The sequence below is a fragment of the Myotis daubentonii genome, chromosome 2 (assembly GCF_963259705.1).
Source record: "Myotis daubentonii chromosome 2, mMyoDau2.1, whole genome shotgun sequence".
NCBI lineage: Eukaryota > Metazoa > Chordata > Mammalia > Chiroptera > Vespertilionidae > Myotis > Myotis daubentonii.
The window spans coordinates 49,707,551-49,987,797 of record NC_081841.1 but is presented as its reverse complement, the minus strand read 5'-3'; the positions used below and the strand labels follow the sequence as shown (position 1 = coordinate 49,987,797).

Sequence of the window (280,247 nt, the reverse complement as noted above, 5' to 3'; positions counted from 1 at the left end):
TGCATGTATTGAAATGATCATGTGGGTTTTGTCCTGTATCCTATTAATATGGAATATTACATTAATTGACTGTAGGATGCTAAACCAACTGTGAATTCCTGGATAAATCCTACTTGAAAATGGTGTATAATTGCCAGAAGGTGGTCCATCCTTGCTGCTTGACATAGTCACTGCAGGCAAGAAACATCTGCACAGCATATGTTTCAAGATACCTGGCGTATACGGCATACTGTTCTTAATATGTTTGTTCCCCCTTTTTTTAGCGCTATGTGTTATAACCAGAACCACCTCCCTGAGAAAGGTCGTTTCCCCAGGTGGGGATTTTTCCCTGGAGTTAGGGATTAACAGGACTAAGGAAGAGAATAAATCAGTGAAACCCCCTAGTGTTACAGAAATACCATGTACTACTTATGAAGAACTTGGACAAAGAGTGTTGGCAATAAATTTGGGACTTGTTGGGCCCACATCTCCAGGGGTCTGCCCACCAGGGAAAGCACCAAAGCCTATATCCCTGGAGACCCACCGACACAGGGCAGTCCCAGGGAAGGCAAGCAGCGAGGCTGGGAGGACATAACCTTTACTGGGTAGGATAATCTCCTTCAGTCACTTCCTTGTAGCCTATCAGCAGAGCAGTAGAATAGTGACCTTGGAATAGCCCTTATAATGAAACACAGAGATTAACCTAGATAAGATTAAAATCAACAGAACTAGATAGAGACAGGATTTTTGGCAAAGGTCAGATAAAAAACTATGTAAATGAAACAAGGAACTGTAGAAGGTTACCCAAAACATACTGAAAGGGCGAGGGCTACGCCCTCCATCTTGCCCCAGGGCGAAGGCTACGCCCTCCATCTTACCCTGGATCCTCCATTTTTGGGCAGCAGCCATTAGCCATGTGCTCAGCAAGGAGCTTCTTCCCGGAAGCCCAAGCCTCTACTAGCCACACCTAGGATTTCTTTAAACTAACCAATGATACTCAAGGGAAGTGCGCGCCATAGATACGACAACATCCTGTGTAACAAGACACCCACAGTCCTCTCTCCTCCCCTTACTCCAACCCCCCTATAAAACCCCTCGCCACACAGAGCTCGCTCTCTCTCTCTCTCTGCCTCCTGCAGCTGCGTCGGTGAGTGTGGTGGACGAGGAGCTCGAGCTAGCTTGAATAAAGACTCTTTGCTTTTGCATCAGACTTGGCTGGCTCCCTGGTGGTCTTTTGGGGATCCTGAAATCTGGGCATAACAATACCATGATGTGATTATAGAGGCATGCTTATAGGATCAAATGGTATAAATACAGATGTAACAGAACAAGCGAGAGAACCCAGCTATGATGATTATCTGAACGCTGCATCCGTGTCCTTCATTCTTCGCTGACTCTGTCCACCCCTTTGGGAACCACTGGACCTGCTGGGGCTGGACCCCAACATGTAATCCTTTTTATATGTTGCTAGATTTAGTTTGCTAGTATTTTGTTGAGGATTTTTGCATTGATATTATAAAGGTATGTGTTTTATTTTCTTGTAGTGTGTTTGGCTTCGGTATCATGCTGTTCTTATAGAATGAATTGGGAAATGTTTCCTCTTCTAATATTTTCTGAAATTGTCAAGTATTGGTCTTCTTTCTTTTTTTTAAAATATATTTTATTGAATTTTTACAGAGAGGAAGGGAGAGAGATAGAGTTAGAAACATCGATGAGAGAGAAACATCAATCAGCTGCCTCCTGCACATCTCCCACTGGGGATGTGCCCGCAACCCAGGTACATGCCCCTGACCGGAATCGAACCCAGGACCCTTCAGTCCGCAGGCCGACGCTCTACCCACTGAGCCAAACCGGTTTTGGCTTGGTCTTATTTCTTTAAATATTGTCCTGGCCGGTGTGGTTCAGTTGATTGGAGTGTCCATACACAAACGGTGGCCAGTCAGGGAACATACCCAGGTTTCAGGTTTGATCCCCAGTCTGGGTACATACGGAAGGCAACCAGTTAATGTTTCTCTCTCTCTCCCTCTCCTTCTCCCTCTCCCTTCCTCTCTCTCTGAAATCAGTAAGAACATATCCTCAAGTGAAGATTGAAAAAAAATATATATTTAATAGGGTTCACCAGCCATCTGGAACTGAGCCCTTCCTTGTGGAAAAATTTTTGAATACTAATTCTTTTTTTTTAAATTGATGTAAGTCTATTCAGGCTTCTATTTCTTTTGAGTTGGTCTTGGTAATTTGTATCTGGGGATTTTTTTAATGTCACTTGTCTAATTTATTGGTATAAAGTTATTCATAGCTTACCCTTATATTTTAACTCTTGTAGGGTAGACATTTTCTATTCCAGATATTGATAATTTGTATCTTCCCTCTTTCTCTCTCTGCTCCCCGCCCGCCTTGGGTAATCTAATTAAAGGTTTGTTGATCTTTTCAAAGAACCAACAATACAGAAGTATTGTTTTTCTGTGTCTGTGTGTTTTTAATTTCATTTATTTCTGCTCTAATCTTTATTTCCCCTTTTCTGCTTGCCTGGGGTTTAGTTTGCATTTTTTTGTATTTTTTACTTTCTTAAGGTAGAAGCTTAGGTTATTGATTTGAGACCTTTCTTCCCATCCAAGTACTAACCAGGCCCGACCCTGCTTAGCTTCCGAGATCAGACGAGATCGGGCGCGTTCAGGGTGGTATGGCCGTAGACGAGACCTTTCTTCTTTTCTGACATAAGTGTCTCCCTAAAAGAACTCTTAGCTGTATTCCATAAAAAATGTTTTAAGAGTTTATTTGATCTAACTGGGGACATATGCCAGGGAGCAAGATCTCAAATGCTCCTCCAGAAACTTTTATTTGTTGTGTTTTCATTTTTATTCATTTCAAAAGATTTTTAAATTTCCCTGGTGCTATTTTCTTATGCCTATAGACTATTTAGAAATCTGTTTAATTTCCAAATAGTTGGGGATTTCCCAGGTTTCATTCTGTTGATGGTTTTTAATTTAAGTCCATTGTGGTCAGAGAACATAGTTTGTATGACTTGAATTTTTTTTTTTTGAATTTAAATGCACTTTATTTTTAGACAACATACATGACATCTTTTTTTCTTAAAAACAATGCCTCCGCTCCAAATGAATCAAGGTCAAAATAAATGAAGAGCTCAAGATAACATCAGTCCCATTTGTCCTAGTCTTGGTGTGTGGATGAAAAGCAGCAGCCAGTTACAATGACAGGTGATGGAGCCAAACTGCCCAATTTGTTAACATTTTTCCATTTCTAAACCATCCTTAAAGAAAATTATATATGGGGTCACACAATCCTCACGGTAGTCCAGCAGAGCAACCATGCCATCGGGATTCATGTTTTCACCAATAAAGAACTGGTAGTTTTTGAAATTGGCAAGGATGTGCTTGATTTGTTCTGCAGCCCCTGTCATAAAAGGCTTTACTTTTTTATTATTATTAATTAAATCTTTATTGTTCAGATTATTACATTTGTTCCTCTTTTTACCCCCCATAACTCTGCTCCACCCAGTTCCCACCCCACCCTCCTCCCTCACTCCCCACCCACTGTCCTCATCCATAGGTGCACGGTTTTTGTCCTGTCTCTTCCCGCATCCCCCACACCCCTGTCCCCCCCAAGAATAGTCAGTCCACTCCCTTTCTATGCCCCTGATTCTATTATAATCACCAGTTCATTCTGTTCATCAGATTATTCACTTGATTTTTAGATTCACTTGTTAATAGATGTGTATTTGTTGCTCATAATTTGTATCTTTACCTTTTTCTTCCTCTTCCTCTTCTTAAAGGATACCTTTCAGCATTTCATATAATACTGGTTTGGTGGTGATGAACTCCTTTAGCTTTTCCTTATCTGTGAAGCTCTTTATCTGACCTTCAGTTCTGAATGATAGCTTTGCTGGATAAAGTAATCTTGGTTGTAGGTTCTTGGTATTCATCACTTTGAATATTTCTTGCCACTCCCTTCTGGCCTGCAAAGCTTCTGTTGAGAAATCAGCTGACAGTCTTATGGGTACTCCCTTGTAGGTAACTGACTTTCTTTCTCTTGCTGCTTTTAAGATTCTCTCTTTGTCTTTTGCTCTTGGCATTTTAATTATGATGTGTCTTGGTGTAGTCTTCTTTGGATTCCTTTTGTTTGGGGTTCTCTGTGCTTCCTGGACTTGTAAGTCTATTTCTTTCACCAGGTAGGGGAAGTTTTCTGTCATTATTTCTTTAAATAGGTTTTCAATATCTTGCTCTCTCCCTCCTTCTGGCACCCCAATAATTTGGATGTTGGTATGCTTGAAGCTGTCCCAGAGGCTCCTTACACTATCTTCGTATTTTTTGATTCTTTTTTCATTTTGCTTTTCCAGTTGGGTGTTTTTTGCTTCTTCGTATTTCAAATCTTTGACTGACTTGATTCTTGAGATCCTCTAGTCTGCTGTTGGGAGTCTGTATAATATTCTTTATTTCAGTCAGTGTATGCTTAATTTCTAGTTGGTCCTTTATCACAACCTTGAGGGTCTCATTAGATTTCTTGTAGGTCTCATTAAGTTTATCAGCAGTTTCTAGAAAATTCTTGAAAAACCTTAAAAGTGTGGTTTTGTACTCTATATCCAGTAGTTTGCTTTCCTCCATTTCTGTCATTTGTGTCCTTTTTCTTTGTCTACGCATTTTTTTATGCTTCCCTGTGTTGATAAAGTGGTTTTCTGTGCTAAGTGTCCTCTAGGGCCCAGTGGTTCAGCCTCCCCAATTACCTGAGGAGGACACTTTTGGTGTCCCCCCACCTGCAGGAAACCAGCTTCACAAAAGAAGCCTACAAAAAGTACATCAAAGATTAGATGAAATCAATCAAAGACTGTGCACCCCCTTGTGGTCTTTGTGCACAGTCTTGTTGTAGTTAAGCCTTGATTGTTATAGGTATCACTGGGAGGAATTGACCTCCAGGCCAATTGGCTGTGAGAATCAGCTGTGTCTGCAGTGGGAGAACTTCTGTGCTGGAGACACCCCTCTGGGGCAAGACTTGCTTCAATGGGGCTTTGGTGCTCACTGAGTCCGCCCCCTGAGTGGGTCCTTTATGGTTCCACGGAGCTGCAAACTGGATGGTCCCACTCTGACCTCTGGGTTTCCTGGCTCCTGGATCTCTAGGGAGGTGCTAATCTAGCCTCTGCCTTAGGCTATCCAGCAAAAGCCTCCCTGCAGGGCTTGGGCGGGGCGGGTCCCACAGGATCAACAGGGTGGGGCTAGCAGTTATGGCTGCTCTCAGAGGCCCCACTTCTCAGTGTCCCGGCAATTGCTGCAAGCCCCTCCGAGAGAAAGCTGCCCTCGAGTTCTGACCGATGCCAGACAGTCCCGCTTCTCCTGTATGAGTCTGGGTCCCCAGAGACTCGCCCGGAACTGGAGCTCAGAGCCTGAGACTCCCTCCCGATTGAAAACGACAACCGCGCCCTCAGCCGCCAGCCCGCTCCATGTGCGCCTCTGTACCTTAGTATTTTACTTCCGCACTGCGCCTCCTCTGAGTGTTGGTATGCTTTTCTCTTTCCTTCTAGTTGTAGAATTTCCACTCAGCCAGCCTTCCTGTGGTTCTGGATGATGTCCGATCCGTCTTTTAGTTGTATTTTTGAAGTGGTTGTGCGAGGCAGCAAACTCCGATGTTTACCTATGCCACCATTTTGGTTTCTCCTCGGCTTTACTCTTTCTGGCCTCTGTTCTTCAAGCTTCCCTTTGATTGATTTCATGTAATCTTTGATATACTTTTTGTAGGCTTCTTTTGTGAAGCTGGTTTCCTGCAAGTGATGGTTCATGACAATGTCAACACCAGTGATTACTGTGCTTTTGGTACCTTCGCCCTCAGGGCCTTCAGCGGAGGCATTTCCACCAATAAGCAAGTCATCAATGTTACCCTCTGTCCTACTGACCATCTTCCCCTCTACCTCCAGGCACAGCCCGGCCACGATCTCCCGGATCTTGTAGATATCGGAGAACATCTCATCATGGCTGATGAGGTCCCGGTAGATGATCATGATGGCGGCTGGAAGGAGACGGAGACACTGCCTTAGCAGGAGCATGGAGCTCGGTGCGAGCACAGTGCAGCCGAAGCGGCGCTCAGGGGAGGGGGGAGCGGGCGGAAAAGCTTGAATTATTTTTTTATATATATTTCTTTATTGATTTCAGAGAGGAAGGGAGGAGAGAGAGAAACATCAATGATGAGAGAGAATCATTGATTGGCTGCCTCCTGCACGCCCCCCACCGTGAATCAAGCCTGCAACCCAGGCATGTGCTCTTGGCCGGAATCGAACCTGGGACCCTTCAATCCGCAGGCTGACGCTCTATCCACTGAGCCAAGCCAGGCAGGGCTGGTTTGAATTATTTTAAATTTATTGAACACTTGTTTTATATCCTGACATATGGTTTCTTCTGGAGAATGTTCCGTGTGCATTTGAAAAGTATGTCTATTCTCCAGTCCTTGGTCAGAGTTCTATAGATGTCAAGTTGGTTGATAGTGTTATTCAAGTACATATTCTATATCCTTACTGATTTTCTATCTGGTTGTTCTATTCATTAATGAGAGTGGGGTATTGATATCTCGAATTTCTCCCTGCAATTCTGTTCATTTTTCTTTTATGTATTTTGCAGATCTGGTTTTATGTTTCATGTTTATAATTATCCTATGTTCCTGATTAATTGATTCCTTTATCATTATTAAATGTCCCTCTTTGTCTCTATAGCATTTGTTTTTTACCTCTCTCTGCTATCTGATATTAATATAGCCACTCCAGCTCTCTTATGGTTACAGTGGCCCTTGTATATCTTTTTTCATTTGTTACTTTTAATTTATTTATGTCATCAAATCTAAGGTGTTGCTTGTAGACACCTTATAATAGGATCTTGGGGGGTTTTTTTTTGGTTTTTTTTGGGGAGGGTATCTAGTCTGCAAATTTCTGTCTTTTGATTGGGATGCTCAGACCTTTCACAATTAAAGTAATTATTCTTGTGATTTGATTTACACTTGCCATTTTGGTATTTGTTTTCTGTTTCCTTTCTCTCCCCGCCACCCCCGCCCCCGCCCCTCTCCCCCATCTAGCCCTTCCACTGATCTGATATGTTTCCATTCTTTATTGTTCACCTCTTCCTCCTTTACTGCCACCCATAGTGTTAAATATTTTTAGGATGCCATTTATTTTTATGTACAGTGTTAGTCTATATATGCATGTATGTAACTATATATATTACTATATACTTTTAATGTAGTTTTTAACCATTTATTTATTTATTTATAATCCTCACCTGAGAATATTTTTTTCATTGATTTTTAGAGAGAATGGAAGGGAAGGGTTGGGGGGGGAGAGAGAGAGAGAGAGAGAGAGAGAGAGAGAGAGAGAGAGAGAGAGAGAGAAACATCAAGGTAAGAGAGACACATTGATTGTTTGCCTTCCACATGTCCCACAACGCAAACCAGCGGGGACTGGGCATTGAACCTGCCACCTAGGTATGTGCCCTTGACCGGGAATCGAACCCAAGTCCCTTTGGACACCGGGCCGAAGCTCTAACCATTTAGCACACCAGCCAGGGCTTTACCGTATATTTTTAAGTTACTTTCTTAATGCTTACTGCAGAGATAATACACACTTAATTTATTATTATCATTTAGATTAATACTAACTTAATTTCAGTAAAACATAGAAATTTTGCTCTAATATAACTCTATTCCTTCCCTTCATGTTATTTTATATATCTCAGATATCTTTATTTTAATAATTAATATTATGTATTATTAGTTATATTTATATTACATAATATATTAATGATCATTATCACATGTCACATGAATGTTATAACCCCTCAATATAGTTATAATTATTGCATTATACAATTTCACATCTTCTAAATAAGTTATGTGAAGAAACAAGAAAAAACATATTTATAGAATCTTTTATACTAACTCACATATTTACCATTTCCACTGCTCTTCATTTCCTATTGTAGATGTGTTTTACTTTCAGTCTGAAGGACTCCCTTAGCATTTCTTGTAGGGCAATCTACCACTGACAGATCCCCTCAGATTTGTTTATCTGGGGATGTCTTCATTTCCCCTTCACATTTAAAGGATAATTTTGTGAGATATAAAATTGTTGTTGCTTTTTCTTTTAATAAACCATTCCACTGTCTTCCAGCGTGCATTGTTTTGGATGAGAAAACCCCGTTGTTTCTGTCAATTATATTGCTGCTCTGTTATCAATGATGGTATGGTGGTTTTCCTCTTGATGTTTTTATTATTTTCTTTTTGTTGTTGGCTTTCAACAGTTTATATGCCTTTGTAGTTAGTTATCTAGTTGGTTGTGCAGATTAATGTTTTTAATCAAATTTGCCAAGTTTTTTGACATTATTTCTTTTAAAAAAATGTTTTTATTGATTTTCTAGAGAGAGGGAGGGAGAGGGATAGAGAGATGGAAACATGGATGAGAGAGAAACATTGATCAGTTGCCTCTTGCACACCCCGTACTGGGGATCAAGTCAGCAACTCAGGCATGCGCCCTGACCAGGAATCAAACTAGGGACCTCTTGGTTCATGGGTCGATGCTCAACCCTAAGCCACACTGGCTGGGCTGGACATTATTTCTTCAAATATTTTTTCTGACCCTTTCTCTCCTTTCCCTCTACACATATGTTGGAATATTAGATGTTGTCCCACAAGTCTCTGAGGCTCTGTTTCTTTTTCTTCAATTTTTATTCTTATTATTCTTCAATGGATAATTTCTCTCAATATCTCTTCAAGTTCACGGAGTCCTGAATCTGCTTTTCAGCCATTCTAGTGAATTTTTCATTTTAGGTATTGCTTATTTTCACCTCCAGAAATTACACTTTGAAATTTTAAAATAATTTCTGCCCTGGCTGGTGTGGCTCACTTGGTTGAGTGTTGTGCTGTGCACAGCAAAGTTGCTGGTTTGCTTCCTGGTCAGGGCACATGCCCCAGTAGGAGGTGTGCAGGAGGCAGCTGATTAATGTTTTACTCTCGCATTGATGTTTCTCTCTCTCTCCCTGATAAAAAAAAAAATCAATAAAAATATTTTCTAAAAATTTAATAATTTGTTTCTTTATGGAGTCTTTATTTGTTGATTCATTATCGTCCTACTTTCTTTTGATTCTTTAAACATGATTTATTTTAGTACCTTGAACTTATTTATCATAGCTGCTTTGATGTCTTTGCCTGCTAAATCCAACTTCTGGGGACACTCAGATATATTTTCTATTGACTTTTGTTTTTTTTTTGAGAATGAGTCATATTTTCCTTGCTTTTTTCTGAGAATGAGTCATACTTTCTAACTCCTTGGATATTTTATTGAAAACTGGATATATATAAAAAATATACTGTAGCAACTCTGGATTCTAATTTTCTTCTTCAAGGCTGTCTTTTGTGTCTGTTGCCTGGGTTCAGTTTATGAAATCTGTCTCCATTGAAGTGTATGGTTGCTGCTATCTTTGCTCAGTTTATTTTTTCTTGTTTTTATTTTAATTTCCTAGGGGTTGCCCCTGTTTTAGGAGCCTCATGGTCAACCGATGATGGGAAAGAAATTGTGCTCAAATACCTCAAGCTAGTAAGGCTTCCTTCTTCAGATAATGAATTTGGGGGGGTGGGGGCGTGCAGGGGAGCATATTCAAAGTTCAGGCTGTTTTCAATCCTATTGGGCTTCTACTTTTACTTTCCATTTCACAGCTCCTCTATTCATGAACCCACAAGGTTAACCAGGAGTATGTGGCTGTCTTAGGCCCTATGTTCTCAGCAGTAAATGTGTACAGACCTCAGCCAGGAATACATTTGCCCCAACCACAACTATAACATCAGGTTAGTAGAATCATTGGCTCTTTCCCCTGTTCCAATTAAAGTGAGCCCTCTTCCAGGTTGGCAGCAAAGCTGTTGGTCCTCACAGCATCCCCCAACCTGGCAAATATCCATGCTGACTGGGCTGGGAAGGGGAAAAATTCCCAGGCAAGGATGCCAGAGATTTCCACTGTGGTTACTGAACTTCAGCAGCATTCAAGCATAAACACTTTTCTAATTATTATATGTCTGTGGCACTAAAAATGCCTGCTGTCATCAATTTTTCCCCCCAGCTTTATAGATGCTTTTGTGGGGCGAGGATTTGCCTAACCTCCTCACTTGCCATAGCTCGAAGTCCCACCCTCCTCAATAAATATTTGATAAATAAGATAATCTTTCTTCTGCCTCTACCACTCTACTGAAACTATCCCCCCCAAAATTATCAGTTGTCTCCCAGGCACAAAACAGGCTCTGATTAAGATCGACCTGTGCTGAATTCCAGCTCTCCTTAGTAATTGTGCCCTTGACAAGTATACTTATCTTCTCCAAGTCATGTTTTTTTTTTTTATCATCTGTTAAATGGCTAAAATAATGCCTTTGGTGTTGTTGTGAGGAGGGTGTGGTCTGACTAAGCATCTGGGCGGACACTGCAGGGTTCTTTTCCAACATAGTGTTTATCCGGAGGCCTGAGAGCCTGTTCAGACTGTGAGTCTGTGCTGCCTCTTAACCTCTTTTATCACCCTTATACTCAATGTAGATAAACTGGTGGGAATGCAAGGATAAGATCATGGAAATCCTTTGAGATTGGCCCTATTATACATAACTAAAAGGTATTATTATGTTTTATTATGATGTTCTTTGGGAACTTTTAAAAATTCCTCTCTGGGAAATTTTAGTCAGAGTAGAATTTCTAAAAATAGGGAAGCTCCTGAAATTACTCCCTTAACTTCCTTTTTCCCTGGACATTTTAATCATTATAATGTTTATATCTTCTGAAAGACCAAGATTACAGAAGTAAATCCTTCTTAATCACCAACTCACATTTTTAGATGTTTCTTCTTCTAAGAACTGAAAGACATCAGAAATATAACATCAATTTAGTGGTTAAAATTGGAGAAGGAACATGGCCAAACAGAATGCTTGGAATTTGAAAAGAAAATAGTGTAGTGAGTCCATCACCACTTAGGGCCTTGCTGAAAATTCAACTATTTCTGCAGGAAATGCATGTTTAAAAACAGAATAAAAAACTATTGTTCTTCCCATGTTCTCTTAAATGTCTTCCCCATTGTCCTTCCTTTAATTAGCTATGCACTAATTACCATTCACTATTGTTCTTTTCATGTGTCAGCCAGGTTGCCAGCTCTCTGCAGGCAGCCATGGTACCGCTCCCTGTGCCTTCTCCTCCATGGCTGGCACTGTTTCTTGCTATCCCCTGCAGTCAACAATTATGCTCATTTTTACTTCCTCACTCAGAAGCCTTCAGTGACTCTCCACGGTCCCTAAAAGTGGTCCTCGGATATTTTTTGGTTGTATGTGCTTATCAGTAAACCAATGTTTACATAGTCTCTCCCCCCCCTCCCCCCGCCACACACACACACACACACACACACACACACACACACACACGTAATTGATTTTAAGTTATTTATATGCTATTGCACTTCACTTTTATGTAAGTTATAAACATCTACCAAAATACATGGACAAGTGTAAATAGAGTTTCTAATATTTCCTCTCTGTACATCTTGCACAGCCCACTTTGTAGGATCAAATCCAGGTTCTTTTGAATCATAGTGTTCCTGAGAGTACCCAGCGGAGGAGGGTTAAGGAGGTCCGTTTCCAGATTCTGAACCACCCAAGGTCCCTCTCCTGAAAGTGATCTGCCTGGGAATGGCTGGCATTGAACCCATTCCTTTTGTCCAGCCTCCCCTTCCCAATTGCTCTGGCTTTTCACAACAGAAAGACAACCCTCAGCCATCCTCAACTGTGCTTTGTCCCCAAACGAAGGAATGACTTGAGAATGCATCACCCCTGAGAGAGAATCTCTTGAGAGCTTAAGTAAGAAACACTGGCAGGGCAGTGCCTTCTTTCATCCTGGACAAATTCCTGGCAAGTCTCTGCGTTGGACAATGACTATCTTAGAATTAGAAGTCACAAGGGAGATTGTAGAACTTGTAGTAAGATAGTGCTTTTAATTTAAAAATGAAGCTAAACTTTTTTTCTGATACAAATTAAGTCTAATGTAACTGACCAGTTTGACTATGTACTCTGGTTTTGCCAATTAAGTCATATTTTCCACAAGTGGAATCGGCTAGATCTGTGGCTCCACATTTTGGATGAAAATATATGCAAAACACCCAATAGACAATATACCTTAAATGTCATCATTTGTAACTATTTTAGCTTCTGATGACCATAAGCTAACACTCACAGTATTTATAACCACCCCACTCTTTTCCAGCTCATCTCCTGTCAGTCCTCCTCAGGCTTCCAGCCACACCACACTCATGCCCCTGGGCACTCTACCTGTGGATGTACTTATGCCAGTTCCTCCATGGGAAATACCCTTCCCTCCCATCTCTGTGAATGTGCTGAATTCCTATCTAACACCTGCTTGATCTGTGGCACTAATTAGGCATTGAACATGCAAAATGAACGTAATAATAGCCTTGGCCCAATTTTCATAGACTATGAGATTCTAGAATGGGAGATAGGCAGATGAGCAGCGACAATATGGTATGACAGAGCTATGATGGGGAACCCTGAGGTGGTTGGGAACTCAGCAGGGGAACCCTGCCTTGGGGGGAGGGTGTCAAGGAAATCTCAGAGGAAGTGACCAAAAAGCCAAGCCCTAAGGATACACAGGAGCCAGCCTGACATTTTGCAGGGAGGGGAGAGAAGAGGCCTGATCAACGCTGAGAGAACAAAAGTGAGTTGGATCGGCATTGTTAAAGCGATTCCCCCGTGAAGTCAGGATTTTGACCACAGGAGACACAGTTACCTAATTCTAGGGCCCAGATATAAATTTCTACCAAGTTCAATCTATTTCATGTTTTTGAGAGAATGGTCACATTCTCTCAAAGGCCTAATTTAGAACAGGCTGAAAGTCAAGGGAGAGGTCATCTCCAGAAGAATTTTCCCTCACTATTTGCCAAACACAAAATATTTGAACCCCAACCTCATTTGCTGAAGGAATGGGTAGTCTTTTTATATAGGGTTAACCAGAAATAGTTAATACTCAGTGAATATTCTTGGGATGTCTGTGAAGAAACTGACAGGTAGTTTATATATGTGGCTTGTTCTGAGGGCGGAGTCACCCTCTAAACAAACAAAATGAAACCAGGAGAACCACAAAAGAGAAAACATTCTGTTTCCAGGACTGCCCTGTGCCACACAGAAGAGACGGTGAGGGCTCAAGGCATCTGGTTCTCACTGCTCCACCTCTGATCCCCGGGCGAGAGGCCTGGAGGCACTTCCCCGAGAGATGTACAATTCTCCACTCCATGCCACCACTCACATGCTGATTTGTTATCATGCTATTTATTTCTATGAAAGACTTTCCTCTACAAATACATTAACAGAAGAGAAGTGTGACAGATGTGGCATTAGGCATCAAGTATTTCCTGTACTGGTTACAATTCGGTTCCGAATAACTCTTTGTTCATTCAAAATAGAAAATGTACTCAGTGTTCTAGTTCTCTGATACAGTCCACCCATGTACCATCACAATAGATTTTTATTTTATTTCTCATCCTGTTTTCTTCTTCAAGTACCCATATGCAGGTGAACATGATCTCTAGGACGCTATTCACTATGGCAGTAGAATCAGTAGGTCTCACTCATGACAGCTTAGTCACGGAAGCACCAAAGGATGTCCTTATAAACACTGACTATATACGGAAGTCATGTGACATGGACCCCAAGGACTCCATAGCCAGTGAGGTTCCAACAGGTTATATTGTTGGTAAAGCTACTTCATCTCTTTCAGGAAAACCATTAAAAATTCATCCCAGAACACAAAAAGTTATTTTTGTTAAAAAGTTATTATCAAGTTCTGCAGGCTTGGGCCCTTGTTGGATAACATTTTTCCATTACAAATGTTTCCTATCAGTGATACCATATTTTTCCAGATGGGTGGGCCAACTGTAATTCTGCTCTACAATTATTATTTCTAACAGTTCCCCAAGCATTTTCTGATTATGGCTTTTATTTCATATATATATATATATATATATATATACATATATATATATATATATATATTTTTATGTGTGTGTGTGTATATATATATTTTTTTTTTTTTTAACACCGAAAGCCAGGGCTTTATTTTGAGAGTCGGCTGTAAGCATCTAGTAGCACACCTCTGGGTAAGGGCGACAAGTGTCTCACCTTTTCGGCGATACACATTTGATATCAGTACACCGTGGAAGCTAAATCTAGATAGCAAAAGCACAATACAAAGAACAAATGATTGGCATCCTTTCAACCCTCAGCAGAATCCCAGACATCTTGTTTTGCTGCGGGCCCCACTCGCCATGCAGTCTGTGGCTACATGGAGGAATGTGGAGGGACACATGACGCCTGACCAAGTGGGGCTGGTATCGTGGCTTGAGATGGGTTTGGCTTGGACACTATTCCTCCTCCCAGCCCACTCGATTGGCAGAGGGCCTGAACTGGGTGCAGCTCTTAGTTTAGGCAGCTGGCAACAGAGAGGGCCGGAGCAAATTCTGCCCACCAGTGCTGCTCATGAACTCTTCTGGTGTCCTCCTAGGGTTCTAAGAATTCAGTGAAAGCGAAGGACCCTAGAAACGTGCACATTCATATAAGATGGAGAATATATGCTGCAAACACAAGGAGGGGAGGCAGCCAAATTGGAGAACAATGTTAGTAAGTACAGGAGGAAAGTGATTCCTTTCTTTTAAAAAAAAATTATTTTTATTGATTTTAGAGAGGAAGGGAGAGGGAGAGATAGAAGCATCAATGATGAGAGAGAATCATTGATTGGCTGCCTCGTGCACGCCCCACACTAGGGATCGAGCCCGCAACCCGGGCATGTGCCCTTGACTGGAATCGAACCTGGGACCCTTGAGTTCCCTTGGCTTGAGTCCACAAGCCAATGCTCTATCCACTGAGCCAAACCAGCTAGGGCCCTTTCTTTCCTTTTTCCAGTTTTATTGAGAGATAATTGACAAACAGCACTGTATACTAGTAAGTTTAAGGTGTAGAGCATAATGATCTGACTTACATGTATTATGAAATGATCTGATTATGGCCTTTAAAAAGTTTGCAACAATGGTGAAGATAGGTTTGTACTGATGTATATAAATGTGCTTGCAAATGGGTTTAGACCAGCGGTTCTCAACCTGTGAGTCGTGACCCCTTTGGGCGTCGAATGACCCTTTCACAGGGTCACCTAAGACCATCGGAAAACACATATATAATTACATATTGTTTTTGTGATCAATCACTATGCTTTAATTATGTTCAATTTGTAACAATGAAATTGGGGTCACCACAACATGAGGAACTGTATTAAAGGGTCGCGGCATTAGGAAGGTTGAGAACCACTGGTTTAGGCCCTTATGTGGAAAGGGTCTGAAGTCTCCTAAATAGAAAATCTTCATAAAGTAAATCAGAACAGACTTAAGAGTTTGGAAAATGGGGGGGGGGGGGGGGCGGGGAATGGCTGGGGAGCGGGGGGATCTATCGGGGAAAAAGGAGACACGTGTGAAACTTCAGACAAAAAAAAAGTTTGGAAAATGGTAGCAGGGCTTAGTGACTTTATAACAAACACGGCCAAGGCCACATTTTAGCACCTCCCCACTCCCAGATTAACTTTATTTCTGTCACCCTCTTCACTTTTAAAATTCCTTCCATTCAGCAAACTCAGTTCCATTCAGGGGAACAAACACCTTGTAACTTCTGTTGCTGATACTTCTCTGTGTACAGTGATGGAAAACACAGCTTTCGTTTTCAGTCCTGCTGCTGTAATGAGATGAATTATGCCTCCTCCAAAGGCCCAGGTTTTCCTAAAAAACATATGCCACTTCATTTATGCCCGGGGGCTTCTCAGAACTGAGATCATTTTCTTGTAGAGGGACAGTTTAGTCTCATTTTTGATAAGTTGACTACATGTAAATGCTACCTTGGTGCCAGTCTTTCCCGGGCAAACGCTGGGCCTTCACCTGCAACGCGATCTCTCCTCCCCGGGCAGGGCCTTGCAGCGTCGCGGAGCGTCCAGCAGATGGCGCCGCAGCTGAATTTTCGGCGTTGCTCTCTAAGCCTGCAGGAGTCTGCAATAAACAGGAAGGAGAATTTTTTTTTTAAGCATTCGAATTTTCAGCATCTCTCTCTCTCTCTCTCTCTCTCTCTCTCTCTCTCTCTCTCTCTCTCTCTCACACACACACACACACACACACACACACACACACATATCAGAGGATATCTCTATTTTACTCAGTTGAAATTCATTTGAGTTGTTTAAAAAATTCAGTGATTACGCAATCCCAAATATGTGTTTTTAAGGATTTCCACTCTTTCAAAGGACCCAACAAGCAAGTTATCACGTATCATAAGCTTTCTTAAGGGCACAGGGGTTCAGAAATGTTGGCAGGCAGCGCAGGCTGCCTCTGAGAAGACCAACAAGGCGCGGCGGAGGGCAGCTCCGCCGGGCGGGGGCGGAAGTGACCTTGGTGGCGGGCAGGGCGGCGGCCGCGGAGCCCCGAGCACAGCGCCGCCTGCTGGTGCAAAAGGGGAGCCAAAGCCTGTGGCCTCGCTCCCGGGGCGCCGAGACCCGCAAGCTTCCAAACATGGTTGCACTCAGGGCGCAGCACGCAATGCCTCCACCAAACAAAACTGCAAGTCGTGGGTACAACCAGAGCAGCCTTTGTGTTGAGAAGAGAAACCTAGAGGCCCAAAATGGTTTTGCTATACAATGTTTCAGAGGGTTTGACTGTTTTTAATGCTTCCTAAAGCTTAAACAGAGTGGATTTGATTTTTGTGGTATGATTGTTAGGACGATTCTAAAGGAGAGTGAAAAATAGAACCTGGTAGGGTCTCTCTTTCATTTATCTTATCCTGCTTTAAATTATTTACAAAATATTAAAAGAGGTTATCAGAAGCAAATGGGGGACGGGGTGGGGGTGGGGGATGGGCAGGGGTTGAGTTTCAAAGGTGGTTGTGCTTATTTCTCACTATGGCCCCTCATTTTTATTCCGGGATTGTTGCAGTGCCATGTTAGAGTCCCTCCTCCTCTCCCCACTTCCTTTTCCTCTTCACTCATTTGACAGGAGCCTCTGCAACCATCTGCTTAGAACACGTCATCGTCATCCACTGGGAGAGAATTGTGGTACCACCTTTCTCCCCCTATGGCTGAAGCACACAGAAAGATGAATTGCACTTCTGCTCCTGAGCCAGCGTGATTGCTGGGAATTGTGACCTGCAAGATGATGCCAACGTGCAGCTTCCGGCTTTTACTGCATAGAGCTTTATGCTGCCCTTCGTTAAGCTGATGTGTTCGCTTCTAGAGCCCTGTCCTTCAGGTTGCCCAAATGATGTGCTAATAACCTTTTGTCCCTTCCACTTACAGAGACTGTATTAAGTGTAAGAATTGTACACTTCTGCTTTCTTCTAGGCAGAGAATGAAGACCCATAAGTGGACAGTTTCATTTTGTAGGAGGCCACCTGCAAGAAAGTGATAGGGGCCTGGATTCAACCACAAAGCCAGAACAGCAGCATACCGTTTCTCCCCCTACCAATAAAAACACAGGTCTAGGAATGCTTTCCATTGGAGACAAGATGCAGTCAGGCTAAGGGAGAGTCCCTAAAACTGCGCTTGCGCAGTAGCTCTTAAGACTATCCTTATGGTGACTTTTGCTCTTTATAATAGGAAAACACGCACCCCTGTGTGGAGATTTAGGAGGCTAAGGAGACATGCGTAGTATGTCAAAGCATGTAGCCCTACAGCACTTTCTCCAGCCGATGCCAGCCCTCCAAAAGAGAGACCTGAAAGATCAACCCGGAAAGGGACTCCCCAAGTGCAGATTTGGGAGAGGTGCGGGGATTCATATCCACTTTCTGTGTGCACTCTCTTGGTGCATCAAGCTTTGGTCTCTTCCCTCTAAAGTTTAAGAAATCATTTTTGGCCAAAACCGGTCTGGCTCAGTGGATAGAGCATTGGCCTGCGGACTGAGCGGTCCCAGGTTCGATTCCGGTCAAGGGCATGTACCTGGGTTGCGGGCACATCCCCAGTGGGAGATGTGCAGGAGGCGGCTGATCGATGTTTCTCTCCCATCGATGTTTCTGGCTCTCTATCCCTCTCCCTTCCTCTCTGTAAAAAATCAATAAAATATATTAAAAAAAAAAAAGAAATCATTTTTGTTCGTCCCCTTCCATGATTTCTATCTAGGGGAAAACAAGAACCTACCCTTCAGTTGGTAAATATTTGGACTAGTCCTGTTATCTATCAGATCTCTGTTCTCTGAAATGAAAATTCCCATCTCCCATCAGGACATAGCTATAGGCATAAATTATAGGCATTGGTTCAAAACAGAGCCCTCTCTTTCGTCCAGTAGTATCAGAAACACCATAATTAAGAATGTAACTGGAGCAGAAATCTTCTTGGGGGTCCATGAGAAGAAAGGTTGGGCTCCCAAGTCCTGTGCATGACCACATGGCCTGTAGTCTTCACAATCTGAATCCAAGTGGATGAGACCACAGAGAGCTCAGTGTTCCAGGGACGAAGAGGAATGGATATATAGTAACTTAGTGAATCAGAGTGTTAAACAAAAAATTTAACTGGTACAGCTAAAAATCTTTTTAGAAGAAAGATTTTATTAGGTCATTGCTAGCAAAAAAGAAGACGACTGGTCTTAGGGCATGGAGTCTAAACCACCTGCAGCCTGGCTAGGTAGAAAAGACAGTATGTCCATCGTCCCGGAGTTTTGCAAGTGCTTTTATACATCAGGGATGGGGAGAAAGATGTGAGCCATTCTGAAAGGATTTACATTAGCTATAGACACAGGGGATGGGAGAAGGTGAAGCGGGGCGCGTTCTAAGGTAGGTGCGGCAGAGTCTCAGGAAGAGGTGTCGGCCTGTGGATTCGCTGTGGGCAGCAGATTGGAAAGTCCATGTATAAGTGAGAAGCGGAGGCTTTTGGGGTTCAATGGCACCTGGCTGTTCTCTCTTTTGGATAAACTCTGAAATAGCCAACTAGAAATTAATCCTAAATGTCAGCAGGTATACAGGAAATGGGAGCAGTATTTTGTCAGAGCTGGACCACAGCTGTGACCGGACTAAATGTCATGTCTCTTTCTCTCACCCTCAGCCCCTGTACTTCGCATTTAGAACATCTCTGAATTTTTGTTGTTGTCCAGGGACAAGACCCAAGACGATGTCTGATGTGTTTATTCGCAGAGAAACTGAAGCGAAGGAGAGGAATGCCTCCCGAAGTGTTACTGTGCTATAAAAGTGTCCTTGGGGGAGAGGATGCGTGAGCAGGACAGCTGATCGCATTAAGAGTGTGCAGGCAGGCACACATCTGCCCAGAGCCCCAGGACTGCTGAACCCAGGGTTACTAAGCTAATCCGCAGGGACCCGGCCCTAAGCCTCTCTGCGGCAGTCCTGAGGGAGTCAGTCGGCTCAGACAAAGCGAAGAGGCTTCTCCAAGGGGGAGGGGTGCCCGCTTTCTCTTTGTTCTTCCTTGGAAAGCCGGCTCTCTCTCAAGTTTCATAAACCAGCTGCTTTTCCCTCTTGCAGGAGGGCAAAATAAATTCATTGCCAGTAGTGATTTGAAAAGCGTATTTTTGGAGCCCTGAGCTCTGCTAGTAAAACGCAGGGTCAAACTACTAGTATAAAATGCGCTCACACGGTGAACGTGTTTATTCTGGGTTTCAAGGCAAAAATTTCAGAAAGGTGCATCTCTTTGTCAAATAAAATTAAAAATAAAAAGATCACTTCCCGGGGCTATGCCTGTTACTTAAAAAAATAATAAATAAATAAATAAATAAATAAATAACTCATCTTCAGAAAGGGTGGTTTTGAATCCCAATTAACCTAATAATTACAGGCCCTGCACCTTACACTTAAGAGTCTAGTCTTCACAGAGGTAGGGTTTAGTGAGCGAATTCCTTTGTCTGCTAAGAAACCCCTTCAGCAGTATAAGGGCTCCCTGAAAATTACACCTTTTCACGCTCATTTTTTTTCTTATAAGAATGATTTAACATAGCTCCTTTAAAACTAAAAACATTCAGAACTGTCTATCCATAATTTAAGTGTTGAATTAAGACAAAGGGTGCTTGTTCCTGAATAAGCATGCCACTCTCCGAGCACTTAGAGCATCTGCTGCTGCCTGGGCTGGTTAAACATTTATTTTTAAAATTTATTGATTTGAGAGAGAGAAAGAGAGAGAGAGAGTGAGTTTTTTTGTTGTTGTTCCACTTATTTATGCATTCACTGGTTGGTTCTTGTATGAGCCCTGGCAGGGGATCGAAGCCGCAGTTTTGGTGTATTGGGATGAAACTGTAACTAACCAAACTACCGGACCAGACCCCTGGACTGATTTTAAAACAAAAGCCACATGTGGCTTCTACATTGACAGTTGAGATGGCCTGTAGGGCCTGCTGGACTTGGTTTACACACACCACAGAAAATGGGCTCCGTGGGTCAGAGAAAGATTACTGGGCTGAGACAGACTAGGCTGACATTTTGGAAATACTGTAGGTTTATTTCCTGGGGATTTACACACACACACCCTCAAAACAGGTACTTTCAGTCCCTTCACATGGCATCCTCAGGCTCCTTAATACAGTTCCTATTCTTTGGGGATTTTAATCCGCTCACTAAATATCAGCTATTTTTTTCTGAAATATATCTGCACATTTCTCAGAGCAGCCGCATTGCCAGCACTCTCAAGAGGAAGTGAGAGCAGCCCAGGCAGGAAACCAGCCCTGTGTCAGCCTATGATCTAATGGCTCAAGCTCTATAGATGAGACCCAGGTCAGCTTCCAAAATAATCCTGAAGCTAGATAAGGAACAAATAAGCAGGTATTAAAGGTATATATGCATACACCTTTGTAATTAACAGAAAAATTTGATAAAATAGCCACTGGGCATGTATATCCATAACACTACCCTGTGTTTATGTTATTAACTGTTACCCAGAGAGCGTATTACAGAATGCCTTCACTTGGCAGGTTCAGAGTTCTTCCCAGTGTTCACCTTGCACATTAAGGCACTTCATCTTAGCAACAGCCAGCACTTCCTTTATGTTTCCCACAGGACTCAGGGGGTATTAGACATGCAGTAGGCACTCCGGGAATACGTGCTTTAAAAAAAGAGAAATAATGGAAAAAGGAACAATGAATGGTTGCATTTTAATCCTGAGATTAGGCCTGCCTTTATTGTCACAGCTGAGGAAACTGGATAGTGGTACTTTATAGACGGAAAACAGAAGTGAGGATATTGCACCTTCTCTGACTTACAGTGATGGCTGCTGACTTTCCTAGAGACCAGGAACTTCACATGCATATCTCCTTTAAACCTTACCATATCTCTAGAGGCTAAGTTTACTATGATTGCTACCCTTACTTTACATATGACAAAACATTACTCAAGTCACACAACTCATAAATAGCCACATCAGAAGATAAACAATCCAATCAAAAAATGGGCAAAGGACCTAAATAGACACCTTTCAAAAGAGGACATTCAGAAAGCCAAGAGACATATGAAAACATGCTCAAAGTCACTAATCATCCGCGAGATGCAAATCAAAACAACAATGAGGTACCATCTCACACCTGTCAGACTGGCTATCATCAACAAATCAACAAACGACAAGTGCTGGAGAGGATGTGGAGAAAAAGGAACACGTGCACTGCTGGTGGGAATGCAGACTGGTGCAGCCACTATGGAAGACAGTATGGAGTTTCCTCAAAAAACTAAAAATGGAACTCCCATTTGACCCAGTGATCCCACTTCTAGGAATATATCCCAAGAAACCGGAAACACCAATCAGAAAGGATATATGCACCCCTATGTTCATAGCAGCACAATTCACCATAGCTAAGATCTGGAAACAGCCTAAGTGCCCATCAGTAGATGAATGGATTAGAAAACTGTGGTACATCTACACGATGGAATGCTATGCTGCTGTAAAAAGGAAGGAACTCTTACCATTTGCAACGTCATGGATGGAACTGGAGAGCATTATGCTAAGTGAAATAAGCCAGTCAATAAAGGAAAAATACCACATGATCTCACTCATTCATGGACAATAGAAACCATTATAATCTTTTGAACAATAATAGATACAGAGGCAGAGCTGCCTCAAACAGATTGTCAAACTGCAGCGGGAAGGCTGGGGAGGGTTGGGGGGCAGGAGGTAGGGGGGTAAGAGATCAACTAAAGGACTTGTATGCATGCATATAAGCATAACCAATGGACATAAGACACTGGGGAATAGGGGAGGCTAGGGGACTGTCTAGGGCGGGGGGATAAAATAGACACATATGTAATACCCTTTGTAATACTTTAAGCAATAAAAAAAAATAAAAAAAAAATAAATAAATAAAAAATCAAAAAATCAAAAAAAAAAAAATAGCCACATCAGGACTTGAATCCAGAGACCTGTCAGTTTCCAAAGGAATATTCCTGCTCCTGAATATCTAATAGCAACATTCAGAGTTCCAGGTACTAACTACCCTTCTTTGAGGAATTGCCTGACAACAGAATATCTGAAGAGGGAAGGAGAGAGAGGGAAAAGAGCAAGCAAAACCAATTCATAACTTACACGTCTCAGTATCTGTGGTTTCGATGGTTTCTCCTATGCATTCTCATTTTATCCTCACAGCACCCTGTCAAATGTGTTACTATTTCTTTTTTTTAAAGTTTGCTCTGAAAGCAGTAGAGCTTTTTTTCTCTCTTTTTATATTTTTATTGATTTCAGAGAGGAAGGAAGAGAGACAGAGAGATGGAAACATCAATGATGAGAGAGAAGCACCAATTGGCTGCCTCCTCCACACCCCACACCGGGGATCAACCCGGAAACCCAGGCATGTGCCCTGACTGGGAATCAAACCATGACCTCCTGGTTCATAGCTCAACTCTCAACCACTTAGCCTGCCAGCTGGGCACTATTTCTTACATATAAGAAATATATCTCTGGAGAACAGGTGGGTTCAAGAAGAAGTGAATGCTAAAATTCTGCACCTGAGAGGTAACAAGTCTGTGATAACACTGTGCCTGCCCTAGGCCTCCCAGCTCAGCTCAGAGCGCTTTTTACATTTTCTTCCTTTTTTTAAAAAAATATATTTTATTGATTTTTTACAGATAGGAAGGGAGAGGGATAGAGAGTTAGAAACATCAATGAGAGAGAAACATCAATGAGCTGCCTCCTGCACACCCCCTACTGGGGATGTGCCCGCAACCAAGGTACATGCCCTTGACCGGAATCGAACCTGAGACTCTTCAGTCCGCAGGCCGACGTTCTATCCACTGAGCTAAACCGGTTAAGGCTTCTTCCTTTCTTATTAACACTCCCATGAGCCATAAAGCTCACCCCACAAAAACAAATATGGTTAAATGTTGACTTGCTGTGTCACTAAGGCATTTAAAATTGGATGCAATGTAGAGAGGAAACAGTAAAGGTGACAGTGCATAAAATGCTATATAACAATTAAAGCAATGAATTAGATTTAAACACACTGCCATGAAAAGATCTTCAGCAGGCATATTAAGTTAAAAAATATAAAAAGCAAGTTACAGGTAAAAAGTACAGCATGGTACCATTTCTGTTTTCAAAAGTCATACACACAAAAAATGATACAAACACGTAGGAAACAAGTTTGTTATACCCCAAATAACGGTTTCTCTGGGGAGAGGACTGGGTCCAAGGGGAGGTGCATAGCATTGTCAGACTTTCCCTTTACCTTTGTACAAAATAATTTATTCAAATACGTGTGTGTAAAAGGGGAGGGGAGAGGGGAAAAAGGACAGAAAAGAAACCAGTGCTGCTGTTAGAAAATGAAAGTTTAACAACATGCAGTAAGTGGTACACATACACCAAACTAAAATCCACGGCCTCATTCAGGTCCACAAAACATCAATTATAATAAATGGGATGATTTTAAAAATGTGATATCTCCTGACTCTACCAGAAATGCAGTGCTGAGAAGACTTGGAGCCAGATGATTGGGTTCAAGGCCTGACTCTGCAATTCTCTGTAACCTTGGGCTAATTTTTCAGGGCCTTACTTTCCTTTATCTATGGAGTGAAGATAATAGTAACATACTTCATAGGGTTCTTCCAGGATTAAATGAGATAACGCACCGGAAAGAATAACAAATTATGCCAACTGAGACTTATAACTTCTAAATTGCATTTGTGTTTATTCTTTCCCCATTCTTTCTCTCCCACTTCAGAAAATTATTTTTCTCACACCTATAAGTGCCCCACACTGAGGCAAAATTAAATTAGCAAAACATTAATCTTTGGTATATTTGCTGATAACAAATAGGCCCTTGTTATTTGAGTCTTTAGATTACGCACAGAGTTTCTAAGCTTCAATAACCTGTATTCAGGTATTTATCTTAAGGAATATATTTATTTGACTCCATTTATAAAATATACCCTTTTCCTGTGAAACCCACTTTTCACGCAAGAACCAAAATATCCAAATTACATAGGCCAGTTAAAGCATAAGCTGAAAATATAATTTAATTTTTTGCATCTTAAAGTGGGCTTATTTGCAGTCTTACTGAAATTTCAGGCTGTTCTTAAATTTCAAGAATGCAATTATAAGCTTTTTAATAAAAAGGGTTACAAAAATAATGAGAAACATTAATGCCACCCATATAATTAAACACAAAAAAAGAAACATGAGCAAATGAATAAATATCAGTTGCATGCACACAGCCATGTCCACACTACATGATGCAACTATTTTCAGCTACAGCCTCACCTTTGAAACAGCCATGTTCTCGTCTGCTTTTGCTGGATATGCATATGTTAAAAAGCGTGGGGACCTGAAGATTCCTGGTCAAGTAAATTAAGAATCCAGTGTAAGTTGTTTTGCAGTTTGAGTTCAGCAAGGATACATCTGAAGGGACCAATTCCAAGCACACAAAGCACACAGCCCTCCCAAGCGCCTCCACCCCATTAAACTGAGCTGTCATTTTAGAGCTGGGCGCCCATTGTTCACTTTCTTCTACTCTAATTAGACTTGACAGATTGCTCTTTCTAGCTAGACTGGCTGTTGCCAAGAACAGAGAGAAGAGATGAGGCTGACCTTGTCATTATGCCCTTGGGATCGGCGCCCCCACCCCCATCCTAGTCCACAGACACTGTATCCCCAGAAGCTCAAATCTGCTCTCCTTCTGCTCCTCCAGCCTCGGCCTGCTATGCCCCCACAGTCTCAGCACCACTGACTTTTCTTTCAGTGCTGTGAGGCTCAAACCCTCATAGGCTGTGGAAGTGGAATGTGTGCTCTAATGTTTTTCATGTTAGTACTCTGACCCTTGTATTTTTCTGCAGCCCTGGGGGACAAAGCAGACCAGCTTTCCTACAGAGAAAGATACTGCCAGCTCTGCCTGGAGCCAAGAAATATGGACTGCTCATGAAGCAGAGCTTGGGAAGGCTTCAGGCCCTGCGCTGCCTCCACATGACAGAAACAAATCCCTTGCCCCATTCCCCTCAGTTTCCACATCTGTAAAATGCCACCAATAATTCTCGAGCCTTCATCATATCAAACACATGTTGCGATGGTATTATATAAGAATTAGGTAATAAAATGATAGAGCTGGAAATGATCTTAGAGATCATTTAGTCCAATGTCTTCATTTGGAAGATTAGAAAAACACAGGCCAAGAGAGGTAGGTGACATGCACAGTGTCATGAAATTAGTTCACAGACTTTAAACACCTGGCAGTGTACAATAGTCTGCTAATCAGCTTTGTCACTAACCTGCCTTTCCCCAATTTATACTCTGCTTGATAATAAATCGTATTAACCAGGAAAGCAATGTTCTTTGAGGAAAGAATTCTTCTCACGCAAGGATTATGTTTTCAGAAATGCTTCCCTTTACTGAGACGCCAATGGTCTTGTAATAGAACCTGAGTCACCCAAAGCCACATGACTCTCACAGGGGCACAGGACGGAACTCAACAGGCTGGAGGTCTGGGGCCCTGCTTCCAATTAAGAATGGCCCTGACCTTGACCTAAGTCTGACTGTGCCCACCTCTTCAAGAGCTGTTAGCAGGAGAGACTTTTAGGAATTTCTTCTGGGAACAGATCTACTGTTTCTGAGGTTGCAATGCAAAACCATTCATTTATTAATTCACCTACTCGTAAACATTTATTAAAAGCCCATTTTTTTCCTATGCACCTGGGGGCTGATAAGACTAATACAATGAGTAGGACCCAGCTTCAAGGAGCCTCAGGAGGAGCCAGCAGTGCAAATATTTACGTCCAAGGGGCACTGTGGGGGTCAGGATGGAAGGAGGAGATGGTCAATTTTCCTTCATTGGGGTTTAAGGAATCAGAAAAACGTTGTAGTGGAGATGATACTTGAGCTGAGCTTTGGGAAATAAAGGTTATTGTCTAGGTGGAAGTGAGGCAAATACATGGTATTCAGACAGAGAGTGAGCCTGGTATGGGTTTTTTTTTAGTGTGTGTGGCTTTTTTTTTGGCGGGGGGCGGGGGGTGGCTTTTGGCCTGCATAGTATGAGGAAGCATCACCAAAGGTGAGACTGGAAATTCAGGTAGTGATCAGTGAAAACATTATATGAAAAAGGAAGAAGTTTGAATTTTGTTGTGGCAGTTCATGGGAACCACTGAAAGAGTTTCAAGCAGGAAAATAACATGATCCAAAATGCATTTTAGAAAGATGACTTTGATGGTGTGGAAGACAGATTGGGGAAGGAGTGGAAAGGATCAAGACCATAGGCAAACAGACCGTAGGAGACAACTGCAAAAATTTAGGTGAGATAAGACAGCTGACCCAATCTCTCCAACAAGTCAACGGGAAGGATCAAAGGGAGAGACTATTTTGTTATCCAAGAGGCTTCCACTATATGCAGTATGTGGACCTTGTTTGGATCCTGATTCAAACCAACCAACCGTAAAGAGAAAAGTTGAAAGACAAAGTCTTAGGTAATATTAAGGCACTATGATTAATTTTGTTAGTGTGATAACATTACTATCTTATATAATAAAAGCCCAGCAACCATAATGACTGGAACACCTGCTCAACCAGTTGCTATGAGGTGCATTGACCACCTCTTGGTCCCTCCCTCCTCCACTGCCTGCAGGCTCCAATCGCAGCTTGGTGAACAGGGGACCACGGGGGAACCGGGTGGGTGGCGAGGCAGGGCGGGACTGGGGACTGGCGAACAGGTAGAAGATGGCCCTGATCGCAGCCTAGGCCCAGGGACCCTACACGCGCACGATTTCATGCGCTGGGCCTCTAGTGGTAATATAAAGCAGCATACCAAAGTGTTTATGAGTGAGATGTCATGATATCTGGATATTTCGGTAGAACTCATAGATGAAATAAATACAGCAAACAGTTAATAATTATTAAATCCAGATGATGGAAATGTAAGGGTTCATTGCACTCTATGTATATTTGCAAATTTTCAATATAAAAAGCTAACATTTTAGACAAAGAATAATGGGAACCTAAATTACATAAGTTATAGTGAGCCCAGCCGGTGCGGTCAATGGTTGAGTGTGGACCTATGAATCAGGAGGTCACGGTTCAATTTCCTAATGTGGGGCGTGCATGAGGCAGCCAATCAATGATTCCCTCTCATAATTAATGTTTCTATCTCTCTCCCTCTCCCTTCCTCTGTGAAATATATATATATATATTAGTGAATATGGAGAGGAGGACAGAGCTGAGATAGCAAAAAAAAAAAAAAAAGGCAGAATTAACAATACTCAGTGACTGGTTAAAAGTGGTCACTGAAGTTGAAGAGAAAGTGATGTCCAGGTTTTTGCTTGGGTGCCTGGGTAGATGGAAACTAGTCTATTCTTTTAGCATGTGGAATTGGAGTTTCAGTGAAGCACTTAGTTACTACTGTCCCACCAGACATGAAAATGTAAAGCTCAGGAGAGGGCCTGCGGCTGGTAGTGTGGATTTGTGAGCTGTCAGTTCACCAACATATAAGTGGGGATTCAAACCATTGCAAGAGCATTGAAGGTGAGAAAGGGAAGATAGCCGGGAGAGAAGCCAAAGGCATACTTACATTTAAGAAGTGGGGGAGAGGAAGAAATTGAAAAGACTGAGAAGAATGGCCAAAGGGATATGCAGAGAAACAGGAAAAAATAATTTCTGGTGAATCTGTCAAGAAACAGTGAGTCAACAGAATCAAATGCCCCAAATTAAAATATGAAGCCCAGTGGATTTAGCATCTGAGCGACAATTACCAAAGAACTTTCAGGAGAGTGTGATGTGAAGAAAGTGAATGAGGGAAGAGTAAGTGAAGCCTGGAGATGGGGGGTGGCTGGATTGCATGGTCCTCACAGGGACAGGGAGTTGGCAGGGAGGCGGCTATGAAATGGTTGGCAAATGGGCAAGCTCTGGGTCCAATGGGATGACCAAGAGCCTCTGCTCAAAGGGGGCTTAGTAGAAGCGGATTGCTGAGCAGGGGTGGGGGTGGAGGGAACCCACAGATTTTGGTGAAGGCAAGTAGGAGCAGGGTGAGGAGATGAAGAAAGTAGGGATGGTACAATGAAACACAGATTCCAGAGGGTCCTGTGAAGAAGGTTTACAGTGGTTCTCAACCCGTGGGTCGCCAACCTGTGGGCCGCGACCCTTTTGGGGGTCGAATGACCCTTTCACAGGGGTTGCCTAAGGCCATCGGAAAACACATATATAATTACATATTGTTTTTGTGATTAATCACTATGATTTAATTATGTTCAATTTGTAACAACGAAAATACATCCTGCATATCAGATATTTACATTACGATTCATAACAGTAGCAAAATTACAGTTATGAAGTAGCAACGAAAATAATTTTATGGTTGGGGGTCACCACAACATGAGGAACTGTATTGAAGGGTCGCGGCATTAGGATAGTTGAGAACCACTGGTTTACAAGGAAGTCAGCAGTGTATGAATATCAGGAGGACAGAAGTGGATTCTTTTGACCGCCGGTTGGTATATCTTCACAACCTCTTTCATGGTCTTCCACATACAGTTCTCTCCACTCCATACCATCTTGCAGGTAACAACTCAGGAAAGTCTTTAGAAAGAACAGCCTTGCTCATGTCAGACCCTTGCCCCAAAACGTACATTAGCTGAATTAAGTATAATATAGGTGTTTAAAGCTCTTCCATAATCTGATCCTAACCTACTTTTTACAGCTCGATCTTTTTGGGTTTGTTTGCTTGTTTTTGTTTTGTTTTCCTTTTCATGAACCTTCCTTCAAGAATGCCAGGCTATTCACTGTTCTCTGGACATATTCATTACATGAAATATTATAGAAAAAGGGCCGAGAAGTGTCTAGCATATAGAAGCATTCAATCGATGTTAGTTTTTGGACACTGAACTATATAACCCCCCTCCAAGCATTTCATGCAGTTTAATTTACCCCAAAGTAAATTAAATTTACTTTAAATTTAATTAAAGTAAATTTCCACATTTCTTTATGTCATACAGGAAGATTTCTCCCAGGTGTCACCTATTCTAGGAAGTCTTTCCTGGGTTCCCAGGCTTGGCTGTGGGTGCCCTCGTCTGGGCTTCTGCAGCACCCCCACCGCCCTTGCCGCTCAGCCAATTAGAGCTGCTTCTATGTCTGTTTCCCTCACTAGAGTATACGTGTCTCAAAGGCCACGGCTGTTTTTTTGGTTTGTTTTACCTACCACAACTCCTGGTACTATATATAGTAAAAAACAAAAAAGATACAGTGAACAGAGTTCTGTTCACTTTCTTTTTTTCTTTAACTGCGTTTTTATATAATGTTTGATACGGTTCTTATGTGATCGTTTCACTCTACTCCTGAATGATAGTGGACATCTTTTTTGTCATCCTAGTTTCCCTTCCTGTTCTTCTGGCAACAGGCCTGAATTTTTTTTTTCTTTTTTCTAATTCTCTGCTCTGAATTTTTGTGATCTGGATGGGACTCCTCCCACCCCTGGCCCCAGGATGGAGGATGAGACCACAGGCCTAAATCAGCGAGTTATTATCCCATTCCTGTGCTTTGGATGAGTATGAGCTCTAAGCCTTCCTGATCAGAGTAAATCACAAGACTTTCCTCAGAGTTACTGGAAGAGGGATTCTCTCTCTCTCTCCCTGCTGGACATGGATGAAGTCAATAAAAGGGCAGGCCTGCTATAGTCATTTTGATACCTCAAGGAATAAGCTTGTTTGAGAATGAAAACAATACTTGGAGAGAATACAAACAAGATAGAGAGGGAAACAGAGTCCTAGTGATGGAAACAGAGCTGAATTCAGCCATGAATTCAGAAAAACAAACAAAAAAACCGATTGCTTGTCAGTTTGTGTTGGGTTTTCTGTCATTTGCATTAAAACCATCTTAACTGATATGATATTTATGAATATCTAGTACATTGCTTGACACATGAGATTATCAGTGAATGTGTGTTTAATAGATAAATAAGTTGTGTGAGGAACAGCAATTATTTATAGGGCAATTTGTATCTATAGCCTTAAAAAAGATCATCCTTCTGGAGATGGATGGTGGAAGGTGAATATGTTTAATGCCACTGAACTATTCAATTAAATATGGTAAACTTTATCTTACACAGGGGTGGGCAGAAGCAGGTTTACTATTGTGAGCAACATTCTTTTGAGCTAATAAAGCTATTGTAATAGCTTTTCTTTTTTCTAAAATATATTTTTATTGATTTCAGAGAGGAAGGGAGCGGGAGAGAGATAGAAACATCAATGATGAGAAAGAATCATTGATCAGCTGCATCCTGCATGCCCCCTACTGGGAATCGAACCTGCAACCCAGATATGTGCTCTTGACTGGAATTGAACCTGGGACCCTTCAGTCGGCAGACCAATACTCTATCCATTGAGCCAAATCAGCTAGGGCTGTAATAGTTTTTACCATACAAACAACAGTAGATCTACTTTGCCAACCTCTGTATACTTTATCACAATAAAAAAAAATGAATGAAACAAAGAATAAGGTCATCATTAGACCAGAAATTAAGGAACAGGAAAGCTTGTTGCACTGGACCTATAACACTAGTAATTATTCTCTACTTTTAGAAATGTATCCTAGGGAAATAATTAAGTAAGTTTACAAAGTATGTTTATCAATAGGAACTGGCTAATAAAATTATGATAGCGCTGGCTGGTTTGGCTCAGCGGACAGAGCGTCAGCCTGTGGACTGAAGGGTCCCAGGTTCGATTCTGGTCAAGGGCATGTACCTGGGTTGCGGGCACATCCCCAGTAGGGTGCATGCAAGAGGCAGCTGAATCGATGTTTCTATCTCATCGATGTTTCTAACGCTCTATCCCTCTCCCTTCCTCTCTGTAAAAAATCAATAAAATATATTTTTTTTAAATTATGGTATATTTAAGAAATAGAATATTATATAATTATTAAAAGGATAATATAGATTTTTATGCCACTTCTTATGAACATACATATCAGAGTGCTAGAAATATTGAATTATATTAATATCAAATGATTTCATAAAAATAAGTCAAGATTTCTTATAAGATTTATGAATTGGAGCCAAATGGTTACAACCACTCAGAAAGAACTTATGTGTTTCATTGAATTTTAGATACCATTGATTGTAAAATGCTTCCTGAATTCAGAGGTGTTAAAATGTGGAAAAGTACATATATTAGAATTACCCAAATATAATATGTTTAGAGGCAAAAAATTATGTGTGGAGATGATGGGATGGAGGAAAATGGGACATGAAAATCATTAGATAAGATAAACTCAAGAAGAGAAGTATTTTAAGGTTTACAGAACAAAATTATTTTAGTGAAAAGAAGCTAGAGAAAGGCTTTGAGAAGAGGCAGAAGACGGGTACGGAGACATGCACCAAAGATTAATTTTGTCACTGAACTGAACTGAAGGGAGCAAGCAGCTCTCCCTGCTAATTTGGGTAACAGTGAGTGCTAATTCACTTACATTTGTGAGGTTTCTTTCTCTATTTTTTCTTAAGTGGAAGTCAGGCTTGTAATTTTAGCTCCCCCCTCTCCTGTTTTGGCACCCTGGCCGTGTGGCTCAATTGGTTGGAATGTCGTCTTCCTGTACACCAAAAGGTTGCGGGTTTGATTCCCAGTCAGGACACATACCTAGGTTTCGGGTACGATCCCTGTTGGGGTATGTACAGGAGGCAACCGATAAATGTTTCTTTCTCTTTCTCCTCCTCTCTCTAAAATCAATAAGCATGAGTGAGGGTTAAAAAAGAAAGAAAGAAAGAAGGGATTTGGCAGCTGATGAGAGATAAAAAGGTATGGGGACTAATACTCAAGAAGAATCATGTCTACAGATTATAGGGAACTCAAGACTTCCTCTAAAGAGTGTTCTGTATCTTTTGTGGCGTGTGCAAAACTTTCAGTAAGCATTACTCTATTACAAACTACTTCTGTCCAAGCAGCCTCACAAGTTAGGAATTTGAGCAGCTGTCCATGGGGAAGTGGGCTAAAAAAATGCTAAGCATTCTCTCTCTCTCTCTCTCTCTCTCTCTCTCTCTCTCACACACACACACACACACACACACACACGTTTCTGTGCTTAGCAATACACCATATAAATGCTACTTACTCACACAGTTCATTCCTTATTTTCAGTTATTTCTGTCCTCTGCAATGGGAAGCATTAGGGAAGTCAATTGCTCTTAGTTATTACTATGACTCATGGTGAGTTCAAGTCAGGCACCAAGGGCCACTGCCTCCAGCAACTGTTCATCCAGAGCCTCATCGGAGTCTTCTCATTTGATATCATTACTGACCACAGACAGAGGGGCTTGACCAAAAGCCATAGGTGTGGTTCTAGGCAAAATGCATTGGTAAATAGATTTACCTCATAGGACACACATCAGATCTAGAAAGAAACCTAAAGAACATGCAAGCCCTGAAATCCCTAACCTTTGATAAGCAACAAACTCCCCTTAGGAGCTTTTGAAACATCTCAGATGAGGTCCCAGATTGTTATCATTTTCAAAAAGCTTCATGAGCATTCTGCTGTGCATTAAAAGCTGGGAACCACTGTTCTAATCCCATTCCTCTGATTTTACAGATGGTAACCTGGGGCTCAGAGAAGCTGCTGGCTGGCCCAAGATCACATAGCTGGTTAACAGCAGAATCAAGACTACACCTCAAACCTCCTAATTCATGACAGTTTTTCAAACTGTAAGATAACATTTACCTGGAAAATCACAGAGGTAGAATATGTAATTTGTAGAAGAAGTGGGCTTAGGAAACAAGCTACAGAGGTAAAGGAAGGGCTCTTGGAGCTTAGAAGTCAGGAAGGTAAAGGTGACTGTGCCTGAAGGGAGGGGAGGGGGAGGGGGAGGGGAAGGGAAAGGGGCAGGCAGGTGTGCTCCCAGCGAGAGTGCCCTGGGTCCTTGTCCTAAGGGTTTTAAGGGTGGAGATTTTAGGGGAGGTCCCAGGAGAAAATCTCAACAGAATATTCAGCAGTTTTCCAGGTGTGTCCTTTCAGGGTCGGGGTCTCCACCGATTGACTGGTGGGCGCCAGTGCGGTCCTTTTTCAATGCAGTGGATCCTGAGCTTTGCCTTGGTGTTGCTCTTACGGCTTTGCTGCTTTTCTGGGCCTGGAGCTGAACTATAACCAAGTCCATCTGTTGCAAAGTGAGGAGCTGGTGGGGCACAATGGGTCCCTGCTGGCACCTAGCACTGGTCCAGGTCCGCAAGGTGGTCCAGTGTGGGCTTCTCCAGGATCCTGCCACACAATTCGAGTCATGGCACCATAATGTTGGGGAAAGTGGGAAGGCACCAGATGTTGGACTGATGGGGTCACACTGAACCTGGGTTCAGCAAACTAGGTACTTGGGTTCTGGCTAGGAAAGAATTCAGAGCCAAGACTCAAACTATAAGAGAACATTTATTTTGGAAAATCACGGAGGTAGAAGAAGTAATTCATAGAAGAAATGGGCTTAGGAAACAAGTTACAGAGGTAAAGGAGCTTAGAAAGGAGGAAGGTAAAGTGCCTGGGGGAGGGAGAGGGAGGGGGAGGTGGGAGGGGTAAGCCTCCAGCGTGCTCTGGGAGAGAGAGAGCCTAGGACCTTTATTGTTACTCTGGCATCCCATACCACCGACTGCTTTCCAAATATTTACTGTTATTCCTTCCTAGTACATTTGAAAATATATACTTTAATCATTGGTTATTTAATCAAATCAGTGTCAAAATCTAGCATTTATGAAAGAAGCCAGTGACAAAAGACCACATCCTGTATGATTCTGTCTATATGAAATGGCCAAAACTGTCAGTTCCATAGTGATGAAAGTAGACAATTAAATTACCAGGAGCTGGGGGTAAGAGGGGGGAAATGGGTGCAGGGTTTCTTTCTAGGGTAAAGAAAATGTTCTAAAATTAATTGTGATGATGATTTTACAAGCCTGTGAATATACTAAAACATTGAATCATACACTTTCAAATTGTCAGTTGTATGGTATATAAATTAGATTTCAATAAAGCTATTTTAAAATTCTAGCACTACTCACTGGATTCTGAAAAATAATTTAAAACTTTTGTTTACTTCATTCTTCAACATTTCTCTAAGATTATAGTCGGTGTCCGAATGGGTCTTATTCTTAAATTTAGATTCTTACTTAGGTCCATTTCCCAGTGCCCTGTACCCCCCAAACAGATAACCTTTCCAGAGCATAGTCTGGCACTTAGAATCCTTGTTCTTCATAACACCAGGCTCTGTGCCTTTGCCAAGATTGCTCCCTTCACTAAAAAGGCCAATTTGTCACCTCTTCAAAGGCCTTTCCTCTCCACCAAACTGGAAGTGGTCTGCCTTCCAGAAGAGGTGACATTTTGGCTAAATGTTGTTGTTGGTTTTTGTTTATTTTTTGTTTTGGCTAAATGTTTTGATATCATGTAAAAAGGATCACCAACCTTCCAGCTTAGAATCTTTGGGCCTTAGGTGATCCCCTTTCAGTAAGTTAATGCCACATTTAATTTTTCCTATTGCAGCACCCCAGGTCTAACACCAAATTCTGTATATGTTATTTTGTTTGTTTTTTGCTTTCTTCTGCCCAACCAGCTATCCTTCACTGCCTCTTTTTCCCACTTCCTTACACCCATCCCTCTTCCCACCTCCTCCCTCCCAACTTGGCTAAGTCTTACTAGGTGTTCAGGACCCTGGGAAACTCTGGTCTTCTCCAGGAAGGCCTCCCTAACACCTCCCTTCACCCTTGGGATGGTGGCCAAATTCAAGTTCTATCATGGCAAGAGAAGTGGAGAGAAGTGGAGACATTTGAAAAGTATTAAGGAGACAAAATTTGTAAAATTTGCTAATGTGAAATAAATATAAACATAAATCATAAAGAGCAAACAGAATAAACAGTGAACTTGGGAATAAGAATTGGTAATAATTTAAAGTAATTTCATAGTATGTTTTCCACTATGTTTATGCCATCTAAAATTTTAACAAGATGAATGGATCCTCTGTGTCCTGCCAAACACATTCCTTTCCTAATATTGCTTTACTGATCCGGGGCCTTTAATGACTCCTGGCTAATGCACCAAGCCTAAACTCTGCTTTGCTTTAAAGGCCTTCAGAGCTGGTCCAGCCCTTCCCATCGCTCCACCCCGCTGTGGCCAGGCCGGCTGCTTCATTCTCCTGCAGAGATCTTGCTCACTCCTGGCTCTAGCACTTTTTTGGCCCCCTTGTCTGGGGCAATCCTTTCCCTATGCACATCTCAGAGACCATTCAAAACTCAGCTACATGAAATCCTGCCTGCCTGGTCCATGTGCCCTCTGAACTCCTGATGCATTCATAGTTGATAGCATCTGATTTAGCATTTAATAATATATGCTTATCTAACATAGTTTACTGTTGTTTTAATGTAAGTTAGTTATGTTTCCCCAACTAGATTATACATTTATTGAGGGTAGGAACCATGATTTATATTCTTTAAGATCATAAATTTTGGGAACAAACTATGCTCAAATCCTAGTTCTTCAATTTGCTAGCTATGTGACTTTGGGCAAATGGCTTAATTTCTCTATGCCTTAGTTTCTAATATTTAAAATTAAGATAATAAAAGTACCTATCTCATAGGGTTGGCTGTATGGCTACATGAGGTAATTCACATACAGTGCCCAGCAGATGCCTGGCACATTGTAAGAACTTAATAAACATTAACTCTTACTATTATCTCTCATATTGCTTAGCGTATCATTGAAGTCTGTGTAAATGCCTAAAAGTTATTTTTTGCTGATTTAGTAAGATGCATAGACATTTCTTTTAGATGTCTAAAGGAATCTGAAATCTTGTGTTGAGGCATAAAGGGTGCATTTGTACAGACAATAATCATTTGTAAATGTTTATCAGGACACTTTTACCTCCTAAATTTTTTTAAAATATATTTTTGTTGATTTCAAAGAGGAAGGGAGAGGGAGAGAGAGATAGAAACAACAATGATGTGAGAGAATCATTGATCGGCTGCCTCCTGCACACTCCCTACCAGGGATGGAGCTCACAACCTGGGCTTGTGCCCTGACTGGGAATTGAACAATAACCTCCTGGTTCATAGGTTGATGTTTAACCACTGAGCTACACCGGCCAGGCTTACTTCCTAAATTTTGAGGAACATCTTATAATTTTCCTCATGTATTCCCTCACCTGGCTCCTGGAACCCAGGTGAGGAAATCAAGAGGATTATCTCTCTCTGCCGAAACCGGTTTGGCTCAGTGGATAGAGCGTCGGCCTGTGGACTGAAAGGTCCCAGGTTTGATTCCGGTCAAGGGCATGTACCTGGGTTGCGGGCACATCCCCAGTGGGAGATGTGCAGGAGGCAGCTGATTGATGTTTCTCTCTCATCGATGTTTCTAACTATCTCTCTCCCTTCTTCTCTGTAAAAAATCAATAAAATATATTTTAAAAAAAGAGGATTATCTCTCTCACTTCATAAGGAAACAGGGAATGAGCATTAAATGGCAAGATACACCAAAACCGGTTTGGCTCAGTGGATAGAGCGTTGGCCTGCGGACTGAAGGGTCCAGGGTTCGATTCCGGTCGAGGGCATGTGCCTGGGTTGCGGGCATATCCCCAGTGGGAGATGTGCAGGAGGCGGCTGGTCGATGTTTCTCTCTCATCGATGTTTCTGGCTCTCTATCTCTCTCCCTTCCTCTCTGTGGAAAATCAATAAAATATATATATAAAAAAAATAAAATAAATGGCAAGATAGAAATCAGATGCCTGGAGTATTGTGGGTGCCAACTCATCTGCTAAGATCCATACTAAAAAGTCTCCATTGGTGTAATTTTCGGTGTTTGATTGTATATGCCTCAAAGAAACAAACATAAATTGGCTTATTGGTAGTTGAGGCAACAGTATGTCTAGCAGAGTGCAAGACAATAATAAAGATGGGAAGGAGATAATTAAAGACCCAAGGCTGAGCTCTAGACACACGCTATTATTATATTTTATATTATACCAATTACCACTTATGCCCCTCCCCACAATGCTCTACACACTAAATGGCTTCAACTGGCTTATCCGGAAGAGCCAAAGCCTTGAGTCCATGTAGTCCCTGGAAGCATCCTGTAAAATCCTTGCGACTCATATTACTATGGAGAAAATAAGTTATTGTTGTGGAGGAGGAATATGAGACTGCAGCAGCTGCTACTACACAGACAGTCATGGGAGGTGTGTGGAACCCATACTATCATAAAAGATCATAGAACATGAGTACTGTGTAAAAAAAAAAATTCCTAAGGTTATTCCTCTTCTTTTACATTTAAGTGTCATATTTTCCCAATGAAAGGTTTAAAAATAAGAGCTGGTTGAAAAACAACATTTATTTATTTATTTTAGGATGTGAAGATACGAGACAAGGAGGCTGGAAGGCAATTGCACTGAATCACAATCCTACCTGCTGATGGTTCTCTTTGTCCAAAACCTCTTAAAGCAACGGGTGATGGCCATAGCTGTGGGACAAAGTGGAAATCAGATGCAGATGTCGTCGGAGGCCAGGGGTGACATGAGAAGAGCGAGCACACCTGGCTTCCTGCTTGGTTCTGCCCCCCACCTGGCTCTGCCACTTCGGACAGGTCACTGAACTTTTCTGGTACAAGTTTCCTCATCAGTCAGATGACCAGTGAAGAACAGGGATATGGTCTCTAAAGCTCTTTCCAGTCCTGACATTTCATGATTTTATCGAGTCTAAGAAATCTGTGCATTATTATGTACTTTATATTATTACTTTCCATTGATCTTTCTCTCTCCTTTCCTCCCAAACCTTCCCAGCAGGCACATCCTAACCCCTTCTCTCTCTGATTTCTTCAGAATTTCAAAAATATTTCCAAGTCTAAAAATATTGGTTACTATGATGTGCTCCTTACCTTCCCCTCTCTGGCCCTGTTAGTGTCTAGAAGGCATTTGGTGAAACTCAACTTAAAATTTGCAGTTTCAAAGGAACAGGAAGGATGCTGATACTGAATGGCTAGCCATGGGATGTCTCGGGGCAGTTTCCGTACATGAGCTGAACAGTAGTTCTACACAAAGCAAATGAATACACTGCTTCTCTATTTCCCTTGAAAAGATTCCTTAGGATTAGGATTTTTCTGAAGTCTCCCTAATTGTTCTAAACCATACTAGGTTTTTCAGGACTGTCCTCTGATATAATTTCTAAGCAAGCAGTCAGCATGGAAAAGGACTAGGTCAGCTCTTTGTGAGTCAGTGTTTGGCAGCACAGCTCCTCTGGGATTGTCTCCTGGCGTCCACCCAGCCTTGCTATCAACAGTAAAAGCTTCTCTTTGTGCTTCCAGAAAGTCATAAATAAATCTCCTCCATCCCACCTGTTTTCTGAGAAGAGCTTCAGTGTGTCCTTTACTTTGGGTTAAAAAAAAGAGAGACACAATCGCTGCTTTAGGAAAACGGTTTTAAATGTCCACTAAGCAATTGTTCCTTTTCATTGTTTCCCTACTCCCAGAATTTAGATGTGTAATTTGAGTTACAGTCCCTTTAGTTGCCAGGTTCTGAGACTGGACTACTTTCCCACTTTATGCTAATGGCCTTTTTGAAGCTGCTTGGCCCTAAGCAATCCTCCTGTGTGTGGAAAGTGTTAGTTGTGGAAGAAGGGCCATTACCTGAGCAGCAAGGAAGGCATGCCCTCACAAGGCAACACCACACAAGGGGCAGGGCACTGACCTACCTGGCAACGGCTTCAGGAGCTCTAGTAAATATCCCCAAAAGGTGAGAAGGCAGGACTATTGGCCTCGGGGTAGTACCAGGCACCAGGCTAGCACTAAAGGGAGAACAATATAGAGTTCCTGTTTAGCTAAACAAGAAAATAGTCAATCTCAGTTGCAGTCCAAACAGGTTGGATTTCTTAAACGCCTCTCATCAAAAAGCTCCACTGAAACATTAAGCCTCATATTACTGTTCTGAGGTAAACATTAATCCTATTTTCCAGGAAGATGTAGAATGAGGTCAAGCACATTATTTTCTACTGCAGTCAATGATGGAGTTAAAGAAATCTGCTGAATTCATTCTTAAAACTATATAAATGAGTCTTTCCAGCTGATTCATTGCTAAGGTCATGTGAGCAACATGTTTCCTGGGGCATTAAAAATGAAAGTAGGGAAATCCGCACACCCTTCCCCCCCAACCCCCAACATTCCACTAGCTATGAAAGAGGCCCAGAAGGACCAAAAATGAATATTACCCAAGAAAGTCTCCTTCAACCCCCACAAAGGAAACAGATTTCTGTGTTTGTCCACACTTCCTTCTCTTGTAATGCCAAACTCTGCGGAGAGAGCTTTGCCCATGTTCCCAGCATTCAGACAGATTTTTTACATGTGCTTCTCATTCTCTTGCTTTTCTTGATAGCTTGGCTACATATATCTGCGTCCCTGGACAAAAGTGTTTAGCTCTGTTTATTGTCTGTATTAGTTTGCTGGGACTGTCATAACAAAGTACCACAAGCTGGGTGACTTAAACAATAGAAATTTTTGTTTCACAGTGCTGGAGGTTAGGAGTCCGAGATGGAAGAGCTGGCAGGGTTCTTCTGAGGACTGTGAGGGAAGGAGCTGTTCCAGGCCTTTCTCCTGGGCTTGCGGATGGCCATCTTCTCCCTGTATCTATGTGCATCATTTCCTTCTAAGCATGTCTGTTTCTGTGTCCAAATTTCCCCTTTTTATAAGGACATCGGGCATATTGGATTAGGGCTCATGCTAATGACCTCACCCTAACTTAATTACCTCCTTAGAGAATTTGTTTCTAAATAAGATCACATTCTGAGGTACTGGAGGTTAGAACTTAAACATATGAATTTTAGGGGGGACACAATTCTACCCATTAAACTGTCACAAATAGAGGTTCTTAGGGAACTAGACCCTGAGATGGGGTTTAGCATCACAGTGTTTGCCAAGGCTTGTGCTTGGGATCAACATCTGGGAAAGACAGGGAAAGGGAGCAGGATCAGGCAGATGGAGAAGTCAAGTTGTGATGCAGACTCAGCAACTGCCTTAGCCGACCCCACAGGGCACTCTGGAGCAACAATAGTCCTTTAAAATTGTCCCAAGTTGGGCCAAGATGGCCAGAGCTTTATACTATCACATCAATCAGTCATTAGACCTGGTCACCTTAGGAAAGGGCATGACCTTGGGCGAGAAAGCTCTCTGCAGTTGAAACAATCTCTGAAGGGACCGATGGTTGGGGCCAACAGCACTCCCAGCAGCCAGGGCAACAAGCCCGCAGTAAAGGGGGATCTATCTGGGCAGTGCTTCACAGAGCCCACCACACTAGCTTTGAATTCTATAAAAATGGAATATGTTTTTTGCAACTTGCTTTTCAAAATCTTTCACATATATTTTCAAACACGTTCAAAAGTAGAATAGTATAATTAACCCTTTGCGGTTGTATGTCTGCTCTCAGACACCACAGCAAGGAACCATACGAATCTTAACTCTATTCATTCATGTATCAGTTCATAATTTCTCTGAAAGCTCTTAAGTGTCTAAGCGACCTTGTCACGAACCAAAACATTGCCCCGACAAATCGGAGATATCGAAACTCAATATAAACAAACGCGGCCGTTCCACACTTGCCATGCAAAACACCGTGGCGAGTCAGTCGCCTTTTGAGAGTGAAGAAATCGACAAGCTTCGGAGATACTTCGCAGAATTTCAAATAAAGCTTTACAAATTACGTTTAATTGTAATTAGGCATTCTCGCTTGTTAAGATATTTCAAAATAATACTCCAAAATGGAAAAAGAAAGTTACCGAAAGAAGTGTACTGCGAATCTGAAAGTAACGATGAAGAGTTTTATTTTGGCACCTTGAATACTGACTCTAACGTAGAAAGTGATAACGTTTGCAGTGATTCTACTAGTAGTGACGTAGTTCCAAAAAAGAATTAATAAATCTTGTTTATCCTTCATAATCTTGCATGTTATGTATCACGGCTCTTTCAATGGAAATTAATTCCAACCAGTACGACACCCATGTCCAAATTTAATACGACTGCAAAGGGTTAACCCCTACATACCCATCATCTAGATACACGAATAATCAAGATTTCACAACACTTGCTTCATCTCTTTCTCTCTCTCTCCATCTCGCTCTCCCCAGCTCTTTTTATTATGTACTGGTTTCAGGTATACAGCTTAGTAGTTAGACAATCACACACTTTACATAGTGTTCCCCTCAGTATTTCCCATCTGGCACCATACATAGCTATCACTTTATTATTGACTATACTAGAGGCCTGGTGCATGAACTGGGGGGGTGGAGAAGGTTGGCTGGCCAGGGGGAGGGGCTGTGGGAGGTTGGCCGGCCACAGTGCACGTCATAGCGACAGGTCATTCTGGTCATTCCAGTCTTTCCAGTCGCTTGGCTTTTATATATATAGATCTCCAATGCTTTACTTCCTTACCCATGACTATTTTGTAGCTACCAATTTATGCTTCTTAGTCCCTTCATCTCTTTTACTAATTTCCCCAACCCTCCCCTCCCCTCTGGCAATCATTAGTTCCTTCTCTGTATCTAAAAGTCTGTTTCTATTTTTTTAAAAATATATATTTTATTGCCAAAACCGGTTTGGCTCAGTGAATAGAGCGTCGGCCTGTGGACTGAAAGGTCCCAGGTTCGATTCCAGTCAAGGGCATGTACCTTGGTTGCGGGCACATCCCCAGTAGAAGATGTGCAGGAGGCAGCTGATCGGTGTTTCTCTCTCATCGATGTTTCTAACTCTCTATCCCTCTCCCTCCCTCTCTGTAAAAAATCAATAAAATATATACATATATTGGGGATGTGCCTGCAACCAAGGTGTATGCCCTTGACCGGAATCGAACCTGGGACCCTAGAGTCCGCAGGCCAATGCTCTATCCACTGAGCCAAACCGGTTAGGGCGTCTGTTTCTATTTTGTTTGTTTATTTTGCAAGTGAAATCATATGGTACTTGTCTTTCTCTGACTGACTTATTTCACTGAGCATAATACCCTCTAGATCAGGGGTCCTCAAAGTTTTTAAACAGTGTGCCAGTTCACTGTCCCTCAGACCGTTGGAGGGCCAGACTATAGTTTAAAAAAAACAAACTATGAACAAATTCCTATGCACACAGCGGCAGCAAAAACACCCGGCAGGCCGGATAAATGTTTTCGGCGGGCAGCATGTGGCCCGCGGGCCGTAGTTTGAGGAGCCCTGCTCTAGATCTATCCATGCTGTCGCAAATGGTGAGATTTCATTCTTTTTATGGGCAAGTAATATTCCACTGTATATATGTGCCAAAGGTTTGTTGTTTTTTTTTTAAATATATTTTATTGATTTTTTTTTACAGAGAGGAAGGGAGAGAGATAGAGAGCTAGAAACATCGATGAGAGAGAAACATCGATCAGCTGCCTCCTGCACACTCCCCACCGGGGATGCGCCCGCAACCCAGGTACATGCCCCCGACCGGAATCGAACCTGGGACCCTTCAGTCCGCAGGCCGACGCTCTATCCACTGAGCCAAACCGGCTCCGGCTGTGCCAAAGGTTTTTTATCTACTTGTCTATTGATGGGCACTTGGGTTGCTTCCATAGCTTGGCTATTGTAAATATTGCTGCAATGAAGATAGGGGTGCATATATTCTTTCGAATTCGTGTTTTGGGTTTCTTTGGGTAAATCCCCAGAAGAGGAATCACTGAGTTGTACGGCAGGTCCATTTTTAATCTTTTGAGGAAACTCCATATTGGTTTCCATAGTGGCTGCACCAATCTGCATTCCCACCAACAGTGCACTAGGGCTCCCTTTTCTCTAACGTCTTGCCAACACTTGTCATTTGTGGATTTATTGATGACAGATATGAGATGGTATCTCATTGTGGTTTTAATTTGCCTTTCTCTGATTATTAGTGACGTTGTGCATCTTTTCATATGTCTCTTGGCCTTCTTTATGTCCTCTTTGGAGAAGTGTCTAGTCAGATCCTCTGCCCATTTTTTTAATTGGGTTGTTCATTTTTTTGGTATTGAGTAGTGTGAGTTCTTTATAAATTTTGGATATTAACTCTTTATCAGATGTATCATTGGTGAATATGTTCTCCCATTTAGTAGAAATTAGCCACTTCTCCACTAAGCCCTGATTTTTTATTTAGTAGAAAATATTTTTCAAATAAACTTTTTGTTGTAGAACAGTTTTAGATTTACTGAAAAGTTATGAAGATAGTACAAAGAAGTCTCATATACCCCATACCCAGTTTCCCCTATTATTAGCATCTTAAATTAGTATGATACATTTGTCACAATTAATGAAGCAATATTGCTACATTATTATTAACTGAAGCCCACACTTAATTCAGATTTTCTTAGTTTTTACCTAATGTGTTTTTCTGATCCCAGACAGTTTCTCAGACTTTCCTTGTTTCTGATGATCTTGACAGTTTTGAGGAGTCCTGGTCAGATATTTTGTAGACTGTCCATCAGCTTGGATTTATCTGATTATTTTGCTCATGATTGACTGGGGGTCATAGGGTTTGGGGAGGAAGACCATGCAGATAAAGTGCAATTCTCATCACAGCATATCAGGGGTACATGCTATCAGCAAGACTTATCGCTGATGATGTTAACCGTGATCATCTGGATGAGGCAATGTTTGTCAGGCTTTTCCATTGTAAACTCACTCTTTCCTTCCCTTTTCATACTGTCTTTGGAAGGAAGTGATTATGCACGACCCACACTTAAAGAGTGTAAATTATGCTCCATCTCCTTAAATGGGGAGCATCGACATAAATTATTTGAAATTTTTGTGCATGGTAGCTTTTTGTCTGTTTGCCTCCATTTATTTATTTATTCAATTATTTATTTATATCAGTACCTGCTGATATTTATTTTATACCCTGGGTTTTAATCCAATACTCCTTTACTTGTTTATTGTTCAAATTGCTCCAGCTTTGGCCACTGGGCTCTTTCAGTTGGCTCCTGTGTGCCTTTGACATACCCCCATCACTGTGAGGTGTTTTTTTTTGTTTTTTTGTTTTTAAGTTTTTGTTTTTTTTTATATTTTATTGATTTTTTACAGAGAAGAAGGGAGAGGGATAGAAAGTCAGAAACATCGATGAGAGAGATCAATCAGCTGCCTCCTGCACGCCCCCTACTGGGGATGTGCCCGCAACCAACGTACATGCCCTTGACCGGAATTGAACCTGGGACCCTTGAGTCCGCAGGCCGATGCTCTATCCACTGAGCCAAACCGGTTCGGCAGGGGTTTTTTTTTTTTTTTTTTTAGCACTTCATTACTTTCTGGCACTAAAAGATGCTACAATATCAACTTGTATATTTATTGCCCTCGTCCTAGAATGACCCTCTTCTCCAAGGAGCCTTGGTTCCATTTATTAGAGAATGTTATTAGGAACACAAAATAGGTGTACTTTTACTCTTGGGGTGTCATTGCTTCTAGGCACTCTCAGCTAATAAAGGAAATATATGAATATATATAATCTGTATATTACACACATACTTATTAGTATTTCTATGCAACACTGTATCTATATTAAGTTAAACATTCATACTGATGTCTCCAACTCTCACATGGATCATTTTAGCTTCTTGTTTTCTGTAACCTCCAACTCCAACAGTAAGAAAGAAACCTGGCTCCCACCATCTGCTGCCATCCATTTACCTACTTGTTCAATTCCAGTATACATACATGGTGGTTTCCAAATTGTTCACTTGTACCCTCATGGGAAACATCTTTATTGAGTATAGCGCTTATATACAGTTCCTCTTGCCCTTAGTCTTACAGGCTCGACTCATCTCCAAAGTTACTTAGATCAGCACCTTTTCTCTCCATCCTCTTCAGTGAAGTTGTTCCATACATTTTTAATAGATTGTTTTATCATATTCTATTCTGGGACCCCCTGACCTCCTAAATGGTTTTGGAATAGTTTTTAAAATTCACAATCTTGGTGCTAAGGGAGCTTTTTGCTGCTGGGATGCCATTATTTCTAGGCCTATTCAATAAACAGAACCAGGAAATAATTTTTTTCATGGCTATAATTTTTAAAGCTTTATTTAGATATAATTAACATATCATACAATTCATTCATGTAAGTGCACAATTTAATGGTTTTAAATATGTTCACAGAGTTGTGCAACCATAACCACGATCAATTTTAGATTATTTTCATTATCCTACACAGAAATTCTGAATCTAAGCCTTCATTTCCATTTACCCTCTCTCCCTACCAGCCTCAGGCAACTATTAATATACTTTATGTCTCTATGGATTATTCTAATCTGGATATTTTATATAAATAAAATCATATAATATGTGGCCTTTTATGTCCAGCTCTTTTCACTTAGGACATCAATTTTGTTTTTGTTTTTGTTTTTTTCTTTTTCTTTTTCTTTTTCTTTTTTTTTAAATTAAATCTTTATTGTTCAGATTATTACATTTGTTCCTCTTTTTTTCCCCCCCATAACTCCCCTCCTCCCAGTTCCCGCCCCACCCTCCGCCCTCACTCCCCACCCACTGTCCTCATCCATAGGTGCACGATTTTTGTCCAGTCTCTTCCCACATCTCCCACACCCCTTTCCCCCCCAAGAATAGTCAGTCCATTCCCTTTCTATGTCCCTGATTCTATTATAATCAACAGTTCATTCTGTTCATCAGATCATTTATTCACTTGATTCTTAGATTCACTTGTTGATAGATGCATATTTGTTGTTCATAATTTGTATCTTTACCTTTTTCTTCCTCTTCCTCTTCTTAAAGGATACCTTTCAGCATTTCATATAATCCTGGTTTGGTGGTGATGAACTCCTTTAGCTTTTCCTTATCTGTGAAGCTCTTTATCTGACCTTCAATTCTGAATGATAGCTTTGCTGGATAAAGTAATCTTGGTTGTAGGTTCTTGGTATTCATCACTTTGAATATTTCTTGCCACTCCCTTCTGGCCTGCAAAGTTTCTGTTGAGAAATCAGCTGACAGTCATATGGGTATTCCCTTGTAGGTAACTGAGTTTCTTTCTCTTGCTGTTTTTAAGATTCTCTCTTTATCTTTTGCTCTTGGCATTTTAATTATGATGTGTCTTGGTGTGGTCCTCTTTGGATTCCTTTTGTTTGGGGTTCTCCGTGCTTCTTGGACCTGTAAGTCCATTTCTTTCACCAGGTGGGGGAAGTTTTCTGTCATTATTTCTTCCAATAGGTTTTCAATATCTTGCTCTCTCTCATCTTCTGGCACCCCTATAATTCTGATGTTGGTACGCTTGAAGCTGTCCCAGAGGCTCCTTACACTATCCTCGCATTTTTGGATTCTTTTTTCATTCCGCCCCTCCGGTTGGGTGTTTTTTGCTTCTTTGCATTTCAAATCATTGACTTGATTCTTGCGCTCCTCTGGTCTGCTGTCGGGCGTCTGTATAATATTCGTTATTTCAGTCCGTGTATGCTTAATTTCTAGTTGGTTCCCCAATATAAGATCGAGGGTCTTATTAGTTTTTGTGTAGATCTCATTAAGTTTATCGGCAGCTTCTAAACAGTTCTTGAGAGACCTTAAAAGTGTGGTTCTGAACTCTATATCTTCCTTTGACAATTTTGTCCTGTTTCTTTGTCTCCGCATTTTGTTATGCTTCCTTGGTGCACCCCCTAGTGGTCTTTGTTCGCAGTCTTATAGATAAATCTTGATTGTTGTAGCTAATTCCAGGGAGGGTTTGACCTCCAGGCCAAGTGGCTATGAGAATCAGCTGTGTCAGCAGTGAGAGAACTTCTGTCCTCTAGGGAGGTGCTAATCTAGCCTTTGCCTGAGGCTATCCGGCAAATGCCTCTGTGCAGGGCTTGGGCGGGGCGGGTCGCACAGGATCAACAGGGTGGGCCGGAGAGAGCAGTTATGGCGGCTCTCAGTCCTGTCCCCAGGGCTCTGCCTCTCTGAGTCCCAGCACCCGCTGCAAAGCTGGGAGAGAAAGCTGCACTCGCTCTGACCGAAGCCAGACAGTCCCGCTTCTCCCGTTTGAGTCTGGGTCCCTAAAGACTCGCCCGGATCTGGAGCTCAGAGTCTGCGACTCCCTCCGGATTGAAAACAACAACCGTGCCCTCCGCCGCCAGCCCGCTCCGCGCACTCCGCACCTCAGAATTTAACTTCACCACTGTGCCTCCTCTGAGTGTCCGTATGCGTTTCTCTTTCCTCCTAGTTGTAGGACTTCCACTCAGCCAGCGTTCCTGTGGTTCTGGGTGATGTCCCTTCCGTTTTTTGGTTTCACTTTTGAAGTAGTTGTTCAAAGCAGCAAACTCCAGCGTTAACCTATGCCGCCATCTTGGTTCCAGGACATCAATTTTGAACTGGTGTGCCACAAGACTTTGTACAACATGCCATATTTGACTATTTGGTCCGGAGCACTAATCTCTTTTCCCTTAGATCAGTGGTTCTCAACCTTCTGGCCCTTTAAATACAGTTCCTCATGTTGTGACCCAACCATAAAATTATTTTCGTTGCTACTTCATAACTGTAATGTTGTTACTGTTATGAATCGTAATGTAAATATCTGATATAAAGGATGGTCTTAGGCGACCCCTGGGAAAGGGTCGTTCGACCGCCAAAGGGGTCGCGACCCACAGGTTGAGAACCGCTGCCTTAGACTGTCAAATTTAAAAATGACAACAGCCAACACAACAATAGCCATCTGGTGTGAATGAATCAAAATTATACCTATTTTTTTGTTGCTGTTAGCTCGGCAAAACATATTTTTTTTGGTGTGCTGCAGAATTTTAGCAATTATTTTAAATATACCATGAGATAAAAAAGGTTGAAAATCGCTGCTCTAGGGGCAAGTCTTTGCCTCTCATTGAAAAAGAACTACCAGGTTCAATGGACTGGGAATGCAGAGCCCAATCAGAACCATCCATTTAAAGACCCCATAGGACCGAAACCGGTTTGGCTCAGTGGATAGAGTGTCGGCCTGCCGACTGAAAGGTCCCAGGTTCGATTCCCGTCAAAGGCATGTACCTGGGTTGTGGGCACATCCCCAGTAGGAGATGTGCAGGAGGCAGATGATCGATGTTTCTCTCTCATCGATGTTTCTAACTATCCCTCTCCCTTCCTCTCTGTAAAAAAATCAATAAAATATATTATAAAAAAAAGATAAAGACCCCATAGGGTGTTATTATATACGAAATAATCTAGATTTGGGGAAATGCAAGGATAGTGATTTGCCAGGTTCTGGAAGACTGTCCTGTTAGGGCCTGTATGGCAAAGCCAACTCCAGAGGGAGCAGACATTCTGAGTCTCAACCACTCTGTAAGGGACAGAGGGACTCCAGAGCCTGTGCCCTTCCCCTTGACATAACGATGCACTACACAATTTATTCCCATATAAAAAGCATATATATATAACTGATTTCAGAGAGAAAGGGAGAGGGAGAGAGAGATAGAAACATCAACGATGAGAGAGAATTATTGATCAGCTGCCTCCTGCACGCCCCACACTGGGGATTGAGCCCACAACCTGGGCATGTGCCCTTGACCGGAATCAAACCTGGGACCCTTCAGTCCACAGGCTGATGCTCTATCCACTGAGCCAAACCTGCTAGGGCAAGCATTCCTTTTAAGCAGAATACATAGAATAGTGGTTCAGAATAAAATACTGGAGCCAGATAGATGCAGGTTTGAATTTTCATTTTGCCACTTATTAGCTCTGGGAGACCTTGGGCACATTAACTCTTCTGAACCTCTGAATAAATTTTCTCAACTGAGGAAAAAGTGAATATAGCTGTATCTCTTCCTAGAATTATTTTGAGGATTAAATTAGCTAATATAGTACTTAGCCTTGCTTAGGTGCTCAAAATTAATAATAATTACAACAATAAATATTTAGACCCACTTTTAGAGGCCAATGCCTAATATAAATAGACTAGAGGCCCAGCACACAAAATCGTGTGCACATAGCTTGCCACTGCTTGCCGCCACTTGCCGCCCCGCCCACCCACCTGCAGCTGCAAACCACGAACTGCGAGCCGCCCTGTCCACTGCTATGAGCTGCTGCTCGTGGGCCGGGGGGAAGGGACCAAGAGGTGGTCAATGCACCTCATGGCGACTGGTTGAGCGGTCGTTCTGGTCGTTACACTTATGGTCCCTGGCCTTTTATTATATAGGGCATTTATGTCATCTCAGCACCATCTTTTACTAAACATCAGCTGAGATTTGCAGTTGCTCCCAGGTAAGTTCAGAGCTATAAATATCTACATCTGGGTAGGAGATATGCAAGAAACAAAATTTAAAGTCTGCACTTGCACAAGATGGCTTAAGTGGGCTGTACTGATTTATGAGGTTTATCTATGAACCAATGTTTAATTTCAAGAGAGAACTTCTGTTATTTCTGGGGATGATGCTAACATGAATCTTTATCAGAATTTTCTGGATTCCTATTTAAAAAGGTACCATCATTTGTACCATGACTTCATGGTCACTAAGGCCAACTCAAGCTGTCAGCAATGTTGATGGGTCCTTTCTGCCTTCAGAACTGGAAGTCATCTAAATCTGATAAGAAAATTTCTTTTCTGTGTTCCTTATCTCAGACTCTTTATTATGTGTTAGTTAAAGCTGGCAAGCCCTGGCCGCGCAGCTCAGTTGATTAGAACATTCAAGGTTTTGGGTCAGATCCCTGGTCAGGGAGCATACAAGAATCAACCAATGGCACGGCCAGTGTGGCTCAGTGGTTGAGCTTCGACCTATGAACCAGGAGATCATGGTTTGATTGCCAGTCAGGGCACATACCTGGGGTTGCAGGCTCATTCCCCAGTGTAAGGCATGTAGGAAGCAGCCAATCAGTGATTCTCTCTCATCATTGATGTTTTTATCTCTCTTTTCCTCTCCCTTCTTCTCTGAAATCAATAAAAATATTTTTTTAAAAGTATCAGCCAACTAATTCACACATGGGTGGGACATCAAATCAATGTCTCTCTGTCTCTCTGTCTCTCTGTCTCTCTCTCTCTCTCTCTCTCTCCCTCCCTCCCTCCTTTCCTCTCTCTCTCTTTAAAATTATTCAATAAATTAAAAAATAAAGCTGAGGACACCAAAATATAAACCGTATTTTAATTCAACCATGCCCCAGCGTCCTCTCAGTGCTCTGCGCTGAGGAAACTGGCATTCACGAAGAGGAAGCTGAGGATGAGCTCCTTCTGTGAAGTCTCCATTTTACACTGATTTTCACGGAACACAAGGTGGACTGTTTGCAATAGGACCATTGAGGATAACAGGCGCTGGATTCTCTGCAAAGATTTTTATCTCTGCTGTTTCTGGCACTGATCAAGGTTTCAGGCAAACAGAAGCACTGAGGACCTAGCAATAATCACTAGGCAGCTTCCTAGTTGCCAGCAACAGTAAATGCCACAGAGACACAAAGACCCAACCTTTCACATGCTCACAATGAAATCTGGAGCCTGGTTTCTTATTTCAGATACAACAGAGTCCTCCAAATAGAGCACAATAGCTTCTTCTTTCCCCCTTTTATATTAGATTTTTAAATTTTTGTACAGAAACATATCCTGTCCAAGATCACTTATATTCTAACCACCCTTTTAGTACTGTCCCTTTTTACTCTTTTGAGGGAGAAAGGAAATAGTGTTGTCTACCTGAATTTGGAATTTTAAATAATGTATGACTTGTTTAATGTGTTTGTAATCGCCAGTCTTCTGTAAGAGTTACAATTGATTTCTACCCTTCTGAAAATATTCAGGAATACTATATAAAAGATCATCCTCTCCAAGTTTATTCTCTTTTTATTTTTAGAAAATGTAGAAGCATACGGAATTTAAAACACTCGCAATTTAAGGTTTTTCCATGACTCAGTCAAGGAAATTGCATAATAGCCTTCCTCTGCCAACCTCACACATTCTCCTTCTCAAATACCTTGCTGTTTTCCTTATTCTATTTCCCCACCATTATCTCTCCTTTTCCATCTTTTCTACATTCCATTAACTTTTGTCTCTTTTCTCTAAGGCTGTAAAACACTCTAGAGTATAATCATGTGGTATGCAAGGTGATAAGGAAAAACTGAAGTATCCCCCAAGCTTTGTCTCCTAGCAACTGTATGATACGTTGCTTAGTAACATGAGGGGTGAGAGTAAAGTCTCTCTTACATATCTAGAAATACTGAAATCATTTTAAAAAAATTAATAGTGGGACTTATTTATTAAAATATATGAAATCCAGAGATGATCTTATCATGGAGCAGGACTTATCTCAGGCCATGCTGTCTTGAGTAAACCTCTACATCTCTTATAAGCTGTATACTAGAACAACAGATTGCCTTTCTTAAAAGCAAATGAAGCCCTGACCGGTTTGGCTCAGTGGATAGAGCATCGGCCTGGGGACTGAAGGGTCCCAGTTTTGATTCTGGTCAAGGGCATATCCCCAGTGGAGGGTGTGCAGGAGGCAGCTGATCGATGTTTCTCTCTCATGGATGTTTTTGGCTCTCTAACCCTCTCCCTTCCTCTCTGTAGAAAATCAATAAAATATATTTTAAAAAAAGAATGGTAGTACTTTAAAAAAAAAAAAAAAGCAGATGAATAAAAATCCCACAGCCTTTTCTAATCCTTTTTCAACACATGCATAATCAGTGTTTAAGGGGGATAGAGAATTGTTTCCTAAATGATCTGTTAGGCCGGGCAGATGAAGAAAAATGCACCTTTCCTCTCTTCTGCACGTGCACATTTGATTTTTAAATCTAAAGGAAGATAGAGAAATGTTTCCTAAAACACCTTTTTAGGCTCGGCGTCATTGGGAGTTGTGTCTCTCAGGATTACAACTGTCTAGAGAGTAATTTTCTGTCAACTTATACAGGAGTAATCAGAATTTAGAAATATCTGAACCACACCACCCAAAAGCATTAAAACTCTTTAGTTCCAAAATAGTAAATTATTAATTCTAAGAAAATACTACTAGTATTTCTAAGAGAATTAGACCTACTAAATCAGATGCTCTGTTGCAAGAACTGCAAATCAATATGTATCCTATCTAATAAAAGAGAAAAATGGTAATTGGCGTACGACGATACCCTTTTCATTGGCTAATCAGGGCTATATGCAAATTAACTGCCAACTATGATTGGCAGTTAACTGCCAACTAAGATTGGCAGTTAACTGCCAACAAGATGGCGGTTAATTTGCATATGTAGGCACAATGCAGGGAGGCGAAAGGGAAAGCAGGAAGAGCCCCCTGCCACTGACAGTGATCAGAAATCCAGGGGGGAGCTAAGAGCTGGGGGGCAGGGCAAAGGCGGCCCTGGGGCCGCCTTTGCCCTGCCCCCCAGCCATGATCGGAGAATCAGGCGCCTTTGCCGCCCTGGCCAGTGATAGCAGGAAGTAGGGGTGGAGCCAGCGATGGGAGCTGGGCACGGTCGAAGCTGGCAGTCCCAGGAGCTAGGGGTCCCTTGCCTGGGCCTAAAGCGAAGCCCACGATCGTGGCGCCCCCCGCTGCAGCTGCGGGTCCCCGCTGCCCGGGCCGGACACCTAAGCCAGAGGTGTTAGGCCTGGTCAAGGGTCCGATCCGGTGATTGGTGATCGGAGGGTGATGAGGGTCAACTCCTCTGGCCGAGGCATCAGGCCTGGGTGGGGGGCGGAGCCGGGGATTGGGGGGATATGATGGTCCCCTTGCCCAGGCCTGAAGCCTGCGTCAGAGGCGTCAGGCTTGGGCGGGGGGTGGAGCAGGCGATCAGAGGGAGATGGGGGTCCCCTGCCCAGGCATGATTCCTGGGCCAGAGGCCTCAGGCCTGGGCGGGGGCCAGAGCCAGTAATCAGGGGGAGATGGGAGTCCCCTGTCCAAGCCTGACACCTCTGGCCGAGGCTTCAGGCTGGGCAAGGGGCCGATCCTGCGATTGGAGGGTGATGGGGGTCAACGCCTGAGGGCTCCCAGTATGTGAGAGGGGGCAGGCTGGGCTGAGGGACACTCCCCCCCCCCGCCACACACACACACCCAGTGCACGAATTTCGTGCACCGGGCCCCTAGTATCTATAATAATAAAAGCGTAATAGCTAATTAGACAAGACGACCTTCTGGATGTCCTTCTGGACAACCTTCCAGATGAAGCTGCAGCTGCGAGGGCTGAGACAGAGGCAGCCACTGTGGCTGTGAGGGCTGAGCCCTGCACGAATTTCATGCATCGGGCCTCTAGTGTATCTATACTAATAAAAGAGAAAGATGCAAATTGACTGTTCCTATGCGATGCTCACAAGCCACACCCACCAGCCAATCAGGAGTGAGTATGCAAATTAACCTGACAAAGCTGGCGGGTTAATTTGCATCCACAGGTGTCAAGCACCCTGGGAGTTGACGGCAGCCGTGGGCTCCCAGGACCATTGACGGCCCCGGGAGGCAAGGCCAGCTGCACCAAGCCATGCCCACAGGTTCCCGGGACCTTCGCCAGTGGAGAGCAGAGTGGGAGAGCGGGCGGAGAGTAGGAGGTTTGGAGGACTTGGCAGAGCAGGAGGCCACTGGACACAGAGCAGAGTGAGAGAGAGGGCGGCTTGGAGGGCGTGGCTCCCTCTGTCACCCCTGCTTCCTCATCACAGCTGTGGAAACTGACAGCAGGGAGGAGGAAGTCCCACCCCCACAGAATCAGCCAGAATCAGCCATTGGTCAGACAGCTCTCAGTGGCCTGACAGCCAGGACTCTCATTCACCTGCATCTCATACAGTAACAGTAGAGAGGTGGGACTATGTCTAAAGAACAACTGTTGATACAACATAGCTCTGCAGCTGAAAGATGCCGGCGTTATCAACAGAAAATGTCTGAAGAGCAACGTGCGTCTGATCTTGAAAGAAGGCGGCGCCTGTGACAGAATGTATCTGAAGACCAGCTATTGGAAAAATGTCGCTCTGATGCCGAAAAACACTGGCGTCATAGAAAGAAAATGTCTAAAGACCAACATGCCTTTGAAGTTAAAAGAAGGCAGTGGTAACGACAGAATATGTCTAGAGAACAGTCATCAACAAGTATTACCAATACTGGTAGGAACTGCCTTCTCAGCAATAATGGAGTACACGAGGATGCAATTCTCAAACATAGTTGTGGTGGAATGACTGTTAGATGTGAATTTTGCCTATCACAAAATTTCTCTGAGGAAAAACCCTCTGATGGGAAATCTACTTGATGTTGAAGCAAAGGGAAAGTCTGTCCAAATGATACACATTTTCCAGATTACCTGGCATATTTTAAAAGATTAACGACAAACGAAGATTCTGACAGTAAAAATTGCATGGTAAATATTCGTTCCATATATAGTTCTTTTGCTTTTGCTTCCATGGGTGCAAATATTCATCGCCACCAGGATATGGGCCATACTGTTTTAAAATACACGGACAAGTTTATCACCGTACTGGAACTTTACATTCTTCGGATGGTGTTTCTCAGAAGTTTGCTCAACTCTATATTTTGGATACAGCCAAAGCTACAAAAGATTAGCAATGCCAGAAAATCAGGGCTGCTCAGAAAGACTCATGATCAACATCGACAACCTCATGCATGAAATAAATGAATTAACAAAATCATACAAGATGCTACATGAGGTAGAAAAGGAAGCCCAATCTGAAGCAGCAGCAAAAGGTATTGCTCCCACAGAAGTAACAATGGCAATTAAATATGATCGTAACAGTGACCCAGGTAGATATAATTCTCCCTGTGTAACCAAGGTTGCTGTCATATTCAGAAACGAAGATGGAGAACCTCCTTTTGAAAGGGACTTGCTCATTCGTTGTAAACTAGATCCCAATAATCCATATGCCACTAAAATGAAACAAATCAATATCCTGTTTCCTACATTAGATGCAATGACATATCCTATTCTTTTTCCATATGGCAAAAAAGGCTGGGGAACAGATATTGCATTAAGACTCAGAGACAACAGTGTAATCGGCAATAATACTAGACAAAAGGTAAGGACACAAGTCACACAAATGCAGTATTATGGATTTCATTTCTCTGTGTGGGACACGTTTAATCCTATTTTATTTTATTTTTTTAAAATATATTTTATTGATTTTTTTACAGAGAGGAAGGGATAGAGAGTTAGAAACATCGATGAGAGAGAAACATCGATCAGCTGCCTTCTGCACATGCACAACTGGGGGTTTGCCTGCAACCAAGGTACATGCCCTTGACTGGAATCAAACCTGGGACCTTTCAGTCCACAGGCCGACGCTCTATCCACTGAGCCAAACCAGTTAGGGCTAATCCTATTTTAAATACAGGAAAATTAACTCAACAGTTTATGGTGGATTCATATTAAAAAATGGAGGCCAATTGGATAAATTTCATCAAAGCAAACCAATCTAAGTTGAGAGTTGAAAAATATAGTGGTTTGATGGATTATCTCAAATCTAGATCTGAAAATGACAATGTGTCAATTGGTAAAATGATAATACTTCCATCATCTTTTGAGGGTAGTCCCAGAAATATGCAGCAGTCATATCAGGATACTATGGCAATTGTAACAAAGTATGGCAAGCCCAATTTATTCATAACCATGACATGCAACCTCAAATGGGCAGATATTGCAAGCAATTTACAATGCTGGCAAAAAGTTGAAAACAGACTTGACTTGGTAGCCATAGTTTTTAATATTAAGCTGAATGTTCTTTTAAATGATATGTGTACATTCCATTTATTTGGCAAAGTAATAGCTAAAATTCATGTCATTGAATTTCAGAAACGCAGATTGCCTCATGCTCACATCCTCTAATTAATTCCCTTTCAATGTGCATGAATTTTGTGCCCTGGGCTATTAGAGAGAGAGAGAGAGAGAGTGTGTGTGTGTGTGTGTGTGTATCTACACTAATAAAAGACAAACATGCAAATTGACCATACCTTTGCCATGCCCACCAGCCAATCAGAGCGACTATATGCAAATTAATCCAACTAAGATGGCGGCCGGCAGCCACGGAGCTGAAGCAAACAGGAGGCTTGGTTCCTCCAGTGATGGAGGAAGCCAAGCTTCCCGGCTGGCTCTAAGCTCCACTCAAAGCAACAAAGTTTCAATTATAAAAGGTAAATAAACCCCAGATACCTGCTTTCAGCTGGCCATGGCCATGGAGCTGGAGTGAGCAGGAGGCTTCCCTCCCACTCGCCCTGGCCAGCTCTGAGCTCCTCTCAAGGCAACAAAGTTTCAATTATAGAAGGTAAATAAATCCCAGAATAAAAAAAAAAGAAAAAAAGGAGAGGCTGGGAGCTTTCGTCGCCAGGGACTTGGCCAGCCTGAAAACGGCCCTCAGCCCCTCACCCAGACTGGTCAGGCACCCCAGTGGGGACCCCCCACCCTAAAGGGGGTGTGGCCAGCCTGAAAACAGCCATCAGCCCCTCACCCAGGCTTGCCAAACCTCCATGGGGTGAGGGTCCCCACTGGGAGTGGGGGGGCTTGACCAGCCTGCAAACACCCATCAGCCCCTCACCCAGGCTGGCCAGGCATCCCAGTGGGGACCCTCCACCCTGAAGGGGGTGTGACCAGCCTGCAAACACCCATCAGCCCCTCACCCAGGCTGGCCAGACACCCCAGCGGGACCCCCACACTGATCCTAGAAATCCTTCAGGGCAAACCAGCCAGCCCCCACCCGTGCACCAGGCCTCTATCCTATATAATAAAAGGGTAATATGCAAACTGACCCTAACAGCAGAAAGACTGGGAATGACTGGTCACTATGACACACACTGACCACCAGGGGGCAGACGCTCAATGCAGGAGCTGCCCCTTGGTGGTCAGTGCGCTCCCACAGGGGGAGCTCTGCTCAGCCACATTCCAGGCTGATGGCTGCCAGTACAGTGGTAGTGGTAGGAACCTCTCCCTCCTCCTCAGCAGCGCTAAGGATGTCTGACTGCAGCTTAGGCCTGCTCCCCGCTGGTAAGTGGACATCCCCCGAGGGCTCCCGGGCTGCCAGAGGGATGTCTGACTGCCAGCTTAGGCCCAATTCCCCAGGGAGTGGGCCTAAACCAGCAGGTGGTAATCCCTCAAGGGGTCCTAGACTGTGAGAGGGCACAGGCCAGGCTGAGGGACCCCCCCGAGTGCACAAATTTATATATATATATATATATATATATATATATATATATATATATATATATATATATTAGTGAAAGCAGAGTTTTATTAGAGAAGGTAAACTAACAAAGCTTTCTGCAGCAGAGAGGGGTCCCAAGCGGGTTGCATAAAATCAGTATTTTTTTTTAAAAAATATTTTTATTAATTTCAGAGAAGAAGGGAGAGGGAGAGAGGGATAGAAACATTAATGATGAGAATCATTGATGGGCTGCCTCCTGTGCGCCTCCCTACTGGGAATCCAGCCTGCACATGCCATTGACTGGAATTGAACCTGGGACCCTTGCTCTATCCACTAAGCCAAACCGGATAGGTCAGGAAATCAGTATTTTTAACGAGCACCCTAATTATTTTAGCACGTGTAGAAAACACTGGTTAGAGATGATTCCAATATGCTACAAAGGATTATCTTCTACTACTTTGGCTCTTTGGATTTTTTTATTATTATTAATACAGTATGTATTTGTCTTCCTTCTGTCAAACCCTGAGCCAACCACTTTCCCCAGGTTGCCTGGGGAGGTATAGGAAAAGGAACATACAGGGCAGACAAGACCCGGGAAAAAGAACTATGGGAGGTGGAGACAGCTCCTTCACATGGCGAAGAGGATGAGAAAGGCCACCATCAGGCAGAAGAGCCCCATGGCCTCTGAGAGGGCAAAGCCCAGAATGGCGTAGGAGAGCTGCTGCTTCAGAGAAGTCCTGGCATAACCAATGATGAGGCTCCCAAACACAGTCCCAATTCCAGCCCCAGAGCCTGCCACCCCTACTGTGGCAGCCCCAGCCCCAATGAACTTGGCTGCTGTGTTGATGTCCCTTGAAATGGCACTGGTTTGGAAGCTGCGGCTAGAAATAAGCGAGGTCGGGGGATGCGGGGCTGCCAAGCCGCTGAGGCTCTCATCTGTCAGTGTCTCTGGTCGTTTCAGCACCACTGCAGACAGTGACCCGCTCAGCTGAGAGGTGCTCCAGACCAAGGAGGGGGTGGAGGGAGACAAACTTGGTGCAGGCATACATTTTCAGGGGATCAGGGGAGCTGCTCCCAGGGCAGAGAAGACAGAATGGGGGGGGGGGGGGAGTGGCTCTTGGATTTTTACATGTAACACTTAAAGAAGAAACTTCAAGGACCAAGTCCTAAATATTATGCTACATCCTGCCCTTGAACTAGGCCCTTTGGCTAATAAAATTGGTCACGCTTTAGAAGATTAGTGATTTGTTCATTCTGTAAATATTTGTTAAGACAATTTTGAAATATAATTGACAGAATTTAGTGATCAGTTGGGATTAACTTAAATGAGTTATTATACATAAAGTGCTAGGAATGGTGTCTGGCACATGATTATTATATGAGGTTATTATTTTAATCTAGCTTGGTAGACTAGAAAGATAGTGACAATGAATTGGTAGTGAGAATATAGAATAATTTAGATTCCAGAACAGGGAAGAGGGTAATGGAGAAAAGTAACTAATCTCATTTGGATATACTGAATTTGAGATGCCTACAGGTCATTGATGGGGATAAAATCAGTAAAAAAAAAAAAAAAAAAAATACTGGGGACATGTTGCATAAAATATTTTTAAAATGAATTCTTACCTTTTGTGTGGCTGGCTCTACTTAAAAATGGGCCAGTTGTAATTCCTCAGTATTTTATTTCTAACAATAGAAATGCACCTACAAATAGTTTTGGAAACAGTAGTTTTTTGTTGTTGTTCACTAGTAAATTAGTCTCACCCTGGTTATCTATAAGATGGAATTAAGACAAGGATTTGAGAGAGAAAAAAAGAAACACACATTTGGATACTTGGGGGAGGGGCCTCTGGAGCTTTTGATTCTTATTAAATCCCTGTAGCCAGAGCACCATGGCAACCTTCCCAGTCTGCCACCTAATTTCCATCTGCTTTGGAAGGAAGGGGAGGGCGGGACAGAGGTGGTTCAGTGTGCATTCTTGAGTGTGTGTAATCTGAGTTAATGAAATGCAACCAAATTATAGATTGTGTTGCATGGAAAATTGAGATTATCCATCTTTTCCATTTCCTTGTCTTCTCCTCTCAGGATGCTTCTGAGCCTCTTCAAGTTGTATCCCTTTTTCCAAATGTCAGATTTCATCAGGAAACTTGATATACCAGAGCAAAATTACAAATTAAAAAGTGTAGCTTAAGGCAAAAATATTTTGTTAAAGGGTAGTTCAGTAAATTACTAAACATCAGTGAGTAACCTCAAAGCATTTTATTACAATACCAGAGATATATTTTTAATATTACAGAGTGTGGATCTTTATTGCATTGTTTTTGTATGTGTGTTTTATTAATTTTAGAGAGAGAAAAACATCAATGTGAGAGAAAAACATTGCACGTGCTCCAGCCGAGGACTGAATCTGCAACCTAGGTATGTGCCCTGATAGAGAATCGAACTCACCACCTTTTGGTGTACAGGACAAGGCTCCAACCAAGTGAGCCACACTGGCTAGGGCTTATTGCATTGTTTTATGTCTCACTTCTGGAACAGAAATTCATTAATATTTATCTCTGCTGTATACATAAAAGTCCTTCCTAAAATAGATGAAACTCAGTTACCAAAATTACCACAGATAATTTTTTTAAAATATATTTTTATTGATTTCAGAGAGGAAGGGAGATAGAAATATCAATAATGAGAGAGAATCATTGATTGGTTGCCTCCTGCATGCCCCACATTGGGGATTGAGCCTGCAAACCGGGCATATACCCTGGTGGGGAATCGAACCGTGACCTCCTGGTTCATAGGTCGATGCTCAACCACTGAGCCACACCAGCCGGCCGACCACAGATAATTCTTACCATCATTATCCAGAATAAATAAATAAAATTATTATTTAGTAATATTGCATTGTTTTGACCAGAGTTTGAGAAAGATAATATTAAGCTTTAAATAGAGTTGTGAATTCAGATATGGGATCATACTCTTACCTAAATTCTTAATGTTGGAATTTGGCCAATCTGAATGCAGCAGTCTTTAAAGGCCATACATAGTGAATACCAATTCACTCAATACATGCATCAGTATTGAACCCTGAAATAAAGATAAACGTTAATTCAGCATGTCAGCATAATCATCTCCATCACCCTTTTTAAATTTAGAATGTGAGGTGTGTTTTTGTTAGAGAATTTAAGGAAAACCTACTTGCTTGAATTTGTCCTTTTATTTATTTATTTATTAAAAAGATATTTTATTGATTTTTTACAGAGAGGAAGGGAGAGGGATAGAAAGTTAGAAACATCAATGAGACAGAAACATCCATCAGCTGCCCCCTGCACAGCCCCCACTGGGGATCTGCCCGCATCCAAGGTACATGCCCTTGACTGGAATCGAACCTGGGACCCTTGAGTCCATAGGCCGACACTCTATCCACTGAGCCAAACCGGTCAGGGATTGAATTTGCCATTTTAAAACTCAAACCTGCACAAGGAAGGCCGTGTGAGGTGGATAGGATGGTCATTTCACAAAGCATGCAGAAGCAGTGATATGGCATGAGACAGCGAACATCATCGTGGGATGGAGTTAAGAAATGTAACCCAGTTCTTTGTGTCCAGCAGTTCCTGCATGAACCTTGCTCTCACAGCACGCAACACAATATATTGTAATAGTTTCTGTCCTTAGACCTTGAACTACTCTGGACCAGGAAAGAAGTTTTATGCCTTTTGTATCAAGCCCATGCTGTGTACTTATTTCCTTTTTGCTAACTCCAATGAACATTCTTCTGTCCTTATTAACAACCCCTCAGCAGTAGCTGATATTGCTCAGCATTCTATCTTGACACTGTCTTTCCTTTGTTTCAGTAACATCAATGGTTTCTGCTTTTCCTCCTCCTTCTTTGACCTGTTTTTTTTTAATTTCCTTTTCTGACACTTCTTTCTCTTGCAGTCCTTTACTGTCTTTAATTTATTAAATCTGTTCCTGAATCTGGTAAGTCAACTGCTGGGGTCCAACCCCAGCAGGTCCAGGGGTCTCCAAAGGTGTGGATGGAGTCGGCAAAGAAGGAATGACACAGAGACAGCGTTCAGTTAATCAGCAGCCTAGCCAGGATCTCTAGCCAAGTTCTGGTTAGGATCTCCAGCGAAGTTCTGGTCAGGATCTCCAGCCAGGTTCTGTGTCCATGTTCTCTTGCTAGGTTCTCCAGGTTCTCCAGCCAGGTTCTGTAGCCATGTTCCCTCGCTAGGTTCTCCAGCCAGGTTCTGTAGCCATGTTCTAGTCAGGTTCTCTTGCCATGTTCTATCCAGGTTCTGTAGCCAGGTTCTGTCTCTAGGTTCTTCAGCCAGGTTCTTTCGCTAGGTTCTGTCTCTAGGTTCTGTGGCCAGTTTCTGTCCAGGATCTTTTGCCATGTTCCCTCGCTAGGTTCTCCAGCCAGGTTCTGTAGCCATGTTCTAGTCAGGTTCTCTTGCCATGTTCTACCCAGGCTCTGTAGCCAGGTTCTGTCTCTAGGTTCTTCAGCCAGGTTCTTTCGCTAGGTTCTGTCTCTAGGTTCTGTCTCTAGGTTCTGTGGCCAGTTTCTGTCCAGGATCTTTTGCCATGTTCTCTCGCTAGGTTCTCCAGCCAGGTTCTGTCCAGGTTTTCCAGCCAGGTTCAGTCACCATGTTCTAGTCAGGTTCTCTTGCCATGTTCTATCCAGGTTCTGTAGCCAGGTTCTGTCTCTAGGTTCTTCAGCCAGGTTCTCTCGCTAGGTTCTGTCTCTAGGTTCTGTGGCCGGTTTCTGTCCAGGATCTTTTGCCATGTTCTCTCCCTAGGTTCTGTCTCTAGGTTCTGTGGCCAGTTTCTGTGTCTAGGTTCTGTGTTCAGGTTCTGTGTCCTGTTGTTTTGTTACATCTGTATTTATACCAGTTGATTCCAATCCTATCAATCTCTATTCCAAAGGTTAGGGCGTTTTTTATCTCCATTGCAGGGAGTAAAGATTATGTAGCTTAAGCATGATTGTTCGTAGTTAAAGTGATTAATTACCCGCCTGGCACTTAGTTAAGGGGTTTTATTCCCTCCCTAACTTCAGGGGAAAATCCCTACCTGGGGAAACAACCTTTCTCAGAGAGGTGTCCTTGGTTAAAACACATAGTGCCAAGAAGGTGAGCAAACATATTAAGAACAGTATGCCATATATGCCAGGTCCCTTGAAACAGCAAGGATGGACCGGCTCCCGGCAGTCAACCTGCTAAATATCCTTTAAATCCATCTCTTTCCTTCCAATCCATCTCTTTCTTCTATTAGCCTTAGGCCCTTATCATGAAGCTTGGATGACTAAAATAGCCTCCTAAATAGTCTTCTTGCCTTCCATCTTTCTAGTCCATTCTTTAAAACCCTAACAGTCTTTCTAATCTGGTATAAATTATGACAAAAAGAATTGAACCTAGGTCTGCCTGACTCTGGAGCTGGTAACCATCCTTCACTCTTCACTGCTCCTTATTCCTACACATCACCAGCTCCTTTAGATTCAACTCTCCATATATTTACCAAATATTTCTACTTCTTTCCATTGCTACTGCAACTTCCTTAAGTCAGTCTTATCATGCTAACCAGCAATCTTCTAACCAGTTTCCCTGCATTATGGTCCTCCACCCCCTATTCTGTTCTATCTATTCTCTCTGCACACTGCAGTCAGAAGTATCTTTGTGAAATGCAAAGTTCATTATTCCTTTCCTTTAATGGCTCTCATTGAGTTTGGAATAAGGTCCTTTCATAATTGACTCTGCATAATCCTCCAGCCAGGTCCCTTTTCTAACACTTTATGTAACAAAACACCTCTAGTTTCTGAAACTCACCTAGTTGTCTATGTATTTGCATATACACTCTTATGTGTGCCTACTACTCCTATTTATTTTTCAAGATAGTCCCAAGTATCATCTCTTCCAGGAAGCCTTTCTGCATTCTCTATGCCACACCATCCTGCCAAGACCAGGAGGTTATCTAAATATATAAGCCTAAGCAACCGTTACACCGGTTGACTGAACAACCGAACGACTGGTCGCTATGACATGCACTGACCACCAGGGGGCAGACACTCAATGCAGGAGCTGCCTCCTGGTGGTCAGTGCACTCCCACAGCCAACCTCCCCCTGTGGCCAACCACCCACAGTACCTCCCCACAGCCGGCCAGCCGGCCCGATCAGCCCCAATCTCTGGCCAGACTGAGGGACTCCACATGTGCACAAATTCGTGCACCAGGGCTCTAGTAGGTAATATATTTCTCTTTGAACAGAATCACGCCATGCCTCTTCCTTGGAAGTTTTCAGAGTGTACCACATGCATTTAAATCTTAGCCAAACAAATACCTAGACTATGCCAGGTCCAATATATGCACCTTAGTAAGCAATCAATATTTGTTTCCAAAAGAAGAAATGAGCCCTGGCTGGTGTGGCTCAGTTGGTTGGGTGTCATCCTGTGCACCGAAAAGTTGCTGGTTCCATTCCCTGGTCAGGCACATGCCCCAGTTGTGGGCCCATTCCCAATAATGGGCATGCAGGAGGCAGCTGATCCATGTGTTTTTTTGTCTGTTTGTTTTTTGTTTGTTGTGTTAATCCTCACCCGAGGATATTTTTCCATTGATTTTTAGAAAGAGTAGAGGGAGGGGAGAGACACAGAGAGAGAAACATCAATGTGAGAGAGACAAATCAATTGGTTGCCTCCCTCAGGTGCCCTGAGCACCCGGATGGGGGTGGGGATCCAGCCTTGACCGAAATAGAACCCAAGACCCTTCAGTCCACAGGCCAACGCTCTATCCACTGAGCCAAACTGGCTAGGGCAAAATGAACTACGTTAAAATGAAGAACTTCTTTCTGGTCATTAAATGATATCATTAAGAGAGTGAAAAGGCAAGCCACAGAGTGGGAACATTTTTTTTAAATCTTCAAATCCAACAAAATACTCTTATTCATAATGTATAATGTACTCCTACCAATCCCTATGATAAAGACAGTCAACCCATGAGAAAATATAAAAAAGACTTGAACAGGCATTTTACCAAAGAGGATAGCCAAAAGGACAATGAATAAAGCAAAGGATGTCAACTTCATTAGTTAACAAATTAAAGTCACAATGTGATAAATATTACTTTAAACTTTCCTGAATGGCTGTAATGAAGGAGGACACGGAATAACTCTACTGCACCAATGACTTGTTGCAGAACCAGATAATTTGTCCTGTTCAATGTCCCACACTTTGCATTTGGCTATTGTCTTCTCGTGACTTGTTCTGACTTATCCCTTTATCTCCTGCATTTCCTATAAATGAAGGTTAAGCGTCTCTAAAGGCTCTATGAGTTGATAAGCCTAACCGGTTTGGCTCAGTGGATAGAGCGTTGGCCTGCAGACTGAATGGTCCCAAGTTCAATTCTGGTCAAGGGCATGTATCTTTGCAGGAGGCAGCTGATCGATGTTTCTAACTCTCTATCCCTCTCCCTTCCTCTCTGTAAAAAAAAATCAATAAAATATATATATTTTTAAAAAGACTGGATTAGATTCAGCACAATTGTTTCTGCTAGATCACTTCACAGATGATGCCATGGACTTCCTATTGGATCACATCATAGATTCACAAGGTCTGGCTGTCCCACTTTTAGTAAAGCTAAACTAAGTGAGTTCTGATGGCAATAGCCTAATCCTTCTATTTAAAATATCCCCATTGCCGAAGCCGGTTTGGCTCAGTGGATAGGGCGTCGGCCTGCGGACTGAAGGGTCCCAGGTTCGATTCCGGTCAAGGGCATGTACCTGGGTTGCGGGCATATCCCCAGTGGGAGATGTGCAGGAGGCAGCTGATCGATGTTTCTCTCTCATCGATGTTTCTAGCTCTCTCTCCCTCTCCCTTCCTCTGTGTAAAAAATCAATAAAATATATTTTAAAAAATAAAATAAAATAAAATAAAATAAAAAATAAAATATCCCCATCAATATTTTATCTGAGTTTTCATCCACTGATTATCTTTGCCTGAATAAATTATTTTATTAGAGGATGTAAAGGGTGACTTTTCTAATTCTATGTTTACTTCCATATTTACTAGCTGGCATTCATATTCTATAAATGAATGATTTTCCCTAATTAACTAAAGTCCTTCGGTTACCCTGAAATACAGTTTGTGCTGGAAATGCAGGACAAATGCTCAATTATTTATTTATTTATTTATGTATGTATTTATTTATTTGAATGTCACTGTGTAGAGTATGGAGTCAGTACCCTAGTTACTTCCAGTAATGCAATGATATCAGATGATTATTTTTAATTCACTTTTTCTCTTTTTATTTTTGCTTTGTGGGAATATTTTTATGAACTCATGGGTTTATATTGTTAAAATTTTTATTATAAAAACTGCATAAAAACAAGAATGCATAAAACATACTTTTATTGCATAATACATAATTATTAAGTGAACATTCCGCTTTTATACCCTTTGCCTCCCTTTTCTCTATCAAAATCAACTCTCAGGAAATTATCTAAACTTTAATGCAATTTAAAATCAATATGTCTTCTAGGAGATTTTTAAGTATAAGATTTACTTCTATTATCAAACTGAAGGAGTACCCTGGCCAGTGTGGCCCAGTTAACTGGAGCATCATCCCATACACCAAAAAGATTTTGGGTTCAATTCCCGGACAGGGCATATACCCAGATTTTGGGATCAATCCCCAGTCGGGCATGTGCAGGAGGCAACCGATAGATGTTTCTCTCTCACATCAGGGTTTCTCTCCCTTCCTCTCTCTAAAAATCAATAAAATTTTAAAAAATTGAATGAGCAGTATTAAGGAGTTGGTATCTTCACCTTAAAACTAACAGGCAACCATTGATTTGATTTACACAGTAGACTGACATGACCTATATTATGTGACATAATCTGTGATATATACTATAATAAGATCACTGGCTATTGTGTGGAGACTGGACTGGGCAGGAGTAGGAGTGAATGTAGAGGAAATCCAGGAGGGTACTGAGGTTGTCCAAACAAGAGATAATGTACTTACTAAAGTGGAGGCAGTAGAGATAGAAAGAAAAGAATAAGATTTTAGAGATATTTAGGAGGTAGATTTTTAAAAATATATATTTTTATTGATTTCAGAGAGGAAAGAAGAGGGAGAGATAGAAACATCAATTATGACAGAGAATCATTGATCTGCTGCCTCCTGCATGCCCCCTACTGGGGATCGAGCCTGCAACCTGGGCATGTGCCCTGACTGGGAATCGAACTGTGACCTCCTGGTTTGATGCTCAACCACTGTATCACACTGTCCAGGCTAGAAGATAGATTTAAAAAAATATATGTCTTTACTGACTTTAGAGCAGTGGTTCTCAACCTGTGGGTCGCGACCCCTTTGGAGGTCGAACAACCCTTTCACAGGGGTCACCTAAGACCATCCTGCATATCAGATATTTACATTATGATTCATAACAGCAGCAAAGTTACACTTATGAAGTAGCAACAAAAATAATTTTATGGTTGGGGTCACAACATGAGGAACTGTATTTAAAGGGCCAGAAGGTTGAGAACCACTGCTTTAGAGAGAGAGTAAGAGAGAGAGAGAAAACCTGAATGTGAGAGAGAAACATTGACTGGCTGCTTCTTGACTGGGGATCAAGCCTACAACCTGGGCACATGCCCCAACCCAATCGGTGACCTTTCAATCACTGGACGATGCTCAACCAACTGAGCCACACCGGCCAGGGCTAGAAGGTAGATTTAACAGGACTTAGTGACGGACTCTATGGTGGTCAAAAAAGAAAGGGGAGATGTCAAGGGTAATTCTCATTTCTGATGTGAGAAATCAGGTGTATGCTGCTCCATTATACTGTAGGAGGAGCATGTTTATGTGAAAATAACTAGCTCAATTTGGGATTCCTGTGAGAAAACCAGCCAGATATTGAAAGTTTACTATAGGATCTGAATCTAAAAAGAGATGTCGTTCGCATACAAAAAGTATCTTCAGCCTTAGAAATGAAAGCACGTAGCATCCATTGAGTGGATGAAACACACAGAATAAAATGAGGAAAAGGTCTAGGACTGAACCTTGAGGAACTTCAACATTTAAAGATTAAGAGAGGAGGAAGAACCAGCAGAGAATGAGAAAAAAGAAAACATCACAAAAAATGTAGGAGGGAAACCCAGATAATGTAGAGTTTTTGAGGCCAAGGGAAGAAAGGGTCTCAAAAAGAGATAATAGTCAACTGTAACAAAACTTTCATAGGTCAACAAGAACTAAAAAGTGTCAAGTGAATTTAGCAACAAACATGGAGGGCATGTGGTTTTAAGGAGTGGTAGGAGCAGAATCCAGATTGGAATGAATTTAGGGATAAGTAGAAGGTAAAGAAATAGAAAAAAGTGTTAGACAACTCTTGTTTCCTACATAAGTTAGATACATGCAATAGAGTCTACAAGACTCTTTCCCATACACACACACACATACCATTCTCAAACCTAGATACATGTACTTGTTTTATTTCTTCAATTAGATTGAAGACTCTAGTGAAAGGAGACCATGCTACTACCTCTGAATTCTAATAGTATTTAGAATGGTCCAGGGCTTACTATAGACACTCAGTACATTCTTATTGTATAAAAAAGTAAAATACTTTATTAAATACCTTTAAATTACCAACCATGATAATAGTTAGTGAAAAATATGCACAGACAGAAGCTGCTCATTTAATTCAATAAACATGTATATAACGTCTACTGTATGCTAGGCACTTTGCCATGTACTAGGATTCACATGTTAATGGAAGAGAGGTATAAACACACAAATGAATAATTTACTTATTTTTAATCCTCATTCAAGGATATGTTCATTGGTTTTCAGAGAGAAAGGAAGAGAGAGTGCCAGAGAGAGAGAGAGAGAGAGAGAGAGACAATGATGTGAGAGGGAAAAACTTCGTTGCCTCCTTCATGCACCCCAACGGGGATCAAACTGCATCCTAGGCATGTGCCTGACCAGAGTGGAACCCGAGACCTTTTGGTGTATGCCATTACCCTCCAATCAATGGAACCACAGTGGCCAGGATCGTGAAAAAATAATTTAAATTCCACAATATTATGAAAGGGGAAAAAATGTTTTATGCTAATCTTATGGTGAACAAGAATGAATCCATTAGTGGAATATTTTATGTAAATTGGCAGTAAAGATAAGTAAACTAGTAAAAAAAAAATTTTTTTTTTTTTGCCTCCCACAGTTTGCATGCAATTAAATAAAATGAGGAACGAAAATAAATTAGTTATTTCCCCTACTCTCCCATTTTTATATTTAAGATTATCAGTGCTCATATGGTCTATTTGTGACCTAGATCTTATTGTTACTTATGCCCAGAGGGAGCAAAAAAAAATCCTCATTTACATAAGGAACAGAATGGCTCTGAGATAGAATTACAAAGAATCAATTGCAAGAACCCTCCTCTCTTTTATTTAATCCTCAGCATAAATTGCACAAAGAATTGAAACTATTGGGCAATGACATATTTTTTACATTGTAAAGAAAATAAAATTCAAGACTGTGCCTTGTATTCCCAAAAGATTTGTACACTTTACCATGGTTCAGCAGTGTCTAATTTATTTCATTATTAAAATTTTAAAAGAAATATTTTTAATGAGCTACTTACTTAATCTTTAAACTTGCCCATGGCATTTAATTCTTATTTTTAGTAAATGTACTTCTGAGCTTAGAAAGAAGCATTCAAGTTGTTCTTAATTTCCCTGTCTTTTTACTGATACATACTTCTATTTGCTAAAGAAAGATAAGATGATGTTAAAGATTATTTTTCCTATGAATTACGCTAGAAGTAGATAAAGTAATCTGTACGTTGGGGCCCTCCCCCCCCTCCCAGGGAAGACTACTGAAGCAAATTAGAGTAAGTAAAGCAAAGCTGTGGATAGCAGACTAGAAAATTACATGGCCACCATTGTAACACCACAACCTATAGCAGCTGTCTTCAAGCCCCTCCCTCTCAGCCCAGCTCTGCTGGCCAACCCAGCAGGAATGAATGATCTCTGCAGAGCATTGTAAATGGTGCTGCAGACCCTGAAAATATGTCACTGAAAACCGAAGGGAAAATACAAATTTTCAACTTCGTGGCCATTACAAACCTCTTTACCTCTGAGATTGCATTAGCCATGTCAGGAGTACTCAGTCCCGTCTTATTCTGCATAGCCTATCCTTGTTGATAATGGAGCCTTTCCAAGTAGCAAAAGAATGTTACTGCAATCCATTTCCTAAGGGGTGAAAGCAAAGCCTTTTTCTCCCAAGAGGCAATTGAGCAACCACCAGTCTCTAGTTGAATAGCAACGGTGTGAGGCTGGCTACAGTTCCCACAGTTGCCTCTCAGAGTTTTACTGAATTCATATAAGATCCGTAAAAAAAGAAATGCAGTTATTGAGCTACCATCACACGGTTGTCTGTGGATGGAGGCAACATTACAAAATGGTCTTCCTTTTCCACTGTACAGTTCTCCTTTTTAATTTGGTGTTTCAGTTATTTTTCTCATTTCAGAAAACAGAACAATGTAAAATGTAACTGCATGCACAGGTAGTACTAGCTTCTCAACTCAATTCTTTCTCCTTGTATTTTCTCAATTCTTTATCAGGAAACATGATTCATATTACATAGACTTCTGGTAAAGGAATATTTCTAGTAAACTCTTTAACTGCGGTATGTTCATTAGATCTTAATTATTGCCATGTTAAAATCACTTGTGTGCTTCCATATTTAGCATGGTTATTCTTTCCATCTTCCATTTTTGTTTAGCTATTTCGGGGAGGGGGGGAGCAAAAGAAGGTCTGAAAATAAATTACTGGAACCAGGGAAACCATTTTGGGTGGCTCTATTATTGAACCTTTAAAAAATCACATTTATCCAAGCCATTTTAAGCGTCATTCCCATCGTCTCTGCTACTTTATTTTAAAGCAATTAGAAATGTTGAATCCTCACCGAATATGGTCGAGTTCAATATACTGTACTTTGACGGAGGAACTGGGAGTAATTTTCCATTAAATATTTCATCACAACACAAATTCTGCGATTAAGTGTTGGGAAAAAACCTTACATTGGTGATTTTAACTGTAGTTTGAGGTTAAAGCAACATAAAATCATCCAACCCCAGTTCTCTTTCTTCCTTTTTGCACTCCCCTTTCCAGCCCCACCCCACAATGGATGCTCGACTGTTTTTTCTCGGTCTCTTTGTCTGAAGGATGCAAACAGTCTATGGATGCTAGGAAAAAGGGGGTGGGGGAGAAATTACCTCATCCCATGTCGTTTGCACCAATCACAGCTCTCCTGTCGTGGCTTCTCTGGGCAGATTGAGGGGTCTGGACCAACTGGAAAAGGCCCCAGCCCATCCCCATGGTGACTGAGTTGTATATAGGGAGCTGCATCCGCCCATGTGCCGCAGGTTCTCTTACATCGACCGCCTAAGAGTCGCGCTGTAAGAAGCAACAACAAGCTCTCCTCTTCCTCTCCGCCATCCGCTCGGCAGCCTCAAAGCAGCAACCATGGTAAGAATTTGTTTTCCCTGGCTCTTTGTGGCCGTTGGGTGGGGTCTATCTTCCAGGGTCTATTGGAAAATCTGAAGCCCCATTCCCTTTACGACTTCTGTGGTGAGGGGGTAGCCTTACGCTTTGTTGGCAAGGTTAGCCTTCGTCTACCCCAAATCCTGGAGCCGGCCGCCGCCGCAGTGCGGAGTGCACCAGCCCGGCAAGAACTGCGCCCAGGGCGCCGCAGAACCGCGGGGAGAACAAAGGCGACGTGGAAGGGTTTTTGTTATCTGAGCCTTTCCAAACCACAGCAGCCCATCTGTTGGCGATGAAAGGGCCTAGGGCAGGGAAAGAGATCGCGGCGTCTCCTGCTTGGCCGCCGGGTATGTGTACACTGTATTCGTGTGACTCCGAGAGGCTCTTTTCTTCCTCGCGTGTTTCCCGAGGGACTGAGAGGAGGAGTCGCCCAAAAGACCAGGGGTCGGTGGGTGTATGTTGGGGGCAGAGAAGGACTGGGACAGAGCGGAGCTTTGGGTTAGTTAAAAAAAGAAAGTTCCCTCGCTGGTTAGTCGGCATTTTAGAAAGATACCCGTATATTAATGGGGGAAAGTGGTTAGTTTCTGTTGGTGCCGGCGTCAGGGCGGCGCAGGGGCGTTGTTTGTTTCTGGCTTCTCTGGCCTTGGAGCCACTAGGCGGGGTTCACTCTTGCTAAACCTCTTCTGTCAAGAGAAGACTTAGTAAAAAGTCTTTCATCATTGCAGAACTGTAGGCGTTAAAAGGCTTTTCATTCACTGCTAAAATTTATTAGATGAAATAGTTTTACTTGAGGAGCAAAATCACAATTCACTTGACAAGCCCTTCAAAGTCTGGCCTTTGGCTACCCCACCCTGACTGACGAGAGAGAGAGAGAGAGAGAGAGAGAGAGAGAGAGAGAGAGAGAGAGAGCCGCATGTTCAATGAGAAAGACCAGTGTGTGAGTGAGCCAGGGTACCCCAATGTTCAGGACCCAGGGAAACGCCCTTCCCTGCCCCTCCCCCCCCATGTCAGTGAAGAGACAATGGACAGACAATAGAAGTTGTAGCCATAAAGACCATAGAGAAGAAAATACCTATTGAATGTGATTAGTATGAACATTTTACGGTGAGTAGAAAAATCTCAATGAAAATAGGTACTATTTTGTTTTTAAAAATATATATTTCATTATTCTTTCACTGGGTTCTTTGTTTGGTAGCTTCTCATGTGATATTTGTTTCTAATTTAGGAACTGTTGTTTTAAAGAAACTCATAAAAAATAAAGATACTCATAATTTTTCAGTTTTTTACAGTGGACAAAATTCTGGAGAAACTTTTTTAAAAAGTAATGAAATTGCTGCAGACAAAGAAGAATTATACTCTGTGTCCAGCTGTCTTTTGTTCCAATGCATCTTCATTAATTCATTTCAATTTAGACATATGGTCCTAGCCTGGCTCAGAGGAGGAAAACTGGCAGAATGGCACAATGAGATCATGTAGGCAGTTTCTGGAAATAGAGCTTGCTCTGTTAAATAATGTAGCAGACAGTACAGGCTAGCACCAGGCACCACAGATTCAGCAAGGCAGGAGTCAGCCCTTGCAGAGCTTCCAACCCCCTGGTACAGATGGATTCTGCAGATAGTCTGCAGAAGGGTGTGGCTTCTAGCCTCAGCTGCAGTGCAGATGTCCATGTTGAAATACTAAATCATATTTAGAAGAAACTCTTATCTTTATTTAAAGGGGAAGGTGGTAGTAATATTGATTCCAATTAATGATTTGATTTTAAATCATTTAATTAACTTCATTTTATAAAATCTGTGCTTTGAATATTTTTTAAATATGGAAAATTTATTTAAGCATGCCTGTGGGAACAATGGACTTGCACCATATGCTAAACAGTGCAACATTATTCAGGCCACACCCATATGCAGCATTTGTAGTAGGTGCTTTCTTTAAAATCATTTTTATCATGTTAGGGATATGACCACTGATAAATTTGAAGACAACCTGTATGTTACTAGAAATATTTTTTTAAATCTACTGAAAATTCAAAATGCTACCACAACCTAATATTACAATTTTTCTTGTTTCCTTTTAACAGCGTGAGTGCATCTCCATCCATGTTGGCCAGGCTGGTGTCCAGATCGGCAATGCCTGCTGGGAGCTCTACTGCCTGGAACACGGCATCCAGCCCGATGGCCAGATGCCAAGTGACAAGACCATTGGCGGGGGAGATGACTCCTTCAACACCTTCTTCAGTGAGACGGGCGCTGGCAAGCATGTGCCCAGGGCAGTGTTTGTAGACCTGGAACCCACAGTCATTGGTGAGTTGATCCCGGGGTCTGGGACAGGAGGTGTGTCCTGGGGGCTCTGTTGAGGCCTTGGGGTTGCGCAGGCTGCGCAGGTTGTTAGTGATGGGCGGCTGCTTTGTTTCCTTTTGGCAGATGAAGTTCGCACTGGTACCTACCGCCAGCTCTTCCACCCTGAGCAGCTGATCACAGGCAAGGAAGATGCTGCCAATAACTATGCCCGTGGACACTACACCATTGGCAAGGAGATCATTGACCTGGTCCTGGACCGAATTCGGAAACTGGTATGTTTCTTCTCAAGAATAAAGAAATTAATGAGCCCAAGGAAGACATTTAAAGTATGCTCTTTTTTTTTTTTCAAACACAGAATTGAAATGTAATAAAGAGTGGTAGATGAATTATTCATTGTTTGTTAAAACGTGAATTATTTGAAATCATTTCATAAATTTAAGTGTTTCCGGTCAAAATAAGATTTATATCCTTGGAATGTATGAAAAGTGAAAATACATCACAAAACGCAATAACTGTTTCCTCTATTCTTTTCTGACAGGCTGACCAGTGCACAGGCCTTCAGGGCTTCTTGGTTTTCCACAGCTTTGGTGGGGGAACTGGTTCTGGGTTCACCTCCCTGCTGATGGAACGTCTCTCCGTCGATTATGGCAAGAAGTCCAAGCTGGAGTTCTCCATTTACCCGGCCCCCCAGGTCTCCACAGCTGTAGTTGAGCCCTACAACTCCATCCTCACTACCCACACCACCCTGGAGCACTCTGACTGTGCCTTCATGGTTGACAACGAGGCCATCTATGACATCTGTCGTAGAAACCTCGATATTGAGCGCCCAACCTACACTAACTTGAATAGGTTGATAGGTCAAATTGTGTCCTCCATCACTGCATCCCTCAGGTTTGATGGAGCCCTGAATGTCGATCTGACTGAATTCCAGACCAACCTGGTGCCCTATCCCCGCATCCACTTCCCTCTGGCCACATATGCTCCTGTCATCTCTGCTGAGAAAGCCTACCACGAACAGCTTTCTGTAGCAGAAATCACCAATGCGTGCTTTGAGCCAGCCAACCAGATGGTGAAATGTGACCCTCGCCATGGTAAATACATGGCTTGCTGCCTGTTGTACCGTGGTGACGTGGTCCCCAAAGATGTCAATGCTGCCATTGCCACCATCAAGACCAAGCGTACCATCCAGTTTGTGGACTGGTGCCCCACTGGCTTCAAAGTTGGCATTAACTACCAGCCTCCCACTGTGGTCCCTGGTGGAGACCTGGCCAAAGTACAGCGAGCTGTGTGCATGCTGAGCAACACCACAGCTATTGCTGAGGCCTGGGCTCGCCTGGACCACAAGTTTGACCTGATGTATGCCAAGCGTGCCTTTGTCCACTGGTACGTGGGTGAGGGCATGGAGGAAGGAGAGTTTTCTGAGGCCCGTGAGGACATGGCTGCCCTTGAGAAGGATTATGAGGAAGTTGGTGTGGATTCTGTTGAAGGAGAGGGTGAGGAAGAAGGAGAGGAATACTAAATTTAAAATGTCACAACGGTGCTGCTTTTACAGGGAAACTTATTCTGTTTTAAACATTGAAAAGTTCTGGTCTGATCAGTTCATTTGTATGTAGAGCAGTGTACACTCTCATATACAATTACTGGCCTATGCTTTAAAACAATGCTTTGTTACAGATCCAAATTGTCAATTTCTCTGATGGGTTTGAATAAAGTATTCCCTGTCTTAAATGAGTTCAGACTTGTGTTTTCTATTTGCGTGTCTGAAAATATTTATGGACTTATTTAATATGTTAAGTAGAAAGGGTAAATGTTGACTGATATATACATATATTACAAAGTGACTTTATTTCAAATTATATTCATGTATTATAAAATAAATTATAAAATATATATCTAATATTATAATTAAATAATATCCATGCTATTCTTAAATTTTGACTCCATTCTAATAGTTACTTAAAATGCTAGTACTTTTGACAATTGACATTTGCTAATACACAGCCAATGTCTGATTGGTTGCTAAGTCTCATACAACTAACATAAAATGGTGAGTGTCCAAATGCATCATCAGGGCTTACAACCTTATCTTCACACCTCCTACTTGGCATGTGTCTAGTGCTATCATGCTTCCTCTGTCTGGGTTTGCAAAAGAAGTCTGCTCTCCAAGCAGTTTTCCCCTATGCTCTACCTAGTTCTTTCTTTCCAAACTTATTTGGAATGTGACAATGGAAAATCTTCATAAATTGATTCACTCTGTGTGCTCTCCCAGGAGCACGCCCTTGCCTTTCTCTTTCCCTTGCCCCTCCTTCCCACATCCCTCCCGCCCGCCCCCCATATTTTACCATTAGCTTCCTCCCTCCCAAACTCCAAGGGCTCTTCCTTTACTTCTATAACTTGTTTCCTAAGCCCATTTCTCCTAGGAGTTACTTTATCTCTAGTTTACCCAATAAATGTTCTCTTACCAAAAAAAATTTTATTCACTCTAATGTGTTAATTATTTATCTGAATTTTAGCTCTCCAAAGATATTCTTACTTTAATATGGGTCAATCACTTCAAAGAATAAAACTCAGTGCAATTGTAGGCATCAGCACCAACATGGTAAGAGAAACCGTTTTGGACAAATGTTTTCTTCAACAATAGAGTTCACCTGCTAGTCCAACTGACCAAAAGGCTAAGGATCCAGGATAACAAATTGTCTTGTGCTATCATGTTACCTTGTTCTGGTAAAACATCCAGTGGTGATAAAATTTTGTTTTGTTTGTTTTAGTATCAATAGCCTATTTATCTTTCCTTTGACACTGCCAACTAAGGGGCGTAATACCATTGTAGTTACTGGAATCTGAGTTTAATGTAAGTTAATGGAAATACAGTCATGTGCCACGTAACATTTCAGGCAGTAACAAACTCATATAAGACAGTGGTCCCATACGTAATGAAGCTGAAAAATTCCTGTCACCCAGTAATGTAGCCATTGTAACATTCTAGCATACCACATTACTCATGTTTGTAGTGATGCTGGTGTAAACTTACTGTGCTGCCAATTGTATAAAAGTACAGCACACACAACTGTGTACAGTCCATAATACTTGATAATAAACCATGTTACTAGTTTATTTACTATACTTTTTTATCCTAATTCATTAGTAATTACTCAGAACTAGATTAGCAGAATGACTTTCAGTACACAGAATCAAGCTCTGCTTTTCCAGACCAGTGTGCTCCTTTTCCTCCATAGAGGTAGCTAGACAGAAGTGGGTTTCTTAATATTACCACCCTGTTGCTGTATCTCTCCTCCAAGTGATTGGAAAGAAACACTGATGTGTGAGAGAAACATTGATGGGTTACCTTCCTGTACATACCCCAACTGGGGATTGAACCTGCAGCCTAGATATGTGCCCTGACTGGGAATCTAACCTGAAACCTTTTTGGTGTATGGGGTGACATTCCAACCATCTGAGCCACCCAGCCAGGGCTGCTCAGCAGTTTTTATTAGAAGCCAATGCAAATATATCTGATGAACAAAAAATAAAAGTCCTCATTCAGAAAAAAACAACAACAATGTGAAAAGTAGATCAAGTGTAAGGTTTTTTTTTATATTTTTATTGATTTCAGAGAGGAAGGGAAAGAGAGAGAGAAATAGAAACATCAATGATGAGAGAGAATCATTGATAGGCTGCCTCCTGCATACCCCCCACTGGGGATAGAGCCTGCAACCCCAGGCATATGCCCTGACCGGGAATCAACAGTGACCTTCTGGTTCATAAGTCAATGCTCAACCACTAAGCGATACTGACAAGGCCAAATGTAAGCTTTTAATGAGCATTCATAGAAACTAGCAAAGTACAAAACAGCAATGAGGTACCATCTCACACCTGTCAGACTGGCTATCATCAACAAATCAACAAACGACAAGTGCTGGAGAGGTTGTGGAGAAAAAGGAACACTTGTGCACTGCTGGTGGGAATGCAGACTGGTGCAGCCACTATGGAAGACAGTATGGAGTTTCCTTAAAAAACTGAAAATGGAACTCCCATTTGACCCTGTGATCCCACTTCTAGGAATATATCCCAAGAAACCAGAAACACCAATCAGAAAGGATATATGCACCCCTATGTTCATAGCAGCACAATTCACCATAGCTAAGATCTGGAAACAGCCTAAGTGCCCATCAATAGATGAATGGATTAGAAAACTGTGGTACATCTACACGATGGAATACTATGCTGCTGTAAAAAGGAAGGAACTCTTACCATTTGCAACGTCATGGATGGAACTGGAGAGCATTATGCTAAGTGAAATAAGCCAGTCAATAAAGGAAAAATACCACATGATCTCACTCATTCATGGACAATAGAGACCATTATAAACTTTTGAACAATAATAGATACAGAGGCAGAGCTGCCTCAAACAGATTGTCAAACTGCACGGGGAAGGCCGGGGTGGGTTGGGGGGCAGGAGGTAGGGGGGTAAGAGATCAACTAAAGGACTTGTATGCATGCATATAAGCATAACCAATGGACATAAGACACTGGGTGATAGGGGAGGCTAGGGGACTGTCTAGGGCGGGGGGATAAAATGGATACATATGTAATACCCTTTGTAATACTTTAAGCAATAATAAAAAAAAAACAACAACAACAACAAAAAAAGAAACTAGCAAAGTATAAGAAATATGATATGTATGCAATGATTTTTCATTGAATGAGTCAAGTGCAGGATAAAAGAGATACAAGTATAAAATCAAAGGGGAAAAGAGCTCTATGATCCTAATTTTAATTGAAAATAGTATGAATTTGCTATATATTTTCTATTATGAAAGAAAACCCCCCACATTTTATAGCTTTGTTCTTCACTGACAAGGCCTAGGACCACCGTAGCAATGAGTATCCCTAGCATTCAGATGGTTGTCTCTAAATACTATTTCCCACTAAAAAGAACCAGGACGTTTTAAGAGGAAAGACTGGTTCCAAGCTTGGAACAGGAAATATACAAGTTCAGCCTCAAATACTTTCTCATTCCAGAAAGCAAGGAAGATATCAAAAACTACAATAATATGTACAGAAGTCAAGTTGAAGGAGCTTTCATTGTGGTACAATAGTGAGTGCAATGGATTGAACCATATAAAATGTTAAAATCCATGAGCTCATAATATGTTGTGTTAGTTTCATTTAAACAACAATGGAAAACAGTATGGCAGCTACTTAAAAACATTAAATACAGAATTACCATATGATCCAGCAATTCCATTTCTGAGTATATATTCAAAAATTGAAAGCAGGGACTTGGACAGATATTTGTATACCTGTGCTCCTAGCAGCAGCATTCATAATAGCATAAAAGTGAAAGCAACCCTAATATCTATTAATGGATGAATGGATAAACAAAATGTGGTATATACATACAATGTAATATTTTTAAAAAATATTTTTTCATTGATTTCAGAGAGGAAGGGAGAGGGAGCTAGAAATAGAAACATCAATGATGAGAGAGAATCATTGATTGGCTTCCTCCTGAACGCCCCCTACCGGGGATCAAGCCCACACCCTGGGCATGTGCCCTTGACCAGAATCGAACCTGGGATCCTTCAATCTACAGGCCGACACTGTATCCACTGAGCCAAACGGGCCAAGGCCAATGTAATATTATTAATCCTTAAAAGAAAAGAAAATTCTGACACATGCTACAACATGGATAAACTTTGAAAACAATAAGCTAAGTGAAATAAGCCAAACACAAAAGGACATATGTTGCCTGATTCTACTTATATGAGGTACCTAGAATAGTCAAATTCATACAGACACAAAGAATAGTTTACCAGGGGCTGGATAACAGGAAGTTACTGTTTAACAGTTACAAATTTTCAGTATTGAATTATGAAAAGTTCTGGAGATGAATAGAGGTGATTTTTGCAAAACAATGCAAATGTACTTAATGATACTGGATTGTACACTTAAAAAAGGGTTAAAAGTGGTAAATTTTATATTATGAACATTCTACCACAATTTGAAAAACAAACAAGCAATAAAAGCATAAATCAAGAACTTAAAAAATAGTTACCTTTTGTAGAGATATTCAAATACAAACTTTGAATGTATTTGTTGGATCATTTTACTATAAAAACATGTAACTGCATTATAACATTATAATAAAGAATTAAATCAAGGTGGAAAAATATCTCTAAAAATTAAGCCATATGAAACAAATGAATCTAACCTAATATCAAGTTAGTGACTTAAAGTCAGAGAAAGATGAGTGTCACATGATCTCACTCATATGTGGAATCTAATTAACAAAATAAACTGATGAACTGAATGGATCCAGAGACATGGAAGCATGGTACAGAGAAAAGGCGGGGGAGGGTGGGTGGGAAGTAATCAACCAAAGACCTTGTATGCATATAAGCATAACCCATGGACCATGGATGCAGACAGTGGGGTGGTGAGGGCTTGGGATGGGGGTGGGGGTGGGCTAGAGGGGATCGATTGGGGGGGGGGGGGAACATATGTAATACTTTCAACAATATAGATTTTTTTTAAAAAGTTAGTGACTCGCCCTAGATGGTTTGGCTCAGTGGATAGAGCATCAGCCTGTGGACTGAAAGGTCCCAGGTTCAATTCTGGTCAAGGGCACATGACTGGGTTTCAGGCTCAATCCCCAGTAGGGGACGTGCAGTAGGCAGCCAATCAATGATTCTCTCATCATTGATGTTTCTATCTCTCTCCCTCCCCCTTCCTCTCTAAAATGAATAAAAATATATATTTTAAAAAGATACCCAGCCCTAACTGGTTTGGCTCAGTGGATGGAGCGTCGGCCTGCGGACTGAAGGGTTCCAGGTTTGGTTCTGGTCAAGGGCATGTACCTTGGTTGCGGGCACATCTCCAGTAGGGGGTGTGCAGGAGGCAGCTGATCAATGTTTCTCTCTCATCAATGTTTCTGACTCTCTGTCCCTCTCCCTTCCTCTCTGTAAAAAAATCAATAATAATAATACACACACACACACACACACACACACACATAAAGTGCCTAGGGATAAAACTGCAAGACATAAGGATAAAAATGGGAAAGATGCATTTTAAATACATTTCTACATGCTACTAGCAAAGTCTGTTCAGACAAGTCGTTTTATTTTTTAAATATGCCTTTATTGATTTTAGAGAGAGGAATGGAGAGGGGCAGAGAGATAGAAACATTGATGAGAGAGAAACATTGATCGCTGTTTCCTGCATGCCCCCCACAGGGGATTGAGCCAACAACCTGAGCATGTGCCCTGACCAGGAATTGAACCAATGACCTCTTGGTTCATGAGTCGATGCTCAACCACTAAGCCACACCAGCCAGGCAACAAGATGTATTTTAATACAACTTTATTGGGAAAGCACTAAAGCACACCTAAACAAATGGAATTATTATATATAGTCCATGGGTTGGAAGAGTAATCTCATAAAAATTCAGTTCTCAAATTGATCTGTAGATTCAATGCAATTCCAATCAAAATCACAAAAGACTTTGTGTGTGCATGTGCATGTGCATGTGCATGTGCACATGCCAGGAAAGCATGCACTTGACAAGAGAATATGTCATAGATGACACCATACCAGAGGATTTAAAAAAATATATAGAATGGACAGAGTCCCTGTGGACCACTTTGTATAATACAGGGAATAATGTCCTCATGGGACAAAGTGCTTGGGGTGTCAGCTCTCTTAGAGCAAGCCTCCTCATCCTTCTAAGGCTTGGGTAGATATCACTTACATAGACACTTCGTTTATTTAGACATTATACTACAAACTGCCTTTTTCTGTCCTGATAAGAAAGCTGAAGGAGAAGAATATTTACTACTCAGGAAGCTAACTACGGATCCTTTTTCTCTGGCCAACCAGGCTAAGATGAAGGACTTAAGATTAAATTTGATCATGTCTGTTCTCTATGTTAAGTTTCAGATTCTCTGTTACTCTTGACAGATCATATAAAGAGATAAGGATTCTTTTTTGTCAAACTGTTATGCTACAGAGTCTAGCTTTAGCATTCTGGAATGTAGCCCCTTAATTCCAAGACTTGGGCTAACTGCAAAATACTTACACTGTGATATGATTTAGAGAATTAAAAAGAACCATAAATATGTATACTAATGGATTTTTGTTAGTTCATAAATTATTCCTGTATTAATTAAATAAATTAAGATAATCTTACTAGCTTTATATTAATTTAACCAATAACCGTATACATTGTACAAATTATCTAATTAGTCAGAAAACCACAGATCTTGGATCTAGTTTTTTCTTTGGAGACTTGAAAATTATAAATAAATAAAAGAAATGTCTTTAAAACATTCATAATCAACTATAATGCCAAGTCGTGTTTTTCTGCAACATATAGTATAAGTCTATTTACATAAAATTATATATGTATATGCATAGAAAGATATCTAAAAGCATCTTTAACAGTATTTTTACTAATGATGGGATTTCAGGTAAATTTTACTTTCATTATAACTTTTTAGGCTGTCTGAATTTTCTAGAATAAATATGTAAAACAAAGGAAATGGAAAATATTTTGTAATATGTATTTTTATTGATTTTAGAGAGGGAAGGAGAGGGAGAGAGAGAGAAACATCAATTATGAGAGAGAATCATTGATTAGCTGCTTCCTGCACGCCCCACACTGGAGATTGAGCCCACAACCTGGGCATGTGTCCTGACCAGGAATCGAAGCATGACCTCCTATGGGTCGACACTCAACCACTGAGCCACGCTGGCCAGGCAGGAAATTTTTTTTTTTTAAAGGATGAATTTCTCTGATTTGACCTTAAAGGCCTATTTATACTAGCTATATAGGCTGGATGTAAAAAAAATCCAGGATATTCCTTAATGACGCACTCTATTAGTTTTACAAGTCTATTTATACCTAATGTTGCATGTTCTAGATGACACTTGCAGTTAACCTCCCCAAATCATTATTTTATAAATCATTTTGTGGCAATGAGTCAGGAAGCAATTTCTGCAAAAGCATACATTAAAGGTGCTAAGCAAATGTCTCACCTGCAACCTTGAATCTGAGCAATTCTCATTCTTTCCTTTTTTTTTTTTTTTTTGGTAAAGAGCAAAAATCTTAATTTTATCAAGAGTGTATGATTTAGGCAATGTAAGTCAATAGCACCAACTTTAGGAATACTCCAATGTAGCTGAAATTTTCTTTTGATGACTTCTCACACTCTTATTCAGCACTTCACTTTCTGGTACTGACCATTCTCAACCCTTTTCCATGCCCTACTATATCCCATTTTGTTTCTTTACTATTAATTTCTACCAATAGTCCATAGTATCTGTAAAAATACTGGTTGATTACTTAAGATATCATATTTCCCTAAAGTATTGGTATTTTATACAGGGAAGTTTTGGGAACTAAAGATTGGACTTTTTTGTTGTTAACCCTCACCCAAGGATATTTTCCCATTGTTTTTCAGAGAGAGTAGAAAGCAGGTAGGGAGGGAGGGAGGGAGAAACATGGATGTGAGAGATTGGTTCCCTCCCACACACACCCCAACTGGGCCAGGGATGGAACCTGCACCCCATACCCTTAACCAGAAATTGAACTGTGATCCTTTGGTATATGGGCCAATGCTCTAACCACTGAGCACACTGGCCAGGGTAAGATTGGACTTTTAAAGGAATCATCAGGAAAAGACTATTTCAAGCACTATCTAAGTAAGGCAAAGCAGATGATATTTTGGTAGCTATTTTAAGTATCCTGAGCTATTAAATTCAAAGTACACAGTGATAGAATAATAGCCACTCTTCCTACCCCAAGGCTAACCCTGCCTCTCACACTTTATCTCTTGTCTTTATTTCTAATACTAGAGGCCTGGTGCATGAATTCATGCATGAGTGGGGTCCCTAGGCCTGGCAGGCAATCAGGGCTGATCAGGGCTGGGCTGATCTGGGCCTGCTGGTCAAAGGCAGGACAGGGGGAGGGACCATGGGCCGATTGGGACCTGCTGGCCGGGGGGAGAGACAGGGTGCGGGAGGTTGGCCACCAGCCTCAACGAGGGAGCTGGTCCTCAGCCCCCTTGGGAAAGGGGCTGCGTCCACCGCCACCCACCCCCAGTTCCCTGACCCAGCCTGGGGCCAAAGGCTCCAATGGGGTCAGGAGAGGAGGCGACTGTTGCCAGACCAGGTGCGGAAGGTTGGCTGTGGGGGTGCACTGACCACCAGGGGGCAGCTCTTGCATTGAGCATCTGCCCCTGGTGGTCAGTGCGCATCATAGCGACTGGTCCATGGGTCATTCCAGTCATTCGGTTGTAACGGTCATTTAGGCTTTTATATATAGATAGAAAACATCTGTATTGAAATGTAATTCACATATACAATTCACCCATTAAAAGTGTACATATCAATGGTGTTTAGTATATTCACAGAGTTATGCAACCATCATCACAATCAATTTTAGAACATCTCGTCACCCCCAAAAGAAACTCTGTCACCTAGGCAACCACTAGCCCTATGCAACCCCTAATCTATTTTCTGTCTCAATGGATTTGCCTATTCTGGACATTTCATATGGAATCATACAATAAGCAGATTCTTTTGAGAGTATTACAGATGTTCCCCTTCCCCCTCCACCCACTGCCCCCTCCACTTGGTTCTACCCAGCCCCAGGTCTTCACCACCCTATTGCTTGTGTCCATAGGTAATGCATATATGCATATAAAATCTTTGGTTAATCTCTTCTCGTCCCCCTCTTCCTCTTCCCTCTGAGATTGGTCAGTCTGCTCCATGTTTCCATGTCTGTGATTCTATTTTATTCACCAGTTTATTTTGTTCATTAGATTTCTTTTTCATTTATTTTGATTTTTAGATTTAATTGTTGATAGGTATGGTATGTATGTATTGCCATTTTATTGTTCATATTTCTTCTTCTCCTCCTCCTTCTTCTTTTTCTTCTTCCTTTTCTTAAAGAACCAGAGGCCCAGTGCACAAAATTCGTGCACTTGGGGGGTGGGGAGTCCCTCAGCCCGGCCTGCATCCTCTTGCAGTCCAGGAGCCCTTGCCGGCAGTTGGATATCTTGCCACTGCCACTGTGCTCATCAGCCGTGAGCCCGGCTTCTGGCTGGGCGGTGATCCCCCTGTGGGAGTGCACTGACCACCAGGGGGCAGCTCCTGCGTTGAGCATCTGCCCTCTGGTGGTCAGTGTGCATCATAGCGACTGGCTGTTCCACTGTTTGGTTGATTTGCATATTAGTCTTTTATTATATAGGATACCATTCAAGATTTCATGTAATATTGGTTTGGTGGTGATAAACTTCTTTAGCTTTTTCTTGTCTGTGAAGCTATCTGACCTTCAATTCTAAATGCTAGCTTTACTGGGTAGAGTAATCTTGGTTGTAGATCCTTGCTATTCATCACTTTGAATATTTCTTGCTACTCCCTTCTAGCCTGCAAAGTTTCTGTCAAGAAATCAGCTGACAGTCGTATGGGCACTCCCTTGTAGGTAACTAACTGCTTTTCTCTTGCTGCTTTTAAGAGTCTCTCTTTGTCTTTAACCCTTAGCATTTTAATTATGATGTGTCTTGGTGTGGGCTTCTTTGGGCTCCTCTTATTTGGGACTCTGAGCTTCCTAGACTTGTAAGTCTATTTCTTTCACCATGTAGGGGAAGTTTTCTGTCATTATTTTTTCAAGTAGGTTTTCAATATCTTACTCTCTCTCTTCTCCTTCTGGCTCCCTCATAATGTGAATATTGGTACTCTGGAAGTTGTCCCAGAGGCTCTTTACACTATCTTCATATTTTTTTATTCTTTTCTCTTTTTGCTCTTCTGATTGGGTGATTTTTACTTCCTCATATTCCAACTTATTGATTTTATTCTCAGAATCCTCTACTCTACTGTTGAATCACTGTAAATTATTCTTTATTTCAGTTAGTGCAGCCGTGGGCAAACTACGGCCCGCGGGCCAGATCCGGCCCGTTTGAAATGAATAAAACTATTGGAAAAAAAGACCGTACCCTTTTATGTAATGATGCTTACTTTGAATTTATATTAGTTCACACAAAACACTCCATCCATGCTTTTGTTCCGGCCCTCCGGTCCAGTTTAAGAACCCATTGTGGCCGAAACCGGTTTGGCTCAGTGGATAGAGCGTCGGCCTGCGGACTGAAGGGTCCCGGGTTCGATTCCGGTCAAGGGCATGTACCTGGGTTGCGGGCATATCCCCGGTGGGAGATGTGCAGGAGGCAGCTGATCAATGTTTCTCTCTCATCGATGTTTCTAACTCTCTATCTCTCTCCCTTCCTCTCTGTAAAAAATCAATTAAAAAAAAAAAAAAGTTTGCCCACCCCTGAGTTAGTGTATACTTAATTTCTAACTGGTCCTTTTTCATGTCTTTGAAATTCTCACTAAGATTCTTAAACGTCTCACTAATTGCCTTGAAGCTCTCATTAAGATATGTGAGCAACCTTATAATCATTGTTTTGAAGTCTGTATCCAGTAGTTTGCTTGCTTCCATTTCTTTCATTTGTGAGATGTTTCTTTGTCTCCACACTTTGGCTGCTTCCTTGTGTTTGTTTCTATGTATTAGGTAGAGCTGCTTTGTTTCCTGGAATTGGTAGAGTGGCCTTGTGTAGTAAGTGTCTTGTAGAGCCGGGTGGCTCAGCCTCCCCAGTCACCTAAACTGGGCCCTCTAGGTGCACCCCTGTGTAGGCTGTATTCACAGTCTTGTAGTTAAGCCTTGATTACTGTTGATGTCACTGGGAGGAAGTTACCTCCAGACCAATTGGCTATGAGGACTAGCTGTGGCTACAGTGGAAGAGCTGCTGTGCAGGATATACCCCTATGAAGCACAACTTGCTTCAGTAGGGCTTTGGTGCTCACTGAGTCTGCCCTTGAGTGTGTCGCTTGTGGATGTGTAGAGTTGTAATCTGGTATGGTCTGAAGCTATGCACCAGGTGCACTGGCTCTGGGGCCTCCTGGGAAGTGCAAAGTCAGCGACTGCCTGTGGCAACCCAGCAGGAGCTACAGAGCAATCTGCAGATAGCTGCTACTTGTATTGGGCTTGGAAGTACTCAGGTGAGGCCCAGCTGTGAAACAAGGCAGGCTGGTACTAGTGCTGGGTCTTGGGGCTCGTATTGATAGGTTTTGGGCATGCTGACACCAGCAGCTGCGTGTTTAAGAGATTGTAGAAAAGTCTGAAGCCTGATGGGACAAGCCATTCATATGGAAAAGCTGCTGCAAACAGCTTGGGTGGGGTTGCAAATTGGATTGGGTGGGGTCTCAGGGAATCAATCACCAGGATGGAGCGAACAGTGAGGCCACATTGATGGAAACTCAAATATGGCTGCCAGTCAGCTCTGCAACAGAGGAGGTCCCAGCACAGGAACAATGACCTCTGGGAGCACACTCTCCTCTCCCCCACTCCCTGCCCCATCTGGGAGAAAGCTGCCTCTGACTTCCTGCCCCGATGCCAGACAATCCAGTTTCTCCCTGTATGTCCCTGGATCCCCCAAAGCAGCTTCTCGACACTGGAGCTCAGAGGAAGTGGCACTGTGTAAGTTCACACACCAGCCCTTTAAGAGGACTGCCTGGGGCTCCAGGAGCCTCCATGTCACTTAGCCACAATCCCCGCTGGTTTTTATAGCCCAAAATTACGGGGACTTCTCTTCCCATTTCTGGAACCTTGTGCTGGTGGGCTGGTATGCAGCTGAGACCCCTTGCTCCTCACAGGAGGCCTCTGTAGCTGAAATACCTCTCCTAAATGTAAAAAAGCCACACTGGGTGCTGGACAAGCCCGTTCTGTGCCTCCACCCTTTCTACCAGTCTCAATGTGCTTTCTTCTTTACTGCTCTAGTTGTATGACTTACTTTCAGCCAAATTTCAGGCATTTCTGAATTATGGTTTTTCTGTATTTTAGTTGTAATTTTGATGTGGTTGTGGGAGGCAGCAAGTACCAATGTTTACCTACACCGCCATCTTGATTCTCCTCCTGTTAAGAGTCGCAGCTTCTTTCATTTAACATAATGTTTTCAAGTTTCATCTATGCTGTAGCATATATCAGTACTTCATTTCTTTTTATTGCCAAATAATATCCCATTATATAAACATACAACATTTTCTTTACCCGTTCATCATTTGACGGACTTTGGGAGTTGTTTCCACTTTTCAGCTATTATAAATAATGCTGTGAAGGATAAAAGAATTTGCCACCCCAAAACATGCCTCTTTGGATTCTTTTGAACTGAAGATAATTAAGAAGCAGATAAAATAAACAAATAAAAAAATTATCTGCCCTCCCCCTATTTGCCTAACAGCAGGACATAGATTTGTACATTAAGTTAATCACTAACAACTCTAAACCTTTATCAGCCCAGACACAATACCAGAGGACTTCACATCGCAAACCTGACTGACTAGATGTTATCTTCCCTTAGTTCCCCATATATTTGCCATCCTACAATCTGCCTCCCCTAGATCATCAAGGTCCTTTCCTTTACCTTGTCATTTCTCTAAAAAATTTGTCCCTTTGATAAAATGCTATATAAGCCCAAGTTTTAACTAAACTTTTGAGTCACTACATATATGATATCTACATGTTCATAAATGTCTATTTGTTTTTCTCTTGTTAACCTGTCTTTTGTTACAGAGGCCCTCCCCCCAAGAACCTAGAAGGGTAGAAGAAAAAAATATTTACACACACAAACACACACACACACACGCACACAATGTGTGACTATGTTTTCATTTCTCTTAGATATATACCTGGGTTATAGGATAGCTAGCTCTATGCTTAATATTTTGTGGAATTGCCACGTTGATATTCAAAGTGGTTGCACCATTTCCATTCCTACTAGTAGTGTATGAGAATTCCATTTTTTCCACATTCTCACTAAGAGTTGTTGTTATATGTCTTTTTGATAGTAGCCATCCTAATGTGTATGAAGTGATATCTTATTGGGGTTTTGATTTGCATTTCCCTGATGACTAAGGATGTTGAGGACCTTTCCATGTGCTTATTGGCAATTCATATATCCTCCTTGAAGAAGTGTACATTCAGGTTCCTTGTCCATTTTTTCTTTTTGCATTTTTAATATATTTTTATTGATTTCAGAGAGGAAGGAAGAGGGAGAGAGAAACATCAATGATAATTATGAGAGAATCATTGACCGGCTGCCTCCTGCGGACTGGTGCAATTATTACTAACTAGAGGCCCAGTGCACAAATTCATGCACGGGGGGTGGGGGTGGGGGGGGAGTGTCCCTCAGCGCAGCCTGCATCCTTTCCAATCTGGGATCCCTCAGGGGATGTCTGACTGCCGGTTTAGTTAAACATCCCTCTCACAATCCAGGACTGCTGGCTCCCAACTGCTCACCTGCCTGCCTGCCTGATTGCCCCTAACCGCTTCTGCCTGCCAGCCTGATCACCCCCTAACCACTCCCCTGCCAGCCCAATCAATGCCTAACTGCTCCCCTGCCAGCCCAATCACCCCAACTGCCCTCCCCTGCCGGTCTGATCACCCCCAACTGCCCTCCCCTGCCTGCCTGTTCACCCCTAACTGCCCTCCCCTGCCAGCCCGGTTTCCCCTAACTGCCCTCTCCTGCAGGCCATCTTGTGGCAGCCATCTTTTGACCACCTGGAGGCAGCCATCTTGTGCGAGGGTGTGATGGTCAATTTGCATATTACCTCTTTATTATATAGGATTGTTAGGGAAAAGGTAGTAATTATAATTCAGATTTCTCAGTTCTTTTTCAAGATTTTGAAGAAAGATTTGTCATGTGGAAACTCAAAAACTTTTTGATCCTTGGTGAGTCCTCAATTTTAATTCTCTGCCCCACCCCCTTATGTTCTCATATTAGGACCACCAAATCTCTATCCTATGGTGGTAGGTTGGGTGTCTTATTTTTGCTTAGTCTTAACTTCCCCAAAGAAACACTATTGTGCTATACAACATATTCTCTACACTCACCAGGGATCCAATGTACTTGTTATTTATTCCCCTGGAATGGGATTTTTACATCTGTGATAAAATGCAGGGATTTTCCCATCTTAGGTGTATTTTTAAGTAGAACATCTTATGCTGTTGCAAAAGAAAACAGCATTAACATGCCTTCTGTAGATGTGTTAAATGGGGTAAGGTATGTTTCTAATTTGTTACAAAGGGAAGAGTTAACTTTTAAAGAATCCTTATTTAATATTCTGAACCTGAAGTTTTGCCAGATGGGAAATTTAAATGCAGCACAATTTTCTTCCTAAGGCTGGTATATAGAAGAAACAGATTATCTATCTGCTTCCCCTACAGAATTACAAGTTGGTTGGTTGAACATATGCCAACATTCTTTATAACTTACATAACTCCAGCTGTACATATTTTGTATCTCCCAATTTATACTTTTTAGGGGTATTGAAGCTAATATAGTCAGAGAGATATAGATTTCATTAATTCTTTTAAATTTTTACTTATTGGTTAGAGAGAGAGAGAGAGAGAGAGAGAGAGAGAGAGAGAGAGAGATTTGTTGTTCCACATTTTTATGCATTCATTGGTTGCTTCTTACATGTATGTGCCCTGACTGGATATCGAACCCACAATCTTGGTGTATTGGAATGACGCCCTAAACAACTTAAACTACCCGGCCAGGGCTAAAGACTTCATTACATTTTTTTAAAAAAACCTTTCTTAGATAATTTCCCCATTTAAAAAATCTATACAGAACTAAACATTTATTCTCTTCCATCATATATAAAATATATTGTTTTAAAATTTTATTAATGGCAATTTAACTCAAATGAGTACTTCAAAATTACTAGCTTCTCATCCATTTTTAATAGCTTGTCCTCCCTTCTAAAACACCACAGGTTCCCTAACTGGTTTGGCTCAGTGGATAGAGCATCAGCCTGCGGACTGAAAGGTCCCAGGTTCGATTCTGGTCAAGGACATGTACCCTGGTTGTGAGCACATCCCCAGTAGGGGGTGTGCAGGAGGCAGCTGATCGATGTGTCTCTCTCATTGATGTTTCTAACTCTCTATCCCTCTCCCTTCCTCTCTGTAAAAAATCAATAAAATATATTTAAAAACAACAACAACAAAACACCAGAGGTAGCCCTGACTGGTTTGGCTCAGTGGATAGAGCATCGCCCTGCGGACTGGAGGGTCCCAGGTTCAATTCCAGTCAAGGGCATGTACTGTGGTTGCGGGCGCATCCCCAGTGGGGGGTGTGCAGGAGGCAGCTGATCGATGTTTCTAACTATCCCTTTCCCTTCCTCTCTGTAAAAAAAAAAAAAAAAATCAATAAAATATATTTTTTTAAAAACCAGAGGTAAAATCAGCATTCTTTACTACCAACCCAACGTAACTGCTAATCTTTCTGAGTTACTAAGATTAGTTGATATTTTTACTGTTTGTTCATGTTTTTTTAATTCCCTTTTTTCTCTAGCAGGCAGAAATAAGTACCATTTGACAGTAGACATGAGACATTGCACTAAGGCAATGTATTAGTACCTTTTTTTTTAATTAGTTCTTGAACCTGGATTGTGCTAATGATGAATCACTTTATAATACTTTCTGTGGAACCAAACTGTTTATTATAGGCAACAAAAGTGGCCCAAGGGCAACTGAATTAATTTAGAAGGGAAAAAAAACAATAACTACAAAGTGATTCTAAACTCTAAAAATCTAAAAAGCAACTTGTTATTTGACCTTTAAATTTCTCATTGAGAATGCTTTCTGTAGAGGCATTCTCCTTACTGTTAGAAATTAAAGAATGAAGACCCAACAGAGTAATCTGAGATGCTAAAAGATTGAGAACCTGGGTTGCTATCTCAAAGCTCAACAGAATGAAAGGGAACCAGTCCTTACATTATGAAAAATGTATTCTTCCCATATAAAAGGAAACAATAAAGTGCATCAGTGATACTATATCCACTTAATATCTTTTCAATACCAAATATATAACACCCCTATGGTAGGCATTTGAGGATATACATTTATACATTCAATTCATATTTGACACATACTTATTCACCACCTACTAGGGCTAAAGCAGTGAACAAAACAGACAAGATCCTCCCCTTTTAGAACTTAAATTCTAGAAAGGAGATAGGAAATAAGCAAATAAATAATAAATGTGATAAGATGGGGGGGGAGTAGGTTAAGGGGGAAAGAGAAAGGATGGAGGGTGCTATTTTAGAAAGAAAGGTCAAAGCCTCTTCAAGGTAATAATATTGAAAGAAAAACTAAGGAAATGAGAGAGTGGATATCTAGGGGAAGAAGAGAAAACTAGGCAAAGGGAACAAGTGGAGAGCCTTGAGACAAGGTAGCATGATCACTCTATTAGAGGTAAGGTAAGAAGGCCAGTGCCCCTGAAGTGGAATGAGTGAGGGGTAAAATGATATAAGATGAAACTAGGAGCCAGGCCATTAGAAGAACCTTTTAGAACATTGTAAGAATTTAGATATTATTCTAAGAATGAAAAGAAGCCTCCAGAGTAGGCATGATTAAAGTTGTATTTTTAAAGATTCATTAAAAAAGAAGAAGAAGACTGCAAGAATAGAAATAGAGAGAGCAGTAAGTAGACTATTTTTGTGTCTGGGAGAGAGATGACAGACAATTCAGGACATATTTCATAGGTAGAGCTGACAGGATTTGCTGATGCATTAGATGATAAACATTTTTTTAAAAGAGGAGTCAAGCCCTAGCCGGTTTGGCTCAGTGGATAGAGCATCAGCCTGCGGACTAAAGGGTCCTGGGTTCGATTCTAGTCAAGGGTATGTACCTCTGTTTCAGGCTCCTCCCCTGTCTGTGCCCTGGTCCGGGTCGAGCAGGAGACAACCAATTGATGTGTTTCTCTCACATCGATATTTCTCAGTCTTTCCCTCTCTCTTCCACTCTCTAAAAATCAATGGAAAAATATCCTTCGGTGAGGATTAAGAAAGAAAAAGAGGAGTCAGGTGTGAATCAGTTGTTGAGCATCGACCTATGAATTAGGGGGTCATGGTTTGATTCCCAATCAGGGCACATGCCTGGGTTGCAGGCTCTCAATCCCCAGTTGGGGGCATGCAGGAGGCAGCTGATCAATGATTCTCTTTCATCATTGATGTTTCTATTTCTCTCCCTCTCCCTTCCTATCTGAAATAAATTAAAAAATATTTTTAAAAAGAGGAGTCAAAAATAGCTTAGAGATCTTTGGCCTGAGCAACTGGATGGATGGAAATAACATTTACTCAGATGGAGAACACTAGGTGAGGAAAGGAGCAGGCTGTGTGCATGTGAGTGTAGAGAGGGGGTAGAATTCAAGAATTCTGTTTTAGACATGATATATGTTAAGTAGGTGGCTAGATATATGCTTCAGGGAAAAGAAGAAAAGTCTGGGTGGGAGACATAAATTTGGTAGTCATCAGTATATAGATAATAAGTAAGGCAATGAGACTAGATAGAAATAAATAAATTTTAAATTTAAATGATTAAAAAGAATGTTTTTTTAAACATATTACATTTTATTTTACTTTTTTTTTTAGAGAGAGAATGGAAGGGAGGAGAGAAAGAGTGAAAAACATCGATGTGAGAGAGACACATTGATTGGTTGCCCCCCACACGCACCCCAACCAGGGCCAGGGATAGAGCCTGCAACCGAAGTACTAGTATGTGCCCCAGAAGTCATACCACTATTAACTGACAAAGTTAGAGCTGAATCTAGTACTATTTGAAATTAAAGCCCATTTTCTTTCTCCTATACACATCTGTGGAAAAACAGACCACAAAATAGCATATATAAATTTATAACACTATAATAAAAATAAAAGGCCAAATGTTTGAAAATCATAGATGCTTTGTAAGTTGTTGCTATTTGTTATATATGTCTTTCCTGTAGAACTATTTAAATGAACAAAATATTTTGTGAACTTTTGGGTCGAAACCACAATATAGAACTATCAACAAATGTTACAGACTCCTTAGAACAGTAGCAAGTGGCCATGATATTAAGTAGCAAAGATGGGAGTGGCTCAAATAGCAACACGTCTTCAACTACATCAAAGACTCAAAGCAAATAGTTATAGGTCCTAAAACAGTCCAACAAAAGAAAGACCTATATAATCAGTTAAAATGTTAAGACAATAAATGATACTGTGTTTATATTCCAGCAATTCAACAACTACGATTTAGTTGTTAAATATAGATGAAGGGTATACATCCATGAATAATATAAACAAATAGACCCATATAAGTTAGTATGGATAAACAAGGAAAAAAATGTCAGCTTTTCCTATCAAATACTAAAGAGGTAGCAAAATTAATCAACTTAGCATTGCTCAATATTTTTCTGGCATAAAAATACCAAAGTAGGTTATAGTGAAAAGTTCCTTTGGCTCTCTTATTTTCTAAAACCTAAGGTATCCTCAGGAACCTAAAAAAACGGAAGAAAAGAAAAGAAAAGAAAAGAAAGAAAGAAAGAAAGAAAGAAAGAAAGAAAGAAAGAAAGAAAGAAAGAAAGAAAGAAAGAAAGAAAGAAAAAAGAAAGAAAGAAAGAAAGAAAGAAAGAAAGAAGAAAGAAAGAAAGAAAGAAAGAAAGAAAGAAAGAAAGAAAGAAGAAAGAAAGAAAGAAAGAAAGAAAGAAAGAAAGAAAGAAAGAAAGAAAGAAAGAAAGAAGGAAGGAAAAAAAGAAAGAAAGAAAGAAAGAAAGAAAGAAAGAAAGAAAGAAAGAAAGAAAGAAAGAAAGAAAGAAAGAAGAAGGAAAGAAGGAAGGAAGGAAGGAAGGAAGGAAGGAAGGAAGGAAGGAAGGAAGGAAGGAAGGAAGGAAAGAAAGAAAGAAAGAAAGAAAGAAAGAAAGAAGAAGAAAGAAAGAAAGAAAGAAAGAAAGAAAGAAAGAAAGAAAGAAAGAAAGAAAGAAAGAAAGAGGGAGGGAGGGAGGGAGGGAGGGAGGGAGGGAGGAAGGAAGGAAGGAAGGAAGGAAGGAAGGAAGGAAGGAAGGAAGGAAGGAAGGAAGGAAGGAAGGAAGGAAGGAAAGCAAGCCCAAATACTTCCTTTTTCACAACAGGGGAATTCATAGAAAACAAGGCTAGCAAAGCTAATAGTTTTAGGAAGGCGTCTGGGGAGACTCATAGACCCACTGGAACAAATCCCTGCAGTGAAAGCTCTAAGATTCTGCAGAGAGCTAGGAGGAGGGAGGCTCCTCTTTTCAAATGGCTTTCATCCAGAGCAGACAGCAAAATGGAATTCAGCTAGGTTATTTCTTAACATTCATACAAGACAAGCTAATGACAAGCATTCCTCAGAGATGTTGTAAGTTCAGTTCCAGACCACTGCAATAAAGCTAGTAGTGATCTTTTTGCTGGTAGAGAGCCTTACCTTCAATTTGTAAAAAAATGCAGTATCTGTGAAGCACAATAAAGCAAAGCACAATAAAACATATGCCTGTATTTTCCATCTCCTTTTAAGAATAAGTGGGACAAATAAATTTTCAAAAACAAGTATAAGTAAAACAACCTGAAACCAATAGGATATTGTATGTCAATAATAACTGAGACAATATTCAAACATATTCCTGTCCCCCTATAACCCAGTTTGGAGAATGTATGAAAATTTGGGTTTTGAGTCAAAAACCTTTTAACAGGACTTCCAAAAAATATTTATGAGATATTTCCTTGTTTGCATTCCAGGTTCATATGAATATGAGTGGAAAATATCTAGATATTGTTACAAACTGCATACACATGTAAATGTGTTACTTGTCTGATAGGAAGGGTGAAGGCTTGACCAAATCTGAATCAGGTAAAAACTGAATGTGAACTATGAATTTCTACTGTCTTACGTTTACCTTTTTGTTACTAATGCATTATCACTGGGAGGATATTTTGAGTAGTGTAGTAATAACAATAGGTTTCTGCTAGAACCATTTAAAGCCACGCTATAACCCTAACTAACCTCCTTATGCATTTCCAAGGTTAACAATGGTCTTGGACGTTTCTCCTTAAAAGGGGGGGGGGGGAGTGTCTAATCACTGTAATCTGGGCCTCCTAGCACTAAACTATAACCAACTAATCTATTTTGACACAACACAACGCACTTGTTATATAAAGAGTTTTACGGAACTAGCATAAGGAATCCTTACTTTCTAATATCCTTCCGTGTCTATTTCGTCTCTCCCCAAGTTTGTTTCAACTCAGCCACTCAAGTGTCTTTAAATCTCACTTTGTAAAAGCCCCTAGGGCTACTCCATAAAGTCGCTGGTTGAGGTCCAAAAACGCGGCCCTTTTAAAAACAGTTTGGATGTGAAGTGCTTAGGTACCGCTCTTTGAATGACTGTTTTGCTCCCAACGTTTGGTACAGCTAGTTTAAAGAGCAAGCCATCACAGTAAACCAAAGAGAACTATTCTGTTTTCTAAAGCTCCGCACCTCATCCACATTATCAGGGAAGTACAGGACGCACTCACTGCCTTTAAAGGAGCCGAGACCAGGAAAAGGCAAAACTCACTGACAAATTATGGCAACACTGACATCATCAGCTGAGCTACCGGAGCAGGAGCTTCTGCATTTCACACGCTTCCTCTCTAAACTGCACAGACTGAAGCCTCGGCGTTGGTCCACGTGAAGGCGAGCTTCCTCCCGCATTCCCAGGAGGGTTTGCTTCGGAACCCGCCCTGCCCGCCCTCCGCCCCGGCCCCGGCCCCGGCAGCCATGCGCCGCAGACTGCGGCACCGAGCTCGCGGCCCGCAGGCGCGGAGGACCCCGCCCCGCTGGGCCGGCGCGGGGAGGGGGCTCCGGGCCCCGGCGCCCGCCTCTGCGGCGGCGGAGCCGGGCACCGAGTGGGCGCGCCGGGCCGGGGGAGGGGCCCGCGGCCGTGGCACCGCCCGTGCCCGCCCGCCCCTCCCCGAAACCCTACTTAAGCGACTCCGGCGCCTCCCCCGCCTCAGTGCGTTACTTACCTCGACTCTTAGCTTGTCGGGAACAGTAACCGGGACCCGTGTCTACTCCTGATTCCTGCGCTTGCAAACCCGCAGCCATGGTGAGTGGGCCGCATGCGTTTTCCCTCGGTGGGGAAATGGGGAAGAACAAGCTTGGGTAGCGGAGGGCCTCTAACTAGAGAGGGCTGAGACCCGCGCTGTCCATCTGGAGGGCAAAAAAAAAATGAGGTAAGAGCCAAGGGTGGGAATAGATCGGCTCCGGTTTGTGGAGAAAGCTGGGGTCCATCAGTGGAGCCCCCCCGCCTTTTTTTCTTGGACTCTGGGAGGGGATGATGGCGCGCCGGCTCCTTGCACCCGGGTTAGGGTTCTTACTTAGCCCCTCACCGCAGGGCGCGGCGCCCCGAAACCCTTCATACAGCCTTTTCCCGCGCGTTCCCATCCCCCTTTCCGTCCCCCGCCTTAGCCTGGCGCGCGGGCTCCCCCCGCCCTCACTTCCTCCTCGGCGCGAAAAGCGGAGGCGGGAAGGAGCCTGACACAAAGGCGCACGCGCGGCCGTTACCTTCCCGCCTGGGCGCGGCGGGAGACCGCCACTGCAGCCTGCGCGTGCGCGCTGCGGCGCTGCGGGTCTGGCTGGAGGGTGTCTCCTGGTACCCTAGATTTATATGTGTGGTGTGTGTGTGTGTGTGTGTGTGTGTATTAATGAAAGCAATAAGATGAATGTAGAGGAAGGCTCCTTGTCTGTGTGCTGCACCATGCCAGTGTATTAGGAAGATGACCTCCCTAGAGGCCATCTGCCCCTCCGTGGCCTCAGCTATGTCAGGAATGCTTGCGGGAACAGGTGGTGGGGGACGGGGGGGATTTTTGAAGCAACTGAAATCCGATCTTGGTCCAGACAAATAGGCGGCGCGGATAATCCTGTGTGCCCTGACAGATGTGGAGGTGCTGGGTGGAGCCCAACGCCTGCGGGGCGCGGAGGATGGTTGGCCGCGACTGCCCTTCTGCAGACGTGGCTGGTTGTCGGTGCCTCTGCAGCGGCGCGGCCCCGCCGGCGCCGTGGGCGCGCACACCTAAAAGTGCTCGATCATCCTGCGCCTCAGAGCCGCCCCCGGGCCAGACATTTCCTCTTCACCGCCCTGGCCACGTGCTTCCTGTCCTGGGAGCTGCCCGGAAATCGGGCGGCCTGGTCTAAAATGGTATTCTGGAGCCTGAGTGCTGGACGAACGGCCTCCTCTCTAGCTTGGTCCTTCACAGGAGAAAGCCCTGACTAAGGTCTCTCCTTGGTTTACAGGGGGAAAGGAAATTCAGTAAAAGCAATGTAGATCGAAACACAGTGATTGTCCCTAGAAAAAAAGTTTTACATTTTAATTTGTTTTAGAAGAGGCAGTTAGTTGCCTGGCTGGTGTGGCTCAGTGCTTGACTGTTGACCCAGATACCCGGTCAGGGTACATGCCTGGGTTGCAGGCTCAATCCCTGGTAGAGGGTGTGCAGGAGGCGGCCAATCAATGATGTTCCTCATCAACGTTTCCATCTCTATCCTTCTTCCTTCCTCTCTCTAAAAAATCAATGAAAATGTTAAAAACCCAGGCAATTAGTAAGATTAAGATTCCATAGGTGTATTGTTCTGCTTCACAGCCAATCCTGGATTAGTTTCATCCTGGTTTTTCTTTTTTTCTCTTTTCCACAGCGTGAGTGCATCTCCATCCATGTTGGCCAGGCTGGTGTCCAGATCGGCAATGCCTGCTGGGAGCTCTACTGCCTGGAACACGGCATCCAGCCCGATGGCCAGATGCCAAGTGACAAGACCATTGGCGGGGGAGATGACTCCTTCAACACCTTCTTCAGTGAGACAGGCGCTGGCAAGCATGTGCCCAGGGCAGTGTTTGTAGACCTGGAACCCACAGTCATTGGTGAGTTGATCCCCGGGTCTGGGACAGGAGGTGTGTCCTGGGGGCTCTGTTGAGGCCTTGGGGTTGAGCAGGCTGTGCAGGTTGTTAGTGATGGGCGGTTGCTTTGTTTCCTTTTTGCAGATGAAGTTCGCACTGGTACCTACCGCCAGCTCTTCCACCCTGAGCAGCTGATCACAGGCAAAGAAGATGCTGCCAATAACTATGCCCGTGGACACTACACCATTGGCAAGGAGATCATTGACCTGGTCCTGGACCGAATTCGGAAACTGGTATGTTTCTTCTCAAGAATAAAGAAATTAATGAGCCTAAGGAAGACATTTTTTAAAAGTGTTTCTTGTCAAAATAAGATTTATATCCTTGGAATGTATGAAAAGTGAAAATACATCACAAAACGCAATAACTATGTTTCCTCTATTTTCTGACAGGCTGACCAGTGCACAGGCCTTCAGGGCTTCTTGGTTTTCCACAGCTTTGGTGGGGGAACTGGTTCTGGGTTCACCTCCCTGCTGATGGAACGTCTCTCCGTCGATTATGGCAAGAAGTCCAAGCTGGAGTTCTCCATTTACCCGGCCCCCCAGGTCTCCACAGCTGTAGTTGAGCCCTACAACTCCATCCTCACCACCCACACCACCCTGGAGCACTCTGACTGTGCCTTCATGGTTGACAATGAGGCCATCTATGACATCTGTCGTAGAAACCTCGATATTGAGCGCCCAACCTACACTAACCTTAACCGCCTTATTAGCCAGATTGTGTCCTCCATCACTGCATCCCTCAGGTTTGATGGAGCCCTGAATGTCGATCTGACTGAATTCCAGACCAACCTGGTGCCCTATCCCCGCATCCACTTCCCTCTGGCCACATATGCCCCTGTCATCTCTGCTGAGAAAGCCTACCATGAGCAGCTTTCTGTAGCAGAAATCACCAATGCGTGCTTTGAGCCAGCCAACCAGATGGTGAAATGTGACCCTCGCCATGGTAAATACATGGCTTGCTGCCTGTTGTACCGTGGTGACGTGGTCCCCAAAGATGTCAATGCTGCCATTGCCACCATCAAGACCAAGCGCAGCATCCAGTTTGTGGACTGGTGCCCCACTGGCTTCAAAGTTGGCATTAACTACCAGCCTCCCACTGTGGTCCCTGGTGGAGACCTGGCCAAAGTACAGCGAGCTGTGTGCATGCTGAGCAACACCACAGCTATTGCTGAGGCCTGGGCTCGCCTGGACCACAAGTTTGACCTGATGTATGCCAAGCGTGCCTTTGTCCACTGGTACGTGGGTGAGGGCATGGAGGAAGGAGAGTTTTCTGAGGCCCGTGAGGACATGGCTGCTCTTGAGAAGGATTATGAGGAAGTTGGTGTGGATTCTGTTGAAGGAGAGGGTGAGGAAGAAGGAGAGGAATACTGATTCTTTTCAGCCCTGCAACATGTCATACTCAGAACTTCAGGTCCAACAGCTGACAGGCATTAAAGCTTTCTGGTTAGATTTTCTTCGCTTTTACTTGTGATCATGTCTGCCTTTTTTTCATGTATACCTGTACAATTTTCCCTTCATGTTTAAAAGTAAAGGCATGGAGAAAGAAAGTTTGACTCCTGTCCTTTTTTCTAAGTTGCTTTTTCGATACTTATAGGATAGACAGCAACAAGGTGGTAATACTAAACTCCTGTCTAGCTACCTCTGTGAAGAGAAATGAGCACACTGGTCTGGAAAAGCAGAGCTTGGTTCTAATGTACTGAAAGTCATTCTGCTTAATCTAGTTCTTGAAATTATTGGGTAATTACTAATGAGTTAGCAATAACAAGTACAGGCATTCCTGGTTTTACTGCACTTCAGATTTTTTTTAATAAATTGAACAAAAGGACCTCCAGTAAAAAGACTGCAAATATTGTGATGCTTTATTGCAATCTGGAACCAAGCCTACAATATCTCCAACGCATGTCTAAATCTATTTGAATCTCCTGCAAATAGTGACTTGTTAAAAAGTTAGGTGCATTTGTGGGAGAGCACTGCTTTACTACAGGGGATGAAGTGGCAACATTTGTAAATGTTAAGAGCATACATTATCAAGTATATAATTTGGCTACATCAAAAGGAATCTAGAGATAAGCAAATAGAGGATTTAACCTAGAAGAAAATGTACATTTCAAATTCAGAAAGCATAGGGACAATTAAGAATGCTGAAGATGCCGAACCAGTTTGGCTCAGTGGATAGACAGCGTTGGCCTGCGGACTGAGGGGTCCCAGGTTCAATTCCGGTGAAGGACATGTACCTTGGTTGCGGGCACATCCCCAGTGGGGGGCGTGCAGGAGGCAGCTGATTGATCTCTCTCATTGATGTTTCTAACTCTATCCCTCTCCCTTCTCTGTAAAAAATCAATAAAAATATATTTAAAAAAAAAAAAAAGAATCATGAAGATGTTGCCATCTTAACTGGTTTAAAAGTAGGAAAGACCAAAAATTTCCCAAGTTTTTTTGTAGCCCATAAATATGTACAGGGTCGGATAAAAGTAGGTTTACAGTTTGTATGGAAAATAATATAACAAGTTTTTTGTGCCCTATTGGTGTGGCTCAGCAGTTGAGCATCAACCCTTGAACCAGGAAGTCAGATTCCTGGTCAGGGTACATGCCTAGGCTGCAGGCTTGATCTCCAGTAGGGGGCATGCAGGAGGCAGCTAATGAATTATTCTCATCATTGATGTTTCTCCCTCTATAAAATCAATAGAAATATTTTTTAAAAAGTAAATTTTTGTGTACTCAAACTGTAATCCTACTTTTGTCCCACTCTGTATATACAAAATAGTTGATCCTACCTTCTGAAGGAAACAATGTGGTTTAGCATAGACATTTAAGAAAGCTCTGATGGGTAGCATAGCAACACAAGTGGAGCCACCACAGGCCCCAGGGGAAGACAAATGCCAGGGCTTTAAGCTGGGTTAATAACCAAAGGGGAATTACAGTTTTGAGTTAATTCAGTGGGAAGACCATCTTGAAATGTCTGAAGATCCTTTGAAATGTTCCAGTTCTTTCTGCAAAACAAGAGGGAAAGGTAGCTAGAGTAGAGCCTAGGAAGCAGCAGCAAACCAATGCAGAGGCAAGCAATACTCAGTGCAAAAGGTGCCATGATGCTTTTTCAGAGTTCTGAGGCACAAGGCAGGAACAGGATTAAGAAGCCAGTGTTTCAACTGTAATATTTTATTTGGGGCGGAGGAGGGGGGGACCATTGCTTTTTTAAGAAAATAAACTACCTGCCCTGACCGGTTTGGCTCAGTGGATAGAGCGTCGGCCTGTGGACTCAAGGGTCCCAGGTTCGATTCCAGTCAATGGGCATGTACCTTGGTTGCGGGCACATCCCCAGTGGGGAGTGTGCAGGAGGCAGCTGATCGATATTTCTCTCCCATCGATGTTTCTAACTCTCTATTCTTCTCCCTTCCTCTCTGTAAAAAATCAATAAAATATTTAAAAAAAGAAAAAGAAAACAAACTACCTGACCCTAGCCAGTTTGGCTCAGTGATAGAGCATCAGCAGACTGAAGAGTCCCAGGTTCAATTCTGATCAAGGGCATGAACTTCGGTTGGTTGCAGGGTCGTCCCTGGACCTGGTTGGTCGGAACTCATTCCAGAAGCAATCAATGTCTCTCTCACATCCACATTTCTCTCTGTCTCTCCATCTCCCTTCTACTCTCTCTGAAAATCAGTGGAAAAATATTCTCAGGTGAGGATTAACAACAAAAAAAGAGAAAATGAAAAGAAGAAAAACTGTAGTAAGGCAAATGCTAAGATGACAAGCTTGGGTTGTAGGTCCATAGGTGTTTGTGATTTATTATGTTACTGCATAGCAAATTGCTCAAAAACTTGTGGCTCAAAACAACGTGTATTACCTCATGCAATTTCAGAGGGTCAGTAATTCATGAGCAGCTTGGCTCGATGGTCTGTCTTCACAAGGTTGAAGTCATCTGACGCTTAACAGGCTGGAGAATTCAGTTCCAAAGTGGTTCACTCACATGCCTGGCAAGTTAGTGCTGGTTGTTGGCTGGTGGCCTTTGTTCTTCACGTTGACCTCTCCATGGGGCTCCTTAGTGTCCACAATATGGCAGTAGGCTTCCTCCAGAATGAGCAATCCAAGAGAGGGCAATTTAGAAACCATAATGTCTTCCCATTTTCTACCATTCAAACTCGAATTTCAGTATTTTTTATTGTCATTTAAGCTGTCCTTTAGAAGAGACACCTATCCACGCCCCTGAACTATCCTGTCCCCTTTATACCTTAATTATTTGGTTATTGTTCTAACTTGCTGCTAAAATTCAGTATTTACCTCTGTCCCCTCTGTACCCAATCATCTTATATATCAAGACGATGTCTAGCCCTGACTGGGAAGCTCAGTTGGTTGGAGCATCGCTCAGTTGGTTTCGGGTTCAATCCCCATTCAGGGCACATATAAGAATCAACCAATGAATCCGTACATAAGTGGAACAACAAATCCATGTCTCTCTCTCTCTCTCGCTCTCTCTCTCTCTCTCTCTCTTCCCTTCTCTAAAATCAATAATTTTTTTAAAGTGGTTATTTAAAAAAAAAAGACTAGTAGTTGACTAGCAGTAATCAAAACCTTCAGTGGCATGAAATACCAAATGTGTGACATGGCAGGGATGGCTAAATGACATGCTAAGGCACCCGGGAAATGCTACCAAGCATTCTTTTAGGGGATCCCTGGGGTCTTATTATCTTACATCTTTGCTCCAGCAGCAAGCACAGTGCCTAGTAATGCTTATGGCCCACAGAATGCTCCAAGAGAGGTAAAAATAATGATTATTTCCCTCTTAGGCCAGATTCTTCTTACTTTGTTATTTTCTTTGATTTCAGAGAGAGAGAGGGAGGGAGAGTGGGAGAGAGAGAGAGAGAAACATCAATGATGAGAGAGAATCCCTGATCCACTGCCTCCTGCATGCCCCCACTGGGGATAGAGCCCCCTACCCAGGCATGTGCCCTGACCAGGAATCAAACAGCAACCTCCTGGTTCATAGGTCGATGCTCAACCACTGAGCCACAGTGGGCAGGCCAGGCCCAGGTCCCTCTCTTTCTCTCTCTCTCTTTTTTTAAACAGAATGAGACTTTTGTTTTTATTACTCAAAAAGGCTTCATTTTTAAATTTATTTAGCTTTCTGACTCTGTGCTTGTGCCTTCAACACTTTCACAAGGATTTTCTGCTCCTCAATAAGGACAGCACGCTTGATCCTGTCACAGACACATTTAGCACACATGGATCCACCATAGGCCCTGCTGATGTGTTTTTTCATTTTAGACAACCTCATTAGAACTTTAGGTCTCACAGCACAAGCCCCGCAAAGTTGGCCTGGGCACACACCACATGCAGATTTTGGTGCTTTCCCAACCTTCTTGGTATAAAGGTATACAATTCTATTACCAGGGGTTTGGGACAGCCTGGTTTTGTTAGAGGCTGTATTGTAGGATAGCCTCCGACGGTATGTCAAACACTGGACCTTGGTGAATACCTAAACTGAAGTCACTGTACCCAGAAGAGGACAGGCCCAGGTCTCTTTAAGCACCTCCTGAGGTGAGTCTCGGGGTGGAGAGGCCTAGGGAACTGAGAGAGACACTTGACCTCTTGTTCTGTCACTAGGCAGGTTCTCAATCTTCTGGCCTTATTTTCCCTTTTGCACTATAGATTTCCACCCTGCCCCTCTCAGTAGGGAGTGGTAAAGAGGGCAATCAAGTCTTGGACTTGGAAGCTTAGAGATGTATGTCCAAGCTTGAGAGATGAGCAGGGCATCCCAAGCCAAGATGCCAAGAAAGAAAGAGCCATTGCCGAAACCGGTTTGGCTCAGTGGATAGAGCGTCGGCCTGCGGACTGAAAGGTCCCAGGTTCGATTCTGGTCAAGGGCATGTACCTTGGTTGTGGGCATATCCCCAGTGGGAGATGTGCAGGAGGCAGCTGATCGATGTTTCTCTCTCGTCGATGTTTCTGGCTCTCTATCTCTCTTCCTTCCACTCTGTAAAAAATCAATAAAATATATTTTAAAAAAAAAGAAAGAAAGAGCCATTTACTCAGAAAAGAAAGAAATAGAAGTAAAAGCCTAATGAGGGCTTACTTAGAGATGGCAAGGATAATAATAATGAGAATTAACCTTAACATCAACACCTTCAATTTACTACCCACCCACTTTTTTTTTTTTTTTAATTCTCACCTGAGCATATGTTCTTATTGATTTTAGAGGAAGGAAGGGATGGAAGGAGGGAGAGAAAAAACAAACAAACAAACATCGATCAGTTGCCTCCTGTTCGCACTCAACCAGGGATTGAACTGCAACCTAGGTATGTGCCTGACTAGGAATCAAACCTGCAACCTTTTTGATGTATGGGACGACATTCCAACCAACTGAGCCAGCTAGCTGGGGCCCTCCCACTTTTTTTTTTCTTTTTAATACCAGAATGCTTAAATACCTTCCCAACCCAGCATTCTTGGCCTCATTTTTTAAAAATTTTTATTGATTGATTGATTGATTTTTAAGAGAGACAGCAATTTTTTCCACTTTTTAAAAAAATATATTTTTATTGATATCAGAGAGGAAGGGAGAGGGGGAGATAGAAACATAAATGATGAGAGAAACATTGATTGGCTGACTCCTGCACGCCCCCTACTGGGGATCAAGCCCAAAACCTGGGCATGTGCCCTAGTCTGGAATCAAACCCGGGACCCTTGAGTCCACAGGCCGGTACTCTATCCACTGAGCCAAACCGCTAGGGCTGTTCCATTTATTTATGCATTCACTGGTTGATTCCTTTATGTGCCCTGAACAGGGATTGAACCCAAAACCCTGGTATATAGGGAGATGTTCCAACCAGCTTAGCTACCTGGCCAGAGCTTAGCATCACTTATTTGCAGATGACAGATTTTAATTTTTTTTAAATATGTTTTTAGTGATTTCAGAGAGAGGAAGGGAAAAAGAGATAGAAATATCAATGATGAGAGAGAATAATCAATCAGTTGCCCCACAACCTGGGATAGAGCCTATAACCCAGCACCCCGACCGGGAATAGAAATTCGACCTCCTAGTTCATGGGTCGACACGCAACCACTGAGCCACACCAGCCAGGTGCAGATGGCAGATTTAATTGTGAAAAAGAAGGGAAGTGATACTACAGCCCAGTGACCTGCCTTGTAGGACCAGGTGCCTTAAATATTGCCTGCCACAAGATCCGAGGCAATAAGGGTCTTTCAGCCCTATGAAGGACCAGGATTGTGATTTAGGGACACAGTCAGATTAAGAGGTTTGAGGGAAAGAGGAAAGAGATGCCATTTCCCCCTCCCAATCCCATCAAATTCCTGGCAAATTCCTTAATGCCCTGCAGATGGCACCACTGACAAGGAGTTCTCTGCCCAGAAGAGCTGAACTCAGATTTGTGAACTCTGTCCTGGCTGTCACCTGGGTGCTGAACCTAAAAGATATACAACAAACAGGAAGTGACTGACCTGGCATCCCTAGCATTCACATGCTTGTCACTTTTTGTTCTGTCCATTCCTAGAGCCAGCTGGAACTCGTGCAAGGTCATTGTGAATCAGGCAGCCACAGCAAACCCCACACCCAAGGAGCTCTTAACCTCAGCTCCTGCCTCTAGGGTGCTTCCCAGTGTGGGATAGGTATAAAAACATGGCCTTGGAGTCAACAAGGGGTAATGAAGGAGTGTGCTGCCGGATTAATCTGAGCTTAATATTGATTCAAAGTCAATAACCACCTGATGATGTGGATACAAACATGTATGTACTGATATCCTTGTGTTGTGAGGGCCAGGTTTTTCCTCCCCGCTATCTGGTACATAAAACGGAATAGATTCCCTATCTTACCCATCCTTCAACTGACCAACCCATCTCCTAACTGACAGCCTGCTATATGTTACTGTGTCCAAATGTGATAAAATCAACCTCATCACCTCAATCCTGCCTAGGGTCTTCCAACACTATTCTCTCTGCCTATATGAAGTACTTTTTCCATCTGTAACTGATCCCACCCCCTTTGCCCAGTTAACTCATACTCTTCCTTTCATGATAAAAACCCAAGTGTTGCACAATTCACCATAGCAAAGATCTGGAAACAGCCTAAGTGCCCATCAGCAGATGAATGGATTAGAAAACTGTGCTACACCTACAGGATGGAATACTATGCTGCTGTAAAAAAGAAGGAACTCTTACCATTTGCAACAGCATGGAGGGAACTGGAGAGCATTATGCTAAGTGAAATAAGTCAGTCAATGAAAGAAAAATATCACATGATCTCACTCATTTATGGATAATTAAGACCATTATAAACTGATGAGCAAAAATAGGTACAGAGGTAGAGCAACATCGAACAGACTGCCAAACTACAGCAGGAAGACCGGGGAGGGTTGGGGAGGTGGGTAAGAGATCAACCGAAGAATTTCTATGCATGCATATAAGCATAACCAATGGACACAAGACACTGGGAGGTATGGGAAGCTAGGGGAAGGTCAAGGGGAGAAAAAAAAAGAGACATATTTAATACTCTTTGTAATACTTTAAGCAATAGAACAATTAAAAAAATTAAAAAAAGAAAGAAAGGAAAAAAAAAAAACCCAAGTGTCAACTCATCAAGGATTTGAAGACTAGGTCAAACTAGATCAGATTTTCTAGTTATCCTTTTATAGAATCTTCTCCTTTTAAAGTATTTCTTGTATTTTAGAATTCTATATTTATTTATGTGATTATTTAGTTAATATATTTCCCCAACCAGATTTTATAAGCTCCATGTCTGTTATGCTTACCATTGTATCACCAGTACCTAGCTTGGTGCTTAATTATGTGATTAACAGTTAATAAATATTCCAAGCCGAAACCGGTTTGGCTCAGTGGATAGAGCGTCGGCCTGCGGACTGAGGGGTCCCGGGTTCGATTCCGGTCAAGGGCATGTACCTGGGTTGCGGGCACATCCCCAGTGGGGAGTGTGCAGGAGGCAGTTGGTCGATGTTTCTCTCTCATCGATGTTTCTAGCTCTCTATCTTTCTCCCTTCCTCTCTGTAAAAAAATCAATAAAATATATTTTAAAAAAATAAATAAATAAATAAATAAATATTCCAAGAATTAATTTTGGGCAAGAGCATAAATTCAAACTTTTCATTCTGAAAGCTAGCAAAGACTGTCCCTCCACTGCCTTCCTCTTCCCCTACTTTCCCAGTCCCAAAGGTCTAAGATGCCTCAGGAAGACACTACAGGGTAGACGGTGACATCAAATGGAGGTAGAAGATAAAATTGCTCCTCTGTTCTAGAGATTTGTTTTAAATAAGAAGAAATATCTTGCCATGGCAGGTGTAGCTCAGATGGTTGAACGTCATTCTGTGCACCAAAAGGTCACTGGTTCGATTCCTAATCAGGACACATGCCCAGGTTGTGTGCTTGATCCCTTGATGTTGCTCTCTCGCATTGATGTTTCTCTCTTTCTCTTCCTCTCCCTTCCTATCTCTCTAAAAATCAACAAAAACATGTTTTTTAAAAAAGAAGAAGAAATCCCTCAGCCTCTCCCTGACCCCACTATAGTATCTCATGACACTAACATGTAGAAACTTCTGCTGCCTCATATTGACCAAATGACTGGCTGCCATGAGACAGGTGTGACCAGCTGCCAGAACAGACTGCTGTCACCTTAGACATTCCTTCTATACAACAGTGTGCAAAGTGTTTCCACCATCCTCTTCACTGACCACCCTACTATGCAAACTGTTATCCAGTTCTGTGCACCTTAAGAAGGATATGGACAGATAAGAGTTTCCTTCAAAGGGTGAGTGGAGTATGTAAGTAAGGGGTCCTGGGTACAGCAACTCAGAAAAAATGAGGTTGCTTATTTATTTATTTAAAATATATTTTTATTTATTTCAGAGAGGAAGGGACAGGGCGAGAGAGATAGAAACATCAATGATAAAAATCAATGATTGGCCGCCTCCTGCACACCCCACACAGGGGATTGAGACCACAACCCGAGCCTGTGCCCTGCCCTGGAATCGAACTGTGACTTCCTCATTCACAGGTTGATACTCAACCACTGAGCCATGCTAGTTGGGCAAAAATGAGGTTGTTTAGATTAGAAAGGAGAAATCCAGTGAAGAGCTCCTGTCCAGAAATGGCAGCAGACTCATTTCTCAAAACCTCAAAGGGCACAGCAAATGATGGGGAATAACATTGCAGCTCACTTTCTAATAATTAGCTAGGACCCACAATGACATCCATGTTGTGAAAGGCAAGGGAGAACTGAAGACTTCTATGATCCCTCTCCATTCCCAGAGTCTGGGATTTCCAAATGTTCTTGCTATCTCAAGCCAATCTTTCATTATGATTGTTTTCTCAAATATTTTTTGAGAGATCAGTGATAGGTAGGAATAAAGGAGCAGAATTTCTCAACGCCATTTTTAAACCCTTACCCCCACTCCTGCCAACAACAATAACAACAAAAAGTTCTCAGATCCAGGGAGGCCTTGCCTAAGGGGAACCTCTGGTTTTCCTAGAATCCTAGACAAGAGGGCAATTCCAAAGTTGCTGGCTTATGTCTAGAAACAAGTCCAATTTCCTTGAGAGGGAAGGAAAAGGTTTATAGCCTTAGTTTGTGCTGCTATAACAAAACACTATAGACTAGATGGCTTAAACAACAAACATATATTTCTCATAGTTCTGGAGGCTGGGAAATCTAAAATCAAAGTGCTGGCGGATTCCGTCTGGGGAGAGCCTTCTTCCTGGCTTGCAGACGGCCCACCACCTTCTTGCTGTGTCCTCATATAGCTGAGAGAGAGTAAGCCCTAGTTTCTTTCTCTTCTTATATGAACATTAATCCCATATTGGGGGCTATACCTCATGACCTCATCTAAATCTAATTACCTCCCAAAGGCCCCACCTCGTATAATTATCACATTTGGGGTTAGGGTTTTAACATATGAATTGGGGTGGGGGTGGGGCACATAAACATTCAATTCATAGCACAGTTTACAGAATTTTCACCTTAGAGTTGAATGAGTTCTTTCTGAAAACCCAGAAAGTCCTGGGAATAAAACTACCCTAAAGCTACTAGTCTTATTTGAATGAACAGGAATTTTTCTGTACTTACGTTTTCTGTGGGGAAATTGGGACATGTAGGTAAGCAAAGAGAAAATGAAAATAACCCATAATCTGAATGGAAAGTTTCTGAAATCTTTGTATTAAAAAAAGGGTAGCCCTGACTGGTTTGGCTCAGTGGATAGAGCGTCGACCTGCGGACCAAAGGGTCCTGGGTTCGATTCAGGTTAAGGGCATGTACCTTGGTTGCAGGCACATCCCCCGTGGGGGGTGTGCAGGAGGCGGCTGATCGATGTTTCTCACTCATCGATGTTTCTGGCTCTCTGTCCCTCTCCCTTCCTCTCTGTAAAAAATCAATAATATATATATATATATATATATATATATATTTTTTTTTTTTTTTTTTTTTTTTTTTTAAAGGTAACTTTTCATCTGGCCGGCATTGCTCAGTGGTTGAGCGTCAACCTATGAACCAGATCACGGTTTGATTCCCAGTCAGGGCACAGGCCCAGGTTGTGAGCTCAATCCCCAGTGGGGGGAGGAAGCTGAACTATGATTCTCTCTCATCACTAATGTTTCTTTCTCTCCCTCCCTCTCTAAAATCAATTTTAAAAATACATATTTTTTTAAAAGGGGTAACTTTTCCAAATCCCCTCTCACCTCTGGGAGTTGGTGCCTCTGGGCCTTCTGTCTGCTCCTCTCAAGGTGCTATTCAGCAATAAGTCAACATCTGAAAGCTCAAAGGTGACCTCACAGGAAGAAGTAGAACGGCGAACCTTTTATATGCAGATGTAGGGTGCCAGGACTCTTCAAGTTTTACCTTTCTATTACACTGAGTATCTAAGCAGTTTAGTAAGGAGAGGAATACAAAAACTGGGGAGATATAGTGGGGAAAAGGGAAGCTTCCAAGTCAGATAAGCCAGTTCAAGTCCCACATCCACCACTTATTGTAGCTCCTTGCACAAATTACTTAATCTCTTTGAACAGATTCCTCATCTATACATAAAAAAAGTCTACTACCATATTTTTGCACCTCTGAACCCATTGCTTATGTTGCAATATCTATCCCCAAACCTCCAGTGTCATATTTTTCTCACTCAAATTATTATCTCCTACACATTTTCACAAAATTGTTTTTATATAGGTTTTTTTTGTTTTGTTTTGTTTTTGTTTTTGTTTTTGTTTTTATATAGTTGACATATCTCTGAAGTCCTTGAAGGTAAAATTGTGTTGCTAAATTTTACATTTTGAGGACTTGGCAGTTACCTACAGTGAGTGTGCAATAAATGTTAACTTGAAACCTTAAAAAAATAAAATTAAAAAGTCTACTTAGTAGGATCCTTGTGACATTGAATAAACTAATCTATGTAGAGTATCTGTTAACATTTAGCATAGTGAAGGCTCATTCTGGATTATTCCCTTCTCTGTGCTGCTTGCAGATGTTGAAATTTACTCCACAGTCAAGGTGGCTCCTTCCCTACAAAAATGGATAACTAACCTCTTAGATCCCAAATCTACAAACATTGAGTGTTTACTGTGAGAACTGCACTGGGTTAAGAAATGGGGTTGAATGGAAAGGAATGAATTCAAAGCCAAATGCAGGGTTCTAGTCCTCTAAGTGGAAAGGAAAGGAGTAAAGACATAAACAGAGGTAAGTAAAACAATACTTGCTTTAGATAAAGTAGTGGGGGGTGGGGGAGAGTCCTCTGAGCAGATAACATTTAAGCTCAAACCTAAAGAAAACAGGAACCAGCTAAAAGTGAATTGGGAAGGAGAAGGGGAGAACTTTCAGGCAGAGGAAACAGCAAGTGCAGTGTCCTGAGAAAGGAAAGTTGGCAGGGTCGACCAGAAACTGACCAAAGGCCAGAATGAAGATGGTGCCAAGTTGAAGCAGTAGAGAGGGGATAGCTCAGGGGATAGCTCACAAGTCACAAAACAGTTGGGCTGACAACGTAAATGGAAAAATTGGTGAGGTGCTTACCCAAGTAATAGGAGCTGTGGAAGACTGGTACATCCTCCTTCATCTACAGAGCCATAGGTCCTGGCTGCCCAGCTCTGCCAGATCTTCTATTTAAGAGACAGATGTGAGCCCTAGCTGGTTTGGCTCAGTGGATAGAGCATCGGTTCGATTCCGATCAAGGGCACATTCCTTGGTTGCAAGCTCAATCCCCAGCCCTGGTTGGGGTGTGTCTCTCACATCAATGTTTCTGTCTCTCCCCTTCCTTTCCATTCTCTCTAAAAATAACATAAAATAAATCAATGGAAAATATTCTCTGGTGAGGATTAAAAGGAGATAGAACAGATATCTGAACTTTTAAGGAGTCATCTTCTGATTTTTAAATGTTTGTTCAAATTTGTTTAAAAAAAAAAAACAGTGAGCCCAACAAAACACAGCATATTTAATATATCCTCTGAAAGCCTTGTAGGCTTACTTTAAAGCAGGTGAATTTTTAAGTGCAAATGGGTCACTTTTGAGAGGTTTTGAGCTGAGACAAGATCTGATTTGTGTTTTAATAAGATCACTAAATCACATATGCTTAAAATTAAGATCTGAGACCTGTTACCCTCCAGGGCCACTTCTCCCTGACAAGCTGTACGTCCCTCCAGGCAGGGCCTTGACCCATTCATGTTTGTTCTCACAGCACACTCAATAGACCCAAGCCACCTGTCTATCCTTTCCTTTCTTTGCAGCAGACCCAAGGACCCGGCTAGCTATCTTCTCCTCTTTGTAACTGTGTCTACTCTCTCTCCTGGTTGAAGTTCTGTTTACATCAGGCTTGGTTGCTAAGAGGAAAATCAGCTCCCAAGGTTCCATTGCAAATCACTGGGGAAACAGAAAAGAGGTAGAAATAACTTGCCCCATGGTTACAAGGGTATAGAATTCACTTGTTAATTCTGGCACCAGACAGTAACTGGATGCAGTCTAAGGCCTTTAGAATTGGGCTCTTACTCTTCCATGGGAGGCTTTGCTAAACTCAGCCCTTCTTTTGCTTTTCTGCACTGCTTCCTCCCATTCGGGGGAAGGCTTTAACTTCAGGAAGGGGAGGCTTTGCACACATACCTCCGCGGAGATCTCAGGAAGGTCACTTGCATGCCTTAATGATGTGACCTTGGGCACGTGACAACCTCTCACCTTTTTCTAATTTCTAAAATGCTAATCACGACACATTCCTCTTAAAGGTTGTGATATTAAAATGAGATAAAGTCTGTAAAGTGAGTGGTACCTAGGTTGGCTAATGTTTGATTCTGCACCACTCAACAATAGTCCCCTATGGACATTACCTCACAACGTTTCAGGGGAATATTTCTGTAGTTCACTATTCAGGTGTTGTTGTTTTTTAAGTATTTGCTCTAGCACACACTTGGCCATCCCCAAAGTGACTGAGTGAAAACTGGCCGCGAAGGGGGCCCCCCTCCAACATATATACACTTTCAGAAAATGGTGCTGTGGACCTTGGGTTCCTGGGAAGCGGTAACCTCTCAGAACCCCCATGGAACTCTCACATCCTCCCTGGCTGCCTAGTTCCAAAAGGTTCATTTAGCCACGGCCGAACTAAACTTTCAGTCGTTACTAAAACTCTCTCTCCTCAACAGCCGGAGGCGAGGAGTCGGTTAGTTTTAGATTGAGCACCGATTGGCTTCAAAGATACCGCCTCCTTTCACGGGGAAAGCCTATCATCGTTTCTCTACCTATGAGCGGCAGCTCTAGGAGCCAATGAGTTTCGCTTTATGAAAGGAACCCGCCCATCCCTTGTGTCGTCACTCGGCCTCCGGTAAAGTAGAATGAGGACTGACGCTTCCTCTTAACGAGCCTAAAGGCGGGTGTTTACGTTGAAACTTGACTGAGGCCCGACCTTAAAGGGGAGGGAACAGAGTGGGGACAGGGGCCCTTTAAAACAAGGCGCGCTGGTGCCTGCCCCTTTAAGGGCGGGGCGTCCGGACGTCTGAATCTGGACCTGAGATTACCTCCCCCGAGTTTCCGTCGCAGGCTGCGAGGAAAGGCTCCTCGGCTGGGTCCGGGTGCTTGGCGGCGGCGGCTTTATCCCCGCCGGTCCTCCCCGGGCCCGGAGACACCCCCGCCCCAGTCATGCTGAGCAGAGTATGGAAGCAGCTGACTACGAAGTGCTATCCGTGCGAGAGCAGCTATTCCACGAGAGGGTCCGCGAATGTATTGTGAGTATGGGACCCGGGTAGGAAGGTTAGGGCCAAAGGGTGTCCCGGGTGAGGGAGAGGTTGGGGTCGGAGTACAACCACCTGGGCTCAGAGCGCCCTCAGACCCCGTGCGCACCAGGGCGAGCAACGAAAGGCCCCGGCCCGTCAGAAGGACCGGTGCCCCAGCCGGTGAACCAGTAGTTAAGTCGGATCCTCTGGGTAGTTGCGAGATAAACAAAGCCCATCGGTTTCCGCCCCCCCGCCCCCCGTCTCTCCCCCGCCCAGCCCCGTCGTTCTGGGCGTGGGTCCCCTTGTGTCTGAGAGTTTGGCGAGTCTGCCCGGCTTAGACCGAGAGGGATGGATTTGATTAGGGGAGGGCTGGTTTGCATTTACTTCCCAACTGGTGTTTGTTGAAGGGGGACTTTGGTGGGACTCCCGCCTTGGAAGAAGGGACTCTTGCTGGTGTGGATTCTACTGGGTAGAGATGGAGAACAGCTAAGCCTCCATCACCCCCCCCTCCGCCGCCCCCTTATTGGTGTTTGTTAGGAACCCTGCAAGTGGAGGTTCCTAGCTAGCTATTCAGACATTTAGGGATTTCCCCTGTGAGTGGTTCCCCTGAGTGCTCTAGAGAGCACCTGGCTGCCTCCCTCCCTCCCTCCCACCCTCCCTCCCGGCCGGGGTGGGGGACACTCGCAGGCGCCAAGGAAGTCAGATCTTGCGCAGGCCTGCTTTGAACGCTCATCTCTCTCCTTTCTCCTGAGTCTTCTTTCTCTGAGCTCCCCAGGGTAGCCCTCTCTTCCATATACTACATGGAAAGGAAACGAGAAAGATTTGAAAGAATAGAAATGTTAGTGAATGGATCCATCATTCATTTTTTTCTCAGGCTGGGCTCTGGTCTGCCCTGGGCAGCCTCAGATTGGAGGAGGGATAAAGGGAGCCACTGCTTCACTGAGTCTGTCCTTATTTCTGAGTACTGAAAGGTAGGAAGTATATTAGTCCGTGTGTAGAATGCCAGATCTGCTTTCAGGAATCCTTCCTTATGTGTCCCTTAGTGGATAGTCCCACATGGTGGGGTTGGGCATACGTTGAGGCTCGGCCGGGCCTTGAGACAGTGTATGGTCAGAGGCCCACATTCTTAGAGAACCGGGAGGGATGCGACCTTGGACAGAGAAGCAGCCTCTTGGATGTCTCCCCCATCCTTTGGTCCCATTAGCTGAGGAATCAGTGCTGGGCAAGGGCAGCCTGAAGGCTTCTGGTTGCTCCTCCACCTGGCACCAGTTCTGCTCTAGAGAATGACCTAGCCTCCGCTGGAACTGCGTGTAACTCCAGCATGACCTTTTGAGCCCTCCCACCTTCCTATTACTTGCGCAAGCCCAGGGTGGAGCACTGGGCTGTAAAAATTCTGCAGTTCCAATCTGAGTGGCTCATTCTACTCTGCTTTCCTAATGTCAAAAGCTACAGCTTTGTCCTAGGCCTCTGGCTCTCCTGGGGTCTCTATGACTTTGTCCCTCTTTGCATGGATAGCTGTATGCAGATTTCCTGTGGCGTCAGCTCCTCTTGGGGACTGGAGAACCCACAAGACTGATCCTGCCTTCTTGGACTACTTGAAATACAATAATGTCTCTTCTCAAGACTCCCTGTTTATGGAGCCAAACTGAGCAGTAGCTCTTCCCCTGAGCAATAGCAGCTACCTTGGGGTAGGGTGGGATGCATGCATGTGCAGAGTAACTTGGCTAAGCCCTGCCTTAACTATCAGTTGGAGGTCCAGTCGCCCAGAGGCATGGGACAGGCCTTGAGATGCCTGGCCCTAGAATTGGGAAGTCACTTGAGGTAGGGAGCAGGGATTGACTGCCTTTAAAGAGGCTGATGTTGACTCTTTCCCCCTCCCCACCTGGGAGTCTGTGCTGTGGGACTCTTTCCCCCTCCCCACGAAAAAATTTAAAATAAAAAATAAAAATAAAAAGAGGCTGATGCTGACTCTAGAAACTTTGTAGATATTGGGCCCCAACTAAGTCTTATTCTTAGGGGCAGAGATTAAATGAGGCTCTGATTTGGCCCAGAGCATACCTGATCTTTCAGGGCTCCCTATTGATTTTTAAGAGAGACAGACAGCAATTTGTTCCACTTATATTTTTTTTAAAAAATATTTTTATTGATATCAGAGAGGAAGGGAAAGGGGGAGATAGAAACATCAAGGATGAGAGAGAATCACTGATCGGCTGCCTGCCTCCTGCACGCCCCCTACGGGGGATTGAGCCTGCAACCCAGGCACATGCCCTTGATGAGAACCGAACCCAGGCCCCTTCAGACCGCAGACCAACCCTCTATCCACTGAGCCAAACCAGCCAGGGCTGTCTGCTGCTTCTTAAAGGCTCCTGAGGCCTTGACTAGAAGGAAGTAACAGGGAGAAAGTATGCAGCCTTGTTTTGGGGAAGGGACCCCATGGGGCTATGGAATGTTCTTAGAGTTTCTCATCCCAGCTCATGCTCTGCCATAGATCTCAACACTTCTGTTTGCGACACTCTACATCCTCTGCCACATCACCCTGACCCACTTCAAGAAGCCTGCTGAGTTCACTACAGGTACCTGTGACTTCCCTCCCATCTGCTCGTCCTCTGCCAGTGTTCCCGCTGCCATGGAGCCAGCCTCAGGAGAATGGGTCTATGGCACCTGCTGGGAAAGGAGAGGTGGCTGTTGTGGCGCCTTTGCCTCTTCTACCTCCCTACCTCCACAGGCAGGGACAGTGTGGTATAGTGGAAAGTCTAGATAGAAGTGTCCACAGCCAATAAAGCTGCTGGGCAAGTCCTATAACTTTTCTGGCCCTCAGTTTCATCCTTTCCAAAATGGGCCTAGCAGTCTCTACCCAGCCCATTGTTATTATGTGGACCAAAGAGATGGTTAATATAAAAGCCCTCTGTAAACCTAAAGTGGGCAACTGCAAGGTGAATGTTATCATGGGCACAAGCTCTGTCACCTCCTCTCCTAGTGCTCCCACACCCAGGACCAGAGACCTCCGTGACCGCTGGGACCCCAGGACCTGGTGATGGTGGCCTTTCTCTTTCCAATCTGTGCTCAGATTGGAGCTTTCCTTCCTGTAGGCATTGTGTGACAGGGAGGTGGGAGGGGCATCCACACACTTGCCTCAGCCTGTTCAGATCATCCTGTCCTGGCCCTAGCCTTTCTTCCCCTCCATGAGCCCCCACCCAAGAAGGCAGCTACTCCTCTGTGTAATTCTCTTGGGAACTTTCTCTGTGAATCTCCCCCCCAACCCCCGCCACTGCTTGCATTTCTCTGCTGCACCCAGCCACTGATGTAACCAACCTCACAGACCAGTTGTTTATCATATTTTGAGCTTACAAAAGAGGAACCTGTGATGGGGAAGGAGGGAAGTGAGGGAGTTTCTAGCCTGTTCTCTCTCCACCTGGGGCCACTGCTACCTTGGCCGGAGAACAGGTTGTGGGGTTATAGCATGAGCTCTCCCAGAGCCTCCTGTCCAGCTCTGCCTCTCTGGGCACAGGCCCTTCTTTCAGGGGGCAGGGACGGGGAAGGAAGGCACGCTGCAACACAGATGGTTCCCAGAGCTGCCCACTGATCTTCTGCTTCTTCCCCATGCCTCTGTCTTTTGTAGTGGATGATGAAGATGCCACAGTCAACAAGATTGCGTAAGTGTTGCTGCCTGAGCAACTGGCACCAGTTACCTTTAGAAGCTGAAATCCAGTGAGGCCCTGGAGCTGGCAGAGAGAGTGGGGTGTCACAAAGTAAAGAGAGAGTTTCTGCTTCCATCCTACTCCTGGCTTCTTCCAGCTTTACCCTACCCTGGGGATGCTTGGAAAAGCTGTTCTTCCTGTCTCCCTGGTTAGGCCAGGAGCTCCTGGCATCCTCAAGGCCGGAACTGTCAGCTGGGGCTTGAGTCACCAGAAATGACTTCAGCTTGGCTTCACCTCCCAGCATCCATTGGGAAGGGAGTAGGGTAGGATGCAGATTAATGAAAACATCAGGGGATGGGAAGATAGAACCCCTGAAGGAGAGGTGTGCTTGAATCTAAAGATGGACCTTATTCCAGACTGCTGTTATTCACTAGCAAGGATAGAGAAAGATATAGTGATGACTCCTCTGGGTCAACAGATTATAAGAAGGCAACCATCCCCCCTTGATGGACCAAATAAATAAAAGTGTCCCTTCTTTTCAACTGATGCAGCCCCGCACATAGGCCTTAGCTATGAAGTTGGGTTTTAGCTCCCTTTTCCCCCTTTGTCCTAGAGCTTCATTCAGGGCATAGCCACATGGGGTGACCCTGCTCTTATGCGGCCTGAAGAGGCAAGCTCAGAAATCCACACCTCTGATTAGAGAAGCCAGGCCTCTTAGGTTGGCATTATGCCTGGTGCACCCTACGGGCATGTGTGGGAGGATCACATTCCTGAGGACGTCTGGGCAGGTGACATGGCAGGTGACCAGGCTCCCATAAATGCCTGAGATGTACCCATCCCATGTGCCAAGGCTTCCCTAAAGGTAAGGACTAGGGCTGGGGGGCAGTGAGTGGAGCCCCAGCTGATGGCTCCTTCCCTGGTCTGTCACTGCTAGTTGGTTCTAGGAGAAACTACAGGTGCCTGCAGGGATGAATGGGGCTTGTTGGACCCAGGGAAGTGTCTGAGCTAAGCAAGGACTCTACCTCTCCTCTACCCAGGCTCGAGCTCTGCACCTTTACCCTGGCGGTTGCCCTGGGTGCCGTACTGCTCCTGCCCTTCTCCATCATCAGCAATGAGGTGTTGCTCTCACTGCCTCGGAACTACTACATCCAGTGGCTCAACGGCTCCCTCATCCATGGTGCGTGACTCCTGGTTTACAGCTTGGGATGGCGATAGGGAGCAGAAAGTGTCAGGCAGATACAGAGAGCCTTGTACTCATTAGGCATAATCACCCCATCCCCAGCTTCCCGATCACATGATCAGTCCCCAGTGGGTTGGGCCACCCTTTTCTGACCACCTCTGCCTTTCCTTTTTTTGCTCTAGGCCTCTGGAACCTCGTTTTTCTCTTCTCCAACCTGTCCCTCATCTTCCTCATGCCCTTTGCATACTTCTTCACTGAGTCTGAGGGCTTTGCTGGCTCCAGAAAGGTGAGTGAGTGATGAATCAATCAATTCAAGCAGGAAACACAATGCCACTCAGATGTTTCAACTAAAGAGATTTTAATGAAGAAACTATTTATAGAGGTATAGTCAGAGTTGAGATCAACAAGGAGTTTGAGGCGCTAGTAACATCAGGAAGTCATTACCACCATAGGCTTGTGGGAGCAGAGAGAAAAAATAGCTTTTGGAACCCAGTTGAAGCTGGGGAGGTGCAACCACCCAGCAGAGGAGCTGTTGGTCCTTTCCATTGGGCAAGCCGAACAGGAAAACCAAGGGCAAAGGGCTTGTGTGATGCAGACCTCAGGAGTCAGCCTCCCAGGGCAAAACAAGGATGGGGGAAGGACCCGAGGAGGGAGGTTACAAAGGAAAAATATCGAGAACGGAATGGATATTCTGGTTGTGGGTAGGAGGACTGAGTGATTTAGCAGATTAATGCTTTCCCCCTTCTCCTGAATCCAGTCCTCTGGTTCCCCTAGCCAGGCTGCCATTCCCAATGTTGCCTGCCTTCCCCACACTGCCCCGACGTTGGCAGTTCTCTCCACCCACACCTATTGCCTTCTTCCATAGGGTGTCCTGGGCCGAGTCTACGAGACAGTGGTAATGTTGATGCTCCTTACTCTGCTGGTGCTGGGCATGGTGTGGGTGGCGTCAGCCATTGTGGACAACAAGACCAGCAGGGAGTCACTCTATGGTGAGAGGGCCAGTTCCTTCCCACCCTCCAGGCTAAGTGGCTCATCAGTTGGCAGATGTTCCCCTTCCTGAATCAACTGTATCCTTCTGAGGTGGAGAAGATTGAGATCATCTAAACCGTTAGACTGACCCTAACTGGTTTGGCTCAGTAGATAGAGCATTGACCTGCGGACTGAAGGGGTCCCAGGTTCGATACCAACTGGGGGCACATGCCCGGGGTTGCAGACTCAATCTCCCAACAGGGGGTGTGCAAGAGGCAGCCAGTCAGTGATTTTTCTCTCATCATTGATGTTTCTATCTCTCTCTTCCTCTCCCTTTCTGAATTCAATAAAAATATATATTTTTAAAAATAATAATAAATAAATAAACCGTTAGACTGAAGTTTCGAAATGATGGACTTCAGGCCAAAACCAATCTGCAGGAATGTCCCATTGGGCCCATGCAATGATTTAAAAAACATATATGAGTCAGTTGCCATATATATATATGTTGGGAGGTTTCACATTAATATCCAGATCTCTGGCTTTGCTTGACAAGGTTGAGAATCTGGCCACACTAGTCCTTGGTGACTGGGACTGAATAACAGTTGTGCCCTTTAGGTAGGGCTTAGGACAGGGGTGGGCAAACTTTTTGACTTGAGAGCCACAATGGGTTCTTAAACTGGACCGGAGAGCCGGAACAAAAGCATGGATGGAGTGTTTGTGTGAACTAATATAAATTCAAAGTAAACATCATTGCATAAAAGGGTACGGTCTCTTTTTTTTTAGTTTTATTCATTTCAAACAGGTAGGATCCGGCCCGCAGGCCGTAGTTTGCCCACGGCTGGCTTAGGATCTTGTTTGCTATAGTCCCTGCCACTCCCTCTTCTGCGACACAGGCCAGCTTTCCTGATTTGCATTACTTGCCTAACCCCTGTAGGTTTTGTATTGTCTCTGAGGCCTGTCGTCCCAGTAAGCAGGAAAGAGTTGGGCTGACTGTACTGCTTTTTTTACCCTTAGACTTCTGGGAGTACTACCTCCCCTACCTCTACTCCTGCATTTCCTTCCTTGGGGTCCTGCTGCTCCTGGGTGAGTGTTCAGGGTCTGGGAGATAATGGGTAAGGTCCTTGGATCGGAACCACAAGGGTGGAAGGAGAGGGAATGGAGGGGTGGTGAGGGGAATGATGGAGAGAAGGGTCTATCAGGTGACTGGCTTCTGTCTCCACAGTGTGTACTCCGCTAGGTCTCGCCCGCATGTTCTCGGTTACTGGGAAGCTGCTGGTCAAGCCGCGGGTATGTAGTACTCCTTGCCTTTTGATCCTGTGGGGTGAGCTTCCTGCCAAGCTGGAGCCAGAAAATAAAACAACCCTATGATTGTGTGCTGCACACCTTGCAGAGGGCCACAGCCTTTGTTGGCCCCTATACCCTCCACCCCCATCACCTGGAGCTGGTTACCAGACATACAAAGCAGAACACAAGGCAGTCGGGAGGGATGGATAAGTTGCTGACCACAGGGTAGTGAATAAGGGGTAGGGGAAGGAATGGGATGATAAAGCCCTGGGATGAACAGGGTGCTCCTGGGGCCCTTGGGATCTGGGAGCCCCTGACTATTATTAGTCCCTCCCTTTTCCCCTGCTCCCAGGTGCTGGAAGACCTGGAGGAGCAGCTGTACTGCTCAGCCTTTGAGGAAGCAGCTTTGACCCGCAGGATTTGCAGTGAGTTGCAGTTCTTCCCAGGTGGGATGATAGGCATGGCTTGGGCAAGGGCAGCACCATCTTCTCTGCCCTCAGATCCCACCTCCTGCTGGTTGCCTTTGGACATGGAGCTGCTGCACAGACAGGTGCTGGCTCTGCAGACACAGAGGGTCCTACTGGGTATGTGAGTTAGTAGGGATGGGAATACCTGGCTTTCCTTAAGAATAGCCTTTTGTTCCAAGTCCGTGCTAACCGCTTCCCATCCCTGCACAGAGAAGCGGTGGAAGGCTTCAGCCTGGCAGCGGAACCTGGGTTATCCCCTGGCCATGCTGTGCTTGCTGTTATTGACGGTGGGTATACCAGCCTTGAGGAGGGTGGGGAGTAGAAGGCCCTTGAATAATTTAGGCCTTCTTAGGGAAGAGAAGGAGATGCAGGGACCTGGTTATCTTCAATCATAGTAGTTACCTCTTACTGAGTCTCTACTTTGTGTCCTGCCCTGTGCTGAGCACAGCAATCCCAATTTTGTAAATGAAGAAACAGGGAAGTTAAGGAGTTTACCCAAGGCCACAGAGGGCTTGCTGTGGGTGAAAATAAGGGTTGAAATTCAGTCTGTCCCCCAACTTGCCACAACCTGGACTTGGGAATAAGTCTTATCAATCTGGAGGACGAATCCATTTTTCTACTTAGCTTTTTTGCAATTCTTCCACCTGGAGAGGGTGTATCTTATAATACCCTCAAAGTGCTCTGTTGCTAGCACCAGCCTCAAGGAAGTCCCATACAGTGCTTGGAAACTGAAAATGTTGGAGCAGCGTATCTGCTTTTTTATTTATCTTTATTTTTTATTTTTAAGTATATTTTTATTAATTTCAGAGAAGAAGGGAAAGGGAGAAAGAGATAGAAACATCAATGATGAGAGAGAATCATTGATCAGCTGCCTCCTGCATGCCCCCTACTGGGGATCGAGCCTGCAACCCCGGGCATGTGCCCTTGACCAGAATCAAACCCAAGACCCTTGAGTCCACAGGCCAACGCTATATCCACTGAGCCAAACCAGCTAAAGCTGCTAGGTGGGGTTTTTTGTGTTTTGTTTTTTTTTTTAATAAAATTTGTTTTGTTGATTGATTTGGGAGAGAGGAGGGGAAGGGAAGGGAGAGAGAAAGAGAAACATAAATTTGTTGTTCTTATTTATGCATTTATTGGTTTATTCTTGTGTGTGCCGTGACCGGAGATCAAACCCACAACCTTAGCATATCGGGATGACGCTCTAATCAACTGAGCTGCCCGGCTGTCTGCTCTTAACATGTAACTCTGGATACTGTTGTGGGCTGGGGCATGGATGGGAATCTGTGACCTTGCCTCACACAGGGCCTGTCCGTGCTCATTGTGGCCATCCACATCCTGGAGCTGCTCATCGATGAGGCTGCCATGCCCCGGGGCATGCAGGTACTGGGCTGCCCTCCCCCATATCTTTTGGGGAGGACCTAAGAAAAGCTGGAGTGACGGGGCAGGAACTGAGGCCAGAGGGAGGGCTGGGTGCTGGGTGGTGCTGATTGTGGAGAGTGCTCCACCGTGATACTACTTCATTTCTCAGGGTGCCTCCCTGGGCCAGGTCTCCTTCTCCAAGCTGGGCTCCTTTGGTGCTGTCATTCAGGTTGTACTCATCTTGTATCCTTTTGTATCTTCTGAATGTCTCCTTTGGGGCTCTGGGCAGACTTGTAGTGGGACTGATGGGAAGGGGGCAAGGAAGTCTTCACCAACCTGAGGTTCAGAAATAAAGAAAAGACTTGATTTTGAAAGGAGGTCTGGGGGAAAGGGGCTTATTCCCTTTGAGATGAGGCATTAATCCTTGGGAGCTGGCCAGTTCTTCCCTAACCCCAGTGGCAGTTATCTGATGGTGTCCTCGATCGTGGGATTCTACAGTTCTCCACTCTTCCGGGGCCTGCGGCCCAGATGGCATGACACAGCCATGACACAGGTAATTGGGTTGGAGTAGAGGGGTATCCTGGAGACATGCATGGGGACTAGATACTGGCAGTTCTGCTACCTCACCTCCCCTTTCCGTACTCCTCCCCAGATAATCGGGAACTGTGTCTGTCTCCTGGTCCTAAGCTCAGCACTTCCTGTCTTCTCTCGAACCCTAGGTAAGTAGCAAAAGGAGGTAAAGGAATTGGCTTCTTTTTAGTACCTACTAGTGCTAAGCAGACATTTTATATACATGTTCTCCCTAAATCCCACAACAAACCTATGAGAAAGTATTATGCCTATGATACAGATCGAGAAACAGGTTCTGTGAAATGCTTGTGCTGAGATCAGAGTAGTGTTGCTCCAAAGCTCATACTTTTCCTTTGCATCACATAGCCTTCCCCATTTACTTCTGTCGTCTTGATTGAAAAGTACCACGTTTCCCTAAATCTTCCTTTGGGCTGGATCATCTAATAAACATTCTCATTTTATTTCTTCTTTTATTGTTGATTTTAGAGAGAGAGAAACATCGATTTGTTGTTCCACTTATTTGTGCATTCATTGGTTTACTCTTGTATGTCCCCTGACTGGGATTGAACCACAATCTTGGCATATTGGGACAACACTCTAACTAACTGAGCTCCCGATCAGGGCTAAATATTTTTTATTTTAAAGATGAAATACAGAGAAGCTAATTAATTTGCCCAATTTTATAGCTAGTTTGAGGCAAGGCCAAGTCAGGCTAGAACCCTTGTCTCCTTAATCCCAGTCCAGCGCTTTTTGCACACACCAAGGCATCAAATAATACACTCAGTCCTTCTCCTATCTTTAGAACTATGAACTAGAATTACCTGGTAGAAATTTTTTAAAATGTAACTAGTTCACTCCAGGGTAGTATGAGAGTTATAGGTAACCCCCCCCACACACACTATATATATATCATACATGATTTTAATTAGTTCTATTTGGACACTCTCTTGAGCATGCCTGTGCTCTCTTTTCTCAGGTGTGTACTTTTGCTTTCTTTCTCCTAAGCTCCAAGGGTCCCCAGGATACTTGCAACCAGGAGAGCAGTGGGCAGCAGCAGCTTATCCCAGGCTAACCCCCTGAATCTGTCTCCAAGAACTCTCCTTTGGCCTCTGTAACTTCCTTTTCCTGAGTCCATGCAGCCCAGCATGACTCACTTCTGTTACTTTGACTTCCTTTCCCAAGTCTAGGCAGCCCAGCCTAGGCTCCCTCCTGTTACTGTGATCTTGTCTCTTCTATTTTAAGTCTCTTTTTTTTCACTGTCCCCAGCTTTTTTATAATATATATTATACTAGAGGCCTGGCACATGAAATTTGTGCGGGGGGTGGGGGGGGAGAAGTCCCCTCAGCCCAGCCTGCACCCTCTGCAATCCAGGACCCCTCAGGGGATGTCCGACTGTAGTCAGACATCCCTCTCACAATCCTGGACCTAATCACTCACCTGGCTCCTAAGCGCTGGCTCCTAATTGCTCGCCTGTCTGCCTGCCTCATCACCCCTAACTACTCCCCCCCGCCCCCGCCCCGCCGGCCTGATTGCCCCTCACTGCTTCTGTGTGCCGGCCTGATTGCCTCGAACTGCCACCCCTGCCGGCCTGGTCGCCCCCAACTTCCCCCCTCTGCTGGCCTGGTCGCCCCTAACTGCCCCCCCGCCGGCCTGGTTGCCCCCAACTGCTATCCCCCGCCAGCCTAGTCGCCCCTCACTGCCCTCCTGCCAGCCTAATTGCCCCCAACTACCCCCCTGCCAGCCTGGTCGTCCCCAGCTGCACCCCTCCCACCAACCTGGTCACCCCCAACTGCACCCCTCCCGCCAGCCTGGTCGCCTCCAACTGCCCCCCTCTGCCGACCTGGTCACCCCTAACTGCCCTCCCCGCCAGCCTGGTCACCCCCAACTGCTACCCCCCACTAGCCTAGTCACTCCTCACTGCCCTCCTGCCAGCCTAATTGCCCCTAAATACCGCCCTGCCAGCCTGGTTGCCCCCAACTGCTACCCCCCTGCCAGCCTGGTTGCCTCTTACTGCCCCCCTGCTGGCCTGATCACCCCCAGCTGGCCCCCTCTGCTGGCCTGGCTGCCCCCAACTGCCCCTCCTGCTGGCCTGGTCACCCCTCACAGCCCCCCTGCCGGCCTGGTCGCCTCACACAGCTGCTGTTCAATCATTTGGTCATCCCTCACTAACCCCCTGCTGGCCTGGTCACCCCATGCAGCCTGCTTGTTCAGTTGTTTGGTTGTCCCTCACTAACCCCCCTGCTGGCCTGGTCGTAGGCAGCCATCTTGTGAGGGTGTGAGGGTTAATTTGCATATTGCCTCTTTATTGTATAGGATAATGACTAGAGGCCTGGTGCACGAAAATTCATGCACTGGAGCAGGGGTCCTTCAGCCCGGCCTGCCCCCTCTCACAGTCTGGGGGCCCTCAGGGGATGTCCTACTGACGGCTCCCCAAGTGGGGAGTGGGGCCTAAGCCGCAGTCTGGCCTCCCTCTGAAGGAGGTGACTGGGCTGATCAGGGGAGGGCGCCACCCCCATTACCCCACTGCTACCGCCACTGCCGGCTGTGGCGGCTGCGAGGTCTGAGCCCCGGGCCTCGTAGCCACTGGGGCTCATGGCTGCCTGAGCCCCGGGCCTTGCAGCTGCCTGAACCCACAGCTGCCTGAGCTCATGGCTGCCTGAGCCCCGGGCCTTGCAGCCCCTGTGGCTTTATCCAATGGATGTCCAGGAGACGTCCATCTAATTAGCATATTACCCTTTTATTAGTATAGATGTTTTATTTTACCTTATTTATTGAATTTATTAGGATGACATTGCTTAATCAATGATATAGGTTTCAGGTGTGTAATTCTATAACTTATCTGTATATTGTATTGTGTGTTCACTACCCCAAGTCAAATCTCCTTCCATCACCATTTACTCCCCCATACCCTTTTCTACCTCCCCCCAACCCCTGACTGTCCCCAGCTTTAATAAATGTACTCTCAAAATCAAAAATCAAAAAAATAAATTAGTTCTATTTGGTTCTTAAGTCCACACTCTTTCCCCTGTAGCATTTATACTTAAACCATGAGGGTTTAGTAGTACACTAGGCTTGTAGGTCCATCAGTTAGTTCCTTTCGGTTGGAGTTAAGTGGAGGAGGGCCCCAGAAATCTTATTTGATATTATATTATTACAGGCTCAGCAAGAGTTAAAATACTCCTGGTACATATAGTGAGTGCTTTATGGGAATTATTTAATTCTAACAGTCCCATTATTTCCTCTACTTTATAGTTGAGTAAACTGAGGCACAGATGTTTAAGGAATTAGTCCCAAATCACACAATTAGTTGAGGTGGAGTTTGGATATGAACCATAGCAGTCTGATCAGAGTCAGAGCTCTTTGCCTCCACACAGCTCTACCTACTAAAAAAATACAAGTGACTAGCTTATAAGTTCCTGACCCAGGAACAACTGGTAGGCCCAGGTAGCTCCTTGGAATACCTGAAGCCAGAGGGGAACCCATCGAAGAACATGCCAAACTCTGACAGGGAAGTTGAAGCAAGCCTAGCTGCTGGCACTTTCTTCACAGCCCTGAACTCCTCTGAGACAGAGCTTGGGATGTAGGAATAATTAATAGTAAGAGAGGCCAGTGTTAATATCCAAAATATATAAGGAACTCATACAACTTAACAAAAGGAAGACAATCCAATTAAAAAATGGGCAAAGGACCTAAATAGACACTTCTCCAAAGAGGACATACAGATGGCCAAGAGACATGAAAAAATGCTCAAAGTCACAATCATCTGAGAGATGCAAATCAAAATGACAATGAGGTACCATTTCACACCTGTCAGAATGGCTACCATCAACAAACCAACAAATGACAAGTGCGTGAGGATGTGGAGAAAAGGGAACCCTAGTACACCGCTAGTACACTACTCCTAGTAGATTGGTGCAACCATTATGGAAAACAGTATGGAGTATTCACAAAAAATTAAATATGGATCTGCCATTTGACCCAGTGATCCCACTTCTAGGAATATATCCTAAGAAACCTGAAGCACCAATCAAAAAGAATGTGTGCACCTCTCTGTTCATAGCAGCACAATTTACAACAGCCCAAGTGCCTATCAGTAGATGAGTGGATAAAAAAGCTGTGGTACATTTATACCATGGAATACTATGTAGCATTAAAAAAGAAGAATCTTTTACCCTTTGAGACAGCATGGAGAGACCTGGAGAGTATCATGCTAAGTGAAATAAATCAGTCAGAGAAAGACAAGTATCACATGACTGCACTCATATGTGGAATCTAAGTAACAAAATAAACTGATAAATGGAATGGACCCAGGTACATGGAAGAATGGAACAGAGTTCAGAATCCCAGAGGGACGGCGGGGGAGAGTGGGTGGGTGGGTGGGTGAGACCTTGAATGCATAACCCATGGACACAGACAAAAGGGTGCTGAGGGTCTGGGGCGGGGATGGCAGGGATGGGGGTGGGCTGGAAGGGGTCAATGGGGTGAAAAGGGGGGACATGCCATACTATCAACAATAAAGAATTATTTTTTAAAAAATAATAAAAAAATAAAATCCACCCCCCCTCAAATAATAGGAGGCCAACTTATCAGTTGCAGTGTTGAGATGTGGCCACCAGGAGGCAGCAGAAAGGTGGGCTCTGAGCCAGGGAGGGGCTGGGATGCCCACCTTCTATCCTGGTCTTTCTATTTCAGGACTCACTCGCTTTGACCTGCTGGGTGATTTTGGACGCTTCAATTGGCTGGGCAATTTTTACATCGTGTTCCTCTACAATGCAATCTTTGCGGGCCTCACCACTCTGTGTCTGGTGAAGACCTTCACCGCAGCTGTTCGGGCAGAGCTGATCCGGGCTTTTGGTGAGAAAGAGTGGGTGTCACAGGCTGGTGGGGTGAAGCCCTCTGGAACAGTGGTCTTTCCAGCAAGGGAGATGGCAGGCTTTCTGCTTTACTTGTAACATGCTTCATCCATCCATTTTGTGGTTTGGTTGTCTTATCCCAGAGGTCTGGACATATGTCCTACTTTTGACTGTCCGCCTTCCCTCTTTTCCAGGACTGGACAGACTGCCATTGCCTGTCTCTGGTTTCCCCAGGGCATCTAGGAAGACCCAACACCAGTGACCTCTAGTTGGGGGTGAGAGGGAAAAAACTGGACACTGCCATCTGCTACCCAGTCCTGAAGCGACACCAGGAGTGGGTGATCCTTAAGACCTGGAATCTGAGAGGGGCGGGTGGCAGAGGGGAGCTGAGCCATCTGCACTGTTGCATAATCTGAGCCAGAGTTTGGGACCAGGCCCCCTTGTTTTTCCAGATTTAACTGTGGGCCTTAGCATGGGGTGGGATTGGGTGACTTGGGTCTGGCTCCTGGTCCAAAATCCGTTAACACATCAATCTGCCTCACTGCTCTTCCAGGCCATGCCTGTAGCCATGTTTACATGATTTGATGTGCAATAGGGTTGGGTGGGGACTGGGGAGGGACCGAGCAGGGGCAGATGTGGGGGGCAGATTGTCTCCCTTGCCTCTGGTCCAGAAGAACCTAAGCACTGTGTTATCCTGGAGGGACTTTGGACCACCAGAGAAGTGAGGATGTGGGAAAGAAAAGGCCACAACCATCAGCAATAAAGTTGATCCCAAGGTTTGCTTTGGTTTTTTTAAAAGGCTCTCTCTGTGTTTATTTGAATAGCCTTGCTCTCCCCGCAAGTCCTGAGTCTTTCAACTGAGAGAAACAGAAGGGTTCTGTCCACCATCCTTTTCCTTCCCCTCCATCTGCATTCTTAGTGTTCTTTGAGGACTTGGGTCTGGTGTTAGGCCACACAATTAGGCAGTTGGGAACTCCTCTCCCTTAGCCTAAAGCTGACTGGTCCCCTGACTCTCCTTATACTCATGACCTTGTTTATGTGCCTTGGTTATTGGGGGTAGGTAGGCATGGGTGTAGGAATAGGATAAAATCCCCTTGTATACACACACACACAAATACACACACACTCAGCCCTGTCCTCCCTGATTTGACTATTGGATGTGGAATAAAAGAAGTGGCTAGCTAACAAAGGTCTGTGATCTACCTCAGAGAAGAATCTAACTCAATCTTTCCAGAGGCTATCAGTGCTTTAAGTACTATGCAAGCCCCCTGCCACGTTGGGGCTAGGGACAAAGTTTCTGCTCAGGGTTATGTATGTTATGTATATGTTGCATTGAACAACATTTAGGGGCACCACTCACCTCATAGTCTTTTTTTTTTTTCACCTCATAGTCTTAATGTATAGTTATGACTATTTTCTTGCAAATGGCAGGTGTATTGAGGAAGGGGGTGCTTTTTTTTTAATGTACACAAAGGTGCCTATAAGTGCTAGCTATGGAGCTGCATGAGGGGTGAACATGGAATACAAAAACAAACAAACAAAAACCCCCACAAAAAACAGTGTAGGTGCCATGCCATGAATATTTGCTGAGCACTCTACTATAGGCCAGGCACTTAACCATGGGGTTACATGATAAATAAGTTTGTGCTTAATTGCTTTTTCTAGTAAGGGTGACAGATAATTCTAACACTGAACTACAATAAATGGTAGTTAATTACTGGTTTTCCAGGAAATAGAGGTGGTCAGTGTCAAGACATCAGAAAAGGCTTCTTAGAGAAAGTGATTTCTAAAGGAGAGTAGGTTGGTGGGTGACGTGTAGCAGGCTCAAAGCCTCTGGGATAAATCTGAGTGACTGGAAGCAGAGCCCCAGGGGGGTCCAGAGAGGAAGAAACTAGAGAGGTGGCTAGATGAAAGGTGAAAGGAAACCAGTTAGAGAGTTCAAGTAGACACTGCCCTCCAGCAACTTCCAATTGACAAGTTATTCATTTAAAAAAAAGTTGGGTGTCTCGCAAGGACAAAAGAGGGGCCAAATTTTGAAGTCCTGAAGTAGACTATAACTTGAAGCTCTGTTGCTGACTCTAGGGAAAACTCCCAGCAGAAGAGATGGAAATGGCAGAGGTTTGGGGAAGACCATGGAGAGGCAAGGGAGGCTCTGGTTGTATGCCCAACGAGCATGGTTGACTTTGGGCAGGAACTGGAACCAATATTTCTGGATAGTAGCAGAGGACATGGCCTGCCAGGGTAGGCTTTAGGAGAGCAAAGATCCTGTTCAAATATCAGAGGAGGATGGTTTGGTACCGAGCGCAGACTGGGAGGTAGAAGGATGCTTCACCAGACAGCCAAGGACTGTAAAGCTGTTAGGGTTTCCTAGGCAAGTAACTACCTGGTTTCCAGGATGGGACACACCTCAGTCTCAAACTGGACCCGTGGTGACCAGCTAGAGCCCCCGCCCTGGTGGTAGGGGGCGGGCCGGTCCTGGGCGGGGGGCGGGGCCAGGGGCCACTTAAGGCGGAGCCCGGGCATTGTGGCAGCGCCGGAGCCTGGCGACAGAGCCAGGCTGAGCTGGCAGTCACCCACGACCCCACTTCCCTGCTATGATGGCCCGCCTGTAGCAGGTTACAGAACCCCCGCGGGGATGTAGGCAGAGTAGCGGCAGCCAGGTGCGTAGAGCCACAAGAGCTCTAGGGCACTCTGGGGGCAGTTCTGCCTGCTGCGCTCTCTGGTGCCGGGGAATGCCCAACTGCCAGGCGAGCTGGTAAGGATAAGAACGTTCCCTTTTGGCCCGAGTCCGCTGCATCCATGGCGCTGCTGGCCAGTCTGGTGCTCCTGTGCTGCTTGGCACTTCTGACGCTGCCAGCCCAGAGCTGCGGCCCGGGCCGGGGGCCGGTTGGCCGGCGCCGCTACGTGCGCAAGCAGCTTGTGCCGCTGCTCTACAAGCAATTTGTGCCCAGCGTGCCCGAGCGGACCCTGGGCGCCAGTGGGCCAGCCGAAGGTAGGGTTGCCAGGGGCTCCGAGCGCTTCCGGGACCTGGTGCCCAACTACAATCCTGACATCATCTTCAAAGATGAGGAGAACAGTGGCGCAGACCGCCTGATGACCGAGGTAAGGTGGGCCTCTCGTCACCTGCGCCAGGACGCGGCCAACTTCTCTACTTTCCTATTGCAGCCCCGGTGGGTGAACTGGGCTTCATCTCTAGAAACCTTAATCTCAAAGACCTTCCTCCACCCCACTCCTCCCCAAAAGAAAACTGCTGGCTGGACGGAGTGATCAGGAGAGATCCAAACTGGGAGAGACTTGGATGGGGAGAGGAAGGAGGGACTAGTGAGAGTGAAGCTGGGAGAGACTTCGAAGGCGAGGGCGGGGAAAGGGGGATGGCGGCAGGCGAGACGGGAAATGGCTGAGGCGTGGACCGGGGGTCAGCTACCGAGCCAGGCAGGAAGGGCTGGGGTGAGCTGGGGGCCAGGAGCTGGCTAGGCAGTAGACAGAAAGCTATGCCCTTAGCCTGGCTTCTGACCTGATTTTGGAAAATCTCTGAGCCAAAAAGACTGAAGGAGGCTGAGAAAGGGTGGCCAAGAGTCAGGTCACCGGGCCATCTACCTGAAGGAGGGGCCGGGTGGGGGGTGGGAACTGTCTCTGGCATGGGGGAGGCATCCTAGAACTGGGGCAAGGTCATTCCAGAGTCTAACGACTGTCTTGTGAAAAGCAGTACTCAATCAGAAGAACAGAGGGGCCCACCTGAGAATCAAAGGGTTCCCGTGTCCCTCAAGCCCAGTTTATTTCAGGGGCTTTTGTTGGAATTTAAAAAATAATATAAACTCAACTACCATGTATTGAGCATCTGGGGCAGATCAGAACTTAACCAACCTAGGGTGAGGTGAGTAATGCTTTGGGAGAGAAGGCCCACCTCTGGCCAATGATCTCAAATGTCGGAACGGGAGGAAATTTGGAGGTCACATTCTTCCACCATCACCCCACCTCCCATTTTACAGTGAGAGCTAGGCCCCAGGAGGAAAAGTGATTTAATCAAAGTCTTGAAACTAATTAGTGACATGGCTGGGACTAGAATTCAGGACTCCTGATTCTAAGTCCTATACACTTTCCATTACACCACCTAATTGTGTATGGAGTGGGGAGGTGGGGGGAGAGGGAGGGGTACGGATTTCCTCTGATTAATTGCAATAGTTTTCCAGGTTACTTTGTTAGGAAAACCTGTCTAGGGGAGAAAGAATCCCTTCTTTCACCCAGAGATTGGGAAGGGTCGCTCCTTTCCTTCTTGGTCATGGAATGCTTCCTCTGGCTGCCACCTGCAGCAGAGTGGGCAGAATAAGGGACAGACCCGGGAGGGGCTCTGACAGGCTTGGGAACCCTTTGGGTCCTGCTTATCTCCCACACCCTGGCTGCAAAAGGCCTCCATTGAGTTGGTTCTGCACTGGGCTGCTGCCCCCGCAGGTCAAGGCCTCGGGCCTCCTTAAGGGACAAAACGACAAAAAGTTGGAAGGAATTACCACTTTTCCTGTCTTTCCCCTCCCCTCCTCTCCAACCCTGCGGAGGTGTAGAAGACTCAGCAAGAAGGCAGGGGGAAAGTGTCCCTCTGGCAGTTAGGAGAAAGCCAAGTCCAAGGTGAGAGGTCGGAGACAAGAAGAAAAGGAAGCTGTCCTCTCTGCGCCTCCTCCCGCCGGGTCCGTGCCATGGTGCGCGCCAAGGTCTCCGGCTCCCAGAATGGAGCGGCCAAGATAACCGCGGCCTCACTCCCCCGGGCGCAGGCTTCCAGTCGCTGCTGCTTTTCCTCCTCTCCACTCCCACCCTGCAGGGGGCCCCCCAGATCCACACAAGGGCGGCTCCGACTATTCTCAGGTGCTACTCCCACGCCTCTCTGGGCTGCATCTGGACCAGAGATGGAGAGATGGCAGCTTTCAGCGCTGGCAGAGCCTGAGCTGGAACCCGGAGGTCTGGCCGCGCTGGGGGAGGGGACTGGCCGGCCGGAGCAGGGATAGGGGGCGCGGCTTTCTGCCCTTTCCTCTCCCTGAGCCGGGGTGGCTGAAAAGCGCCTTTGTGGATGGAGCTGCTGAGTCCGCTTCTCCCGGCGGGTCCCCGGCCTCAGCCCGGGATTCTCGCTTGGTTAAGTCATCCCGGAGAATGGCCATTGTACTTCGTGCAGCCCCCGCCACCCCAACCCTGTTTCCAGCAGCCTTGATCCCGCACGGCTCCGCCAGGGCACCTCTGTGGGGGGCAGTCGCACCAGGAAGGGGTTAATGCTAGGGGCCGAAAGGAGGAGGAGGAAGGAAGGAAGGAAGCGATGCCCGGTGCCAGGGAAGGCAACGAAACAAAAGATGAATCAGGCGGAGGGAGGGCAGCCGGGGCTTGCGGTGGGGGCCAGCAAACAGGAGCTCCTCTCGGGGAGTCAGGCTGTTCAACCCCTCCCTGACCAAGCTGCCACCCGCCCTCTAAACCTTGCTTTCTCCCAGGATGAGCTGAAGTCCCAGAATGAGTTGGGGTGAGGAGCCAACATTAAAAATAGGGAAAGAGCTAGATAGAGGTGCCTCCTGTCTCAGACTCAGACGTGACCCCACAGTTGTCCAACGATGCTTTGAAAAGGGCGTGTAGATAGGCGACTACACCTGTGCAGGTTCTCACTTGCCCAGGGCATTCAACAGCGGAGAGGGAATGGGATGGGGATTGGAGGCAGAAGCATCTACCCTCCCATTCAAGTCGCTTTTGCCCCCAAGGTGGAGGTAGTGGTCATGAGGAGACTGACTCCTTCAATTCCTGACAGCGATGTAAGGAGCGAGTGAACGCGCTGGCCATTGCTGTGATGAACATGTGGCCGGGAGTGCGCCTACGGGTGACTGAGGGCTGGGATGAGGACGGCCACCATGCTCAGGACTCACTCCACTACGAAGGCCGTGCTTTGGACATCACCACGTCTGACCGCGATCGCAACAAGTATGGGTTGCTGGCGCGCCTGGCAGTGGAAGCCGGCTTCGACTGGGTGTACTACGAGTCCCGCAACCACGTCCACGTGTCGGTCAAAGCCGGTACAGTGTGTGGGGGGGGGGGGGGGGGAGGTGAGGCCCGCCCAAAGGGAAACTGAGTCTAGGGGAGACCAAGGTGGCTGTTAGTGTTATAAACCACCCTTCCGTTTCTGCCCAGGTTGAGGCCAGATCCCTGGGAAATTGCAGTTGTCCCGGGACTGCTGAGGTCTGCGCTGGGCTTGACCACATCTTTAAGAATCTGGGCTAACATTCTGGAACCACTGGACTTCATCTAATCCTCTCTATGCTTGTTCCCTGCAGATAACTCCCTGGCGGTCAGGGCAGGCGGCTGCTTTCCGGGAAATGCCACCGTGCGCCTGTGGAGTGGCGAGCGGAAGGGGCTGCGGGAACTGCATCGCGGAGACTGGGTGCTGGCGGCAGACTCCGCAGGGCGGGTGGTGCCCACGCCGGTGCTGCTCTTCCTGGACCGGGACTTGCAGCGCCGCGCCTCTTTTGTGGCTGTGGAGACCGAGAGGCCCCCCCGCAAGCTGTTGCTCACACCCTGGCACCTGGTGTTCGCCGCCCGAGGGCCGGCGCCCGCGCCAGGCGACTTTGCCCCGGTGTTCGCGCGCCGGCTGCGTGCAGGGGACTCGGTGCTGGCGCCGGGCGGGGACGCGCTGCGGCCGGCGCGCGTGGCCCGTGTGGCTCGAGAGGAAGCCGTGGGCGTGTTCGCGCCGCTCACCGCGCATGGGACGCTGCTAGTCAACGACGTCCTCGCCTCGTGCTACGCGGTGCTGGAGAGTCACCAGTGGGCACACCGCGCCTTTGCTCCTTTGCGCCTGCTGCACGCGCTGGGGGCGCTGCTTCCCGGAGGGGCGGTCCAGCCGACGGGCATGCACTGGTACTCCAGGTTCCTCTACTGGTTGGCGGAGGAGCTGCTGGGCTGAGCGTTCTAGACTTAGTAACCTCGAGGCACCCGCCGGAACCAGGGCCTGGGGGCTGAGATCTAGGGATGTGGGCAGCGAATGATGTTGATTGGGCGGGAGGGAGGGAGGAACAGGGAGGCGATGAGGGACTGCCTAGGTTAGGGGCAACCTCCTAGGGAAGAGGTGCTCCCAGGTCCTAGGTAGGTGGGATTGATAGTGGGTACTCCTTGACAAAGTCTATTTTGCCTCTTTTTCCCCAGTGCCCCAGTCCCACCCGATAATTTTATTTTCTATTTATAAATCATAATATAATGATCTGCTTGCCCAGCCTGGCAAGGTGAGGGGCTGGGGCACAGACACGGCGTTAACACTGTCTTACACAGCCAGTCAATCTGTCGTCTGACATTTTCCTACAGGCGGGCTAATAAAGGGAAAGTTTCCAGGAGATTATTGGAAAATATCTCTACTTCGAGGGTGATTCACCTCCAGAGGGGGGAGAAAGAGGAGACACCCAGATTCAATACCTTTCATCCGACTTCTTCCTCCTTCCCCAGTAGGTCTTCCAGTCCTGCTTCCTCCTGGGGGTGGGGGGTGTCCTCATCGATTATCAAGAGACCAAAAAAGTCGTGCCCTTTTCTAGGGTGCTTGTTCCTTCTCCCACCCAGAGAGGACAGCATTCTGTCAGTATGGTGCCTACCGGCTGTTGCAGGGGCCAGAATTGTCCAAAGAGTGAGAAGGCCCCAGAAAGTTCTTTCTCTGTTCATAGGGGCTCTGGTGGGGATGAGGCCATTGTGGGTACTGATACTCAAAGAATTCTGCTCCCCTATTGTTAACCTCTAGTCCTGGTCCCTCTCTCAAGGCCATGCCTCAGCCTAGCCACCTCCTACACTGGTATGGGGTCTGGATGGAACCTAAGTTTTTTTCTGAGATGTCATTAGACCAACTGGTGACCCGTGGGAATTCCTAGCTAAGTCATAACTGATAGTCCCTCCCCCCCCCCCCACACACACACACTTGGTCAAGACAAGCATCCAGACAGAAGAAGGCTGGAACCTATTCCTTCAGAAGGGCTGCGAGGATGAAGGCGGAGACCCACTTCAGCCCTGATGTATGGGGGGAAATCGGCGATCCACACAAGGGCATATGGGTATTACAACCCAAGCGCCCTTCCTGCTCTCCTGTCCTGGTTGTTTCTACTGGCTCCCGCCACTGTTTCTCTCTCTCTCCTCTCCCATTATTGCTGGCTCTGTTTCCTTGGCCTGAGTGTTTCTGGAACCTATAGCTTCCAACACAGCAGACACCTAGAATTCATGCAGGCAGGTGCCCCTAAGTTAGCAACGGAAGCTCCAAGGGAGTTGGACTGCACTGGAAGGGGAGTGTCTAAGGCCTGGGGGATGGTCAGGGGTGGGTGGTATCTTCGGAAGCCCGCCCTTCCCTGTAGCAGCGGTGTCCTCCCAGAAGCCAGGTCCCTGCTATACACCGCCCTCTGGTGGTCTTCAGAATCAGTTCCCTTCTAGACTAAAGGAGAGAACTGTACCGGTATACAGTTCACCCTTGAACCAACGCCAGCGTTAAGAGCGCTGAACTCCCGCGTAGTCGGAAATTACCACGGTCCCACTGGAATGGGCGGATTGGACTTGTGCAAAGGAGCCTTTTTGCAGGAGGTGAGAAATGATATGCGAGGCCTGGGGCTTTGTTAAGCTGCTGGGGCTGAGCCACGGGTGTTAGAGGCTAGAGAGGAGCCCGCCTGCCTGTCTTTGAGAATGCCCTTCCAAACTGGCGTTAATGCACCTCTCCTGCCTGATTTAGCTCTGGGTCCTGGAAGCTGGAGGCATAGTTTAGTCTGTAGTAATCCAGATGTCCATGCTTATCCAAGTTGCCCCTTCATCTCCTTCACCCTTGGGACCCTTGAGTCAATGTCTAGAGGTGAAAGCACACTTAGGTTTGCAGGTGGTCCTTGATAAAGGCAACATTTGGAAGCAGCTGTGAATCTTTTTTTTATTAAATATATTTTTATTGATTTCAGAGAGGAAGGGAGAGATAGAAACATCAATGATGAGAGGGAATCATTGATTGGCTGCCTCCTGCACGCCCCCTACTGGGGATCGAGCCTGCAACCTGGGCATATGCCCTTGACCTGAATCGAACCCGGGACTCTTGAGTCCACAGACAGATGCTCCATCCACTGAGCCAAACCAGCTAGGGCGCAGCTGTGAATCTTTAGTGCCCTTCGACCCACCTTCCCTCAGTCTACACCAGGTGCCTAGTGCCACCTCAGAAATGCACTTCAAGCTTTCCTACGTTGTTTTCAAACCTGCCCTTGTTGCCCTCTATCAGATCCTGATGTCCTCCAGTCACGTCACTTCCGGTAGTGACTAATGTGATACACTGAGTAGTCTTTCAATGATGGGACCCTTGTAACAAGCTCGTAAGCCATGAAACGATTATGGTGCTGATTCCTAGCACCTGAAGAAGTTGGGCAGGGGGGTATCCCGGGACAAAGTTTCCCTTAAACTACATCCTGTCAGCCCAGGCCTGAGGCTCATATCTCTCTCTCTCTCTCTCTCTCTCTCTCTCTCTCTCTCTCTCTCTCTCTCTCACACACACACACACACACACACACACACACACACACCCTCCATTCCTATTTATCCCTGTCCTCTGGAGGCCCTCCAGCTTCCAGGAAAAAAAAAATCCATCATCTGCCTGGAAGCAGCAAAGTGTAGCATCTCCAGGAAGTTGGCCCGGAGGGCATATTCACTTGGCCCTACCACAGCGCCAATTGCAATACCTCTTTCATAAACAAAACAGGTAATGAGGATTGGGGAAAGGGCATGGCTTGGGAGCCAGGCCAACCTGGAGACAATGATGCCTCCCTGACAAGACAGTTGACAAGATCAGTGTGAGTGCCCAGCGTGGAGCAGGCACTCAGTAAATGCTTTCTGTGTTCTGCATCCATATCTCATTCCCTTTGCTGCTTCTGATGCCTGTCTGCTTCTCTCCTTACCACTCCTCTAGAAGCGTTATCAATGGTTCCCAAACTTTTTTCATGGGGTTGCTGCTCCTATAATTATTTGATTTCATAACACTCCTTTCTTCAGAAGGCGCTGTGACACATTTGGGTTTATTTTAGAACTAAAATATAATTAAAAGTACTCTTGTTTCAAGGTTAGGTGACCTTTTTATAGCTCAGAATTCAGACCTACCCCCCCCCCACCCCCTTTCTTTTTTTAGGCAGGATTTCTTGAACACCTGCAGTGTAGCACTGTATAAAACACTGGAAAACACACAAAAGATTAAGAAACAGCTTCTTCCCCTGTGGGAGCACACCTAAAGGTATACGATGGTTCACTACCTCAGCAGCATTGTTCGTTTGTCAGGGTGAGCTGAACGGGCCCTAAATGTCATATTAGTGCAGAGGAGGCCTTGTGGAGAAATAGGATGTTGAAATATGTGTAGGTGGAGGAAACCAGAAAGGGCATTGCAGGCAGAAGTAACAATGTGAGCAAGGACTTGGAATCTGGGATGAAGAGGAGCAAACTGATTAGAGCAGGAGATGGGGAAATATAACTGTATGTAGCTAATGTTTCCTGATCACTTATGACTTGCCAGGCCCTGTTCTGGCACTTTATGTGCATTCTTATGTAATCCTCACAATAGTGCTATGAGAGTGTATTACAGATGAGGAAACCGGGGCAAAGAAAGGTGTAAGTCACTTGCTAAGTGACTGTGGGCAATGACTGGTGGAACTGGAATAATAAGAAATAAGACTGCCTTGATGGGTGGGGCCACATCCTATGGGTCTTAAATTGTTTTTGACTCGTCCTCATTTTCTTCTTGAGTCACTAATACGTCCTAGCTTTCTCACAGTTACTTCTCTCTCATTTTCATTGGCTCTTCTTCCTCCTGCCTGGATAGCTAGCTTCCCTAACTAAATCTACCTAGCTACCAGGGAAGGAAATATATACATAGGGTACAGGTTTCTGGCAGGAATACGTGCAGGCTGGTACACCAACACAGAAAACATAAGAAGACTCTCAGCTCTTTTTGGATTAAAAAAAGAGGGGACTTGAGCTTTGTTATGGACTTCATGTGTGTGTCCCCCCCCCAAATTATGTTGAAACTCTAATATCTATGTGGCTGTTTGTCTATATGGCTAATGTCTATTTGGTAATGGGGCCTCTAAGCAAGTAATTAAGGTCAAATGAGGTTATAACAGTGGGGTCCTGGTCTGATTGGATCAATGTCCTTAAAAGAAGAGCTTTCTTTCTCTTCACATGCACACAGGAAAGGCAATGCCAGGACAATAGTGAGAAGGCGGCTGTCTGCAGACCAGGAAGAGAGCCCTCACCAGAACCAAATTGGCTGGAACCTTGATCTTGGACTTTCCTAGCCTCCAAAATTGTGAGAAAATAAATGTTTGATGTCACCCAGTTTATGGTATTTTGTATGGCAGCCCTAGCAGACTAATAATACAAGCTTCCAGAAATGTTTGAAGTACGGAGAGGCCAGTGCTAAGACAGAGTCTTTACTTAGTGAAAATAATCAACTCTACTGGAATAATGAGTGTTTGTGACCCAGACCCTCCTTGACATGTTTACTCCTGACTGTGCTTTTGTGGTCCCTGCTTTCTTCTCTGACTGGGAGACTGAGGAAGTTGTCTATGGGAAGAAAGAAGAAAGCTATGAAAAAAGAAAAGAAAAGAAAAGAAAGCTATGGCTGGTCAGGTGGTCAGGGTATTTCCTTGTGGAGGATTTTGTGTCTAATTAGCACATTCAAACCCTCCTCTCCCTATTATTGTCTCTAAATATGACTTGGTATACATATATGTATACAAATGAACCTCTCCCATGAGAGAGGGGCTATCTTTAATAAGGTCTTACTGAGTTCCTATAATGTGCCAGACGTTGTGCTGTGCCATAGGGATAAGAGTAAAGTCAAGCACAGCTCTTACAGTTCACCTGGTGAGACAGGCATAGGTGGTTAGGAGGTTGCTGAGTGTGAGGCTGCTGAGTGTGATGAAAGAGATGAGAAGGGACAGTTAAACTGAGACCTGAAATATGTGTAAGAGTTGTTCAAGCAGAAGGAACAGTGTGCAAAGGCCTGGAGTTGGGGAGCAAGGGTAAAATGAATCTGAGAAGCATTGTCAAGTTTAGTCTAGCGAGAGGGATATGCGATGCACTTCAAGGATTTTCAATTTTGTCCTGAAGATGAAAAGCATTTGTAGGATTTGAAGCAGGTGAGGAGGGAAAAAAATCAAACTTGCATGTGAAAAAGGAGATTGGCAAGTGGGCAGCCTTTTTGGGTTGTCTTTATCCCTCAGTAAGTTGATCCTCATCTGAGCATGTGAATGTTGCCAGTTCTGATTACAAGGAGGAAAGGCCCCATCCCCACCCAGAACGTGTTATGGGAGCAGATGGTGGGGAACAGTGTAGGGATATTTAAGCAGGACAGGAGAGGATAGGAACAGAATTGAAGGTGACACCTCTAGCCCTGGCTCTGCTTCTCTCTGAAACCCAAACCGTCTCTCAAGTTTTCTCTTTGGGACCACATAACCTAAGAACACAGTTGTCTGATTTCATACTGCATGGTGTCCAAACAAAAGTCCTTGGAATTGAGGACTCTTTCTCTTTTTTTGCTCTTCTCTCTTGCTTTCCAGCGATTCTTTCAGCAGAGTCTTGGCTTAGATTGGAGCTGATGACCCTAAGCTGAGACAGAGCTGCCACCCTGAGAGTCAGGTCTGGACTGAATATTGCAGCTGCCCAGGGAACAGCTGGTTAAGCCCTCAGCAGCTGCAGCAGCTGGGATTCCACCCAACATTTGAGCTGAGATTAATCTCATTTCCTCCACACACGTCCCTTTCGTATTCTAGCCCCTGGCTAGTCTATGGTATCTCGTAGAATATTTGGGACTATATACTATGAATCTCTCCCTGAACGAAGCTGAAGCCAAAGTCACCCACCTTCCTTTTCTCTTGGAGGCAGCTGGCTCAAATCACCTCAGGCCCACCACAAGGACGTTGTGGGTTTCTCACACACACACAGCCTCCTTTCTCTCGTCCTCTCTATCCTTTGATAAAGTGGCTAGGGTAGATTCTTCTTTGAAATGTCTGATTTTTGATAACCATTAGAATCGTCTAAAGATGAAGGGACTTCTTTGCGGGGTGGGGGGTGGGGGATGAGGAGGTAGATTTCTTTTATCTTTGAAAGACTCTCTATCCCAAGACCTAGAATCTGGGTGGGAGTGTTAGGGGAGGATCAAGCATCACACTAGTGGTTGTCACTTTTAAACTGTGATTGCTTCTCACTTAACTGTGATTGACAGTTAAGAACAATAGGGCTATATATTCTGTTTGGTGCTTCTGCACCAGCTGTGTGACCTTGAGGAAATCACTTTGTAAGAAATGCCAGAGGCTACAAAGAGGTGCTTCTAAGAGGTTGGAAATAAGGAGGTGCTCTGAGATTTGGACAGGCAAGGCAGAATTAATACACAAAGGTACAAGGCAGTTCCTCCCAGGTCCAGAAACTTGACTCCCTCCCTTCAAGAAATACTTACTAAGCCTTAGCAAGTACTAATAGGCACTGTACTATGCTAAGGATTTTAAAATATATTTCTAGAGAAACAGGCAGTCATTTAAATGGATTAAATTAATTAGGTTTTAGCTTGGAGGAGTAGCTGATCAATTTCAGGTTTTAAAAAGATCCCTTTAGACCTGGATAGTATCATGCTAAGTGAAATAAGTCAGTCAGAGAAAGACAAGTATCACATGATCTCACACATACTTCATATGTGGAATCTAAGTAACAAAATAAACGAATGAATGGAGTGGATCCAGAGGCATGGAACAGAGTGCAGAATCTCAAGGAAAGCGAGGGAGAATGGGTGGGTGGCAGGTAATCAACCAAGGACCTCGTATGCATATATGCATGGCCCATGGACACAGACAGTGGGGTGGTGACGGGGGGGGGGGGGGGGCGGGCAGGGGGGGCGGGCTGGAGGGGGTCAATGGGGGAAAAGGGGGTGGTCAGTGTAATACTTTCAACAATAAAGAATTATTATTATTATTATTATTTTAAATATATATTTTATTGATTTTTTACAGAGAGGAAGGGAGAGGGATAGAGAGTTAGAAACATCGATGAGAGAGAAACATCGATCAGCTGCCTCCTGCACACTCCCCACTGGAGATGCGCCCGCAACCCAGGCACATGCCCTTGACCAGAATCGAACCTGGGACCCTTCAGTCTGCAGGCCAATGCTCCATCCACTGAGCCAAACCGGTCAGGGCTATTTTTAAAATGATCCCTTTAGAAGGCAGGTGGGTGAGGGGTGGGAAGAGATCAATCAAAGAACTTGTATGTATATATTCATAATTCTTGGACACAGTCAATAGGGTGGTGGAGGTCAGGTGTGGGGGCAGGCTATAAGGGGTCAATGGGAGAAAAAAAGAGGACATATGTAATACTTTCTTTTTTTTTTTTTTCATATGTAATACTTTCAACCAGAAAGATTAAAAATAAACAAACAAACAAACAAACAAATAAATAAATAAAATAGATCTCTTTAAATGCTGAGTGGAGAGTGGCTCAAAAGGGAGTCAGTGGGTCCAAGGAAGAGAGCAGGCAAAAAGATAATGCAGTAGTGCAGATAAGAGATGATATTGCTGATAGAAGGTGGTGGTGGAGATAGAAAGTAAGGGCATTCCAGGCCCTGGCTGGGTGGCTCAGTTGGTTGGATCATGGTCCCACATACCAAAAGGTTGTGAGCTTGATTACCTAGGTGGCAGGTTCCAACCCCTGTTGGGGCACATGCTGGAGGCAGCCAATCAATGTTTCTCTCTCACATGGATTTTTTTTTTCCTCTTTCTCTCCCTTCCTCTATTTATTTATTTATTTATTTAAATGTGTTTATTGATTTTTAGAGAGAGAGGAAGGGAGAGAGATAGAGTTAGAAACATCAATGAGAGAGAAACATTGATCAGCTGCCTCCTGCATGCCCTGTATTAGGGATCAAACCTGGAACCAAGGTACATGCCCTTGACCAGAATTGAACACGGGACCCTTCAGTCTGCGGGCCAATGCTCTATCCACTGAGCCAAACCAGCTAGGGCCTTCTTCTCTCTCTTTAAAACTCAATTTATAAAAACATATCCTGGGTGAGGATTATGGGGGGGAAAAAGGACAGTTTCAGGAAATATTTATATTTCTAGGCTTGAAAAGACATAGTGGTGATTGCAGGAAGGAGGAAGTAAAGAGTAAGAAGGAAAAAAAGATTTCTTTCAGCTTTATCTACTTGATAATAACATATCTAACATGGGAGAGTAATTGATTAGCCAATATCAACCTATTAACCCCAAGTGGAATGTGGCAAATGGGCAACTCAGCCAATCAGAATTGTGTATCCAGAATTATCTTGGGGAGGGAGGTGCCCAAAGTGGTCACTGGAAGGCCAGGGATGGTTCTTCAGGCCTCCATATGACCTGGCTGAAATACCCCACAGAGAGACTCCTTTTATCCTAAATTTGTGTTCATTAGGCAACAATCTGGCACCTCTCTGGAAAAGGAAATGCCCTAGGCCAGTGGTCGGCAAACTCATTAGTCAGCAGAGCCAAATATCAACAGTACAACGACTGAAATTTCTTTTGAGAGCCAAATTTTTTAAACTTAAACTATATAGGTAGGTACATTGTTATTAACTTAATTAAGGTACTCCTAAGGCTTAGGAAGAGCCACACTCAAGGGGTCAAAGAGCCGCATGTGGCTCGCGAATCGCAGTTTGCCGACCAGGGTGCCTAGGCAGAGGACGTAGGCATTCTTGGTGATGAAGAGAGAGAGCAATGAATACATTGGCATGGTGGGACCCAGATCAGGCGCTCATGAATTATGGCAAGACTTCTCTAGCACATGAGCATTGGAGGTGTTATCAGCCAGTCCAGTTCCCAAGTTGGCTACACTGAGTGCTCTTCCCAGGACCATCATTTTCAGTGGTGTCCAGGGAGGGGGCCAGACCATCTGCCTTCCTCTGGCCAAACTGTGAATTCACTTTTAATTATGATGATGATTATTATGATGGCTTCAATTTAATGAGCACCAACTGTTTCTTAATAGAGTGATAGGGATATCACATTTACCTTTGACAACAGTTGTACAAAATAAGTCCTTGGCTCGGCAGGCGTGGCTCAGTGGTTGAGCGTTGACCTATGAACTAGGACAGCGGTTCTCAACCTGTGGGTCGCGACCGCTTTGGCGGTCAAACGACCCTTTCACAGGGGTCGCCTAAGACCATCCTGCATATCAGATATTTACATGACGATTCATAACAGTAGCAAAATTACAGTTATGAAGTAGCAACGAAAATAATTTTATGGTTGGGGTCACAACATGAGGAACTGTATTTAAAGGGCCAGAAGGTTGAGAACCACTGAGGTAGGAGGTCACGGTTCGATTCCTGGTCAGGGCACATGCCCAGGTTTCGGGCTCGATCTCCAGTGTGGTGCATGCAGGAGGCAGCCAATCAATGATTCTCTCTCATCATTGATGTTTCTATTTCTCTCTCCCTCTACCTTTCTCTCTGAAACCAATAAAAATATATTTAAAAACAAAACAAAATAAGTAATTGGTTCCAGAAGGATTTAAGTGGGTCACAAGGTGGATCTGGGGCCTGGATTCCAAGGCTGTGCAATCAGAAACAGTGCCTCAAATCACAGAACCAAGTTGGCAACTGCTATTAAACACTAGACAAGGCAGGCCTTGGCCGAGTAGCTCAGCTGGTTAGAGCATCGTCTCAAACACTAAGGTTGTGGGTTCAATTCCTGGGCAGACACCTATAAGAATCAACCAATGAATGCATAAGTAAGTGGAATAACAAATCAATGTTTCTCCTCCTCTCTTTCTCCCTCTCTCTCCCCTTCCCCCTCTTTCAAATCAATAAATTAATAAAAATATATACACATACACATATATATACACCAAACACTGCAATTTGCAGACCAATGCCCTGAAACTGGATTCTGGAAGCCACTGTTGCCACTGTCCACCTGGAACTCCATCTTTCTGCTGGCGGCCAGAAAGAATGACAAACATTTACCTCGTTGGTCTAACCACTTCATAGAAGAGAAACTGAGGCTCAGAGTAGTTAAGTAGCCTTCCTGAGATCACATAGTAATTAATTCAGGATTTGAACCCAGGTCTGGTTAACTGCAGAGTCCATGTTCTTCCCACTATGTTTTGCTGCTGTGATGCACTTATCTTTTCCAGGTTGGCTCTGGCCGAGTGGCTCAGTTGGTTGGAGTGTCATCTCAAGATGCCAAGGTTTCAGGTTTGATCCCTGGTCAGGGCACATACAATGAATGCATAAATAAGTGGAATAACACATTAATGTTTCTCTCTCTTTCTAAAAATCAATCAATAAATAAAAGAATTTTTTTTAGAAAGTAACTTTTCCATCCAGGCTGGTATAGCTCACTTGGTTGGAGTGTTGTCCTGTACACCAAAAGGTGGTGGGTTTGATTTCTGGTCAGGGCACATACCCAGGTTGTGGGTTTGATCCCCATTTGGGGCACCTACAGGAGGCAACTGATCAATATTTCTCACATTTATGTTTCTCTCTCTCCCTCCCTCTCTCTAAAATTAACAAGAAAATATATCCTCAGGTGAGGATTAAAATAATAACAATAACTTTTTTAGGCTGCAGTTTCCCAGACTGTATTCTGGAGAAGTTGAGGTGATATCAGTGATTCTCAAAGTGTAGTCCCCAGACCAGCAACCTCAGTATCATCTGGAAACCTGTTTAAAATGCAAATTCTTTCATCCTGCTCAGACATACTGAATCAAAAACTTCAGTGTAGCCTAGCTAGCTTGGCTCAGTGGATAGAGCGTCAGCCTACGGACTGAAGGGTCCCAGGTTCGATTCTGGCCAAGGGCACATGCCTAGGTTGCGGGCTCAATCCCCAGTAGGGGGTGTGCAGGAGGCAGCCTATCAATGATTCTCTCTCATCATTGATGTTTCTATCTCTCTCTCCTTCTCCCGTCTTCTCTGAAATCAATAAAGAAATATATATATATATATATATATATATATATATATATATATATATAAACAACTTTAGTGTAGAGCCCAGCAATCTTTGCATTAACAAGTCCTCCAGGTGACTCTGATGCGTCTTCAAGTTTGAGAATAACAATACAGATGACCACCAAGATCCTCCAGCTCTAATAAGTTATAATTCAATTATTTTGTGAATTGCTGGTTGTGGTTCCTGGATTGAGCAAGGTCCCCTGAGGAGGAGCTAACTACTTCCCATTTTCCTAAAATGGGTTGGTGTTTATCATATTACATGCTAACAGAAGTCAAGAGTAAGTGTAGGAGTCAGGGGAGAAGCAGACATATTGAATATGCAAGAAGATGCCTGTATGTGTATCCTGGCTATGTTTCTGTGCTGTGCCTAGAAACACATATCCTTAATTGGCCCATTGCCATGCGAACATCTGAGACATGCCCAAAGTCCACGTGTCAAAAATAAATGCATTAATTCAATTCTTTCCCCATGCCCCCACTAAAAAATTCCTGTTCTTCTTCCCATGTCCTCTAATTCTGTAAATGATCTTGCCATCTTCCCTCACTTTATCCCCTGTAACCAGGTCATCAATTTCATAACTTCTGTCTGGAATACCCTTTGTACGAGTCCTCACCATCCTCTCTGCTATTACCCTGGTCCAGGCCCTCATCTTTCTCCTCATGGGTATTGGCTTCCTATAGGGCTTGCTGCCTCCAGCCCCAACCTCTCTCAGTACATCCCTATCCACCAGGCTACCAGTGTGATCCTTACAAAGCACAGCTCTCCTCATGGTACTGCCCTCCCCGCAAACCCTCCACCAAGGAAACAGCAAAGGTTCATTGCTTATTGCAGTGCTTCCCAAACTTTGTTTTTCCATGATTATGTCCATGGTCCCTTTCCACCCATAAAATTATTTAATATTTTTCTTTAGTTCAGCTGATGTTTCTTACTACCAACTTGAGCCTCTTCTAAGTAAGAATATTTATGAGCCCTGACCGGTTTGGCTCAGCAGATAGAGCGTCAGCCTGCGGACTCAAGGGTCCCAGGTTCAATTCCGGTCAAGGGCATGTACCTTGGTTGCGGGCACACCCCCAGTGGGCACATCCCCAGGGGGCAGCTGATCGATGTTTCTCTCTCATCGATGTTTCTAACTCTCTATCCCTCTCCCTTCCTCTCTGTAAAAAATCAATAAAATATATTTAAAAATAAATAAAATAAATAAATAAATAAATAAATAAGAATATTTATGAGTTCATAGTTTTGGCATTATAGCTATTGTTTTTCCTATCACACATTAAAAGTACATAATGCCCGGCCGGTGTGGCTTAGTGGTTGAGCATCGACTCATGAATCAAGGTCATCAGTTCGATTCCTGGTCAGGGCACATGCCCAGGTTGTGGGCTTGATCCCCAGTGGGGGGTGTGCAGTAAGCAGCCGCTCGATGATGTTTCTCTCTCATTGATGTTTCTATCTCTCTCTCCCTCCCCCTTCCTCTCTCTCTAAAAATCAATAAAAACATGTTGTTTTTTAAAAAGTACATTTAAAAAAAAAAGTTTGTGTATTACCTAATTTACATTATATACCACTAGTGGTATATTTGGAGAACTCTGAGGTAACTGATAAAGGTAAAATTCTTAAAGCTGGCATTAAAAGCCTTTCCCTTCCCTTCCCCTCTGATCTGACCCCAGCCTAATTTCCAGCTTTAATTCCCACACCGCCCCCACAAACAGCGTCCCAGGTACAGGGTCCTCTTGGCATCTCCAGACACACTGTTTTCACTCTTCCCTAAGCATTTTGCCTTTTCCCTTAGGGTCTTCTCAAGCTTTAAGGCCCAGTTCAATTGTCAATTACGTTGTGGAATCTCTGATCCTTTCAGACAGAATCAATCAACTTTCTTTTCTTGTATTTACTTTTTTAAAATATATTTTATTGATTTTTTACAGAGAGGAAGGGAGAGGAACAGAGAGTTAGAAACATCGATGAGAGAGAAACATTGATCAGCTGCCTCCTGCACACTCCCCACTGAGGACGTGCCCACAACCAAGGTACATGCCCTTGACCAGAATCAAACCCGGGAACCTTGAGTCCGCAGGCCGGCGCTCTATCCACTAAGCCAAACCGGTCAGGGCAACTTTTCTTTTTTGAAGAATGTTTTCTTCCTCTATGCTTCTAGCTACTTTACTGTGACATGGGAAATATAATTTTGTCTTCTAGTCTTTTATTTGATAATTTTCCCCATTATAACATTCAGAAATGTATAATTTCAAAGTCCTTGGAGGAAACAGTTTGCACACCCGAATGGGGAATTGAGGAGAATATAACGAAAGGCCTGTTCGTAAAGGTGTGGCCAGGGTGAAGGAGTAGCTGCAAGAATGGTAAAGCATTCTGAGTCTGGCATCAGTGGGAAGCCGCTAGAGGTCATAGCTCCTAACTCTGAAGGAGCCAGGGGAGGTAGGGTTACAGGAACCAAGACGGAGCTGTAACTGTAGCGGCAGTTGAAGGAGAGGCCCACCCAACAGGGTCTGTGGCCTCTAGTAGCCATATGAGTGAGTTCAGGAGAAAACAGAATTGCTAATTCAACCCACAAAATCATGAGAAATAATACATTGTTGTTGTTTTAAACCACCAAGTTTTTATATACTTCGTTATGCAACAATTGATAACTGATACATCAACAGGGAGGTGAACCCGTAACCGTTTCTCCACCAAAGCTGTGGAAAACCAAGAAGACCTGAAGACCTATGCAATGGAACCCATAATTTTGATGTAAAAATAGTAAAAACGTTTTCACTTTTCATAGAGATGCTTAAAATAGTTTTCTGGGAGCATTTCATCTTATTTTGTCTCAGTTGTTTGAGACATAGCAATACATGATGCTGTCACTAGAAATTTTATTCCAAGCCCATTTACCTGGTGTTGGGATAATTTGCTTCCTTTACTTGATCCTATATTGGTGATCTTTATATACGGGGATCACACCTGCAACCCAGGTACATGCCCTTGACAGGAATTGAACCTGAGACCCTCTGGTATGCAGGCTGACGCACTAACTGACTAGCCACACTAGCCAGGGTGGAGATGAATAAATTTTTATGGAATTTAATTGAATCCAGTTCTTCTATCTTACAGTGCTTAAGACTCAATCTGGTATCACTACCAACCTCATTCAGGACCAATTATCCAACCTAAAATTGCTGGTTTGCAAGGACCTTCTTTTACCCAGTAGAAAAGGAATTTGGGTCCCTTTCTGAGGCCAGATTAAGAAATGGCTCTTTGAAACAGCTTTCATAGATCTGGACTTTTTAAAGCATTAGATGGTTCCATAGTTTTGCAAAGCCTGTCCTCCAGTATAATTCAGCTCCTAAATACCCACTTCACCAGGGTTTTTCAGAAGAAATAACTTCTGTGTGCTACCTGTATGGCTAAGTCTGTTTCCACATCTATAAGATAATAGCTACCCATCATTCAAGTCTCAGGTGCAAATGTCACCTTCTCAAAAGTTCTAGGATATCACATAAAAAAAGAATAGCACACCCCAAGTTACTTGCTAGCCCATTAATGTCTTGTGTTTTTTTCTCATTGTAGTTATAACTTTAAAAAAATATTTTTTATTGATTTTTAGAGAGAGGGGAAGGGAGAGTGAGAGTGAGAGAAACATCGATATGAGAGTGAAACATCCACTGGCTGCCTCCTACATGCCCCCTACTGGGGATCAAGCCCAAAACCCAGGCATATGCCCTGACCAGGAATCACACCAGGATGATGCCCAAACTACTGAGCCACACCAGCCACGGCTATAACTTTTTTTGTTATAACTTGCTTATTGTTTACTTGTAGATTGTTGGTCTTCTCCCAAAAGAACTTGCTTCTTGTGAGCAAAGACCTTGTCTGTGTTGTTCCCTGCTCTTTTCACAGCACCTAGAAGGGTGTCTGGGACATGATGTTGTTTGATCAGTATTTGTTGATGAATGAATTAATAATACCAATTATCAACAGTAGGGCTTTTCTGAATATTAAATGAGATAACAATGAAATGCACCTGGCACAATGTAAAACTCTCTGTAAATATAGGTGTTTTCTTTTCCTCACCTCCTGTATCCAATTCTTTAGCAAGCCATCTTGACCTCAGCCTCAGAACATATCTGAAATTCTTCATTCATTTCTACCACTCTAGGCAAGCGACCCTCACCTTTCACCTGGACTACAAGTGACAGTCTGTAGCTGATCTCCTTGCTTCTCCACTTGCTCCTATCCCTCTCAAACCCCAAAGCATTCTCCACAGTGAGGGAGATTTTTAGAAACAAAATTCAGATTATGTTTGCCCCAACTTAAACATCATCAACAGCTTTCTAGGTACTGGAATTAGCCCAAACTCCTTTACATGGCCTGGTCCCTGCCATCCTCTTAGGCTTCATCTGCTTTAGGTTAGCTGGTCTTCTCTCCCTTCCCTTCCCTTCCCTTCCCTTCCCTTCCCTTCCCTTCCCTTCCCTCCCCTTTCCCTCCCCTCCCCTCCTCTCCCCTCCCCTTCTCTCCTTTCCCCTCCCTTCCCCTCCCCTTCCCTCCCTTCCCCTCCCCTGTCCTCCCATCCCTTCCCCTCCCCTTCCTCCCCCTCCCCTCCCCTCTCTTCTCCTCCCCTTCTCCTCTCTCTCTCTCTCTCTCTCTCTCTCTCTCCTAGAATTGAAAAAAAAAAATGTATTCCCTGCTGGTATGGCTCAGTGGTTAAGCATTGACCCATGAACCAGGAGGTCATGGTTCAATACCGTATGTAGTTTCCTCAAAAAATTAAAAATGGAACTGCACCCAGCCAGCATGGCTCAGTGGCTAAGCGTCAACCTGTGAACCAGGAGGTCACGGTTCAATACCGGTCAGGGTACATGCCGGGGTTGTGGGCTCAATCCCCAGTAGGGGGTGTGCAGGAGGCAGTTGGTTGATGATTCTCTCATCAAAGTGGCTGCACCAGTCTGAATTTCCACCAGCAGTGAACTAGTGTTCCCTTTTCTCCATATCTACACCAGCACTTGTCGATTTATTGATGATAGCCATTCTGACAGGTGTGAGGTGTTAGGTAGAAAATGAAAGTAGACCACCAACTTACACCATACAGAAGAATAAACTCAAAATGGATAAAAGACTTAAGTGTAAGTCGTGAAGCCATAAAAATCCTAGAAGGGAACTTAAGCAGTAAAGTCTCAGACACCTCATGTAGCAGAATTTTCATCCCTGCATCTCTCGGACTGAGAGACGCAACTGCTATTGAATTAGGTGGTCAGGCAAGGCCTCTCCAAGGGGGTGACATTGGTGCTCGGATCTTTTGTGCTGATTCCTTTGGGTCACACCTGGAGTTCCCATAAACGTGCTTCACAGAGCCAGTGATGAAACAAGCCGGGTCACGCAGCACCAAGTATGTTGTAGGCAGTGGGGACGGCACCATGTGCCTGACAGGTGGGCTCAGACCAAACTGGGTTCAGTAACCTCGGTACTTGGGTTCTGGCTAGGAAAGAATTCAGAGCAAGACCCAAACTGTAAGAGAACATTTATTTTGTAAATTACAGAAGTAGAAAAAGTAATTCCTAGAAGAAATGGGCTCAGGGAACAAGTGACAGAGGTAAAGGAAGGGCCCTGGAGCTTGGGAGTGAGGAAGCTAATGGTGCCTAAGGAGGGGGGACCGGGGGAGGGGAAGAGAAAGGGAAATAGAGAGGGAAGGAAAAGGCATGGGCATGCTCCCTGGAGGGAGAGCCAATAAAAACATATTTTTAAAAAAGAAAAAAATTATCACCATTTTAGTGCAGGCAGAACAGTGATGGACTCTTCTGTGGAAATCTTGCACTAGCAAGCTCCTTATTGTCATTCAGGCCTGAGTTTAAACAAGGCTTCCTTTGAGCAGAAGTATCACTAGCCTGCTGGGCTGGCATGACTCAGTAGTGGAGCATCGACCTATGAACCAGGAGGTCATGGTTCAAGTCCCCGGGTCAGGGTACATTCCCAGGTAGTGGGCTCAATCCCCAGTGTTGAGTTTAAAAAAAGTATCACTGGTCTAAAGTGGTCACTTCTTATTACACTACCTTTTACAGCACTTAATACTACCTAATGTTTCCTTGTTTATGTTTGTCTCTTACCAACTAGGTATTGTTTTTTTAATATATAACATTTTATTTTTATATATTTTTATTGATTTCAGAGAAGGGAAAGGGAGAGATAGAAACATCAATGATGAGAGAGAATCATTGATTGGCTGCCTCCAACTGGGGGCCGAGCCCAACCGGGGCATGTGCCCTTGACTGGGATGGAACCTGGGACCCTTCAGTCCGCAGGCCGATGCTCTATCCACTGAGCCAAACCGGCTGGGACCCAACTAGGTCCAACTAATTTTATGTTTCATGAGCACAGAAACCTTGTTTGTCATATTCATCACTCTATCCCCAAAGCTAGAGCAATGCCTGGAACATATAGTATATGCTTAATAACTACTTGTTGAATAAATAAATGTTTTTTTTATGATGATTATGATGATGACAACGAAACCTCGAAGGACCTGGCCATAAATTCTAACAATTTTCCCAAGAATAATAATTGCAGTTCCGAAGTTAGATCCTGGAAGACAGTGGAAACCTGACAATAAAAGATCTGGGGCCGAAACCGGTTTGGCTCAGTGGATAGAGCGTCGGCCTGCGGACTGAAGGGTCTCAGGTTCGATTCCGGTCAAGGGCATGTACCTGGGTTGCGGGCACATCCCCAGTGGGAGATGTGCAGGAGGCAGCTGATCGATGTTTCTCTCTCATTGATGTTTCTAGCTGTCTCTCTCCTTTCCTCTCTGTAAGGAATCAATAAAATATATTAAAAAAAAAAAAAAAAAAAAAAAAAGATCTGGGGGCCCTGACCGGTTTGGCTCAGTGGATAGAGCATCGGCCTGCGGACTGAAGGGTCGCGGGTTCGATTCCGGTCAAGGGCATGTACCTGGGTGGCGGGCACTTCCCCAGTAGGGGGTGTGCAGGAGGCAGCTGATGATGTTTCTCTCTCATCGATGTTTCGAACTCTCTATCCCTCTCCCTTCCTCTCTGTAAAAAACTCAATTAAGAAAAATATATAAAAAGATCTGGGGCAGAAGGCTGGGGGAAGCAGAGGGAATATTAGAACTTTGTCCTTTTTTCCCTATTCAAGGACCCCAGATACCTTGCAAAAGGAAGGCCTAGAATCTTTTGATCAGAAATTCCAGGCCAGCCACAAAGGATGATTTTTATCCATGATTCTTCGCAGCCACTTTTGCTAAGTCGCAAATACACAAACACCTCTAGGACCCTGGGTTCCTTTCTGTTTCTTTATGAATGAACCGGCTCTAGTCTGCGCACGCGCAGCTCTGGTTCTCCCGCTACACGTGAGGCCCACCCTTTCCTCCCGCTGGTGGCCCCACCCTAATCTTTTCTAATAGACCAATGGCGAGCGGCCTGGGGGGCGGAGCCCGGCGCGACGCGGCACAGTAGTTCTCCGGCGCGCCTCTCCCTCGCTTTAGTCTTGCTGTGTTGTGATCACGTGGCGAGCTCCGGGCGCGGCGCTTGTTTTGGTTTCTCTCTAGCTTGCCCCTTGCACCTTCGAGAGAGCTTTTCTGTGCCAGTTGCTGCATCTGTCTACATTGTGACCTCCTCTTCTTAGGGCTTGCCCAGCCCGCAGTTCTGCAAGCCTTTGGGGCCGACCCCTGCCATGCCGCTAGTCCGCTATAGGAAGGTGGTCATCCTCGGGTACCGCTCTGTAGGTGAGTCTCCGCCCTGGGGAGAGCATGGACGCACCGCTGCTTTGTGGCCAGAGGAGGCGCGCTGCCGCGGGAACGCGACTAGGGAGGAATGGTGGCATCCTTAGAATGGAGATGTAGAGCGAGGATTGAAAGGATATTGGAGGAAAGCCTGGGGTGGTGATAGTGTGTGGAGGGCTGCAGGAAGCGGAATATGTAAGGGTTAATATGGATTTGGCTATAGGAATACCGGGGTGGTCTCCGGCGTTAGTCTTGGGGGTAGAGGTGGGGTCAGCGTTTGATGACAGGGCGTGGTCTGTGTTGGGTAAGTCGCAGGTGGCCGAGTGCGGGGCAGACTTGATCCTAGGGAATCTCGGAAATTCCCAGGGGTGGCGTGGGGAAAGGAGACTGGAAAGGCTTCCTGCGGGGCTACTGAATGCATCCGGTGGCCAAGGTGCAGAGACCCAGGGTGAAAAGAGGGTTGAGGGTAGGCTAAGGGAAAGTATTGCATGGGGCATTCACAGGCTAGGGTGCTAATTTGGGGTCCCCTTTACTCCTGGGCTACAGCCCAAAAGGGCAGAGGGTGTGACTGTAGATAGCTGATTGAATACTACCACTGCTTTCCACAGGGAAGACATCTTTGGCACATCAATTTGTGGAGGGCGAGTTCTTGGAAGGCTATGATCCTACAGTGGATAATAGTGAGTGAACTTCTCCCTGGGGGGGTGGGTGGTGAGGGAGGGCTTGGGTGCCCCACCCAGCTCCATAATATGGGATTATCCTGATGCTAAGGAATAATTTAATCATATTATTTGATTAGGCATTAAATCTAATCTCTTCTCTAGCAATCCTTTCTATGAGTGGAGCCAGAGTGTGGATTTTGCAAGATACTGAGTCCAGAATGGTGCAGATGTAGACAATAAGAATCTTAACATTTTCTCTCCAGTTTCCTGGAGAGCTCCCTGGACCTGGTCCATCTGTGTCGCCCCCCCCCCCCCCCGGAGTTAAAAATGTATCGGGGTACACATCGCTAGCCCTTCAAAGCACCTCACAGTCAAGTTTTCTTTTCTTTACAGCTTACAGCAAGATAGTGACTCTTGGCAAAGACGAGTTTCACCTACACCTGGTGGACACAGCAGGGCAGGTACTAGTTTGGGGTAGGGTATCAAAATGTGGTAGTTCAGTCCTGAGAGATGAAATCTGGTAGCCTCTGTGGTTCATTTATAAATTAGTATTAAAAGAAAAGCATTTTAGCATTTGGTAGTGTGTAGCACTCATTGGAGCTACTCAATAAATACTTGTTGAATAAAAGTGACTGGAATAGGGAGTCCCCCAGGGAGGGTGCCAGGATACAGTCCACCAACCTTTGTCATCTGAGTATTATGGATCTAGGTATTGATATTTCTTTTTCTTTAGGATGAGTACAGCATTCTGCCCTATTCATTCATCATTGGGGTCCATGGTTATGTGCTTGTGTATTCTGTCACCTCTCTGCATAGGTAAGTGACCAAGGTTGGGAGTAGGGGACTTTTGAGGATCTGAGGGTTATGGTTCATTTCTTCTTTTTTAAAAAAATTAAATCCTTATTATTGAAAGTACTATATATGTCCCCCTTTCCCCCCATTGACTCGTCTAGCCCACCTCCCCCCCCCCCCCCCAGGCCTTCACCACCCTATTGTCTGTGTCCATGGGTTATACATATATGCATAAAGTTCTTTGGTCGATCTCTTCCCACCCACCCACCTCCCCCGCCTTCCCTCTGAGATTCCGCAGTCTGATAGCTCCATTTCTTGTGTTTAAAGCTTCCACGTCATTGAGAATCTGTACCAAAAGCTACATGAAGGCCATGGGAAAACTCGGTAAGTGGACCTAGGGAATAGAGACATAATGTGGATACCGCAGCATGGGAGAGAGCAGAAGGGAATTCTGGTTTAAGTTAGAGAGGAGGCTGGGACTAGATCCTGTCTGGTCTGATGGGGAGTTGTCCAGCCCTGATGTGAAGGAGGTTGGGGTCCATGGGCAGTTGGAGGGGATCCTGTAGTAACTATTGTTTCCTCACAGGCTGCCGGTGGTGCTAGTGGGGAACAAGGCAGATCTCTCTCCAGACAGGTATGGTAATCTCTGCAGCTCAAGATGAAGGAAAGTTAGCTGGGCTAGAAATCAGTTAGGCTCTAGTCCTGGCTCTGCCACCGACTTGAACCAAGTCATTTGTTTCTAACTTGAAGGTTAAGATATAACTCTTCTGTTGCAAAAGCTATAATTTCATATTTCAAGCCTTAGTTCCAGGCTTCTTTGTTTTACTTATATTTTCTTCTTCCCCAACCCTCCTTCTAAATCTTGGAAGTGGGATGGGTTAGAAGACATCTAGATTCTATAAAGATATTACAGTCCTGGCCAGTATCGCTCAGTTGTTAGAGCATCGGCCCTCAGACCCAAGGGTTGTGGGTTCAATTCCCAGTGAAAGGCACGTACCTTGGTTCGATCCCTGCCCAGTCAGGGCAGGTGCAGGAGGCAACCAATTGATGCCTCATGTGTCTCTCATTGGTTTCTCTCTCTTTGTCCCCCTTCCCCTCCCCCTCCCTCTCTTCCACTCTCTTTAAAAGTCAATGAAAAAAATATCCTCAGGTGAGGATTAAAAAAAAAAAAAAGCCCTAGCTGGTTTGGCTCAGTGGATAGCGTGTCGGCCTGCAGACTGAAGGGTCCCAGGTTCAATTCCAGTCAAGGGCACATACCCAGTTTGCGGGCTTGATCCCCAATAGGGGGTGTGCAGGAGGCAGCCAATCAATGATTCTCTCTCATCATTGATGTTTCTATCACTCCTTCTCCCTCTCTATTTTTTTTTTTAATTAAAAAAAAGAAAGATTTTGCAGAGAACATGAGGACATTGCTATCTTCCATCTTCATGTCCCAAATTTGCTTCCAGGGAGGTCCAGGCAATTGAAGGGAAGAAGTTGGCAGAGTCATGGGGTGCGACATTCATGGAGTCATCTGCTCGAGAGAATCAGGTGCTGGGTCTGAACATTTAGGAAGATGGTGGCAGTATTTTTTTCTTATGGAAGTGCTTGGTGGTGGGGATGGTGGAGAGTGGGGTATTCACCTCAGAGCTGGGTGGTACTATCGGCAATGAACTAACTTTTTTGCCCTGAATCTCTCTCCCGTGCAGCTGACTCAAGGCATCTTCACCAAAGTCATCCAGGAGATTGCCCGTGTGGAGAATTCCTACGGGCAAGAGCGCCGCTGCAGTCTCATGTGAACCCTCAAGCATGGGGTAGCTGCCTGGATTCTTCCCCTGGCACTTGCCAGGCCACAGTGGGGGCAGGTCCTCAGGACTTCACGGGTATGGTTGCCAGCTGTGTCCCTGGCCCTCTGGGCACACAGTAATGGTACCCTTACATTTGCACACTTTCCCCAGGCTCCAGTGGCCTGGTTGTCAATGTTTACAAAGGGGCAAGGATGTCTAATGGGCACTGGCCTCTGTTTTTGCTAAATGAATTCTTATAACCTGCAGGGTTGCGATATGAGTCCTGGGTATTCAGGACCCAGTCTCCTATGTAGGTTTTGGATGTTGGCTGGGTGAAAGGAGTTAGGGACTCCAGAAGTGGAGCTAGCTCCCTGGGGTGACAATGTATATATGCAAATAAACTGAGAAATCTTTTTGTAGTTGACTTCTCTGTATATGGGAGAACACATATCTCATTTTCCAAGGATTGATGACTGTGGTCTTTGGTGAGGATTCAGGGCTAATTTCTTTCCTCCTACCTTGTTCCTATTCCTTACTTCTCACTCATTCAGGACCATTACCCTAAGACTTCCTTTACGGGTACCATTTGGCTGCCACACCCATCCAAGTTTGTAGGCTCCCAAGAGCACCTTAACTACAGAAACACTACCCTCTAGTGGCCAGCTGCCACAACTGACCTAGCTTCTCTCCTGGGCCTTGGCATTTGCTGGAACTCAGAGAGAAGGTAGGATTTGGGGAAGAGGAAGGAAGCCCCTCATTCCTACTGATGTAAGAATCGAGAATGAGTATAGAGGCAGGGACTAAACTTTTGTCTTTCTAAGAGAAGTGAGTAAAGTTAGAAATAATGCCTCTGTTGTATATCCATCCTCTTGTATCCCCATGTCTACAGTGCCTTTCATTAAAACAGATTTTCTTTACTGTTTTCATGCCTTTGGTGACCTTTTGATGCCTTTCACATCTTTGGAGTTGTGCTCTTTTTTAGGCGCCAAGGCTATTGCTTCTGTCCTTATTGGTCCACCACCTCAGGAGGAGGATGGATATATTACAGCTAGGAAGGTTTGGTCCTATATATGTATAGTTTCTGAGCCTACCCCCCACTTCCCACCAGTCCTAGGGCTTAATTGGCCAAATATTTCCTCCAAGGAGTTACCTAAATGGCATCCTTCACAGGAGGGCATAAACTTCTCCTGCCAACTAGGGGAGACTGAGGTATTCTTAGTTGGGGAGGATGGACAATATCTAGGTGTGATTTTTTTTTAAAGGGGAGAATGATGATTTTTTAAAAATATATTGATTTTTTTACAGAGAGGAAGGGAGAGGGATAGAGAGTTAGAAACATCGATGAGAGAGAAACATCGATCAGCTGCCTCCTGCACACTCCCTACAGGGGATGTGCCTGCAACCAAGGTACATGCTCTTGACCGGAATCGAACCTGGGACCCTTGAGTCCGCAGGCTGATGCTCTATCCACTGAGCCAAACTGGTTAGGGCTAGGTGTGATTTTTAGCTGTGATCTTGCTAGTGCTTGGCTCCAGGTCAGTTGGACTTATGGTTGGGGATAACTGTTTGTCATGCTGGTTTTCAGAAGCCCTGACAACTGCTTTTGCATCTCTGATCCAGAATCTAAAAAGAAATAGGGCTGCTGGAAGAAGCATACTGCAAAGAGCAATCTTAGTGGCCTAGGAATCTCTTTAGGGTTGTCATCGCCCTCTCTCCTTACATTAAATTAGGTCCTTTTGCACATCTCACCTGGAACACTCATTACAGGTACCTACCTTCCTGCTGCCATTTCCATGAGGTTTGGTATAGACTTTTGCCTGAGGGTTTCTAGAAGTGTATCGGTCAACTTCAAAGCTGGATAGTAGTCAAGAATAGTGGTGAATGGCTGGGTTGGAATAATTACTCTTCCACTTAGCTGTGTAATCTTGCTTAATTTCTTTGAGCCTCAAGTTCTCATTTATGAAGTATAGTCAAACCTTCATAGGGTTGAGGTGAGAATTAAACTGAGGTGATATATGAAATGCTTAGCACAGCTTCTCATACATAATAAACCTTTAAGAAACGGTAGTTATTTTGTTATTGGAGGTCTTTCTGGTGGAGTCTACCTCCCTGCCTTTGGATGCAGAGAGTAGGGAGGGGCCTTCCATTTTCCAACTTTTGTCTCTTGGTTTATTTATTCCACTATAGCTGGGACGGTTGTGGGATTACTGCTGGAATTTTTTGCTGAAATAGACCTGCATGGTCAGTGCAGGGCACATGATGTTAGTGTGTGGCTAGCACAGGACACTCCTAGTCCTGATCCCTTCTATGACTCTGGCCAGTAGGGATTTATATCTCCTGCACTCTCCAATATGAAAGCCACAAGTCACACATGGCGTTTTAAGTTTAATTTAGTATTAAATAGTTCCCCAGTTGTACCACCTACATTTCAAATAGCTACATGTGGCTAAGTTATATTAGTGTACCTATAGTGCATATTAGATAGTGTAGTTATAAGGCATTTTAATCATTGCAGAAAATTCTATTGGATGGCACTGTAAACCCTTTCCCACAGAATTGGCCCTGCACGCGATTTGCCTGCTTCTTTCTCCACATTTTCCTTAATATATATATATATATATATACACACACACACATATATATGTATATATGTATGTATATATATATATAATCTCCTCAATCGTAGGAAAAACATGGCCATTGTTTACACATGGCTCTACTTCTCACTAGATGTGGTTTGTTGGACAATTTTATCCTCAGTCTCTTGATCTGTAATACAGACATAACCCACGTAATGCATATATAAAGTATCTAGTACATAATGAATTTGTCTCCTCTTGACCATCCCTTGGGTACAGCTAAGACAGAAAAGGCATTCCATTCCTCATCCAGACTTGTGGTGGTGGTGGGGGGGGGGGGGGGTCTGCAAACAGAGTGTTTGGGATCTGCAAACAGTACTCCAGCCAAGATCCAAGGTACAGCCCCTCTGGTTTACTAAAAAAAGGGGGGGACACAGGCCCTGAAGATCCGAAAAGACTGGGGGTCGGGGCACCCGGGAAAGAAAGGGAACTACATTTATGTTTTGATGGGGGAGGTGTGTGTGGTAATGGGGGGGTTACTGACAGTATATTTTCCTCACGAGGGGTATTGAGAGTCAGAAGCAACGACTCGTTCCGCTTTTTCTTCGGTCCCTGAACGTGGCAAGAAGCCACCCTTTGCAGCGCCAGGCGCCGTGCCTCACTTTCTCCATTTGCGGACTCCAGTTCCCAAGATGCAGAGCAGCGGCCAATCTCCTGGCTCTTCTTCTCTCCCCCTCCCAGGAAAGATTGCTTCTGGTTAATTCAAGGGGGCAGCGGGAGTTTCGGGGACCTAGAACTCCAAGGGAACGGAACTAGAAAGTGGCCGAAGTCCTAGTTTCCCGAACCGGGCAGTGAAGGAGGCAGTGCCAGGGCCCGGGCGCAGAGGAGGGGGGCTTCGTTCCCACGTGTCTGCCCCGCGGCCGCCCGGCGCCGCCGGGGTTAACGCGCGGCGGAGGGATCCCGCGGCGTGTGCGTAGAACTGCAGAGTCACAGCCTTTCCTCCGAGAGGGCCGTATCCCTCCGCTGCTCCGCTCCAACACAAAATAGGGCCAATCTTCTCCTTTCTCCCCTTCGCGAGCGGGGTTCCCCAGGCCAAAGGGCCCCCCCGGGTCTTGCACCGGAGGCTTCCAGAATCTCCACGACCGCTGCCGAGACCTTGGGCCAGGAAGTAGCCCCTTCGCAGGAACCACCCTACCGGCCGAACAGGAGGCGGAGGGGGGGAGGCGGAGCGGCGCCGCGCTGCACTACTTTCCTCTCCGGTTGCAAATGGCTGCCTCGTTCCCCACTTTCCGCTCAGTTTCCTGACCCCCCGGCGCCGGGAGCCGGGGTTGGGCCGTACACCTCGAGGCCCCCCGCGACCACAGCTAGCCGGGGGTCGAGGGAGTGTCGCCGATCTGAGCCGGCCAGGCCGGGGGCGGGGCAGCTCCGGAGGCCAGAGGGGAAGGGAGGCGAGCGCAGGGCCTGGAGCGGCCGGTGGAGAGCGGGCAGAGGGCTCGCACCGCCCGCCCCTTCCTCTTCCTCGCCCACCTACCCTCCTCCCTTCCCCGGGGGGGAGCAGAAGGTGGGGGGCTCGAAGCCGCCGAGGGCGAGCGCTCGGGGTCGAGGAGCCCGGCGCTGGGTGTGTGTCAGGTTCAGCCCCGCGGCCCCGCCGTCTCCGCGTCGCCGTAGCTCGCGCGGCCCCGGGGCGCCGGCCCGGGCGGGGAGAGGGGCTCGGCGCTCCCGCGAGGGGCTCCCGTGCCATCCGGGCCGGCGCGGGGCGGCGCGGCGTTTCTTCCGGGCCGCTGGGGAGGCGCCTCGACGTTCCATCTGGAGAGCCTCGACGTCCTGCCCGAGCCCGGCGCCGGCGGCCGGGGCGCTGGCCCGGCCCGAGGACTAAGAGGCCGCCCGACGACGCGGATGCGGAGCCTGCGCTCCCGAGATCAAAGCCACCGGTGCTCTCTTTGTGTCCGCTCGGGATTCGCCGCCCTCGGGCTGTCCATGGAAACCTAAACTGCTGGAACCTGAAGCGCAGAACCCGTCTTTGGCTCTTTGCTTTTTTTTTGGAGGGGAGGGTGGCCACTCCGACCTGGATTTACCGTTCTTGGCCACCCTCAGCCCCCCCGTGCGGGGGGCGGCTGTGATCGCTCTGGCGGTTGGAGGTCGGGGAGCGGCCCGGGCTCTGGCCATGTTCTCGGATGAGGATTCCTGGATCGCCCTGTGAAGAGGTGAGTGAAGTCCGTCCGGCCAAGGCCCAGAAAGGGTTGGACTCGGGGCACCGCCAGATGGACTGTCTTGGCCGGAGCTGGCCTTTAGGTTGGAGAAAGGGGTGCCAGGGCTGAGGAGGGCTCTGTTGGCAGGGTCTGTCAAGGGAACCTGAACCAGTGGCTGGGGCAGAACTGAGGCCTGGTGTCTTGGGGTGTGCCTCGTTAAAGACGGGGTTCGGGGAACCACGGGAGTTTTGGAAACCCGGCCAGATCGCCTCTCTGCCTGTTTATTTTTGTGTTGGGGGAGCTCTACTCAAGTCGGACCCAGGCCCCGATGCCAGCACCAATCCTCCTCGACTCCTGCTGCTCCCTCGGGGTTCCTTGTGGGCCTTGGGAACAGAATAACTTGGGGGGAGGGGTGTAGGGAGGGTGCCACTGCCAGGTCAGACTTACTGCCAGGTTGGACTTTAAGGTTGTTCTTGCCCATCGGGGTCCTCAGCAGTCCTCTGGGAGACTCAAGGAATCCTGGGTCCTTCACCAGGCCTTCTTTCACTGTGGACAGGGGACAGTGTGTGGAAACTGACTAGTGTGATGAAGGGGGTGGCTGGTGCAAGAAGGAGGTGGGGCTGGGGGCAGTCTGGCCTTGCTGGGCAACTTTAAACTACCCCTGCCTGGCAAAGTGACCGCAGCGAGGCCCAGTGCTGTCTTAGCCTGGTTTGCCTCCCCTCCGCTCAGGATGGACATAATCTCTAGGGGATTATGGAGGAGGCAGTTGAGATTTGCTCCCTGCGAATGTGGGCTGCAAAAAATGGCTTTTGTCTCCCGCTTTCTCAGGACCTGGTGTGGTGAGCTGGTTGCTCCTAAGTCCTTGGCCAATCCTGCAGGCCCATCCCAGCCTCTCCAACCCTTTTTGATCAGGGAATGTTAACTGGCCCTCTGCTCCTGTCCCAATCCTTACTGTATCTCTTTGGAGGAGAAATGATCTGCAGAGTTTCTTTCTGCAGAAGCTAGTGTTTCCAAACCTGTCCGAAGGTACTGAGGAGAAGGGGTATACATGTGAGTGTAGGAAGAGTGCAGCATGAACCTCATGCCTCTGGGCCCTGGGCTGGGACAGCCCCTCTCGCAGCTGTCATGCTGCCCAGCCGGGATTTGGCTGGTGTGTTTTACTCCTTCACTCCACCCCCTGAAACATACATACATGGGCTAGATCTCTTTGAGCCTGGTCTTGGGAAGGAGAAAATAGGGATTTTGCCCTTGAAAGATTTCTGGATATTAACCCCAAGGTGGGAGGTGGCACAGGGGTGGTAGAGTGAGGTTAGCTGTCACCCATGCTCTCTGCCCCTGCCTCCTATGCAGGACCCCTCCTGTTGTCTGTCCTCAGTGAACTTCCTTAGGAGGGGCCTCTTGCTGTTAGCTGTGGATTACCTCAGGTTTACCCAGGGACTCTCTTGAGCAGCGGTCGTCAACCGGTGGTCCGTGGATCACTGGTGGTCCGAAAGGTTGGCGACTGCTGGTCTAGAGGGTCTACAGGACTAGTGTTGCCATTTGGATTCTTCCTAGAGGGTCAGCCCAAAATGAGGGTGCAGAGAGGTGTGGTTTGATTCTCAGGTTGGGAACCAGGAAGTCCTGAGTCCTACAGAAGTTGTTCACTCAAGAGCCTGCTTCAGCCTTTCACCCCTCCAAGCCTCCATTTCCCCCCTGGCTGGGAAAATGGAGTTAAAGCTATTGGTCTGGGATAGAGGCAGAGAGGAAAGTGTGCCACCCTGTCTTCTTCCTTGCTGTTTTGGGCTTCTTAGGCCTAGGACTGAGGGGAGCCAGCACAGTTTTACTCCCTAGATCTGTACTTCTGGGGATCTCTAGTTACCCAGGGGAAGCCTAGCCAGGCATTAGCTCATTTTAGAACTAGTGAAAAAACCCTTGATGTATATATGTGTGTGTGGTTTCTGGCTGTGAATGATGGGACAGGGAACCTGTGGTATTTATTTGTTTAGATCTGTTCAGGGGCCTGTCAGCTGGGACTCAGCATTGGGGTGCAGGTGCTAGACTGCAGGGGTAGGGAAATGGGGCTCAGGCTTCTCGGAGTTACCCCTAGATATAGTGCAGCTTGGAGGACATTCTCTTCTTCACTTTGTGATCTCTCATCTTCCATGGCTTCATGAGTGAGGCTGTGGCTTTGGAGGATATTGGTACTCTGTCTCCCAAGGCTGGATGCAGGTGGTTTCTGTACCTCCTCAAGCTTACCAGCTTGAGAGGGCTGTGCTCGGGGGAGGGCAGAGGAATTTGTCCCTCTGGCCTTGTGTGAGGCAGTCTTCCTCCCACCCACTGTATTATCACTGTTGCTTTTTATTTGTGACTTAACTTTAAGAGCAGAGCAGGTGGAAGATCTTTGGGGGCATACAGTTAAATTCACATATTTAGGAAATTTTGAAGCTTTCTGGGTGTGGTCAAGCCTTGAATGTCTGAACAGGAAGAGGAGCCTGGCTGGTGCCCTGACCTCCAGCCCCTGCTTCTCATAGGTGGCTTCTAAGGGCCCCTTGAAGTTCCAGAGCAGCTTTTCTTGGGCCTGCCAGATAACCACCTTGCTTTCCTTTCAGGTGTGGTTGTATGGTAGGTTTTGGAAAGAGATGGTTTGGGAATGGAGGGAACAGGCATCAAGTGATACTTCACTTTCCTGATCTAATAGCTTCTGATAGTTTGGGGGGAATAAAATAAAATTTCCTTTCCTGTGACATGTCACAGAGGCTCATTATTAATCTCTGGAAGTGGAGTGTGAGTTCAGGGAATGAAGACTAATATTGTGGTTCTTAAAGTAATTGATTTATTGATTCTGGGCACCTTTGAGGGTTTCCCCTGTCTCATCTGCCCCAGTCACTCAACCCCAAGTGGCCGACAAGGTTATTTGGTAGTTGGTTTGAGACGAGGGGCTTGTCCTTGCTAAGGTTGGTATGTGACCCCTCTGGTTAAACAAAAGGAGTGGAAAAGCCGAGAGATAAACTTCTCAAATTTTATTTAGAGTTCTGTTTTAGGGATTCTCCCCACCCTCCTCCTTCCCTGGGAATAGTATACTTTTCTTTCTCTGCTTAAGCCCTTACCTTAGATACCACTAATAGCTGCTGGCACCTATCCCTTTCTTCCTTCTGTAGAAACCCTTTTTTCTACCTTACTCTGTAATTTTTCTTATTCTTCTTTCTCTTTTGGGCTGTGTTTAGTTCTCTCTGAGGTTTAGGAAAATATGCCCAAAGATGTGGGTCTCAATCTTGTTATGTATAACTTTAATGTTTGTTTCATTTGGCTCTGATATAGGCAGGCATATTTTAGAAGAGGGGACCGTTACTCCACACCCCCATAGTGTGTGTGGAAACCCTGGTTGACAGAAGAGGAAGGAAGCTACTCTGCTGGGCTGTGTCCTGTCCTGTTTAGAACTCCTCCAAGTGGCAGTGTGCTTCCTGAGACTACGACTCCCAGCATGCCTAGCTTCAGGCCTGGCTACACATGCTCAGTGACTCTTAAGGCCCACTTCTGTTAACTAGGGATATCTTAGGAAGAAGGGCAGTTGGCGTTGCTAAGGGCAACAACCTGAGGACTTCAGGCTGGGTGAGATCCTGAGTTCAGTTGCTGCAGGGGCCAGGCCTGAGCTGGATTTGGTTAGGCAGTGGGTAGAAATTGGGGAGTTTCTTACGTTGTGATTGGGGTGTCCTGGTTGGAACCAGTGGAGGTTGGGGAGATCTATCCATACCTAGGCTTTAGTTTCAGTAACGTGTTCTATAGCCTGCAAGACCCCAGACTCTGTCTCTGGGAGAGGGATTGCAGCTGTACTCAGACTTCTTGGGTTATGATTACCCATTGGTTGGCACTGACAGACCTCTAGGATGGTAGCTGACTTGAGGCCTCAGGGAAAAGGATAGGGATAGGGCCCACCAGAAGCCCAGAACTCAGATGTGAGGCAAAGGACGCTACTGTAGCTGTAGACTGGATGTGCTTCTAGTTGGATGCTATTGCCCTGGGAACTCATAGGAGTTAGGAAGTGGGAAAAGGGAGGGGATCCTCTGAGAATCCAGAGTTGGAGAAGAGGGTCAGTGTTTATCTGGGGAGGAAGTAGGCAGTGGGATAAAGGTTAGGCAGAACTTTTTTGTCATTAGTGCAGGAATTGTAGGTATGGCTTTGTTCTGATTTCTGTAAGGTCTAAGATACCATTAGCTGCATTCCTCCTAGGATTCTGGGAAAAGTGTTTAGTGGAGAGACTTTCTGGGCATACAGATATCTTTTTTGGCTTTGACAGGTCTCCCCGAGAGGGCCCTGCCCAGTCGGAGAGAGGGATGGATAGCCAGAAGCCGCCTGGTGAGGATAAAGATTCAGAACCGGCAGGTGAGTAGGGCAAATTTTGGGTTTACTGACAGCTTTCTGCTAATCCCAGACAACCTTAAATTTCTAGTCCTGGCACAAGGACAGGAGCTAAGTCTGTCTAATAGATGGGTAATTGAAGGACTTTGTTCTTTGGGACAAAAGTCAAAATGCCCTCAGTGTGATCCACCAACGGTTTTAGATAATCTCATAGGTCTGGTGACTAGACTAGTATTTAAATAGTGGATGATGGCTGATGTATGCTTCTCTGTTCATTCAGCTGATGGACATGCAGCCTCTGAGGAGTCAGGTGCCACTGAGGCAGACCTTCCCAACCCACATGTGGTGGAGGTATCTGTGCCCACTTCTGGGGGTCTCAGGCCTCAGGAACCACCTCAGGACCGCAGGTAAATAGTTTGGGGAAATGAGGACGTAAGGGTACAAAAGGATTTGATCTGAGATTCTGGGTTGTTCAAGAGGAATATTTAGGAAAATGAGTGTTTGGGAAGCACAGGCGTGTTAAATCATGGGATTGTCGGGGGGTATGGGGGGATGACTGTGGGCAGGGGCCTGGCATGGTGCTGATGCTTGTGTGTCCACAGTGGGGGTCCACTGCGGCGTTGTGCTCTCTGTAACTGCGGGGAGCCCAGTCTGCATGGGCAGCGGGAGCTACGGCGCTTTGAGTTGCCATTTGACTGGCCCCGGTGTCCAGTGGTGTCTCCTGGGGGGAACTCAGAGCACAGTGAGGCAGCACTGCCCAGTGAGGACCTATCACAGATTGGTTTCCCTGAGGGCCTGACACCTGCCCACCTAGGAGAACCTGGAGGTAAGTAACTGACCTGGGCAGGAAAGAAGGTAGGGCTGGGTGGTCCAAAGCCAGCGATCACCTTTTTGTTAATTCATTCCTTTCTGTTTGCCTTTTTCTACTTAAACAGGGTCCTGCTGGGCTCACCATTGGTGTGCCGTGTGGTCGGCCGGTGTATGGGGGAAGGGGGGCCCAGAGCTATGTGGTGTGGACAAGGCCATCTTCTCAGGGATCTCACAGGTGGGGCTGGGGCCAGGGGATTGCAGAGGTAAAGGGCAGGGTGGACAGGGTTATTGGGCTTCTGAGAGTCAGGGTAGAATTAGAAGGGCAGTGGGCATAGTGGGGCAGAGCTAGTGCCTGATACATTGCTCTGGAGTGAGCTGACTGGCACTGAGGCTTTGTTTCCACCCTGGCAGCGCTGCTCCCACTGCACCAGGCTCGGTGCCTCCATCCCTTGTCGCTCACCTGGATGCCCACGGCTTTACCACTTCCCCTGTGCCACTGCCAGCGGTTCCTTCTTATCCATGAAAACACTGCAGCTGCTATGCCCGGAGCACAGTGAGGGTGCCGCACATCTGGGTGAGAAGTCCTGCTCCTTGTACATCAGGCAATGAGGGGTCAAGAGTGCTTGGGGTTTGTACTTTGCAGAGCACTATCAACGATGGTAATTTTATACTGTCAGTCTGCCTCATTAAAATAGGTGTGAACTTTTGAGAGTGCAGGGGCTTTGCCTGTCTTATTTACTATGATGTCTGCAATGCCTAGAACAATGCCTAGCATATATTAGGCAGACACTTAGTAACTGTGTATTTGTTCATTCTGATCCATGGAATGCCTGTTATGTAGACAGCACTGTCCTGAGACCTGCAAGGAATCCATATCTGACCTGTGTTCTCTGTCCCTTTTGACTGCAGAGGAGGCTCGCTGTGCAGTATGTGAGGGGCCAGGGGAATTGTGTGACCTGTTCTTCTGTACCAGTTGTGGGCATCACTATCATGGGGCCTGCCTGGACACTGCTCTGACTGCCCGCAAGCGTGCTGGCTGGCAGTGCCCTGAATGCAAAGTGTGCCAAGCCTGCAGGTAAGAATGGGAAGGCAGGAGGAAAGCCTTAGGCAAAGCACAGTTTAGGGTTAAAAACAAGGGCAGGGAGGGACCCTGTTATGTGCCCTGTCTCTGCAGGAAACCTGGGAATGACTCTAAGATGTTGGTCTGTGAGACGTGTGACAAAGGATACCATACCTTCTGCCTAAAACCACCTATGGAAGAACTGCCTGCTCACTCTTGGAAGTGCAAGGTGAGGGTCCTTGATCCTGCCTTACTCTTCTAATTCTGCCTCCTATAACATCCGGAGTTTCTCTGTTGTGACAAGTCCCATGCTCCCCTCTAGTCTCTGCTGTCTCACTGATGCCTGTTTTGCTTTCTCCTTTCTCTAGGCGTGCCGGGTATGCCGGTCCTGTGGGGCAGGCTCAGCGGAGCTGAATCCCAACTCTGAGTGGTTCGAGAACTACTCACTCTGTTATCGCTGTCACAAAACCCAGGGAGGACAGCCTATCAGTTCTGTTGCTGAGCAGCGTTCTGTTGTCTGTAGCAGGTAAGTAGTGTGGACTGAAAGAGATTGGGCTGCAGGATCGGAAGTGCTGAGATTGGCAGAGGGAGCCCTAAGATGGGCAGTACAACCCATGGCATTCATGCCTTACCCCAGTACACTCTCTAGGAGTTGATAGCTGATGAGAGCCACAATGCCTACTTCCCTGTACCCTCTGCAGATTCTCACCCCCAGAGCCTGGTGATACCCCCACGGATGAGCCCGATGCTCTGTACGTTGCATGCCAAGGGCAGCCAAAGGGTGGGCATGTGACCTCTATGCAACCGAAGGAACCGGGGCCTCTGCAATGTGAAGCCAAACCACTAGGTGAGTAGGGTTTGAGGGTCCATGAAAGTCCCCTTCTGTTCTGTGGTAAGGGACAGTTTCTGCTTTGCCTTAGACTCTGTACTTTCTGTGGAGTGGAGTTGAGCAAGATAGGAGCACAGTATATTATATCTACAGGGAGAGCAGGGGCCCAACTTGAGCCACAGTTGGAGGCCCCCCTAAATGAGGAGATGCCACTGCTGCCCCCACCTGAGGAGTCGCCCCTGTCCCCACCACCTGAGGAATCACCCACATCCCCGCCGCCTGAGGCATCTCGTCTGTCCCCACCGCCTGAGGAATCGCCCCTCTCTCCACCGCCTGAGGAGTCTCCTCTGTCTCCCCCACCTGAATCATCACCTTTTTCTCCACTGGAAGAGTCACCCTTTTCTCCACCAGAGGAGTCACCCCCATCTCCTCCACTTGAGACACCCCTGTCCCCACCACCTGAAGCATCACCCCTGAACCCACCATTTGAGGAATCTCCCCTGTCCCCACCACCCGAGGAATTACCCACTTCCCCACCACCTGAGGCATCTCGCCTGTCTCCACCACCTGAGGAGTCACCCATGTCTCCTCCACCTGAGGAGTCACCCATGTCTCCACCACCTGAGGCATCGCGTATGTTCCCACCATTTGAAGAATCACCCCTGTCCCCCCCACCAGAGGAGTCTCCCCTCTCCCCACCACCTGAGGCTTCACGCCTCTCCCCACCACCTGAGGATTCACCCATGTCCCCACCACCTGAAGACTCACCTATGTCCCCCCCACCTGAGGTATCATGCCTATCCCTCCTGCCTGAGGTGTCGCGCCTGTCCCCACCGCCTGAGGAATCTCCCCTGTCCCCACCGCCTGAGGAGTCTCCCACATCCCCTCCACCCGAGGCTTCACGTGTATCCCCACCACCTGAGGATTCACCCACATCCCCACCACCTGAAGACTCCCCTGCGTCCCCGCCACCAGAGGACTTGCTCGTGTCCCTACCACTGGAGGAGTCACCCCTGTCGCCATTGCCTGAGGAGCTGCAATTCTGCCCCCCACTTGAGGAATCGCACCTATCCCCCACAACTGAGGAGCTGCGCCTGTCCCCCAAGCCTGAGGAGCCGCGCCTGTCCCCCAAGCCTGAGGAGCCGCGCCTGTCCCCCAAGCCTGAGGAGCCGCGCCTGTCCCCCAAGCCTGAGGAGCCACGCCTGTCCCCCAAGCCTGAGGAGCCGCGCCTGTCCCCCCGGCCTGAGGAGCCGCGCCTGTCCCCCAAGCCTGAGGAGCCGCGCCTGTCCCCCAAGCCTGAGGAGCCGCGCCTGTCCCCCAAGCCTGAGGAGCCGCCCCTGTCTCCCAGGCCTGAGGAGCCGCGCCTGTCCCCCCGGCCTGAGGAGCCGTGCCTGTCCCCCCGGCCTGAGGAGCCGTGCCTGTCCCCCCGGCCTGAGGAGCCATGCCTGTCCGCTGCAGCCAAGGAACTGCTTCTGCCCCGCCAGCCTGAGGAGCTGTGCCTATCCCTTGCACCAGAGGAGCTGCACCTGTCCCCCCAGCCGGAAGAACCACATCTGTCCCCGCAGCCAGAGGAAGCATGCCTGTCCCCCCAGCCTGAGGAACCACACCCATCCCCCATGCCTGAGGAGCGACAGCCATCCCCTGTGCCTGAGGAGCTGCATCTGTCCTCCCGGCCTGAGGAGCCACACCTGTCCCCCCAGCCTGAGGAGCTACACCTGTCTTCCCACCCTAAGGAACCATGCCTGTCCCCTCGACCTGAAGAGCCCCTTGGGGAGCCAAGCCTATGCTCTGCACCTGAGGAATTGCCCTTGTTCCTCCCACCTGGGGAGCCACCCTTATCCCCCTTGCTTGGAGAGCACGCTCTGTCTGAGCCTGGGGAACCACCTCTGTCCCCTCTGCCTGAGGAGCTACCGTTGTCTCCAACTAGGGAGCCATCCTTATCACCTCAGCTGATGCCACCAGGTAAGGGGATGTCAGTACCCTCTTTCTCTGGGACAGTCTTGATTCTTTATGGCACATCTAATCTAAGAGCCTCCCTTTTCTCCTTCCTTCCAGATCCACTTCCTCCTCCGCTCTCGCCCATTATCACAGCTGTAGCCCCACCAGCCCTCTCTCCTTTGGGGGAGTTAGAGTACCCCTTTGGTGCCAAAGGGGACAGTGACCCTGAGTCACCATTGGCTGCCCCCATCCTAGAGACACCCATTAGCCCTCCACCGGAAGCTAACTGCACTGACCCCGAGCCTGTACCCCCTATGATCCTTCCCCCATCTCCAGGCTCCCCAATGGGACTGGCCTCTCCCATCCTGATGGAGCCCCTTCCCCCTCGGTGTTCTCCACTCCTCCAGCATTCCCTACCTCCCCAGAACTCCCCTCCTTCACAGTGCTCTCCTCCTGCTCTGCCACTATCCATTCCCTCCCCACTGAGTCCCATAGAGAAGGCAATGGAGGTTTCACATGAGGCCGAGCCGCCTGAGATGGAGATTGAGAAAGCCCCAGAACCTGAGTGCCCAGCCTTGGAGCCTAGCCCTACTAGTCCTCTCCCCTCCCCCATGGGGAACCTTTCCTGCCCTGCACCCAGTCCCGCCCCAGCCCTGGAAGACTTCTCTGGCCTGGGGGAAGACACAGCCCCTCTGGATGGGACTGACACTCCTGATTCCCAGCCAGAGGCTGGACGGACCCCTGGCAGTTTGGCTAGTGAACTTAAGGGTTCCCCTGTGCTCCTGGACCCCGAGGAGCTGGCCCCTGTGACCCCTATGGAGGTCTATGGCCCAGAGTGCAAGCAGACAGGGCAGGGCTCACCCTGTGAAGAGCAAGAGGAGCCACGTGCACCAGTGGCCCCTATCCCACCTGTTCTCATCAAATCCGACATCGTTAATGAGATCTCCAATCTGAGCCAGGGCGATGCCAGTGCCAGTTTTCCTGGCTCAGAGCCCCTGCTGGGCTCTCCTGACCCCGAGGGGGGCGGCTCCTTGTCTATGGAGTTGGGGGTATCTACAGATGTTAGTCCAGCTCGAGATGAAGGCTCCCTTCGGCTCTGTACTGACTCTCTGCCGGAGACTGATGACTCACTGTTGTGTGACACTGGGACAGCTGTCAGTGGAGGCAAAGCTGAAGGGGACAAGGGGAAGCGGCGCAGCTCCCCGGCTCGTTCCCGCATCAAACAGGTAAGGGGCGCTCCAGTCACTGGGTGTGGTCAGCTTCATGCTAATAACAGCAGAGGTACAATCCTGTGTCACTGATACCTTCCCACCTGGCTTACTGAATTCTAGACTGTCAGGGCTCCTTTAGTCCACTCTTATTTTACTAAGGAGAATACTAATACATAGAGTGGGAATTGACTTTCCCAGCTTCATGGTTACTCAGTAATAGAATCAACTAGAAACTCGGGCTTTTAACACCAGTATTTTTATCGTTGTACCACTTGGCCACTTTTGCTTGGGAGAAGAGCTGCCTACTTGTTGCTGTCTGAGAGTTAGCTTTTCCCTTGCCCTGCTGGGACTCCTGGCCTTTATTACCTGTTATGCTCTGTTCATTAGTTTCTTCTCTTCCTTCTAAACCTGTGGACCCAACACACTAGTCCTCAACTTCTCCCTGTTATTATCCACTTCCTTCACTCAGGGTCGCAGCAGTAGTTTCCCAGGAAGACGCCGGCCACGTGGAGGAGCACATGGAGGACGTGGGAGAGGACGGGCCCGGCTAAAATCAACCACTTCTTCCATTGAGACTCTGGTAGTAAGGAGAGGCTTCCCATCCCCCAAACATGCGTCAGCTGGCTCTTTCCAGATTAAACATCCTTTACTCCTGTCAGTCCCCTGCACGCTCACCTGCCTGCCTGCTAGCTCAGGGCCTGTCCGCTCTGTCTACTCCTTCTGTCCACTTGGCCCCCAGGCTTCTTTGGAATCTCTGCTGTTGGGCTGAGGCCCAGTTTGGGAGCTGGGATGTTCTTCTGCTTCTTAGTCTCACTTCTGACCTTCATTTAGCCAGGGGTTCATACCTCCTTCCCCCAGTACCAGAGAGGAAAAAGCAGCTTAGTTCGCGCAGATTTAGCTGCCTCACATTCCACAACTCTCTGCCTATAAGGTTGCTGATATCGATAGCTCTCCCAGCAAGGAGGAAGAAGATGATGATGACGACACCATGCAAAATACTGTGGTTCTCTTCTCCAATACAGACAAGTTTGTCCTAATGCAGGTATCATATGTGACTGGCAGACTCACATTGGGTGTATGTGTTTAGGTGGGAGAGTAGATGCAGAAAACCAAAGACCTCCTTCTCTACCAGCTAATCAGAAAACAGTGAATTGGAATCACATTGTTCCTTTTCTTGTCTATCCATCAGATTTCTCTTGAGTGTCACCTCTGAGGTTGGCACTGAACTAGGAGCAAGGGATATAGCAGTGAAAAGGCAGAAATGATTTTTGCCCTGTTGGAGGGAGCTTACGTATGTTCTCACCTGAATAATCCCACAAAGCTGATAGAATACTGGCGCATATGTTACTCTCTCAGCCTCCCCAATCTTTACCCATCTTCTCCTTTTGTTTCTTACTTTTACCCATATCAGGCTATTTTTAAAAAAATAAGTTTATTGATTTTTTAGAGAGAGAGAGATGTGAGAGAGAAACATTGATCAGTTGGTTGCCTCCAGGGATCCAACCCACAACCTAGGTATGTGCCCTGACTGGGAACTGAACCGGTGACCACTTGGTTCCCAAGTTGACCCTCAACCGCTGAGCCACACCAGCTAGGCAACACATCAAGCTAAGAAGGAACAGGGCCCCATGATGGCTCACAGTGTCCTGAGGCCAGGGGTTGGGCTTTTGGTTCCCTGGCTCCTTCCCTCAGATTAGAGTTGTAGTTAGTTGCCAGGACTGAGTGGGAAAAGGAGACCTACCTAGTTGGACATTGGGTTTCTGTGTATTTCCCCAGGACATGTGTGTAGTATGTGGCAGCTTTGGCCGGGGGGCAGAGGGCCACCTCCTTGCCTGTTCCCAGTGTTCGCAGTGCTATCACCCGTACTGTGTCAACAGCAAGGTAAGTTCAGAGCCCAAGAGGCCTGGGTTGGGGAATGGGGTCACTTATTTCTTATCCCAGGCCCCCACACTACTTAAAGTGGCCTTTGATAGTGAAAGTCATTCTTCAGTCACCCGTGATTATCAGACTCATCTTGGGGAAAAATACTTTGGAATTGGTAGTGGTCTTTATAGTTTTTTGGTGGTAGACCATGAGTTGTTGATATGATTCGGTCCATTATAGAAACTATGAGAACTTTACTAGTAGAAAGCATGATATAGTCTGGAGATAAAATGTAAAATGAAAATCATAAGCAAATGTCCACAAAGAGAAAGCAGTGTTTTTGACTCAAGCATAATTAGTCAGCTTGTTGTTCACTTAGTCAGTTTGATATTCATTTAGAACTTGTCCACTGCTAACATTCCTTAACTTGCATTAGTAGCAGGTTTTTAAATGTTCAAGAAAAATTGGAGGAAGTACAATCTAATCCTATCCATAATCTTGTTGGGGACTTGGCTAGTAAAAGGTTGCCAGTCCATGCATAATGAGGCAGTGGCCAGGAGAGGTTCCTGGGAGCCTAAGTATAGAGTCACTATATAGTTTTGAGGCGAGGGTGCTCGGCATAGCCTTTATTTGCTCAAATGGAGGTCTGGCCTGGGCATCGGGGTCCTCCAGCCCAACCCATATAAGTCCCATCCTCCCCTAAGAAGTCTGCCCTCTCCTCTCCATCACGCCCTGAGAAATGTCGTCTTCTGTACCAGATCACCAAGGTGATGCTATTAAAAGGCTGGCGTTGTGTGGAGTGCATCGTGTGTGAGGTGTGCGGCCAGGCCTCAGACCCCTCACGCCTGCTGCTCTGTGATGACTGTGACATTAGCTACCACACCTACTGCCTGGACCCACCACTGCTCACCGTGCCCAAGGGCGGCTGGAAGTGCAAGTGGTAAGGAGACCCAGGATCTTCAGAGGGGCCTGGGCCTGATATGTCAGAGTAGATGTGATGGTGAACACATGACAGGTTGGGTTTAGAAGACCAGGCTGGGACACATGGTTTTCAGTGAGGGGCACCGCTGGCTGCCTTGGGTAGCTTAGGTGCTGAGAGTCTTTCTGCTCCCACTAGGTGTGTGTCTTGTATGCAGTGTGGAGCCGCCTCCCCTGGCTTCCACTGTGAATGGCAGAACAGTTACACACACTGTGGACCCTGTGCCAGCCTGGTGACCTGCCCTATCTGCCATGCCCCATACGTGGAAGAGGACCTTCTGATCCAGTGCCGCCATTGTGAACGGTGAGGGTGCTCCTTTCCCCTGGTTTGGCTCCCTCTTCCCTATCCTCAGCTTTGCATTGTCTGGGTTCATCTCCTCATGTCTTTCTTCCAGGTGGATGCATGCCGGCTGCGAGAGCCTCTTCACAGAGGATGATGTGGAGCAGGCAGCCGATGAGGGCTTTGACTGTGTCTCCTGCCAGCCTTATGTAATTAAGCCTGCTGGTGAGTACCAGATGCTAGGGAAGGAGAGGAGGAGTCAGGACTGGGGTGCCTTGCTTTGGGACAGGACCTCAAACTGCCTTGGTTTGTCCTTCTCTCCACAGCACCTGTTGCGCCTCCAGAGTTGGTGCCTATGAAGGTGAAAGAGCCAGGTGAAATTCTGAGTGCCGAAGCCAAGGAGAACTTAGACACTGTCTAGTCCAGCTCCACCCCCCTAACTTTATCTCATTTTAAGAGGGGGAAACTAAGACCCAGAGAGACTGAGTAGCCTGCCCAAGGTCACCCACTAGGTTATTGACAAAGTTATGACTACAACCAAGGCCTCTAGTTTCCCAGGCAGAGTTCCTTCCACCAGGAAACATGGCCTCTGTACTACCAGAGTGTCACCTCCAGAGAGCACAGGACACTGCTGTTTCCTCACTGAAGCGGCTGGGGCCATCTCCTCCATCATGATGTAGGTGTTGCTCCTGGCATCTGGGGCACTGTGTGCTGGCATTCAGCGAGTAGGAGCACGTCCAGCCCCAGACCGCTAGAGAATATATTTGGTGAACCTAGGGTTAATCATGAGCAAAGTCAGGCTTCTGCAGTAGCAGCCTGAGTCCTCCTAGGTCACTGATGGAGAATTAGAACCTTAGCTAGCACCCAGCGGTGACCAGTCCTCTCCACCCTTCAGGCCCCAGGGGCTGGTCTGTCTGTCTCTCACTGCTTTTGTCCCAGCTGGGGACTTAGGCTGAAACTTGGAGTTCTGGTTTCCCTGGGGTCACATGCTCTTCCCTTTTGTGCAGAGCCCCAGTACTTTCGCTTTGAGGGTGTGTGGCTGACAGAAACTGGCATGGCTGTGCTGCGTAACCTTACCATGTCACCCCTACACAAGCGGCGCCAGCGGCGAGGACGGCTTGGCCTCCCAGGCGAGGCTGGGCTGGAAGGTTCTGAGCCCTCAGATGCCCTTGGCCCTGATGACAAGAAAGATGGGGACCTAGACACTGAAGAGCTGCTCAAGGGTGAAGGTAAGGCTGGGGAATCTGCCAAAGTAGCGGGAGCATGCCTGTGAGAGTTGGATGTTGGGAGGGAGCAGCGTTGTCATTTCTGGTCATCCTCAGGCCACTGTTGGTCTTGTCCAGTGGCTCTGGCAAGGCACTCAGCTCTCTGTTCTTGGGTGGCAGGATGACAGAGTTAAAGGGCCCACGCCTCTGCTCTGCCTCCATCTCCTCTGTTTAAATAACGCAGGTGGTGTGGAGCACATGGAGTGTGAAATTAAACTGGAGGGCCCCATCAGCCCTGACGTAGAGCCTGGCAAGGAGGAGACTGAGGAGAGTAAAAAACGCAAACGCAAACCCTATCGGCCTGGTGAGGCCCTGGGATGGGGAATGGGGTGGGGAGGGGTGGCTCACCCGGTCCCTAGTGGCTTCTCAACTGCAGCTCTGCCTCCTCATAGGCATTGGTGGTTTCATGGTGCGACAGCGGAAATCCCACACACGTGTGAAAAAGGGGCCTGCTGCACAGGCGGAGGTGTTGAGTGGGGATGGGCAGCCCGACGAGGGTGAGACGGGTGAGGGCTCCAGTGGGGCCTGGGAGAAGGTGGGGATCACAGGACCTATAGGGCACTGCCAGGGAGGCCTGGAGGAGGGCTCACTCAAAGGGCTGAGAGGGTGGTGGGTCCAGTTGGTTTTGGGGGAGAGAGTAGGCAGAAAGCATCCTCAGGCCAACTTGGGAGCAGCATGCTCAGTGTCCCTAGAGAAGTTGACCCTTCCCATTCTGTCCCCAGTGATGCCTGCTGACCTGCCTACAGAGGGCTCTGTGGAACAGAGCCCAGCAGATGCAGAAGAGAAGAAGAAGCAGCAGCGGCGAGGGCGCAAGAAAAGCAAACTAGAGGACATGTTTCCTGCTTACCTGCAGGTGGGCCTTAGGCTCTGAAGGGTGCAGGGAATTCTCCCTGCAGAACATGAAGAAGCCTATTTCCCCCTGCCTCTTCCCACAGGAGGCCTTCTTTGGGAAGGAGCTGTTGGACCTGAGCCGGAAGGCCCTTTTTGCAGTTGGGGTGGGCCGGCCAAGCTTTGCACTAGGAACCCCAAAAGCCAAGGGGGATGGAGGCTCAGATAGGAAGGAGCTCCCCACCTTACCGAAAGGTCAGTCATGTGGTGGTAAAGAGGTCTGAAGGGACCCAACTTTCCTCTGTGCTTAGGAGCTGGGAAGAGAACTTGGTGGGGGATGGGCTGGTCTCCAGGAATTGAGGGTAGGCCAAGGGTCCTGGCCTGTGGAGCTGGAGACCCATTCTGATGTCAGATGTGGGGCATCTCAGATTGGAATGGCGACTATTGCTTATAGGAGATGATGGTACAGAGGTTGCAGATGAAGAATCCCGTGGTGCCGAGGGCAAGGCTGATACACCAGGTGAGGCCAGCTGGGAGGACTTCATCCTAGCTTGGTTTTGCCTCTGTCAAACTTTTCCATGCCTTCTGTGGTCAGTGTGGTACCTCCATACTGGCCTTGGCTGATGGGTTTCTCCTGCTCATTGCAGGACCTGAGGATGGGGGTGTAAAGGCATCCCCAGTGCCCAGTGACCCCGAGAAGCCAGGAACCCCGGGAGAAGGGATGCTTAGCTCTGACTTAGACAGGATTCCTACAGAAGGTGAGGCTGTGACCCACTCTCTTCATGTATAAAGGGTCCTCTGTGGGAGAAGAAGATTCTGCTTGTGAGACTCTCATCCATACAGTGGGGAGTCCTGGGCACCTCCCCGGCCATGACTGTTTGTGGATGTGTGGTGTCCCCTCAGCTCCCCAGTCTCCCTCAGCAGCCTCCTCCCTCAATCCCTTATAGAACTGCCCAAGATAGAATCCAAGGACCTGCAGCAGCTCTTCAAGGATGTTCTGGGTTCTGAACGAGAGCAGCATCTGGGTTGTGGAACCCCTGGCCTAGATGGCAGCCGTACACCGCTGCAGAGGCCCTTTCTTCAAGGTGATATGGGTGGTTTGAAGACTAGTGGGCAGGTACGGCCAAGCTTGCCCCCAGGATGGGCCACTTGCTCCCTTTCTCTGATCCTGTGCCTCTTGTAGGTGGACTCCCTTTGGGCAGTCTCCCCTCCAGCAGCCCAATGGACTCCTATCCAGGCCTCTGCCAGTCCCCATTCTTGGATTCTAGGTTGGTATCTATGCTTAATCTTCATGGGCCGTCCCCATAGTCCCTTCCCTCCAGTTGGGTTCATGCCAAGGGAGGGAACCTTGGACTCCTGGATGCTGCTATAGTAATACTTCCCCCTTTTCCTCTCCACCTCCTTCTTAGTGGCCCTCCTCTGTTGGGGCAGGGTTTTGGCCTGGGGCCTCTGGGCAGTTTGTCTGGGTTGGGGTGTGGCAACCCTGCCCCCTGTGACTTTCTGCCCCTGCGCCCCAGGGAGCGCGGGGGCTTCTTTAGCCCAGAACCAGGTGAACCAGACAGTCCCTGGACAGGCTCAGGGGGCACCACGCCCTCCACCCCCACCACCCCCACCACGGAGGGTGAGGGCGACGGGCTCTCCTATAACCAGCGGAGTCTTCAGCGCTGGGAGAAGGATGAGGAGTTGGGCCAACTCTCCACTATCTCGCCTGTGCTGTATGCCAACATTAACTTTCCCAATCTCAAGCAAGATTACCCAGGTACCTGTGGGGCGAGGGCAAGGGAGACAACAACCTGGTAACATGGCAGTTGCATGGGTCACCTGCCAAGTTTCCTAATGCAATCCCTCTGTCCTCCAGACTGGTCTAGCCGTTGCAAACAAATCATGAAGCTCTGGAGAAAAGTTCCAGCTGCTGACAAAGCCCCCTATCTGGTGAGACAGAAGGAAGCCTGAGTCAGCAGGACTGGGAACTGAGCGGGGGGAGGTATTTGGGGGAAATTTCAGTTCTTTCCATTCCCCACTCCTAAAGCATCTGGGCTAGAAGGGATTAGCTTTGGGGTAGGGAATGTGAGTGATGTGAGGATGGGGGCTGGGCATGAGGCTGAGCCCTAGGCCTAAGGCTGTGTCCTCCATCCTTTAGCAAAAGGCCAAAGATAACCGGGCGGCTCACCGCATCAACAAGGTGCAAAAGGTGAGTGGGGGCCCCACCAGGCTGCACCATTGATGTCTTGTAGCAGGTGGCCTCTGTGATGGTAGGGGGATGTAGGGCCTGTCCACAGCAGCCTGACTGCTCTGTGCCTGGTCTCCTCCGTAGCAGGCTGAGAGCCAGATCAACAAGCAGACCAAGGTGGGCGACATGGCCCGTAAGACTGACCGACCGGCCCTACATCTCCGCATTCCCCCCCAGCCAGGGGCACTGGGCAGTCCGCCCCCTGCTGCGGCCCCCACCATTTTCATTGGCAGCCCCACTACCCCCGCCGGCTTGTCTACCTCTGCGGATGGGTTCCTGAAGCCGCCGGCGGGCACGGTGCCTGGCCCCGACTCGCCCGGTGAGCTCTTCCTCAAGCTCCCACCCCAGGTGCCCGCCCAAGTGCCTTCGCAGGACCCCTTTGGACTGGCCCCTGCTTACGCTCTGGAGCCCCGCTTCCCTACGGCACCATCTACCTATCCTCCCTATCCTAGTCCGACTGGGGCTCCTGTGCAGCCTCCGACGCTGGGCACCTCATCTCGTCCTGGGACTGGCCAGCCAGGGGAATTCCACACTACCCCACCTGGCACCCCCCGACACCAGCCCTCCACACCTGACCCCTTCCTCAAACCCCGCTGCCCCTCATTGGACAACCTGGCTGTGCCTGAGAGCCCAGGAGTAGGGGGTGGCAAGGCTTCTGAGCCCCTGCTGTCACCCCCGCCTTTTGGGGAGTCTCGGAAAGCCCTGGAGGTGAAGAAGGAAGAGCTTGGGGCATCCTCTCCTAGCTATGGGCCTCCAAACCTGGGCTTTGTTGACTCACCCTCCTCAGGCCCCCACCTGGGCAGCCTGGAGTTAAAGGCACCTGATGTCTTTAAAGCTCCCCTGACCCCTCGGGCATCTCAGGTAGAGCCCCAGAGCCCGGGCTTGGGCCTAAGGCCCCAGGAGCCATCCCCTGCCCAGGCTTTGGCCCCTTCTCCCCCCAGCCACTCGGATATCTTTCGCCCTGGCCCCTACCCTGACCCTTATGCTCAGCCCCCATTGACCCCTCGGCCCCAGCCCCCAGCCCCTGAGAGCTGCTGTGCCCTACCCCCCCGATCACTGCCCTCTGACCCTTTCTCCCGAGTGCCCGCTAGTCCCCAGTCCCAGTCCAGCTCCCAGTCCCCATTGACACCCCGTCCTCTGTCTGCTGAGGCTTTCTGTCCATCTCCTGTGACCCCTCGCTTCCAGTCCCCTGACCCTTATTCCCGCCCACCCTCTCGCCCTCAGTCCCGTGACCCATTTGCCCCATTGCATAAGCCACCCCGACCCCAGCCCCCTGAAGTTGCCTTTAAGTCTGGGCCTCTAGCTCACACTCCACTGGGGGCTGGGGGATTCCCAGCAGCCCTGCCCTCAGGGCCAGCAGGTGAGCTCCATGCCAAGGTCCCAAGTGGGCAGCCCCCAAATTTCGCCCGATCCCCTGGGACGGGTGCATTTGTGGGCACGCCCTCTCCCATGCGTTTCACTTTCCCTCAGGCAGTCGGGGAGCCCTCTTCCCTAAAGCCCCCTGTCCCTCAGCCTGGTCTCCCTCCACCCCACGGGATCAACAGCCATTTTGGGCCTGGCCCTACTATGGGCAAGCCTCAAAGCACAAACTACTCAGTAGCCACAGGGAACTTCCACCCATCGGGTAGCCCTCTGGGACCCAGCAGCGGGTCCACAGGAGAGGGCTATGGGCTGTCCCCGCTACGCCCCCAGTCAGTCCTACCACCACCTGTACCCGATGGATCCCTCCCCTACCCACCCCATGGAGCCTCACAGCGGGCTGGCATCACCTCTCCAGTCGATAAACGAGAAGACCCAGGAGCTGGAATGGCCGGCTCTTTGGCAGCACCTGAACTTCCAGGTACCCAGGACCCAGGCATCTCCAGCCTCAGCCAGACAGAGCTGGAGAAGCAACGGCAGGTGAGTTGACATCGTGGAGCTGACTCCCTCATACCTCCACTGTACCTGTGCCAGCCCTGTGGTTAGAGTACGATAGACTTACCCTTCTCTGTTCTCTGCACAGCGCCAGCGACTGCGAGAGCTGCTGATTCGGCAACAGATCCAGCGCAACACCCTGCGGCAGGAGAAGGAAACAGCTGCAGCAGCTGCAGGAGCAGTGGGGCCTCCAGGGAACTGGGGTACTGAGCCCAGCAACCCTGCCTTTGAGCAGCTGAGTCGAGGCCAGACCCCCTTTTCTGGGACCCAGGTAGGTAGGGTGGCAAGGTGTGGTGGGCCCAGGTTACTGAAGGTGGCCCCACCTTCATCTACCTCTTATCTCTCCTAGGATAAGAGTAGCCTTGGGCTGCCCTCAAACAAGCTGGGTGGCCCCATCCTAGGGCCAGGGGCTTTCCCAAGTGATGACCGACTCTCCCGGCCACCTCCACCAGCCACCCCTTCCTCTATGGATGTGAATAGCCGGTGAGGCTCCAGGGTTACTGGGGGCAAATCAAGGGAACAGACTTGACCACCTCTGTGTACTGCCTCTGACTTACCTGTCTCTCTAATTCTTCTCCAGTATCATTTTTCTCCCCTATTCCTTCCCCCTTGCCACATTAACTCTACCCTTCCCTACTGCTCTAGGCCCATGTTCTCGTTCTTCTTCATCTTAATGTCTACTTCATCTTACTGACTACTGCATATTCTTCCAGGCAACTGGTGGGAGGCTCCCAAGCCTTTTATCAGCGAGCACCCTATCCTGGGTCCCTGCCCTTACAGCAGCAGCAGCAACACCTCTGGCAGCAGCAGCAGCAGCAAGCAACAGCAGCAAACTCCATGAGACTTGCCATGTCTACTCGCTTTTCATCAACTCCTGGGCCTGAACTTGGCCGCCAAAACTTAGGTTCCCCCTTGGCAGGACTTCCTACTCGCCTGCCTGGCCCTGGCGAGCCAGTGCCTGGTCCAGCTGGTCCTGCCCAGTTCATTGAGTTGCGGCACAATGTACAAAAAGGACTAGGACCTGGGGGGCCTCCATTTCCTGGTCAGGGTCCCCCTCAGAGACCCCGATTTTACCCTGTAAGTGAGGACTCCCACCGATTGGCTCCTGAAGGGCTTCGTGGTCTAACAGTATCAGGCCTTCCCCCACAGAAACCCGCAGCCCCGCTGGCCCCTGAACTGAACAATAGCCTCCATCCAGCGCCCAGCACCAAAGGTCCCACCCTGCCCCCTGGCTTGGAGCTGGTCAGCCGGCCCCCATCGAGCACTGAGCTTGGCCGCCCCCCTCCTCTGGTCTTGGAAGCTGGGAAATTACCCTGTGAGGACCCTGAGCTGGATGATGACTTTGATGCCCACAAGGCCCTGGAGGATGATGAACTTGCTCACTTGGGCCTGGGTGTAGATGTGGCCAAGGGAGATGATGAGCTGGGCACCCTGGAAAACCTGGAGACCAACGATCCCCACCTGGATGACCTGCTCAATGGAGATGAGTTTGACCTACTGGCCTATACTGACCCTGAGTTGGACACTGGAGACAAGAAGGACATCTTCAATGAGCACCTGAGGCTGGTGGAGTCAGCCAATGAAAAGGCTGAGCGGGAGGCCCTGTTGCGGGGGGTGGAGCCAGGACCCCTGGGCCCTGAGGAACGCCCTCCCCCTGCTGCTGATGCTTCTGAGCCCCGTCTGGCACCAGTGCTCCCTGAGGTGAAGCCCAAGGTGGAGGAGGGTGGACGCCACCCTTCCCCTTGCCAGTTCACCATTACCAACCCGAAGGTAGAGCCAGCACCTGCCACCACTTCCCTAGGCCTGGGACTGAAGCCAGGACAGAGTGTGATGGGCAGCCGGGACACACGGATGGGCACAGGACCCTTTTCTAGCAGTGGGCACACTGGAGCCACAGGAGGACCACCAGCTCACCTGCTGACCCCTAACCCACTGAGTGGCCCAGGAGGGTCCTCTCTGCTAGAGAAGTTTGAATTAGAGAGTGGAGCCCTGACCTTGCCTGGTGGACATGCAGCATCTGGGGATGAGCTGGACAAAATGGAGAGCTCCCTGGTCGCTAGCGAGTTACCGCTGCTTATTGAAGACCTGCTGGAGCATGAGAAGAAGGAGCTGCAGAAGAAACAGCAGCTCTCAGCACAACTACAGCCGGCCCAGCAGCAACAGCAGCATTCTCTACTGTCCACACCAGGCCCTGCCCAGGCCATGTCTTTGCCACATGAGGGCTCTTCCACTTTGGCTGGGCCCCAACAACAGCTTGCCCTGGGACTTGGAGGTTCCCGACAGCCAGGCTTGGCCCAACCATTGATGCCCACCCAGCCACCAGCTCATGCCCTTCAGCAACGCCTGGCCCCATCCCTGGCCATGGTGTCCAACCAAGGGCATATGATAAGTGGGCAGCATGGAGGGCAGGCAGGCTTGGTGTCCCAGCAGAGTCCACAACCAGTGCTGGCACAGAAGCCCATGGGTACCATGCCACCCTCCATGTGCATGAAACCCCAACAGCTGGCGATGCAGCAGCAGCTGGCGAACAGCTTCTTCCCAGACACAGGTAACCTCAGCTGGGAGCACTGGTTTACTCAGGGGTGGTCACTGTCACCAACAAATGGGCACTGAGACTACAGACATAACGTAATTCATATTAAGGGAGGTGGGACAAATCTTTGACTAAATACCATACTAGTAGTATTGGCAGAAGCACTGTAGCTTTTAAGAAGGGAAGAACAGTGCCTGGCATATAGCAGGCATTTTGATGTTTGAGTGAGGGAATGGGATGAATACATGAAGCCTGATTAGCAAAGGCTTTGTAGCTTTGGTGAGACCTAAGGATTAGGACTTGGAGAGAAGTGGTGCAAGAGAAAACACTCCAGATAGATAAAAAGACTTGGGAACAGGAACCATATTGGCAGGAGAGCCAATGGGGGATGTTTGGAGAATGAGTGAGTGGTTAGGTTGGAGTAGACTTTGTGTAGAGCAGCAATGGCGAACCTATGACACACGTGTCAGAGGTGACACGCGAACTCATTTTTTTGGTTGATTTTCTTTGTTAAATGGCATTTAAATATATAAAATAAATATCAAAAATATAAGTCTTTGTTTTACTATGGTTGCAAATATCAAAAAATTTCTATATGTGACACGGCACCAAAGTTAAGTTAGGGTTTTTCTTTTTTTTTCTTTTTTAATATATTTTATTGATTTTTTACAGAGAGGAAGGGAGAGAGATAGAGAGTTAGAAACATCGATGAGAGAGAAACATCGATCAGCCGCCTCCTGCACACCCCCCACTGGGGATGGGCCCGCAACCCAGGTACATGCCCTTGACCGGAATCGAACCTGGGACCCTTCAGTCCGCAGGCCGACGCTCCATCCAATGAGCCAAACCGGTTTCGGCAAGTTAGGGTTTTTCAAAATGCTGACACACCCAGCTCAAAAGGTTCGCCATCACTGGTGTAGAGGGAAGTGAGAGGGTACTACCATAAGACCTCAAATTGTAATAGCAGTTACTGAGTAATTATTATTTGCAATCTGTGTACTGAGTGCTGTACATTCATTATCTAATCATCTCAACAAAGTCATTAAGTAGGTATTATTATTATCTTTGATTATAGAAAAGGAAAATGAGGAATGGAGGTTAAGTAACTTGCCCAAGATCACACAACTAACAGAGCTAGAGTTTGAACCCTGGCCCTCTGATCCTCTTAACTGTGTTACTGCCTCAAAAGACCAGGGGAGGGATTTTGATTAGTCCTTTAAAAAGTGGGGAGTCAGTTAAATTTACTGAGTGGTGGAGAAATATACAATGTGTATGATTTTAGAAAGATTAGATTTTTTTGCTTTTCTTTTTCTATCCAGCATCCAGGACAGGCAGGTGAGTGGGATGTAGGTGGTCCATGTCAGGCCCACAATAGCTCTGGCATCTAGGGCTTTGCCAGATGGGTTCTTGGGCTGCACTAGTTGCTCTAAGAACACTACTTTTTAAAAATATATATATTTTTATTGATTTCAGAGAAGAAAGGAGAGAGAGAGATAGAAGCATCAATGATGAGAGAGAATCATTGATTGGCTGCCTCCTGCATGCCCCTCACTGGGGATTGAGCTTGCAACCTGGGCGTGTGCCCTGACCAGGAATTGAACTGTGATCTCCTGGTTCATAGGTCGATGCTCAATCAATCAGCTATACTGGCCGGGCAAGAACACTACTTTTGAAGAATGCTTTCTAGGTCGTAAAATGGACAATTAACCCATGAAGAACATGGGCTTAGGGGTGCTGACCCCCACATAGTTGAATCTGTGTATAACTTTAGATTCCCCAAAAAACTTAACCACTAATAGCTTGCTGTTGACTAGAAGCCTTATTGATAACATAATTAACACATATTTTGCATGTTTTATGTATTCTATATTGTACTCTTACAATAGAGTAAGCTAGAGAAAAGAAAATGTTTATTGAGAAAAAGAATAAGGAAAAGAAAATACATTTACAGTATTTAATGAAAAAAAAATCTGCATATAAGCCGAGCCTGCAGTTCAAATCCATGTTGTTCAAGGGTCAACTGTGCTCATATTCTTGTCATATGTGGTCCTCTCAGTAGCCACATGAGGAAACATGTCACCCCCGCCTTTTGGGGAGTCTCGGAAAGCCCTGGAGGTGAAGAAGGAAGGCAGAATAGGGAGTCATGATCTCTACCAAATAGTGGAGTAAACTGAGGTTCAGAAAGGTGAAGTAACATTGATATATTGGTTTAACAAATATTTACTGAGTACCTTTTCCTAACACAAACAGGGCCACATGTTCTGTGAATAATAGAGCTGAGTCACCTAGGCTGCCTGGCTCCTACTCCACTGGTCTTTCTATCATGCAATGCCATTGTTTTGCTTGGCTTGATAGAGGTTAAAGTGTTGGAAGCAATAGCAGACATAGAATGGAGCATTGGCCCAAATGCCCAGCTCCCTTGGTTTTTCCCTCTCCAGACCTGGACAAATTTGCTGCAGAAGATATCATTGATCCCATTGCAAAGGCCAAGATGGTAGCTTTGAAAGGCATCAAGAAGGTGATGGCTCAGGGCAGCATTGGAGTAGCGCCTGGTATGAACAGGTAAGACTTGGGTGGCAGTTGGACCTTTTCTTTCCCAATCTTTCTCCTCTCCTTCCTGATCTCCTTCCTTACTTGTTTCTCCTCTTTGCCTTTCAAATGACCCCATTACTAACACATCCTCTGTGCTTTGGTGAACTCTAGGCAGCAAGTGTCCTTGCTAGCCCAGAGGCTCTCCGGGGGGACTGGCAGTGATCTGCAGAACCACGTAGCAGCTGGGAGTGGCCAGGTAAGTGATCAGGTGGGAGTAGGAATTTGTGTCTCATGCTGTTGGGCCACCCTTCTTAGGGGCTGGTATGGAAATATGACCCTTTAGCAGTGTCTCTCATTTCAGGAGAGGAATGCTGGTGACCCCTCCCAGGCTCGTCCCAATCCACCCACTTTTGCCCAGGGAGTGATCAGTGAGTATGGGGATGGGGAGGAGCCTAAAAGAAAATGGCTTGAGGCATTTGAAGGAAGAGGAATTGGGATCACCATTCTATTGGTCCTGACACCAGCTTTCTTTTCCAGATGAGGCTGACCAGCGGCAGTATGAAGAGTGGCTATTCCATACCCAACAGCTCCTACAGATGCAGCTGAAGGTACTAGAGGAGCAGATTGGTGTGCACCGCAAATCCCGGAAGGCTCTGTGTGCCAAACAGCGTACTGCCAAAAAGGCTGGCCGGGAGTTCCCAGAGGCTGATGCTGAGAAGCTCAAGTTGGTTACAGAGCAGCAGAGCAAGATCCAGAAACAGCTGGATCAGGTGGGAAAAGCAGGCTTCAGCTTAGAAACCAGGAGCTGGGAAGAGGGTTGGCATGGTGGGCAGGCTCGAGGCTGACATCCCCGACCCTCCCATTAGGTCCGGAAGCAACAGAAGGAGCACACAAATCTCATGGCAGAATATCGGAATAAGCAGCAGCAGCAGCAGCAGCAACAGCAGCAGCAGCAACAGCAGCAGCAGCAACAGCAGCAGCAACAACAACACTCAGCGGTGCTGGCCCTTAGCCCTTCCCAGAGTCCTCGGCTACTCACCAAGCTCCCTGGTCAGCTGCTCCCTGGCCATGCGCTACAGCCACCACAGGGACCCCCTGGTGGGCAAGCTGCCGGACTTCGTCTGCCCCCAGGGGGCATGGCACTACCTGGACAGCCTGGTGGCCCCTTCCTCAACACAACCTTGGCCCAACAACAACAACAGCAACATTCTGGCGGGGCTGGAGCCCTGGCTGGCCCCTCAGGGGGCTTTTTTCCTGGCAATCTTGCTCTTCGAGGCTTGGGACCTGAATCGAGGCTTTTGCAGGAAAGGCAGCTACAGCTACAGCAGCAACGTATGCAGATTGCCCAGAAACTGCAACAGCAGCAGCAGCAGCACCTCCTAGGGCAGGTGGCAATCCAGCAGCAACAGCAGCAGGGACCTGGGATACAGGCAAACCAGGCTCTGGGTCCCAAGCCCCAAGGGCTTCTGCCTTCCAGCAGCCATCAGGGCCTCTTGGTCCAGCAGCTGTCCCCTCAACCACCCCAGGGGCCCCAGGGCATGCTGGGCCCTGCCCAGGTGGCAGTGTTGCAGCAGCAGCAACAACACCCTGGAGCTTTGGGGTCTCAGGGTCCTCACAGACAGGTGCTTCTGACCCAGTCCCGGGTACCAAGTTCACCTCAGCTGGCACAGCAAAGTCAGGGCCTTATGGGACACCGACTGGTCACAGCCCAGCAGCAGCAGCAGCAGCAGCACCAACAGCAGGGACCCATGGCAGGGCTTTCTCATCTTCAGCAGGGTCTCATGCCACATAGTGGGCAGCCCAAGCTTAGCACTCAGCCAATGGCCTCCTTACAGCTACAGCAGCAGCAGCAGCAGCTACAACAGCAGCAACAGCTACAACAGCAACAGCAGCTACAACAGCAGCAGCTACAACAGCAACAGCAGCAGCAGATTCAACAGCAACAACAGCTACAACAGCAACAGCTACAACAGCAACAGCTACAACAACAGCAGCAGCTGCAACAGCAGCAACAGCAGCTGCAACAGCAGCAACAGCTACAACAGCAGCAGCAGCTTCAACAGCAACAACAGCTACAACAGCAGCAGCAGCAGCAGCAACTACAACAGCAGCAGCTACAGCAGCAGCAGCAGCTTCAACAGCAGCAACAGCAGCAGATAGGTCTCTTAAACCAGAGTCGAACTTTACTGTCTCCTCAGCAACAGCAGCAGCAAGTGACTCTTGGTCCTGGAATGCCAGCCAAGCCTCTGCAACAACACTTTTCTAGCCCCGGAGCCTTGGGCCCAACCCTCCTCCTAACGGGCAAGGAACAAAGCATTGTAGAGACCACTCTTCCTCCAGAGGCCACTGAGGGGCCCTCCACACATCAGGGAGGTGTAGCAATAGGGACTGCACCTGAGGCAGTGCCCACTGAACCAGGGGAAGTAAAGCCCTCACTCTCTGGGGACTCACAACTCCTGCTTGTCCAACCCCAGGCCCAGCCTCAGCCCAACTCTGTGCCACTGCAGCCACCTCTGAGGCTCCAAGGACAGCAGCAGCAGCAGCAGCAGCAGCAAGTTAACTTGCTCCACACAGCAGGTGTGGGCAGCCATGGGCAATCAAACAGTGGATCATCTTCAGAGGCCTCTTCTGTGCCACACCTGCTGACCCAATCCTCTGTTTCCTTAGGAGAGCAGCCTGGGCCCATAACTCAGAACCTTCTGGGCTCCCAACAGCACCATGGACTAGAGCGGCCCTTGCAAAATAATGCAGGGCCACAGCCTGCCAAACCAGGATCTGTCCCCCAGTCTGGGCAGGGCCTGCCCGGGGCTGGAGTCATGCCTACGGTGGGTCAGTTTCGAGCACAGCTCCAAGGAGTTTTGGCCAAAAACCCACAGTTGCGGCACTTGAGCCCTCAGCAGCAGCAGCAGCTGCAGGCACTCCTCATGCAGCGGCAGCTACAGCAGAGTCAGGCCATACGCCAGGCCCCATCCTATCAGGAGCCTGGGACCCAGCCCTCTCCCCTCCAGGGCCTCCTAGGCCGCCAGCCCCAAGTTGGGGGCTTCCCTGGATCCCAGACAGGGCCTCTCCAGGAGCTAGGGGCAGGACTTCGACCTCAGGGCCCACCCCGGCTCCCTGCCCCACAAGGAGCCTTATCAACTGGACCAGTCCTTGGTCCTGTTCATCCCACACCTCCACCATCTAGCCCACAAGAGCCAAAGAGACCTTCACAATTACCGTCCCCTAGTTCCCAGCTCCCCGCTGAGGCCCAGCTCCCTCCCACACAGCCAGGGACCCCAAAACCCCAAGCGCTGCCCTTGGAGCTGCCTCCTGGGAAGATCTCACCTGCTGCTGCCCAGCTTGCAGATACCTTATTTGGCAAAGGGTTGGGACCTTGGGATCCTCCAGACAACCCAGCAGAAGCCCAGAAGCCGGAGCAGAGCAGCCTGGTACCTGGGCATCCAGAGCAGGTGAATGGGCAGGCGGTGCCCGAACCATCCTATCTCAGCATCAAGCAGGAGCCTCGGGAAGAGCCATGTGCCCTGGGAGCCCAGGTGGTGAAGAGGGAGGCCAATGGGGAGCCAATAGGGACACCAGGTACCAGCAACCACCACCTGCTGGCAGGCCCCCGCTCAGAGGCCGGGCATCTGCTCTTGCAGAAGCTTCTACGTGCAAAGAATGTGCAACTCAGCACTGGGCGGGGGCCCGAGGGGCTGCGAACAGAGATCAACGGGCACATTGACAGCAAGTTGGCTGGGCTGGAGCAGAAACTACAGGGTACCCCCAGCAATAAGGAGGTGAGTATTCCAGGTAGAGTGGGGCCTGGAACGTGGGGCAGAGTGAGCAGGTCTTGGTGAAACAGAAGAGATGAGGGCTCTGAGGAGGACAGCAGCCTTCACTGTGGGTTTATCCGGCTTAGGATACAGCAGCCAGGAAACCTTTGACACCGAAGCCCAAGCGGGTACAGAAGGCAAGCGACAGGTTGGTGAGCTCCCGAAAGAAGCTGCGGAAGGAGGACGGGGTCAGGGCCAGCGAGGCCTTGCTGAAACAGCTAAAACAGGTGACCCCCAGGAGCCAGTCCCCTGGTCCCAACTCAGGATAAGGGGGCACCCTGGCCCCCAGCTATGCAGTGGCAGAGATTTACATGCTGCAGGTTTCCAACCTTGTCATCTTGCCCCTCCTAGGAGCTGTCCCTGCTGCCCCTAACGGAGCCTACCATCACCGCCAATTTTAGCCTCTTTGCTCCCTTTGGCAGTAGCTGCCCAATCAATGGGCAGTGCCAGCTGAGGGGGACCTTTGGAAGTGGGGCACTACCCACTGGCCCTGACTACTATTCTCAGCTGCTTACCAAGGTTAGAAAATGACAGTACCTTTTGGGGGGATGATGAGGTTCTTGGGGAGGTGGAGGTGGGAGTGGGATACTTGAGGAATTTGCTGATACAGTGTGGGGCCAGGAGATTATGTCAGTCTCCCCCTGCCATCTTGCACACAACACCCCACCCCACCCCCAGAATAACCTGAGTAACCCGCCGACACCACCCTCGTCGCTGCCCCCCACCCCACCCCCATCGGTGCAGCAGAAGATGGTGAATGGCGTCACTGCATCTGAAGAGCTGGGGGAGCACCCCAAGGATGGCGCCTCTGCCCGGGATACTGAAGGAACACTGAGGGGTAAGTCAAGAGTAGAGTGGGCCTCTCCTCTAGAAGGATTTGGTGGCTGGGGTCCAAGCCAGTTAGTGTACCCTGTCAAACAGTTTCGCATAGATAGTTGCGTGTTTCGCTGTGTGCACACACAACCAGTACCTGAGATAGAAAGGACCCCTTCAGGACTAATTGGTTGGAGACAAGGATGGGCATTGGGAGTCTAGAACAGTGATGGCGAACCTTTTGAGCTCGGCGTGTCAGCATTTTGAAAAACCCTAACTTAACTTTGGTGCCGTGTCACATATAGAAATTTTTTGATATTTGCAACCATAGTAAAACAAAGACTTATATTTTTGATATTAATTTTATATATTTAAATGCCATTTAACAAAGAAAAATCAACCAAAAAAATGAGTTTGCGTGTCACCTCTGACACGCGTGTCATAGGTTTGCCATCACTGGTCTAGAACCAAGACAGTGAGGGAAGTGGATGACAGAATGTTAATGAAACTTTTGTTTATAATGAACAGACAGCCTTGGTGGGTATAAACTATTGTCACAGCTGGTTGTGAATCCTGGTCCTGCGTTCTTTTAGCCGTGTTACTATAGCCCAGTAACTTGATTGACTTGTGTGAGCCTGAGTTTCCTCACTATAAAATAGATATTATAATACTTAATGGAGTGTTAAAATATTATAAATAAAGAATGCACATAAAGCTCAGGACCTGACACATTGGAAATGCTCAAAATATAGTTTGTCTGCTCCAAACTGTTAGATGGGTAGACAGTGGTTATGATAGCTAAGCTAGATGTTGTACTAGTTAGGCCTGAAATGTGGCACCATCAGCTCTGTCCACCCTAGGCCTGACTTTTCTTTCCCCTACCTACCCCTCAGATGCTTCAGAGGTGAAGAGTCTAGACCTGCTGGCCGCCTTGCCTACACCCCCTCACAATCAGACTGAGGATGTCAGGTAGGGATTGTGCTGGAAATGGGGGTGAGGAATGGGGTTAGGGATCTGGTTGTCTCATTTTCCCTTTGACCAATAGTAGATTTTAAGTAAGGCTGTGATATCTACTAATCTCTAGATTTGGGAGTGGGGGTCTGCAGAGCTGTAGCAACAAATGTCTACTTTTGGCCTACAGGATGGAGAGTGATGAGGACAGCGATTCTCCTGACAGCATTGTGCCGGCTTCATCCCCCGAGAGCATTCTGGGGGAGGAGGCACCTCGTTTCCCTCAGCTGGGCTCAGGGCAGTGGGAGCAGGAAGACCGGGCTCTCTCCCCTGTAATCCCCATCATTCCTCGCGCCAGCATTCCAGGTAGGGGCTGCCCTGAACATAGGCCAGGCCAGGCCAGGCTGGGGTGTCAGAGCTGGGGCAGAGGGGCAGCTGAGGCTAACACAGATCCTTCTTTCTCATTTAGTCTTCCCAGATACCAAACCTTATGGGGCTCTAGACCTGGAGGTCCCTGGAAAGCTGCCTGCCACAACTTGGGAAAAGGGCAAAGGAAGTGAGGTGTCAGTCATGCTGACGGTCTCTGCTGCTGCAGCCAAGGTGTGTCCTGGAGGGTGCCTCAGAGGCCTAAGGGGTGCTAATCAGAGGGCAGTCCCTGAAACTTGTCTGGATAAATTTGGTCCTTTAAAGCTATGTACTGAGGATCTACCATGTGAAAGCCTAGGCTAGTGGCTGTAGGATTAGAGTAAATGAAACATGAGGGGTCCCTGCCTTCAGGGAGTTCACAGTCCTGTGGTAAAGACACACTCAACAAATAAAGAGAGTGTGTATAATGCGACATATGATACAAGACAGCACCCCATTATATTTGGTGAAACTGTTTTTTGTTTTTTAATGTTAACAAGAAATGGGCAGTCCCAGTTAAAACAACCAAACAGGAGTCCTTACTACAAGACTCCTCAGCTTCTCTAATTTGCTAATTATCGTGAATCTCCCAAGTTATGGATATAATGTGTATAGTTTCCTAAACTTAGCTGACACAGGCCCCTTTTGTGGAGCTCCTGCTAATGCCCACAGCAGTTTGGGAAAGGCCACCATAAAACAAGTACATGGGAAGAGTTGGATGGCACAGGGGCTGGACTGACCGGCCGCTTGTGGAGCTGTGTTCTAAGTGTCCTTGTCCCCACAAAGCTGGTGGTAGTGCTCACTGTACACAATCTGCTGAAAAGGCTCTCCCCTCCCTTCCCTGCTCCGGCAGAATCTGAATGGTGTGATGGTGGCAGTGGCAGAGCTGCTAAGCATGAAGATCCCCAACTCCTATGAGGTGCTGTTCCCAGAGAGCTCTGCCCGGGCAGGCATTGAGCCTAAGAAGGGGGACGCTGAGGGCCCTGGTGAGTGTGGCAGGAAAACACCTGGGGACCTAAGGGGAATGATTCTGGTGGGAGGCTCTGACCCCCTCCTTCCTGCAGGTGGGAAAGAAAAGAGTCTGGGAGGCAAGAGCCCAGAAGCTGGCCCTGACTGGCTAAAGCAATTTGATGCCGTGTTGCCTGGCTATACTCTCAAGAGCCAGCTAGACATCTTGAGCCTCCTGAAACAGGTGGGTCTGGGTAAGAAAAAGGGGTGTCTCTGGCTAGGGCAGAGATAGCAGAGAGGGCTTTTGGGAGAGTGGGATGTGGGTGGGAAAAGGGAGGGGGCTAGTTAAGTGAGGAGCTGGCACTAACCATACAGGGTTCGTGCCCCCTCCCATAGGAGAGCCCTATCCCAGAGCCACCCACCCAACACAGCTACACCTACAATGTCTCCAATCTGGACGTTCGACAGCTCTCCGCCCCACCTCCTGAAGAACCCTCCCCACCCCCATCCCCCTTGGCACCCTCTCCTGCCAGCCCCCCTGCTGAACCCCTGGTCGAGCTCCCAGCTGAACCCTCAATTGAGCCACCTGTCCCCTCGCCTCTGCCCCTGGCCTCCTCCCCTGAATCCACCCGGCCCAAGCCCCGAGCCCGGCCCTCTGAAGAAGGTGAAGATTGCCGGTCCCCTCGGCTCAAGAAGTGGAAAGGGGTGCGCTGGAAGCGTCTGCGGCTGCTCCTGACCATCCAGAAGGGCAGTGGGCAGCAGGAGGATGAGCGGGAAGTGGCAGAGTTTATGGAACAACTTGGCACAGCCCTGCGACCTGACAAGGTGCCTCGAGACATGCGGCGCTGCTGCTTCTGTCATGAGGAGGGTGATGGGGCCACTGATGGGCCTGCCCGTTTGCTGAACCTGGACCTGGATCTGTGGGTGCACCTCAACTGTGCCCTGTGGTCCACGGAGGTCTATGAGACCCAGGGTGGGGCACTGATGAATGTGGAAGTGGCCCTCCACCGAGGACTGCTAACCAAGTGCTCCTTGTGCCAGCGCACCGGTGCCACCAGCAGCTGCAATCGCATGCGTTGTCCCAACGTCTACCATTTTGCCTGCGCCATCCGCGCCAAGTGCATGTTCTTTAAGGACAAGACCATGCTTTGTCCAATGCATAAGATCAAAGGGCCCTGTGAGCAAGAGCTGAGTTCTTTTGCTGTCTTCCGGCGGGTCTACATTGAGCGGGATGAGGTGAAGCAAATCGCTAGCATCATCCAGCGGGGAGAGCGGCTGCACATGTTCCGGGTAGGGGGCCTTGTGTTCCATGCCATTGGACAGCTGCTCCCTCATCAGATGGCCGACTTTCACAGTGCCACTGCCCTTTATCCCGTTGGCTACGAAGCCACACGCATCTACTGGAGCCTTCGCACCAACAACCGCCGCTGCTGCTACCGCTGCTCTATTGGTGAGAACAACGGTCGGCCGGAGTTTATAATCAAAGTCATGGAGCAGGGCCTGGAGGACCTGGTCTTCACTGATGCCTCTCCCCAGGGTGAGCAATGGGCCCTGGAAATGGTAATGTGGAGTTGGGCAAGTTTCTCCTGGAATCATCTTTACAATGTGGAAAAGGGATCTGCAGGGTCCTTGTGAGTGATCTTCTGCCCTCTGCACGCTCTATTGCACGTAGGTGGAGGTCTCTTGAAAATCCCCAGAGAAAGTGTTTTAGCCTCTCTTACTCACCTTAAATTCCCTTGTAATTGAAGATGTTTTGCTTGTCTAACTTTATTCTGGCTCCTTTTCCTATCCTCAGTGGAACAAAAGAATACAGTTCTGAGACCTTACCATCTGGCTCACCCAATCTGATCCTAACCATGAAGTTCCCTTTAGTTGCTTTTCTCTGGACAAAATTCTTTTGATCTTAGTTTTAGTGTTATTATAAAAATAACAATAAGAGCAGTTACCTTTTAGTGAACATGTACTATGTGCCACAAACTAAGCTAAGTGATTTATATAGGTTATTTTGTTCACACAACCCTCTGAGGTAAGTACTATTATTCCCAGGTTTTCAAGAAACAATCTTAGATTTAAGTATCTGGTTTAAGGTCCAATGGTTAGTACTAAAACCTGAACTCATCTTCCCAGTGCCAAAGCATGCCTGTTGTTCTGACTCTCAGCAAGTCCTGTGACCTGTGCTGGGTCTCCTGGACCTTGGATTCATGTTTTTGTGTCACAAGGCACTCTAATGCCCCTCTGGAGTGGGAAGTGTGGCTTGTTGAAGGAGAGTGGGACTGGGAGGCCATGAGGGGGTCCTGAAGAACCACACAGCCTCGTGACAGGGAGGTTGCTCCAGATGAAGGTTAGGGTCGGATTCACTGAGCAGAAGTTCCCTCTGAGGAACTTCACCAGATGGTGAGGGTTGCTCTCTTTCCTTGCCTCTTAGCTGTGTGGAATCGCATCATAGAGCCTGTGGCTGCCATGAGAAAAGAGGCCGACATGCTGAGGCTCTTCCCTGAGTACCTGAAAGGCGAGGAACTCTTTGGGCTGACGGTGCACGCTGTGCTGCGCATAGCTGAATCAGTAAGAAGGGGCCGGGAGCCGGGGTGAGGGGGGCACTGAGAACTTTGGTCCTGCCCCAAAAGTGCTCAGGCTAAGGTGAACATGACCTGTGCCCACAGCTGCCTGGAGTGGAGAGCTGTCAAAACTATTTATTCCGCTATGGACGCCACCCCCTAATGGAGCTACCACTCATGATCAACCCCACTGGTTGTGCCCGATCAGAGCCTAAAATCCTCACACACTACAAACGGTGAGCTTGTGGGGCTGGGACCAAGGGATATGGGTGTGCGAGTTGGTAGGGACCCTCTGGCCAATTGAGGGTTTGGGGTTACAGGTTACAGTTCTCCTTGGAGAGATTCGGGGGGGTTCACTCTAGGCCTCCTGGTTAGAGGGTGTGCAGTTATCACTACAGTATCCCTTTCTGCCTCCCCCCAACCTGCTCAGGTGTCCTGGGTTGACCTGGGGTCTAGGACAGACTTATCTTGGGCATCCTGGGAATGAATGGCTGTTGGGGAGGTTCTGGGTGGACAGTGGTAAAATTTTATGAACTGTATAAGGGGCCCAGTCATCTCCTTCTTCTCCTATTTTGCTCCCAGGGGGCCTGTGATTCTCCCAAACCTCAGATACCCCATGAGTGCTAGGGTCACCTTCCCTTCCCCAGGCTGAGTTGGTTTCAAAAGTAAATAATTAGAAATATAATAGAAAAATAATAAAACCTTAAATTTGTATAGCACTTTATACTTTTTTTTTCAAAGCGTTTTCACATCCATTATCTCATTTGATCCTCACAACAACCTTATGAGGTAGGTAGGGCAGGTGGTATGACCCCCATTTCACAGCTGAGAAAACTGAGACCCAGAAAGGTTAAGTGACTAGACAGAGGTCACAGCTGGGACCAGAACATTACATGTTGACTTGTGGTTTCCTGTTCCTTCTGTGTTCCTCAGTAGCCTGACCTTGGTCACTGGGTAGAGGGAGGCAGAATTCACGGTAGCAGGGCTTTTGTGAAGGCCTTCGGTTACTCCTCAGGCTGTCGTAGAGTGTCCGACTCTACCCCAGTCAGCCCTCATCCTTGATGCCCTATAACAGTGGTTTTCAAACTGTGTGTGTTCCAAAAAGTTTTGGAACACACAAACTGAGTGGGCAGAACTTGGCCCTCCCTGTGTATAACTCCCCCTTCCTCAAATTCAACCAGAAGAATTTCATTTTCATCTAGTTTATGTATTGGAGTTCCAATAACATTTTGTTAAAATAAATAAATAAATAAATAAATAAATAAATAAATAAATAAATAAATAAATAAATATTTCTGCTAAAGAAAGAAGAGTAAAAAATGTTTGAAAACCACTGCTCTGGGATGGGGAAGAATTTGGCTGGTGCCCTAGGGTGGTGAAAAGGATCCTGTCAGGCAGCAGTCATTCCCCTGCACTGAGCCATCTGCACAGAGCCCAATGTTACGTTAGAGAAGGGGACAGTCTGAAGAAAGGATGCCACCTTTTGGCTATGAATTCAGAGCTAGTTTTAATTCAAATCCAGTCCAATGTGGTAGACACAGCCCCCATTTTCAGGGCTTCCAGAATGTGCAGGAGGTAGGACTCAGACGTTTGAGCAAATTATGAACTTAAATTACAGGCCTGGGCTGCTTGGGGAATTCCTCCCAGAAGAGCACGGCCTTAAGCACAGTTTGACAGGAGGGTGGTAGAAGACAAGGAGATGGGAGAGTGGGCTCAGTGTAGGGGAATTGGTGCCTCCCTTCACTCCACTCCCCACCCCCCATTTCTGTGCCACCCAGGGTGTTGGAAGGGTCCCCATAGCTAGTTAATTACCTCATCTAAACCAAGACCCATATGCCTCCACTCTGTTCCCAAGGCAGCACATGCCCCTAACTGGCATGTTGCACATCCCAGGGAGGAGGCAGGTGGTGTGTGCTTGGTCTGAGGGAGAGCTGTCTTGTCATGCACTGTATCACCTCCCAGGCCCCACACCCTGAACAGCACCAGCATGTCCAAGGCATATCAGAGCACCTTCACAGGCGAGACTAACACCCCGTACAGCAAGCAGTTTGTGCACTCCAAGTCATCTCAATATCGGCGGCTGCGCACTGAGTGGAAGAACAATGTGTATCTGGCTCGCTCCCGCATCCAGGGCCTGGGGCTTTATGCAGCCAAGGACCTAGAAAAGCACACAATGGTCATTGAGTACATTGGCACCATCATTCGCAACGAGGTGGCCAACCGGCGGGAGAAAATCTATGAGGAGCAGGTATGGGCTGACAGAGAGGCCATCGTGGTGCATGGTCCACACTCAGCCAAGGAACAAGGAGCAGTGTGGGGGTCAGGTGGAAAGCTGTGGGAGGAGGAGGTGGGAGAAAAGAAAAAGAAGAAATGAAGCCCACTGCCTGAGCTTGCTACCTGATCCCACCATCACACCGTGGCCATTCTCTGATACTCTTGCCCCTTCTGCAACTTTTGCCTTTCTAGAATCGAGGCATCTACATGTTCCGGATAAACAATGAACATGTGATTGATGCTACATTGACCGGAGGCCCTGCCAGGTGAGAGGAATTAGGAAGGAGGGATTTAGGGGTCTCTGAGGGTGATACACTGGGGGTGGGCCAACAAGGAACCAAAATCATCCCAAGTTCATCATGTGGCATCCCTGACTCTGTCCCACTGCCTAGGTACATTAACCATTCCTGTGCCCCTAACTGTGTGGCAGAAGTTGTGACATTTGACAAAGAGGATAAAATCATCATCATCTCCAGCCGGCGAATCCCCAAAGGAGAGGAGGTAAGAGGAAGCATCATGAGTGAGTGACAAAGTAGCTCTCTCTTTTCTGTTATTCCCCAGAGCCACGTTCCAAGGCCACTGCCCTCAGATCAGATCATCTCTGTCCTCCCCAGTTCCTCTGGGGGGCTGGTACTGATTCTGCCCTCTTTTCTTAACAGCTGACCTATGACTATCAGTTTGACTTTGAGGACGATCAGCACAAGATCCCCTGCCACTGTGGAGCCTGGAATTGTCGGAAATGGATGAATTAAAAAGCTTTGAGGCTACCAGGCAGGGGAGTCCCTCCACCCCCAACCTCTTCCCTGAAAGGGATGAGAGGGAAGAGAGGTAGCGGCCAGAGCCAGGACCCAGGGCTGGGGCTGCCGGCTGACCGGAGCCCCTGGAGCAGGAGGCTGGGGCAGAGGGCCCTAGGCCAAGCCCACCCTGGGCACCAGGGATAACCCTCTTCCCTGCCATCGGCCCCCAGGCTGGCATCTCTGCCCCTAGCTCCAGGAGGAGCCAGACAGAAGCAGCCATTGGGCATCTCAGGTTTGAGGGGGATATGGGCCGGGAACTACCCAGAAGCATCTGGGAGGCAGCAGGGAGGGGGGAGGACGATGTGTGGCCGGGCCTCACAGCCCTGCTGCTCCCACTGACCTCTCCGGCCCAACTCAAGGCTGCAAAGAGACTTGACTAAGCTTGACAATCCCAAAGGCCGGGTCTCACACCTGGCCCTGCCTGCCGGGTCCTGCCCCCTCCCCCCGCCCCCCTCACCCCCATCCCCTTCCCTCTCAATCTGTCTCTGTCTCCCTCTTATCCTCTATGTTTCTCTCTATGGGTTTTGTTTCCTTGTTTTCCACTCTGACAAATGCAACATGAATGGGAAAGAGGCGCCCAGCTGCCCAGAAGGGCAAGCCAGGCAAGCCGGGCAAGGAGACCCCACACCCACACCTACCTCATTTAAGTGTTGGATTTTTTGCTGTTTTGAAATGTGAGACCCTCTCCAAGCCCCCTACTGCCCCAACCCTCTCCCCCACCTCACTGCCCTCTTCTGAGTGGGTGGAAGGGGGTAGGAGGAGGAAGAAAACAACAACAACAAAAAATCCATCTTTGTTTTTAATTCTGGGCATGGGATGGCGGCTGAGGCTAATGATGATGAAGATTGGGGATGACTGGCCCCTAGTTGCTCTAGGACTTCCTTCTCCATCTGGACATGGGGGTAGGAGGGATGTGCTAAACCTAGGACCAGGATATTTCCCTCCTATTTTCCCAACCCCATCATGAGCCCATTTGCCCTCCAGCCCCTGGATGGGGTGGGTGGGTGATAGAGGTGAGGGCTATCCCTGAGTGGCATGCCCATACCCAGTGAGGCAGGGTGTGGCCCAGAGCTCCCACTTTCCCTCAGTCACCAAACTGCTGCTGGTCTGGTGGGAAGGGGTGGTGATGTGGGGGTGGGGAGCTTAGTGTCAGCGCGGGGAGGGTGGGGGGTATTTATCTATTTATACATGGGATTGTACATAGTCTTGTGGGGCATGGGGGAGCCGGCTGGAGGTGAGAACCCTCCCCTCTCCCCCCACCCCCGGGGAGAGCAAATGTAAAACTACTAATTTTTGTGCTTTATATATTCTATATAAATATATCTATTTTCTTTTTACAAAACCAGTTTATAAATGGTAGGGGGGTGTGGGGCGGATACATGGAGCTCCCCTTGTGGGGGGGCCCCCTCCATTACCCAACCTACCGCCCTTTTCCTCACTCCCTCCTCCCCACCCCCTGGCTGTGACTGCTGTAAGATGGGGGTATAGAGGCTGGGCAATTCCCACCCCCTATTGTATAGTTGGACTACGTTATAACGCACAAAAGTGAGCTGGCCCCAGGGGGAGCCAGAGGGTGATGGGTTCCCTGCCTCCCTTTCCTTCCCCTTTCTGCCCAAGCTTGTGCTGCAGTTGAACCTCTTCCTGGGGTAGGGGTAGATCAGGGGGTGGGTGAAGCCCCAGACCCCTGCATGGTAGGGAGCCGTGGGGATGAAGATGAAGCTTATATGCAGTTCTCTCCTAGGGGCTGTGGGCAAAGGGCATTTTGTAATTAATATTTTCAAGAATCAAATGTATGGAGTGTAGGGATGGGCTTGGTGGTTGGTGGTGGATGGGTGGGCCTGCTGGAAGGGGAGCACAGTCGCTGTTGTGATTTTAGGTTTGTTTTTGTTTGTTTTTGAATTGGGGGATTGCGGATTGATGGGGGTAGGGAGATTTTTTTTTTTTTTAAGCTGCTTCCTCAACTGTTTCAAGCTGCAAATGTTTAAGAGAATAACATCCCTCCACCCTCACAGAAACCACTGTAATTAAATCAGACAGTGGGGAGACTGGGCTGCTGCTCCCAAAGCCATTTCCAAGAGCAAAAGGTCTAGGCTACAGGGATGGGGAGATTGGCTCCTGTGAGTCAGGCTCTGGTTGGGGCCTGGGCCCTGGGATTGGGAAAGGGGATGGGGCAGACTTTGTAAGCATATGCTAGGTATCCGATAGTCCTGTAGAATTTAGTAAAGAAACCTTATACAGTTTTTAATTTTTATATAAACTAACTCAGACCCAAGTTACAAGGTTGGAATTTTGGTTGTTGGTGTTTTTTTTTTAAGTACCCCGCCTGTATAATTGCATCAGAATTCCCTCCTCCTCCGTCCCCCGTGTTTGTATTTTGGGTTGGTTTACACTTGCACATATTCAATTTTCAGTTTTTCCCCTTTACAGTCTTCTCCCCTCACCTCCAGGACCCTCCCCCTTTTAAAAAAATAAATCGCTGACAAGTGTGAATCCGTGAAGACTTTATTTTGTGTTGTGTGTATCCTGTACAGCAAGGTTGGTCTTTCGTAACAGCGGATGAAATGATTCCCTTTTAAAGTGCCCTCTCCCTCCACCCCCAGCGCCCCTGTCCTTGGCATGTTTTGTATCAGCGATCATTCTGAACTGTACATAATTTATGTTGCAAGAGGCAAAGGGCAAGTTTTGGATTTTGCTTCTTCCAAGTTTGTTTTTAAACGACAAATAAAAAGAGAACATTTTAAATACAAGTGGCTCCGTCCTGTCACCCTCGCCGTCAGCCCGATCCGTGAGGTCCGAGAGGACCCAGGGGAGGGCGCTTTCCAGGCCTGGCCGCGCCGGAAAAGTGCGCTGCGCGCCTTCCGCCCTTGCTGGCGTTTGTTCTGACGCAAGCGGAAGTGGCGTCGCGGTACCGGACGTGGGGCGGGGCCTCCCCCCTTCCCCAGCGAGCTTCTAAAGTGAACGCAGCCAGCGGGCGCCTCCTGCAATGGAGACGGTGAGGAGCGCGGAAAGGGGACTGGGAGGCCGGGCGGGGGCGGGCGCCGGTGCCCAGGAAACGAGAGGCCGGGTGTCTGCCCTGCGCGTGGCCCTGGGCCTCCGCTCCCTCGCCGGGCGCACCTCCGGGGTCTGGGCCGCGCGCCGTACTCCCAGCCCGAGCGGGCAGTGACACCCAGCTCCCTCCTCAAATTCCGCGCACACCCTGGCGATTTCAGGACTCCTTTCGTCCTAGCAGCTCAGGCCCCTCAGAGGTGGTGCTTCGGCTTTCCTGTGAGAGGCGGGCGGGGGGGTCCCCGGCTTGCAGACATCACCTGGCCCTGGTTGTCTAAGGGCGATCGCTGCGATCCCTGGCAGGAGGGACATCTGAAAGACTCCCACTGCCTCAAGGTGTCCGACGAGCTCACATTCCCTTAATAAGACTGAAAGGTGGGGTTTCTCTAAAGGAGGGATTGTGCAGTGGTAGAGGCCGCTGTGTCCCTGGACAAGTTTTAGGTCATGCCCAGCTCTGCGATTCCAAGCAGGCATGTTGGCATTTCATTCTTGGCGAGCAGGCATTGACCAATTGTGGCAGGTCCGCCATCCTCCCCGGGATGCTGCAGACTGCCTGCTGCAGGGACCCGCCCTCACTCTCAGGAGGCTTTTCTAGCACTCTGGAACCCTTCCCATTAACTTCCCTCTCCGGAGCTTTTAATCACGTTACCTGGCAGGCAGTAGTTCTTCCTATCTTGGTTTTTTTCATCTGCTACTGTAGTTGTGTACAGGCTGCAGGTTCACTGTTCTTTGGGTCAGTTATCTGCCCAGAGCAGTTATTTTACCGTATACTTTCTCTACCTGCAGAGAGGTCATGTATTTCAGAGAGGAAGGAAGAGAGAGAGAAACATCAATGATGAGAGAGAATCATTGATCAGCTGCCTCCTGCATGCCCCACACGGATCAAGCCCGCAACTCGGCATGTGCTCTGATGGCAAATCAAACTGTGACCTCCTAGTTCATAGGTCAGTGCTCAACCACTGAGCCACCGTGGCAGGACATGAAGTATTTTTATAGAGATTTTATAACTTAACCCTCACACTTTTTGTACTGGATTAGGTTCTTGGGATAGAAATTATTTTAAAAAGAAAAAGAAAAACCCCTGTTTTTGAAGATGCTCAGCCTAACTGGAGTGGGGCTGAGGGCAAGCCAGTGACAGCTGCTATTTAAGGTAGACTATAATAAATGCTGTTTTCAGGAGGCAAGCGAAGGATTGTGGAAGCATAGAGGAGGGAGAAATTACTGTGAACCTGAGAAGAGGACATTGCAGGCTTAGAGAACAGTGTGAACAAGGGCATAAAAATCCAGGTATATAGAGATTAATTGAAGAAGAGCCAGTGGCTTCATGTTGCTGGAGTTTGAGATTTGGGTCACAGTGAGGCAGAAGGACTGGGAAAATAGGCCGAGGTCGGGTTGAAGGTATTGCATACCTTGCTAAGTTTGATCTTTGTTTTGTAATAAGGGAACCCATGAAGATTTATGAGCAAGGCAGTGAGTGTGATTAAAGAATGTTCTTTTTAATATATATATACTAGAGGCCTGGTGCACAAAATTTGTGCACTTGGGTAGGGGTCCCTCAGCCCAGCCTGTGCCCTCTCGCGGTCTGGGAGCCTTTGGGGAATGTCCAACTGATGTCTTAGGCCCACTCCCCCCAGGGTGCCGTCAGTCGGACATCCTTGGTGCTGGCTCGGAGGCAGGAGAAGCTCCCACCACCACTGCTGTGCTCACCAGCTATGAGCCCAGCTTCTGGCTGAGTAGCCCTTCCCCTATGAGAGCACACTGACCACCAGGGGGCAGCTCCTACATTGAACGTCTGCCCCCTGGTGGTCAGTGTGTGTCATAGCGACCAGTTCCACTGGTCGATTTGCATATTAGCCTTTTATTACGTAGGATGGAGATATATATATGTATATATATATATATATATATATATATATATATATATTATTGATTTCATGGAGAGAGAGAGAAACATCAATGATGAGAGAATCATTGATTGGCTGCCTCCTACTGGGGATTGAGCCCTTAACCCGGGCATATGCTCTTGACCTGAATTGAACCCAGGACCCTTCAGTCCACAGGCCAATGCTCTATCCACTGAGCCAAACCGGCTAGGGCAAGAATGTTCTTAACAGTGTTCTGTAAATGGATGGATCGTCAGGAAGTAGTGAGTTCCTAGTTGCTAGAGATGAAAGTCCCTCCCAAAACTGAGATGCTTGGCTGGCAAAAGAACGTGGTAACAGCATGAAAGAAGAATTAAAGAAGATATAGCTTGACCTGCGTGGCTCAATGGTTGAGCATCAATCTATGAACCAGGAAGTTACTGTTCAATTCCCAGTCAGGCCACATGGCGAAGATGTGGGCTTAGTCCTGGTGTGAGGTGTGCAGGAGGCAACCAATCAATGATTCTCGTCACTTATTTTTTAAAATATATATATATATATTTTTTTAAATATATTTTATTTATTTTTTACAGAGAGGAAGGGAGAGAGACAGAGAGTCAGAAACATCGATGAGAGAGAAACACCGATCAGCTGCCTTCTGCACATCTACTGGGGATGTGCCCGCAACCAAGGTACATGCCCTTGACTGGAATCGAACCTGGGACCTTTCAGTCCGCAGGCCTACGCTCTATCCACTGAGCCAAACCGGTTTTGGCTTAAAATATATTTTTATTGATTTCAGAGAGGTATGGAGAGGGAGACAGATAGAAACATCAGCTTAGCTGATAGATGTTAAGGATAGGTTTAGGTCATGCCCTGCTCTTGTGATTCTAAGTAGACATGTTGGCATAGCTCATTCTTAGAGGAATCAAGATTACAGTTCTTAAGCACCTAGGAGGAGAGCAGTGCCAAAAACAAATATGGGAATCACAGTAAATAGGATTGGAGGGAGAGATGCTGTTGTGTTTTGCACTGAAACATTTGAAGAGTCCGTGACATCTGTGGTTGGCTAGCAAACAATTGGAAATGTGGATCAGGAGTCTGAAAGAAATTGTGAGTCTATGTGTCAGATCTAACCTGTGTCTCTCTACTAATATTTTGTGCTTTGTAATACAGTGGTACTTTCTTAGGTCCCCTATATTATTTTTTAAAATATATTTCTATGGATTTCAGAGAGGAAGAGAGAGAGAGAAACATCAATGAAGAGAGAGAACCATTAATTGGCTGCCTCCTGCACACCCCACACTGGGGATCGAGCCCACAATCCAGGCACGTGCACATATTGGGCATCCAGCCCGCAACCCAGGCATGTGCCCTGACCCAGAATCGAAACATGATCTCCTGGTTCATAGGTCAATGCTCAAGTACTGAGCCACGCTGGCCAGGCCCCCTATGTTATTAGTTGAGGGGAGACCTAGCTGGTTTGGCTCAGTGGATAGAGCATCAGCCTGCAGACGGAAGGGTCCCAGGTTCGATCTGGTCAAGGGCACATGCCTGGGTTGCAGGTTGGATCCCCAGTATGGGGCGTGCAGAAGGCAGCCAATTATTCTCTCTCATCATTGATGTTTCTACCTCTCTCTCCTTCCTTCCTCTCTGAAATCAATAAAAATATATTTTAAAAAAAGTTGAGGGGAATGGACATAATTACCCCACTCCTGTGTGGAGGTATAGGAAGATAAAGCCATATTCAGTTGTGTCTGACTCTCTTCTGTAGTTATCTGTGTCTATTTTTGCTGGATGTCTCTTTTTTCTCTCTGTAACTTAGTCTTAGGTCTTTGTTCATATTAGCATGCATCATTATCATCAATTTGAACGTTAAAAAACAAAAACAATATGCAGAACTCCATGTTAGATGGTATGGGGGATATAAATAAGTATAAAATAGTTCCAGGATTCCAGGAATTTATAATCTGTTTGGATAGATAATGAACAAAAGAACTGTAGCACAGTTTGGTATGTAAATATTATATGGTGGCTATAATTCTACAAGTAGTTGTTTCTGTGGCTTTGTATATAGATTTTTGTGAGACTATTATATACCATGTGTGTATCTTTTTCTTCAATTGATTTTAGAGAGAGGAAGGGGGGGAGAGAGAGAGAGAGAGAAACATCGATTTGTTGTTCCACTTATTTATGCATTCATTGGTTAATTCTTGCATATGCCCTGACTGGGGATTGAACCCACCATCTTGGTGTATCGGGATGATGCTCTAACAGAGTCTAATCAACTGAGCTACCTGGCCAGAGCCCATGTGTGTATCTTTAGCACTAAACAGCCAGCCCTTTCTCCCACTTACAAGTGATGAGGCTGCTATTCTGATAGCATTGCCAAAATGCCAGGCCAAGTTGATGGTGTTATGCAGCCCAGAGAAGATTACCCACCTTTCCCCCTTACCCTCACCCTGGCCGGTTGGGGCAGGGAAGTTTAAGGCTATCCAGCCAACTTGACCCTGCTTACCAGTCAGCTTCCCATGTTCAATCCAAGGCCTTTAACTTCATATTACTATCGCAGCTATGTAGGTGAAGTATGAGTTTAAGTTAGTTTGGGGATATTACCCACAGCAAATAGAGCCAAACTGTTGATTCTAGTGGATGAAAATTATGATCCCTCCTGGGTTCCTAGATAACAACGAAATTTCCAAATGTTTCCACTTGAGGGAGCATAGAGATGATTCTAAAGGTTTCTCTGTATTCAAAGCACTCTCTAATAGACTGTCATGGGCAAGGAGACTTGGTAAACCAGCATCCTCTGAGCTGTGGCAGCCTTCCGCTCAAGGGTGCTGAGAGAACGGAAGTCCCTCATTCAGAACATTTATGCTGCTCATCCACCCCTCAGTCATTCTATCTTTGACTCTGACAGTCAGCTGCTGGGATCCTCCCCAGATTGGCCCTCAATGGTAAGGTATATGCCAGATTCCGGTGCTTATACTTATGCTTAGTGAGTGTTTGGGAAAGCAGTATTTTCTCTGGCTCTGTGTTTCTATAAAGTAGACCTGTGAGAATCTTGTGGGACCAGCCCTAAGCTCAGATATTTTTAATCTCAGCTTTAAGACCTAATGTTTCACTGTGCAGTATAGTATATAAGGACATGAGCTTTGGAAACGCACAGATCTATGTTCAAATCGCTATCCCACCCTTACCAGCCATATGACCTTGGGCAGGCTGCTTAATATGTCTTAAACCTCAGTTTCCTAACTGTGAAAATAAGGCTAACAGTGATATTTACCTCAGGGTTATGAAGATTAAATGAGATAATATAGCACTTTAAAGGAAGTTGTCAGTTTACCAGCCCTTCTCCTAATGCTAAGCTAAAATGGATGGAGCCTAGGATAGCCTGAATCTTTGTTTCTCTTGTCTCTCCAGGTCATTTCTTCAGATAACTCTCCAGCTCTGGAAAATGAGTATCCTCAAGGTAAGTGTACTGAAGAAAGGAAACTGAGTATGAAAGCAATAGCCCAAGGCTAACTTCAGCAATGCTTTTGAACCTCTCCCAGGGTCCCCCTTGGGAAATCAAAGCTGACCAGATAATGTACCAAACCATATAAACCAGGAAGAGTAATTTGGCAAGATCACCAAGGAATAAATCTTGGGTAAAGTAGGGATGATTAATATCAAACCACCTGAGAGAAACTTTTGAGGTACAGGGCAACTTCCACAGGCAATTCTAGGCTGGCAAACTATGTTTTAGAAGTTCCTGGTATTTTCTGAGTAGCGGAGAAATAATGCCACTAGAAGTTTTTATCATCCAGCAAGCTCAGTGTACACAAATTATAGAAAGGCCTTGAAAACCCTTAGAACTAATCTAGAATAAAGGTACTAAACCCTAAAGTCCAGGCGATTCCAGCACTGTACCTGGTTAGAATGGAATGGCCCAATTCTAGGTCCTCTAGAAATAGGCAGAACTCACAGGCATCTCTGGTAAAGGATTTGGGCCAGAAATACTCTTAAGTCTTCTTCTTTTTTTTTTTTTTTTAATATATTTTATTGATTTTTTTTTACAGAGAGGAAGGGAGAGAGATAGAGAGTTAGAAACATTGATGAGAGAGAAACATCGATCAGCTGCCTCCTGCACATCTCCTATTGGGGATGTGCCCGCAACCCAGGTACATGCCCTTGACCGGAATCGAACCTGGGACCTTTCAGTCCGCAGGCCGACGCTCTATCCACTGAGCCAAACCGGTTTTGGCTCTTAAGTCTTCTAAGGACACATTTATGGCATTAGGAGTACACACTTTCTCAGAGGATTGAAATAGGGGCTAAGATCCTAGGACATATTATTAAGATTTTATGAGTTCTCCACAAGAATTTTTTAATGTTGCATTTCCATTTTGTTGGTATCCCAAAAAAGATAATCATATAGTGATATTTTGAATTATCTGGATGGCTCTTGATAATTGAGTATTGCCACATGGTATCAGTGTCTATTTTATGTTTCTGAGTACATTTGCATCAACACCAAGGCAGGGGCCAAAAACTCAAACTGTCTACATAGACCAAGCAGTGATGGGTACATATGACTACAACAACCTATAGATCTTGCCTCATCTAAAAGGAGGCAGTAACTGTCCAGGTCTGATCAATTGTTACTCTTCAGAATTCAAGACCTACTTTTGTCAGATCTTCTGATTTTGAAAAGAAACTAAGAATTTTGATTTGTATGTAAATCTCCAGATTCTTAAAATTTATTTTAGAGAGAGAGGAAGGGAGAAGGATAGAGAGAGAAACCTCGATTGGCTGCCTCGACTGTGGATTGAAAATGATAATATTTAACTATCAGCGTAATGTGTCTTAAACTGATGTCAAAAGACATGTTTTTTGGGAGTCTGTGAGTTTCCAAATTTGAAAACCAATGGTGAGCTTCTAGTTAAAAATGGTGGCTTGAATGCATACATCTACTTTGATTCCTTCACAAAAAGCCACTAAAATAAACAAAGAATTTTTTAAGGTACAAATACACTAAAATAGGAAGAATAAGAGAGGAGGCCATAGCAATGAATTTTGAAAGCTGGAAAGCAGACGGATGAGTGGTAAATGACCTGAGGAAGTGGTAGCAGACCTGAGAAAGCTGAATTATAAACTAGCAGTGGGGAAAGCCAAGAAGCACTGAAGGTCTGAGAAGCAGTCAGATCCCAAGACTCCCTCCTTCATTGATTGCAGCTGGACAACTCCCCTTTCCAACTTTGGCAAAGACTGGAGGTCTGGAGAGAGGTTTGGGTCCAGCTGAGGACTGGGGTACTTCACTAAACAGGAGAAGTGAACTATACTTAATGCCAAAATCCCAGGCCTTTTCCCCCTTCCAGTTTCCAGTATGTTGACAGGAAAGACTTCACCTTCCAAGCGCAGCATTGAATAAATAATCCTCTCCAGAAGCCCCTTAAGGGAAAGCCCTACAAATATAAGTGTTGAGTGTTCCCTATCCAAATGGCTCACAGTCAGCAAGGCTCATTTACACACTTAGGGCTTACAATCAGCTTTAAAGACTCCACTCTTAAAATATGGTTTGAATTCTCCTTTAAACCAAGGATTACCAGAGAGCTAAAGAAAGCCTCTAACATTTATAAAAAAAGGTGATCCAAACTGCCTCTCTCATGAAAAGAAACAAAGAAAAAGCAATGGAGGAGGAAAGTCAATGCATAAAGAAGAAAACTTCTAATTAGCAATACATACTCAGATAAAGAGTATATTAGCACCATGAAACAAGTACCAGGATACACTCTTTTTCTAAAACCTTTAGAAAACAAAAAGGACCTCTTGGGCATTAAAAATATAGTAGCAGTCCAGTGGGCGTGGCTCGGTGGTTGAGTGGCTCAGTGGTTGAGCTTCGACCTATGAACCAGAAGGTCAGGGTTTGATTCCAGGTCAGGGCACATACCTGGGTTGTGGGCTTAATCCTCACTGTGGGGCATGCAGGAGGCAGCCGGACAATGATTCTCTCTCATCATTGATGTTTCTATCTATCTCCCTCTCCCTTTCTCTCTGAAATCAATAAAAATACATTTTTTAAAAAGAAGACGAAAAACAATATGTAAGACAGCAAAAATTTTTAAATAAGCAAGAGGTTTCAAAATCAAGTTGAGGAAATCTACCGGAAGTAGAATTAGAAATGAAAGAAGTAAAGCCCGGCTGGCATGGCTCAGTGGTTGAGCTTCGACCTATGAACCAGGAGGTCACAGTTCGATTCCTGGTCAGGGCACATGCCTGGGTTTCGAGCTAGACCCCCAGTATGGGGCGTGCAGGAGGCAGCCAATCCATGGTTCTGTCTCATCATTAATGCTTCTCTCTCTATCTCCCTCCCTCTCTGAAGTCAATAAAAATATTTTTTTTTAAGTGGAAAAAAATCAAAGTACTAGAGCTCGGCTGGTGTAGCTCAGTGGTTGAGCATCGACCCTGGAACCAAGAGGCCATCAGTTTGATTCCTTGTCGTGGCACATGCCCCAGTTGTGGGCTCATGCCTAGGTTGTGGGCTCAATCCCTGTGGGGGGTGTGCAGGAGACAACCAATCAATGTTGTTTCTTTCTCATTGATGTTTCTGTTTCTCTATCCCTCTCCCTTCCTCTCTCTCTAAAAAAATCAATAAAAACATTTTAAAAAAACGAAGTAGAACACAGGAGGAAAAAAATATTTTAAAAAGAACAATAAAAACTCACCCCACAAAAAAAACCAAAAAATAAAACCTTAAAGGGTCAGTCTAGGAATTCTAATATCTAAATAATAGGAGTTACAGAAAGAGAAAAATGACAACACAGAGCAAAGAAAATGATCAATGAAATAATTCAAGAACTTTTCCTGAAACTGAAGGACATTAGTTTTCATACTGATAGGACTCATTAAATATTCAGCACAGTGGATGAAATTGACCCACCCAAAGCACAATTGTCATGAGATTTCAAAATGCTGGAAACAGAGAAGATCCTGAGTTTCCAGAGTGGGCAAAAGAAGTCACATACAAAGAGTCAGAATTGCTTCAGACTCTGAACATACCAGAAGCTAGAGGGCAATGGAGCAATGTCTTCAACATCCTGCAGGAAAATAAATTCTAACCTAGAATTCTGTATCCATCCAAATTCTAAATCAAAGAGCATGTAAAAGATATCTGCAGGCTGCGAGGTCTCAAAAAATTTACCTCCCATGCACCCTTTCTCATGAAGCTACTGGAAGATGTGCTCCACCAAAACAAGGGAGTAGTCAAAAAGATGAAAACATGGGATACAGGACACAAGGAAAGCCAATACAGAGTCGTGAAAGGGGTCCCCTTGACGGTAATGAAAGAAGATTTCAGGGTGCCAGCAGTGCATACCAGGCAAACCAGCCCAGATTTGAGCCAGTCACAAAGCTCCAGAGAGACCTCTTTGTGTAGTTTAAATTGATAGCCTATGCTTCTGAATTTCTTAAAAGGAGATTTAAAGAACTGGTGAAGTTTGATGATTGAATTAGTTACAAATACTATACATAGAAAATTAAGCAAATGAGATAATTATTAACTCTAGGGAAAATAAAGTTGTGAAAGAAAGAAATCAGAGTTGACTATTTGTTTTAGCTCTGAATAATGAATATTCAGTCAAAATTATTTAAATATTGATGTAACCAACATTATATTTTAACTTTTGAAAGAAGGGGGGAATGGATGGTGCATGTCTGTAATGGCGTCCTGTTAGAAAAGAGAACATAAAATTCTCATATTTCTTGGATTATAATGGATAATTCCCAAAAGTGAAAAAAAGAAAAGGAGCAAAAAAGTACCAAATGCCCTACCTGGTTTGGGTCAGTGGATAGAGCATTGGCCTGTGGATTTCAGGTCCCGGGCTGGGGCTTGATTCTGGTCAAGGGCACATGCCCGGGTTATGGGCTTGATCCCTAGTAGGGGGCATGCAAGAAGCAGCAGATCAATGATTCTCATCATTGATGTTTCTATCTCTCTCTCCCTCTCCCTTCCTCTCTGAAATCAATTAAAAATATATATATATATTAAAGTATCAAAATAATCAGCTAAAAGAGGTCTCATCTCTGGGTAAGGGTTATTATAGGGAAGTGGGTGCCAAGGATGGCAGTTCTTCTTGACAAAATTTGTAGAACAATTTGACTCTTTAAACTGTACCTGAATAACTTTGGTAAAATACAGAAGTTAAAGACAAACAACTGGCATAGGATTAAGTATGTGAACTTTGGAATCAGGTAGATCTGTGTTTGAGTCTTGTCACTTCACTTACTAATGGTGTGAACTAACTGTTTCCACCTTTCTCACCTGAAAAATGAGGACAATATTTACCTTGCAGATTTGTTGAAAGGATTAAATAAATAATGTAGTATTTTTAAGTATACACAGTCTAGCAGGGAGCATATTTGGACTATTATTTTGGGGCTTATTTCTCTTGTTAGACCAAGCAATTAAAATCAAAAGATTGGAAAGGTAAACACAGCCAGAGTCTCATTTGACTGGAATAGGTGGGATGGTTTCTCATTCACAGCGTTATCCCAAGATGGAGTCTCAGGGTGTTTTAGTCCAGGTTGATTGAGCACTGGGCTCCAACTTCATATTAATCTGAAATGGCCCAACTTGGACCATGATGTTCTCATCTGAAGCTTACTTTTAAAAAAAAAAAGAAGAAGAAGCTTACTTGAATTTTAAGGAGTTTAATTATATCTTAATTGAGAAAAGATAATTTAAATGTGCTAAGTATATGAAAGGAAAAACGATTTAAAGATGAGAAAAAAACTATTAGACTACAGCAGTTTAATGAAAAACATTATACTGGTAGACTTTCTGTTTTAGTCAGCCAAGGAACCAACAGATATAGTCTTACCTGGAAATGGAGGTTGGATGAAATGGTTTCTAAGAGGGTTTACTCCTAATGGAATAGTAGGAACAAATCAGATAAAATATAGTGCCTTATAAAAAATCTGCTCTAAATATTTGAGCAACAACAACACTGTTGTATTTTCTGCCTTTTTGATTGTGTGTTTTGCTTGGAAGGAAGCTACTAACTATCCCACCCTATGCAGAGACCCCAGAATCCAACAATAGTGTGTATACTTCCTTCATGAAGTCTCATCGCTGCTATGACCTGATTCCCACAAGCTCCAAATTGGTTGTGTTTGACACTTCGTTGCAGGTGGGTGAAATACTTTTTCCTTCTTCTCTTTGGAACCTCTGGTTCAATACCCCTCATCTTATCTCATCCCAAGGATAATATCCTTGTCCTTCTATAGGGTTAGTCTCATGTTTTTCCCAACATACCCAACCCCTGTTCCTTTAAAGTCCTGCCCGTGAATTTCCCTTTGTGAATATAACTCTTTTGGCTATAGGTGAAAAAAGCTTTCTTTGCTTTGGTGACTAATGGTGTACGAGCTGCCCCTTTGTGGGATAGTAAGAAGCAAAGTTTTGTGGGTAAGCAATGTTTTTGGAACACAGTATTATTGGCATCTTGTGCTGGGCACGGAGAAAAGCTTTGAGCAATGCTGAGAGCTCTTGTCTTGGCCTCTAGGCATGCTGACCATCACTGATTTCATCAATATTCTGCACCGCTACTACAAATCAGCCTTGGTAAGGACCTTAGCCTGATGACCAAAACCACTTTCCCTGCCTAAGCCCCTCATTTTCATTTCCTTTCAAGCAAACCAGAAGGGGTTTATGAAGCAGGGAGGTCACGTCTCAAGTTCTGTTGCTTTTGCTTCCAGGTACAAATCTATGAGCTGGAAGAACACAAGATCGAAACTTGGAGAGGTATGTAGAGAATTGGCAAGGGGGTGGGGAGTGGGAGGGTAAAGGGATAGAAATTTTCCTGGGAAATGATTTTCCATGGTGGTATTTTGTGAACCTTTTTTTCCTTTCAGAGGTATACTTACAGGACTCCTTTAAACCACTTGTCTGCATTTCTCCTAATGCCAGGTAAGTTCTAGCTACCCATCTATACTAATAATAGAGGAATATGCATATTGTCTGGGACGCCATCATAGTAACAGTAACAACCAAACAGCAGGCTGCGTGGGGCGTCCAGGCTGGCAGGGTGGTTAGTGAGGGACGACCAAACGACTGAACAGCAGGCTGTATGGGGCGGCCAGGCCAGCAGCGGGGGCAGTAGGGGGCAATTGGGCTGGCAGGGGAGGGCAGTTGGGGGTGATCGGGCCAGCAGGGGAGGGCAGTTGGGGGAATCGGGCCAGCAGGAGAGCAGTTAGGCGTCAATCAGGCCGGCAGGGGAGTGGTTAGGGGGCGGTCAGGCTGGCAGGCAAAAGTGGCTAGGGGTAATCAGGCAGGCAGGCGAGTGGTTAGGAGTCAGCAGTCCCAGATTGTGAGAGGGATGTCCTACTGTCAGTTTGGGATAGGGCCTAAACCAGCAGTCTAACAACCCCCAAGGGGTCCCAGATTGGAGAGGGTGCAGGCCAGACTGAGGGACACCCCCTCTCTGCACAAATTTCATGCACCAGGCCTCTAGTTTGTTCAGAAGAGGAAGAGCCTTGCCATCAGCATAGCTAAAGCACTAGATACCCAAAGATTCAGGGGCAGAAGAAAGAAAAGACTCCCAAACACTTGCTCCCCTTCTTTCTCCCAGCCATCAGTTTTCCATTTATAAACACTCTGAGGAGCTGAGCTATGGTGGAGGGAGTCAGGGGCAGAGATAGGCCCAACCTCAGGCCCAGCACTGTGGAACTTACCATTGTCCCCCATCTTCCCACAGCTTGTTTGATGCCGTCTCTTCTTTAATCCGGAACAAGATTCATAGGCTGCCAGTTATTGACCCAGAATCAGGCAACACCTTGTACATCCTCACCCACAAGCGCATCCTCAAGTTCCTCAAATTATTTGTAAGTGCTCCTCAGCCCAGTTTTTACTTCTTATATACTCGGTTGGACAGGTATCCAAGGGTGATATGGGGAGCCTTGAAAATCAAGGTGATGGTTCCTTCCTCAGATCACTGAGTTCCCCAAGCCAGAGTTCATGTCTAAGTCTCTGGAAGAGCTACAGATTGGCACCTATGCCAACATTGCTATGGTCCGCACTACCACCCCCGTCTACGTGGCTCTGGGCATTTTCGTACAGCACCGAGTCTCGGCCCTGCCTGTGGTGGATGAAAAAGGTGAGAGAGTGGTCAGAAGGAGAGGGAAGGCTCCAAGGAAGTCAGGGTGGGTCTGGGAAAATCTGCTTCCCCCTGAGCTCAGCCAGGATAGTGATGCTACCTACGGCCAGGGGGAGTCTTGGATGTCAGACCCTCCTTGCTGAGCTACCTCTGTCCCTCTAGGGCGTGTGGTGGACATCTACTCCAAGTTTGATGTTATCGTGAGTGACTGGGGCGGGGCTGGGAGGTAGGGAGAGGGGTGGCATGTTGGATGTGGAGAGGGAAAAGAAGAGAGTCTCTTCTGGGATCTAAGGGTTTTAAGAAGCTTCCAAGCTTTCAGATTTTATATGAAAAATAATTGAATGAGCTGGGTGTGGCTTGTGGGCATGGCTGACAACTGCCCTAAATCCCTTTGGGGTTGGGTGGACTCAGGGTTTGGGGGCTGGCTCCCTTGCTTCTCTGCAAGCACCTTCCCCTCTCTCCCCAGAATCTGGCAGCAGAAAAGACCTACAACAACCTAGATGTGTCTGTGACCAAAGCCCTCCAACATCGATCACATTACTTTGAGGGTGTCCTTAAGTGCTACCTGCATGAAACTCTGGAGACCATCATCAACAGGCTGGTGGAAGCAGAGGTAGGGGGACCAGTGACCCCAAAGAAGCTGGGGTTTGGCAAGGAGGATAGAGCTTGCAGGGCTCTCCCTGAAGCTGGCACTAATATCCCTTTCTCCCTTGTTGTTCTCTGCAGGTTCACCGACTTGTAGTGGTGGATGAGAATGATGTGGTCAAGGGAATTGTCTCACTGTCAGACATCCTGCAGGCCCTGGTGCTCACAGGCGGAGAAAAGCCCTGAGCTAGGGGAAGGGGTCAGGTGGCACCAAGGGTTATGCCCACTCACTGCCTGTACAAAGTTTGGAACCACAGATGAAATCTTGAGAGAATTGTGACTCTGTTCCCTGCCCAGGAGACCTCTACCCTTCTACCTGAGAGCCAGGGAAGATATGGGGAAAGGAAGGAGAATGGATTTGTAGCTATCCTATCCTCACACATGAGGAAAACTTCCAGCCTAGCCTATCCCAGGCCCTGTCCTCTTAGACATGCCCCCATTCTGGGTGAACTATGGGCTCTGTGCCGCTTGGACAAATTCTGATCTCTACGAGATCCAGTCTTTGCCTCTATCTCTGCCCCTGACTCCCTCCACCATAGCACAGCTCTTCATAAAAATATTTTTATTCATCCTGTTTCATGCTGTATGGGGGAGGCTGAGTCCATTTCATAACATTTCTTCCCATAATGGGAGTGGGGAGGATCATGGGGAGGAAGGCCTTGGGTTCCTGTGCTATATTCATACGAAGAGAAGTGGGATTGGGTGGAGGAGGACTGCAAAGTGGTTAGCTAAGGTTATTGCTTTTCATGGCAAACTTAATTAAAATGACAGGAACCTCTTCATGATATTGCAGTGTTTGCTTTTTGTAGTTGACAGACAGTCACTACTGCTCCAACCTTTCTACTTCATATGGCTTCTTCAACTCATTAATTACAATAACACACTTTATAGAAAACTGTCCATCATTCTCAGTGCTTTACATATACTAATTCATTTACTCCTCAGAACAATAGTAGATATTCCAGTTTTATAGATTTAAAAGAAACGAAGGCACAGAGAGGCTAACTAGCCCAAGGCAACACAGCTAGTAAAAAGTACAGAGCTAGCATGTAAACCCAGCTGGCACCAGAGCGCGTGCTCTTTATCACTATATTAGACTTACTACCTTTCTAAATCTCCATTAAAAACTGTTCTCACTTTATTCCCTACAATCCTTATCACCCCCATGTCCCCGTCTGCCTGGACCGTAGCTGATATCCCAGGAAAATCACATAAGAGTGTTAGGTCTCCAGAGAGTAGACGGAGACTTGCCACCATCAAAAGGTTGGACTCTGTATTTGGATTTTGCTGAACTGGCACTGTCTTTGAACCTGGAATTTCCAAAGTGAGAATGAGCTGTAGGGTATGCAGTGGGGGAGCAGCAGAACTATGGTCACCCCATCAAACCCTTTCCCTGTGCTGAAACGATATGGGCCAAAACAGTAGTCAAGCCCAGCTGGCCTGGTTCAGTGGTTGAGCATCGACCTATGAACCAGGAGGTCACAACTCAATTCCCAGTTGGGACACATGCCTGGGTTACAGGCTTGATCCCCAGTGTGGGGCCTGCAGGAAGCAGCCCATCAATGATTCTTCCTCTCCCTTCCTCTCTGAAATCAATAAAAATATATTTAAAAAAAAAAAAAAACAGTATAAGGATACCTAGACTGTTGGGTATGAGCCAAATTCTGGATACCATCACAACACTGCTTTGCAGGTATACCATTTCCATCTTGGATACCAAGACCAGGAGCGCTTTCAGAGTAGCACCTTGCCCCTACCCCCACTTGCCCAAGAACCCTAATGATCCCAACCATACCATATCGGTCCCTCCAAACCAGGCTTCGTGATGGAACACGGGGAAAGCATCAAGGCAGCTTCCAGTGCCACATCCTGGCTTTGAAGAAGCCCCTGCTTCTGCATTCACCTCTTCACAGTTCTCAGCACATTCCTAGACTTGAGGGAGGGAGACATTCCAAGTTGTTATAATTAGAGCATGTTTATATGTGTGGGGGTGAGTGCATGGAGGAAAGGACAGATGTCTCCTTGTCACATCCCATCATGAAGTAGGATTTGTCTAAGGAGGAGGCAAGGACTTTAAAAAGCCTTAGTACTCTGGTGGGAAGCACCTTCAAGCAAAGAGCCATCAGCGCAACTGGTAGGTGTAAGGGGGATGGGGGGGGGGTGTCAATGGATGGGATAGGGGATATATGGGTTCTTTTTAAAAGTCCATGTTAGGGAGCAGGAGGCCTGTGTTCTGTTGCTCTGGTTCTCAAGTTGGTCTGCCCCAAAACAACCCTTCTGGGGAAGGGTCTATCCCAAAGGGCTGCAGATAGGTTAGTGGAAAACAAATTAGGATCTCTTGCTTCCCCATTCCCTGCTAAAACCCAACCAGTCTCAGAGTCTGAGGATGGAGCAGAAGGAAAGATAAGGAACAAAATTTGGAGCCTCATAACCTATTCTCACCTATTCTCAGGAGAAGCAAATGATCCCTTCTTTCTCAGGAACCATTGCCATACACACTTTCTTCCCTCACCCCACACTCCTCCCCTCTGCTGGAGCTGCTGCCATGGTTGCCAGGCATGGTTGCTAAGTCTCTGCATGGAAGAGTTGGCGTGGGCTGTGCTGCCACTAACATTACCATGGTGAATCAGGGGACACCTGGTATAGGCTTGGGGGGGGGGCATGTGAATGTAACTCCCCAGGACAGAATGAGCCTAAAAGGTGAGCATCTTGAGCACCACTTCAGGTGGGGGCTGAGTGAGCTAGGCATTGTGGTAGTGGTGACGGGGAGCTCTATGCTGGAAAACGGGCCACTTTTATCATCTCAGTTGCTAGGGGATTAGTTTTGCCAAGGGAGCACACCACTCCTCCATCCTCCGAAAGGGTGCAAATAAATGCATAAGCACCCTAGTCTATCCTCCATAAGGCTAAGCAGAGCTGTGTGGGCACAGAACAGTATGACCCCAAAATTCTGGATTGTGAGAGAGCATGCTGCAGGGAGCGGGCTCCATGGGTGCCCAAGGACAAACATCTAGAACACGGGAGTGAGGGGCCGTTTCCATGGCTAAGAAATTCCTTTCTCCTGCTGTCCCAGCAGCCTGGGCTACAGTTAAGGAGATGGGGGTCACCCTTTTGAGCTAGGGGAGGATAGCTCCCCCCAGTCACACAAAAGCTGCATGAAAGCTACTGCCTCCTCCTTCCACCACATGGAAGCTGGTTACTCATCTCCTCTCTGCACCCGAATGCCACTGCCGCTAAAAATAGCCCCCCAGCCTGGGCCAGCTCCTCCTGCACCCCAACCCCATGGAAACCAGCAAGAGTGGCAGGCAGAGACCTTAAGTTCCATTTCCATCACCTCCCTGTCGGAGAAACTGAAGTCCCTGAAGTCTGAGGCAAGAAGTCAAGGGCAGAACCCTGGTGGTCAAGCACCTTGACAAGGAGGGGAGTGAAGGGTTAAAATAGCGGGAAGGTTGAAGCAACGGGGGTGGGGGAGGGGGCACTGTCAGCTTGGCAGTAAGAAGTCCCCTGCCCACTCCTGCAGGTTCCACCAGGCTTCGGGGACATGGGAAGTGAGAAGGGGCTCCCAAATCCGGGCCCCAGGGGGCGGCCATGCACATGGGGGAGGTAGCAGCGCGCAGCCATCCCCGCCATGTCACATGCGCTCACACACACACAGACAGGCACACACGTGTGCCCGGGTATATATAGTCCCCAGTCGCTGGGCCTGTCGCTCTGCAGTGGGCGCCGGCTTCCTGGGCTGGGAGGGGGCTCTCGGGGGCGGGTGGGAGGGTGGGGGGCCGGGGTGGGGTGGGGCAGGATGCTGGATGGTCATTTATTCTCCGAGGGGCCTGACAGCCCCCGGGAGCTCCAGGATGAGGAGTCTGGAAGCTGCCTCTGGGTGCAGAAATCCAAGCTGCTGGTGATCCAAGTGAAGACTATTTCCTGTCATTATAGTCCCCGCGCCCCTCCTCGACAGACCATGGACTTCCAGGCCGGCCACTGGATCCGCGAGCCCCAGAGCCACACGTGAGTGGAGAAGTGAGGGGAAGAGCGTGGTGGGGTGGGTCCGGACTTCCCCCAGGCACAGCCAGCGCTGCTGCGCCCCCTTCTCTTTCCCACGCGCCCCCAACCCATCCGGAGAGCTAGAGTTTGACCTATCCCGCGTTGTCAGGGGAAACAGGCATGGGTGTGAAAAGGGCAGGAGGTGAGATGGGGCAGACGCCGGTAAAGTGTGCATGGAGGGAGGTGAAAAATCCCGTTTAGACTTCAGCCCCAACATATATGTGCACGTGCGCGCGCGCGCGCGCGCACACACACACACACACACACACACACACACACACCCTTCCACATGGCTGCCCAAAGTGGTCTGTAGAGCTCACAGCTCCCCGGACCTCGGCTCCCTTCCCCCACAAACTGCTCACCTGGGTTCCTGCTCATTGTCCCAGGTGTGGGCCGCGCCCGGGATGCCCTGAGCCGCCTCCCCGCCGGCCCTGGGCCGCCAGGGTGCTGCAGGAGGCGACCAACTGGCGGGCGGGGCCCCCAGCCGAGGCCCGAGCGCGGGAGCAAGAGAAAAGGAAAGCGGCATCGCAAGAGCGGGAGGCCAAGGAGACCGAGCGAAAAAGGCGCAAGGCTGGTGGGGCCCGAAGGAGCCCCCCGGGTCGGCCGCGCCCGGAGCCTCGGAACGCCCCTCGGGTGGCACAGCCTGCAAGGCTCCCAGCTCCTTCACGGCCAGAGCGCCTGGGGCCGGTGGGGCGACCGCCCCGTCCATCCGCGCAGCCGCAGAGCGACCCCAGGGCGGCGTGGGTGGGGCCCTGGGGAGGTCGGAGGCCAGGCCCCCCCAGCTACGAGGCTCACCTGCTGCTGAGAGCCGCCGCGGGGACGGCCCCGCGACGCCGCTGGGACCGCCCGCCGCCCTATGTGGCTCCACCTTCTTACGAAGGACCCCACAGGACTCTGGGGGCGAAACGAGGCCCCGAGCCCTCCCAGGCGCCCGTCTCAGCAGCCCCTGCTCAGACTCCGGCCAGGACAGAGGGAGGGGGCACAAAGAAAAGGCTGGATCCTCGGATTTACCGGGACGTCCTCGGGGCTTGGGGTCTTCGGCAGGAGCGGGGTCTCTTGGGGGGATCCCCGGGCTCTGGAACGGCCAGGCCGAGGCTGGAGCCCCGCCAGGGGGCCGCAGAGAAAAGCCGGGGGCCGGCTGCTGGCCGGAACAGTGGCGTCGACGGCCACACCCGCGCCAAGACTGCGGGGGACCCAGGCGGGGCGGCGGCTCCTGCGGGGTCTGCCACGGAGACCCCCAGCCCCCCGCGTCCCGCCCCCAGGTCCAGGCCCCATCTCCAGGGCCCCGGGAAAGGGAAAGAAGGTAGAGAACAGAACTGGCTCCCCAAATCCTGGATTCCCTCCCTTAAAAAGCATCCGCCTCCGCATAGCCAGACCCTCCCCAGACCCTGGGCTCCAGGAGGCACGGGGTCGAGAGAGTCCCTGGGTCGTAGAGAGAGGGCCGGCCCCTCGGAGGGTTGGCAGGCCGCCCGCCGCGCCCACACCCTGCCCCGCAGCTCCAGCGGCCCTGCTCGTGGAGAGGGTATTTTTGTCATTGACGCCACGTGCGTGGTGATAAGGTCCCAGTATGTCCCGACCCCTCGAACCCAGCGCGTGCAGCTTTTGCCGGCTGGGGTGCCCCGCACTGTGGGCGATGCCCCCAGCCCACCGAAGCCCAGCAAGGAGGAGGGGGAGGCGGCCCCGGCCTTGCCTTCCCCTTGCCAAAAGCTGCTGTCCAGCAGCCGCCTTTCACAACAGCCACCCGGGGGGCGCGGGTTCGAAGCTGAGGGCGGGAAGCCCGCGGATCCCTCTTTGGAGGAGCGCGCCTCCCGCATCTTGGGGCTCCCGGTGGACGAAGTCCACCTGCAAGATGCCCCCACGCAGCCAGGTAGCCTGGGGCGCTCAGTCTCAGGCCCAGCGGCTTCAGGAGGCGCGAATAGCGCCGAGGGTTCAGGGGGAGTGGCGGGGGTCCCCCGGCACGCGGGGCGGGGCTGGGCGCGGACCCCGGGGCCCTACGCCGGGGCCCTGCGGGAAGCCGTGTCCCGCATCCGCCGCCACACGGCCCCTGACTCGGACTCGGACGAAGCTGCGGAGCTCAGCGCCCATAGCAGCTCCTCTGATGGAAGCGACACAGAAGCCTCCGGCGCCCCCTGGCGGAGTGAGCGAGCCGGGTGCCGCGAGGGCGGGAAGACCACACAGCGGCACGACAGCCTCCGAGAGATTCTGGATGTCATCAGCCAAACCGGGGAGGCCCTTTCTGGAGAGAGGAACACAACGGGGGCCCCACGGAGAAACAGGGAGCGGCAGTGAGAGGCTCTTTGTTGTATTTGTGCTTCCCAACCCATCCATCCTTGGGCCCACTGGCCCCCGACTTCCTCACAGACTTCCTTGTACCCCTTACCTATTCCGGTTCCCATAACCCAAAAAGAAGCCGCCCAAATGAAAGGAAAGGGAACATATGCTGATTTGTAATTTTTTAAAAATCCTCGCCCTAGGATATTTTCCCATTGATTTTTAGAAAGAGTGGAAGAGAGGGGGAAAGACAGAGAGAAACATCTGTGAGAGAAACACATTGATTGGTTGCCTCCTGCATGTGGCTGGACCAGGGCTTGGGCCAGAGAGGAGCCGGCAACCGAGGTACGTGCCCTTGACCAGACTCAAACCCGGGACCTTCCTTCCTCAGGCCGACACTCTATCCACTGATCCAAACTGGCTAGGGCTGTATTAAAAAAAAAAAAATCAGGAGGGGTCAGGTGAACAGTAGACTTTAATGCCTGCTCCTTTCAGGTCACGCTGGTAAGGGCTTCAGCAGAGGTAGCTGCTGCCCTGGGTGCAGAGTGGAGCAGAGAAGCCTGCCCAAGAGGAGGCAGGAGGGTAGGAATGGTATAGTCATGGGAGGGCAACTTCAGGGAAGGGCCTCTGGGCAGGAGGGAGAAAGTGATGGAGAGGCTTTGGACTGAAGTGAACAGGTGACAGAGAAGCCCTTGGCAGAAGAGGAGGGAGTCCAGAAGCAGCCAGCAAAGCAGGGAGAGGGCTCACTTTGATGTCACAAGTCTTGGGTTCCCGTCCTAACTCTGACACTCGCTTCCTGGGGCACCTTAGGCAAGTCGCTTTCCTTCTCCAGGCCTCCTAATATGTAAAACGAAGGGATTCTAAGGTCCATCCATGTCGTTTTGGAGCCTTTGGGGAAGGTTTTATCTCATCCTTCCCTTCACAAGCCAAGAAAGAGTTAGAATAGATGAATAGAGTCTGCGGGTTTCTGGGTGGCTTCATGGTCACCAGCACTCATTCTCAATTCTAGAGACTGTCCAGGGTTTGCAGAAGAGCTGAGTAAATGGGCTAGGGCTCCTATCCCAGTCTTTCAGGTTTAGGGGAGGGTTGCCCAAGGCAGGGCAGGACGGTGGCCTTGTCACTGTCCCTGGCCTGTGGTGGTCCAAGCAGGAGAGGGAAGGCAGACAGTCAATCGGCGTGGGACCTCTTCAGACCTTCCCCTTTCCTCCTCCCCGGTGTTTCTTAGTGATGCTCTGAATCGTTGCCATGACTTTCCACCCAGGTGGTATCATTCATCTGAAAGAATCCTGAGAATTTCTTGCATCTCTGCCTCTTCCAGAAACTGCTACAGAAGGAAGAGGGAGGCGGTCCCAAAAGCCTGTGGGTATAGGTGTGATCCTCGCTGTAGCCACTATGGGGCGCGCGCAGGTCGCGGATTTCCCCCGTAGCTAGTCCGCGAGTCCTTCCTACTCCCACAGGCCAGTTAATCAATTGATCCCCAGTTAAAGCGCGGGGTCCCGTCCCCAGCCTTGCCGCCTCCAGGTGTGCGAGGTCGGGAGCAGGCCTCTGAATGAGCCCCTCTTTGTATTTATCTGGCTTGGGACCCAGACTCTGAGGTCTTTTTTGCTCTCTTACCTTGGACGCCTCCTCTCTATTTACTAGCCATGTGAACTTGGCCAAGTCACTTCACCTCCCTGAGCCTCACTTTCCTCATCTGTCAAATGGGGGTATAGAAACACCTACCTCGCAGGGTTGTTGTGAGGATTTAATGCGATAATGTATGTAAAGCGCCTTGCACAGTGCCAGGCACACGGTAGGCGCTCAATAAACCTAAGCTTCCCTTTGTCCAACCTTGGCCTCTTCTTCCTTTCACCTACCCTGTCCCCACTGCGTTCCACCCACAGGGCTCTTCCGCTCCTTCTCGCTTGGGGGGCGGGAAGGGGGAGTGGGGGGGGGGACTCCTTTCTTTGATGGAAACTCCCGGCCCACTCCTGTCTCCCCCAGTGCGGACTCTCCCTTCCTTGCCCCCCACCCCCGCTGGCTCTTCCCACTGCCCCGCGCACTCCCCCCACCCCCCATTCCGGGCAAGGGCTGAGTCAGCCTGGGTAAATTTAGCCGCCGACTCGCCGGGCGCGGGGGCTTCGCCCAGACTCAGTCTCAGAGTCTCAGAGTCCTGCCTGGCCCTGCCCTCCACTCCGCCTCTGCCCGCCCCCCCCCCCCCCCCCAAGTCCCGCCAACTCCAACTCTGGCTCAGCGTTCGGATCACCAATCCTGCTCTCAACCCACTTATGGTTTTGGTCTCCAATTATCTCCACATCACTCTCCACGCGCACCTGGAGGGACTGTGCAGGATGGGGACGGGGCTGGGGCCCTGAGCTGGCTGCCTGGCCTTGGTTTGTTGGAGCGGAAGGGAGGTCCTCTTTGGGCTTCTGAACCTGAGGGGAGAATGTTGGTCAGAGTCGCCTAGGGAAGGCCTATCCCAGAACCTGCCTGAAACCCACACTGCCAGGTTCCCAGTTAGCTCCTGGTAGAGGAAGTAAAGGAAGTGGGGGTCACCTTGGGCAGAGAGCAAAGGTTCCTGAGGCCTGGCTCCCTTCCACCTACAATTATATCGACTGCAGGTTCTAACCACTGAGCATTTACTGAGCACTTGAGAGGAACCAGGAATTGGGCAGGACTCCAGGAAAGAGGAATAAGGCCTGCTTGACAAGGGCTGAAGGTGAAAACACACAAGTAACAATAAAATTAAACAGTGGGTGTCAAGTACAAAAAAAGACTGAATTTGGGGAAGGGGGTTTTAGGTAGAGAGAACAGCAAAAAGAAGAAGTGTGGATGTGGGAGAAATGGTCTGGTTTGACTGAAGTTGAGGGTACCTTTGGGGGAGTTGTGGAAGATAAAGGAAGGAAGGAAAACTGAGGCCAGGTTGGGATGAGCCTGGTCCAGCTGAGGAGTGTGTGCCTTTGACCTCTGGGCTTGAGAAAAGAGTGAACTTCAGGCTAGGAGGCAGATAGAGGAAGGTCAGGGCAGTGGTGACCGTATCTGCCTGGACTGTGCTACAGCCCAAGGAGGCAGGGCTCTGAGGCTGGTAGAAGAGTGAGCTGTATGGGAGGGGCTGGCACTGTGAAGGTGTGCTCCACCTCACAGCCTGAGCCTCTTAGAGGCTGAACACCCAGGAGGCCAGTTTTTAAGAGTTTACCCATTCTGGATCTGGCCTCTGCTGCCTCTTCCTCCTCTTCCCCTACCTTTATTTCTCTCTACCATTGTCAGAAAACTCGGGTAGTCTTGTATTTAGGACATGTACTATGTGGTCTGGGTCTGAATCTTGCATCTATCTCATACTACCTGTGTGACCTTGGCAAGTTACTCAACCTCTTTGTGTCTTGGTGTCAGTTATAAAGCTGGATTATTAATAGTGTTCCTTTCATAGTCTTGTTGGGAGGAATAAATGATTCAATATGTGAAATGCTGAGAACAATGCCTGGTACCTAGTAAGTGATATATAAGTGTTGAGTTCTGATTATTATTTCTCTCTAGGGCTATTTCATTAGTGTTGGGGGTATGGGAGCATGAGGATAGGGAAGAGGGGGAAGAGGCAGCAGAGGCCAGATCCAGAGGAGAGGGGATCCCTGGGGTGGGGACAAGCTGCCTGAATGGCTGAATGGTATACTAGGAGCGCTTGGGTGGTTAGGGTGTCAAAGTCACGTGCTCCCACCCCAGGACTTCCTCCAACTTTGCCTAAGAATGGAGTCAGCACCAGCTGCTAAAGATCTGGGGAGAAGGGGAGGAGCGACTGCAGGTCTGGGGGCAGCCCTTGATGAGCCATATCTCAGACTGGCTCCAAGGGCCCTGTGGGTGGCAGGCTGGAGGCTCCCTGCTGCGAAAATTACTTCTAAATCTGGCTGTCTCTGCCACAACCACCCCCCACCTCGGGACAGCGTCACAGGTCAGGAGCAGGGACAGCAGAGGCAGGAGGGCGTGGCCAGGTTGGGGCAGCATTCCTCGGGTTACCACGGGACCCCACTGCCCTCCCTACAGCCAGGTTCTTCCCAGGGAAGCCCTTTTCTGTTCCAAATGGAGCCCAGTTAATGTGGCTTTCGAGGAGCTAGGAGCCTCCTCCCCTTTCAGACTCTCGGGAGAGCCCTGGGACTTCCAGGATCAGCCACAAATTAGTAAAGGAAACAATCAGACCATAACTCTGGGACTTGTAGAGAAATCAGAGTCAGGAGTGTGTGTGTGTATGTGTGTGAGGAGGGGAGGACCAGGAGAGATGGCTGAACATGAATCCATGGGAAGTGTGCAAAGTGCATCTGTGGGAAAAGAGTCAGCATTCTCTCAGTTATTCATTTGTTCACTTACCCAATAAACATGTATGCCAGGCCCCAGGGATATACAAGACATTCAGACATGGTTCCTATCTTCAGGGAGCTCAAAATTCAGGGCGTGTGTGAGATGGGGGGGAGGGATGCATAAGAAGAAACCTACAGAATCATTATAGTGCAGGAAGTACAAAATAATAAGTTAATTAAGGCATTCATTCCAGAAGGTCCAGGGGAGCAAGAAGGAAGGAGCAACTCCCAGACTGTGACTTCTTGGGAGTGGGAATATATCAAGACCTTTGGGAGACAAGTCACTAAGGATGTATATATTAGCAAAGGAAGGCTCAGCCTGGATACTGTGACCTCCTCTGGGTGTGCTGGCATGGTGGGGGGAGGGGCAGCTCCCTTCCTGGAAGCCCCTGGTATTACATAGCCTTTTGTGAGTCCTTTTAGAGAAAAGTTGCTCCATTCATCCATCCATCCACCCATCCATTCATCCTTCTGTTCATCCATCCATGCATCTATGTATGCATACATCCATCTATACATTCCACCCATCCATTTATCCATCCATCACCAACCCGTCTGTCATCCATCCATTGATTTATCTATCCATCCATCCATTTATTCTGTTAACAAAGGCATATGATGTGCCTAACTCAGTTCTGCAAGGTCTGCTAAGATGAACAAAGCACAGAGCCCATGTCCTCAGGAAGCTAGAAGCACAGTGGGAGAATGAGTAACAGATAAGCACCCATGGGACAGCCAGTATGTGCTGTTAATGAAAGCCCCACCAAGAAGGTGCTTCAGGAGGCAAGACAACTTTGCCAAGGAAAATTAGAAGAGTTTCATGGAGGAAGGAAAAGTTGAGATGGGTTTCAACCAAGGGAGATTGGCAAGAGGCACATTCCAGGGTGTGAACATAGATAGAACGGTGGGAAGCACACAGCTTTCGTGGGGAACAGAGGCACTGGGGAATGCCAAGGTGCAGAAGGATGGGACTCTGGGATGATGTGTGGGAATCAAATCATGAAGTGCCTCTGGAAAACAAGGACACAACATTTGAGCTTTAATGAGAGAAGCTGAGGGAGAGGTGAGGGGCAGAGAACATCTGAGCTGTAAATGTCCTGCTCAATGCCCATAACATTGTTTTATCTGCTGCTTGATTATGACCTTTGTTGGTCCTGTTACCTTGTGGAATTCCCCACTGGACCATCAGCTCCTTAAGGGTAGTGCCTTTGACTTAGCTCTACAGCCCCTGCAAGCTTGGCCTGGAGCAGGCTCTCAGCAAATGCTGGCAGGGGAAGGAACGGATGATAAAACTATTCCACAGGAACACTGGCACAGCAATTCAGTGTCAGATATTAGGAAGAAGAGTGGCTGCTGCTTGGTGTGACCCCCATTCCCCATGCTTTCAAGAGAGATTACCCTGCTTTCTTCGCTGGAGTCTTTCCAGGAGCTCTCCCAAGGGACACCACAAGGTGGCGCTGTTCCAACTGTAGCTCTGAGTTCGCCAAGGCCCGTAAGGTTTGCAGCTGGTCGTGAAGAACCCCTCCAAGTACTGTCCCTTATGGTCTAGAGACATTTCCTTCCAGTAAGTCCTGAGACAGAATAAAGAGCCTGCGTGCGCCTATGGAAGAGAAGAGCTGGCAGACCCCTAACCCCAATGCATGTACTACAGACCTCATCTATCCATCCATTTATTTGACAGTATCTAATATGTGCCAGGTACAATGTTAGGCTCTTGGAAAAACAACAGTGACCAAAACACAGTCCCTGCCCTCAAGGAGCTCACCATCTGGTCCTGACCAAATCTTTCTTCTTCTTCTTCTTCTTCTTCTTCTTCTTCTTCTTCTTCTTCTTCTTCTTCTTCTCCCTCCCCCCTCTCTCTCTCTCTCTCTCTCTCTCTCTCTCTCTCTCTCTCTCTCTCGTTCACAGTACACACACACACACACACACACACACACACACACCTATTCCCAAGGGCCATTCCCCTTGACATGGGAAGCCATCTCCATGTGAAATTTACTCTTTGGCACTGCTCTCCCCTCCAAATCCACATTTCTCCCTAAGATTGCTGCATGGCCACATTAATGTGACTCCTGGATGCTTCTTACTTAAATAGTTTTTCTTGCCCTTCCACTAAGCTCCCTGATGAGCCCTTTCCTATTCTTTCTTCCAAACTTCCCTGTCATACTCACAGCCATTCTGCCACTCTGGTCGCTGTAGGGACCGGACCAGAGTACACCTTGCCTGGGTTGGGATCTCCCAACACCCTAGAGCTCTGGAGGCTAAGGGACATGAGGATGGACCCAGGGAAGGGCCTGGTGAGACCCTGGCACCACCAGCCCAGAGAGCTGGGGAGTCCAGAAAACCAAAGACTTCAGAAACATGCCCCTCTGGGGCCTCAGGGCTCTGCCAGCCAAACCTGTTCCCTGACAGTGTGCCTTCTTTTCTCACCTACTTGTGGGTGGCAAATCTCTCCCTAGCTGCAACCCTATAATGGTGGCTGTGGGAGAACTGGTTGGGAGGTGAAGCATTGTGGGACATTGTCCACTTTCCCAACATGCTCCAGGGCCCAACTTAGCCCTGGATGGGTTTGATAGAGGAGGGAGGGTTGATGCTGAGAGTGGGAGCCAGGCCCATCGAGGTCCCGGGAGTGAATGCGGCATTGTTGGCCAGGCTAGAGTCACAGATAATTACCTCAATTAGTGACAATGGGAGAGTAATAAATACAGGCTTAGTGTCTCCTACCCCACCAGGGCTCCGAAGATTAATCCAGGCTGACGGGCGGGCCCTGAAAGGCGTGATGGACAATTCATTAAACTCCCCAATGCCGCCCAGCCTGGGCGTGAAGGCTGAGTCAGCCCCCTGCGGGCTGCGCCTTTGTCCTGAGTGTGTGTCTCCGCCACAGCAGAGCCGGGCGGCCCCCAGAGAGCGGGGAGGTGAGCGGGGCTCCCCCAGCCCGGCCAGGCGGCGGGGGGATTAGGTCTTGGTCCAGCCCTGGTTGCCCTGGCACAGCAGCCCAGCCGGGCTGGAATGTCCGTGGGGGGGAGCAGGCGGAGCGGAGGGGTGGGGCCGACAAGGTGGGGTAAGGGGGGCACACAAAACCGGGGGCAGGAGGAGTTAATTAGACGCCAGCCAAGGAGGGCGAGGGGCCACAATAGGGGCCTCACTTCCGAGGATTAATAGGGAAGAGGGAGAGGGAGGGATTCATCTCTGGGGAAGGAAAGCTAGAAGCTTCTCAGGGTGGCACTGCCCCCTCTTGCCCAGCTTTGCACCAACTTCACTGGGAGGCAGAAGGCTCTGGTCACCTGGGCAGGTGCCCTCCGGCATCCACAGAGGGGCGCTTTCTTCCTAGAGTGGTACTTACACTGGGAAGATGATTAGGCAGGGAGGAAAGGACCCTCTCATTTATCAAGGAAATAGTGGAAGCAGGAATGTTTAGGGGCCCTGTTCTCTATCCCCCACCCTATCCCACCCCTTACTCTGAGGCAGAAACAGGAGCCTGAAGCTTTACCCTTCCCGATGAAGCGGCCAGGTTAAAGCCAAGACGACCGTACTGGGGGCAGGAGCTGGTGTGAACACATGGGAGTGGAGGCCGCTGTGTGTGCGCACACTTGTGCATGCAGGTGTGCTTGTGCACAGGGCCTGGCCTTCAGCAGGTCCTCAGTCAATGCCTGTTGAATGAATGAATGGACTTTGGTTTTGCTGAGAAGAAATGGGTGTGAGGAAGAGACATGGTGCCGGGCTGCACAATGATACAAAGTGAGTGGCCTTAGGCCCTTTCATTCTGAGCTCCCAGCCATGGTCCAGGAAGGACTGGGACCCCACCTCTGAGCAGATGAGCAAATGTCCAGGAAAAATCAAGTGGCAGCGGTTCCTTCCCTTTAAAAAGAGAAAAGAAAAGGAAAAAAAAGCGCAGTAGCCTCTTGGAAGCCCCACTTCCTCCTGGGCCCCAGGGAGCAGGGCAGCCCTGGCTCCTCCTCAGGAGCCACCCCACCCTACCCCCTCCCAGGGGATGACAAGGGAGCGAGTTGGCGGCAGTTCCCTGGGCATATTTATAACCTGCTGCTCGCTCACCAGCGTCTGCTTTTAGCCCAGACGGGGGAGGGGGCAGAGGGGTGGTCTGTCTCATGCTGGGCGCCCCGGCTGGGTGTGGAAAGAGTGAGTAAGGGTGAGTGGTGGGCAGCTCTGCATGGATATTCCTGCTCACACCACAGCCAAACAGCTTATTTTCTCCTCATTTTGTTATTTTTCTCCCTCTGGCTTGGAGAGGAGCACTGAACCAGCCTGGGGGGGTGGGGGGATGTGCTAGACCCTGGGGTATTTGCAGCCCCACTGACAGGGTTTTTCCAGGGTGCGTGTGGCAGGGTGTGCGTGGTGCCAGCTTGCTGACCCCCTGGGGACAGTGCCTGCCTGCCATCTCAGTCCTCTCAGGTTTTCCTCTCCCCCTCCCCCTCCCCCTGGATATTTCAAGACCAGCACCTCCCTCACTTGGAGGCCAACCATGTGTCAGGGTCCCTGGCAGCCTCAGATTCCCCTGGTGTGTGGCATCTGGCACCTGAAGATCAGAGGTGAGTGGGAGGATAGCCTGCATGGATAGGGCAGGGCTGAGGCATCAGGCCCGCCCGTTCGTTCGATAGTACTATCCTATGGCACCCCCCTCCCCCGCCCTGAGCTGCCCTGGGTCCTGAGACTGTAGTGAGGCCTCTCTCCAGGCACAGTTGTTTTTCTCCCCAGGATTTACCTGCTCAAGTTTTGCCTGAGGATGGCATAGATGCTCATAATCACAAGATAAATACTTCATATGATGTAGTGCTTTGCAGATCTTATAGCGCCTTCGCTTGTTTTTTTTCCCTTTTATTAGTGTATTCCCCCTTGAGAACTAGTCCTCGTTCTACACTTCCCTACCTCCTCTTCAAAGTCCCAGCTCCTGCGAGTGAAGGGCCTCCATGCTGAGGACTTGAGTGTAGGAATCTGTCCTTAAACCTCATCCATGTGCAGAGGGTGCGGACCTTCCCTGAGCCTCCACTGTACGCCCCCCATTACACCGTGTGTGTTGGTGTGCTTGGCTCCCCAGCTGGACTGTGACCTTTTCAAGCAGGCACTATGGCTGTCTCCCCAGCACTGGGCATATGCCTGGCCAGGAGAGGTGTCAGCAATTGTTCAAATGACCTGAGCTTTCATGCACATGATCTCCTCTGAACCTCATCACCTTCCTGAAGAAGTCTAGGTACCCATAACCACCCCTATTTAATAGACAAGGCAACCAAGTCTGGGGGAAAAACAAACAAACAAACAAATAAACAAAAGATTTGTTGAAAAGCTAGTTCAGGCCAGAACAGGATTCATTGCTTTCTCTTGCTCTTCTTCCAGCTCCTATGTGCCAACTCAGCCCAAAGCCTTCCAGCATCTGGGCCTAAAGCAGATACTGATCTAGCTCTTGGAGTTAGGAGTTAGGTGAGAGTGGTTGGGGCCAGCTGCCAACCCTTCTATTCTCCACCCTGCTGCTTCTCCCCAACCCTGGGCATTGTCCACCAGGGGCATAAGCCCCGCCTCCTGCTTCTGGCAGCCCATTAACTTCTTGCTTTAGAAGCTGAGCGATCTAATAGCTTCTCTGCAGGGGTTCTTTACTGGAAATCCAAGGCTTGTCAGGTGCCTCCTACCCCAGATCAATAATATTCCTCCCCCTGACTGCCCATCAGAGCTGAGCCGATGCTAGCTTGGCGGATGAAGAGAAAGGGAAAGGGGTGGCACTGCAGCATTGAGCAGCTCCTGGCTCCACTCCTCTACCCCCACACATCCCAAAGGCCAACAGGGTCAGAGTTCACACACCCAGGGAGGGGTGGGAGGCACCAACCGCAGCAAAAGAGTCCTGGGGTGAGGGGGAAATTCTCCATTTGGCTGGGATCAGTTGTTGCCCTTGGGGGGTGGGGGTGGGAGTGGGGGGTGGAGAGCTTCATGGCTCCCCCTGCCTTTCGGGTCCTCCCCAGGGGGGAAGTGTTAGGATTAGGGACAGGCATTAGAGTTTAGGAAGGGGTTAGTGTTTGAAGTTAGGGTTAAGGCTAAGGTTACACTTAGACCTAGGCATGGGGAGAGGATTAGAGTTAGAGACAGGTTTAGGGCTGTGGGCAGGATTAGTACTTCCGCCAGCCAACTCGTGAATGCGCGCAGAGGTGTCAGTGTTGTTAGGAACAGATTCCTCAATGGGCTCTTTATGGGAATAGTTCGCTTCATGGTTTGGTTATGGGCCACACTTGGGTTTCCTTTTGGTGACGTTGTTTTAAGTCCTCACTGCCTACTGCCTGCCACAGCTGACGCAGATAGGCTTCAGGGACCAAGAGCCCCACACCAGGGCAGCAGCACCCTTTCTTGGGTGTCTCTTTCTTTGGTTTCTTTTCGGGATGCAGTCATGGCTATCACTCAACGGTAGCTATTTTCACACCGACTGTTCCAGATAGGAAAGGCAGGTTCAGAGTTTGTTTAATTCCCATTCAGCAAGGGAAGAAACGGAGCCAGTTGCGCACTTGTCCAATATCACGCAGCCAGTTGGTGTTTGAATAAGAAAAAGAAACTTGCAGGATCTTTGGGCTTCTGACCAGGTTCTTCTGGAGACCTGGATCCCCAACGGCCTCATTAGGGTCAACCAAGGGTCAGAGTCTCAGGGTCCTTTTGCAGGGCCAGACAACCCAGTCCCCCAACAATGTATCCTATTTGTTTAAGAGAGGTAACAATGGTGTGTTCTGGATTCAAGGAAAAGCTACCAAGCCATTGATAAAAATAGAGATTTTTATTCTGCAGAGGAAAATAGATACTATATCGGTGGGGGCGAGGAGCCCGCTAATAGCTACAGTGGAAGGAAATGCTGATTCCAGGAGGCAAAGGCATCTTTGAAAAATTGGGGAGAGGAGAAGAGGGGTCAGAAAAGGCTGAAGGGCAAAAGAGGAGAAGAGTGGAGAGGGATTTGGTTGGGGGTGGAAGTGGTCTCTGCAAACCAGGCTGGAACCCAGCACAATAAATAGTTTTATTTACAACAACCAAATTCGTGGCTTTGTATCCACGTTTCAGTGCAAATTATTTACACACTGATGAGGAGGCAGGACAGGAAAGGGTAGGAGGTGGCCGAGGGAGGCATGGCTCACAGCTGTTCAATGGCTCCATGACTGCTGCTGGAAGAATGGGGGTGTTTCTGCTGGGTCCCCCAACTTCATTTTCCATATCACCACAGCTGCAGCTGCCCTTTCACCCCGGCATCTCCTGCTTCAGCTGTAGGTGGGGAGGAGAAAGGCCCTGGTGCCCATGTGAGTGTGCAGGGTCTACACCCTTGGCAGGGGCGTGTAGGCATTGGGAGAAAACGCAGTTAAAATGGGAGGGAGAGAGGCAGGGAGGTCGACGTCGTCGTCGTGGTATCCGTCTAGAGCTGACTCGCCATGGGGGAGGGGACGAATCCTTCTCTTACCTCCTGGCCAAGCAGGGGCAGTGCAATGGGGTCTCCCGCGGAGGGAGGGAGGTAGGTCAGGGCAGGTCCATCAGGATGGCAAGAAGGTTCCTACCGCCCCAGGCAAGTGGTTTCAGGAGTCCCCAGGTAGGAGGAGGAAACGTAAGAATCTCGGGGATGTGAATGGACAGACTGGGTGAGTGCGTATCAGGGACTCAGGTGCCAGCGAATCTGCGGGGGGTGGGGGGGGGGCGCTGAGGAGAATGCTCCTGGGGGCGAGTCCAGGCAGCGAGTCACAGACACTCGTGCAGGACGCGCGTGTGCGTGCAGTTGCGGCAGCTGACGTGGCAGCACCAGTGGAAGGTGCAGTTGCAGCGCTCAGTGACGCGCTGCGTGCGTGTGCGGTGGCCCCGGCCACAGCAGAGCAGCTCACAGCCGTCCAGCGCGGGCGACGAGCTATTGCAGGCGCGCCCCGCAGTGCCCGCTGTACCCAAGCGTCCGCTGTAGGTGCAGAAGTTGGGCGATTTCTCGAAATAGACGAGGTCATGGGGTGAAGGCGGCTTGTGCGCAGGGTCTTCCGGCTCGAGGCGGAGCAGTTCCGCCCGCGAGGCACGGTTGTTGCCCCGGTTGCCATAGAGGACGCGCGAGGCGCCGTCGAAGCGGTCGCGCAGCACGTCACCCACGGCGCGCAGCGTGGGCAGTCGCATCCAGCACGTGCGCACCGTGCACGACCCGGACATCCCGTGGCACTTGCATTCCTGGCGCATCTCGGAGAACACGGTCTGGGGGCAAAGGAGAAAAAAGGCTGTCCCAGGGCGCTGCGGGAGCCACCATCCCCAGGACAGCCTGCTCCCGGGTGCCGCTGGGACCTCAGCACAGGGCCAGGCCCAGCCGTGCCGTGCCCAGAGGAAGGGAGGCAGGAAACGTCCCGCAGGGATTTGGATATCACTCTGTCTTGGCCTTTCAGCCTTATTTTTTGAATCTGGACAGTGGAGGAGGCAGTAGGCAATGATTTCTATGGGTTACATGACTTCTAACCTCTTCGGTTCTACCTGTCCTCGGCCCCAGGCACCCCAGTGCCTCCAGCCACTTAACGCTTCCATTCTCAGGCTTCCCTCCACGCCCCCCGCTCCCTCAGGATGCTCTCCCCTGGTTCTCTGCCCTGAGTCCTGGCCTGATCGCCAGCCGTTACTTCCCAAGCAGGAGGTCAGCTCCTGCGCAGACCCTGGCGCTCCGCGTCGGTTGCAGAGCTCCTCAGTCGGCTCACCGTTCGGCCCGCCTCGTTGTTGTGAAGATTCATGAGGAAGCGCAGGTCCCGCCCCTTCTCCCCGGAATCCACAAACTCCCGGCCGAAGAGGCGACCGAAGTCGATGTTGTCGCTGCAGCCTCCCCAGTGCCAGTCGGGGCCCCCAGGCCCGCGTCGCCGATAGTCGCACGTGCAGGACTCGATGGAGCCCTCGGAGCAGGAGCGAGCCACCGAGTGGGTGACCCCAGCAGAGGTGATCGCGAAGATAAATGCTGTTTCCCGACAGCCTGTGGGGGAAGGGATCAGGGATCAGCGAAGGGCCGCGCAGGGTGCAGGGTGCGGCGAGCACCCTCAGTGGAGGGCTTGGGACCTTGGAGTCCGCCGCCCCGCCTCCGCCCTGGGCGTCCAGGCGGTGGGCTGTGTTGGGAAGCTGGCCTCATAGGGAAAGCACGTGCGTGGGCACGCAACCACGTCCACAGTTGTCATCACGCGTTAGAGACTTAGCGCGCATTTTGGCTCCTCGGTGGAAGTGGGGCAACCCCAGAAAGAAAAAAACAACAACAATGAAGAAAGGGGAGCGGAGGAACTCTGCACCGCCGACACCTCTCTGCAGCCCAAACTCGGCCCGTGTTGGCGAAGCAAGCCTTGCTGGGCTGGAGGCAAGACGCACCCCTGCAGAGAGCAGGGGCTGGGGAAAAGCGACCGTGGCCAGCGGTCAGCGGTCAGCGGCCACAATTCAGGACTCCCTGTTTCTGAGGCAGTGGCTCGGGAAAGTTAAGCTTCGCGTCCGAGGTGTACGGCTTGAATGCGTCTGGTGGGCTGAGTTTGGTGCAGAGCTGGCGCCGAGCATAAAGCTCCTGGCCAGTTGATGGTGTGACCCTGCCGCAGCCTGGGACATCTTCCCTGCGTTCGCCCACCCGTGCCCTGTGGGTGACCCCGAGTTCCCCTAGTCCCGGAGGCGTCGCCTTCCTGGGTACCCACCTCGGTTGACGATCTTGCCGAAGAGGTGGGGCCCCGAAGCGGTGGGGCAGTTCCAGCGGCGGTTCCGGAACTGCCACTTGCACTCGCGCACAGCGCTCTGCAGCCCCCCACTCACACTGTGCAGGATCCCCGGGTTCTGGCGGATCAGCCGCCGCTGCTTGCGGCTCAGCAGCTGCAGACTGGGCTCCAGCACCAGCTGCAGACTCTTGGAGTCGGTCAGTAGGTTCGTGGAGGAGGCTACGTTCACGATGCCCCTGGTGAGACGCATGATAGCTCAGGCTCTGGAAGGGGGACCTTCCCCCTAACCAAAAAGGTCGTGCCCACCCTGCCGTGTTTCTGGAGCTAGTTGTCGGGAAAGAGCGGCGGGAGATCAATAACAAGGTAATGACTCTGCTCTCTTGGGCTCGTTAGATTGAAAGGACTGGTCGTCCAGACTGGTGAGACCGAGAGTTCTAGGGGTGCTAGGGGCCCTGGGTGTGGGGACTGGACAGGGGAAGCATGGGGAACCCGGAAAATAGATGTCCACCTTGGCTCTCAGAGCATGTTCCGGGCAGCCTGGCGAAGAAATGCTGGCCTGCAATTCATGCCCACCCAAGGCGTGAAATGCTCAGGAGTCCCACCCTCTTCTTGTCTCCTATCTAAGCACGCCTGGCCTTTCACTTCCTGAAGCAGGCAAACCTGTGGCGTGCTGCCACCGTAAGCCTGGGTTTGGGGCTCATGGAAGGAGGGCGGTGCTAGAAGGGAGTGGGCTCCATCTGGAATATCGTGGACTGCCGTTGGCCGGACCATTCACCCCACTTCAGCAGAGCTTGATTTTCTGGAGCAAACTCCGCTCCAGAGCGCCCCTCGGTGTCTCGTAGGGAAGTCCGAGCGCTGGAGGGAGCCTGTCTGCGGACGGATCCCAGAGCGTGGGAGCTGGATAGGGCTGGCCCCTGGCTCTGCGCCCCAGACAAGTGGCGACCCCGCACCAGCTCACTTACCACCATCGGCCACTGCTGTTGGCGGCCAGAGCTGCAGGCAGAGCGGCCAGCGCCAGCAACAGTGTAGCAGAAACCCAGCCGGGCAGCAGCGCCCAGTGCCCCATGGCCTGCCTGGCCTTGCCCGCTCTGTGTTGCAGTTGGGGCGGCTTTGGCTGCTGCCCGCGACGGTGGGACGGGATGCGGCGGTGGCGGCAGTGGTGAGAGTTCGCAGTCTGGCTCTAACAGCCCTGGGGGCGGGCGGCGGGCAGCATGGCTCGCGGTCCCAGCTGGTGGGCTGAGGCAGCCACGGCGGGGCGGGCGGCACCGCCTCTTATAGTTGCGGCACTGGCTGAAGTGACGATAGGAGGCTGCCCCGCCGGGCCGCACTGTGGCACCAGGGCGCACTGGTCAGGGGCACGCACAGACAATGGGCAGCGAGCGGGGCCTTGGCTCCCGCCCGTCTGAGCCCAAAGCTGACGGGCTGGCCGTCGGGGCTCACCCCCGCCCCCTGCCCGGTGGCTCCCGCCTCCGGGCCTGCACTGGCCGTCGACCCCTCCCCTTAGGGCGCCCTCCCACGCGCGCCCGCCCGCCTGCCTCTCTCCGGTTGGCGTCGGGAGCCCGTCGGGGGCCAGCGTCCGCCAGGGGGCGCAGCGACAATGTACTGTCTGGATTTTCCCTGAGAATCCACCGAACCGGCCGCTATTGCCGCCTGCCCTGGGGCTGTCCCCTCGACGTCACCCCAGGCTTCGCGGGTGTCCCCTCTCTCCCCCATCCTAAGTGGAGGAAGAAAAGCTGTGGTTCTGGGCAGCGACTCTGGGGAGAAGCCTTCCCTCCCAGGAACCCCCGATGGCTCTGGCTCGGGAGGGAAGGAAAAGGGGGAGACTGGGGGTGGAGGTGGGGCTGTGGTCAGGGAAATCCCCGGTGGTGGGTTGGGGGTGAGCTGACTAAACAGAGCCTGGCCATGAAGAGAAACCTGAAGAAGCTGTAGTTTGTGTTTATGGGCCGGAAGGTGCACACTAGTGGCCGTGTGTGTGTGTGTGTGTGTGTGTGTGTGTGTGTGTGTGTGTAAGTGGGACAACGCAGATGTGAGTGCGTGTGAGAATGCACACGAATGTGTTCTGAGTGTACACACTCCTGTGTGTTTTCACGTATAGAAACTCCACGGTTTAAGGAGGGATGTTAGAAGCCTTTCTAAAGAATTTTGGAATTTGACTCAGGTCAGAGGGGTCATCAAGTCATCTTGTCACAGCCACCACCTGGGGCAGTGTACCGTCTCCTATGTGTCAGGAAGGAGGTGGCAATTACTGTCAGGAGAGACCCAGTTGACTGAGGAATGGAGAATGTCTGGGACTGTGTGTGGAGGTGGGTGAATGGGTGGATGAATGTGTGCATGGGGAGATTAAATATGCATATATGTGTCACTCTTGCCCTGTGTACCTTGTGTCATCCAATGGTGTGTCATCCTGTGGTATGTGTCAAGCTGTGCATGTCAGTAGGGGAGAGGTCTGAGCCAGCAACCAAGGTAGTGTCAAGATGAACAAGGCCTGGAGTGTCTGAGTCTCTGAGAACTAGGCTCAGAGGAAGGGCAATGGAATAGATGTCAGGTGTTCGTGTGGTGGGGGAGGACTGGGAAGAGAAGGGCCGCTGGCTAAAGTGAACCCAGAATAGGAAACTTGTGCTTCCATGTTTTATTTTTAGATTTTTCTGCCAAGTTTCTGTCTTGCCCCCAAACTCTGGTTCTTTCCATTCTAACCAGGCTGGGAGACTCCTCTGTTGTGCACTTTTCTCTCCCCTCCCAGGGACTCCAATTCAGGTTCAAGGCCATGTTGGCCTTCTATTGAAGAAGTGGCTGCTGTTTCCTATACAGGACATGGGGGGCACTGCCAGCCTAGTTATCATGTCCCATCAGCACACACCGCTGGCCCCTGGCAGGAGGGTGGATCCCCTCCTGTTTTACAGAGGAAAAATTAGATTAGGTAGCTGTCCAAGGTCCACACAGCTGATAAGTGATAGAGCCAGGCTGAAACCCAGACTATTTTGACTCAAAGCCCAGGCTTTTTCACCTGACCAGCTAGCTGCTAGTGACTGTGATTCCTGCCTCCCTTTTGGATTCTCTCTTTTTCACGTCTTTTGCCTTTAGGATGCTTTCTCACTGAGTAATGTATCTAAAGAGTTCCAAGTCCTAGAAATGACCAGGCTTCCCCTCCAAAGCAGGGAAATCACTCTAAGGAATAAATGCCTGATAGTTTAATTGATCTTCCTGGGGCATTTGCATTTTAAATGAGATATGTATTAACCTAAATGAAGCCTAATGGAGGTCACTTTTGAGGGGGTTGATCTTTCAGGCCCTTTGCCCAGTGCAGGGTACCTGGCTCCTCTAAGGATTCAACCATGTGTATTGGCCCAGCATTCTCTGAGGGTCCAAAAACCAGTAGTCTCTGCAGAGGGCACCCAGCACAGATGGCTCAAGTAAATAGACAATGTACCATGGGCAGCTTTATCCTTTAGGAGTTTCTCCTCACTGAGGCCTGGGTCAAGTCTTCTGGCCCGGTGGATTGATAAAACCCCAATGGAGGTGGGAGGTGGGCCAACAGAAAGGAAAACCCTGTCTGTGACCACTGGTGACAAGCAGAGGTGGAAAGAGAGGAAAGAAGAAGCCAGTATTCCACCCACCAGGAATAGGAGGGAAAAGCAGGAGGGCTCCAGGTCTGGGTCACATTATGGATGACCTGGCCCAAATTTCTGTTTGGATCAAATCATCACTCTGTCCATCATTCTCTGTTTCTTTCCTGTATCATCAACTTATCTCTCTACTGGATCATAGTCACCAGCATATAAATGTGCTGTAGTATCTCCCATCTAAAAACCCCAAAACTTATTTGACTCCACACTGCCACCCAAGATTGCCTCATTTGTCTGTTTGCTTTTACAGCAAAACTAAAAAGGTTTACCTTAACCACTAACACCAACTTCTTTTCTTTATTTTCTCTTTCCACCCTAATCAGACCTTTGAACCTGCTCCTCCTCCTATCAAAACCATCCCTGACCTCCTTGTTGCTCTATAGTCAACTCTCAGGGCTCATCTTGACTAACCTTTCAGGAGCAGCACCCTCCTTTTTGAAATATTCTGGAACACCATTCCTACCTCCTGGGCTGCTCACCTTCTCAGTCTCCTTATCTGGTTCCACCTTGTGTACCAATTTCTAAACTAAATTGGGACTGTACCCCAATTCAATTGGGAGCCTCTTCTCAGTCTACACTCACTCCTTTGGTGAACTCTCTAGTCTCATGCTCCCTAATTTATATCTCTGGACCCTCTGAACTTGCACATCTAACAATTGAATAAGCATCTCAAAAAGGCACATGCTCAAAATTTGAACTCCTGATTCTTCTCTTGCCCTAACCTGCTCTGTCATCAGTCATCCTCATCTCAGTAAATGGCAACTCCATCCTTCCTTTAGTTGCTCAGGAAAAAAAAAAAATTAAAGTTATCTTTGACTCATCTGTTTTCTTATACTGAACTTCAAATCAATCAACAAATCCTGTCCTTCTGTCTTCAAAATATATGCAGAATCTAATCCATTCTTACCACCCTACTGCTACCATGGTAGTTTGTGCTTATGGGCCAGAAGGTGCATAGTAGTGGCTGTGTGCGTGTGCGTGTGCGTGTGTGTGTGTGTGCGCGCGCGCTCTTCTACCCTTGCCCCCTCTCCACACACACAGTCTATTCTCCACACAGCAACCAGAGCTATTTTTTCTAAAACAAAAGTCAGATGATTTAATTTCCCTGCTCAGAATTTTCCAGTGAGTCCCCATCTCACTCAAAGAAAAAGGCAAAATCTTAACAGTAGCCTACAAAGCCCTTTAGGATCTGACCCTGCTCCTAGCTTGTCCTCTCATTGCATTGCCTACTGCTCTCTCCCAGGTGGGCTCCTCCCTCTCACCACCCTGGCTTCCTTGCTAATTCCTTGAACATATTAAACAAGCTCCTGTCTCAGGATCCTTGCACTTGCTTTTCTTTTTTTTTTTTTTTTGGCACTTGCTTTTCTGCCTTCTGAAATGCCCTTCCTCAGATATCTCCATAGGTTTATTTTCTCACTCCCCTCCCCCTATAAAATGAAATCCCCCTATCTCCTTTACCCTGCGCTATTTTTCTTTGTATCACTTTTGATCCCTGAGAATTTTAAAGGCTTAAAGTATAAAATCAGTAGCAAATCGGCCCTCTGGAATAGAAACCGGGGAGAGAGATGTCTGAGGGGAGAGGGGCTCTACCTTAATCTTGGTGTCTGGGGAGGAAGCAGGGGGGGAACAGGGCTGAGTTTGTGGGCAGAGGAGCCTACCTTCCTTTGAAGCACCAGCAGGCGGCACTACCTCCTTGGTCTGAGAAGGCATCAGCCTCTGGTAGAGAAGCGGACAAAGGTAATCCCACCCACTCTTGGAGCTAACTGCTGACTGTGGGGGCTTCCTGAGAGTCCAGCGCCTTTGGGCTTCAGGACCCTTTGGTGCCTCCAGGTGGTGGCCTACGGTGCTGCAGCAGAAGGCGTGAGAGGAGGAGGGTGGGCAGCACAGCTGAGCTCACCACTGCGGGCGCATCCATCCCTCCTGGGCCTATAATTTGGGTTCCCCGGGCCTGGCCGCCCCTATCAGCGGCTCAGCAATAGATGACTCACTCGGGACCCTGGGCCAAGGCAAACACAGCGGGAGGAGGAGAAGGAGGTTTCCGAGGCTGCTCTTGGCTTTAGCCACCGCCTCAGTTGCTGGATCCCCCAATCTCCAGAGGCCCCCATTATTTTTTGACCCCCGCCCTCCAGGGCCCCAGTGTCCTTCCCAGATAGATCCTGCTACACCCTCCATCCCTCTGATGGGAAGGCAGCCCTCCACTCTTCTCATCAAGGAGCAGGGGGATCAGCTTGTTCCCACTCCCTCCCTGAAGTAATGACAGCCCCTCACTTTCCCCTCTAGTCATGGCCCCAACCCTTGTCAAGGTCTCTCTGGTTCCCGCCCCTCCCCTTTCCTGGAGCTGGCCGCGTGCTTGAGATATTAGGCAATGGGTGTGTACCCACAGCCCTCTGCAGGCCCCGCCTGCCCCACCACCCTCAGCGGCCTGCCTGTGGGTCAGTGCTCAGGCCAGCCGGTCGGGCTGAGGGCACTGGGGGCCAGCTCAGGCCACCCAGTCTGCCTGCCTTTGGCCTCCTGTCCCAGAGCTAAGCTTCTGCAGGAAGAGAGACCAGCTGTATGGGTTTTTGGATTTGGGAAAGGCTAACTTGTGAAGCCCTGGAGTCACTGAGAAGTTGCAATTGATGGTTCTGACCCTGGCTCTTCCTTGGCATCTGACTATATTGCAGCCTGACAAGGACCGATTCAGAAGATACAATCCAAAACCTGAGGGGGACTCAGGGACACATGCCCAAGTGATCCCCGTGGGAGAAGAGGGGACTAGGACACCTCATTCCCCTCCTCCAGGGACCTGTGTGGATTTCTAGGCTGACATGCCAGAAGAAGGATGACGACACAGGCAAGAATCACCAAATCCAGGTGTAAGGATGAAAGCTGGGATAGGTCTTGTGGATTCTGATGGCCTCAAAAGCCACACATGGTTTGGTTCTTGGCCCCAAAACAGGAAGGAGAGGCAAGAGCTCTAGGGTACCTTCTCCCCCCACCTCCCTCAGGTGGGAATGCAGAAAAAAAGCAACCCTCTGTGGTCACAGCTGTCCATTGTCAGGAACCATAGCGCTCATACCTCTCCAGCTTGCTCAGGGCCTGGCACATAACGGTGATCAATAAATATCCCACCAGATGAAAATCTCTGATCTCTCCAGACTGCTCTGCCTCCTAGACAGCAGTGTCCCCCGCAGCACGGGCCAGGACTCCAGAAGCGCAGGCTGGAGGCTGGCGGCTCAGCAGAGCTGCATGGCCACCACCAAGGAAGAGATGACTGTGGATGTGGGTTTCAGCCCCGTGGCTCTGCTTCCCTGGGGGGCCTGTCTCTGAGTCAGCGTGCCAGCCTTGGGATCGAAGGGCCAGCCGTTCTTTGGGCTGCGGTCTGGCAGGGGCAGGGGGGGCGGCTGGGAAGCCTGGGGCCCCTCTCTGGCAAAAATAGCCCACAGTGGTTAGAGCTGGGAGGGTGAGTCAGGCAAGAGTGCAGTGGCACCTAACCCCTTCACTGCCACTGGAGCTCCCTAAGGTAGCTTGCTTTGACTGTGCACCCCAAGATCAGGCTCTTTCCCTGGCTGTCCTAGGGCTGGGCTAAGATTGGGGTCCTTAGGTCCTCCTCATTTCATGTGAAGCAAGTCTATGATCCTGGAGCAGGAATATGGGCCACCCAAAGTGCAGACCTGGGATCCTGGGGAGGGCAGAAGACCTCTGGACAAGGATGCCTGCAAGCTAAGGGAAGCATGGGGCAGGCTGAAGATCTTTGGGGCTACAGGAGCCTCTGCTACGACCAAACTCTGAGACCAAAGCTGACCCCTCCCAAGGGGCAGGCGCAAAGCTCAAAGCTCCGAGGTGGGTGGAAGCCCAGCCACCCAGAAGGGAGCTTCTCCCGTTGGCTCCCAGTGCCCTGTGGTGCGCTCTTGCTGAAGGCTCTACAGGAAACTGTCGGAGGAGAGAAGTTAGTTCTCAGGTCTGTCTTCGTCTTGTCAGAGGCATCCTCCAGCCATCCAGCGCTCTGTGGGGAAACTGAGGCAAAGAAAAATGACCGCTTGGAACCTGGGTCCCGGCTCCCTAGTCTGGGTCAGCGCACCCTCCTTGCAGCTTTGGCGACTCCAGTGCAGGTGAGAGGAACTCTGGCCACCTCCCCCGTCAGTGGGGCCGAGCCTGAACCCGGGCGTCGGGGGAGAGGGTGTGTGTGTAGGCTGGGAGGAGGGGAAGCGACTGCGCTCCCCGGGTCAAGGCGGGGGGGGGGGGCTTGCCAGGAGCGGGGTGGGGATGCACCAGGCTCGGGGAGGGGCCGCAGCTCTGTCAGCCGTGGCAGAGCCGCCCCGGGAGCTCCGCTCGAGTAGAGCCAGAGTCCCCAGCTCCTCGCTCGCCCTCTTCGCTCGCTTTCTCGATCACTCCCTCCCTTCCTCCCTCCCTTCTTCCCGGCGGCCGCGGCGGCGCTGGGAAAGCGGCGAAGAGGAGTGGCCCTGCCCTGGAAGAATGCGGCTCCGCCGAGGGGGCAGAACCCGACGCATTCTCCCCACGGTTTGAGCAGCCCGAGTCCAGGCGCCCGGACCCCGCCGGCCGTGGACCCCGCACCAGAGCCGCTGGAGGTAATCGGAACTGGGAGAGCGGGGAGGGCGGGGAGGGCAGGGACGCGCACGCCGGGACCAGACAGGCACACGGGTAGTCAGACACGCATCCGCCCACGGGGGCGCAGAGATGCAGAGAGAGCCAGAGATATTGCCGGAGATAAAGAGCCGGCGAATAAAGGAGTGCCCCCAGATGTGAACGCGATAGCGCAGGGGTGGGGACTGAGGTTGGGACCTGTGAGGACCGGAGGGGCGACGCTGGGAGGCAGGAACCAGTCGTTGGGGCGGACGAGGAAGGGGACTCAGCCTGCACCGCGCGCTCCCTTTCGGGCCGGAACAGGTCCCCTGCCCGTCGCGGCCGCACCTGGAGGCTCCCTTCCTTCCCCGCTGGTGGAGCCGGTGGGGACCCCGTTCCTCCGCCCTTCTGACGGAGCTGCCTGCCCTCGACGGCACCTGGAGGCGACCCTCTCCCCACCCCCACCCGCCGGCTGTAGGTGGCGGGGAACCCCCTCCCAATCCCGCCTCCCAGCTCGGAGGGCGTGAGGCTGCGTTGGGCGGGAGAAGCGAGTCGTGGGGCCCTGTAAGAGGGAGCGGTGGGCGAGGTGGCGGAGCGGTGTCTGTGAGTCTGTGTGTCTGCGTGTGACTGTGCGTGTGTCTGTGCGCCTGGCATGGTGTGTGGGTGGGTCCGCTCCTGGGCGCTCGAGTAAGTCCCAGCTGCGAAGCCTGGACTCTTCCTCCAGGGCCCAGAGCCTGGGACTCAGGGGGTGATTCTTACTGTGTCGTTTGGGGAGAGACGAGAAGGGCCAGTGGGGTGCCACTGGTGAGTGAAGAGCTCCAAGTTGGGCATGGGGGGGGGGGGCAGGCGAGCCACCCTACCCCAGAGCCCTCCTTGAGCGCCCCTGTCCCGCAGGCCCTGATCGGTCTGCCCACCGGGGCCTTCGGGCCGGGGCTTCGACATGCGGGAGCAGCCCCGGCCGCGGCCTCCGCCCTGGGGCCTCGCGGGCCTTCTGGTCCTGGCACTCTGCAGTCGGTGAGCACCCAGCCCCACCCCACCCACCTCACGGCCGGGTGGAAGCGCCGCCCCGGCGGGCGGGAGGGCTCGGAGGGGGCGCGAGGCCCGGACCACAGACCCAGCGACGCCTTCTCGCTTCCCAGGGCCCTGAGCAATGAGATCCTGGGCCTGAAGCTGCCCGGCGAGCCGCCGCTGACCGCCAACACCGTGTGCTTGACGCTGTCCGGCCTGAGCAAGCGGCAGCTGGGGCTGTGCCTGCGCAGCCCCGACGTGACCGCGTCCGCGCTGCAGGGCCTGCACATCGCGGTCCACGAGTGTCAGCACCAGCTGCGCGACCAGCGCTGGAACTGCTCGGCGCTCGAGGGCGGCGGCCGCCTGCCGCACCACAGCGCCATCCTCAAGCGCGGTGAGCCCGGCGGGCCGGGGCTGGGGGGCCAGCCCAGGCGAGAGGAGGCGGGAAGGGACCGGTTCACGACTCCGGGAGGGGCCTCTCCGGGAATTCCCCCGACAGCCTCGAGGAGCTGGGTTTGGCCACCCGTCTGGGCCCCTGCGCTTCTGGCTTCCACCTGCTCGCTGGGGGCAAGGCAGCTGGGTCCGTGTTCCCCTACTCTAAGCACCGCCCCCCTTCCTGCTTACACCCTGCTGGCTCTGGGTTGCACCTGTGAGCGAGATGCCCCCAGCCCTGGAAGCTTCAAACGCCCCCCATTCACTCCCCCAATTTCACCCTCCTCCCTCTCAGAGGGACAAGCCCAGGCTGGTGTCCCCAGAACCTCAGTGGAGGAGGGGGGCCGCCCCCAACCGTTTAAGGGTTAAATCTACTCTCCTAATTGCTGGGGTTCCCAGGAGCTGAGACTGGGAACAAAGACCCTGATGGCTTTGAAGCAGGGGAGCAGCCCCCCTCCTCTGTGCTGTGGGGGCCCCAGGTGGCTCTCACCTGAGCAGGTGAGGCACTGGCTGGAGGGGTGGAGAACAGGTCACTGCCGGCCTGGTCTGGGAGCATCAATGCCTCTTGCCAGGCCATGCTCGAGTTTACTCCTAGGAAGAGTAAAGATTCACCCTGGGCTCAGCTTAAGGCTGGGGGCAGTACTTCGGGGACTACAGGGTTAATAGGCAGCTGCCATCTGCGGGGGAATTCCCAAGACGTGTGCAAACAGCTTCACCCCTGGAGGGTTGGGGTTGGGGGGGACCAGGAGGTTGAGCCAGGAGCCCTGCATCCTGAGGTGGGCAAGGCCTGGCCCCTAAGGAGCTGCTGTCTCTCAGGGTTCCAGGGAGCCCCTGCCTAAAAGGAAGTGAGGGATCCCCTCTTTCTTCACAGGACTTGTTGTAGGGGGAAGGCTTTGATGCCCAAATGAGAAGCATATCTACCTGAGGCTGGGGAAGGCTTGTCATCCTGAGCCTCTGTGACCCCAAAAACAAAGGAGCCAACGTTTTAAGAGGGCCTTAGGGAAAATCACCCCCACCCCTCTCCCCTTCCCAGCATTTTATAGAGTAATAGCAGGTTAGGATAAACTTAAAGAGCAGCCTTACGGACAAATATAAAACTAGAAACTGGAAAGGTGAAGGACAGCTCCACAGCCACAGTGCTTTGGAGGTTTGGGGGTGGTGGAGGGTAGGTTGGCTAAAATGCTGATTAAAATAACCCCGAAGAAGAAAAAAAAACAACGAACCCCTATTGCCTGTGCTTCTACCCCACCCAAGCTCCCTGCAGGGCTGGGGAATTTCTAAGGCTTTCAGATGTAGAACTCAGTGAACACATCTTCAAAGACCACAGGGACTCCCTTTTAGTCGTCTCCCAACCCCAGGGGTCTTTCCCTCTAGGCTAGCTCTTTCATCCACACCTGAAAATCCCAGGTGTGGGACCTCAGAGATCATCTCAACCCATCATCCCCTCAATTTATAGATGAGGAAACCGAGGCTCTGCGCTTTCAGTTCCCCCTTTCCTCCCAGGACTTTCCCCCAAATTACTCAGCTAGTAACTGCAGGGTCAGGATTCAGTTAGGAATTTCTGGAATTGGAGGATAGCTGTTTATTTCCCTCTGCCTCCCTGCTCTCAGCTGCCTGTCAACCTTACCCTCACCATCACACCCTTTCATCCCCAGGTTTCCGTGAGAGTGCCTTTTCCTTCTCCATGCTGGCTGCTGGCGTCATGCACGCGGTAGCCACAGCCTGCAGCCTGGGCAAGCTGGTGAGCTGCGGCTGTGGCTGGAAGGGGAGTGGTGAGCAGGATCGGCTGAGGGCCAAACTGCTGCAGCTGCAGGCACTGTCCCGGGGCAAAAGTTTTCCCCACTCCCTGCCTAGCCCGGGTCCTGGCCCAGGCCCCAGCCCCAGCCCCAGCCCCCAGGACACATGGGAATGGGGTGGCTGTAACCATGACATGGACTTTGGAGAGAAGTTCTCTCGGGATTTCTTGGATTCCAGGGAAGCTCCCCGGGACATCCAGGCACGGATGCGAATCCACAACAACAGGGTGGGGCGACAGGTACGTGTGCAAATTGTCCTGGGTCTCTCTCGCTTTCTGGCCTGGCCCCAGTTTGAGAGGCACAGCAGAGTGAGAGGATGAGATATGATGGGTGATTGTCACCATCCGGGTAGCCCTGAGCAAGTGACTTAACCTCCGTTTTGCATATGTAAAAAGAGTCTAAGGATACCTGCCTTACAATGTCATTAAGAGAGAGCTAGTAAATAGAGACCCCAGCAGAGTCCCTCGTCCTTGACAGGTGCTTGTTACATGATAGCTATTGTTACAGCTTTCCTCCCTATGGAATTTCGGGGTGCTCTGGGCCCAGACTCCCCATTTTAGCAGCGCTCACTCTGGAAAGGGCACTGGAGTGGGAGCCAGGACAACTGGAGTTATCCAGCTAGTGACCGGAGATAGGCAAATCCCTCTGTTCTGGCTTTAGTTCTCCAACCATACAATGAGGGAGTTGGGCTACCAACCAGCTTCTTTTTCTTCTGATATTCCAAATCATTTGGTCATTCTTTTATTTTTTTTTTATTTTTTATTTTTTTAAAAAATATATTTTATTGATTTTCCACAGAGAGGAAGGGAGAGAGATAGAGAGCTAGAAACATCGATGAGAGAGAAACATCGATCAGCTGCCTCCTGCACATCTCCCACTGGGGATATGCCCGCAACCCAGGTACATGCTCTTGACCGGAATCGAACCCGGGACCCTTCAGTCCGCAGGCCGACGCTCTATCCACGGAGCCAAACCGGTTTCGGCCATTTGGTCATTCTTGCCTCTATTTGTCCCTCCTTTTGCCTCCCTGTTCCCTCCCCTCTTCTGTGTCTCTGTGCTTTATCCATTTACTGCCCTTTCCTTCACCTCTCCCCCCTCTGATGCTCTAGGTGGTAACTGAAAACCTAAAACGGAAATGCAAGTGTCATGGCACTTCAGGCAGCTGCCAGTTCAAGACCTGCTGGAGGGCAGCCCCAGAATTCCGGGCAGTGGGGGCAGCATTAAAGGAGCGACTGGGCAGGGCCATCTTCATTGATACCCACAACCGCAACTCCGGAGCCTTCCAGCCCCGCCTGCGTCACCGCCGCCTCTCAGGAGAGCTGGTTTACTTTGAGAAGTCTCCTGATTTCTGTGAGAGAGACCCCACTGTGGGCTCCCCAGGCACGCGTGGCCGGGCCTGCAACAAGACCAGCCGCCTGCTGGATGGCTGTGGCAGCCTGTGTTGTGGCCGTGGGCACAACGTGCTTCGGCAGACAAGGGTTGAGCGCTGTCATTGCCGTTTCCACTGGTGCTGCTATGTGCTGTGTGATGAGTGCAAGGTCACAGAGTGGGTCAACGTGTGTAAGTGAGGGTCAGCCTCACAGCAGGCTGGGGAAGGGGAGGGGCGCCTTTTCAGCCTTTTGCTCTAATCTCTGTCCAAGGTCAATCTTGGCCCCTGGAAGTTCAAAGTATCTACCTGGAAACACCTTTGGGCGTGGGGTGCGGGTCAGGTGGAATCTGTCATGTGTGGCCTTCTCCTCCACAGTTGAGGGGCCTTGGAGTCGGGGGGGGGGGAGATGTCACCCCTCTTTTACTCCTTAAACACCTGGATGGGCTAAGATGAAATGCACTGTATTGTCCCCGTCTCCCCAACCCTGGGCCTTTAACTCGGATTCATACTCCTTTCAACTGGGGAGTCCCTATAGTTTGACCACTCTTCTGCTTTGAGGGCTAGCCCCAGGCATTGTGTAGAGCCATGAGACCTATATCCAGAAAGAAACCACTCACTCTCTTTACTGTTCATGAACTCCTCTACTGCGGCCTGAGCCCCCTCTTGTGGGGTAATGGGAAACAGTGGTAGAGAGGTTTTTCTTAGGGATGGAACAGAGTGCTGAGGAGGGATGCTCTCCCCTAAGTTCTCAGAGTCATCTGTCCAGGCCCTTAGGGAAGCTATCTGCCCTCCACGCCCCCCCCATTCAGATGTTAAAGGGGAGCCTCCAAAGGAAGAGTTTTACCTACAACTTTCTGAGCCTCTCTTTCTTTCTTTAGCAGGATGGGTGGGAATGGATAATTTATTGTACTGAGATTTGTTCTTGGTTCCTGTTTATAACTAAAATAAATTAAGTTACTGGACTGGTGGATGTAGATGGTGATATTTCTGTCCACACTTGGGATCCCAGTCCATGGCTTCTTTTCCAGGTGAATTCTCCTACCCTACTACACTCCATGACTTTATCTATGTGTAGCCTGCTGGTCCCACAGAGGATTTGAAATGGGCCTCAGTGAATTAGTTGGCAACTCTTAATGTGGGACCTAATTATAGGCTTTATTTACTCTCTACATGCCTCAACTCCAGAGATTGCCTCAATCACTGCCCTAGAGCAAGGACTAGCTGCCCACCCCCTATCCCCCCCGCCCACCCCTGAAAAGGTCTTGATAGTAAATATATTAGGTTTGTGGGTTTTGTCACAACTACTCAACCCTGCAATAATTACTCAACTCTGTTGTTGTAGATCAACAGCAGCCATAGACCATACATAAACAAAAAGATGTCCAACACAATTCACACAGACTGCAGGACCAGATTTGGTCCTCTGGCTATAGTTTGTTGACCCCTGCCCCACACTTTGAGGTCACCTCTGTGTTGGGGTTTTCTTTTTTATATATATAAATATATTTTTATTGATTTCAGAGAAGAAGGGAGGGAGGGAAAGATGGAAACAGCAATGATGAGAATCATTGATTGGCTGCCTCTTGCACGCCTCACACAGGGGATTGAGCCCGTAACCCAGGCATGTGCCCTTGCCTGGAATCAAACCTGGGACCCTTTATTCTGCAGGCTGATGCTCTATCCACTGAGCCAAACCGGCTAGGGCATGTTTTGGGGTTTTCAAGTCCTGAAGGTATCTCATCGTTGAACCTGCACCCAAAAGAGCAGGTGCTTTTCTCTCTGGCTCCAAATCAGAGAACTTGGGAGGTAGATACAAGACTAATGGGAAACATATAAAAGGGATTCCTGTGCTCAAAAGGGAATTTTTTTTTGCTCTGGAAACCAGCAAAACCAGCATGCCCTCCCACTGAATTACTTGCATATGTATTTTGTCCTTCCTTATTCAGAGCTCTTCTGCATTTAATTTTAATCTTAGTGAAATAATTCCTTTATCTTTTAGAAGAACCCATAACTAGGGAAAAGATAATATCTTTTATTCCAATCTTTCTATTCCTAGCCTGATATTTTTTAAAACAAACCATTATCTTTCACTTGGAAAAAGGATATGCACCACACATTCAGAACATTACAAGTGACTGCTTATGGGGTTGCAAGATGCTGATTCTAACAGGTCATCTCCTTGGCCAAGGAATGTACAACTAGAATGTAGAATGTAGAGAAGTACATTATACATTCTAGGCCAGTAATTTTCAACTGGTGTGTCACAATAATTTTTTAAATTGATTATTTAGAGAGAGAGAGAGAGGAGGGGGGATATCAGTTGCCTCCCATACACACCCCAAATGGGTATCAAACCTGCAACCTAGGTATGTGCTCATGGCCTTTGGAGTAAGGGATGCGATGATGCTCCAACCAACTGAGCTATCTGGCCAGAGTCTCAAGAATTTTTTTTTTTTAATATATTTTATTGATTTTTTTACAGAGAGGAAGGGAGAAAGATAGAGAGCTAGAAACATCGATGAGAGAGAAACATCGACCAGCTGCCTCCTGCACACTCCCCACTGGGGATGTGCCCGCAACCCAGGTACATGCCCTTGACCGGAATCGAACCCGGGACCCCTCAGTCCGCAGGCCGACGCTCTATCCACTGAGCCAAACCGGTTCCGGCTCAAGAATTTTTTAAACATGCAATACTTGACTATTTAGTCAGGGGCACTGACCTCTTTTTTCCTTAAATTGTCAAATAAAAAAACTACAACAGCTAACACAATAACTATCCAGGGTGAATGAATCAAAATTATACCTGTTGTGTGTTTTTTTTTTGTCAGATGGGCAAATAATATATTTTTTTGGTGTGCCACAGAATTTTAGTAGTTTATGTGTGCAATGAGATGAAAAAGGTGGAAAATCTATTGCTCTAGGCAATAGATATATCTGCTGCCCAAATTACTCTCAAAATCAGGTGAAATGATGGTAACACCAGGGCAGTAAGAACATTTTGAGGAGTGTTGGGTTAGGGCAGTACTTTATGGCAAAATTTTATGTCCTAAATTTCCACTTGAACATTGAGAATTCTGGGTTTGGAAATTTGATGGAGGCAGGAAGATATCTCATCCTTACTTAGGCACTGACTGTATCTGGTGAGCATAGGAGGATAGTGGGGGAGAGAGAGGGATGTAGCTAGAATGGACATAGATTATGAGAGAGAATAATGATAAGGAATATCCAGATGGGAATTTTGCATACTCAGTAAGAGCAAGGAGAATCTCCAATGGAGTCACAGCAAGAATATTTTAGCTTTTTCTGGTTTCCTTCCTCTATAGTCCTTTTGACTCCTTCTCTCTTTCTAGCTCTCATCTTTCCTCACACATACTCTGTGGCAAACTTAAGCCCCAAACCACAACCTTGAGAAATTCCAAATGGATTTTGTCAGCAAGGCCAACACCCCCTCCCCCTTCCACACCCCTGCTCCAGGCACACGCTCTGGGCTCAGGCCCAGGCCTGGGGTCAGTGGCAGGAGTGGGAGTGTGCAACCCACAGAGCGGGTGGCTACAATTTCAGCTTTTACTTAGCTCCAGTGGAAGTCAGAGGGAGGGAGAAAGACTGATGAACTCTAAGTCAGGGCTCTGCCTCCTTCAGCTCTAGATGAGCTCTTCTCCCTTAGCCTTTCAAGTGGTTGGGAAGCTGGAGAGTGGCAGTGATTGGCTAGTTGCCAACTGGGCAGCAACCCTCCTATCTTTGCACTTGTTTGCTCCATGGGAAGCACCCAGTGATGCTGCAACAGACATTTTCTTCTCGAGACTCCAAAGGAGTAAAGGACAGAAGAGCTGGGAGATTCTCTAGTTCCATTCATTAGTTCTGACTCAAATACCATGGTACTTGCTGCTTACCATTTCCATCCTTCTGCCACACCTGGGACCCAACCTTGAGAGGATCTGAAGTTTTGGGCAGTACCACTGACAAGTTCCACCTCCTATAAGAATGCCACAAGTCACGTTAGTGTCATTGGGTATTAGAGAAAGGGTTTTTAAAGGATAATTTTTGTGATCAGTGTGGGTGGGGGCATAACCTGGTGGGGTGTTTCTAGAAAATTCTAGGAAAAGAAATGGAAAAAGTAAAGTAATTATGTGGAGGTATCACATGACCCACTCTAGGAGTCTGTAATAACACTGGAGGAGTCTTAAAATATAAAACATAGCAGGGTAAGAGCCCTTAAGGGCAACAGCTCAGGACAGATACAACTCTTAGTTATAAACATGCTCCTTGTTATCCATCTCATCCCTCACCATCTTAAAGTAGGATCCTCTTGTCTTCACATTCTAGGGTCAGGTTATTCTCTAGGTTAAAATATGGAAGAAAACAGACTGGGATAGGAGGAAGAGACTGGTGAATGCATACACCAGGGATCGATGGGGTAGGAGGTAGACACAGTGTGGCTATCTACCAGCCTACTCCTTCTTGGCAGGATACAAGAAACAAGGCCCCAAATCCAGAAAAGCAAGTTTTGGCTCAGGGCTTAGGGAAGAGCCGTGTGTCCTCTTATACAGCTGTCAATGTAGAGCGAGGGCACTTAAAGAACCTTCTTCTGTTCTTAGCATTGCTAGTGCCTTTCTTTGAGGACAGTCTTGAGTGTTCCAACACAACCCTGCAGGTGCCGAAATGAGTGCGAGGGAAGTGGGGGTGGGCAGGAATAGAGGAACATGGATGCAAAGTCTCTCACTTTCCTTGGGGTGCTAAAATTCATAACCACCCAGGTACACTTCCTCAAACCACATCTCAGCCTTCAACATTCCAGCTTCCTAGCAGGCCCAGAGTTCAGATGTTTCCTTCGGTCTCTTAAATTCATCACTCTCCCTTCTCTCCCCTATGGGGAAAGGTATCTTGATCCCGACCCCTGAATAACGAAGTGCTGAGCAGTAACGCGGGTGTCGGAGCGCTCTCAGGGGGATGCTGTAGCCCTGGTTAGTCCAGATGAAGCCGGAGGAGTTAGGCGGCCCCAGCAAGGCCTGTTCACTCACACCCCGCTCCTGGCCTTGCCCAAGGTGCCCCAGGCTCTCAGCTCAACCCGTCTCCAGTGTGGCCAGCACGCGGCCCCAGTCCTTAAATTTCAGGTGTGGCCCTGGAGCTTTGTATTGTCACCACAGTCCTCGCTGCTTCAGCCTCATTCCCTGGCTCCTGCTTCCATTGCCCACGGCCTTCGGCCCCCACATCGCCCCCGCCCCGGCGTCAGTTCTAACACCCGGATGCCTCCGCAGCAGCCGCTGCCATGGTGATGGCTCTCGCGAGAACTGCCGCTCGCTGCCACGCAGTTCTCGCGCGATCGGGGAGGTGGGAAGTATCCCGGTCTGGGGGTGGGGTGCGCCGCACAGCCCTTGTCGCTGTCGCGGCTTCCGGTGCTAGGTAGAGGGGAGGAAGGAGGGAGTCGGGGAGCGGGGCCAGGGGAGCAGCGGCGTTGAAATCGGCTGGGGGAGCCGGAGGGAGCCGAGCGGAACCTGCGGGGGCGGAGGCGGCGGCCGCAGCGGCAGAGCCGGGAGCAGGAACAGGTGAGGGGCTGCGGAGGGAAGGCGGTCCCGGTAGAGGAGAGGCTTGGGGTGGGGGCTGAGGACATGGAGCCCCCTGCCGGGCACTGCCTGGCTTTGGGCTGTGTGGTCCTTCCCACCCGGGAGCTCGCAAAGGGGACGCGGGGCCACTCTCACGCCTGCTCCCGCATTTGAAGGACGCGGAGCTGGGGTGGGGGTGGGGGTGGGGGTGGGGGGCACTTACGCATTTGTCCTCCGCCTCGCACAAGGGGGCGACCTGGATTGCCATTAGGTACCCCTCGCCTGCAGAAGGTGGGCTTTGGAGAAGTCGGGATTGAAGAGGAGGAAGGCAGTCCGGGGAGAGGTGATGCGGGGGCGGTGATGGCTGTTTTGTATCCTTTCCTGTTAAAGGGCTAGGGATTGCTGCTTTTTTTTCCCCCACCCCCTCTTCCCCTCTACCTTAGTAACGAGAGACCAGAGAGAAGCCTTGCTGTGATGACACCCCTCCCCTTGTGGGGTAGGGGTGCGAAAGGGGTTTAGGGAGTAGCCCGCAGGACAGGCTAGAGGATCACCCCTATTCTGGTGGAGGTTGCGCTTTCGGGTCTTGGGAACTGCACGTTGGGAGAGGGCAGCTGGTGGGGAGCGGGGGTGGTGGTGGGGGGGGGAGTAGGCAGAGGGGGAGGGGATCTGTTCTCGCTTCGGGGAGAGAGAGAGGTGGTGCCTTCCTCCCCCTGGCGAAGCGGGGGCGGTCTCACTGGAGGAAGGAACGTCTGGCCGCTGGCTCTGAGTTTGTGTCTTCCAATCCGCTTTCTTTCTTTAGGAAGTACCAGGATTCCCGGAACAGAAAATGGAGGCATTGCTTACACCTATGTTTGAGAAAAGGAGGGGGACGTGGAGTTCCCTGTTAAAACAGGCCTCTTGATTAGCAAAGTGGTGGCTCGTCTTTTGGGGGAGTTCCCTTCCTTCTGGGTTGTATTACTGCCAGACTTTCTCTGGCCAGGCCCGGAGGAGTGTGGTATGTGGTCAGGAGTGAGAAGAAATAGTGAGGTCATCCGGGTGCAGGAGAAGAGAAACTTAAAACCTGTCTCTACTGCTGTTGGATTGGGTCACCCCTGGTCTATGGCATGAAAGTTTTATTGGTTGGAGATCTGCTGCAGGAGTCTGATTGCCTGGGTCAGTGCACAGGACAGAATCTAGTCCCCACATACTCCCTTCCTTGTCCTTAATTTGCTGCCATTTTGCCTTGAGCTTGTTGGGGTGTCTCCACATGCTATGACTGGAGTGGGCAGTGAATTGGTCATTGCCTGTTAGACTTGAGTTTGAATAACATGTCTGTAAAAGCTCATTCTAATAAAGAAGCTGATCCATTGGGTTTGCCTTTTTATAGAATGAATCATTAACCTTGGATTCATCTGGGAAGGGGCCCCATGGATCACACATTCATATGCTTCCTGTCTTCCAGCATAGAATTATTACTTTGCACAGTCAACATTTTTATGTGCAAGTCTTGCTTTTCTAAAGAGACTACGCTTTTTGAATGCAGGAATTGGCGCTCATCTTGTGTCTCCCACAAGGTCTTTGCACACAGTGGGCACTCATGAGAATAGAGGATGTGAATGGATAGAACTCAACAAGCTTTTTTACCACAGTTTAAGGAGAAAGGGATGGCTTGGCTGTCAGGGAGAGTGCCTGGAGATAGCTGAGTGAAGGTACAAAGGCCTTTAGCCTTTGTAATAAGAAGTCTTGATCTCGCCCTAGCCAGTTTGGCTCAGTGGATAGAGCATCAGCCTATGGACTGAAGGGTCCCGGGTTTGATTCTGGTCAAGGGCATATGCCTGGGTTGTGGGCTCAATCCCCAGTAGGGGGTGTGCAGGAATTAGCTGATCAGTGATTCTGTCATCATTGATGTTTCTATCTCTCTCTCCCTCTCCCTTCCTCTGAAATAAATAAAAATATATTTTTAAAAAAGTCTTGATCTCCCCACCTTCCTAAGAAGCACAAAAGTGGCTGGATAATGGAAAGTAAGACCCCTCCCCCCAAAAAATTACTAGAGCACAGAATCATTATCTGAAATCCAAGATCTTTTGCTCCCCCCTTTTGGGCAAAGGGTTCTCTCCATTAGCTGTAAGTCCTTCAGAGTATTGTCTGCAAATTGGGATCCTGGAGATTATGGAGGAGGGAATCAATGAATGTATGTGGTGCCTGGCACAGAATTGGTGCCAGTGAATCGTAGCTGCTATTATTAAACTGAATGCATATATAAAAGGCAGGCAGACAGCAGGCTGGAAATACTGGAAGTGAAGTCTTAAGTGCACAAAGGGTGATATTGTGTGTGTTCATTTCTGCTACTCTCTTCCACTGGAGTCATAAGAGGAAATGGACTCAGGATAGTGGGCGGGATTTATTGGTTAGAAGAAGGAACTTCTTTAAAACCAGGTTTTTAAAGCTGAGAAAATAACAGGGAAATTGTGGAATCTGCTTCTCTATATACCTTTACAAATGGATGCCAAGAGGCCTGAGACTCAAAGTGTATAGCCGTGTTTGGTTTTCCTAATCATTTTCATTGCAGGTGAATTTAGAAGCAAAATAGTACAGTAATTAAGAGTGTGGAATTTGGAATCAGACAAAATTGGGTTCAAATCTTGCCTCTACTATTACTAGTTGTATGATTTTCGTGAAATTATTTGTCCTCTTGTTTCATTTTCCTCATCTGTAAAGAGTATGATGATAGTACCTACCTCGTAGAGTTGGTATGAGAATTAAATGAGATAATACACATAAAGCACTTATGCATATTATTAGTATTGTGCAAAGAACATAGTAAGCCCCAAATAAATGTTAACTGCTATTAATAATCATCATCACAATGGTAATAATAATATGAGCAGTTAGGGCTGCCTTAAAGGTTTACAGAAGAATAACTTACCGCCTGAGGTGCCTGTAGAGGGATGATTGTTACCATGACTTTCTGTGCTGGTTGTAGGTTTATGAGCAGTGAAATCTTTTTTCAGCATCAGCTTCACAGAGGCAGCTCCTGCTGCCTGAGTGGGAGGTGAAGCTGGAGCAAGGCAGGTCCCTGAGCCATCAGCTTGTGTGAGGATGTGGGGGCTCAAGAATAGTGTTTATGCCCTAGCCGATTTGGCTCAGTGGATAGAGCATTGGCCCTCAGACTGAAGGGCCCTGGATTTGATTCTAGTCCAGGGTTTGATTATGGTCTAGGACTCATACCTCGGTTGCTGGTTGTAGGCTATGGTTTTAGGCTCTATCATGATCCTCTGCCCTAGCCCTGTCAGGCAATCAATCAATTTATTTCTCTCACATCCATGTTTCTCTTTCTCTGTCTCTCCCCCTCCCTTCCACTCTCTGAAAATCAATGGAAAAATATCCTTGGGTGAGGATTAACAACAACAACAAAGAACAGTGTTTAATGTTTAAAAAATCATCATGACTCTGAGATAATGGTTGACTCTTCCATAAAGGTGCACCCTGATTGACTTAGGTCAGGATTTAGATTTCTGGGTCCCATTGTTTTAGGTTTTTTTTGTTTTGTTTTGTTTTGTTGTTTTTTTTTGTTTAAAGTATTACAAAGGGTATTACATATGTGTCCATTTTTTCCCCCCGTTGTTTTAGGTCTTGGTGAGCATTTCAGCATCATCCATTTTCTGGGCCACTTTTCATTTAGTCCTATCTCCTTTATTTTTTTTTATTTAAAAATTATTTTTTTAAAAAATATATTTTATTGATTTTTTACAGAGAGGAAGGGAGAGAGATAGAGAGCCAGAAACATTGATGAGAGAGAAACATCAATCAGCTGCCTCCTGCACATCCCCCACTGGGGATGTGCCCGCAACCCAGGTACATGCCCTTGACCGGAATCGAACCTGGGACCTTTCAGTCCGCAGGCCGACGCTCTATCCACCGAGCCAAACCGGTTTTGGCTAAAAAATATTTTTATTGGTTTCAGAGAGGGAGAGAGATAGAAACATCAATGATGAGAGAGAACCATTGATCGGTGGCCTCTTGTACACCCCTACTGGGGATTGAGCCAGAAACCTGGGCATATGCCCTTGACCAGAATCGAACCCAGACCCTTCAGTCCTTAGGCCCACACTCTATCCTCTGAGCCAAACTGGCTAGGGCTAGTCCTATCTTCTTTAAATGTCTGTCTCTCAGTCTGTTTCAGAATGTACTGTATTAAGGTCCAGAGTTATGTTATCTGTGTAATTCCGTCTACTGTTTCCAACATCTGTCACAAATATAGGTAGAGTGCCAATAAAGCTTTTTAAAAAATATATTTTTATTGGTTTCAGAGAGGAAGGGAAGGGGGGGGGGAGAGAGAGAGAGAGAGAGAGAGAGAGAGAGAGAGAGAGAGAAAGAAATACCAGTGATGAGAGAGAATCATTGATCGGTTGCCTCCTGCACACCCGCTCCTGAGGATTGAGCCCACAGCTGGGCATGTGCCCTTGACCAGAATCGAACCTGGGACCTTCAGTCTGCAGGCTGATGTTCTAGCATTGAACCAAACCAGCAAGGGCTCGATAAAGCTTTTTAATAATGAAAAGATTTTTTTTTTTGAGAGAGATATGTTGTTTCACTTATTTATGTACTCATTGGTTGATTTTTGTATGTACCCTGACCAGGGATTGAACTCACAACCTTGGCATATGGGGACCCTGCTCTAATCCAGTGGTCACCAACCTTTCGGACCTCACAGACCACCAGTGGTTTCACGGACCACCGATTGGTGACCATTGCTCTAATCAACTGAGCTACCTAGCCAGGCCCCCCCCACATTAAAAAATATATTTTTATTGATTTCAGAGAGGAAGGGAGAGGGAGAGAGAGAGAGAAATATCAATGATGAGAGAGAATCATTGATTGGCTGCCTATTGCACACACCCCACCAGGGACTGAGCCCACAACCCAGCCATGTGCCCTGACTGGGAATTGAACTGTGACCTCCTGGTTTATAGGTCGACACTCAACCACTGAGCCACACCAGCCCCTCCTCCCCCACATTTTTTTAAAGCAATCGAAGGTTACCTTATGTAAAATCTTATTTGAAGTCTGATACATAAAATGAGTAAAAGTAGAGCTGCTCTGGTGGTGGTGGAGAGTTAGGAGCATAATTAGAGCCTCTTATATGGTTTCTCCCTCCAGGCAGCCTCTGAATCCCATCCATGGAATCCTAGGGATCTGAGAAGAAAGAAACCACTTCTTCACTTTGTCAGATACATGAAAAGGATTGGGGATTACCTAAAGAATAATATCTTCCTCAACCTCACAGATGTTTTGCCACCATCAGTAGTACTGTGCTTTTCAACAACAAGCATGTTAAATCACTAGCTACAGACTAGTGCTAGGTGCTGGAAAGATGAAACATGAGTAAGGTATGGTCCCTGCTGGCAAGAGGCTCATAGTCCACTGAAGTATTTCCTAAACTCTTTTCCATCAGGGCATACACAGAAGATGGTAATGGTGAGACAGACATAGCTGCTTGCAACCTGAGATGGCTAGCCCAAGGGCTCTAGCCGCTTGAAGCCCTGCCTAGTCATGTAGTACTGATGGGATCAGTAGCTCCAGCTGCCCTGTAAAGACATATTATCTGGGAAGTTTCAGCTCTGAAGAATGAAACAGACAAAAATGTGAATAAAACACACTGGTAAGTCCTAGAGTAGAAGTGTGTTTGGTGATAAGGGATCACAAGCAGCTTTTATTTCCCAGGGTAGTCAGTTCCCTATCTTCTGTATCCTTAGGGTGCTCTAATGGTTGGCCTTCTCCAAATCCTGTCTTCCTGTTTCATCTGTTTGCTGGCTGCTCCATCTTGACCTGTGCTTTGGGACCAGATTGGGGGCACAGATTTATTGGGACTTTAGGCTGACTACTTGTGGAATTTCTGTGATTTTGTAACTAGGAAAGTATAGCGTTCTCAATATTCAAAGCTGTAGATGTGGGTGTTAGAGCAGCCATAGAGTGTCAGGAAATGGAGCAGTTGTAAGCTCATTAGATTTTAAGAATAGGGCAAACTGAAAGGTTTGGTTAGAGAGCAGTACCACAGAATGTTCCAAAGAAACAAATGAGTCTAGTTTTTTGTTTTTTAATCTGGTCACTGTTTTATTTGGGTAGGTCGTGTGTTCGGAAACAGACCTGATTCTCTGTTTTGACTCACTTGCTGAGTATTGTCCGTGGGAAAAACCAGAGCCTTCCCAAGGTCTCTATCAGACATGGCGATTTAAGATACTTTTTTGTTCGTAGTGTGGCCTTCTTCAGGTTATCCTATATTTACTAGGGTTGTTTTCTTTGACTAGAACAGGGGTGGGCAAACTTTTTGACTCGAGGGCCACAATGGGTTCTTAAACTGGACCGGGGGGCCGGAACAAAAGCATGGATGGAGTGTTTGTGTGAACTAATATAAATTCAAAGTAAACATCATTACATAAAAGGGTACGGTCTTTTTTTTTTTTTAGTTTTATTCATTTCAAACGGGCCGGATCCAGCCCACGGGCCATAGTTTGCCCACGGCTGGACTAGAAGGTGAATAGCCTGAGCCTAAACACTGCTAATTGAGATAAGTGGAACCTAGGAAGCTAGATATGTTTTAATTCATAACAAGGTCATCCTTGATTGCTCAGTAGCTAAATTCAATAGGTATGTTTCAGGCCTTAATTTGACCATTCTGTTTCTTTTTCTTAAATATATTTTTTATTGATTTCAGAGAGGAAGGGAGAGAGAGAGAGATAGAAACATCAGTGATGAGAGAGAAGCATTGATTGGCTGCCTCCTGCACGTCCCACACTGGGGATCAAGCCCACAACCCCTGGCACATGCCCTGGCTAGAATCGAACCGTGACCTCCTGGTTCATAGATCAACACTCAACCATTGAACCAAGACAGCCAGGCTTACTTTGACCTTTCTAAAGCCTTTGACCTTCCTTCCTTTATTTTATTAATTATTATTATTTTAAATTGATTTCCGACAGGAAGGGAGAGGGAGAGATAGATAGGAACATAAATGATGAAAGAGAATCATTGATTGGTTGCCTCCTGCACGCCCCACACTGGGGGTGGAGCCCGTAATCCAGGCATGTGCCCTTGGCTCAAATCGAACCTGGGACCCTTCAGTCCGCAGGCCGACACTCTATCCACTGAACCAAACCAGCTAGGGCCTTCCTTTTTTTAATGTTCTTTCCTGATTGATGGCTATGATGTGTACTCTCTAGATTTTCTTTCTACCCCTCAAGTGTCTTCTTATTCTCTTTCCTGGCCTTTTCTGCCCACTGCTTTAAAAATTTTTTTAAATTGATTTTAAAGAGAGAGGAAAGGGGGGGGGGCGGGGGGACAGACGAACATACATACATGGATCAGCCTCCTCCTGCACACCCCCTACTGGGGATTGAGCCCCAAACCTGGGCATGTGCCCTGACTGGGAATTGAACTGGTGACCTCTCGATGCATGGGACTACACTCAGTCAACTGAGCCACACTGGCCAGGTCTGCCTACTGCTTTAAATGTTGATGTGCCCCAGATTTCTGTCTTTGGCCTTTTCTCCTGCCCCACTGTATACATTCTCCCTAGATATATCAGTTAGGAAATATCAATTGTCAAAAGACAGAAACACACCTGTGGCTCAGACAATAAGAGGATTTATTACAGCATACAGCAAGAAGTCTAGATACACATGTGTGGTATCACTATATGAGATATCTAGAAGAGTCAAATTTATAGAGACAAAGTACAATAGTGGTTGCCAGAGATGGCGGGAGGGGTGGCGTGGAAGAGGGGAATGGGAGTTACTGTTTAAAAGTATAGAGTTTTGCCGGAACAGGTTTGGCTCAGTGGATAGAGCGTCGGCCTGCGGACTGAAGGGTCCCAGGTTCGATTCCGGTTGGGTGCATGTACCTGGGTTGCAGGCACATCCCCAGTAGGAGATGTGCAGGAGGCAGCTGATCGATGTTTCTAACTCTCTATCTCTCTCCCTTCCTCTCTGTAAAAAATCAATAAAATATATTTAAAAAAAAGTATAGAGTTTCTGTTTGAGAAGATGAAAAAGTTCTGGGGATAGATGGTGGTCATGGTTGCACAACAATGCAAATGTACTTAATGCCACTGAATTGTGCACTTAAAAATGGTTTAGCCCTGGCTGGTTTGGCTCAGTGGATAGAGCGTCGGCCTGCGGACTGGGGGGGGGGGGGGGGACGGGGAGGGTCCCAGGTTCGATTCCAGTCGGGGGGGGGGCACATGCCCAGATTAGTCCCCAGTGGGGGGCGTGCGGAAGGCAGCCGACCCATGATTCTCATCATTGATGTTTCTATCTCTCTTTCTGTCTCCCTTCCTCTCTGAAATCAATAAAAAAATATTTTTTAAAAAATGGTTTAAGTAGTGCCCTAGCCAGATGGCTCAGTTGATTGGAACCTTGTCGCATACACCAAAAGGGTTCGATTTCCGGTCTCCTAGGACACATACCTAGGTTGCAGGTTTAATCCCTAGTCAGGGTCATGTACTAGAGGCAACCAATTGATTGATGTTTCTCTCTCACATTGATGTTCCTCTCTTTCCCCCTTCCTCTCTCTCTAAAATCAGTAAAAACATATTCTGGGGTGAGGATTAAAAAAATGGTTTAAGTTGTAAATTTTGTTATGTATATTTTTTACCACACACACAGAAAAAGTCATCTAGGGATAGAGCACTTTCTTGTTTTTTTTTGGTTTGTTTTTAATCCACCAGCTTGACAATGTTTTTAGGAACCAAGTTTTCTCAATTTTTCTCCTATGACATTGTAGAGTTCTTTTGTCTGTCTCTTTCCAGTCTCAAGATTACTCCAGCATCTCATCCTTCTATATCAGTATCCAAAGGCTGAACAAGAGAACATAGCTATGTGTCCTTTTTTTAAGATTGTGGAAAACTTTCCCAGATGCTCCCAGCAGACTTTTCTCACATCTTATTGGCTAGAATTAAGACAGGACCATTCATGACTCATTCACCGGCAAAGGAAAGGGAATGCCAACATCCCTCAGGCCAGTGGTCAGCAAACCGCGGCTTTCGAGCCACATGTGGCTCTTTGGCCCCTTGAGTGTGGCTCTTCCACAAAATTCCACGTGTGGGTGCACACGTACAGTGCGATTGAAACTTCATGGCCCATGCACAGAAGTCGATTTTCGGAAAGGAGATAGACAAAACAAGTATAGAAGACGAGTGTGGATGGGAGAGTTGGAAGGGGTCGACCTCAACGAACGTACCTCAATCAGATTGAGGACGTTTTTAGCAGAGGCTAGCTTAGGAGTACCCTAATTAAGTTAATAAGAATGTACCTACCTATATAGTTTAAGTTTAAAAAATTTGGCTCTCAAAAGAAATTTCAGTCATTGTACTGTTGATATTTGGCTCTGTTGACTAATGAGTTTGCCGACCACTGATTTGGCTGATCAGTTTTCATACCCTAGGGCTTGGGAAGGGTATCTCATACCCCATACTCTCCGCCACACCAGCACCTGAACAAATTAGGGATTCTGTTAGAAGAAAAAAGGTAAAGAATGGCTTTTGGGTAGGCAGCCATCCTGGATCATCCATCATCTTGGTTCCTCTAAGGCTTAATTTACCATCAGTGCAGGTGATTCCTAATTACCCAGTCCAGACTTTTCTGTTGCACTTCACACCATAGCACCACAGAATCAACGTTTAATCTAAAAATAAATACTTTTACTCTCATATCTGTTCCTCTTGTTACTTCCTGTCTAAAGAAATGCCACTGAATCATCCAGGCCAGAAACCTGAGAATCATCTTTGACTTTTCTTCTCTTCCTTCCTATGTTTAATCATTCATTAAATCTTGTGGGTTCCACTGTTTTGATGCTTCCAATCTGTCCTCTCTAGTTAAGAACTTTTGATTTCTCATCTGTATTATTGTACATCCCTAGTGTTCTCTCTGCCTCTAGTCTTTCCCTTCTCAATTTATTCCCTAAACTGGTGCCAGAATGATGTTTCTAAAGCACATATCTGATCATGTTACTCAATATGGCCTTTAAGGCCCTTTATGATCTAGCCCAGCCGTGGGCAAACTACGGCCCGCGGGCCGGAACCGGCCCGTTTGAAATGAATAAAACTAAAAAAAAAAAAAAGACCGTACCCTTTTATGTAATGATGTTTACTTTGAATTTATATTAGTTCACACAAACACTCCATCCATGCTTTTGTTCCGGCCCTCCGGTCCAGTTTAAGAACCCATTGTGGCCCTCGAGTCAAAAAGTTTGCCCACCCCTGATCTAGCCCTTGCTTATCTCTCCATCCTCATCACTTTACTCACCATGCTGCATCCAAATGAACTACCTCCCATTTGCACCTGGCTTTTGCTAATAAAAACTGCCATCTTTAACACATCTTTTTAAAAAATATATTTTTTAAAGATTTAAAAAATTGATTTCTAGAGAGAGAGGAAGGGAGAGGGAGAGAGAGAGAAACATTGATGTGAGAGCAGAACATCCATCAGCTGTCTTCTGGACGCCTCCTATCCGGGGATCGAGCCTGCATTGCAGGATGTACCCTGACTTGGAATGAAACCAGCAACCTTTTTGATGGATGCCCAATCAACTGAGCCACACTGGCCAGGGCCTAACTCAGGTCTTTATGCCTTTGCAAATGGCTGTTCCTTCTGCCCCATTCCCTCTTCTCTATTGTCTGATTATTTCCTACTTTTCCTTCAGGAGTCAGCTCACGTGTGACTCGAGTATCACATTTATAAATTGTCCTTTACTCCCAGGTCTTTCTTTGTTTGTATTTGTTCATCCTAACCTGAGAATATTTTTTCCATTGATTTTTAGAGAGAGTGAAAGGGAGGAAGGGAGGGGGGAGGGGGGACAGAAAGAGCGAGAGAGAGAGAAACATCAATGTGAAAGAGATATATTGATTGGTTGCCTCCCGCATGCACCCTGATCAGGGATCGACCTGCAACCCAGGTATGTGCCCTGGATTGTGAATCGAACCTGTGACCCTTTGGCGTGCTGGCTGACGCTCTAACCACTGAACACCACCGGCTAAGGCTATTTCCTGATCTTTTTCCTTTTTTAAAAAAATATATTTTTATTGATTTCAGAGGGGAAGGGAGAGAGAGAGAGAAAGAAACATCAATGATGAGAGAGAATCATTGATCAATTGGCTGCCTCCTGCACGCCTCCTACTGGGAATCGAGCCTACAACGTGGGCATGTGTCCTTGGCCAGAATCAAACCCGGGACCATTTAGTCCGCAGGCCAACACTATTCAGTGAGCCAAACCAACCAGGGCCTACCTCCCAGTCTTGATTAACTGCTCCACCTTTTCCCATAATACTGTGAGCTTATCCCACTCTTATCCTCGCACTGTTTTGTAACCCTCTGTTCACTAGTTTTTCTCCCCCAAAGACTGAGCTTCGTGAAGGGAGAAATGGTCTTCATCTCTGAATCCCTAGTTCAGTGTACTCAATAAATGTTTAATGAATGGATGGAAGCTGACATCAGAAGCTATTTCTTGCCAAAACCGGTTTAACTCGGTGGATAGAGCGTCAGCCTGCGGACTGAAGGGTCCCAGGTTCGATTCCGGTCAAGGGCATGTACCTTGGTTGCGGGCACATCCCCAGTAGAGGTGTGCAGGAGGCAGCTGGTCGATGTTTCTCTCTCATCGATGTTTCTAACTCTCTATCTCTCTCCCTTCCTCTCTGTAAAAAATCAATAAAAATATATTTAAAAAAAAAAAAAAGAAGAAGCTATTTCTTGGCTTTGGGAACTCTTTGAGTCCAATAGAAGACATTGAGATACTAATCTAAGAGTTCTTATGTGCTGATTATAGTGCTCTTGAGACAAAAACTTGGAAAGTTTACAGAGGTCAGTCACAAGCCAGCTGCACTAAGGAAACTAAATACAGGCAGACCCTGCTTTTGTTTACTTAAATTTTATTGGTCTGCTTCATTGGCTGTACTAAAAATAGCATCTCTTTTAGTGATATCTCAATTCGAAAATTATCTGGGAACAAAGCTGCTTTTTAGTGTACCCTGCCTGGCGGCAGAGGGTTTGGGAGAGACTGGTCTTCCTTCCCCTGAACTCATGCAGCCTGAAGAGGAAGTGGTGCCAGATCAGGAATCTTCTCAGAGGTGTCTCAAGATACATGCCTGAGCCAGGTACTGGAGCCAGGCAGGGGTGGGTGCATGTCAGGCTGAGCTGTGACGCTCAAAATCACCTGGAGAGTGAGGCAGGCATGTTCTCGCAACGCACATAAGTCAAGGTGATGAGCAGCAGTCAGTTACAGCAACAACCTGCCTCTCCTAGTGGGGGAGGGGGCTTGGGATTGAGGACAGTGGTTGGTCCTCAGTGAGGACATCCTCAGATGAAGCTTAAATCAGCCAATGCACTTGATTGAAATCCTGCAGTGTCCCACACAGATTGTACTGGAACACGTTTTTAGAGCTATTGTTATTTTTATCACTGATAACAAAGTTTGTGGCTATAAAATAGAATGTTGAGATAGCCTTTTTGTTAATAGAGATGTTACTGTATTTCATTTTTCATCTTAAGCCACTCACCTTCAGTTTTTACTGCTGATTTCTGGTTTGCACCAGCACGGAACCCTGGCATTTTGCCCTGCTCACACAGGAGTACCATCTGTGGTAAGAGAGAATAACTATAGGCTATATAGTATGCAAGAAAACAATCCCTGTGTACTGTAGGGTTTTTTGTTTTGTTTTAGCCATCCTGCTTCCCAGAGCTTTTTCTAGAAATGCTTTATGGTGAAAGTGAGAATTGGCATTAGAGCTAAATATTCATGTTCATAGCACAAAGCTGAAAGTTACTACCATCCTGCTGGTAGGAGTAACATGCTTTCTTGCTGGTAATATGCAGGGACAGAGAAAACCAAGACAAGAAAGCCAGTACCCACTTTGGAATGTCCCTCTGAATCAAGCTCCTGATTATATTAAAGAGGAGTCATACTATCCATTAATTTTAAGGCCCTGGGTTGCCCCAGGGGACACATGGTAACCACTTGGATATTTTATCAGTCATCCATCAGCCCCATTGCACATTAAGTGGCAAGAGAAAAGCCCACCAATTTTAGTCTTCTAGTCCTCTCTGGTGTTTCCAAACCAGTCCCTGGGTCAGATAAGGGTGAAAAATGACCAAGAATCGACAGTATATCTAAGCAACCATCTGTGCATTACCTAGAGATATCAAGTACAGCTAGAACAGAAGAAATGATGTAAGGACATCCTCACATTTGGCAGTGTGCATTTGATTGAACTCTTTATTTTTTATTTTTATTTTTTTAATATATTTTTTATTGATTAAGATATTACATATGTGTCCTTATCCCCACGTTACCCCCTACTCCCCCCCCCCTCCGCTCATGCCCTTACCCCCCATTGTCCGTGTCCATTGGTTAGGCCTATATGCTTGCATATAAGTCCTTTGGTTGATCTTTCCCCCTTACCCCCACCCTCCCCTACCTTCCCTCCAAGGCCCGACAGTCCAATCAATGCCTCTCCCTCTCTGGATCAGTCCTTGTTCATCAGTTTATGTTGTTCATTATATTCCACAAATGAGTGAGATCATGTGGTATTTATCCGCTCTCCAGTTCCATCCATGCTGTGGCAGATGGTAAGAGTTCCTTTTTCTTCTTCCTCTTCTTAAAGAATACCTTTCAGCATTTCATATAATGCTGGTTTGGTGGTGATGAGCTCCTTTAGCTTTTTCTTATCTGTGAAGCTCTTTATCTGACCTTCTATTCTGAATGATAGCTTTGCTGGATAAAGTAATCTTGGTTGTAGGTTCTTGCTATTCATCACTTTGAATATTTCTTGCCACTCTCTTCTGGCCTGCATGGTTTCTGTTGAGAAATTAGCTGACAGTCGTATGGGTACTCCCTTGTAGGTAACTGACTGTCTTTCTCTTGCTGCTTTTAAGATTCTCTCTTTGTCTTTTGCTCTTGGCATTTTAATTATGATGGGTCTTGGTGTGGTCCTCTTTGGATTCCTTTTGTTTGGGGTTCTCTGCGCTTCCTGGACTTGTAAGTCTATTTCTTTGACGAGGTAGGGGAAGTTTTCTGTCATTATTTCTTCAAATAGGTTTTCAATATCTTGCCCTCTTCTTCTGGTACCCCTATAATTCTGATGTTGGTACGCTTGAAGTTGTCCCAGAGGCTCCTTACACTATCTTCATATTTTTGGAATCTTTTTTCTTTTTCGGTTGGGTATTTTTTGTTTCTTCGTATTTCAAATCTTTGACTTGATTCTTGGGATCCTCTTGTCTGCTGTTGGATCTCTGTATATTATTCTTTATTTCAGTCAGTATATGCTTAATTTCTAGTTGGTCTTTTTTCATATCCTCCAGGGTCTTACTAAATTTATTGGCGGTTTCCATAAAATTCTTGAAAAACCTTATAAATGTGGTTTTGAACTCTATATCCAGTCGTTTGCTTTCCTCCATTTCTGTCATTTGTGACCTGTTTCTTTGTCTCTGCATTTTTTATGCTTCCCTGTGTTGGTAGAGTGGTTTTGTGTGCTAGGTGTCCTGTAGGGCCCAGTGGCTCAGGCTCCCCAGTTACCTGAGGTGGACACTCTTGGTGCACCCCCTTGTGGGCTTTGTGCACAGTCTTGTTGTAGTTATGCCTTGATTGTTGTAGGATCACTGGGAGGAATTGACCTCCAGGCCAATTGGCTCTGAGAATCAGCTGTGTCTGCAGTGGGAGAACTTTTGTGCTGAAGACACCCTTCTGGGGCAAGACTTGCTTCAGTGGGGCTTTGGTGCTCACTGAGTCTGCACCCTGAGTGTGTCCCTTATGGATCTGAGGAGTTGTAATCTGGATGGTCCCCCTCTGACCACTGGGTACACTGGCTCTTGGATCTAAGGAGGTGCTAATTTAGCCTCTGCCTGAGGTTATCCAGCAGGAGCTACGAAGAGAACTGCAGATTCCCCTTCCTTTTTTGGAGTTTGGAGGTGCCCTGATGAGGCTCAGTTGTGAAGCAATGCAAGCTGCTGTGGGGCCTTGGGCCTTCTCTTGGAAGTTCTGAGTCTGTCTGGCCCAGCTACAATTTGTTAGGTAATTTTCAGGTTGCAAATAGCCGGGGCATTCATATGCAAAAGCCTCTGCCGCAGCCTGGGTGGGGCGGGGTCTCAGGGAATCAAAGGGCGGAGCAAGCAGCTATGGCTGGTCCTCAGCCCTGCCCTAAGGGGCTGCGCATCTCAGTGTCCCGATAATTGCTGCAAGCACCTCTGAGGGAAAGCCGCCCTCAAGTTCAGAGTTCTGCCTGCTGCCAGACAGTCCAGTTTCTCCCCGTATGAGTCCTGGGTCCCCAGAGACTTCCCGGAACCGGAGTTCAGAGCAGTTGGGAGCTTGTGACTCCCTCCCAATTCAAAAAGAGAGCCGCGACCTCAGGTGCCAGCCCCTTTCCGCGCACTCGCACCTCCGTACCTTTGCACTTTACTTCCGCAGCTCCTGACTCTCAGTGTGCTTTTCTCTTTCCTTCTAGTTGTAGAATTTCCACTCAGCCAGCCTTCCTGTAGTTCTGGATGATGTCTGTTTTGTCTTTTCGTTGTATTTTTGAAGATGTTGTGGGAGGCAGCAATTTCCCAGTGTTTACCTATGCCGCCATCTTAGTTTCTCTCTTAATTTATTTTTATTGTCTAAAGTTTTACATATGTCTCCTTTTTCCCCACTTGACCCCCCTCCCTTGATTGAACTCTTAGAGTGGGTTTGGCACTGGGAGTGAGAACAGATACAGAATAAATAAAATGTATAGTCCTGCATGAGTGGGGGGCGGGGAGGATGGGGATTTAATGGGGGGGATGAGGACACATTTGTAATACCTTAACTAATAAAGAATTTTAAAAAATGTATAGTCCTTGCCTCTGGAGAGTACACAGTTAAGTTGGGGAGATGGTCAGTGTACAGACTTGCAAAAGAAGAAGAAAGCTCCACAGTTGGTAAGTGCCACATGAATGGTTCAGAAATTCAGGGGCCTTGTGTTGTGCCAGGACCCAGAAATAAGTATAACATTGGGGTCAGCTTTTGAGCCAAGACTTTAGCTTAGCAAAGAAGTAAACCAAAGGACAGTGTATGCTTGTTCTGAGGCAACAGGTATTTTTCAGCCACTGCTGTACTCACGGTTGGTAATCATTTAATCAGCAGTAGTTCCAGTCATGAAGGACAGCAAGGTAAATGTATGGTATAAATTCAGTTCAGAAATTGAGCCAAACACTATTACCTAACCTTTAAAGCAAAGAATCATTTGAAACCGAAGGAAAGGCTACCTAAGAAGGAGACCAGATGAAAACTAGGAAGACTTGGGGAAGGTTTAAAATTCTGCAAGTGATGGTAGCCGACCAACAGTCTGTCTACCACCGATTGCCAAAGATGGGATCTGATCATATTAAGCTAGGTAGGTGTTCCCATCTGTCTCGGGGATCCTTAGGAATCTGTCTGGTCAGCCTGGGTGTTTTGAGGCAGGATGGGGAGGGAGGATGGCCAGTGGGTGACTTGGCTAAAGTTGAGCCCGAAGGTTGAGCCAGGTACTCTCCCTGGGTTGTGAGCCCTCTGGGTCAAGGGCAGGGTTCATCTGGGGAACCTACCAGGACCACCACGCCTGGCTCATTAGTGGATGTCTGGGGAGGCCTTTGAAGATGAAACATCCCGTAAGCACTCAGTGTTTCAGTTTTTTGGACAAACTAGTACTTTGGTCTCCAGGGGCTGTTGATCTGGCCCCTTTGTGTGTTCTGGAATTTGCTACAAACTGAGGGAAATAGGAAAAAAAAATATATGAAATAGTTTTTGAAAAAAACAACTAAACTCCCACCAAACCTCCAGACTTTAGCTTGTAAATAGGATTCCTCCCCATCCACTTTTCACATTCTTGGGTTTGGGTGCACTCTGTCTTGACCTGTTCCTTTGCCTGCTGGTGTGTGTGTGTGTGTGTGTGTGTGTGTGTGTGTGTGTGTGTGTGTGTATGCATGCTTCTGGTTACCAGACTAGCAGCAGCCAGTATATGGTGATAGCTGAATAAGCTGATGCTGATGCGTATCTCCCGCAGGCACAAGAACTGGCTGGCAGGCTCGATTCTGAACTCCCATTTCATTGTTTTCAAGATGCATTTCTGTGACTGTCCTGTGTCACAGAGAAGGGAAGGAGGATGAGAGGGAATAAATGCCTCTATGATCTGTTGGGGGCAATGATTGGGGTGGGCATTTTGTACCTTTATAATGGCTCTTCTTTTTTTTTTCATGGCTCTTTTCAGTTTATTGCATGAAGGAGTTACACTAGTCCAAGTTAAAAGCAGACCCCAAAAGGTTACATTATACAAGCTGTGAGGTTTTTAAACTTGTGACAAGGGACAGAAGGGAAATTCTACTCATTGCAAAGAAATCCTCACTTAAGCTTCTGTGAGCCAAAAGCACTTAAAACCCATGAACCTTCAGCTGGTCGTCCTTAGCCAGTCCAGTCTCGACGAGGAACTGGCATATGTTCTTGCGCTGGTCACCCTGCAGCTGAATTACTTCTCCATATTCTGGATGCTCAATTACAGTACCATTGCAGGCAAATTTCTTCTTAAAGGCCTTCACTAGTTTCTTTTTAACATAATCATCAGCGATCCCTTGGACAGTAGTAAGGGTCTTCCTGCCGTTTCTCTGTTGAATTCTTGTATGGATATAATCCTCAGTGCCAGCGGGAAGCAGGTCATCACCCTTACTTGCATCAGCAAAGGGGTCGAAAGAGTGGAGGTTCTGGATAGTGGACATAAGATATGATTCCTTTTCCTCGGTGGAAACGGCCTGCTGAAGGCTGCGGCGGGAGAAGGTGGGCAGGGGGGACAGAGCGTCAGGAAGCTAGAGGGGCTCAAGGGGGAGGTTGCTGAGTCCTCGATGGCAGCTTAGTCACTGGGCTGGTTCTTCATTTTTAGCAGGTGTTTGTTAAGAACCTACTATGTGCTAGACATAAACATCTGATCTTACTAAGCTGCTAGTGAGGTCAGAAGAGAACCTGGGCCAAAACCGGTTTGGTTCAGTGGATAGAGCGTCGGCCTGCGGACTGAAAGGTCCCGGGTTCGATTCTGGTCAAGGGCATGTACCTGGGTTGCGGGCACATCCCCAGTAGGAGATGTGCAGGAGGCGGCTGATCGATGTTTCTTCTCATCGATGTTTCTAACTCTCTATCTCTCTCCCCTTCCTCTCTGTAAAAAATCAATAAAATATATTTAAAAGAAAGAAAAGAAGAGAACCTGGGAGTTAATTCAGTTATTCATCTGCTATGTGCCAGGTGCTATTCAAGGTACAGGAACACAGCAGCGAACAAAATAGAAAAGGAGCTGACATTATTGTAGGAGGAGAAAAACAATAGAACAAGAAACCAAATATGTGATGTGTCAGATGGTAATAAATGCTGTGAAGGAAAGTGGGATAAATCGGGGTTGGGGGAGAGTGTGTGTGTGTGTGTGTGTGTGTGTGTGTGTGTGTGTGTGTGTGTGTCTTATAGGTGGTTATTGAAAGCCTCTTTGGTAAGGTGACATTTGAAAAGATACCTGGAAGTGAGAGAGTACTCCATGAAGTTGTCTAGGAGAGGAAGCATTTCAGGCAGAGTGAATAGCAATTACAAAGCTTTGAGGCAGGGAAGTGTTGGGGAATTGAAGTGGAGTAAGCAATGGGAAGAGTAGTGGATCTGATGAGAGAAGCAGGGGGAATGCAGATCATGCAGGACCTTGTAGGCCACAGTGTGGCTTTTGGTGTTACTGAAAGGGAGATAAGAAGCCAAGAGAGGGTTTTGAACAGAGAAGCAGCAAGAGCTGAGTTTGGTTTTAAAATAGACTGAAGGGGGTTAAGAAGAAAGCCTCATTGCTTTGTGACCATGTGGATCTGCTGACCTTGGATGGGCCATGGCAAGCCTAGGATTTACCTGGCTGAGGAACAAGAGGTAGTCTTCACACTCCACTTTCACCCAGAATATACTGTTGTATATTAACAGCCAGCATTTCAGAGTGGAAAGGATCAGACTCTTTTAGGCATGCTGCTTTCTTTTTTTCCTCATTAATTGTGATGTGTAGAAGGAAGGGGGAATTGCAGAAATGTGAAGACAGAAGCAGTCTCTTGATTAGAACAGAGACATAAACCTTGGGAACCTGGCAAGCCTGAACCTTGTTGGGAGTCACCAAGAGCCACTCCTCATTCCACTCCCTGCTCTCCCACCCTTTCCAGAAGTGTCAGGGTAATGTTGGAGGGAGGGGCAGTAATGATCTTGCAACACCTTGGAGGATAGTATACATTGTCAGGACGGAAGGGACCTTATTTATTTTTAAGATTTTTAAAAAATTGATTTTTAGAGAGGGAGGGAGAGAAAAGAGAGAGAATCATTTATATGAAAGCAGAACATGATCGGCTGCTGCCCCCTACAGAGATCAAGCTTGCAACCTGGGCATGTGCCCTGACTGGGAATTGAACCAGCAACCTTTTGATGCACAGGACAGTGCCCAACCAGCTTAGCCACACTAGCCAGGGTTGGAAGGGATTTTAGAAAGCATCTATTTCAACACCCTTCCATTTACAGGTGAAATAACTCATCCAAAGTCACATGTAGATTACTGGCAGAGCAGTGGTCATGGGTGTTCACTGCTTTGTCTCTGCTCCCAAAGGTTTAAGGTGTGTCTCAGTGAGCCTTAACCGTCATAGTCCCCCTCAGTCTCTCAGTTTGTCATGAGTGGACTCCAGCTTTGACTTTGCAAATCCCATTTACGTGAAATTCTGACGAGCAGATGGTGGTAATGAGTTTACATTTCTTTGCCTAGGATCAAGTCCTCCATACCAGGGACCAGGTCAGAACCAGACTGCCACTGCCGCCACTTGGGCCCTACTGTCTTCAGAAAGCAGCTGCTGCAATCATGGGCAATATCTTTGGAAACCTTCTCAAGAGCCTGATTGGGAAGAAGGAGATGCGCATCCTGATGGTGGGCTTGGATGCTGCAGGAAAGACCACAATCCTGTATAAGCTGAAACTGGGGGAGATCGTCACAACCATCCCCACCATTGGTAAGGACAGCTTGGATGTAGGCTTTCATGCCAGCCGCTGAGCAGCCAGGTGGGGCCTATCCATAGATTCCTCCACCTGGCCACCAGGCAAGTCCATGCAATGTGTGGGTTTCAGGGGAAGATGGTTATTTAGCTTACTAGCAGGTGCTGGGGCTGCTATTTGCCCACCTACCCTAGTCTTCTCTGATGCAGGAACTTCTGCAGCCTGGCACTCAGAAGTTGCCCTCAGGTACTGAGTTGGTTTGTTCTCTATGTTGTTTAGAAGGCAGGTGAAGGGCTTTGATGTCCTTGCCAGAGGCCTGGAATTGCTTCAGTATAGAACCTCAGCGGCCCTGATCCTGGTTAGGAACTGCCTGTAGGAGGGAGAACGTTTGGCTTATGGATGGGGCTCCCAATCATTATCTGTAGGTGGTTCTGCATTTGGGGCTCCAGGACTACAGATCACTTCTTTTTTCTTCACTCTGCCTCAGAGGCCCCAGTTCTTAGCTGAGAAATACTCTGGTGGCCGATGTACCGGAGTGGGGCTGAGTCATTTCTTTGTAGGAGGGAGAGCCGAACACTGAGAATGAGTGGGGAAGGTTGGCTCACATTGCCCATGTGATAGGAACCTCCTGATCCTCTTCCACTTCTTCCCTTCGTTTTTCTTTTTGGCCTTTAAGCTACAATGTCAAGGAACACCAGTTCTGAGGAAGCCTTAGCTTTCGTTTCCTTGCTGGGATCATGGCCACGGCTGGGAAAACAAATGAACCCAATGGGGTATCGTTTGCAGACCTGGTGTTTGGGGCCAACTGGCCATTACCTGTTTTTTCCCCCCAAAGGGTTCAATGTGGAGACAGTGGAGTACAAGAACATCAGCTTCACAGTTTGGGATGTGGGTGGCCAGGACAAGATTCGGCCTCTCTGGAGACACTACTTCCAGAACACCCAAGGTATGGCATATGACTTGTCCAGGGACTGGCATGGGTTGGTTGGGTGTGAGCAAAGAGTGTAGCTGTCATTCTTGGTATGCGTAGTGAACCCTGGCCCTGCTGTAGCTCCTGTGGGTTGGAGAAGAGGAGCAAATATTTGGAAGATATAAGGAGGGTGTTGTCTTTTGGTGGTGGGGGAGGGGAATTCATCTGTCGTCTTTGTGCAGCCCATGCTCTGCCTCCCTAGGGTTGATATTTGTGGTCGACAGCAATGATCGAGAGCGAGTAAATGAGGCCCGGGAGGAGCTGATGAGGATGCTGGCAGAAGATGAGCTTCGGGATGCTGTGCTCCTTGTCTTTGCAAACAAACAGGTGAGATTTCTCCCCACCCCTGGATTTTAGAGAGGGCAGCCTGGCTTCAGAAATTAAGGGCCTTGGATGGAGCTCAATGTACAGAAAACCCTATGACTATGCTTTCAATTTTAGAAGTGTGGGAAATAGGATAAATTGGCTTTTTATGCTCTTCTTGTCCTCCATCCTTGCTTTAATTAGCAACATTCTATCCTACCATCCTATCCACTTCCCTACCATTCCGATATTTGGTTTCCACCAACCGAATGGAATGACCTCTGATATCTTGGATCTGGGGTTCTGGGATGACTAAGTGCAAATCAGCTTCTTAGGATTTTGTTCTGGGTCCCTAAAGTGGAGGAGGAGGAGGAGGAGAGGGTACCGGTAAAATGCTCGTTGGTAATGGGTGCTCTAGAAGCCTTTGAAAGATTCTGAGGCTTCTTTTTTGTGTCTCCCTTGTGCTCCAGGATTTGCCTAATGCTATGAATGCTGCTGAGATCACAGACAAGTTGGGCCTGCATTCCCTGCGTCATCGCAACTGGTATATTCAGGCCACCTGTGCCACCAGTGGGGACGGGCTGTACGAAGGCCTGGACTGGCTGGCCAATCAGCTCAAAAACAAGAAGTGAGAGCCAGGCAGCTCTATCTGACCACCCCCACCACTCCTAATATACCTACTGTCTCCCTGCCCAGCCCTACCCCTTCCTTCCCGTTGCCAGTGTGACCAGGGCCCTGGGTATCATGTCCGCATGCCCAATAAGAGCCTTATCTCTCCTGCCTCCCTTTCTTTCCCCTGTCCATGACCAGTCCCCAATTGCTGTCCTTATGATGAATCATTCCAATTTATCAGATTTAAAACAAAAACAAGGTTGTTATGGTTTCATGGGGTGCCTCCCCTGTCCTCTGAGGTTTGGGAAGTGGGGTGGGGTAGTCTCTCTGTTTGCTTCGTTTGGCTCTGGTTGCTGTGCTCTTGGCATCTGAGTCCCTTCCCTCTCCCTACAGACCCCTCTCCTACCATTTTTTTCCTTCACTACCCTCTCCCTGTTCTACGTGGAAATTGCACGGGCCTCTCTTTATGTGCGTGCATGTGTGCGCGTGTATATACATATATAAAGAGATACATATGTAGGGGCCAGGAAGAAGGGTAGAGCGGGTGGAGGACAGCTCAGGGCTTGCAGCCCACTCTAGCCCATCACCTGCCCCTCCCATGTTGGTGAGATAAAGGAAATAAGGTCAAGGGAAGGCTGCCCCAGTCTTACACTGATTCCTCTCTTCTCTGCAGGTAGGTTTTCCTGGATGATAGGACAGATGATGGATTTTCCACCACCATCTTCCTATTACCCCTTTCTTCACCCTGCTTAGGGCAGAAGGTGGCATTTATATCTAGATGACTGTTCCCAAGGAGATGCCATTCTGCTCTGCCTTGTGGTGGGAAGGAGAGAGGAACCCACTCACTCTTATCACTCAGAGTGTTCAACTGATCCTCCCCCCTCATCCTTAGATCTGTTCCTCTCGAGCTTGAAGAGGGGGAGGGGGTGGAGATACAAAACCATGTTGTTTGTTTGAGACCCAGGGTACTAGGGGAGGGTCTCAGGTTTTCCATCTTCATCCTGTTTTTATGAGGAGGTGAGGCTTCTTTCTTTGTGTCTCCCTGCATGGTTCGGTCCTATCCCTGCCTTCCCCTCCTCCTTGCCCCCCTTCCCCGATCTTCTGAATTTTGAGACTGGGTGGTTCACCTGTCCTTTGTCAGAAGTTTCCTCACTCTAGTGGTCCCAGGCTGGCTGGCTGGTTGATTGGGGAGTGGGGGTGGCAGAGCAGACCTCAATATCAGTCCCTTATGTCCAGGTTTTTTTTTCTAGTCCAAGATGTGCGGAGGGATGGAAATTTTCTATTCTATTTCCAGACCCTCAGACCATCCTGCTGTCCCTACCACCTCCACCCCAACAGGTTTCCCCTGCCCTCTTCACTCCCATCAACAGATCTGTGGGTTGGAGTGGAGGAACGAGAACTCGGAAGTGGTTGTTGGTGCTGGTGTAATGCAGTGGTCTTCAGGGTCCCGCCTCCCCCCCTCTCCCTCCCCCCCCCCATTACTATGTAGGTGTTCAGAAGCTGCTGCTACTGTGTCTCCCTGTCTGCAGGGGGCGCTCGTCCCTGAGGTCCTGACTTGTGGTGTATGTGAAGCCTTGGCTTTTCTGTGGGCTCCTGTGTGTGCTGGCTGCGCCCTGAGCTCCAAGATGGCCCCCCATACCTTTCTGCTCAGCTCAGGGCCCAGGGCATCCCCCACAGCATGACGGAGGGACCCCTTCCCAGAAGGGCTGTCCCAAGCCCCACCCCATGGTGCCAGGCTTCCTGCCACCTTTGTCTACAACAGGCAGATTAATACCCTTATCCCCAACCCAGATTGAACTGTGAAAGAGGTTCCAGAGGTGTCCTTCTCAGTGCCAGTTCCTTAGTGATGTTTTATTTACCCAAGATGCAGTAGGTGTGTGCAGATCTCTTGCTCTCTAGGCCTTTGTGTGTGTATATGTGTGTGTTTGGTGGTGGGGGAAGTGGGGTGCTGGAGCTTCTATTTCATTTTAACATATTCATTCCCCTGACCCCACAGATGCTTCCCTCCACACTTTTCCCCCACCCCCACCGCCCTCGATTTTTTTTTTTTTTTTTTTTTGCTCCTGCTGCCTCTCTCCTTGAACTCCTTCCTTTGCCTCCCAACTCATTCAGTGCTGTGGCCTGTTTCTCTCCCCTCTCCTTGTTTCTTTCCTACTTAGCTTCCCTACTCTCTCTCTTTGTGGTTGTTGAGGACTTTGCCTCTTTTCCCACCTAACTCCTTCTCTGGCCTTCCTTAGTTAGATGCTAGTCCCAAATAGGTTTTCCTCAGTTCAGGCCCACCCCCACCTCATTTTGGGGAGTTCCATGGACCAATGGGGTTAAGGGTGTTAGGAAGCAGCCTTGGTGGTTGCCTTGGTGCTGCTTGAGATTTGTCCAGCAGGGGGCAGTAAGTGATCGTGGTAGTATGCCTGACTGCTAGGCCCTTGGCAGGGTGGGCCTTTCTACATTCCCGTTCATCTAAAAGGTCTTTTGGGGTTGGGTGTTTCATTCCATTTCTGCCCACTCCCTCCCTGCCTCTCCTCTGGTAGATTTCATTTTATGCTTTTCTTTGTTCTGGCCTTTCTTCTCCCCTGGGGTTTCCCCATTTCTCCCCCAAAGTTTGTTTGTGGTATTATAGTAGTAACTGCAGTTCTGAACTGGTTTTCTCTTCTTTTTTTCTCCTCTGGAATGTAGACTATATGTGTTTAATAACTCACCTTCTCTCTCCTTGCTCAAAATGTGGGATACGAAATGACTGTGACCATGGTTGGAAATTAAACATGTTTTATGCAGCATTGGAGCAGACCTTCATCCTTGTGCAGCAGCCCTGGGACAGTGGTTTAATGATGAGGGTAGTTCTGTCTCTGCTCCCTGTCTCCAGACTGCTCCTTCAGCAGGGGAGTAAAGGGCACTTGACCGGGGAGAGTGAGATTATGGAGGAACTTAGGTTCATTTTCACGATTCTGCGTCTTCTCATCATATCCCGGGAGGGGATCCTAAATGAATTGGACACCAGAGTGTGAGGGCATCATGACTTTGTTACTCTAGTTCTAAAGGGTTTAACCCTGAACTTCATATTTATCACCTATTGGTAGACTTTAGGGACTTCACTGGCTAGAGGGCTCTGAACTTTGAGTGCCCCATATTACCTCCATTCTCACATTTCCCATCCCTGTGCGTTAGGTGTTTCTAGTTGAAATACAGATAGGAATCTATAGATAGGAGGCCCCTCACCCATTTAGTTCTGGACATTGGCAGTGAATAAGCACAAAAGATAAAGATCTGGATAGTGTAATCAACTTGATTCTCCTTACAGCTGATGGTCCTGCATCCCCTCTACTTCAGGCATGGGGTTCCCCATTGTCAGGGTTCCAGCGTCATCCAGAGATTCCACAAACATTTGGGGGGAACGACACAAACTTTTTCATAAAGCCCATCCTACTCCCACCACTACTCTTTTCCTCTCCTGCTACTATTGTCTGGCTCTAGGCAAAGAAAGGGATGGTGCTGCCCTTGGGGTGGGTCAGGTCTAGGTGAGCCAGGCAGACATTCCCCACTCTTGCCACTTTCTTAAATTTTGGGGACAGAGGTCTTCCCACCCTGATGCTGTGGGGAAGGGACAGGATTTAGGCTTATAATAAGTTTGAGAGTCCCAAATATCAGTGTGAAGTGTATTATTTATATTCAGTTACCTCCCTGTCCCCCTTCCAGTTTTCCTTTTCAGCCCCTCTCCTGTTATTAAAATAAGCTACCATCTCAAGGACCAGTGCTTCTGCCCTTATGAAACCCTTAAACTACTCCAACCAGACATACCCTTATCAACTCCATAAACATCATTATTATTTTTGGTTGTTGTTAATCCTCACCTGAGGCTATTTTTCCATTGATTTTTTTAGGGAGAGTGGAAGAGAGAGGGAAAGACAGACAGAAACATCGATGTAACACATCGATTGGTTGCCTCCTGCACAAGCCCAGCCAGGGCCCGGGCCGGGGAGGAGCCTGCAACCAAGGTACGTGTCCTTGACCAGAATCGAACCCAGGAACCTTTGGTTTGCAGGCCGATGCTCTACCCACTGAGCCAAACCAGCTAGGGCTCAACCCCATAAACTTTAAATATTATCCACTTACCCCTCAAAATCTGATGACACTTTCCTTCCAGTCTTCTCAGAAGTCCTGCTTGGTGACTGAGGTTATTGATAAGTTAGGAGCTCCTTTCCCAAGTGTTTAATTTGTATAGTAGATAGATACCTCTCCATAATGATAATGGAGAGGACTTCAGCTGGGTGGGAGGCCAGTGGGGATCTTTTGACTCCTGAACAAACTTGGGAAAGAGGATAATTTAGTCCCTTCTGAGCCTTAGCACACAGTTTAGGATGCTAGAAAGGAGGTAGAGGGAGTTGCTTAAACCCAGCTTCTGTGGAGGGATATGGGGGAACAAGGGGTGTGCTTGCAAAGTAAATGCTTAGCACCCACATCTTAGGACAAACAGCAATCCTATCTTCTCAGAACATGAATAGCTCTTTTTTTTTAATTTTAAATATATTTTATTGATTTTTTACAGAGAGGAAGGGAGAGGGATAGAGAGTTAGAAACATCGATGAGAGAGAAACATCAATCAGCTGCCTCCTGCATACTCCCTACTGGGGA

At 47.3% G+C, this 280,247-nt stretch overlaps 14 protein-coding genes and 1 pseudogene across 36 annotated transcripts; 10 read left to right on the top strand and 5 right to left on the bottom strand.

The window, feature by feature from the left end:
* Window positions 1–3,006: 3,006 nt before the first annotated feature.
* On the bottom strand, window positions 3,007–6,088 carry LOC132227543 (translationally-controlled tumor protein-like). Its single transcript, XM_059682759.1, has 3 exons — window positions 5,654–6,088; window position 3,508; window positions 3,007–3,408 (listed from the first exon to the last, which is right to left on the bottom strand). The coding sequence occupies exons 1-3, from the start codon at window positions 6,026–6,028 to the stop codon at window positions 3,221–3,223; spliced, it is 564 nt and encodes a 187-aa protein (XP_059538742.1). The 5' UTR covers window positions 6,029–6,088; the 3' UTR covers window positions 3,007–3,220.
* A 51,798-nt stretch (window positions 6,089–57,886) lies between these two features.
* On the bottom strand, window positions 57,887–58,518 carry LOC132226099 (ATP synthase F(0) complex subunit C2, mitochondrial-like; annotated as a pseudogene).
* A 12,287-nt stretch (window positions 58,519–70,805) lies between these two features.
* LOC132227545 (tubulin alpha-1A chain) lies at window positions 70,806–74,988 on the top strand. The gene is made up of 4 exons (XM_059682761.1): window positions 70,806–70,948; window positions 73,041–73,263; window positions 73,384–73,532; window positions 73,799–74,988. The coding sequence occupies exons 1-4, from the start codon at window positions 70,946–70,948 to the stop codon at window positions 74,777–74,779; spliced, it is 1,356 nt and encodes a 451-aa protein (XP_059538744.1). The 5' UTR covers window positions 70,806–70,945; the 3' UTR covers window positions 74,780–74,988.
* Window positions 74,989–96,080: 21,092 nt separating this feature from the next.
* On the top strand, window positions 96,081–99,627 carry TUBA1B (tubulin alpha 1b). The gene is made up of 4 exons (XM_059682758.1): window positions 96,081–96,239; window positions 97,823–98,045; window positions 98,166–98,314; window positions 98,471–99,627. Exons 1-4 carry the CDS (start codon window positions 96,237–96,239, stop codon window positions 99,449–99,451), a joined length of 1,356 nt encoding a protein of 451 aa, XP_059538741.1. The 5' UTR covers window positions 96,081–96,236; the 3' UTR covers window positions 99,452–99,627.
* Window positions 99,628–103,178: 3,551 nt separating this feature from the next.
* On the bottom strand, window positions 103,179–113,197 carry LOC132226532 (large ribosomal subunit protein eL34-like). Its single transcript, XM_059681141.1, has 2 exons — window positions 113,075–113,197; window positions 103,179–103,550 (listed from the first exon to the last, which is right to left on the bottom strand). Exons 1-2 carry the CDS (start codon window positions 113,195–113,197, stop codon window positions 103,188–103,190), a joined length of 486 nt encoding a protein of 161 aa, XP_059537124.1. The 3' UTR covers window positions 103,179–103,187.
* Window positions 112,914–128,390, top strand: LMBR1L (limb development membrane protein 1 like). 7 transcript variants are annotated; one of them, XM_059682752.1, is made up of 18 exons: window positions 112,929–113,281; window positions 115,758–115,842; window positions 116,247–116,354; window positions 116,889–116,922; window positions 117,945–118,084; window positions 118,270–118,373; window positions 118,953–119,076; window positions 120,074–120,142; window positions 120,282–120,346; window positions 120,696–120,768; window positions 120,844–120,927; window positions 121,021–121,097; window positions 122,113–122,190; window positions 122,339–122,412; window positions 122,632–122,722; window positions 122,822–122,888; window positions 127,432–127,593; window positions 127,787–128,390. In XM_059682752.1, exons 1-18 carry the CDS (start codon window positions 113,210–113,212, stop codon window positions 127,852–127,854), a joined length of 1,575 nt encoding a protein of 524 aa, XP_059538735.1. In that variant the 5' UTR covers window positions 112,929–113,209; the 3' UTR covers window positions 127,855–128,390. The 7 variants fall into 7 exon arrangements, with proteins under 7 accessions (XP_059538738.1, XP_059538739.1, XP_059538734.1 ...); XM_059682755.1 differs by lacking the exons at window positions 127,432–127,593; window positions 127,787–128,390 and adding an exon at window positions 123,745–124,006 and having other exon boundaries at window positions 112,914–113,281; XM_059682756.1 differs by lacking the exon at window positions 122,822–122,888 and having other exon boundaries at window positions 112,920–113,281.
* Window positions 128,391–130,140: 1,750 nt separating this feature from the next.
* DHH (desert hedgehog signaling molecule) lies at window positions 130,141–134,935 on the top strand. Its single transcript, XM_059682750.1, has 3 exons — window positions 130,141–130,694; window positions 133,366–133,627; window positions 133,886–134,935. The coding sequence occupies exons 1-3, from the start codon at window positions 130,392–130,394 to the stop codon at window positions 134,509–134,511; spliced, it is 1,191 nt and encodes a 396-aa protein (XP_059538733.1). The 5' UTR covers window positions 130,141–130,391; the 3' UTR covers window positions 134,512–134,935.
* Window positions 134,936–152,940: 18,005 nt separating this feature from the next.
* On the top strand, window positions 152,941–157,510 carry RHEBL1 (RHEB like 1). The gene is made up of 8 exons (XM_059682749.1): window positions 152,941–153,293; window positions 153,899–153,970; window positions 154,346–154,413; window positions 154,686–154,768; window positions 155,072–155,128; window positions 155,331–155,378; window positions 156,193–156,274; window positions 156,433–157,510. Exons 1-8 carry the CDS (start codon window positions 153,242–153,244, stop codon window positions 156,520–156,522), a joined length of 552 nt encoding a protein of 183 aa, XP_059538732.1. The 5' UTR covers window positions 152,941–153,241; the 3' UTR covers window positions 156,523–157,510.
* Window positions 157,511–161,154: 3,644 nt separating this feature from the next.
* Window positions 161,155–200,929, top strand: KMT2D (lysine methyltransferase 2D). Of its 12 annotated transcripts, XM_059682743.1 has the most exons (57): window positions 161,155–161,293; window positions 165,552–165,637; window positions 165,894–166,020; window positions 166,216–166,439; window positions 166,549–166,658; window positions 166,835–166,997; window positions 167,333–167,498; window positions 167,598–167,712; window positions 167,852–168,009; window positions 168,185–168,330; window positions 168,466–170,274; window positions 170,368–171,476; window positions 171,931–172,044; window positions 172,393–172,503; window positions 173,238–173,342; window positions 174,083–174,264; window positions 174,442–174,606; window positions 174,698–174,807; window positions 174,909–174,956; window positions 175,590–175,811; window positions 176,032–176,151; window positions 176,240–176,353; window positions 176,570–176,700; window positions 176,783–176,930; window positions 177,130–177,195; window positions 177,323–177,433; window positions 177,623–177,760; window positions 177,859–177,943; window positions 178,193–178,434; window positions 178,534–178,607; window positions 178,816–178,866; window positions 178,990–179,224; window positions 180,683–180,804; window positions 180,908–181,090; window positions 181,169–181,302; window positions 181,533–183,367; window positions 185,791–185,914; window positions 186,056–186,140; window positions 186,231–186,312; window positions 186,422–186,654; window positions 186,751–189,660; window positions 189,783–189,923; window positions 190,048–190,215; window positions 190,375–190,534; window positions 191,403–191,478; window positions 191,651–191,826; window positions 191,930–192,060; window positions 192,719–192,851; window positions 192,930–193,057; window positions 193,210–194,350; window positions 195,239–195,375; window positions 195,474–195,604; window positions 196,110–196,157; window positions 197,331–197,616; window positions 197,835–197,908; window positions 198,035–198,143; window positions 198,302–200,929. In XM_059682743.1, the coding sequence occupies exons 2-57, from the start codon at window positions 165,589–165,591 to the stop codon at window positions 198,392–198,394; spliced, it is 15,588 nt and encodes a 5,195-aa protein (XP_059538726.1). In that variant the 5' UTR covers window positions 161,155–161,293; window positions 165,552–165,588; the 3' UTR covers window positions 198,395–200,929. The 12 variants fall into 12 exon arrangements, with proteins under 12 accessions (XP_059538726.1, XP_059538717.1, XP_059538718.1 ...); XM_059682734.1 differs by having other exon boundaries at window positions 171,931–172,041; window positions 178,990–180,804; XM_059682735.1 differs by having other exon boundaries at window positions 176,240–176,344; window positions 178,990–180,804.
* Window positions 200,930–201,303: 374 nt separating this feature from the next.
* On the top strand, window positions 201,304–215,908 carry PRKAG1 (protein kinase AMP-activated non-catalytic subunit gamma 1). Of its 2 annotated transcripts, none has more exons than XM_059682747.1 (12): window positions 201,304–201,431; window positions 206,770–206,818; window positions 212,407–212,516; window positions 212,710–212,791; window positions 212,889–212,947; window positions 213,082–213,127; window positions 213,238–213,292; window positions 214,080–214,206; window positions 214,313–214,478; window positions 214,641–214,678; window positions 214,945–215,091; window positions 215,205–215,908. In XM_059682747.1, the coding sequence occupies exons 1-12, from the start codon at window positions 201,423–201,425 to the stop codon at window positions 215,307–215,309; spliced, it is 993 nt and encodes a 330-aa protein (XP_059538730.1). In that variant the 5' UTR covers window positions 201,304–201,422; the 3' UTR covers window positions 215,310–215,908. The 2 variants fall into 2 exon arrangements, with proteins under 2 accessions (XP_059538730.1, XP_059538731.1); XM_059682748.1 differs by having other exon boundaries at window positions 201,352–201,431; window positions 212,378–212,516.
* Window positions 215,909–216,061: 153 nt separating this feature from the next.
* Window positions 216,062–223,255, top strand: DDN (dendrin). Of its 2 annotated transcripts, XM_059682746.1 has the most exons (3): window positions 216,062–217,257; window positions 219,057–219,128; window positions 219,551–223,255. In XM_059682746.1, exons 2-3 carry the CDS (start codon window positions 219,082–219,084, stop codon window positions 221,451–221,453), a joined length of 1,950 nt encoding a protein of 649 aa, XP_059538729.1. In that variant the 5' UTR covers window positions 216,062–217,257; window positions 219,057–219,081; the 3' UTR covers window positions 221,454–223,255. The 2 variants fall into 2 exon arrangements, with proteins under 2 accessions (XP_059538729.1, XP_059538728.1); XM_059682745.1 differs by lacking the exon at window positions 216,062–217,257 and having other exon boundaries at window positions 218,920–219,128.
* A 10,209-nt stretch (window positions 223,256–233,464) lies between these two features.
* On the bottom strand, window positions 233,465–236,763 carry WNT1 (Wnt family member 1). Its single transcript, XM_059680972.1, has 4 exons — window positions 236,379–236,763; window positions 235,399–235,652; window positions 234,439–234,704; window positions 233,465–233,953 (listed from the first exon to the last, which is right to left on the bottom strand). The coding sequence occupies exons 1-4, from the start codon at window positions 236,480–236,482 to the stop codon at window positions 233,465–233,467; spliced, it is 1,113 nt and encodes a 370-aa protein (XP_059536955.1). The 5' UTR covers window positions 236,483–236,763.
* A 6,516-nt stretch (window positions 236,764–243,279) lies between these two features.
* On the top strand, window positions 243,280–249,218 carry WNT10B (Wnt family member 10B). 3 transcript variants are annotated; one of them, XM_059682732.1, is made up of 6 exons: window positions 243,280–243,607; window positions 244,327–244,406; window positions 244,497–244,616; window positions 244,742–245,004; window positions 246,698–247,077; window positions 247,948–249,218. In XM_059682732.1, the coding sequence occupies exons 3-6, from the start codon at window positions 244,543–244,545 to the stop codon at window positions 248,404–248,406; spliced, it is 1,176 nt and encodes a 391-aa protein (XP_059538715.1). In that variant the 5' UTR covers window positions 243,280–243,607; window positions 244,327–244,406; window positions 244,497–244,542; the 3' UTR covers window positions 248,407–249,218. The 3 variants fall into 3 exon arrangements, with proteins under 3 accessions (XP_059538715.1, XP_059538714.1, XP_059538713.1); XM_059682731.1 differs by having other exon boundaries at window positions 243,927–244,406; XM_059682730.1 differs by lacking the exon at window positions 244,327–244,406 and having other exon boundaries at window positions 243,281–243,607; window positions 247,948–249,217.
* Window positions 249,219–253,593: 4,375 nt separating this feature from the next.
* Window positions 253,594–278,392, top strand: ARF3 (ADP ribosylation factor 3). 2 transcript variants are annotated; one of them, XM_059682728.1, is made up of 5 exons: window positions 253,594–253,750; window positions 273,513–273,753; window positions 274,572–274,682; window positions 274,909–275,033; window positions 275,480–278,392. In XM_059682728.1, exons 2-5 carry the CDS (start codon window positions 273,606–273,608, stop codon window positions 275,639–275,641), a joined length of 546 nt encoding a protein of 181 aa, XP_059538711.1. In that variant the 5' UTR covers window positions 253,594–253,750; window positions 273,513–273,605; the 3' UTR covers window positions 275,642–278,392. The 2 variants fall into 2 exon arrangements, with proteins under 2 accessions (XP_059538711.1, XP_059538712.1); XM_059682729.1 differs by lacking the exons at window positions 253,594–253,750; window positions 275,480–278,392 and having other exon boundaries at window positions 274,889–275,026.
* Window positions 270,947–271,610, bottom strand: LOC132227528 (eukaryotic translation initiation factor 1-like). Its single transcript, XM_059682722.1, has one exon. It carries the CDS (start codon window positions 271,474–271,476, stop codon window positions 271,135–271,137), a length of 342 nt encoding a protein of 113 aa, XP_059538705.1. The 5' UTR covers window positions 271,477–271,610; the 3' UTR covers window positions 270,947–271,134.
* Window positions 278,393–280,247: the final 1,855 nt, after the last annotated feature.

Excerpts from the sequence above, each read along its gene's own strand:
- LOC132227543 (XM_059682759.1), bottom strand. The coding sequence starts at position 6,028 with ATGCTCCTGCTAAGGCAGTGTCTCCGTCTCCTTCCAGCCGCCATCATG.
- PRKAG1 (XM_059682747.1), top strand. Across the intron at positions 212,948-213,081 it reads GCTACTACAAATCAGCCTTG|GTACAAATCTATGAGCTGGA; the intron begins GTAAGGACCTTA and ends TTTTGCTTCCAG. Across the intron at positions 213,293-214,079 it reads TGCATTTCTCCTAATGCCAG|CTTGTTTGATGCCGTCTCTT; the intron begins GTAAGTTCTAGC and ends ATCTTCCCACAG.
- KMT2D (XM_059682733.1), top strand. The coding sequence starts at position 165,589 with ATGGATAGCCAGAAGCCGCCTGGTGAGGATAAAGATTCAGAACCGGCA. Across the intron at positions 190,535-191,402 it reads TACTGAAGGAACACTGAGGG|ATGCTTCAGAGGTGAAGAGT; the intron begins GTAAGTCAAGAG and ends CCTACCCCTCAG. Across the intron at positions 195,376-195,473 it reads TGCTGCGCATAGCTGAATCA|CTGCCTGGAGTGGAGAGCTG; the intron begins GTAAGAAGGGGC and ends CTGTGCCCACAG.
- LMBR1L (XM_059682751.1), top strand. The coding sequence starts at position 113,210 with ATGGAAGCAGCTGACTACGAAGTGCTATCCGTGCGAGAGCAGCTATTC. Across the intron at positions 121,098-122,112 it reads TGTGCTTGCTGTTATTGACG|GGCCTGTCCGTGCTCATTGT; the intron begins GTGGGTATACCA and ends TGCCTCACACAG. Across the intron at positions 122,191-122,338 it reads CCATGCCCCGGGGCATGCAG|GGTGCCTCCCTGGGCCAGGT; the intron begins GTACTGGGCTGC and ends TTCATTTCTCAG.
- DDN (XM_059682745.1), top strand. The coding sequence starts at position 218,920 with ATGCTGGATGGTCATTTATTCTCCGAGGGGCCTGACAGCCCCCGGGAG. Across the intron at positions 219,129-219,550 it reads CGCGAGCCCCAGAGCCACAC|GTGTGGGCCGCGCCCGGGAT; the intron begins GTGAGTGGAGAA and ends TCATTGTCCCAG.
- ARF3 (XM_059682728.1), top strand. The coding sequence starts at position 273,606 with ATGGGCAATATCTTTGGAAACCTTCTCAAGAGCCTGATTGGGAAGAAG. Across the intron at positions 273,754-274,571 it reads CACAACCATCCCCACCATTG|GGTTCAATGTGGAGACAGTG; the intron begins GTAAGGACAGCT and ends TTCCCCCCAAAG. Across the intron at positions 274,683-274,908 it reads CTACTTCCAGAACACCCAAG|GGTTGATATTTGTGGTCGAC; the intron begins GTATGGCATATG and ends CTGCCTCCCTAG.
- WNT10B (XM_059682732.1), top strand. The coding sequence starts at position 244,543 with ATGCGGGAGCAGCCCCGGCCGCGGCCTCCGCCCTGGGGCCTCGCGGGC. Across the intron at positions 244,617-244,741 it reads GTCCTGGCACTCTGCAGTCG|GGCCCTGAGCAATGAGATCC; the intron begins GTGAGCACCCAG and ends CTCGCTTCCCAG. Across the intron at positions 245,005-246,697 it reads CAGCGCCATCCTCAAGCGCG|GTTTCCGTGAGAGTGCCTTT; the intron begins GTGAGCCCGGCG and ends TTTCATCCCCAG.
- LOC132226532 (XM_059681141.1), bottom strand. The coding sequence starts at position 113,197 with ATGACTGGGGCGGGGGTGTCTCCGGGCCCGGGGAGGACCGGCGGGGAT. Across the intron at positions 103,551-113,074 it reads GCGACGGAAACTCGGGGGAG|GTATTCACCAAGGTCCAGTG; the intron begins GTAATCTCAGGT and ends ACTTCAGTTTAG.
- DHH (XM_059682750.1), top strand. The coding sequence starts at position 130,392 with ATGGCGCTGCTGGCCAGTCTGGTGCTCCTGTGCTGCTTGGCACTTCTG. Across the intron at positions 130,695-133,365 it reads CAGACCGCCTGATGACCGAG|CGATGTAAGGAGCGAGTGAA; the intron begins GTAAGGTGGGCC and ends AATTCCTGACAG. Across the intron at positions 133,628-133,885 it reads CCACGTGTCGGTCAAAGCCG|ATAACTCCCTGGCGGTCAGG; the intron begins GTACAGTGTGTG and ends TGTTCCCTGCAG.
- TUBA1B (XM_059682758.1), top strand. Across the intron at positions 98,046-98,165 it reads CCTGGAACCCACAGTCATTG|ATGAAGTTCGCACTGGTACC; the intron begins GTGAGTTGATCC and ends TCCTTTTTGCAG. Across the intron at positions 98,315-98,470 it reads TGGACCGAATTCGGAAACTG|GCTGACCAGTGCACAGGCCT; the intron begins GTATGTTTCTTC and ends ATTTTCTGACAG.
- WNT1 (XM_059680972.1), bottom strand. The coding sequence starts at position 236,482 with ATGGGGCACTGGGCGCTGCTGCCCGGCTGGGTTTCTGCTACACTGTTG. Across the intron at positions 234,705-235,398 it reads CGGCAAGATCGTCAACCGAG|GCTGTCGGGAAACAGCATTT; the intron begins GTGGGTACCCAG and ends CTTCCCCCACAG. Across the intron at positions 233,954-234,438 it reads ACAACGAGGCGGGCCGAACG|ACCGTGTTCTCCGAGATGCG; the intron begins GTGAGCCGACTG and ends CTTTGCCCCCAG.
- RHEBL1 (XM_059682749.1), top strand. The coding sequence starts at position 153,242 with ATGCCGCTAGTCCGCTATAGGAAGGTGGTCATCCTCGGGTACCGCTCT. Across the intron at positions 153,971-154,345 it reads TGATCCTACAGTGGATAATA|CTTACAGCAAGATAGTGACT; the intron begins GTGAGTGAACTT and ends TTTTCTTTACAG. Across the intron at positions 154,769-155,071 it reads TCTGTCACCTCTCTGCATAG|CTTCCACGTCATTGAGAATC; the intron begins GTAAGTGACCAA and ends TTGTGTTTAAAG.
- LOC132227528 (XM_059682722.1), bottom strand. The coding sequence starts at position 271,476 with ATGTCCACTATCCAGAACCTCCACTCTTTCGACCCCTTTGCTGATGCA.
- LOC132227545 (XM_059682761.1), top strand. Across the intron at positions 73,264-73,383 it reads CCTGGAACCCACAGTCATTG|ATGAAGTTCGCACTGGTACC; the intron begins GTGAGTTGATCC and ends TCCTTTTGGCAG. Across the intron at positions 73,533-73,798 it reads TGGACCGAATTCGGAAACTG|GCTGACCAGTGCACAGGCCT; the intron begins GTATGTTTCTTC and ends CTTTTCTGACAG.